The sequence below is a fragment of the Bemisia tabaci genome, chromosome 2 (assembly GCF_918797505.1).
Source record: "Bemisia tabaci chromosome 2, PGI_BMITA_v3".
NCBI lineage: Eukaryota > Metazoa > Arthropoda > Insecta > Hemiptera > Aleyrodidae > Bemisia > Bemisia tabaci.
In genome coordinates this window covers 69,203,363-69,413,545 of record NC_092794.1, presented here as the reverse complement: position 1 = coordinate 69,413,545, position 210,183 = coordinate 69,203,363, and the positions used below count along the sequence as shown (strand labels likewise).

Below are 210,183 nucleotides of genomic sequence, written 5' to 3'. Positions count from 1 at the left end.
GGGAATAAGGGAAAAATCATTAAAATTGAAAGTCGAACTGACAGCGTGAATATTCTCTTTCTAAGGGATCTCCCGAATTTCAAAATTTCTTTATTAGCCAAGTGAGCGCTAAAATATTGCCATCGTTTTTTCAAATTTCGATTTTTCATAAATATTTCTCTGTGTAAGAATCCCTTTTTGCGCTGCGAGAATCCTTCAAATTTTTGCCTTGCTAAAATTTCGAAACAAATGAAATTCCCCGAGGCGGGACTTTTGGTTTTACCAGTTAGGTTGGCATGACGTTGCTGTAATCTGTAGATGGTGATTGAAAAGGTGCTGATTATGTCGAATTTTCTTTATATTAATGTGGTTTTGCTATTATTTTAGTTCGATATTTTTGAAGAGTAAACCGTGAATTGCAGCGCCATTCCGTTACAATCCTTCCTGTCACTTCGCTTTTCCACCAGACAGTCCTAGAATCTGCGATTCGTCACCGAGTTGATCCTCAGTGCCAACAGGTGAGTTCATGGATCAGGGATTGACCTGACATGTTCAAGTCGATACTTTTTCCACTTTCTCGCACTGGAATCGGTCTAATCCTGCTATTAGATCATTCTGAAGGTCTGTGATAAGTCAAACTATTTAGTCGTAGGACTTCTGAGTGAAACGACGAGATCTTCGATAACAGTCATTTGCCCAATCTCTACATGCTGTGTCCACAATAGCAAAACATACAACTTCTTTGCCTATGAAACTGTGACAACTGGCGGTTTATATCTGCAGATTTTCGCATAGCATTGTCACTGTCGTCGTAACAATAACTGTCTATGTGGTTTTCAACTTTGCTCGAACGAAATTACCCTTAAGGACTCATCATTCATATTTTTGTTTCACGTAGGCCCCGGTTGCACTTTGATAAGGAGTACGGAGGCAGGCCTGCTCTTCTTGTCACCGATGACTCATTTAAGTCTCTATATAATACTGTCCCAAGCATAGGATTGTCAGTTGTATGGTTTGAACAGTCAATAACTAAAAAATTCACCTGTTTGTGAATCAACAATTTGTCCGAAACATTCAGCCGTATTGTTCAGGAACTAGGGCGCTCTCCTAGGAAGCAGGTGGCTGAAGGCCTGGCCTCTGCAGCTTTTTGGGAAATACTAAAGGAAAATAGGTGCAAATGGCTTATTTTAAAGAACTGTTAAGGATTTTTAAAGTTCCATAGGAATGGTGTGATGTCAAAGCCTAGCTATTCCGTAGTTGAGGATGTATTATACTCAACCGCCCACATCATTCAAATACAGAATGAGTAGATAGTGGAATTTCTGCAATGTATTTTTGCAGGATAAGGAGTGTTTATTTTGCCTCTCAGGCAATGCATAGGGATACATTGCACCAGATCCCTAAAGCCTGAGTTGCAAGACTTTTCTGAGGAAATGTAACCTCTTTTCATGCATACATAGAATTTTCCAGCCCTGCCTGCTGAATTTTTTCATTTTGCAAGTCCAAGTACTAAAGTGCCTGAAATGTCTTAATTTTAAAAACACTAATGTCAGGAGTTAAATATCCCGAACTGATCCAATATCCTGCATCCCATCAGCGTTTTCCAGTAAAATTTAAGAAAGGAAGTATTCATATACATCATTGTTTAAGGGAAAAAAACAGAAACAAATCCCACTGTATGTGTCATCACTAGAATTACTGGCAATCCACAGATCGTCATAATGTGCATTTTCTTCAGACTTGAAAGCACATAATGCACAGGGGATTATGGTTTTGATCCTGCACTCAAGTCAAATACCTGCAGTCACATCAGTCTCATATCATTCTTATTTAATTATTTTCGTTTGCTTTAATTTTACTGGAAGATACTAAGCGTTAAGAGCTAATTTATCCTTACCTCAAATGGCATTTTTAGTGCTGTCAAATATCCCTTTCTAGTTGGCACCTCATAATTCAGGACTTGCCTCAGGTTTAGATTCTTTCTTTTGAGAAACTGCCAGATGCTTTGCCATGCTTTCCATGGTTTCTTGTAATTTATTGTAACAGAATCATTGTTGAATCAGATGAAACCGCCACTTATGAAGTGGCGTAATAAGTAAGACATAATCCTAAGAGTAAAGGGTGGAATATATTACATTATTTTATATCATAGCTCTGCTGTGCAATGCAAAAACGCTGTAAATGTCATTTTACATTTTGGGAACATTGTATCATAGCAATAGAACTTGTGTACGTTTGGACAATGTTTTTACAGAATTCTTTCGCAAACACTATCAAGAACTTAACTTGAAAATTTGAGATGCATGGGTAAAACAATTTTTTTTTCATAGAGTGTTAAGTTCCAAAAAGGGAGGGAAAATCTTGATGGATTTCCAGCGTTCTTGCTTAGCACGGCAGAGCTTTTCATTGCCTGGAAAAATTTGTTATCTTGGAGGGAAGATGGCCCTGGTTTGAAGTACATCAGTTCCTAAAACCTAGGTGTTTCCCTCTGTGCTATTCAAGATTTCTCAGCTGGATGCTATCTTTCTTTCATGATGAGCTGGCACTGATCGTGTACTGTTCAAATATGTTCTAGATCCAATTCTTTCTAATCCAACAATGGGTTAGCCAACTCCGCATCAATCTTACGGGAATGATGTTGTGCTCTGACTGAGCCTCAGCAATGAACGAGTCTAACCCCAATACGCGGCACATTGTCCAGGTACTGTATATTGTTTCTTAAAGCTAGCATAAAATTAATAAATACTATCCTGGGACCGGAGGGAGTTGGAGGTGACCCAATTGATCAAAGGATTATGATTATATGTTTTTATAATCGTATCCTATGCTCGTTTAAATTATGATTACCGAGTTAAAACCTGAATCATCCATTCATTACATTCTCATTCTACATATACGCACTGCGTATTCTCTGACAAAATTCATTTCAAATATTAAGTCACTCTCAACAAATTAGATCAAGTAAATTTAAACTTATTGAATTACTTAATTTGATTTTAATTCTGAATTATTCAAATGGTGATTGTTGAAAGAGAAATCAATTTTTAGTAGCTATTGTATCCTTCAGAGGTATTATAAAAGTAACTTGAAATGATTGTCAGTCATCACCTTCCTTCAGACATCCCGACACATTTTAAAAAGGCTATTAGCTCTGCCTGTTGAATCTGCATCTAATCTGAATGTGAGAATCGTCTTTGTGTAAATGTAATTTCCAAAAAATTTTCCTCTCAGTGCATTAATACAGTCCTTTGGTTGCAGGTGTTTGTGGGTGCCTTGTCGCAGCACTATGAGGCATTGTCAGTGGAGGCGTCCAAGCAGACGACTTCTGAGGAAATCGTATCTTGCATTGTTGAGCGTCTGTCCTTGGGACTGGGCGCAGGGGGCTTTGAGCTTGCCGAAGTGGTCGGTGATGCACTCGGCCGGGAATGTAAGGAGCGGCGGCTTGGACCTCTTGAGTGTCCAGCTGCCGTCATGCATTTATGGCCCAAGTCTTGTGCTGAGCGGGCAGAATACTACAGGTATTTTCAAAATCTAAACTGTAAAATCTTTGCACTTAAACCCTGAGGTGCATCTTTACTCTCGAGTTTTGGGTTTGCCAGTTTCAATGCTCCAACCTCATTCCAAAGATTGGAGGAATCAATATTCACCATCATGCTTAGTTTTTAGAATTTTCCACAAAATTTTAGAAGCCTCAAATTGTTTGAGTAGTTATTATGAAGCATGCAATGCTACAAAAAGCAAGGGTGCAAGTGGTGCAACAAAAAATTTGATCAAATTTTTTAATTGTTGCAATTTGGTAGCATCTCCTCTCTTTAAGCACAGTCTTTACATGATGTCCTTTGAAGTTACAACACTGATTGCCTCTAAGCTATTTTACACTTTACCAGAGAAATTATTTATTATTTCTATTTTTAAAAAATATTTTTTTACTTGCCAATTCAAAAATGCACAGTATTTCTTGCATCTCATCAAAGTTGCATAGGAGCCGAGATAAACTGTACGAGTTCTCACTCATTTATTCAACGGAAGACTCCACCATACCTTGCGTCATATCCATGACTGCTGTTTAGTGTTGCCAAGTATTTTGTTTGACACTAAGCTGGGGGCATTAACGGAGTGTGATCTGATAACCAGGTCAAAAAAAGACCCAAATAGGTGTACATCTGCAGGACCCCAGTTAAGTATTCCAATGTATTTACCTGAGCTGAACACACATATGAGAGTTTGAATTCTTCATTGGTTTTTTCTGGCTTTGATTTCCCTGCAGAATATTGTGGACCCAGCATTATTATACCATCCTTTAAAAAACAAGGATACAATCTATACCTAGTAGTCCATGGAAAAAGAACTCAGAGAGGGGGATGTAGGTACAATGAATTATGCCTCTGTCTTATCAAGCACTATACATAGCATCCCTTTGGAAATACAACTTTCTGCTTTCAAGAGTGAAGTCAACTCTATTCGAGGACTTTAAAATTTGTCTCTACCCATTTCAACCGCAGCAAGGTGTCCGCCAATTTTTAAGAAAATCATTTTTCAACATATTCTGTTTTTTTTTTTTTTTTTTTTTTTGTGATATCTGAAGTGAATTGGTGTGCCATCTTCAGATAGAGTAATGATTTATTGGTCAACAAGATCGTAAAAAGCCAATGATTTCTCTCTTCTAAGTATTGAAAAAAAGTAACAACAATATCTGTACTTATGACCGCCATTAAACATTTTGTGCTCTATCTGTGTTTTACAGGTTTTACTTGAGGGAAAAACTACCTGACAGCCTGTGGGCAGAAAACTTCACCATGGATCCACAACTGATTAAAGATTATTTTTATCGTTTCCTGTATCAGCCGCAAGATAGAGAGTACCCAGACCTGTGTCAACTGCCTGATTTAAATGAGAAGACATTAATGGAAAACCTGAGAGCCAGGTTTACCGCAGGCCATATTTACACTTATGTTGGATCCATATTAATTGCGGTTAATCCTTTTAAGGTAAATTATAAGTAATGACTGCATATTTACAATGAATGTATTAGTATAGAGTGGTAAAAAATAGATTTCCTCTCAAATTTTTAATATACCTACTACAGGTAAATTAAAGTTAAAAACTTTTTTGGTAGTTCTGGCCTCAATCTTTTTATTATCTCGTTTCTTGTTCAGAATTATGAAATTAAGTAAATTTGTACTTATTTGGTGGTAATTTGTGACCTCAAGTTTTCTCTGAAATGATCAATTTTTGTCAAATTGTAAATTTTAGCTATCAAGAAAATGTATGGCTCTGAATATTGCATGAATGGCTCTAAAGGAATCTCAAATCCAAATTTTTGCTGTGCAAGCTTGCTAGCGACTCAAAGCTCAATCTAATGTGTTTTTCAGTTCCATCCAATCTACAACCCTAAATATGTCAAACTGTATCAAAACCGAAGGCTCGGACCGGAACTGCCTCCTCATATTTTTGCTGTGGCTGATTTGGCATACCATAGCATGCTTCGTGAACGTAAGAACCAGTGCATAGTCATCTCTGGTGAAAGCGGGAGTGGAAAAACAGAGTCCACCAATTTTCTGCTCCACCACCTCACTGCACTGAGTCAGAAAGGTAGTCATGGTAGCGGTGTCGAGCAAACCATTCTAAGTGCCGGTCCTGTTCTAGAGGTAGGCTTCCTAACGGAATTGAAACTTTATTTCCCAAGCAGCCTGTGAAAAATCAATACATTCCAAAAAGTCTTAATGCTCCGATGCCTTGGTCAACTAGAGCTGACCAATGACCATGGTTACCCTATGCAAGCCTAGACTTTAGTTTGCATAGAAAATGGCATCATTCCTCAGAGGATATATGAAATATAGGAGACTTTGCCTGAGGTCTATAGCATTTTAAATGTAATTTTGCCTCAGTAAGTTTAAACCCCAGGCCCTCGAGAGCAGGCTGCAAGTGGTTTTTAGCAGAGTTAATTGACTGTTTACGACCTTCATGTCGCAGATGTGGCCAAACAGGCCATATTTTTGTCAAAGGGCCTCATTTTGATGATTTCCTTTACGATTTAACTCATCGCTTGTTTTATTTCTCTCATTAAAGCTTGGGCCATCTAGGGTGCTCGAGGAACCGTAAAAATGTTTCGCAATTTTTAAAGAAAAACAATCACATATTTTCACTCTTTGAGCCCATAGGAGCTCAGAATTTCTCACTTTTTAAAAATAAAAGACTTGTTAGAAAATGCTAATGGGTGCTCATTGTCTTATATATTTAATCATGTCATTTATTAGGCTAAACTCGTTGCAAGTACATAATGAAAATGTACTAAAAAGGAAGAATTTAATTATCTTGAATTTGTTCTGAAGAAGATTAGCTGAGCGCAATCAAGATTAGGGTGTTTGTTTTATAGTTTTGCAGAAACTGCAAGATTCTTAGAACTTTAAGAATAGTCAATGTACAACATATTCAACCAAATGGATAAATAATGAGTCGTTCAAACACATAGGTTATGAAAAAGTTAAAACACCTTGTTGTCAGATTATCATCTGTCAATATTTCATTCATGATCTTAATATGACACGATTTTGTTAAATATTTCTTTTCTCTGAACAGGCTTTTGGGAATGCTAAAACAGCTCACAATAACAATTCAAGTAGATTTGGCAAATTCATACAAGTCAACTACAAAGAAAATGGAATGGTGCATGGGTAAGTGTAATGCCTTTCGAATGATTATCGTCAGAAATGCTACTGTGGAACGCAGAAGTTACACTCATAGTAATGAAGAAATTAAAATCATTCAAGCTCTGCCTAGAGTCCCTTCATACTGAGAGTCAAGACAATGTGAATCCATTTCTGGTTGGTTCCCGTATTTTAGGCCTTCACAGTGTCACAAACGGGAATAAAGATTACATTTTCACCGACTGCAAAGATTATATTCTGGAATGGACCAGGGAATTACGGGTTCGGCAAGGAATAAAATGGAATGAGAGAAGGAACGGAGAAAGGAATTTGAGAATGGGCCGATCAAAGGTTACGAAAAACGTTCATTTCCGTAGTCTTTATTCCTGTCTGTGACTCCATGAGGGGGTGTTGTCTTGACTCTCAGTATAAAGGGACTCTAGCTCTGCCCATCTTGTAACAAGTGGAAACTAAACTCTCTTCAGATTTATACTTTCTTGCATCAATTTTAATGATTTTGTAGAAAAATAAATTAACATTTTTCAAATTGTCATTTGTAGCAACTGTCTTCTTATAATTGAGGATCATCTTGAAAAAATCTGAATGAGAAACGTAAAAGGAATCTTTCCTATTTGTGGGGGCTCTCTTAGCTCACAAGCCTGGCGTGATCAGGCTTGTCGAATGGTCGGAAAATTTCTACACCCCTACATGGTGTAATACATGATACATCAGTGCGTAACTTCCATCAGTGTCAGATTGACTCACAATCAGTGCCTGTAGTGGTAGAGGGAAGGGGGTGGAGCTATGAATGCATAATACTAAAGTCATGTTCGAACAATTAAGATCTAATCAAACCATTTTCCTCTATGGAGCAGTTTACACTGAAACCTACGGAAGTGCATGCATTATTCCGTAACATTCAGTCTATCAATAAAAAGTTTCGCCAAAATTTTTTATGTGAACATGTATTTTCCTCTTCAGAGCTGTGGTTCAAAAATATCTATTAGAAAAGTCGCGAATAGTTTCACAAGCAAGGAATGAAAGAAATTACCATGTATTTTACTATTTGCTGGCTGGGGCTTCGGATGCTGAGAAGCAAGCTCTTCATCTCCGAGCGCCTGAAGATTATAACTACTTAAATAGAGTAAGTTTTGTTTTTTCCTATTTTTTTTTTATCTCTCATTTTTTATTATTTTGGTTCATCCCTATTTTTAAGGAAAGGATGAGTTGATGACAGCTGGGCACTTATCACAGCTGCCCTCTAGCAAGCCTCTTGCATTTCTAAAAACTGCAATGTATGTCTTACGTCTTTGGAAAGCATCAAGCAAACCATTCACATTTCCATTGAGCGTTTTGAAAAGAGACCTATGTGCAGCAAGACCTAGTGTAAGACTGGTAACACATATTAGATACGGATGCACACAAAATTAGATGAAATATCATCTGATACACAGCAATCGAGAAACAATAGGCATGGAAAAACCACCCAAAACTCCATGAAACTCTTCGGTCACTTCGCTGTTCTTATCCCTCTGTAGATTATAACCTGTTTGCTCAATGCCGTTCCCGCTTGAACACAGTTTGAAAATATTTTGATTCATTCTATCGAACATAGACCTTCAATGGGCACAAAAATCATGGAGTGGTGGGAGTCCAGGGCAACGGCTTTTATCAATACCCTTCTTTTCATTAAAACTTGTGTGTTTCCCTCTTTTCTCCTTTAATTATTATTCTTATTTCAATCAGTTAATTTTTCAGACATCAAGTCAACCACTGATAATCCTCAGTAAAATTTAAAGTCTGTACTGAAAACTGAAGAAAGTGAATAAACAGGGTGTTTAGCATCAGGATTTTCCTGATTCTATTAGGATTTGAGGTCAATCAGGATTAGAGGAAAAAATCAGTCGTAAAATCAGGATTTTAGTCATCCTTTAGCCATCAACTGTGTGGGATTATTTTTCAATTTTAATTTTTTTTTTAAATCAGCTTTTGGATTTATTTCATTTTCTTTGTGGTTGATCGGCCAATCGAGTCTGGTTCATTAACGTTTGTTATCATTTTCATTGATTCGCACTTTGTTTTTAATCCTTAGAACTTAATTCATAGAGTTCTGCTCTTGCATACGCTTATGCAGACATTTTAAATTTTCTCTGGATTTGATCAGGATTTGGAAAAATTGTGAAATCAGGATTTAGCAGTAAAAAATCAAGATTTCATTGGGATTTCCCAAAAGGGAAGAAACTAGACACCCTGATAAACATGCTTATTTCATGCTTGTAAATTTTTTCTCTTCACTTGTAGGCTTTTCATCCAATGCGTAAACATTGCGTAAGGCAGAGTTTTTTCAGAGGGAAAATATCGCATTCGATTCTGATATCGAAACTACACTCGAATGCAATATTTTTCCTCTAAAAAAACCCTGCCTTTATTACGTTGAATTTCTTTGCCAAATTTGGTGCATGAATTCTTTAGTCTCATGACAACAGAAGTGCGATCTCAGAATTCGAAAAAAATGACAAGTAGCTGAAATTATGGAACGAATTGATGCGATATATCGCACCTCGCTCTGACACAAAAAATGGCAACTGTCGAATCACCTTAAATCTCTTTGTTTTGGGTTAACATTCTGCTTGTCTTTTATTTTGTGTTATTTTAGAGTGGCAATACAAATAAAAATCATATCTATTTATTTCAGAGTGGCTGTGTTACTTTAGATAATGTTGATGAAAAATATGAGTTTTCAAGACTGAAGCAATCAATGGAAATGGTCGGCTTCTCACCAGAAAAACAACGTCGGCTGTTTGCTGTTTTATCGGCAGTTTTATTACTAGGTGAATATTGTTTCTTCAATGATTATAATAAAGTCCCCTTGAACTTTTTTTTATACTAAGAACTTCAATCAAAGATAAGTATGCAGCAAAAGTGGATATTGTAGTAGCTGTGTCTAATGATCCACATTTTTAATTGGACACCTTTTGATAACTAGCTTCAGGGTGTTCCTCTGTATAACCTTAGTCGTGCTAATGATAATGTTTCTGCAATATCTGTTTAAAAAACTAGGTTACTTTCTCTTTATTTACGAAGAAATGTATTGTGACTGCCTTTTTTCCTCCTTTTTTCTTTTGTCAAAAAGGCATACATTACAAAAAAATATAGAGGGATCTGTAATTCGACATTTTATTTTATTTCTAACTTTAATTTCTTTGAATATTCTCTTTGACTACACAATCTATTTTCTTCCGTAAGACCTATAAATTACCTAGTACCCAATAATTACCTTTAAATTACCTGAAATTACACAAGAAAAATTTCCTCCATTATTTCTTCAGTAACTAGTGATTGATGCGTTGATTAGCTTGATGACAGCATCTTTGTGTCTTCTCAGGTAACATGGAATTCCAACCGCGAAAAGCAGCATACCACCATGACGAAGCAGTTGGAGTAAAAAATCCACAAACTGTGCAATTGATTTCTGAATTACTGCGAGTAAAGCAAGAAACTCTTCTTGCTGCGTTAACTGCAAAGCGTGCTCGTGCATCTGGTGAAACACTTGTCATTAATTATAAGTTACCCGAGGTAATATTCTTTATTTTATGGTTCCTCTTTATTCTAGGGCTGTGCGAGTACTCGAATTTCGAGTCGAGTCGAGCCGAGTATCGAGTTTTCGACTCGGCTCGAAAGTTAGGTTAGGTTCGAGCGAGTACTCGAACTCGGCTCGAGTGTCAACAACACGAGTTTTTTCGAGTATTTCGAGTTTTTTTGAGCCGGAAACGCCGAAAGAGTCCAACTTCCAAACATTTCAATCATACTTTAACTATTGTTAGTTTTGCCATCATTTTAAGATTGAATAACATCAGAGTCTCGTCGGCAAATTTCTACCATCCGCAGCGCCAACACGCTACCGCCCGGCGATTTCCTGCCGCGCGCGCGGTTTGTAACTACACGGAGTCATATGAGCGCATTTATGCGCGCGACAAATTTCAACCTGCGGCGGCGACCGCCGCTTGGAAAACTGAAAGTGAGCACGTGTTTTGGACCTTTTGCGCTCCAGAAAAACGGTGTCGCGGCGGCAGAAAAAAGGTGCTGCGGCTACAAAAATAGGAATCGCGCGATTCCAAAAAACGTCGCGGCGACAACTGCCGCCGGCAACACGAATTGCGTGCATAAATGGGCTCTAAAGCCTTTACTTGTGCCGCCCGAAGTTCCTTTGATGTACGCCGCGCCACGCCGCTTCTTGCCAAGTTTTGTCCTCTTTTCAAATTAAACCGCGGGAAGTTATTTTAACGCGTTACTGCCGAACATTTTGTAATTTTAGTGTAAATCCTTCCTAGTGTGTCATCGTCAATAATTATTAATATCATATTATGAGTCTTGTTTGAAATTATTTGTTGTAGAAAATAGATTAAATCACGTTTTAAAACTCGAAATTACTCGAACTCGACTCGAGCTCGACTCGGCTCGAGGGTCATTTTCAAAGCTCGAAAAAGCTCGAACTCGGCTCGACTTAGTGAAAAAATACTCGAACTCGGCTCGAATCCAAAAAACCAGGCTCGCACAGCCCTATTATTCGTAGATCAAATAAATCTTAACTGTGTGGTTCATCAGCCCACTGTATCCAGTAGACACATCAAAAACCAGATTCCCTTTGACAAAACCAAGTTAGTCTTACGGAGTTCATGTCAGTGAGGCCAGCTTTGCCAATATTCAATAGAACAACAATCATTTTGTTCAAAAACTGACCCATCACTGGAAATGCTCACAGTGAGGGAGAGAAAGAGCTTGATGCAAAAACGGCTTTTTTCGCCCCCCTCTGGAAGTTCTTCAGACTTTGTCTATTAATTACTCATACTTGAGCGCTTCTTTTCCCAAATTTTCAGACCCCCAAAAAATTTTGGGGGGGAGCTAGGGGGGGTGGAAGTCAAAACCTATGAACCTCGATATCTCTTGAACAAAGAAAGATATCGAAGTCCAGTTTGGACGAAAAATCGTCTAAAATTGCATACTTTAAGATTCTAAGGTCGAAATCCCGATATCTCATTTTTAAGTCAACATATGTGCTTTTTTCCAGTTTTTAGGTCTAGAAAATTTCTTTTAAACGAAGAATTTACAAAGATCTCAATTTTTTATTTGAACCAAAACCAGTTTTTTAAATTGTTCGTCTTTTTCCGCATCCAACGAGTGGTCCATTAAGCTGGGGAACCAAACGGTTCCGGAGTTATGATCGATTGAAGTTTCCGCTCAACGCGCGCCGACCGATTTTCGCGCGCAAAAAAGTCGGATTTGACTGTTATTAGATCAGATTGAGTGTTCAAACTGAGCAAAATGCTTTATTAGGTGAGTTCAGAAGTTACCGATACTTCCAAAAAATCCACGTTTTTAAAATTGCAGCTTCGGACAGGACCACTGAGCGGCCGGTCGGCGCTCAGTGGGCCTCTAACATAGCGCTGCGGAGCTGCAATTTTAAAAACGTGAATTTTTTGGAAGTATCGGTAATTTCTGAACTCAGCGACCCTCAAGAGTCCCTAATAAAGCATTTTGCTTAGTTTGAACACTCAATCTGATCTAATAACAGTCAAATCCGACTTTTTTGCGCGCGAAAATCGGTCGGCGCGCGTTGAGCGAAAACTTCAATCGATCATAACTCCGGAACCGTTTGGTTCCCCAGCTTAATGGACCACTCGTTGGATGCGGAAAAAGACGAACAATTTAAAAAATTGGTTTTGGTTCAAATAAAAAATTGAGATCTTTGTAAATTCTTCGTTTAAAAGAAATTTTCTAGACCTAAAAACTGGAAAAAAGCATATATGTTGACTTAAAAATGAGATATCGGGATTTCGACCTTAGAATCTTAAAGTATGCAATTTTAGACGATTTTTCGTCCAAACTGGACTTCGATATCTTTCTTTGTTCAAGAGATATTGAGGTTCATAGGTTTTGACTTCCACCCCCCCTAGCTCCCCCCCAAAATTTTTTGGGGGTCTGAAAATTTGGGAAAAGAAGCGCTCAAGTATGAGTAATCAATAGACAAAGTCTGAGGAACTTCCAGAGGGGGGCAAAAAAAGCCGTTTTTGCATCAAGCTCTTTATTTTTTTTGGAAAGAACAGCAAAATCTGGCATGATCAATGATGAGTGCTTTTCACATGAGAAGCTCTAGAAAGAGATAATAATTTAAGTTTCATGGTAGCCCTATGACATAATGGTTTGAGGTGTACGAGGTGTGGTCAAAAAGTTCCCGGACTGGTACCACCCTGGGCTGAAAAATGGTCCAAACGAGCTAAACTTAGGCTCGTTTGAAAGCTTATACTCGAAACTGAACTCGAACTGAACTCGAAAAATTGCATCTTGATGCGTTCCAAGTGACACATTTCAGGTAAAAAATAGTGGTTTATCTTGTGCAAGTACACCAGAGGTAGGATAGACTCATATCAGCGTGATGGTTGGATGCACCTGTCTTATCAGCCACCTCAAAGTTGGAAGTGGATGTTGGTCATTTCTTGTTCGCAGACAAAATCGCCGCACGGCGCAAGCACGTCTCTGTAAAATTGACGCTGTGCAAAAACTAATAAATATTTTTTCAAAAACTAAAAAAGAGTGTACTCGTGAGAGTATAAGCTTTTGAACGAGCCTAAGTTTAGCTCGTTTGGACCATTTTTCAGCCCAGGGCGGTACCAGTCCGGGAACTTTTTGACCACACCTCGTAAAACTGATGTTTTTCGGTATGTATGAAGGTAAAAAATATTCTGAAGGTTATGGGCTGTATAAAGCAATCTGTTTAATTTAAAATGAAGTTATCTGAAAGTAAATAAGGGGAAAAAAATTCTCTATAAAAAAATTGATGAAAATAGTGAATTTGTTTAAAATGAAAAATTGATTAAACTAGTTAAATTAAATGGTTGTTTTTTTCTTCTTTTTCAGGCTGTGGCTGCACGAGACGCGATTGCAAAATGTTTGTATGGTGCTCTTTTTGATTGGATTGTCCTTCAAGTCAACCATGCGCTCCTCTCCAAAAAGGACACATTGCGGGATCATCATGGACACTCAATTGGAGTTTTAGATATTTTTGGTTTCGAAGATTTTGGATTGTGCAATAGGTAAGCTTCAAAGTCATATCAACATTCGAAGATCCAAATTTTTTCTTGCTTCTCAATATTTTCTTTTGATTCCTTATTTTTAGGCAATCAGTAGGCAAAAACATAATTTCAAATAGCACAATTATTTCTTTCAGATGTTTGAAAAGAGGAGGAAGAAAATTTAAATTGCTCAGTGGCTATTGTGCAGTTTTTATAATTTCTGATATTCTGTCCAAACAGTAATACAATCAGGCTACCTTTTTGTAATAGCCTCTTGCATGTTCTTTAGAACAGAGCCAACTTAATTCTGCTGGAGATATGCTAATCAGCTTTCCAGGGATGCTAACAAAATTCATATGGCCGTTTCAAGATCCAGTAATAGCTGTTAAATTAAGTGTTTTGAAGTAAATTTTAGCGAGAAACCCATTTCTGTGCTAAAATACTCGGAACAGTTTTTTTGACCGAAAGCAAGAAGCTTAAAGTTCAAGTTACAAAGAGAACGTTTTTCATTGGCCTGAAGTTAATGGCGTCAACGCAGCAGAATCTAATGCAGCATGGCTGCTGCAAGATTCAAACCTCAATCAAACTATTTCATTTTAAAAAAAGTAACAATTATTCTTTTCGAACAACTCTAATATTACTAGCTGAGTCAACATGCCAGACGTCTTGTCATAATTGCCACCGGAAAGTAAATGAACAAATGCAGGTAGAAGGATACGCGATGGTTCATTATTTTTGTGACATGACGAAATCCGTTTGAAAAATCTTTTTCTGTCTGAAACAAAGTTAGATTTTGGGTAACTTCGAAAGCCTTATTCTCAGCTAAAACTCAATAAATTAAAAAAGGGAAAATGTAGGCATTCTCAATTTTTATGCACCTACCAAATGTGAGAAAATTGTGGGACAGCCCCATTGTCCATCTGTGAAATCATATCTCTTTGTAATGGTTGTTGATGCAATGCTACCGTGACTGTTCTAGGCAATTGTGTCGCAGACTTTTCAGCACAGTCAAATGGCAAAGCAAATTTTAAAGTTCTGTTAATGTTGTCAGTCTTGGAGAAGTAAATAATCGAAAGTCTATTATGTTGTATACACTGATTTGTGCCCCCAGAAAATTGAGTTGCATATTCACAACATATTAATTTAGACCCGGACATCCATCCACCCCCAGCACTAAAAACAGCACAAATCAGAATTCAGAAATTTTATTTTAATTTTGATGCAGCATCACTAAGTCGAAGTTTTGTATTCTTAAACCTTCAAAAATGTATTCAATTGTAAGTTATGAATTCAATGTGTGATTACTAAATAATGCTTAACTTTATATTTCTTGTTTACAGCTTTGAACAATTTTGCATAAACTATGCAAATGAACACTTACAGTACTATTTCAATCAACACGTCTTTAAGTATGAGCAAGAAGAATATCGTAAAGAAGGTATCCGGTGGAGTAATATCGAGTTTCTTGACAATACTGCATGCCTCCATCTTATTGAAGGGAAACCCAACGGGCTCCTCTGTCTGTTGGATGATCAGTGCAAGTGAGTACCGTATCAGCGTAGTATCAAAAAAAAATCTCCATTTCCAGAATGCGGCATCTGTTCACCTTGAAAATCTGCTTACATAGTTGATTTAACACATTCTTTGCCAAGCCAGTCATAGTAGCTATTTTTATTTTAATGGTTACTACAGTCCAATTAAGTTAAAGGCATTGGTTCCCTCTGCCAAGGTCAATAGACCTGGGTCAGTCCTTTAGCAAGTGTCTGTGGAATTTTCCGACCTGGCAACGGATTCTCCGGATTTGCTGTTTCACTACTTTCCAAATGTTTCTCCGATTTGCACTGCCCCATTGCATAGTTCCTCCTCAACCTCCCTGATCTGCTTAAGACCAATGTAAGCGGATCAGAGGAACAGCAGAGTGGGATAAGCAAATCGGGGGAATCTGTTTGCAACGTAGACAGCCCTCACCCCCGATCTGCAAAGATAATCACACTCAACTTTTCTAACGGACTAACCTAGGTCTATCAACCTTGCCTTCTGCATCTTATCTAATTTCATTGCCACTTAAATAGACTAAATGGTGGTCTAAATCGGAACTAAAGTAGAAAGCAATTATCGTCCTTCCAGCCGAAGTATCACAATGAGTGCTCAAAACAATTATTGTTGCCTTACCAACTATTAGTACACTATCCTAATCGGCCCAATGAGCCCATTGATTATCGGAAGATTAATATTTTATGATTTATTTAAAAAAAAAATTTCCGATGATCGAAGGCCGTAGGTCACCAGTTGTTAACAGACTCCCTTACTATAAGTAACACAACTGTGATTTACTTGTATGTAATGAAATTATGGATATAATCTTGCTAACATCAAGTTTAAAAATCTCCAAGATCCTTACAGGAACATCTTGGGAGGTCTTTGTTAGCTTTTGTTAATTGCTTATTTTTTTTTATAGTTTTCCTGGAGCATCAAATGAAACATTATTACAGAAGTTTAACTCAGTGCATAAAGACAACCCCTTCTATGAGGTACCACAGCGGCGAGAAAACGCATTTATTGTTCGGCACTACGCTGGAAAAGTCAAATATCAGGTGAAAATCATTATTAGCTATCACGTTTTTATTCTCTTGTTCTCCCTTCGAATATTCACCCATCTTTAGCCGCAACTAAAAATTTTTGTCAAATTCATCAGAAATTTGTCTGGACAATATTAACTAAGTTTAAAGGGCTATGATTGCAAAAAAATTGCTGCTGTTTAATCAGAAAAAAATTTCTCTCTTCTTTTCCTTCTCTCTTCCTTTATAATTCTGAACCATAGTGAGGTGGCACACAGAGCAAGTCGTGTAACAGGGGATTGTCTGGCGAGAGTCCCTTGACTTACCGTGAAAGCTTACTGCATCTTGCCCCAAAAAGCTCAGTATATTTCTATCTGTAAAAAATTTCTTAAATTGCTTGCTCGCATGCTAATTTTGAATTGACCTTATTTTTCAAACGATCTTTAATTTACCTATTGATTACTGTATTTTTATTTCAGGTTGCTCAAATGCGGGAGAAAAATCTTGACTTCATACGCCAAGACATTTTAAGCGTATTAAAAAATAGTAACATGGCATTTGTAAGAGAACTGGTCGGCGCTGATCCTGTTGCTGTTTTTCGATGGGCCATTTTGAGAGCATTTTTTAGAGGTTATTTCTCTTTTATGGAAGCAGGCAAAAGATTCCGTCAATGCAAAGGTACAGGTCTTAATTCTTCATTATATAATAATTTTACCATGGATAGTACATACGTTGGACGAAAACAGATCTGACAATTGAAATTGTGGAGTTCACAAAATAAAAAATGAAAAAAATCTTGGGTTCCAGTTGTCAAGCTTTTTGATACTTTGATCAGCATTTTGTCAAAAAAATTTGACTCTCTCTCCATTTTCATCAATCCCTCATATTTTCAAATAATCCGATCTTAATATTCTTTTTATCTCCCGTGAGTATCTGAATTGAGAGGAAATAGTGAAAATATTTGTGTCTCAATCTGTATCAGTCGTGATTTCTTATGATGTCTATCAGTCATTTTGCCTTGTTGAAAAAGAGGTGCATTGAAAGCAAGCCCAATTTCCCCATCTATGGATGATGATAAATTTCCTTCGTATATTGTTCTTTAATGTAGGAAATGCCTTTTCTGAAAATTTAAAGGCCTTAAACCAGTGTTCTGCCTTTGCCTTAGAATTTTGGAATGTTGGCCAGAAAGCCGGTATTTAGTAGCCAAATTAACTTTTTACTTGCGAATCATGGTGAAAATTTTTTTGAGGGAGGTCAGGAGTAATGAGTCTGTTTTTCACATTTCTGAAAAATTGCCTTCAGAAGTAGAACCAACCAATCCTGGGACACCCTGAACAGTCACAGATAGAATTGACATGCTATGAGGTACTTATAACTGGTTGTCTTTGGTTTTGTTACAGCAGAAGGAAATTCACCAAGGAATGTCCCCAATAGGACAAGAAACCATATTCCCAACGATAATTTAATCAGGTGAGCAAAACTTCTTTCTCACTATTTTGAGTTGCCTTGTTTTCTGGAGGACTGCCATGAACGTCACTTTAAGTTACGTTGAAAACGCATTCGCGGGGGAATTGCATTTTATTTTCTCATGTGCTACATGTTTTTTTCCTCTTTTGTCTCTATTCTTGAGTTTACTCCATCAGTATTCTCCTGATCAGAGATTGTGATGTTTCATCCTTTGTGTTAAACAAAAATATCCTGTCGTACTTTATCAATTTATTCTACTATTATTTTGAGCATAATTGAGAACTTAGTTGGTAAAAAGGCTCACGTTCTCACCATTCTTTAGGAGGCAGCATTTTCTGTATCCTTGCACTAAAAGGGTTTCAAAAATACCAGTGTATACATATGATTAAAGGCTCATCGGGGAAACAGAGTTATTGTCACAGAAAAGATGTCAGATTCTGCGGTGTGTCCAGAGAGAAAATCATTTTTGATTGACAATTAGCCAGATTCAACACCTGGGAAACAATGCCCAAAACATGGAGACTCTAAGGAGTTTATTGTGACCAGTCTCATACTCAGGTTACACTCGTAGAAACTGAATGTAAAATTAAAAATTCATTGCTCTCGTAGGAGCCTCAATTTCGCCATGAAGCTGGAAAAATGCCCTAGAGAATATTTGAGTCAAAGGACTCCATCAATTTTTTTTTTTTTTTTTTTTTTTTTTTTTTTCTTTTTTATGAATGAAAAGATCAGACCTACTTTTCAGATTTTTTAATTTTAACCTACCTGCAAAATAACGGAATATCAGGTGAATGTGAATGTTTCCGCGACAGCTTCAACATATAACAACCTCATGAGCAAATTTTAACCTATTTTGCATGTACTCCTTAAATGAGCTTGTGATGGAAATCCATCAGGAGTAAATAATTTGCTCTCTGTAGAAAAATTTTAAGATTACTCTCCAGCAAAGTGTTCTGAAACTAGTGCTCTTAATTATGATAACTCAGAGCTAAATGGTTGCTTTTTTTTCATGCAAAGTCATCTGGTAACAATGTCGGTTGTCAACCTCACTGTTAATCGCATAGTGTAAGTCAATACTGAGTATTTCCCTGTTGGTGTCAAATAATTTTGTTCTTAATCCATGCAATTGAAGTTTATTTTCAAATCTCATATTTTGTCCCTTTTTTTCTTCTTTTTAAACATGTCATATGCATGCAACTCTAGCCCAGAATGTGCTAATAGTCTAGTATTCTTTACTAGGAATGAGTGTAAGAACTGAAGCATGTTGTCAAGCTTAATTTTAGGTGAGACTAAAATGCCTCCAAGTATTAAACCTGTGAAATTTGATGTTGTTTCTAAGCCTTCTAGAAAAATGTTTGGTAGCATGCCTTGATGATCGTATGCATAAAAAAGGAAAATAATAATACATTAATTCTTAGAAATTATAGGACTTAGCTTAATTCGAGGAAAATAAAATAATTCTTCATTCTTTGGAAAAATCATAACTATTGAAAAAATCTTAATTTTCTGAGTTGAACCCTAGATTTCAAAATTTCTGTTTTTATTCGAAGATGCTCATGCCTGATTTCCTTATCATTTCGAATTTGTTTCTCTAAATGTCATTGGTACCATCTGCAGGCGACCATTATGCTATGGTTCACTAGCCACACCGTACTTGGGGAAACCACAACGAACAAACAATGAATTTAGCGATAGTCAGAACTCAAAAAGACTTGGCTCAGGGTCCAAGAGTCCTCATGATGTAAGCCACGTAGAAGCCAAAAATGACATTTTGATTGAATCAACGCGCAATATCTGTGATAAGAGAAGACGTTCAGTTTTATACCCAGAGGAAGCAAAAGTGTTTGAGCGTGCCACACAAATTGTTAAGTACGTACTTTCATTATTGGGTGGTGGTCATGGTGATGGGCTTTGGTCTCTCTCTCTTTTTTTTCTCTCTCTCTCTTTCTCTCACAAATTTCACTATTCCATCTCTTTTGTATCAGTTTTAACGAGAGACCAACGTTCTGTTTTGTTTCTAGTGTATTTTTCAAAAGGAGAATACACTGTCACATTCGTTCCGTATACAGACTGAAACTGATCACCCTCAAAAAAGATGAAAGAATTGACTTGAAATCGAAGTTTTTTTTATATAATGGTCATTTGATCATATGTATATATTTATCAATGCATCTATCCTTTATATATCTATTTATAAATCGATTCATCTCCTCATCAAATGTGTGTCTACTTGTTTTTGCCTTTAATAATTTTGATGGCTTAGAGGATTCTCGTCTTAGTTGTTCTTGAAGATTTTTTCAATGAATTTTTTATGACACTTGCTGCATCCTTTGATCGATTTTTCGGTGAAAAGCAACCAGAGATTTGAATTTTAGTTCCAAAGGAGTGGGACCGTAAATTAGAAAGAGCTGTAATCCTATATGATTGAGTATCACATAATAGCTTTGAAGTTTTTGCAATGCCAAGCGCTGCAGAGAAGACTACAAAAAGGTCACAATCCAGCAAAAGGATTGAACGGTTTTTCATCCAAGTTTATTTACTTCCTATTTCAATGGAATCAGTCTTAGTAGAAAATCTACTCAAATTCAGCATTTATACTCATTGCCTGTATATGTGCGCGGTTTTTCTCATGATCCTTTTGCAATGTTCACGTCTTTGCATCTATGAATTCAATGAATGGTTTCACTCCAAAAGAAAAAAGAAAAAAAAATTGTTCATCTGCAGGCAAGGCCTTTTTACATGAAGCATTTTACTTCATCGCTACGTACTCCTGTATCATTGAATGCTTGAGTAGTTGCTTGCGTAGTATAAGTTTTATCTGAAGAATCTTAACGGATATCTTCACAGTTTGCTTGTATTGCTGAATTATCTAGTGTGATTGAAATGATGTGACAATTACTCTGTAATGAAAGTGAATCAATTCAGTGCAATACTTTAATTTTACAACTTATCTATTAGTGTCTTTCACTAACCATTTTGTGTAAAGGAGGAGTAACGTTTTGGGCCTTTTCCGGGCCCACCTGGATTTTGCTAAATGTTTCATATTTTCAAAGTACTAGTCTTAGGTAGACTCTGTGCCAAATATTAGACCGAACGGAGCCCATGCAAGGGCGCAGCAGCGCCTCAAACCCAAAATCCTGGAATCGAAAAACAATTATTTTCGTCGACTTTTTCGACTGTTATCACTCTTCCAGCACTTGATTCTTATGTATTTTTTGCGTACTTTTCGTTTCTGGCCTTTTTAAAGGCCTCCAATAAATTTTAAGGGGCCTTATGGCCCATTGTTGCCATTTTTGGCCCATTTTTAGGGGTTTTTTCCATTTAACACATTCAAAACTCAATTTAATCCAAAAACTGTGTACATTTTTGAAAAGTACGTAAAAAAATGAATAAAAAATGTTCAGTAAAATTTTTTCCTATGTTGCCAAATTTCCGAAAAAATTGGTCCCAAAGTGTCAAAAACGGCAAAAAATTGATAAATCGCCGCGTCTAAGGTTCAAGAAAGTGGAGTACATTTTTCATACTGTACAAGATAACAGCTCTTATCCATCCATACAACATACTAAAATATCATAGTTGTACCTGGATTCCCACGATGTGAAAATTGACCGAGATGTCGATTTTAGCGGCCTTTTTATACTTGAAGGCAGCTCTTTTGAATGTTTTTCGACCTTAGTCACCCTCTATGGGTGTGTACTATATGTATTTTTCTACGTACTTTTCATATCTGGCCATAAAAATGGCTTCTTGAGAATTTTAAAAGGCCTAACGGTCCATTGTTGCCAATTTTCACCAATTTTTAGGGGTTTTTTCAAGTTTACGTGTGTGAAACTTAATTTAATCTAGAAACCATGTACAATTTCGGAAAGAACGTAAAAAAATACACAGGAATGTGATTTGTACCTTTTCTCTACGTTGCCAAATTTTCGAGAAAAATCGTCCTGAAGCGTCAAAAATGCCAAAAATTGGATTAATCATCACGTCGGAGGTTCCAGGAAGTGAATTATGACATTCATGTGGATCGTGGGACATTTTCTCCATGCATTTTCTGTTCTTCGGTATATTTGGCCTGTAGCAAGCATCTTGAGAACCAAGGATTATCTCGAGGTAACAGGAATAAAGAGGTGAACTGGAGTGAAGGATAAAGTAAAAGCACCTTGAGGGCCCGTTTTGTCACGTTCATCTACGCCATTACATGTTCCTTAAGATGCATTGCAATTTTCCATGTTCGATACGTTATTTGTAGTGAAAAAAAACTTGAAATTCACTTCCTGGAACCTCCGACGTGATGATTAATCCAATTTTTGGCATTTTTGACGCTTCAGGACGATTTTTCTCGAAAATTTGGCAACGTAGAGAAAAGGTACAAATCACATTCCTGTGTATTTTTTTACGTTCTTTCCGAAATTGTACATGGTTTCTAGATTAAATTAAGTTTTACACACGTAAACTTGAAAAAACCCCTAAAAATTGGTGAAAATTGGCAACAATGGACCGTTAGGCCTTTTAAAATTCTCAAGAAGCCATTTTTATGGCCAGATATGAAAAGTACGTAGAAAAATACATATAGTACACACCCATAGAGGGTGACTAAGGTCGAAAAACATTCAAAAGAGCTGCCTTCAAGTATAAAAAGGCCGCTAAAATCGACATCTCGGTCAATTTTCACATCGTGGGAATCCAGGTACAACTATGATATTTTAGTATGTTGTATGGATGGATAAGAGCTGTTATCTTGTACAGTATGAAAAATGTACTCCACTTTCTTGAACCTTAGACGCGGCGATTTATCAATTTTTTGCCGTTTTTGACACTTTGGGACCAATTTTTTCGGAAATTTGGCAACATAGGAAAAAATTTTACTGAACATTTTTTATTCATTTTTTTACGTACTTTTCAAAAATGTACACAGTTTTTGGATTAAATTGAGTTTTGAATGTGTTAAATGGAAAAAACCCCTAAAAATGGGCCAAAAATGGCAACAATGGGCCATAAGGCCCCTTAAAATTTATTGGAGGCCTTTAAAAAGGCCAGAAACGAAAAGTACGCAAAAAAATACATAAGAATCAAGTGCTGGAAGAGTGATAACAGTCGAAAAAGTCGACGAAAATAATTGTTTTTCGATTCCAGGATTTTGGGTTTGAGGCGCTGCTGCGCCCTTGCATGGGCTCCGTTCGGTCTAATATTTGGCACAGAGTCTACCTAAGACTAGTACTTTGAAAATATGAAACATTTAGCAAAATCCAGGTGGGCCCGGAAAAGGCCCAAAACGTTACTCCTCCTTTTAATGTTTTGAAGTTAATTTTGAAATTTTGCATTATAAATATCAAGTAAAATTTTAAAGGAAGAACATGCAACTTGAAAAATGAAGTAGACTTTCACTTCTTGTTAAAATGAAGTTTTAATATTTTCAGGAATTAGCTTTTTTTTCATCAGAAATTCTGAAAAATTAATTCCTGTACCTCAGAGGAACGTAGGAAAAATGTGTAAAAAAAATGCACAGTCTGAAATATGAAAGCAATTGCCAGTATTTTGCATGTTATCGATTTGCCATCACTTAAAGTCCTGAAGTTGTTTTACACAGGTTTCTCTGTGGTTGTCTCATCAGCCTGAACTAATCTAAAATGGGACAGCTTGGTGCTTGGCCTATGAGCCCAATGGAAATGCCATGTGGTTAAGAAACAACATATTATCTTCATCAAATGTTGATGAAATTTAAAGACTATTCTTCATTTATTTTTTCCATTTTTTATCTGGGTCAAATTTTGATGAGAGTATGTAAAAGGGTATTTTCAAAGTATTATTCCATCTCTCTTTTAGACTAAATTTAACAGGAAGAAACCAAGTTATTTTCCGGAAAAAATAGCTAGCAAGTAGCAGTTTTGAGCTTGACTTGTTGCACATTTCCTCCTGTGAAAAATTTAAATTCGAGAGCAAATATTTTGAATGCGAAAATAGGCATTCAACTTAATCTCTCTCATTGAGTCTTTTGAAGAAATAAAATTTCAAACCTTTCATTCTCAGTTTGATCTTAATGTAACTTGGTTTCTCTCTGTTCAACCTTTTAATGTAGCAATTTTTTTTCATGATTTTTTGTTTGTTTGCTGCATGAGAAAAAGTTCCTGATTTTCCTTTAATAGATTTTTTCTACGCTTATTTAAACAGGGTGGTGCAGTTAAAGTATCGATTTGTATTAATATCCAGAGAATAGTTACTGATATTGGGGTTTGGTCATAGATGAGTATTCCCTTCTAATGAAAGTGGAAATCTTTCCTGAGGGATCGATTCAAGAATTGTCAATTATTTTTGAATTTTTAATACCAGATTTGTGAGAATAGAGTCAAGAAGCCATTGGAAACCAAGTTTCAGCCTATTGTAATAATAAACAACCCAGATGCCAACTGCTTATTATTTTTACCTTGAACTACCCACCATATTGAAGTGGTTATGAACAAGTGCTTTTCATCGAATTTTTTTTTTATGTTAACGAGGTATCACACAATAGCAGTTCTGTTCTGAAATTCTAAAGTTGCCCGCTCCCTGCCTTCCAGAAAATAAAAGGGCAGGCTCCTCTGAAATTGCAAGTAAATGTCTATAACTGTTCTCTGAATATCATCCAATATCAATACTTAATCCACACCTTTACATTATCTAAATTTTCAAGTTCCAATTCTTATATTAACAGGAAGAACAAGTCTTTTAGGCCTCGCGAGCGGTCAAAAAAAGGCTTGAAAAATTTGCAGAGCGTCAAGACATTGGCAGGAAGTACACAAATTCACAGTCAGCTGGGAACGAAGGCAAGGAAACAGCCACTGACTGTCACTGCCCAGTTCCAACAATCACTCCACAGTCTCATGGATACTTTGAATCAAGCCAACCCGTTTTTTATTAGGTGTATCAAAAGCAATGCGGATAAGGTAAATCATTCATGAATTAATAGATTACTTCTGATCATTTTTTTAAAAATTAGAACTTAATTCTGATTTTGATTTTTAATCGTCATGTTATAAACTTAGCATGTCTTGTCATCGAAAGAGCATACCAAGAATTCTCAGTAACAACCTCCAGGCGTATGAGTGTACATGAATAATTGAAAATGAAAACTGAAGGATCTTTCTTTTAAACGTCGATCTGAAAAAAATTGATCTCTTTCTCTCCTCCTAAAATCTTCATTCACTGTGGACCACCAGACATGGTACGAATTTAAAGATTCTGACACAAGTTTCCTCTTTGAGATTTCACAGAGAAGATGATTCGGCCAACAAAAATTACTGCAAGTAACTACAAACCAAGATATAAACGTTTGTATCTAGCATTAGTAACAAAAAGTTTGAACTTCCTGCTCATATAAAAAACCAGAGTCTACTTGAATCAAATCGGTGGTTTGAATGGTTTTGGAAAACTTCGCCGCAAGCAGTGTTCCTTCCCCCTGTGTTCTCCAAAGTGTAAACAATTTGAAAAAGCTGAGCCAAAAGTGTTAATTTTGAGGTTGTCATACTTTCATCTCTCATATTTACGAAGGCTGTCAAGGTAATGTAAAGTGTGCAATTTGACTCTAGTGAATTAAGGTTTTTTTTTAATGAGAAGGGAAGTTTGAATGTATGTGTGGAAAAACGTTAGTATTTTTGTTTGGAGTCACTTTTAGTAATATTTGCCGTAGACATCGTTTTCTATGTGAAATTGTGATGAGATAATGTACATCATGATGCTTCAATTTGTACCATATCTAGTTGGAGCTTATTAATTTTAGAAAATCTCATTTTTCGCAACACTAGAAAATTGAGTGAAATGAATCATGCTAAGGAAAACATGCATTTCTTAAAAATTAGTATTCAAAGAAAGATAGATATTTACAGAGTATCGAACAGATTTAAAACGGTTTTCTTCATTTGTAGCCTCTTTTCTTGCCTGTCCATTTATTCTTACTCCTTATTTTTCTCGCTTGATACCAGTCTATTGCATATTCCTAAGATTTTAGCTTAAGTATATTTTTCTCCTTCAGCACAGAATTGATCATTTGTAATGTCTGTGAAAAATGGCCCCTTTCATTTATTAAATGACTGCCCTTCTTCTCTCTAGATTCCTAACAAATTTGATGAGGAGACAGTTCAACGACAATTACGGTACACTGGAATGTTGGAAACCGTTCGGATCCGACAGGCTGGTTACAATGTCCGTCTCTCGTATGATGAATTCATACAGTTATATAGGATCCTTTTACCCAGAGGATTGCTCAGGTGAGGATTTATTGCAAAGTCTTTTTACTACTTCTTATTGTTGGTAGATCAATCTGAAGTAAAAAACATTTAGTTTTAATATTTTGAAGTTAAAGCATCTTTGTTCGTCAGGCGTAGAAAATTTTTCCAAGTAAAAAATATTACACTAATCTATGATGTGTCTCCTCTGATTTTATCATTGATCTCATGCTTTGTTCTAACATGTGACATGCAAATCTTACATTGGAAATAATTATTTCGAAACGAATTTTAAGTGGCAAGTTTGTACCTATTTGTCTGCAGTTTGAAATATTGAAAGTTCAAGTAATTTCAAGTGTCCCAGTAAAAGTTCTCTTAACATTTCGTTCAATCTTTTCAGCTCACAAAGCGACGTGAAAGAGTTTCTGCTCACGCTCAACTTAGACAAAGACAATTACCAAATAGGAATGAGCAAAATCTTCATGCGCGAAAGTGAAAAACTCAAGCTAGATTATAGGTTACATCAACAAATTATGGCTGGCATAGTCACCATTCAGCGGTGGTTCCGTGCTCTCATGGAGCGGCGTAGGTTCCTCCGAATAAAACAAGCTGTCGTCCAAATTCAAGTAAGTATTTTCAAAAGGAATTTTGCCTCTTTCCGTTTTTTAAATTCGTTCTTTGAACACTATTGGACTCGTTTAAGTGCTCATTTTAATTGCAAATACGGATGCCACCATGCATTGGTTTGTATCACCTCAGAGCTTACTCACAAAAATAAAAATAGGAAGCTAAAAGGTTTCAAGCGTCAGAGGCCATTGATTGACTGCTAAAATTAGATGACATGAAGATAAGTCTCATCAAGAGTTGTATAATGAATTAGCTTATACATCAACTGGGAATGGCTTGATGCTCTCTTTACAACTGTATTACTCAAACCTAGTTTTAGAAAGTTTTCTTACTTTGTCCTAAGTGACAAAATGGCTAAGACTGAAAGTTGCTCAAGTCAAAATTTCTCCCAATTCCTAGACAATTCGACGAGGGAGATTTCACTGTATACTGTGGTGTGAGAGGGAATGTCTTAGATGTTTTGGAAAATGAGGAATGAATTTAACGGAGGAGTTCTGACTTGATTTTATAGGCCCAGTGGAGAATGATCCTTGCTCAAAGGCTAGCAGAAAATCTGCGAGCTGAAAAAATGGCAGCTACGCAAATTCAAGCTTCATGGCGAGCGTACCGCACAAAACTTTGGTTTAAACGTTTCTCAGCAAGTATAGTACCTTTCCAAGCGCAAGCTCGAGGCTATCTGGTTAGAAAACGAGTGAAACAAATGAGGCAAAGGGTAAGTAGACTAAGTTTTTTTCAAACCTCCCTCTAATTTTTTTTTTTTTTTTTTTTTTTTTTTTTTTTTTTTTTTCTAAAAAAGTATAATAATGGAGTTTCACATTGAATCAATATTTTAGAAGACCATAGTATCTATCGTAATAAAACCGATGGAAAATTGATTTGAAAACTTTGTAATTGGCATTTTCATTTTAACATCTTCATCTCTAAATGGACTGCATTTTGCAATCTGGAACTATGAAGTCTGGCTCTTCTAGGAAAACACTTATGTGCATAGGGAAACTAATGGCGTATACATCATTTTTTAACGAGGCTCGAATTTGTAGTTCCGAATTGCAAAATGTAGTCCAAATGTGCTCTTTACAAAGAAAGGAGTCGGACTATTTAAACCAGTAGGTCAGATCCCAAATCTTCCTGAATCTGAGTCTGAATTCAATATTTTCATCCTTGAACTCAAATCCTTCGCCCTTTCAATTAACATTAAGTTTACATCGTTTAAAGTTTTGATAGTTGATCTATAAGTTAGCACTCTTTCAATGCGATGACATTTTAATGGGAAAATTCGTCTCCTGTGTGTTTCTTCTCTTTGAAAAATTAGAGAAATTTCTGCTCATCTTTTCAGGAAAAGTGGGAATTTTCTGCCAAATCATCAGTCCTGTTAATGTGATTTGAAGTAATGAAACAATGTGATCCGATTTGGGAGGTGCCGTGAAAGGCGTGATTTTCAAAGTTTGGTAGATTGGCCTATTTGACTTCAAGTGTGAGGGATTTTTACTTAAAATCTGAATCTTTTTCAGGATCCAGTCGAGTTTCAAGCTTGAGGAATCTTAGATTCTTCACTAATATGAACTTTCCTTATAGTTTTATTTCAATTGTAATTTTTATTTGATTTTTTCAGCAATTGAAAACGGTTATTAAAATCAGTTCGTCAGATTTACCCGTAAGCTTAGCATCAGATAGGCTGTCTCCTGCTCAACTTCCTAGTCCAATGTAAGTCCTTTAGTTCCTCATTGTAGTTCATTTTCAATTGTTTTGTTATCAAATGTTTTACCTCTCATGTGTAACTATCAGGATGGAGGAAACAAGTAGCTGTTTCATATTTTGTTTGTTAGCTTTTTTCCTTCTTTTTTTTAAGTGGTGCCAATTTTTCAGGACTGTAATTGATTAAAGGTAGGCAAAAACTTAGTCCATCTCAAGAATTTTTTCTACCAAAGCACTAACAAGTGCAATTTTAGAAGTTAACAAGTCTAATTTTACTTTTAAGAGGGATGAAAATATTTTTAAGTATCCTCTCTTTGCAAGCGCTCAACTACTTGAAATGACTGAAACTATTGACAGTGGCCCTTGATTGAAAAAAAACTAACTCCATAAAGTAGGAAATGGTTGGATAAAAAAGTGTAAGAAATTAATATCTAATTTTTGATAATCATAATGAAAAAACAAGAATGAACACCCCTAAACAAACATAATTCTGAAGTCTATAACTGACATACTAGTATGTGCTCCAGCTAACATTTTCGTTTTTTTCTATTTTGCAGTGATTTAAGGCAGGACCCTGATGTCCATTACGGTGTCCAGTTAGCAAGTATATCTGAAAGCTCAGAAAGATTCGCTAGTTCTCCTTGCGATAAGGAAGACTCAGTGGACTTAAGGTATTAACTCTCTTTTACAATCCAAACCCTCTCAGATTTTTTTGTTTTATTTTACCTCTTACACTGACTTTAAGCTGGCATTCATGCCAATTACTTCCCTCCAGTGGTATCTTTATCCAACAGAACCAACAAGTTTTTAGAACGGACGTAATTGAATTCTATTGCTTGGTTCTGCATCGTTCATTAACATCAAACATTTGTTCTCCCAGAATCATAATCCTTCTGTCAAATCAACTGTTCGTGTCGATTGATTCGATTATAAATACAACAAGTTGTACGCTGAAGTTGATGGACCAGGGTGGCTAGCGACGGGGATCTCCGGAAAAATTCAGGGAATTTTGTCAACGGTTAGGGTTTTTTTTTTTGGAAGGCAGGTTCCTTAAGAAATCGGGTCCGCAATGCGTTGATGTGCCAACCGGATGGCGCTCTCAAGCGGTGTTTCCGATGGCTATAGGTCAAACAAAAGTCAGGGAATTTCATTAGAAGTCAGGGAATGATAAAATGAAATTTTGCTAGCCACCCTGTAGACTCGGATTTTTATTTCCTTCTCCAGCAGTCCTTTTTTTGTGTGTTGTGGTACTTACATTTTTGTCCTGTTCCATTCAAACTTTTTCAAGTATTGAAGCTGTTATCCCTCTTTACCCTATTATAGAGACTATCTAAAAGTGAAAGGATTGCCATAAGAACAAACACGTGTGCTGGTCAGTCTCAAGGCTAATTTTACCTCACAAATATCAGACTATACTGTTGTATTTTATAAGGCATTATCATAGCTCCTGATTTTTGAGTAGACTAGTTCAATTTTGCGTTTATTCTAATCAATTAAGTAACTAAAATGAATATTTTTCATAATTTCAGGATCAACAATCCACAAGAAGATATTTTAGGCATAGATAGTAAACTGAGGTCGATGAAGCTAGATTCAAGACCTAGTTCAGAGGATTACCCATTAGGTAAGTAAAGCTATTTTTATATCCTGCAAAAGAGTAACTATATCTGGTTGATGACGGTAGTGTAATCTGCTCCCAGAAGTCCACCTAGTATTTTGGAAAGTAGATGAGTCAAAAGAATGGGAGCTAACCTGAAAGTTAGAACCTGAAGTATAAATTCTTCCAATAAGGGACTCTTATGGAGACTGGTACAGGCACATAATATCCTCTCTGCCAAAATACTTGAGGGGAAACAAGAGATGTAATTCAAACAATGAGCTGCGTTGCATCTCTTACTTATAGTGGCAAGGAAGAGGTCTACCTCTCAGTAGTGACTACCATGATTAACCCATTGACTTATGATTTAATTTGACCCTGCCGGGCCAGGAATTACGATTTAATTTGGCGAAAATCAGTAACTTTGAACACTTCAAAATAATCCAGAAGTTCTCTCTCTAAGAGTGAAAATTGACACAATAAGCATTCACAATACAACGTTTGAGAAAAATGGTGAAAACTTTGAACACAATGATTTTATTATTGTGGTTTTTAGCTGTCAAAGTCGCACAAATCACAAGATCAGCGAAAATCAGAAAATTTTGAGGTTATTTCATGTGCAAACGCACAGTAATATGAAAATACCGTAACAAATCAACAAATTACTGTACGCAATAAGTCATAGGCTGGCCACACTACTCATATAAACATTGATGAGAACGCAATCTACCGGAGAATCGCCAAAATAACGCAAACAGTCAATGGACGGCTCTGAGCCGTCTCTTCAGATCTGGCCCAGCGCAGCGCAGACGGCTGGGAGCCGTCGGTTTAAGTCAATGGGTTAAAATCATGGGTGGGTATCAATCATGGGTGGTATTATACATATTTTGTTCCTTCAGCTTCCGTAGTCTGCCTCAATGGCAGATACTTCTGAATCTTTGCGCATTACCTTGCAGCTACATTTGCACTAGCTTTTGGCCTTTAATATATACATATATATTTTTCTTTTTATTTACTGTAAGTATGTATGTAATTCAAACTCTGAGGGTTAAAGAAAATAGAGAAAATCTCAAAGTTGATTTGAATGTTTTGAACAAGTTTGGGCGTTGGACAGCTTTTTTGGAGCCGTAGAAAATTTCATAAACATTTTGTCCAGGGAGTTGACCTTTTCGAAAAAGTTTTTTAAAATTTCTTCAACATTGGAGTATTTTTAGCAATGGTTTGCGAAGTAATCCATCCAATAAAAAATTGGTCAAACAAGTTGAAAAAAGTGTCTCTATCATAAAGCACACTACCGTAGCAGACATAACATGTAACCCTTGTGTATTTATGCAGTAGGATGAGTGAAAATCGTAAACAAATTTACAGATTCATCAATGAAATCCCTTATTTTTCAGATAAGAAAGGTAGCAATGATTCTTTATCATCGCAACGAAGTGATTCTGGAGCACCAGTCAGAGATAAACTCCATAAAGCCAAAAAACAGTTCCAAGCCTTAATAGGTAAATACAAATAATATCTCATTCAATTATTGTTCCTATCTTTATAAGTACTGAGGGGCAGGTGTGGCAATTTTGGCATTGAGGTAACTTCAGAAAAGGTCGATTCTGAGATTAGGATTCAATCAATGGAAGTTTCACATGACGGAATCTTTATTCTTGTCACATTCGACAAACTGACTGTAAAAGTTGATTGCTCAGTTTTTTCTCATCAGTGTGATAACTTTCACAATTTTGTAGTATGAAAAAAGAAGTTTTCATTTTGGATGACCCTGATTATCAGTGTTGTATATCAGCAGAAGAAATTAATTTACTAATTTCTCATCGTGGGCTCAAGAAAATATGTATGCCCCTATCAGAACAAATCACTGAATGTTTTTGGCTTTGACCTAATGATGAACTTTACTATATCTTATCAAAGTTTTATCAAAATATACCAAAGTCAGCCTAGAGACAACAAAGAATATGGTAGAAATTTCCGATTTTTTCACAGTGTGGGTACAACGTGTTGTCAATATTGCTGCAAAATCCAAAATTCTAAGTCCTCTTTAAGGTTCTCTTCTATGGAACAGAGTTAGACTCTATCAACATTAATAATGGCAAAAGGTTCGTGGTTGGGTAGCTGGCAGATGCTGTCGCACTCACATCTTAAGTGCCACCCTGAGTTATTGTCAACACTAAGTAGTAAAAAAACATGGAGGATTAAGGGTATATTGGTCTCCAGGCGAAAGTAGGATCAGAGCTGTGGAGAGAGACTGCTTTTGTCTGGTATCTAAAGCCTTGTCTTCAAGAGATGTGTTCCCGCGATTTGTCGCATGGAAAAATCGCCTTTGCAAAGTCGTGACAAATAAATATTGTTTTGTTCCCTTGATTTAACCCCACAATAAAAAATTCCAAGGAGACAGGGCTTCAAGCTATTTTCCCAACACAACATATCATTCCATTTTAACAACTTAAGTCCTCGGTAACTCTGCAAAGTTTCGAAAATAATTGATACGCAGGACAAAATGTACTTGAGCACACTTCATCTGGTAAAGCAACTCTTAACGCTACGATAATATTGTTAAGCAGGTATTCAAGTCCCAAGCACTAACCCTTATCTCTCATTCTTCTCTAATTTCTTGGTCCTTTTTTTTGTACCAGGTCCAAAATCGAAAAAAATGGAAAATGGTTCCGAATCAGCATACTCTGATTCAGAAATAGACAACAACAATGATGTCATATGGACAAAACAGTCAGAACCTTCAAAGCCCTGCTTGACGCGATCACCTCGCATCACAGGTGATTCCCGGTTTTACTACTCAGCAGACCATGCGAATTCAATCGGTGAGCGAATGCGACCCCCTCAGGAGCCGCAGGCTCCCGCGAGAGGAACCAAGCGCAAAGAATACTCATTTCCAAGTGAAGACTCAGAGCGGGGAGAGAGGAGCGCTCCAGGCCAGTACAAGCAGAACAAATGGACGCTCAAAAGGTGGGTGAATAATTACTGTAATTCCTTCCTCCAAACAATTCCTCTTTAACAATTCTCCCTGAACAAATTCATCAATTTTCATGAGACGCAAGATCAAATGAGTAATTTAAATAAGATCTCTCTGTCAGACCATCCTAATTCCCTCAAAAATTATTTAATCAGAATTCTCCATTTCAGTTTTTTTCATATCTCTCCAAAACTTACCTTGATACATAATGATATAATCTTTTGCCTCTAAGTATTGGAGTCGGACATTCAAATGTAAAAATTTCAATGGATGAATCCAAATTGCAGAAAGATGGCATCCTTGTTTTGTGAACAGAACTTGCTACAAGTTTCCCCATCTATTTTAATACCTGGAATATGAACTATACCAATTTACTTTTTGGAAGACCCTCTTACATTTGGATCCCATTTTGCAAAAAGGAACCAAGAGCATTCCAATGTTGCGAAGATTGGGCAACTTACATTCTTAGTAATAAAATAATTGAAATCGTAGTTTAATAATAGAAAAGTAGTTTTCGTTTTGAATTAATCGTTCAATGGGAATAAAGATAAAACTTGTTTATATGATCAGTTTATACTTGCTAGGTAAAAATAGTTGCACAATCTTAGCGCCACTAGAATGCTCTTGGTTCCCTTTTGCAAAATGCAATCCAATTAGTTGTAAGTAACTGAATAAAAGTTTTGTATCAAGGAGCAGGTCATCTGTACAAGCATTTTGATATCATTGATTTGTTATTTAATAACTGAACAAGTGAACCTCTTGTTATTTTCTTTTAAGACTGTCAACTTACCTTTTAAATTTTTTCTTCCCCTCTGCAGTTCTATAGGGAAGGATTTGAAGAGACGTAATTCAGATCCAGCTGCTCAGAATATTATAATCACAGATAAGAAAAAAGAATCAAAGTATGAACACAAAACTCCAGTCAGCAGTTCACCCTCATACGAACTTCTCGAATGGAAAGGAACAACAATATTCACAATAGCAGGTCACAAATTCCGAAAACTAGCGCGCTTTTCAAAAGAGGACCGCTGTGCCTACTGTAATAAACCAATGGATGCATTTGTTACCCAGGGACACAAATGCTCAGGTCAGTCACTCTCAATTTTCTATGTATACATAAACTCTGAATATTTTAATGCTTGTAAATTTTAATTAATTCACGATGAGTAAATCATTTTTCGAACAATGTGATCAGAAGCGAGACATAAGAGGAGAGTAGGCTAGTATAAATGTATGAAACCTTATATAAACTTTGACAAACATTTATGAAAAATATGGGCAAAGCTGACTTTTTCATAAGTGAAGTGAGTGTATAGCAAAAAGGTCTTGCCAAGCAGTGGTGGATTTAAAACTGGCACCTTAAAAAACTTGGGCAATCTGAAACAGGAGCAGCAGCTAAGCTTAAGCCATGGTTACACTAGCGCATTTTGCTTTACTTGCTTATTAGACACGTTCATTGAGGTCTAATGCTCAAAGTTTTAAAAGTTTTTGCCTAATCAAGGATATCTGGAAGAAACGATGTGTTTCTTTCTTCAAAACTCATGAGTTCAGTTTATTATACTCAACTCCTATGCCCATCCGCTACCCTGTCATGTGGTTCACTCTCTCACTATGTTCATACAGAACTAGTTCTAACTTCCTTGTGACTATTTTTGCAGATTGTAAACACATATTCCACACCAAATGCATCCAGAACGGAGGTGTCTTAAAAGTTCCGTGCCTGCATGCAGTTGGAACTGATGGTGGAGGAGGGATCTGGAAGTACCGGAAGCAGTCAAGGGTTGTCGCAGAAAAGTCTAACTCCCAAACTTCACTCAACTGTGATCGTATTGCATCAAGTGGTGGGAAGTTCAGTCTCACAGGAACATCTGAGTTCACGGATAGTACAGACAAGATCATTTCCGATGCGAGGGAGCTAAAGCTTATGCAAGATTTCATCACCAAAAAGGTAGGATTATATACATTTTTGGCCTTGTTCTACTGCTGCTATTTTCTATGAAAATCTCGTCAATAGACTTTTTCTTATCTGAATTGTCAAAAGGTATGTTCATTTGGAGTTTAAATTAAATCGGAAACAAACTCTCAGGATAGATACAACAACAAGACTCAACATCATATTTAGGACAGGATTCTTCTTCATTTTATTATTTTCTCAGAAGTCTCTCTTGATACCAACATTTCCTATAATTTCTGTGCCCAAACCAGTCATGCTGTCAGCTCTTCTATCTCAAATCAACCTCAGGAAACTGCTCAAATTATAAAATACTTACGCATGAGCACTCTATCTTTCTACTACATGCTCGAGTTAATCGAATAGGTATTTTAAAACCCTATCCAGGAACAAGGAATATAAAGGTAGGGAAATTAAATGGATGTTTTATCATGAGAAAATGAATATCATATCTTCATGATATCTTAAAATATCTATAATCAATTCCTGATCTTTTTTTCATCTCACCATGTTGTTTTGCATCTTCCATTAATTAAACTTTAGGCTCTTTGAAGTTTGAGTCTGCGTTTTATTGGTTTTTGTCGCAGATTTTTCAATGTGAAAAATTATTTTTGTTAACTGATAAATTGGATGAGTCATCTTTTTTCTTTGGCCATAAATTTCTTCAGCCAATGGTTAGTCCTTTATTCCGACAATTGATTAAGCCTAATTCTGAGAATGAGTTTGCGAACAAGCAATAAGTGTAGTTGGAGACTTTTGAGGATGATCAGGGACCGCAACTGAATAGCTTGCCTTTGAAAACCGCTCAACTCGAAATTATCAACTCAATGTTTCAGTTTCCCCCTTCTTCACTTTTTTTCGGTGGAAAGAAAACAAACGAAAATATTCATTCAATAATTTCCTAATATCTCTGTGAAGTATAGAATCTGAAATTGTAGAAAACGTCTACTAAATATATTGACTGCTTTTCTTCACTAAAGTAAAAATTTGAACAGAAAAACTAAAACATCGCAATAAAGTCAGGCAGTTTTTAAAGTGAGCCGTTCCATTGTCAACAAGCCTCAGAACTTGTATACAGCAGGCTAGGACCGTTGCCTTTATTGCTGTAAGTGTTCTTCGGAAAATCTTTCACAGTCGGTGGCTCCAGCAAATTTTCAAGGAAAAATCAAGGAGGATTTTGTAACAAAGAAAAAAGTAAACAAACTCCATTGAAACATCTCAAAGTTTTTATCTTTGTATTATTTTTCCAAAAGTAAAACTCTTTCTGAACATTTTAAGGGAATTCCCCCTACAAAACAGGAAAACCCTAACTGCAATGTTGCCCAGTTTTCTCTGTTGACAAATATTTAATATAATTGGAAATTTAGCATCCTCCTTGTTGTGTGGGTCTCTCATGGTCAGACAATGGCTAAAAATGCTAAGTATTAAATGTGCACTAAACCCTCATATTACGGTACAAAACAATAATTACGACATTACTTCTTCGTTCTCAAGAGATTCTTTTTTTTCCTTGATATTTTAATTGGTAACAAGTAAACGGTGGGAATTGTGGAATAGACAACTTCTTCGTTCTCAGGAGATTCTTTTTTTTCCTTGATATTTTAATTGGTAACAAGTAAACGGTGGGAATTGTGGAATAGACAGGGAAACTACAATTTAAAAACCACAAAAATGGTAGAGAAAAAAATTAAGGAAATCGTGATTGAGGGCTTGAAGGAGCAAATTGTTTCGATTGCCTGAAGTTGTCAATTCTGAAGATTCTTTTAATAGTCGTATGAAGTGAGGGTCGATTAAGATCCTGGGAACCCAACTTTATAGCATTTGATCAACCAGAAGAAAGACTGTTAACTCTTAAATCTTAAACAAAGGTAATAGTTTCAAACGTTACATAATAATTTTAGTTTGACTAGTATTTTCGGTTTCATCACATCTTGCTGTTTGTCTCATTTTGCCATTTGGTGACGTTTGAGTATTTTTTCTCCAGCATCATATGTTCATTGGGATTGTAGTGAATCTGGAGTCATCATCATAAATTGCTTAAAATTTCCTGTTCATCGTATTAACTACTCCATCTCTTAAATTATTTTTTCTTGAATCAACAACCCTAAAGTTAGAGGATTTGTAACTCGAGTTCCATTAAATTGAGAAACTATTGTAGACAACATAGGCAAGAATAATGAAGTTACAGGTGATTCCAACGGCAAAGCATAAAGCTCTGGCAGGCTGCGGTATCGTGAGGAGGTAGACGAGTGTGTGGAGGTATCGGGCTATGGTGTAGATCCGAAACAGCCATTTGGCTAGCATGACGTGAGGATCGATTGAAACAAAAAGGAGACTGGACATGAAGAAAATCGGAATGTTTTCCAGGTCGTTGAGATGAGCCCTGCAAGAGAAAAAAACCAAAATAATAGTCCAGTTTTTGCCTATTCATTGATATACCATGTAAGGGGAGGAGAAAATGAGTCCACCACAAGCAGAAATTTTTGTTTTTTTATTTGTTCACCTTATTCCTTGTGTTACACTGTTAAAAATTATTCTGGCCTGAGTGGCCTGAGTGAAATATTATGGAGCTATCCTGCCTGGAGCATCGAGTGACAAAATTTTGCGGTGAGTTAGATAGCTCGCTCTGGCATGGGAAGCTCCTTGTAGCATGTGTCACTCCAGGAAAGACAGCTATATGCTCGGGAGAGATACTTTCCACTCAGATTTTAGATACTTAAGAAGAAACAGAGCTATAATTTTCTGCGCATCATCAACGCGCATTGGCCGTTACAATCTTATTCTGGAATTCACGACTGCGACGGCGTCAGTCTCCAGCCAGTGGCTTTTGCGTGAACAGTGATTAGTTGCGACTCGTGAAGGTGTACAGCAAATTAAATTTTGTTTGAAGGCTTTCCAGGATAATACCCAATGGATCCCATAGCAAAGTGTTCGCTGAGTTCCTAACACGACGGAAAATAAGAATTCGTCCTAGTAGAATAGCCTACCTCCAGGAATTTTGAAAACGCCGGTAAGGGCAGCAGTTTTATGAAACTAGGTTTAAGAGGAAAAATACATATTTCGTACCATTATACTGCAAACTTGTATCTCTTTCTCTTTTATCGCTTCATTCCTTATCGCTTGTTGATTTGCATGTGCATGGTAGTTTATTTAGATTATTCCCTATTTAAAACCATCATGTTGCTCCCGTTAATGGATTATTTGCTTTTAGTTGTACTTCCTTGTCAAGTATCTGTATTCCTTGGTGAAGGTTCGTTATGCGTCTGGAGATGGCACTGTATGCCGAAAAACCTCAGGTGTATTGAATAAAATTTTGCAGTATAATTCTACGAAATTGTCATTTATTCTTTTTAGCTCATATGATACTTTTGGGTATCAACGCCTGATTATATGTGTATGGCGTGGCGTCCAGTAAAGTTAGAATTCTGTTATCGTGTATATTTATTTTTTAAGCTTACACTGAATTTATGTTCACAAAATACTTAATATCTATAAAACTTTTCTTTGTCTAAAAGCGTTTTCGAAATTACTGGAGACAGCTGTTCAGCTATGACAAATATTGATTTTCCGTCGCGTGTTTGCAACTCAAAAAACACTTTGGCTCCGAATTTGTGGGATATTGGCCCGAAAGTTCCTCAAACATGATTTGATTTGCAGTACAACTTCACATCTTTTCAAAAAAAAAGAACATACATTGCAGTTACAGGTGGAAGGGAAAGGCAGAAGAGGGAGGGAGGAGAGGGAGGGGAGGGGAGGAGAGGGGGGAAACGGATCGGGGTATGAGACGGATGCCAGGGGTAAGGGGAGGGCAGTCGCCAGCAACGCAGCCCGTCCTTATGCCTGAGTTACTTTAGCTCAGCATTTCCATACTTACGTCGGAGATTTTCAACTCCGTGGAAATTGGCCCTGAGCGATGAGTGACTTCCGAGCGACTTCCTTATATAGGTCGTGCTCTGAGCTAATTTTTTTTAACAGTGTACAATTGGTTTTAAGATCACTTTATTTCAAATATTTCATCTCTTAGAGTTTTACAATTAATTATATCAACTTTAGAACTGCAAAATTTTAAAATTGAAACTTGCCACTATTAGCTGCAATCAATACTTACTTTTCCTGCTACTAATATTTTACTGAATTCAGAAAAATTCTATCTTTGAAAAGGATCTGCCAAAATAATCAGTTTCTATCCCTTTGGTAAAGTAACTTCAATGTATTTTCTTAGCTGTCCTCCTAATGCCTGTGTCATGAAGTTCAATCAAAGAAAGAAAACAATAGGATAATACCTTCGAACTCTCTCTACATCAGGATCCTCGCGGACTTCGGAGCCCTCAGCAAGCTTTGTGTCCTCAGGACTAATAAATGCCTGTTCAAATGAGAAAATGAGGGAAAATTAGAAAACCAAGTCTTAAGCTAAATGTGTAAAATTTGTGCCACTATTTTGAAGTTTCTTCATTTCTAACCTGAAAGAAATCTTTTAAGAGTTTGAACAGTTGTCCAGCTTGTGGAATGATGTGTTTTTACAAAATCATGGAGCATCTACAAATCAACAAATTACGCGACATTTTTTCTGCAATAATCAAGTCGGAAAAAAAACTGCGGAATCCATTAAGTACTATTCATAAATTAATTAAAATTCCACTCGAATTATGATGGAAACTTCAATGTTTTAGAGCATTTTCTGTCTGACAGGCGGCTAAAGGGTATGGTGAACAACATGACCTATTGCAGTTCCGACTTCACAGCTCTAAAATACAGTTATGAACTCCTAAGCGGAATCATTGAATTTTATTCTTCAAATCTGGAACTTATTTTAGTAAGAAGTTTCATATAGTAGTGGGGCCGATTCCGATTGAAGTTGTTAGTCCTGATGTGAGTAAAGCTGGCTCTATATTGATAGCCGTGTCGCGAAACCACGTGTCTCCATTTGCAATGTCGCTGACTACCCGTCACAGACTTCATGGTTTCCTTAAAAAACCGATCAATGTAATTTATCGAAAACTTCCTTAATTTTTCTTCTCCATTAGCAGACTGAATATTCTGTAAAAATTTCAAGGTATTAAGTTGACTTCTTTCTTCTTGAAAAAATGAAGTAGAAGTGGAGATTTTAAGACATTGCAATGAAGATGCGTGGTTTCGTACTCCAACCATCGATATTTCTCTATCTATTTTGACATTTTGAGTCTTTGAGCCAAGTTACAAAGGTCGTTGAAAAGTGAGATTCCCAATCTTATATTCTCAGAACGAAAATTTGGCAAACGGTACATTTTAGGCATACTTTCAGCTTCAAATTAAACCCAAGTTATTGATAACAGTGGTCAATACGGATCAGTTTGCCACAAAGTCATCACTTGACTCTTAGTAAATTTTATTCCCTGAAAATGGAGCTTTTCTCGAGAAAAGTCAATTTTTCGGATAATCTGTGCACAATGAAGATAAAGTAAGGTCATATACGGATTTAATAGCAAAAAATACATCGAAATCCAAGTATTGAATGCTTACCTATTAAAGTTTATTTAAAATCCCATTTTTTTATAAAGTATGTAGACCAATCATTGTCAACAGTTATAATGATAGATGCAAAATGCAAAATTATACTGCCGTGCTAAGGAAGAACGCCGTATGAACATTCGAGAATTGCCGAATTTTCGCGTATAAAATATATTCTGAGGAGAGTCATGAATATTTTCCCCTGAAATTTTCGGATGATTTAGATCTAATTATGAAAAAAATTCTCTAAAAAATTTCATGGAAAATGTTTACAAGTTGCTCTGAAAATTCGTATTTAATCAAAGTTTTGGCAACTGACGAAGGTTCATACGGCTTTTTTCTTAGTATGGCAGTATAGATACATGTTCTTCTTGTATCCCTTCACTTAGCTCCGGAAATCTGGTTTGTTGGAGTGAACTTCGTGAGTCAACTAGAACAATGTCGAGATAATAATTCTGAAGTTGAATCAATTATTCTCATTCGGAAAAGTAATCATCGACGAAAACGATTCGCGGTTTTAGAATGATTTTACCAAATTCGGAACCTCTCGTTGACTAATGGTTTTCTCGAGATAAAAAAAGGAATATTTGGAATGTAAGATAAGATAGGATTTACAACAATCAGAGGACGTTCAGCCGCGGCATATACGCAGGAGTCGACTGACAATGAGAGATAGTGATTTTGCCATCTTGCGTTAAAAATCCATCATTGCGTGCCGCAGCTAGTAGTCGCTTGCCTAATCTCGGCGTGCAGTTTTCATGATTGTATGACTTCATAACCTCCCCAAACTTTGAAGTAGAATATTAGAAGATTCTATTGTGCTAATGATTAGATAGATCAAGATTAGATAGTCCCAATTGCGCCCACTGTTCTCTTTGAATAATCGTATCCAGTGTTGCGTTAAACTATCAAAAAGCATGATAGGTAGCAGAGTTTTCAGGAACAGAAATCCGATTGTTATAAAATGCCATCAAATTGCTGCTTAGTGTTCATTAAATTACGCACAATCGCGTCAGGTATCCTACATTTCAGCGCTGAAAATATAGGATAAATTCAGACGGTGTATTCTTTTTTAGCTTGACCAGAGCAGCGGTTTATACACACACAAAAGGAAAAAAACAGGAAAAAAATGCTGATAGGACCAACCCAAACTATTTTATTTATATTTTGTACTAGTACATATTGAGCGCAATGAAAGAATCTTAGAGCAGAGGTTGGATAAAGAAGTATTTTGGGGAGAAGTGTGTCTTTCGTTTTGCCTGCATAATTATTTTTATCTTCATCACTTTGTCTTAGTAAAATTTCTTATACCTCCGTTTCAAACCCAGCAGAATTCTTAACATGAAATGCTGGGTCCTTTTTTTTTTGGAAGGGGGGGGGCACCCCGAAGATTAAACTCCGGGGGGGAGGGGGGTGGTATCGTAGGGTTGCAGTCCTACCTTCTTGCGGAACCTCTGAATGGGTGTGAAGACAGCCACAGCGAACACCTTCAAAAACAAGAGGCACGAGTAAAAGGTGAAACACCTGAAGACTTCATTATCAACCGTCAGGAGATTCCTTCCCATTATCGAACTCATTTTGTCACTGTCACAGATAAACTTGCACCGATAGCGGCTCGGACCCCTTTACTTTACCAAGAATCTATTTGAAATTACATGTATTCTTTATATAATTATATGTATAACAAGATTTATACATGTATATTATATTAAACAAGATTAATCGACTTTTTTGGGCCCCGGCTCGGAGCACGCGTTTAACTGGGAACACTTGCGGGGTCAAACTCCGACTCGAAGTACGCGTTGAACTCAACACTCGGATTGTGCGTCGGGTCGTTCTCGGTTTTCGGCGGGCGCGTGGTTCTGTGCTGCAGGAGCTCCGACCGACAAGAGGCTTCAAAATAGAAGGTCGGCCAGTTTCACGTCATAGCCAACGCACGCCACCAATCGCCGGGCGGGCGTCGCGTCATGACGTCATGACGTCACGCAGTCGCCGTGCTCTCGACCACCACGGAGGATCGCGTGCCGCAGCAATGTGGTCAATTCATAGGAGCCGTTTGTCGATTATTTTTTATTCAGTGGCCCTTCTTAATGGCCCTCCACCCCCCTCCCCCTTCTCGTCCGGGGAGGGGTCGGAGTTGACGAGGTGGCGTAATTTATCGTAAAAGCCGGGTTCCGCACTTCCGCGGGAGTTTGGCCCATTTCGGATGGGAGGAAATGGAGTCTATCAGATCTAAATATTCCGACTGAGGGTACATTTTGACAAGCATCTAGTTTTTCAGCAGGGTTTGTTCCGACCGCCTGGAAAACCTCCGGGCTGATTATTATTGAGATCGAGAGACGAAGCTATGAATAAAGGAGGTAAAGGGAAAATGGATCGATCTATTGGTTGAAATGGGTGGTTGTTAAAGACTGAGGAGGAAAATGATGGACTGACTATAAGGTCAACCCATAGGGTCGCTCCATTTCCCTTTCGTCCTCTTTTTCCATCAATTTCAATAATCTTTGTCCGTCAATTTCAATAATCTTTGTCTATCAATTTTAATAATCTTTGTCCATCAATTTCAATAATCGTTTGTCTACCAATTTCAATAATCTTTGTCTATCAATTTCAATAATCTTTGTCTATCAATTTCAAAAATCGGCCCCCAGGAAAGTCAGGGATTTTGGGGTCACCTGGAAAAGTCAGAATAAATTAGGAACTAGGAAAATGAAGAAATTATGTACTCCCTATATCAGCCTCTAACTTCGATTTTAATCTATGTACACTTGAAAGAATAAGAATCAATTTTCTCTACCAGTGAGATCTGAATATACGTAAAAATCTGTTAAGATGCGCCCTCAAAGTTTTCCGAAAGTGACCATGTAACGATTTTGCCGCCTTCGTCGTTCTTAGATCAGAGAAGGTAGGGGCCTCGGCTCACATTTTAGGATGGTAACGTTGTTTTATATTTCAAGAATCACAGCATCATTCGAAAAATGGACAACGTCGCGATGAAAATCAGTAATAGTTCATCGGCACAACAAGCAACGCTGGAATTATGTCGCGGTGCAAGAAAAAACAAGGAGACCACGGATATGGCCCTCCGAGCAAATTTTGAATGAAATTGAACAAATAGATTTTGAGATATGGCTGTACACAGACTTAAGGGACGCCGGACGGACGGATGTACACAGTTTTTCAAGTAAGGTAGTTGAACTCCAGACACCTTAACACACCCAGAAATGATGAAATTTCAACTTTTTTTTTTTTGGGGGAGGATTACAATATTTCCTCTATCAACAAAGGGGAGCTAGAAAGTAATAAAGCCCCCTTAGTTTACAGTTACTGTCGAATGTGACGAACACTCATTTGGACTACATTTTGCAATTTGGAAGTATAATTTTAAGCCCGGTTTAAAAACAACGTATGTGCCATTAGTTTCCCTGTGCTTATAAGTGTGTTTCCATAAGAGCCAGAATTTATAGTTCCAAATTGCAAAATGCAGTCCATTTTAACTCCTGGATGCAACTATTCGAGCTCCATGGACGTCCGTGTTGCATACGTACGAAAGTGAAGGCGTTTTGACTGTCTAGGCACTCGCCACTTCTCTACATTCTGTATTAACATCCAAATGGTTATTGAAACTTTGTCAGCCCGACACGACAGGACATAGCCCTATCTCAACCATGAAATATATCGCAATTCGATGTCTTATCCGGCTGGTTTAAATTTCAATAATCGGCGCGCAGGAGATTTTCGTGAAAACTTTTGACACTGTCGTATTTTTTGCATTTTTTTTTACGATCGGATAGTTCAATTGGAAACCTCGGCTGTGGCAAAAAATCCATCGACTCACAGTGGGTCGAATCAATTAGAGAGGTCGGACAAGAAATTTTTGACTGAAACTGCCAATTTTGATGTTTTTTTAAATTATAAGGGATGCTTGTAGAAGAAAATTTCAAGAAGAAACCGATGGAACCACTTTTAGAACCTCAAAGTTTTGTATGAACGGAGTTATAAGCGTTTAAAGTTTCCAAATTTTGTCCGACTTATCCGATTGACTCGTTCCAGTGTGCGTCGATATGCTACGGCACATGAAGTATCCTACAGATTACCTATCCGATTAGATCAGTATCCTATCAGATTAGTTTCTGTGTTGCGATTTTAACTTCGAGAACAGCTCAGGAGAGTTCAGAGAAAACTTTTGACATTGTATTTTTCGCACACTTTTTATGGTCGGATGGTTCGATCGGAAACCTCGGCTGCGTGCAAAAAATCTATCGAATGCGCCGCGCCAAAACCTCGTTTTTGCGCAGGAGGCAACGATCATTCACTACTTTGAGTCTCCCCTCCACCCGAAATTTCGCCTTCAGTAGCGCCCGGTGCGGTTTTTTAAGGCGTGCTTCTCTCGCTTTTCAAGTAGACTAAGCTGACGTGCTTAGGAAGAACGCCGCATGAACATTCGGGAGTTGCCAAACCCTTGATAAAACCTGTATTTTTGCATATCTCTACTTGAAATTTTCGGATATTTTAGATGAAATTGTGTATAAAATTGTCTGAAAATTTGAGAAAATAATATTCTCAATTTTCCCAGTACTTCGGTTTTTATCGGAGGAAACTTGGCAACGTCTGAAGGCTCATACGGCGTTTTCTCCTTAGCGCGGCAGTAAGGTGGGCCAGTTTTTTGTCCGTCGCTCGAGATCGCCACTCAAGAGCAAGATGCTTCACCAAGACGAGTAGGAAGATGAATTGGCAATTTTGGTATGTGCCTCGTACGCCGCAATTGTTTTTTCAACTTCCTCGTCATTTGCGATATTCATATTTTGTACTCTCGTTTCTTGCTGAATAATGTTAGGAATACTCGTCCAAAATGTTTGTGCACGAGCAATTTTTTTTCTTCTTCTTCTAAATAAACTTATTAAAATGAAACGTAACTACCACAAGAATATGTCTTGTATCTATATCTGAATGATTTAAAAGAGCTAAATTAATTTCATTAAAAATACAAAGTAAGGTTAGATAATATATCATTATCAGTATGTACTAGTAAAAATTGGAATAGGTACATGAACAATAATATCTCTCACACAAGAGTTTTTTTTTTTTTTTTTTTTTTTTTTTTTTTTTTTTTTTTTTTTTTTTTTTTTGATAGGCATCATGAAACAAAAGTTCTCCATCACGCACGATACGGTGTTTTAGAATTTATTTTCGTGCATCCTTTTCAGCAGGAAAATCCGTGAAAATAATTTATCAACATTTTTGCCACATAAAAGTGGTATTGAAAAAAGAATCTCGAAACAACAAAACCGACTATACCTCCTCTTAATCAGAAAGAGTGAATTTTTGAATATGATTTCGGGTCGTCACATGTTTGAGTTTTATCTTCGATGTTTTAATTTTTCATTTACTAATTGAAAAGATCCTAAAACTTAACAAAATTACACAAACAGGGGAGGGGGTGTTTTGTGAAAGTATTGAGTTCTTCATTTTAAAGAAACCTCGCCTCCGATTTGAAAGTAAAGTCGATATATCGTGCATTACCGTAAAATATCAGCATCAAGTCACGACCAAGTCTCATCACTACATAGTTTCATTTAAAAACAGGGAAAATTCATTATTTCTATGAAGGAATAAAAAATTAAATTTTCCTCCTTATAGTTCCGTGAACATCCGATGGTTGCATACAACGTATCTCGCTGGCGGTTCATTTCATCTGGAAGGCATTTGTTTGTTTATGTCCAAGCAAGGCGTGCCGAGAATGATGTTTAAACCCGACTTTTATAGAACATGCATAAAAGATTTGCACGTCATTGCGTTTGATATTTACGTCCCCTCCCCAACACCTGCAAAGCTGCGACCTTGGCAGTGAACGTACCGTCTATCGCATAAAATTGCGCTTCAGACAATCCAGGCATTGGATAATCGCGTCAGCCGATTCTGAATTTGTCAAATCGATTATGTGCGTGGTTGCATGAAGTATGTTTGCGGTACACATAATTATATATAAAAGGCGAAGTACTTTTCACAGGGGAAAAAAAGAGGAAGAAGAAGCGAAGAACGGAGGAAAGAAAAAGGAAGTACGCTTATATTTAGACACCATTCATGACGAAATTAACTCCAACTGCATATTGGATGTTTGAAATCTTCGAAAAAAATTTGGAGAGGCCCCCCCCCCTTCCGCCCCTGGGGGCCAAAGCGTCTGGATCCGCCCATCAATCAAACTTAGGTTCTGTTTTTTTGACAGGAACATCGAAAAAATCAGAATTTATTATTATCAATACACCGGAAAAAACACATTGGATCTAGAGCCCAGACTCTGAAAACATCGACAAGAAAAAATACTCTTGATTCAATCAGATTTAAGCTTAAATCAAGAACCAAGCCTCTTAATTTGAGCGGATTTCCTTTTGATTTAAGCTTAAATCTGATTGAATCAAGAGTCCTTTTTCTTGTCAATGTTTTCAAGAGCCTGGACTCTAGATACAATGTGTTGTTTTTTTTGTTTTTTTTCCAGTGTGTTTTTTTTCTCAAGATTGCTCTCCCAAAGAACTATACAGCCTCACGAGACGTAAAATTGGCTGTCTCAAATGAAAATTGAGCATTTTCGAGTTACCGAGTTAGTGTGTTTTCGTTCTCACTGATTCGATTATGAACTGTATATCATAATTTTCCCCATCAGCTTCTACCATCGCTTTGCTTCAGTTACTGATGACAGATACTAATCGATCTTTTCTCGATATTTAACAGCTACGTTGGCCTTAGCCAGTTCTTTTCTCGGAAATTTATTATCATTTTTATTATTTTCCTATGCTAATGTAAAACAATCTCACGTCAAAAGCAATGCAAAATAAACCGATTGACTTATTTTTACTGTTGCGTGCGTGTTTTTACTCTTGTCGGGTTCGTATATCATAAACAGGTTGCACCTTTGAAAAAAATTGATTTTTCGTCCAATCCATAAAGGTCAAAGGTCACACACGGGTGAACGAATGACTCAGAGTGGCGTAGCTTTCATAACGGTCCCCAGTTTCTTGCAATGGTGCGGTTCTGCGACGCATGGAAATCCAGCGGTGACCGTTTTAACTGAGATCTGCCGCTATAGATAATAAAAAGGAAAAATGAAAAAGGCAAAAATACAACCACTTAAAAAAGTTTAAAATCGGATGAGCAAATCGCGCGTCACTCGGACCTAAGGAAAATATAATTGACATATCTATGAATTTCGCCCACTGAACTCTCGAGAGGTGAATTCCATAATTTCGACTCTTTCGCAGCTCTAATTGCATAACTAAAGAAATGTAGGAGCAAATGCAAATCTTGATCAGATCATAGATAAAAAATTTAGAGACCACGCACTAAGAACTTAAGGAATTTTAGCGGGAGAGGTAAAAGTTAAAGTCGGAATTCATCGCTTCTTTTCGCCTGATGAGGGTTGATAAGCAACTAGTTAAGCAAAACTGTCAGTTGGTTACCTCTAATTAAATGAACATGAATGGAGATTTGCAACGTCGAAATCGAAATAGAACATTTGTCGACCTCAGCCATCGATTTGCTGTTCGTTCAGCAGGGTGTCTACAAGTCCAGAAATAGCACTGATTTTTTAAGGGAGGTCCGGAAGCACTGTAAAAGTGCGGAAAATCCGGGAAAAGGTCCGGAATTTTTTTCATTTTTGTCGCAATTTGAGCGGGGAATTCAAATTTTTGAAAATTTTCGAAATTCGTCAATCGGAGGTATTGAGAAAGTACTGAATTTTTCTGTCCAGAAGATACTTAATTTCTTGGGAATGTACTGAAAAAGTACTGTTAAAGTACTGATTTTTGGCCAGCCTGTTTTAGTAGACACCCTGTTTCAAAGTGCACAGTGTGCCAAAGAGAAAAGGGAAGAAACCTGAAACCCATCCGTTACAATTGCAGCTGCAGAGGAAATCTGCGCAACTTAGCAGTGGCGCGGCAAGCCCCTTCATTTCCGCGCGACACCTCCCGCATTGCCGCGAAGTTGATTTAGTTGCGTGACCTAATCTAACCCCACTCGAGTCTTCAGCGGCAGCGCCACGCCTTAGCGACGGATTTGAATCGGACCGGGATCATTAATTGAGGTGAATCAATACCGAAAGTAAACAAACATCTAAAGCCCGAACATATTCTTCTGCATTAATGATTTCTTTTTCGATTTTCAATAAAGAGCGAGATCCGTACTTCTTCAAGCTTATATGAACCCAATTTTCCCCTTTGCAGCCGTGGCTGTAGTTCTAGCTTATCGGTAGCTAAAGGTGGCGAAGTATGAATGATCGACCATCGATATTTCCTCCATTTGAAGCTATGCTAGAGAATCGATTATTAATGTGTTCGTTACGAACACCCTGTCTATCGATTATTTTCCATACCTTTAAATGGCAGATGAATCGATGTATCGCAAATCACGCCGCGCCACTGGTAGCTAACGTCGAAAAATTCGTAACTGCATCGCAACGTTCACAAATATTTGAGTATGTTCTTTTTCTCTTATTTTTTAAAGAGGAAACTAATCAAAACATCTTATCGACACAGGTGAATCCGCGATCGCTGTATCTGTGAAAAATCATACTTTAATTTTCAAATTACAAGCATTAATCATGCCATTCTCTAACAGCCCCTGTTTCGTTAATTTTTGTATAAAGAAACTGGCGCAGTTTTCAGTGTGATTTTTTCAGCCCATTCAAAAACTCGATCTGCAAATTTTATGCTAATATGTCCTGAAATATTTTCTTAAATAAATGAAACATGAGCGGTTTGAAGCACTGGAATCAAGTTGTGTTTATGTTATATCACCACCGATCCATGCCAAGTTGTTACCACTCTTCGACAAAATTTGTTCGAGCGTGTGCTGTATAAGTTCTTCTCCCAGTCTGTATAAATCTGCACAGCGGGACACATTTTTCATGTAAACATTTTGTAATTTCATCCTTAGATTTGTTTCAAAATTTGCAGCGTTATTTCTACTTCCCTCTCCTCATTTTCTTCCGTCTCAATTCGTGATGAATGAGTATGACTTTTTCGCAGCGTTAAGCAGTTTTCACATTTTTTTTTTTTTTTTTCTGTTTCATTCTTTGAATACGTTTCAAACTTTCAGTCCAAAAAGCCTTGCACAGGGTCATCAAAAATCTTTGCTGTCCCTGCTTCCGTATCAATCAGGTACCTTTTGCTGGTAAAGGGGAAGAAGGATTATCTAGGCAGCGTCTTACATGCAACATTAGCAGCGCGCCGCGCCGCCTCGCTAAAGGAAAGTTGAAGCAGAGCGCCTTCAACATATGACATATGCAACACGGACGTTCGTCAAGCACGATCAGTTGCATTCAGGGGACAGTATCGAATAATTTCGCGTCACCACCACGTGGTATATGTAGGATTGTCTTTGAGAAAACCAACGATTTCTCTTCGTCCCTTCAAGAAGTGATCCTGAAGATCATCTTAACGGGCTATTACTCTATTTCACGCTCCGCAAAGAAAACTGGGAATACTGAAACCTGTCTCCAAATTTTCAGTAAAACCAAATATTTATCAGATGGAGCAACACGATCTATGAAATATGAATTTTGCCGTCAAAATCGTTTAATGGCATCGTCAATGTTTTTCGCTGAGTCACATATTTTGAGTTTGCCCCTTTAGCATCTATTCTTTGCAATTTTAATTTTGGGACCGAAAAGGTATCAGCTACTCGAATTGACAAAACTCTGTCAGTGGTAATGCAGAGCACTCGTTTAGCTAAAGACAATATTTTTATAATCAAATTTCAACAACCTCACTTTGTAATAACTGAAGACCAATTCACGGTGGATAACGGAACACCCCCTCCTCCCCCCCCCCCTGGCAAATACAAGAAGTGCAATCACTTAATTAGCTGCACAACACGACTTAAAGTCAGCGTGTAGCTGGTTTCCTTTCATGGGAGTTGCCGGAGGCGTGTTTTTTTTCTTAATCGTAGAACGTTTCTCAAGATTTATCGTACATTAATATTCCAACCTCTGCTCGAACAACTTAACAGTGTCATCTTGTTTATTTATTTTATCATCAAGTTGGCACTATTTCTGCGGAAAACCAGTAGTCGGACCTCGTTTCGATCATGGAACTGAGTCAGATTTTCGATTAACGTCAAAGCTACTCCTGCCCAAGGTCGACGTGGCGGTACATGTCACGCATCGGCAGCTGAATTCGGTAGATTAGTTTTACCGTGCCGAGGAAAAACGCCGTATGAAAATTTGCACGTCGCCAAAATTAATCCGATCATAAATCAGATCTCTGAAAACCTCTCGAAAAGTTTCCTTTGAATTTCTCACAGGATTTCATTCTCACTTTAATGCATTGTGCGTGAAAATCTCACAAAAAAATATTTTAGCATTTCTCAGAAATACATATTTTTTTGGGAAGAAATTCAATAGCCTTAAAAATTTCTCCCGGCATTTTCCCTTAGCTTAATAAATTTTTCAGAAATACATATTTTTTCGGAAGAAATTCAATAGCCTTAAAAATTTCTCCCGGCATTTTCCCTTAGCTTAATAAATTTCTAGGGTCTGCGTCGAAATTTTGACGGATGGAATCGCACGAAAGTTCACGAATCTGCCCTCAAAATAATGGGGACCACCCCAGTACCCCACTCTGAATTGAAGTGGTTGTTTCAAAATGGCTCCATGGCCGGATTCACCTACTTGCCGCCCATGGGCCGCCTGTATTTTGCCCCCCCTCCCTCTCATTCGTTTTGAAACTCGATAAAAACCATCAAATGAACGTGTCAGCGGGGGAGGGGTGCATAAGACGCATTTACTCGTGTTGAACACATTTTTGGGGAAAGCCCTGTCAACACTTCTAGCAAAAGTTCACGAAACTTTGCGCGAACGTTAAGTTCCGTAAACCTATCTCTGTGTGGACAAGGCCTTCCATTCCTAAGAAATGAACGAACAAATTATGAAAGAACAAACATAAATGTGGTTCAATGATTTTGACTTCCGCCGCCGCGCCGCGCAGACCGCACCGTGTTGGACGCAATGCGTGAAGTATTCACGCAGTCTTGTAGGCGCTATGCGTTTCACGCTGACCGCACTGTGTTTGGCGCAATGCGTGAAGTATTCATGCACTCTTGTAAGCGCTATCCGTTTCACGCTGACCGCAATGACCGCACTGTGTTTGATACAATGCGTGAAGTATTCGTGCAGTCTTGTAGGCGCTAATATGTGTAAAATGCCGATCGCCGCGCCGAGGGCTTCTTCTCATCTCAAGTCCTCGTTATCATTTCTCTCTAAGTCGCGCCGTTCTATGCCAAATTGCGTGTTTGGTTTCTCTCGTAACTCGACTTATTGAGGGTGCTGTCTTTTGTATCACTAAGACAAACTTAGAAATTACTATACTCTCAGGAAATGAGAGATTTTGCCGCCTTTTCTCGTTTGTAATTTTGTTTTTATAAATCCGATTCTTTTTTATACCTACACTTCAAAAAATTGCAAATTTTTGCCGCCATGGGCCGCGGCCCATGTGGCCACCCCCTTAATCCGGCCCTGAATGGCGCCAATCCCGAAGTAGAGAATTTGCAGGTGTCTGAAATTTTGTGAACATCATTTTTAAAGTGATACTGCCAAGAAAACAGAGTACGAGGATATCTTTGGTCTCTAGATTGGACAATTATTGGAGAAAATAAGACAAAATAACCTAATCTGCTCAAATACTTATGTTTCACCCCACTATGAATTGAAGTGGTTGTTTCAAGAGGTCTAAGTCAATTTTATATTCTTAGCTGCTCTCTCCCTGAAGATTACGTTTCCCGTCTGGAACTCAATTTAGAATAGAACAGTCCGACACTTATCCCTACTCGTTCAAAAAACCCGTCTTAATTTTATCCCCGAGGGTTTAGCACCTTCAAAATGAGCCATAATCGTACTGCTGTAGAGTAACCCTAGAATACTGCATAATTTTTTTGACAAATGTAGGGGTATCTTATCAATACCGGGTGGCAAGCTCAGAAACCGGATAGTATTATGAGTTGTAAGGCAACCAAGAAAATCAAGGGTAATCAGGAGTTTTGAACCAACTCATCAAAAGGAGTTCTGACATACACGATTCTTCTCGGCGGAGCGTGCACTCATACTTCACAATCTCCAACCAAAAGTCGGGAAGTTTTTCCTATGTTTTTTTTTTTATTTTATATCTTTTAAAATTACCCAGTTACGCGGTTCTCAATTGTTGCCTCTCGCTTCCGTTTCGTTGTATCGTCACCTACCGGCCAAAGTATCACAAGCGTCATGCGACGTTTCAAAATTTCCGCCGCCATTTTATTTTTTTAGAAATTGTTCAACGAAGCTGGTCGAAAATTTCACTGAATTTTCCTCGTGCTGCCGATAAAATTCAGCGAAATTCTCAAACAGATTCAACCAACAATTTCCCTGTTAAAAGATGAAATGGCGGTGGAAAATTTGAAACGTCGCATGGCGCTTGTGATACTTTGGCCGGAAGGGTGACGATATCTAGGAAGAAAAGCATGGGTTTTTATTCAGGGTGGCTATAAGTCCAGAAAGTCCGGAAATAGTACTGATTTTTTAAGGGCGGTCCGGAAGCATTGAAAAAGTGCGGAAATTCCGCAAAAAGGTCCAGATTTTTTTTTTCAATTTTTTGTCATTTTTGTCGCAATTTCAAATTTTTGAAATTCTGATTTCATCAAGTGGAGGTACTGAAAAAGTACGGAATTTTTCTGTCGGAGGAGGTCCTGAATTTCTTGAGAATATACTGAAAAAATACTGTAAAAGTACTTATTTTTGACGATCCTGTTTTAGTAGACACCCTGTCATTCATCACGATGTTTCCAACGACGGAAAGGCGTCATTTGAACCAAGAGCTCATTTTCATATCTCTGCGGCTTTGACCTCATTGTTTTTCTCCAGTTTTCCGTCCGTTTCGGGCCAATTATATGCGTGGACTCCCGACGCAGGAATAATTCATGTCCGCTCTGCTTTCTTGATATTTGCGAAATGAGCCGCCCCGCGTTTTCGGGAGCAGGGTCGAAAATTGACACTAACACGAGCCAATTAGCCTCCCGGACTCGTCCTCCGGTTTTACCTCTCTATCGGAGCGCAATCGATATCTACCGATTCTCCCCTTTCTTTCCGCTTTTCCGACGCGTAAACGTTCGGCCGAATCGAAACAGTGCCTCGAATCGGCGTCGGTATCGCCCATTGATCCGGTGCTATTGGACCTATAAAATTGTGATTAGCGTCGTTTGAGGCTCGCTATCACGCTACGGCGCCGTCACGCAACCCGCAGTACGCTCGTGAATCGCACTCCCCATCAACCGGCTGGACAGGCCGCCACTGCCACCATGCCGAGTCCATCCTACCCCGACCCAAAGCCAAAGAAGGAAAACGACATCGGAAAATCACCCTCGCAGCGGCCTGATTATTGAAGTTGTCGAGCGAAAAAATAAATGGAAAATGAAGCGATCACTGGAAAAAAAAAACACACTGGATCTAGAGTCCAGACTCATGAAAACATTGACAAGAAAAAGGACTCTTGATTCCATCAGATTTAAGCTTAAAGCAAAAGGAAACCCGTTTAAATTAAGAGGCTTAGTTCTTGATTTAAGCTTAAATCTGATTGAATCAAGAGTATTTTTTCTTGTCGATGTTTTAAAGAGTCTGGACTCCAGATCTAATGTTTTTTTTTTTTTTTCCAGTGTGATTCTTGAAATTGATGGACGAAGAAGGCATAACAGGCCAGGGTGTCTAGCATCAGGATTTGAGGAAAGATCGGTCGTAAAATCAGGATTTGAGAAAAGTCGGACGTCCGATCGGATTTTTTTATCGAGCTATTTTTGTGAAGTTACCTACATTCGTCTAATTTTTCTCCGCAAAAAATCAAAATATTTGATTAGGATTTGGAAAAATAATGATATCAGGATTTAGCAGTCGAAAACAAGAAAAAGCATGATCCCTTCGGATTCCCCAGAATGAGAAAAAACTAGACGCCCTGCTTAAGGAGAATGGAGCGGTCCTATTGGTTGAAGTGTGTGGTTCTTATAGACTAAGGGAGAAAATGGTGGACTAACGAGTCTCTCGTGGGTTGCCGTCGGTTAATCCATTACTTACCTCCGCTCATGTTAAGGTTAACGCGGAAAAAACAGGGTGTATTATCTTTCAGTTACAGTTGGATTGCATTTTGCAAAAAGGAACACTAGAAGAATTGCAGTGATGCTAAGATTGTGCAACTTCATCCCTTGCAATAAATTACTGAAATCATGAAAAAATATGAAATTCTCACGGTAATTTTTGTCTTAAATTTACAGGTTTTAGTAAGTAAACTAGGAGATGTAAATGGATAATCAGGGGCTTCTTCCAAGACAAAAGACGTTGCACAATCTCAACACAACAACAACAATGCAACGTTGCAACATTGCAATGCTCCTGGTTCCTTCTTACAAAATGCAATCCAAATTAACACGACCTATCCGTCTGTAGGAGGAAACACGTTATATTTCACAACGCAGTAGCTGGACCGTGCTTGACTTAATTGAGTCCATTTCTAATTTCTTATTCTGAATCTAGATAAAACACCAAGTAAGATATGCTAATGGTCGTTTCGATAAAGTGATGAAAATAGGGTCACACGACGACCATGGTTTCCCTAACCACGGGAAGGAGCGAGTACGGTGGCAACGAGGCTCGAAAAGCAACAGGTGAAGGGTGATGCCCTTTTAATGGGACGTATTTCTGTCAAACAGAACTATGTGCAGTAAGACATGAGCCCTGAGACCCATAAGAATATATGCTTAACAGGGATCACATCATAATGCACATAGTTCCGTATGACAGAAATACGTTCAATGGACCACTAGACAAGGTACGAATTGCAGCATTCTGATTCATGTTTCTTAACTAAAATTTCACGTAAAATACGATGCGCACAACGAAAATTACCGAAATCAACTCCTTACGAAGATATTAAATGATTCTTGATGCGTAAATTCAAACCACCCGCTCATGAAAACTCAATGCTCTACGTGATTCACATCGCACGCTAAACGTTATCATGACAGTATCTGCGATTTAAAAATCTGACAGCTTCAATCTTGACGCTTTGGCTCAGCTATAGCAAATTACTCATAGTTTGAACAACACATGGTGGGAAATAAACATTGCTCAATTGAGAAGCTTGCTGAGACCGTTGTAGTGTGCAATTTGACTCAAGTAGAGCTTTGAGTTTCTTGTGAGCGGGCAGTTCAAATTCCTCGTGACCAATGTGAAATAAAAACGTTAATATCTTCGTTAGGATTTGGTTTCAGTAATTTTAGGTGCACGAATCGTGTTCCACGTGAAATTCTGGTAAAGAAACATGTATCGGATTGCTTAAATTCGTACCTTGTCTAGTGGTCCATTCTCATTCGTGTTGGGCAATCGACGCTCCGAAAGTCGGAGTTGCAATCGGTTCCATTCATGAAAATAAAAATTTAACCAATTGAAATAGAAGCGAATTGAAATATTCGAGGTAAGGCTCAAAACGATCGGGAAACGCGTATTTTGACTGTCAAATGCGCCCAAATGAGGGGGGGGGGGGGGCAGAACCACTTTCTAAGGAGGTATCCAAGGGCCTTCCACACCTAAACGAGAAAATCACACTTTTGACCCGTGGCACAGTGGATCGAGTTTATAGGAGAGGTCGGACGAAATTTGGAAACTTTAAACGCTTATAACTCCGTTTGTACAGAATCTGGAGGTTCTGAAGAGCAATCCCTTTCATTCTAAACGATCTCTATTCAGATTATTTTTATTTGAAAAGGGAGAAGCAAGTTTTGTTCAAGGAATAACCCTTTCTTTCAACAAGTAGGATTTCAATTCACCCAAGTGTTCTTCTCTTGTCTCGACCGAGAAACTAAATTTGAATGGTCTCTAAAAATGGTTAATGAATGTTTGTTGTAGATTCATGTAATGGAGAGCGAGGAGGTCAAGAAACCCTCAAAGGTAGATAAAATCTTCAAGCAAGCCTTGCGAGAGTTCAAAGATAATCTGGTCGCAACTTACAGTGTGGTCAACAAACAGGGCGACAAACTCAACATAAAATATAAAGATCTTATCGCCAATTTCCTACACGTAAGTTCTTGTCAATGCAAATTTGGTTTACAACAGGTATATTTTTTCCCTAGTCTCAAAAGCTGCTTTCATGTGAATTCATTGAAACTTTTACATAATTTATATCAATCATCTGATCTGGATTTTGCTTGAAATAAATGTGAATATTTTTTGTCATTGGTGCTCTCAGACAAACGTCATGTAAGTCAGTCGTAAAAACTGATGATTTCATTCCTCCATGCAGCATATCAAACAGTTACTCAGATTGAGAAGATCACACCCTCTGCAAATTGAAGGAAACCATGTTCTTATCGAGGAAGCATGGACTACATTATTATTTTTGTGTTGGGCTTAGTATCATAGTTCTTGAGCCACATATAGGCCGTACCCATGCCATCTTCATGTGTCATAAGACTGCCGTCACCAAGAGACTTTAGCAAGGAGAACTTTTTGAACATCATGGTTCCCAACAGTTACCATTTACTATTGTCAAATGCTCTTCGTTACTAAAGTTCATGACCAATTCGGGAAGAGGTTTAGAATACAATCAATACTTACCTGAAGAACAAGAGAACTGAGCTCTTGTTCAGAGGGGATTCGGTCGCTCAAGAGATTGGACAAAAATTGTTTGAGCAAAGGAGATATCTATGCAGAGAATATCAAGTAATATCATTCATTCATTCATTCATTTAACTAGCCTCTTTTTGGAATTGAGTTATGCTCCAAGAACAAGTCAGATTTAATCTATGCATCTGTGATTTAATCAGTTTAATATCTTCATTTTAATAGAATGTAAACAGAGTAAATCGAAAATTTCATGGCTTGTTTAATTCACTCACTGCGTTCTGCTTTTTCGACTCTTTATTCCAACGGAGTTTAGATTAGTCATGATTTTTAGGAAAAAATTTGATTTTCTGTAGTCCAAAACTTCAGTAACCTTATTACTTTCATGTTGTCAGAAGCTATAGTTTATGAAGTCACCATTCGTTATATACTCACAAAGAAGGGATTTTACTTCAGGAAAATACACTCTCCTAGAGATTCTTGAATTCAAGTCACTGTTTCTCTTCAAAAAACTGAGAATGCTCAAGGACTTAAAGCTGCTCCTCATTGATAATTGGACGTATTTCTGCCAAACGGAACAATGTGCATTAAGACATAAGTCCTGAGACCTGTAAGAATATATGCATAATAGGGTTTACATCATATTGCACTTAGTTCTGTTTGGCAGAAATACGTTCAATCTATCCTCTGAAGTTTCAGGATCGACCAAATGATTGAACTCACTTTTCAAATAACGATTATTTTATTTTCTCTTTGATGATTATCAGGCTTATTATATTGGAATTTCAATGAGGAAAACTTCAATCCTTAAAACTTTCAATTAAAATTGGAAAAAAGCATATACAATGACTGTTCCATTTGGATTTATTAGAAGAGATTCTTGTACGGTGGCACCCTTATTCTTCTTCTGTTTAAATATATCACAAATAATTGATTTTCAAAAGGCAGTTTGCCTGCCGTTGTTTTGTGCACTTGGAAATGGACCAAATCCAGCTCTGCCAACTTGGAAAAATCGTCACTATGATACAATTTCTTATTCTTCGTATAATTTTAAATGGTAAAACCATCTAGTTTAAAAAGTAGTCACAAATTTCAAGTCACAAAATGCACAGCGTTTATTAAGAAATTAATTGTCAATTTCAAAGAGTACCTATCTCTCAATGAATTTGCTTGTTTGAATGTGTCAAAATATTAGCCTCAGTCAAGACGTTTTTCGTTTATTTGACTCTTTCTTTGGTTAACATCATTTAAATCTCTGTGACATCCTTTATTTTCAACAGAGTTATTTTTATGACCTAAAGTATGATATCTCCCATTGTATCTTCTAACATCCTAAAAGGTCAACTTTCAGCCTCTCGAACTTTAATACATGTCTTTCTTTAAAATAATGTATTTACCTAGGCACATCGTCTCTTGTGTTCCTTGACCCTAATGTCAGAACTTATCCATGAATGGCCTTACAGGTGATGGAAACAGTGTGCAATAAGGAAAATACAGACAAGGACTTTCCTGTGACGATGGGAGTGAATGCATTCCGTGGTTTCATGAACGAGTTTACGCAGCTGACGAAGCTTGAAGCAGAGAAGCCAGGGAAATTGAAGCGTAAGAAAGAAAAGAAGCAGAAGGGTGATGAGCCAATCAAATACGCAGGGCACATCTTTCACTTAACGATCATCAATATCCCAACAGCATGTGAGATCTGCTCATCATTTTTCATGTGGCCACTCGAACGGGGACTCGTATGTCAGAGTAAGTTCAAACAATCATTTGTAAAATTAGATGTACTTCTCCCTCCTGAAATATGTCTATTCCTTTCCAGGTTTTTTCTGAACCTGGAAAGTATGTGACTATAAGATTATGGTTGAGCATCTGATCTTTTGTTATGATACAATCAGCGATTGTGGGCATCATTTTTTGCTAATTTTATGTATGATTCTGTCACTTTTTGCCCATTTGGAACTTTCTCATGTCTAATCCTCGGCAAACGATAAGATCTTCTTTTTGGCCATAATTATTGACAATAAAATTCATCAGTCATCTGATTTTTTAGGAAAACGTTAGTTCTCTGTTTGTTCGCAAACAATTTTAAAACTAGAGTTTGCATGAATCAAAGGATGGGTAGGAACTCACTTGTGTCGTTTATTTTTAGTCAAACTTGATAAGAAGAAATCACAAAAATGTGTCTATTTCATATGGGCAGCCTAAGAGCTGAAAATCTATAGAACTTTCAATATGGCACTTACAGAATATGCCAGAGTTTTTTATTTTTTCCCTTGTTGATTCTTCTTTGAACACCCCTCCCCCTCTGGCTGTAGTTGATTTGAAATCTTTCTAATCAATCTCTTTTCTCCCTTAATGCAATAAAATATCATCCTCTTTTTTCTTATATCAGACTGCAAGCTAACGTGTCACAAGAAATGTTACCTTCGCTCAAATAATGAGTGCGGTAAAGATATGCAAGCAAGTTCTGGGGTTTCACGCCCTCTGAGCAATGTCCATCAAGTCTTCGGTGTTCCTGTTCATAAACTGGCCACTGGTGATGGAAAAGTTCCTCTTGTATTTGACCGCCTGGTCACAACCATAGAAATGTACGGCATATACACTGAAGGAATTTACAGAAAATCAGGGGTAAGCTAGTTTCTCTCATATTTTTCTTTAATCATTACTCTCCTAATTTTTATTATTTTGCAGTAAAGCTTTGATATGATTAGAAAACATGATACAAAACAAAGGGAGGAATATGTGAATGTGTGGATCGAGTCAATAGGATCGGTGAACATGGGCTTTAGAACCATTGTACAAAGAACATTGCATGTGAAATTTCGATTAACTTTTCAGGATGCAAATTTGGCAATTGTTTTTCACCTATGTTTGTTTGAAATTTTGGCGAACAAATTTAAAATGTTTAATTCTCATGAGAAACTAACTGAACTTTGATGTGTGAAGATTTTTGTGGGATGAAACATATGCTCCTGTCCTTTAATACTGGTTGAAGTTTAGGTCTACTTCTTGGTTGAGTTTGCAAATGATTGCAGGCAAACGAAGCATTAACAAACTCTCTAGGACGTCATTTATTTGTAAGGTACCAGCAGCTGAAAATGGAGTCCAAGTGAAGTTCTTCACAAAAACTTTGATTATCTTAAATTTGGTTTGACCTAATTTGTTTTATTATGGTTACACTATTCAATCTTTTTTTTACTCAATCCATATGGTTAATTTTGTTTTTCTCAGGTCACCTCCAAAGTGAAGGAACTTAAAATGCTGATGGAGAAGGGAAATATTGAAACAGTAGAATTTGAAAAGTACCAGGTATATGAACTAAATATTAATTTGAATAGTATTTTATTAACCAAAGAGAAAGTCCTAAAAATTTCACCGGGTGAAGATTTATTTCATTTTAGACAAGGAAACTGGTGATATGTAGAGTGATGCATACTTTGATTTCATCTGACCAAAACGGGGCCCAAAAACGTCTGGAAATCTAACTCTAAACCTACATTTCGAGGGCACCATCCTACGATGAATTGATGAATGAAATCTTTCCTCCTTATTTTATCTCATTCAGGGTTTCCCAAACCAAAATTTAAAGCCATATCTTCTATTATTTGAGTAGGGATTCATACCGTCCTCCTATCAAGCTGAATTTTCTACTTTCCTGCACATTAAATTGTTCTGAAACATTCAAAGTCTATTATTAAATAAGTGTAGTCCCAGGACCTAGAACTAATTCAAAACAATTTTAATACTGCAAACACCATGTAATTACTGTGACAGAATATTTTTAAAATTGAATAGTGCCAATGGAATGGAAGCAAAATGTACCTGTTGTAATAGAAAACCTCTCAGCCCATCGCCATAAAAATGAATATTTCAGCCTTTAAATGTTGATAGTGAATTTTTGATTCCCCTCAACTTGGTGTTATGTACCGAGTCGGGTCGGTGACTAGGGTTGACGAGGTAAGTTGAGGTACGCCATAAATAACGCAAATGGCTTGGATGCACGACACAATTCTTTATTCCGAAAAGAGAGAATCGGGGACGGTTGACAATAACAGGTGTACAGAGCGTTAGACAGAGAGACAACAAGATGGCGGACTCGATAGCACAGTGTTGACAAATCTACATTCACAACACTTGGATCTCTAATTTCTTTTCTTTGTTCTTTTCAAGGTCCATGTTCTAGCAAGTGTTTTGAAGTGTTTTTTTCGTGAGATGCCAGAGCCTCTTCTCACTTTCGATGCGTACGATGATTTCCTAAGAGCAGCCACTCTGACAGAGGACCGCGTGTCCACTTTGTATGCCATCCTGAAAAAACTGCCCAAGCCTAATTTTGATCTAATGGAAAGGCTTATTTTTCACCTTGCCCGGTAAGACGAATTAAATTCAAATTATTTTTTGACAGCAGCGCATCGAAATATGGAAGTAGCTTTCATGGAAGTTTAAAAAAAAACTTAAAAAACAGAAAGAAGGAAAAAGGAATGCTGAATCAATTTTCAGCCGCGTCATGATAGACAAGGTTAAACAACAACTCACAACTTTCTCTATTCTTTTTTCGTAAAACTCATTCTAAAATCTGAGTAACTATCTTATTAGGCTTATTCATCAGTAACTACAAACATATATTAAGGTTAATCTACAGCTCCGCGAAGTAAGATGTTTCTCAGCGCAGAGGGCGCCACCGCTGTGTCTTGATTTTTTGTGTGTTGTGTGTCAGGGTCACATCATTTGAGTTCGTACAGCTTGGTTCCTTGAGCATCAATGAAAAGTGAAGGAATTTCTATTGAAATCGAGGAGTTATAAGTTCTAGCTATGGCATTCTTCTCCCTTTTGACACTAAAAAAGATGTGAAAAGTAATTTCTGAAACTCTGGAACTTGATCCCAGAAAAAAGTAGGGTTAGGTAAAATGACCTTGATGCAACCAATCATGAGTGACGAGTGAACTCTCTCAGCAATTGCAGATATCCCTCTCCCATTGTGAACTGTCTCTCTTGCACTTACAAGCATCCCATAAGAGAAACTGGGATCCAGTTTTAGCTTTTATTATTAAATTTGAAAAGCTTATGTTTGGTTTTTAACATTCCATACATATGCTGCTAGAACTTGTGAGTCTTAGAATTTAAGATATATGTTGTAATTTTTCGATAATCACGATTTTGGAGCCAGATTTTAGCTGCGCGACATAGTAGATTTTTTTCAGAACTGCAGCTGAAGATTCACCTTAACGAAATATTTTATTCAAAATTACTTTAAATGAAAGGAAAAAAGGAAAAAACAACAAAAAAACTCTACCTGTAAAAGCCATACTTACTGGCTATATGGACATATCATCTGACCGTTCTAGGCTCAGAGGCTGAAAATCCAGGGCGCAGCACCCGTTGCTCTGGCCACTGAACCCGGAGCAGTCAGAGCCACAGCTTCAGCACCCAATGCTTTTGGCCTCCGAGCCCTGAACACGCAGTTTGTCTATTAAGCTGATAACTTTTTTTCAGTGTAGTATTTAGTATTGCTGTTAAAATCACTGCAGAACAGTACAAATTGATATTTAATCATCCTTCATCTTAGTTTCTTCATTTTGCCAAGTTGTTTTACACACTTCACAAAAAACTGAGAACATCCTCTTTTCAACTGCTTTTTTAGTTTGACCTCAGTCCATCAATATCATTTTATTTTTGTTTCAGAGTTGCTCTTCACGAAGGGACAAATCGAATGAATGCAGGAGCCCTTGCTATTGTTTTTGCGCCTTGCATTCTGAGAACGAACAAGGTTGTTCCTGCTCAAGTGTCCCTGCATGATATTGGTCTGCAGACACAGGTTGTAGAAGTTATCATCACAGAGAAAATGAGTCAAGTCAGTTCAACTTTGGAGGATATCAACACGCTTGACACAGCTTGTCACACTGCCACTAACCGGCTTTCCTCCTTGCGTAGTTCCAAGGTAAAATCATATGCATTAATAATCAGAATTTATAATTTAAATTATTATTCTCTAAAATGAAAGTTTTGTTCAAATGATTACGACAAATAATTTATTTGCTTAAAAAAAATTGCCATCTTATACAGAAAATTTTTCCCGTTTTTTTCTCTTTTCGCCCCATTGTTTTCTATGCGTTGCTAGTTTGATTTATCTGTGCTTTGGTTTCTTTTTTTCTCGTTTTTTCATGCACCTTTTCATCCTAATCGTATGCAGACTCCTTGAAGGTCTGTTGATATCTTCTTAACTAAGCTTCAAGCATATATTGCAAAGAATTGGAAAATTTCCTTACTCTTTCACCAGCTACATCCTGATTTACAAGCTCTTGAAAAGGAAAGAAAAGCGAAGCTCCTTGTAGTCATCTACAATATGCCCTGTTATTGTGGTGGGAATCAGAAATTTCATATCTCTGAAGAAAAATATGTAATCAAGCTCAAATATGTCTGAAACCTGTGCTTTTCCCCTCAAGTATGACATAACTTTTTAAAATTTTAATTCATCTTATTAAGATTTGTTTTCATTAATTTTTCAATGCTTTTTCACCATACCAACAATTGAAAATATTAAAATTTCCTCATTTGTAACGGTTTTCCATTTATTTTCTAGATTTTCAACCCTGATGAAACGCTGCCAGTAAAACAGAATGAGGTCGAGGAAATGCTGATGGGACACTTGGAAGTGATAGAAAAAGAAAAAGAAATTCTCACAAGTAAATTACCCTCACTCACACGTTCAACATCCGATGATGATCTCCTTTCAACGGACGATGGTAGTTTGGATGACGTGGACACTGGAGGTAAGAAGCTCCATTCTTCAGGAACTGTGCCATGCACTATTCTTTTTTTCCCACTGGACGGTGAAAAATACAAGCTCTTGATTAATTTTTGATTTTCCACTTCATATTATTAATATCCTTTTTGAGTCGTTATTGTCAGCAATTATTTGGTAACACTGGCTACTGCCAATTTTCTGTGAAAAAATTGTCTTACCCTCGTATCTGTCACTGATGATGAGAGCTATTTCCACCACTTTAAATTTTCTCAATGTCTCATCTTTTCTAATCTAGTTGTTTTTTTCAATTTCAGCTGCACAACAACCACTTGTGAGACAAAGGCCTGTCACACACCGACTTCGAAGTCGCCAGCGGCAACCTATGGACAGTTCAATGCCACAGTTCCCTCCTGATGATGATCCAATAATGGTCTAAAATTAACCTTTATCTGTCACAGCAAGGAGTATATTGTCAGAAATGTTTTTTTCTTTTGACAAAGTCGCTATTGTATTTACAAGAAACTTTTACAGTCAGAAATAGGTGGAAACACCTATCAACCAGCAAGGAATCCAGGATAAGAGGTAATAAATTTTGAATACGAATTAATATTAGACAATCTTCTGGATTTTACTGTCAGTTTGCCGCTCACTATTTTTTCTTGATGCTCCAAGCTCAGTGAAAGGTAATTTCATCTATTAAGTTTATTTTATGTAAAAATCTTGGTTTCCCTCTGTTTACAAGGTGCCAATGTTAAAAATATAAATGCATTTTTTTACATGCCTGCTTATGTTTGGCAGAACTACTTCACCTCTAAGGTCTAATTTTACAGAGAAGAAACAGGCTAATCAGCCAAACTCAACATTAAAAATGGATCTGTCTTACTTTATACAATTTGATTGGTCTCAATGGCGTTTTTTAAATGAAATCGAAGAAATACAAAGTACTTCAAACATGCTCTACCTAAACATATTTGAAGTCTCTCAAAAGCAAGAATCTCATACCGTCAATGCAAACCTGATCTAATTATTATTCTTTTCTAATGTATAATGCCTCTTAGGTTCCAATAAAAGAGAAATTAGAAACATGGCGGTATGCTTGTTTTTTTCAAGGGAAACACACCTTAACACAGCATTTTATGCTTCTGAGTGCCAATTTCAAGAAAATAAAATTTAGGTGAGATGAGGTCGTGTGCTGTTTCAAGTACCACCCATGCCGATTATGACAACGAATCATTGATAGAGGAAAATAGAAATAATCCTGACCAGAGTAAGAACTTTTGTTATCCTTAAGAGTGGAACTTTTTCAAATCTCTGTCAATGGCCTCCAACGTTTGTTTTAGTTACTTGAGTTGTTGGCCCGCTTTATTATCAACAGGTCACAAGTAAGTGGCAAGAAACTTTGTGCTTTCGTTCTGCTCATGGAAACGGTAATTAAAATCCTCTAAACATGTGTCCAGAATTGTGTCTTTTTTTGCTGCAAAAAATATAAACATGATCTTTCAGAAAATCAAACGAATACTCAAAAAAAAAATTGAGTTTTGGCAAAATGTGAGAAGAGCAAAAAGTATTTGTTTCATTGATTTTTGCTCTTGTTCGAAATTCCAATAAAATCTGGCGATACTAATAGAGAGTTGAACAGGTTTTTGTATGGTATGTCTTAACAGTCCCATAACCAAAAACCTGTTTCGGCTAAAGAATGCATTCTTTGATGCATGTATGGAAGACTTTTTTTGTCTGTATCAACAAATACCCAGAACAAATCCTAAGTTTGTCAACCATTACTTAGGCCACACTGTAGATTCCTAAACAGGAAAAAAAAGAAGTGTGAACTGTAGCAACTGAACAATGTGTTAACAACTTGATTGCAGGCTCTTGAGCATTTTTTAACATTTTGTATAGTACATGGTAATCATTATTGGAAGCCATGTGTAACTTTAAAATCTAAGTTCTCAAATGTGATTGGAATTGCGATATGATCGCAATTTGTGTATATAATGTATAGGGAGAACTGACTATTATCACAAATGTTAAGGCACCTTGTGAATGAAATTTTAAAATACTTCATAAGTATTTTTATTATTATTTTGTTAAATAGATTTATATATTTATTTGAAACAGTTAAAGTTTACAGTGTCTGTTTTTTGTACATACGATGTACATAACGTAACATGTTGAAGTTTTGTACCTAATGACCCTCGTATGCAAGTAGTTCAATTTTTTTACAGTCCAATCTTCCTTTGCCTCTTTAATTAACTTAATCTTCGTTTATTTTATTTTTGATACTGTAATTTTCTTCTTTTTTGTATGTTCAGATCTATTGTTCATTTTGCTTGCCCCTGTCTCTTCTTTTTTTGCGACTGGAGAAAGGAAATGTTGTATTTTTGTTCTTTCTCTCCTCTTAGTACCTAGTAGCATTTGATGCGCAAAAATAGTTGATTCACAAAGCAAAATTTTTTCCATTTCTGTCTTAAAGAATTCCAAAATTGTGAATAGTACATTCTCTCTCCTTATTATAACTTCGAATTTGTGATATTTATTTGATGGGAATTTCACTGGATCCGGAAATCTTGCTTTACCAGTCACAAAAGTTGCCAGTTTGATTTTCCTACAGTTTTGATTCAATGGAAAGAATGGAAACACTATAGGTTTTAAACGGGGAAGCTGAGTTGTCGCTTAGGTTCAATATTTTTCACACTATGTATTAGCATGTATGTTTCTCTCGGATGCTTAACACCAAAATCTACTTTTCTCAGTTCTGCATGAAAAGTTTAAGTGACGTGAAAATTGATTAAAATCTGTGGTGGCCCACTCAATCCCTGAAAATCTAAGAAGGTCTCCTGCAGAAAACCAAATGTACGGGTCCAAAAAATTCCTGGTTGCAACTTTTTTTTTTATTTTAGTCACTTATTCCAAAATCCTGGCCTGCAGATTTGATTCTACTGAATACGCACTGCTCTGCAATGCAATTATCAAGTAAAAATGAAGCAACATGTTCAATTCTTGCCAGTATGACTAGCTAATCATCTTGTGTGAAGTAGGTGAGATGAAAGAGTTCCAAATCATGGTACCTCAATGATAAGAATGAGAAAAAGAGCTCAAACACTTTTTTGTGTCTTTACTCAGTAAGCACAACACATGGCGCCTTGCCAAAGCTTAATAACTGAGATAATGTTTGCAATTGTATGCTGAAAGTTATTGAATCCGCAAACCAGGATTTTTTTTCACCTGGTACTCGAGCATTCCTCGCCATTGTCAGTACTTTTGCATTTAATAGGTGTTTTCCATACTTTTCAGTTTGTCTTCCAGTTCTCAAAATTTTGTGATAGCTCAAAGAAAATCAGGCAGAAAAAAGTTATGTGTTGATCGAGCAGATTTTAAATTAAAAATAAAAGCTGTTTCCTCTTGAAGTGCTGGCCCACTCAAAATGATCTCAATAGCTGTCTGACTGAAGAGCGGTAAAGTCGGTTTGTTTCTTTGATTTCATAAGAGCAAACAATGTAACAGTTGCAGTTAAATCATAGTCAGCATCATCATTCATCAGTAAGAAATAGTCGTTATTGTAAAAGAAAAGTGGCCTCTTTGCAATGTTGAAATCAAATTATAAAGAGAAATCTAAGGGAAAAGGTTCTAAACGGCTTTTGTACCTGTTACAAGGCAAAATAGCGAAAGCATTATGCGTTCAGTCATAGCTTGTCGGCTTCACCTTCAATAATTTCATAGTGAGCCAGTACTCATAGGAAGTGTGTTTTCCTTTTCGAACTTTCTAAAGCGACAAAAAATAATTTCCAGCATTGTTGACTTTTTTCTGATTTATTTTTTCAAGCTCTTCTTTGTTACATGTCTTCTTCATAACTCATCGAAATTATTCAGGTTATTACCTTGCCACCCTTTTAAAAGCCAATTCTTACTTAATACATATTCTTTTTTTTTTTTTTTCAATTAATTTGCCAGATATTTCCTCAGATCTCATCCAAAAAATTAAGTGAAATTATTTTTACAATCGTATCATATCTCTTGCTTTTCCAATGTTTGTTTGACCATTTCATAGGGAATTATGGAAACGCAAATGTCCCCATACCTCTTGCTCTTGGCATTGTTTAACTAACCACTTGGTAGCTAAGCATAAAAATTCGAATTTTCAACATCCAAGTGAATAGTGTCCTCTTCTCTTCCAAAACTTTGGTTGTTTCAGTGAGCTAAATTATTTAAAGTTTCTTTATCTTTGATACTTTCAAGAGACTAATCTAGGAGCTCATGAAGTATGGAAGCTAATATGTACGGATATTTTTCAGTGTATTTAACTCAAGGTGATTCAGAGTGAATGTCAGTCTTTATTGCCTTAGGTTTAAGCATCAGGTCTTAATTGCTATTTTACACTTTGCAGAGTGGATCAGTGAGGATAGTCCATTTAAATCTCAAGGTATATCTTCATAAATCACAAGAGCAAGAAGTTTCTACATGGTCCTGCTCTCTTATAGGCTGTTCGAAAAGGTCTCAAAATTTTAATGAAAACAAGAGAGGTGTGTAATTAATTGTTATGACTGTCTTAGTTACCAACCACCACCACCACCAGCCCCCCCCCCCCCCCAATTGGATGGAAAATTTATCAAAAAGGAAAATGTCTGGATTGGTAGCTAGATGTGCAATTACATTTGGTATAATCTGTGCATTTTTAGGCAAGACAATTATTTTATAAATGAAGTAGAAAGAAAATTCAATGCTGACCTTGCTCCGTACTATTGCTATCATTAGCGATCAGATGAATATTCACCGCCAAAATCGCTGAATTATGGTTGTAACCCGATAAATTTGATTAATCCATAATCCAACTAAGACACACTTAATTGCATACCTCTCAAAAATATGCTTTTACAGTGCATTTTATGTAGCTCTTAAGATCAGTTTTTCCATGTTGAAGTACTTTTTTTCCTTTTTTAACCTGTCTTCCATTCAAAAAATTGCTTTTATTATACAAAAGTTTGAAGATTTTCAGATTGCCGATTTAGGCATTTCCCAGGAAGGAACTTAAAATTTTGATCTCAGAGTGTTGGTCATAAGCTCTTCCAGACCAGTATAACAGCTTATGTATTTATTATTTTACAAAAATCTTCCGAAGCTTTGTGATGATCTTAGAAATGTTTTTAGCTCAAATCCATAAACCTTCGTATATTTTTAGACTTTTTATTCTTTTTCAAAGTGATATATCCAGTTATTTTCTTTCTGACTGCATTCACAACGTTTAGAGTAAAGTTTCAATATTATTCGTGTATCATTTATCATCTCCTTTAGTTTTTGTAGCAAATGAAGTTTGTCAAACATTTTTTGAAAGAGATAGGGATAGTTGCTCTGTATACAGATGCCTCTAGATGTAAATAAATCAACTCTCTCCATGTTCTCTTGGAAGAAGAACTTCTACCATCATCAAGGGATTTTTATTTTTGAAAATTCAAAATAATAAACTTATTATTTTCGGTTTTCTTCAAAAGTAAGTTATTTCAAAGATTTAGTTGAGAAAACCTCACTGTAATGAGTGGTAAACCTGTCTTGAATGTTGGCGCACCTCTGCTTAGAAGTCTCCCATTAGCGTGTAAGCATTTCCTTATGCTGAAAATGCACTTAATCAAGTATCTACCTAATCTCTTGTCTCTAGTTTCACATGTTCCTGAAACTCGACCAATTATATTCCTGAAAAACGTGTATAAATTTATGCATTTACTTGTACATAGAGTCTGTTGTCTTGTCAGTTTGTACTTTCTCTTTGTGCCTTGTTGTTAGGACTAGGTGCAGGGCTTGGCCTTCTGTGCAAATTTCTTATCTTAATTATTAACTCTTACAGATATTTCAGTCTGAAAAATTGAAAGTTATGGCGAAAGTGATTTGTTTCCAGAGCAAATAATCACTTAACCTGGAACGTCCTAACTTGCACAATTTTGAAAAGAAAAAAACATCAACAAGAATTTGGATGTCACAAATTCCGTCGATCTAAGAAATCGGTCCTAACAGGTCAGCTGTCTGTGCTTAGCTCTGCTTGTAGTTCTTGTAAATATTTATTTAATTCGGTGTATAAATGTTATCGAACTTTATATTATGTAACCGATGGTGCGGCTTCTTCCCAAAAGATAGGCTGGAACGGGTATATCATTATTTTTTAAAATCTCTTGGACCAAAAAAAGAGAAAACATAAGTCTCAGTTTTGAGTAAAAATTTCTTTCAACCGGGAAGAAATTGAAAATTTAGAGGAGAAGTAATGAAATTAATCAATAACATTGCAATATAAAGAAAGAGTTTTTAAAGCAGTCGATCAGCTGATGGAATACATTGACTGCTTACGCACTAGAGGCTAACGTCAGTGTGGTGTTTCAATCCCTTCTCATACAACGCAGTTTGTTGTAAAGAAACAAGAGGTAGCTAGTCATAATTTCATGGTAAAATCTTACACTTATGATATAAAGCAAAGAGCAAAAACTACAAGAAGTAAGCAAGTTTTCCAGTGAAAAAATGTTTTATACTGAAGAAAACTAAAAGACTTGCACATCTTCAGCTTCTAATATCGGAGTAGCATAGTTTATTTATCTTCTTTTGCTTACCCTAATCAGTCATAGAAAGCAGGAAATAAATTAATGATACCTTACCCACTTACAAGGAATGGAACCTTCAACCTTCCGAGTATTTGCGTTGTCTAGGCCACTAGTTTTACTAGCCGAAATAATGCAACAGTAGCAGGCGGCAAAAATTCTGCTTTCAGTCAAAATTCCTACCTTCCCAGCTTTTGATGTTCCAGTTTAGTACTTAAAAGTTTTTTCTACTTAAAATTGAATGGGGTGTTCCTATTTGCCCTTAAGTAATTGTTTGAATGAAGAAGTTGAACAGGACTACATTTTGCAATTTGGAACTATAAATTGGACTGCATTTTGCAATTCGGAACTATGAATTCTGGCTCTTCTGGAAAAACACTTATGTGCCCAGGGAAACTAATGGCACATACGTTGTTTTTAAACCGGGCCAGAATTTATAGTTCCAAATTGCAAAATGTAGTCCAATTAGTCGTATTTGTTCGGAAGCAACACTCGCAACATGTTGGGAAAAGAAACAACAATCGCATTTTGTTCGAATTTGTTTTATGTTGCGGGGGCGGGGCTTATTTTCGCGCGCAAAATTTGGGAACCCCTACAGTAACATTGTTGTACAACAACTGCAACGTGCTCAGAGGCAAGTCGTTTTAACGTTGCTGCCCAGGACAATGCTGTTTTCTAACCTAAAATTGGAATTCGCTTTCTCATTGGTTGTTCAGAATCACGCAAAAGAAACAAGAAAAAAAAAACAGAAACAATTTGTTGTTTCGAACGAAATACAACTAATTCTAGCCTGGTTTAAAAGCAACATATGTACCATTAGTTTCCCCATGCACTTAAGTGTTTTTCTAGAGGAGCCAGAATTTACAGTTCCAAATTGCAAAATGCAGTCCAAATGTTAGAAGGTTAGAGAAGTCATAGCGCCTTGAAAAGAGAGACCCTTTATTGCAAGATTCATTGCTGTTAGTGACTTTTCCTACTCTTAACTTCATCAGAGATCAATCGTGTCACAGTACATTAAAATTTGTATTTTTTGAATGCTCCAACTTATGTTCCTTACCTCAATGCTCCTGGTCGCTTAAAAGAAATGTGACTATCTATATAAAGGTTCGATTTAATTCTTTGCAACATTAATTTTCCTCAACTTTTAAGGATATCTCTTAATCTTGAATCTCTCAATTCCTTTTGGATCATAGATAGTAGTGAATTGAAATGAAATCAATCAAATAAATTAAAGTTTATCTAAAGAAAACGAAGCTCTTTATTGTTAAAATAAGTCAATTTAGATAAAGCAATTTTTTTCCTAATTTGAAATTGATTCAACAGTATTGCCACCAAATGGATGTAGCAGAATGACTTTCCCCCAATTTTGCAGTCTTTTAATTTCACTTTCAGCAAATTATCTTCACTGTGGAACAATATGTAACACACCTCACACTCATTTGCCCTGCTGAAATAAATCGTCCACTCCAACATACTATAGATCACCAAGAAAAAAAATTGCACAAAAAACTGCTTCAATACTTATGTAGAAGAATGTTTATCTTATGTTCAAAAAATCTTTGTTCTTCATAGTTTTCGCAATTGAAAGTTATACATTTTGACATTCCAAGAAACTGCTGAAAATGTATTTTTTCTTTCCTTTCTACTGTGGTTTTAAATACCTTTCACCTCTCTCTTTAAGTAAAATAATTTCCTCTTGCCAAATTGTCCTTTAAATACATAAAAAAACTCTACTATAGTTTTAGATAAAGTTAATTAAAAGATTCTCCTGCTAAAGATGCTGAAGGAACCTTAAATTTTTTCGCATCCTAACATTGCGGATCTAAAGGGAAGTGCATCAAGACCAATTTTCTTTCATCACTTTTACTTTACCTCAATCTTCCTTTATTAACCTAGTCAAATTACTCAATGAAAAATTAAGGGTAGTGATTCTTAACTTGTCTTACCCAAGAGCCACGAAAGGGTTGCCACTTTTCCTCTTTTGATTCTGCAGCCTATGTATCTTCGATCTTACTCTTTCCTGCCAAAGCTGTATTATTATAGATAGATGCATTTCAGAGATTAGCTGATTCTTTTTGTATTTTGTTTTCAAGAAAGGGGGAAAATGTGCTAGATGGAACTGATTGAAATTTGTATTACAAATAGACTTATTTACGCCAAGGAAGTTAATCTACCTTGGTCTCCCAAAGTAAATAAGCTTCTTTTGCATAATGCATCCTTTCGATCCTTTTTTAGTGATAATATAGTGCAGGCGATCAACTTTCCTGGATTAAAATCTTGAATAAAAGAGGACGATCAAAAATTTCTATCTTTGGAGAAAAATACCAGGTGTTACATTATGTAGCATTAAGTTTTCTAGTCTTCAGTAAAAATTTAGCAAACAGACATGAGGTTTTTTGGTCTCTTATAAGGGTCTTCTGATTTGCCTTAGAAGTTTTTGCCCCCAGCTGGAAAAAGTTGAAATAGTAAATAACAGCAAAACTCGTTGCATCGTGATGCTGAGGCGGAATTCTGCTCATGAATGATACATCGAAATATTTTATTATATCTCTGCACATAAAGGATGGATAAAACCAAGGAACTTATTTTTAAATTTCCTGTTAACTGAGAGGCAAATATATTCAATCCATATGCTGTAACATATTTTGTTTGCCACATTGTATAACCGTACCATAAGGTGTTGACTGGATGTAAATATGTGTTTTTCTCTAAACTTCTCCTCACCTGATCAAATTTAAATTAAGCGTAAGTACTCTGTCAATTATTGTTGTTGTATCTACTTCTCTTTTCTACGGTTACATTAGATGAGTCTATTCTTCTTCTGCTCCCTTAATCCAACGATTTGTTGATGCCGTTATTGTAATATTCATTTGTTCTATTTTCTTTTTTTAAATTCTAATTTTTTACCCATTTGTTGGAAATTACTTTTTTACTTGGAATGATGTCACTGTATGGAACTAGTATATTATAAATACCTATTATCAGTGTAGTATGTTTAAAAAAAGTGTTAAACTCTAATTTTATGAAGAAAAAAAAACAGCAGAGGTAATAAAATGAAAATTAACCAGAAAGTTATTTTTAGAAGTTGAATTTATTTCTGTTCCTTTTTGGACTGAGGATCGTTTTGTAGTTGTTCCTTAATTTTTGAGGCCTCCTAAAACATAAGATTTACAAGTGCATCAGTTAAAAAAATCTTAACATCTAAGGAACAGCTATGAATACAACCCATAGTTTAGAATCTATAAATGAAAGTTGCAATATTGCAATCATGTAGGTTGAGAGGATATTTTGTTGTTGTTGTTGTTGTTGTTGTAAATTTCCTAACAAAAATTGTTGTTTTAGTAGGGGGCTCCCATAGGTCCAGAGGGGATAGGTCCACGGGGAGACCCTCCCCGAAAATTTCGAATATTGAAAGTCTTAAAGAGCAAAATCAAGATGTTCTCACTGAAAAATTGATTAACATATCAGTTCTAAGATGGCAGAAATATCACGCTGTTTCGCAAAATCCCTTACATTTTCTGGAGGAGGCCAGGTAGATTTCTGCCCTATAAGATAATGATCCCATTTCCTCGAAAATGATAACTCGTTGAACGCACATAAAAAGTATGGGGGATAATTTATTTCCAAGGTTGTACATAGCTTATAGCCAGAAACGCAAAATTTCATTAAATTTTGTGATTCTTCTCAAAACAGATGCAGGAGGCCACGAAACGCCTAAAAATAATGAAACGAAATTAATTTTAAAACGAGGAACTACACCCGGCACATTAGCGCCTACAAGACTGCAGGAATACTTCACGCATTGCGCCTAACACAGTGCGGTCGCTGCTCGGCGCGAAACGCATATCGACGCGACGGTGAAACTACCAAACTACGTATCTCATTCGCGGTGTTTAAAAATATCCGCTCCTGCCATATTTTTAAAGAAGAACAAAGCATGAAGCAAGCATGAATTCCTTAAAATTTTCTCAGAACTTGCTTTGCACAGAGAAGAAAAATCACGTAAGTTTTTAAGAATTGACATTGCGTAGTTTTCCATTTAAAAAATGAAGTATGACAGGAAGTCTGCGACGTCGCAAACCGAGATAATAACGTGGTTTGGAATTTTCACCATCAATATGACCAATTCTACGAAAACTGTCTAATTCAACCTCCAAAAAACTAATTATTCAACTTGATTATTTTGGATTAAGGGTTTGTTTTCCTAATCAAGTACAGTATCAGGCTTAAAAATGTAATACGGGCACCTTTTGTTAATCAGCATCCCCCCCCCCCTTCATTTTACACGCAAAATATCCTATGCGGTGTGACAAATTTGACCAAAAATGGCGGGTATAAATAACAGAAATAAAGTACAATCTCAAAACCCTGGTAAAAATTGGCAGTAGAATCTGTGCTCCAAAATACTATAGACCTACAGCCGGCTGTAAGATTTCCAACAGCTTCTATAGCCGGCAATACAATTTCTTATAGCCTTTTATAGCCGATGGCGACTAAGCAACAGCCTGGCGATAAATTGTATGCTAAACGTTACTAATTACGGATGCTAGGACTTGGACTTGTGAGTTTTTGGACTACCGCTTTCTTTTTGGGCCGCAGTATCTTGATTTAATTTGCGAGGAAAGCTACGTCCTTTCGAAGGATGCCTGACATTCCTAATGTGTTGGAGCGCCTTCAATTTCGTATGATACTGTGCAATACCTCTGGTGTGAAATAGTTGCTTCAAACGCCGTGGTACGCTGCGGCGCGGCGCGGCGAGCGGGCAGCCAGCGCTGAACGCGCATTGGCGCCTGCAAACCTAACAGGGATACTTCACGCATTGCGCAATGCGTGAAGTATCCATGTTAGGTTTGTAGGCAACGGTGCGCCGCCGCTCCGCTTTGTGTTAGGCTCTAATATTTAATCTCGCGGAGTCAGCGTTTTTCAACTCATGACTTTGAAATGTTTGCACACTCTGTATGGATTATTCTCATTTTAATTGATGAAAAAAAAATATATGGTAAAGGAAAATATAATGTGCGTTTTGTAAATATTAAGGTGATTCCGCACAAACTTAAGGATTTACAAAGCACAATAATTTCTACTCAATTTCTTATAGCATTTTATAGCCGATGGCGAAAAAGCAACAGCCAGGCGATAAAGTGTAAAGCCCGGCGATAGGAACTATAGCCCGGCTGTATAATTTTTCATCGCTTCGTGTGTCCCGGCCTGATTATTTCCACTTTCTACAGCCAGCTATATGATTTTCTATCGCCCTCTTCAGTCGGCTATAAGAACTCCTATGGTATTTTGGAGCGCAGCTCCTATCGCCAATTTTTACCAGGGAAGTCGGTACACGTGCAACTGCTAGTAAGTACTACACGTAAGGTGGGCACCAAGATTTTTCAGGATATCACACGCTTCAAAAATAAAAAGCGTGACGGTCGTGACACACATAAAGGTTAAATTGAGTCTTTGCGTTTTAAATCCTTCCAGAATATTCTAAATTCAGGCCGTAAAACTGCTGCACGATCATATTTTGATGTCAACACTTCACTCGATGGAATGGAACGTTTCGTAGCGATTTTGGCAACCCCCCAGCGGTCGTCTTGACGAACAAAAACACCTGTGACGGCTGTGACGTCGAAACTTCCTGACAGCATATTTTCGAAATATTTCAGGCAGAAAACGCATTTTTTCAAAAAGCAAATGCATTGTTTATTCATTTTTATGTCCGTGAGTCAAGATGCGCAAGAAGAGCCTCCTTGTCCATTTGGAAGAAGCGGAAGGAAGACAGTGGGTCTGGATAAATGCAAGAAATATTTCGTCTCATTTACTATACATCCGCAAAGTGCCTCTTTATGAGTGCGATGACTTCACTTATGTAAAATAATAAAAATAAACGGACAATCGATAACAGTCGTTGGTTACGGTTGCGATCCATTTATGACGTCGTAGGATAATTTAAAATAGGAGTGCAAGGCACATGGCGGGTTGGTTGTCAATGACATCCTCCTCCAGTGTGCCTTGCGTTGTTTTGTAAAAAATGTCGCCGTCCTTTACCTGGACCGGCTGAGAAACTCAGGCGGAGTTTCATTTTTTTTTTCATTGTTTATCGTTACAGACGAATGTAAGTTGAGAGAGGCCAGTCATAATGCCTTCAATTTTATACATACATATTTTTGGGCAAAATGAGAGACGACGTTTCTCCATTTGCGACGTTGCAGACTTCCTTAGAAATTTTATTTTTCTTTCGAGAAACTGGTCAACATAAAACTTAAATTCTCCATGATTTTTCGTATTCGATAGCAGGAGATTTGGTTCAAAATTTAAAGTCTTCAATTTGGATTGTTTCTCGCGGAAGTGGTGAATTAAGAACGGAAATTTTGAAACACCGCAATGGAGATACGTGGTTTCGCACTTCAGTCGGACCGATACGGACACCCAACAAGCTTAAATAGTTGCATCAAGTCCCCGTCACCGCCGACCAACGCGTTTGTCGATCGAATTAACTACAGGCATTATGCGTAGGAAGTCAAAACGCCTTCAATTTTTTGAACGCAATACGGACATCCGTCGAGGTTGTATAGTTGTATCAAGTCGCCGTAGCAAACTTGTCCCATTGTTCATCGTTACAGACGAATGCAGGTTGAGAGAGGCCAGTCATAATGCCTTCAATTTTATACATACATATTTTTGGGCAAAATGAGAGACGACGTTTCTCCATTTGCGACGTTGCAGACTTCCTTGGAAATGTTATTTTTCTTTCGAGAAACTGGTCAACATAAAACTTAAATTCTCCATGATTTTTCGTATTCGATAGCAGGAGATTTGGTTCAAAATTTAAAGTCGTCAATTTGGATTGTTTCTCGCGGAAGTGGTGAATTAAGAACGGAAATTTTGAAACACCGCAATGGAGATACGTGGTTTCGCACTTCAGTCGGACCGATACGGACACCCAACAAGCTTAAATAGTTGCATCAAGTCCCCGTCACCGCCGACCAACGCGTTTGTCGATCGAATTAACTACAGGTAGTATGCGTAGGAAGTCAAAACGCCTTCAATTTTTTGAACGCAATACGGACATCCGTCGAGGTTGTATAGTTGTATCAAGTCGCCGTAGCAAACTTGTCCCATTGTTCATCGTTACAGACGAATGCAAGTTGAGAGAGGCCAGTCATAATGCCTTCAATTTTATACATACATATTTTTGGGCAAAATGAGAGACGACGTTTCTCCATTTGCGACGTTGCAGACTTCCTTGGAAATGTTATATTTCTTTCGAGAAGCTGTGCATTGGCTCCGAAAGTGAATAATGGACATGAGCGCCACGCGCGCCGCTAGTAGTGATAAGCATTTGGAAACTTTTGAAAACTTTTGAAAACCAGCAAATTCCCGAAAAAATACGAAAACACGGAACAGCGGAATAGCTTACATATGCTGTAGGCGGGAAACGCTAAGGAGAGCGTGTTTTGAGTGAGGCGCGCCGGATCAAATGAAGGGGCCAGAACGAGATACGCATTTCTGCACTTAAGCCTGAGATACGCGACAAAAGTACTACGGTTCTGGATGACTCCTTAATTTTTTTCGATTATAGTCTCTACCTTGCATATAAAGGACATCCTCAACAACACGTTTATGCAGCTAACTCAAAACTGTCAAAAATCGAGATACGCTCTTCTGCACTGTCACCATCCATATTCTAAGAAAGAAATTTCATTTTCCAAATCTCCTTAACTTAGTCGATTAATTAACATAAATCTTGGCGAGGAGGGATGCAACGCGGCCAAGCCGAGGCCTAGACTTAAGCAAATTTTCGTTCGTCAACTGTTGTAGAAATCCGTAAACGGTTGTCCTGCGCGTTAACGAAGTTGGTATTTTCATCAACCAATCAGAGCCCTGTGGCCTGTTTACAATACTGTTGATGGATTTTGGCAACGTTTTACGAACATTTTCGCGTCCCAAACAGCGATGAATAAACAAACAATAATCAAAACAAACATTGAAGGTTAGAAAATGTTGAATTGCTCAAATGGACAGGAGCAAGAAAATCGCGCTTATCCTCAGTGGAAGGAAAAGACTGAAGCGACAAGTGTTAAATCTTCTCTTAGATACGCCGCTCAACACGAGCAGAGACGCGAGTGCATTTGTGCTTACTAGGTTAAATAAAAATAAATCCAAATCCCAAATCAATATTACTTCTCTCACTAACCTCACTCATGGTTTTAACCGGAATCGTTAACAGGTTCGACAACGAGGTCCCTGGCACGTTTACGAAACCGTAACCTGTTGACGAAAATTAAATTACGCTTAAATTATGAGGTATTTGGCGGGAAAGGCAAGGCCACGCCCATTTCATCACAACTGAGCAACAACGGAGAACGAAAATTTCTTTTGATGACGTATTTCGTCAACTGTTTACGAATTTCGACAACAGTTGACGAACGAAAATTTGCTTCTTACCATATACAGCAGCCGCCATTGGGTTGGACCGCATATACCTAGCGATCCACGGGCGGACCCCTTCGCAAAATACCAGGCACTGCCGTATCGAAAGTTTTGTGCTCTTCGATTTCAGTAAGAGCTATTTCCCCTTTCCTCAACGGAATTTTTTCGCATTTCTCAACGGAGAAATTGCTACCTATGTATTGTGATTTAATTAGCGATAAAATCGCCAGGATCAGCAACATCTGAACGATTATTCTCGATCTTATCGCGATAAGATCGCGCTTTCATCGCCCGACAATTTATCGCGATATTTTCGAAATAAAAATAGCGATACATGGCGATTTAATCTCGATTTTATCGACAAAAATTGATCACGATTTTTTTTTTCTATTAATTTATTGTAATCTATCACTGAGATATTATATACATTGTTTCTATAATTAAATTAAGTAGATTAAGCTAGACGACCGAGTAGTCTAACACTATTCTAATATAGTGACCTAGGTCACTTTATGTCAGGAGTATAAACTCCAAATCGAGACTACCTCGTAGCTATTAACGAGCCATGGAAGCAAGCTCCCATGGCTTCGTTCTCTTGAGTCTTCTCGGCTCGTTGGAGTTATCCAATAGAGCTAATGCTTCTACGTTGGGGTGGGAATGAAGGCGGTCCTCGTATCGCGTGGCGATTTTTGAAATAAAATCTTTAACCGTCTCCATTCCCAAATCCCTATGATCACGATTTTATCGTCCCAAAAATTGCGATTTGTTTCGATTTAATCGCCATAGATCGCGATTTTTAATGCGATAATATCTCGATATATTGCCACCGATATAATCGCGATAACCAACCGATAAAATCGCTATTTATCGCGATCGCACTGCTACTTGGGAAACTCGCATTTGATATGCTAGTTGCAGATTTCGTTAGAAAAGCTCGATTTCAAGCAAAATTCGACTTTCCCAGTCACAGAGAGCAACCACGATACCTCATAAACCGGAAGTCCCAAATTCGCAAATGTATAGTGTTTCTCGTACACCGAAAAAAGAGTATGCTGATTTAACATTTCGAATGTAAAAAAGTGTGCGACAACTCAGAAAACGCTGAATTAACCGCTACAGCAGTTACTTTACCAATATCAAGATGTCAATATCAAGATGTAAAACTAACTACTGTGATGGTTAATTCAGCGTTTTCTGAGTTGTCGCACATTTTTTTACATTCGAAATGTTAAATCAGCATACTTTTTTTTCGGTGTGGGTTTCGTGTGCTTATTCATAAAAGGTCCAAGGTCCAATTACATTTTTCTGTGGGCTTAATTGCTTTTAAGATATAAGCGAAAAACCAGTCGCTGGCAGCGTATTATGGCCCCCCGTCCGCCTTGTTTCAAGATAGCAGCCTTAGCGGACAGCCATTTCCGGTAAACTTTTGACAAGTTGCTCTGGCGGCTGATTGTAAGATGTTTCCGCAAAGAAACCTATATATTTATAGATTTTTCCAGATTGCCCTTTTTTAGAACTAATTTAACTGTACTAAATCTAAATAAAGTGAGCCCATCTAGGGACTGTTATTTTCTTATCGACAGGCAAAAAGCCGGTAGAGGAAGTGGGGGTGGAGTAAGAGCTCTGAATGAGAAGGGGTAGTGGATTGAGTCGGCGCAGAATGCCGCGCTAGGGGAGGATGCAATGGCAGTGGTAGCGGATACGCCCAACGTTAGGTTCTCAAGCTTTACGCTTACTAAGCTTATGATTTTATGATAGAGTAGAGTAAGATAAGAAAAGAAGCTTATAATTTCATGATAGAGTGAGAAGAGAAAGATAAGAAGCTTATGATTTTATACTGTAATACCCCGGTATCCGCGAGGGTTACATTCCGCGAAAACCTCGCGGATACGGGGGGCATTGGTCTTATGGAAAATGAAGGGTTAGGGAACATTTCAAGTGAAAAATGCTTACATGCACCTATGGTTTGCGGAAGAAAGTCACTAGAGTTGGCTGTTTCATTTTACGCCGTAGATCTTTTTATATTTAAATGTAGGTATGGAAGAAGTAGACTGCTGAGGCCTCGTTTGAAATTTAGTGCCCTTTCCATGTGCGGATCGATGCGAAGACGAGGTGCTTCCTCACGGCACCAACGTTTTGGACATTTTTTATGAACTCGCTTAGATTTTTAAGATGAAGCTGGGGCAAGTTCTCTTCCTCTTCTTCTCCTTCTCCTTCATCAGGAAAAGGAAAACCTTATCAATTGGTGCTTCACTTCCATGACAACCTTCCCACCGTCATTTCATTCATGGTTGCCAAGATTCTCTTCCCCGATTGCGAATAAGCGAGTCGCGGAGTCGCGGATAGCGGGTTAAGGCCGCAAAAATTCGATCGCGGATAAGCGAATCCGCGGATGGCGGGGTAGCGGATACCGGGGTATTACAGTAATACAGAATGATCCAGAGTTAAACGGCCAGACTGAAAGAGCGGGTTCTAGGAGTCAAAATAAGACTTTTTAGTTGTATAAAGTTTTTTCCAAAGGTTCCCCCAGTCGGAGCTACGCCCCCTCCCCCCCAAAAAAAATCGAAAAGTAAGTGAATCGTTTTTCCTGAATTTTGGCGACGGTTATGGACCATAAATCTAATGAAAATTTGTACTCTCCTGTGCTTTTATTCCCTGAATTCATAAATGATCTAAAAAAATTGAAATCTCAATTTTAAGAGGAAGTTTGGGGGTGTTTCGGCTCCTGCAGTCAGGCCACTCAGGCTCGGACTGGCTTCAAGGCCAATCTGCCATTTGCAGATGCGCCCCCTTGGCGCGTCGGAAACGCGCCCCTCTGACAGATGGCAAAATTAGAAGAGATAAAAAATTATGACCGAGAATATATGCGGAAAATTTCTGAAATGAACGGAGAAAGAGAGAGAAATGAGTAAAGAAAGGTGCTTTCACGCATGATAGTGGTAAACAGAGGTCCAAGAACTACTTCCTGAAGCGTAAACACTTTTCTGTGAAATTTTCACCTTTTTGTTGACATACAAGCGCTTCATCATCCCTCTCCTTCATTCGTTATGTGTAACCCCCTTAGAAGCGATGGTTGGTTCGATTTTTAGACGTACGCACCCTTTGTAGACCTCTTGAGAGACCTTTAAACATATTTCTTCCTTTTCAAAATGACTGTTGATTTGGACATACCATATCATGTCTCGGGCAACTTTAACCTTAATTTATCTTGAAACGCAAACAAACACAATATGGAAATAAAGGGAAGGAAAGGATGCGCGTTTACGACGGCGTAGAGATACAACTATTCGTACTTGATGGACGTCCGTGCTGCATCTAAAAAATTGAAGGCGCGATGACGCGAAGCGTGAGCTTTCAATGCTCTGCTATATGCTGTCAATGAGCTGTCGCTCAGATTCGGGAGAAAAGTTAAAAAAGAGGCCCAAACACATCTCTCCTACCATCGGTTTTGTTACTCACGTAGTGCTTGAAGCACCATTACGAATAAGGCAAACGCAAACAAACACAATATCGACGGTGAAACTACCAAACCACGTATCTCGTTTGCGGTGTTTAAAAATCTACGCTCACATTTTATTTTTTGAAGTAGACCAAATCAATATCATTCCTTGAAATTTTCACAGAATTTTCTCCGCACGAAGAGGAAAAATCACAGAAATTTTCGAGACTGGACATTAAGTAGATTTTCATTTAAAAAATAAAGTATGACAGGAAGTCTGCGACGTCGCAAACCGAGATACGTGGTTTGGTAGTTTCACCGTCGATATGGAAATAAAGGGAAGGAAAGGATGCGCGTTTGCGACGGCGTAGAGATACATCTATTCGTACTTGATGGACGTCCGTGCTGCATCTGAAAAATTGAAGGCGCGATGACGCGAAGCGTGAGCTCTCAATGCTCTGCTACATGCTGTCAATGGGGTGTCGCTCAGATTCGGGAGAAAAGTTAAAAAAGAGGTCTAAACACGTCGATCCTGTCTTTGGCTGCCTTGATACTTGTTCTTTCTTCTTTTCTCATATGTTCTTCTTTGATTCTTACTCAGGATGGAGTTGCAAACCCACGTCTGCGTCTTAAGCTCGTGTAAATCGCAGCACTGGCTCGGTTCTTTTGGAAATAATGGTGCTTTTATGCGTCTAGTGGCTTTAATTTTTTACGTTTTCTTTAATTTCAGAAGTCTGTCGGTTACTTTAATACGTTCAATTTTGCAATGTTGACTCCGCACGATTAATTAACTCTGGACCTGAAAATAATGTAAACTTTTGCTGCTTTGCCAGAATTTCCTGAACCCCTCTCCACGTAGGAGATTCCCTACCAGGAAATATTACATTACGCCCCTTTAACCAGCCAAGGGTCTGCGCCCTCAGATGCGAGCCAGTCCGACCCTGAGGCCATTTAACCCTGGATCACCCTGTAGAGTAAGGTAAGATTTTGAAGGGGGAAAAACATTAAAAAATTATCATGAGTTACACTTGAAAGTTCCTAAGCTCGAAATTTTTTTATAAAACTCTCAGTCGGCAAAAATCAATTTTATGTTGCGTGAAATTCCATTGCGCATCTCTGAGCTTACTTCCTCCCTGGAGAAAGTCGCCTAGTAGGACGAGGGCACCCGGTTGGTTGACCCGCTGACCCAGCTCAGCGCAAGTCTCTGGCCAAAAAAACAAAAGAAAGCATTACGAAGTCAAAAGCGCTTCCGGTCAAGTCCGTTGCCTGGACGCAGAACTAACGCCTTGGCACCCGCCAACGTCAACGTAATGAGGTTTCTCGGAAGCGAATCTTCGAGACTGGATGTGAATTTTCCACACCGCAAACGCCAACGGACGGAACATCCATGATTTCCGCTTCCGGCACAATGCTCTCTCGTAATGGCGATTTTTAATCGATTTTTTGCGCCGAAACATCGATTAAATCGGATCGATTTTTCGAGGTCGATAAAAATCGGAATCGATTGCGATTGTTTGAGCCGAATTCGAATTATTGAAAAAAAAATCGAAATTTCTTACGTTAATGTGCCACATGAGACCTAGGTTCTGTGAAACCCGAGTTTCATTTCAAATTCAGTTTCAGTATTAGTTAAGTTTTTGGCGCCGAACTTGGAATTTCAAGTGTTTTAAAACCGACTTCCCAAAAAATCGATTTTTCGATCCGATTTTCAAATCGTATCGATTTTCCGAAATCGATTTATTTGAAAAAATCGCCATCCCTAGATTGTTCTCTGCTCGGGAACTGAGGCACATCCGCCACAGGAACCCGCGTTCAGCGGCGCAAGAGCCAATCAGACGCATCGATTCCGATTACTCGCAACAAACGCTTTCTATTGGCTGTTGATTTGCTCAGCGCGGGTTTCGATCGTTGATCGATAGTCAGTCTTCACTCGCACCCAACTCCATCGGCTTCTAAATCTGTGGTGGAGAAAAAGTTTTGTAACTGAATACTGTTTTTTAAGTGTTTTCCCTTCTTTTGGACGTGTGTGTTTTTCTGAACCAACATCCCGCAAACGTCATCCATTTTCGGTCGGAGTGTTACAAGTGTCAAAGTCAAAATTCGTCGCACATCCCCCGTTTCTTCGATCGATTAATTTTAGTCAAAGACCATTTAAAGTCCAACTTGTGCTCCTTTTCTATTGTTCGGCGTTTTTCACAAGCTAAAAGCGTTTAACTTCACTAGTTTTACTGGTGTGAATCTTGAACATATAATGCACGTTTTATCCGCCTTCGAGAGGCAAATTAAGAACATTCCGTGTTCGATAGCGGGCGCAAATTTTTTGCGATATAAGTGACGAGAATTTGAAGGGGGAATTCGCGTTTGGATTGACTGTGGATGCGGAGCTTGAAGAAAATCAACGGGATATTTTAATTTCCGTGCAGCGATCAATAACAGCGAAGGGGACACAAGAATGGATTACTTCGATAACAGAGATGATCTGGAGCTGCTAACTGCAAAGAAAGTTACCCAAGATGACTCTCCGATTTTGGAGTTTTACAAGGGCAAAAATATATTGATTACGGGTGGCTCTGGTTTTTTCGGAAAAGTTTTACTGGAGAAATTGCTCAGGTAAACGCGTTGACTTAAATTTTTTTTTTGGGTTCTTTTCGATTAGGTGCCTACCTCCAACAGGTGCAAAAAGCTACTGAAAAAAAGGGGAAAAAATTCTCTCCGAGAAAATGTTATTCGGACGGAAGAAAAAAAGACCAAACAATTAAAAATTAACAAGCAAACAAACAAAAAACTACGTAGGTGGCTGTCTTCTTTCAATGCTGTTTCTCTATCCTCGTTTTATTTTAATGTTTTTTTCTTTTTTCATTACGCGTCATTATAATGAGATGTTATACGAGATGCTTTTGCTGCAGTCAGTTTTAAAAAAATCTGGTCCAATTACATCCCCCCCCCCTCTCATGGACAGAGCTAGGGGGTAGGAGGCCTGCTCCGCAGATATCTACATGGCTCCTCACAAGCAATGTGAGGGATTTTGAACTAAATCGAGACTGCGGGACTATTCTAGCCCCGCAGGGGAATTCGGGGGTTTCCATAGCTTCGAAGGGAGTTCGAGGAGCCTCCCCCTGCCCGAAAACTTTGGAAAAATTGAGTCGTCTCAGGAGCATTTTTCAGCTATTCTCGTTGAAAAATTGATCCAATTCCAATTTCAAAAAATTAACGATAAGTTAACCTATTGCATTTTCTAATCGGGAACTTTCACTTTTTTTTGAGGGGCCAAGTAGATTTCTGGAGGGCAGGCCCCTCACCTCCCACCCCCCTGGCTCCACCTATGAGGGGGGTGTATTTAAAGCAGATGTTTTCAAAACTGGCTGGAGCAAAAACAAGACATGTAGGACATAAATGTTTCATGCTGCACGACTTTGATATCCTAAAACTACCGATATCAACTTGGCAAAATCATAATGCACTAAGAATCTTTTGTTTTCGTGGTAGTTATTTTAGTTTTGCTTTATTTTTTTAAAAAAAATTACCAGATAAGTACGTTGCCTTATCACCTCCGCTAATTTTATTCAAAGAGATCATTGCAAAATTATTAAAAATAAAGCTACCATCATGTTCACTTTCTCAAATCGATAAAAGATCTGAATTTTACAATATTCCACATGTTACTCGTCCAGAGGGACTGGCCTCCCCCCCCCCATCCGCCCCTCTTCACCGAAAAATATTCCCAAGATAGGAACGTAATTATTCGTGATTTTCAAAAAAATTTACTTTCCCTGGTAAAAATTGGCGATAAGAGCTGCGTTTCAAAATACCATAGGAATTCTTATAGCCGGCTAAAGAAGGCTACAGAAAATCATATAACTGGCTGTAGAATGCGGAGAAAATCATACGGCCGGGCTATACAAAGCGATACAAAATTAGGCAGCCGGGCTATAGTTCCTATAGCCGGGCTTTATACTTTATCGCCTGTCTGTTGCTTTTTCGCCATCGATTATAAGAGGATATAAGAAATTGTGTAGAAATTCGTGTGCTTTGGAAATCATTAAGTTTGATACGGAACCACCTTAATATTTACAAAACACACATTCTATTTTCCTTTAATACATATTTTTTTTCATCCATTAAAATGAGAATAATCCATACAGGATGTGCAAACATTTCAAAATCATGAGTTGAATAACGCTGACTCCGCGAGATTAAATATTAGAGCCTAACACAAAGCGGAGCGGCGACGCACTGGCACCTACAAACCTAACAGGGAGGGATACTTCACGCATTGCGCAACGCGTGAAGTATCCCTGTTAGGTTTGTAGGCGCCAATGCGTGTTTCGCGCTGGCTGCCGGCCTGCCACGGCGCTTGAAGCAACTATTTCACACCAGAGGTATTGCACAGTATCATACGAAACTGAAGGCGCTCTAATATAATAGGAATGGCAGGCATCCATCAAAAGCACGGAGCTTTCCTCGCAAAATAAATCAAGATACTATGGCCCAAAAAGAGAGCAGTGGTCCAAAAACTCACCAAGTCCTAGCATCCGTAATTATAGTGACGTGTAGCATACACGTACTTCATCGCCTGACTGTGAGTTGCTTAATCGCCATCGGCTATAAAAGGCTATAAGAAATTGTACAGCCTGCTACAGAAGCTATTGGAAATCTTACAGCCGGCTTTAGGTCTAAGTATGGTATTTTGGAACACTGATTCTACTGCCTATTTTTACCAGGGTTTGACCCCTCGTAAGAAATTTTTGACTGGAGTCTCCTCTCCCTACCTCTAAGTAAAATTACTAGTTATGCAACTGTGTCTACGTGATCTTAAACGCGGTTTCGGGAAACCGCGCTATTTCCCGCTGTTTTTCAATGCAGGTTAAACTCTAAATATGAACCGGTAGGTAGCTCTCTAATCAATGATTCAGTCAGCTCTAATTGAGGTTGGATTTTTAAAGGGTAATATCCACCAGTTTCCCTACCAATTTTTCAGAAGTTTAACCGAATAAACTCCGTTCAACTGAGATGACTCGCCCAACCTGGGTATGAAAGAAACCAGGAACCTTTCGTGGGGGGGGGGGGGGGGGGGGCAGAAGAGTACTTCATCAAAAGAGATTCAAGGGGCACAAAAAAACACTCAACGAAAGGGGGTCTGCCTGTGCCTGAGGGACGCTCCTAGCTCCAAAGGAGTGTTCGGGGACTTCCCTTGGCTTTGCAGGGATCATCGAGAAAGAAAGATTGGTAGAATTAACCGTTCCTTCACGCTGTATTTTACACAGCGTGAATTCAAAGTCAATTCTGCCAGAGGAATGGTTACCTGTACCAGTATATAGTAACATTTACCTTTCTTCTGGCAGAATTGACTGAATTGCCGCTGTGTGAAATACAGCGTGAAGGAACGGCAAATTCTACCAATCTTTTTTCTCGGTGATCCTCCGGAAAATCTTGGAAAATTGAGACGTCTCAGGAGCAATTTTGAGTTATTCGCTGGGAAAAATTGATCCAATTCAAATAATTTCACAGATGGAAGATATCGACGACCAAAGTGCGGCACATCGTATCTTCATCGCGGCGTTTCAAAATTTCCGCTCCTGTTTCATTTTGTCGAGGTGAAACAAGCAAACTTTATATTTTGAAAACAATTTTGAAGTCTGCAACGTCGCAAATGGAGATACGTGGTTTCACACTTTGGCCATCGACGTCGTCCACTTACTTAGCAAACTCCGTCACATTTCTTGGGTGGGGCCATTTTTTTGGGGAGGGTAGGTCCCCCCTATTTCCACCTATGAGTCCGTAAGTGACTCATTTATCCCTCAAGACGGGGTTAAATTAGTGCGTAAAGCTGCTGAATTGTTGGAATTACTCTTACAGGACATGTGGAGGCGTGAACAAAATTTACCTCTTGATGCGTCCAAAACGAGGCAAGACGCCTTCGGAGCGGATGAAAGAGCAATTCAACGATTTGGTATGTAAAAATTGAAAATATTATAGCTATAATATTATTGCTTATAATAATATTATTATATATTATTTGCTGAGTTTCGTTCCGTAAAATTGAACACTTCCGCAGCCTGACAGGAGCAATCTGAGATAAAGCGGTAGAACATTAGAGGAACTGAACTAATACAGTTGATGAACTGGTGACGAAAACTAAACGGTTCAATTGGATTACATTTTGCAAAAAGCAACAAAGAGCATTAATGTTGTGTAATAAAATTACTGAAATCATAAAAAAATTGAATTTTGAGTACAAAGGTAATTTTCATCTTGAATTTATAGTTTCTTGGAAGTAGGTAAAGATAAAACTTTTTTGGATGATCAGTTTACCCTGCTAAAAATGGTGAGTACAAATGAGTAGAAAATCTAAGTCATATGAATAGAATTTCAATTCATATGAATAGAATTTCAACTTATATGAGTATAGAATTTAACTCATATGAGCAGAATTTCTCTATTCACTTTTCGCCGACTCATATGACTAGAGATTTCAACTCACAGGAGTTCAGCGTTGAATCTACCGTGTCCGATCTCAGAAACTAGTCACCGCATCCAAAAAATTATAAGAGCAAAATGTACTTATTTTTCAAATTTACAATTTACGTCGGTGTCTCCTGGTCAAAAACACCACTTCTGAAGAAAAATGAAAAAAATTTAATTCATATGAGTTGAACTTTTCTGCTCTTATGGGTAGAATATTCTAGTGATATGAGTAGGATTTCTACTCATATAAGTAGGAAATTTTACTCATGTGAGTCGGCGAATTCTGAATAGCCCACTCATCATTTTTAGCAGGGGATATTTGCGAGGTAAAAAAAAGTTGCACAATCTTAGCGACAGCGGAATGCTCTTGTTTCCTTTTGGCAAAATGCAATCCAAGTCATATCCGTCCACCTCCGTATTTGGACGTATTTGTGCTAAAAGGAAGTATGTACCTACCCGGGGTTTTGCGTGGAACATAGTTCCATTTAGCATAAATACGCCCATTTATGCGTCGCAGATCTTCACATGCGGTCCGCCACCGACAAAACGCCGACGCATGTATAAGTAATGAGTTATCTTGGTCATCGACCTCAACCGTCCGCTCTCCGAACTTCCATTGACCGAACGTTAATATAAGTACAAGAATGATACTCTTTGCCTTTAAGATTCAAGTGAATATTCCTTAATGTTCTCGGAAAAAAAAGAAAAAAGAAAAAAAATAATACAGAGTGATGCAAGAGGAAACCGAAGTCAAATTGGTATTTAATCATCATTACTGTTTTTTTCATACTCAGTTTAACACCCCCCCCCCCCCCCCAGTAGCACAGATTGTAATGAATTACGGTAATAGGTACTGGTACTATGAGAAGTGCCTCAACTACCCCTATTCTGATCGTTCATAGAGCGTGATTACCCTTGCCCACGGGTGCAGAAAATTCTCGGCCTCCCCATTTTTCCGGCCGGCTCCTTTCTGGCGCATGATTTCACGATAATTCATTTTCAGGTATATTCAAGGCAATGAAACAAATTAATCGAAAAAGAACATAATTGTCATTGGGAATCGTCTTATTTGCGCACTTGCATAAGATTCATGCAAGAGAAATTTGCATCACTGAAACTTCTAGACCGCAAAAGTCCTGTCGGTTACAGGGCCGGATTTAGGTGGTGGCCACGTGGGCCGCGGCCCATGGCGGTAAATTTAGGGGGCGGCAAATGTTGCAATTTTTTCAAATGTAAGTATCAAAAAAAAATCGGATTCAAGAAAAAAATTACAAACGAGAAAAGGCGACAAAATCTCTCATTTCCTGAGAGTTAAAGTATAGTAATTTCTAATTTGTTCGTCTTTCGGTGACACAAGAGACAGCGCCTTTCATTTGTCTAGTTGAGAGAGAGAGACCAAACACGCAATTTGGCCTGGAGCGGAACAGCGCAGAGAGCAATGATGACGAGGACTTGAGATGAAAAGGAGAAGCCCTCGGCGCGCCAGTCAGCATGAAAGACATATTAGCGCCTGCAAGACTCTATGAATACTTCACGCATTGCGTCAAACGTAGTGCGGTCAGCAGCGGTTGGCGTGAAACTCACAGTGCCTACAAGACTGCATGAATACTTCACGCATTGCGTCAAAAACAGTGCGGTCAGTAGCAGTCGGTGTGAAACGCATAGCGCCTACAAGACCATAACGCATTGCGCCAAAAACGGAGCGGTTGGCGCGGTGGCGGAAATTAAAATTATTAAACCATATTCATATTTATTCTTTCATAATTTTTTCGTTCATTTCCTATAAACGAAAGTCCTTGTCCACTCGGAGATAGGTTTGCGGAACTTAACTTTTGCGCAAAGTTCCAGGAACTTTTGCTAGTGTTGACAGGGCTTTCACAAAAAATGTGCCCAACATGAGTAAACGAGTCTTATGCACCCCTCCTCCTCTGGCACGTTCACTTGACGGTTTGTATCGATGTTTCAAAACGAATGAGAAGGGGCGGCAAAATACAAGCGGCCCATGGGCGGCAAGTGAGTAAATCCGGCCTTGGTCGATTACGTAGCCAACACATAAGATTCTACGGTCTAAAAGTCTCTAAAACGATAATTTCTCACAATTTTTTGCATGAATCAATGCAAGGTCACAGCTTCAAAAGATTTTCAACGACAGTTGTATTCCTCCTCGATTAAATCTAAAAACACTAAAAACCAAACTGGCGACACTAATATTCCCATTATCGTGAAATCCCCCTTACACAAATTGCGGCGAGTTTGTAATATACATTTACCTACGCAAATTTCACAGCTATTTTCGAATTAAATGCGCGATTTTAACGCTAGTGCGAACTGGCATTTTTAAAGCTTTTCCCTTTTTACGCACGAGCGGGGTGTGATCATGTCTGGAAAGTTTCTGCACCCCTGAACTCTAGTGAAAGAACCCCTTGGAAAAACAAACTACAGTGAAAATGGATACAACGACCCTCCAGGGACCGACCAAACTCGGTCGTTTTATCCGATTGTCGCTATAACCGATACTCAAGTACATTGAATAAATGGGATTTCAGCCATGGGCCTGACCAGATTGCAGGTCGTTATAACCGATTATGTCGTTATAAGCGATGTCGTAATATCCGATTCCCACTGTAGTTTCTAGCTTTATATGTTTAATTGGCGACCTTGGCTCCTGGAGGCACATGATTCTATCCTATTAATCATCAACTCTCTATGTTAAAATTCTTTTGCTCTCTTATTATACTTCTATATCCTGTTATCTACTTGTCTTTTTTATGTCTCTACCGTTGTACTGCTGTATTCTTTTTGTCAATAAAGGTCTAAAAAATATATATATGTTTAATTGTCCAACAGCTCTTCGAAAAAATGAAGGAGCAGACTCCGAACTACCTCTCGAAAGTGGAGCTAGTCGAGGGAGATATGAGTGAAGACAGAATAGGACTCTCTGATGCAGATTACGACAAATTAATGCGAGAGGTGCACATTATATTCCACGCCGCGGCGTCGCTTCGAATGGACGAGCATTTGCGATACGCGTATCAGACAAACGTAACCGCGACCAAATTTCTTCTGGAAATGGCTCGAAAAATGCCACAACTAAAGGTTTGTGTCCCGAAAATCATCCAGCATTCGCCTAAAAGAAGGAAGAAATCTCGATCGGTATCTTACCTTTAAAATAAAATCACGAAAGAAAAAAACCAATGACAAGGGCAAATAAAGTTGAGCAGTAAAAGTACTGACAATGAGTGAAAGACAGAACGTTAAGAGTCGTCATGGTCTCATTTACAGCTGCGACTAGTACAAAAATTCTTTTAAAAAAATGACTGGCGACCGTTTCTCATCGAAACGACAGGTATGCGAAAATATGTAAGCATGCGACAAGATCGCATTACAGGCAGAAAGGGGACCAAACGCGATTACGGTGTTGTAAAAATTGTGCATTTTAATCTTCGTTTGGGAAAAATGCATAGAATAGTAAATATGGTTGGACCGAGTTTAACAGAAAGGAACCAAGCCGCATCAGCTATTGCCAAGTTTAACTGGGCAATTAAATTTTTTACGAGAGGACATTTGTTCGGGTTTCCTTGAAAATTTTAAGGAATTTGCTTCGTACCATGGAGAATCTTCACTGAGATTTGCACGAAAATCCACACAACCGTTTTCATATAAAAAATTAAATTGCCCAATTAAATTTGGAAATAGCTGATGTGGCTTGGTTCCTTTCTGTTTAACGCGGTCCAGTTTTCATTTGTTTCCCATAAAATTGTTAATTTTAAAGTATAATGATCGCGTCACTCTCATTATTGCACGTACATATATTTGGTATTTTTTAAAGAAAGAAAAAAGTTGCAGGAGTTTGAAAATACTTAAATCGCCTTGGTTTCCTTCTGCAAAATACGATCCACTTGAAAGAAGCGTGACCTGGAGATGTTTTTTCACATATTTCTGGCATAGCCATGCATGGTGTTGCCTTCGGCAAGGATATGCTCATCAGAGTAACGCTCAACGCATAACGTCTCCCTGGTAAAAAAGTGGCGATAAGAGCTGCGTTTCAAAATACCATAGGAATTCTTATAGCCGGCTAAAGAAGGCTACAGAAAATCGTATAACTGGCTGTAGAATGCGGAGAAAATCATACGGCCGGGCTATACGAAGCGATACAAAATTAGGCAGCCGGGCTATAGTTCCTATCGCCGGGCTTTACATTTAATCGCCTGACTGTTGCTTTTTCGCCATCGATTATAAAAGGCTATAAGAAATTGCGTAGAAATTCGTGTGCTTTGGAAATCATTAAGTTTGATACGGAACCACCTTAATATTTACAAAACACACATTCTATTTTCCTTTAATACATACTTTTTTTCATCAATTAAAATGAGAATAATCCATACAGGATGTGCAAACATTTCAAAATCATGAGTTGAATAACGCTGACTCCGCCAGATTAAATATTAGAGCCTAACACAAAGCGGAACGGCGACGCACTGGCGCCTACAAACCTAACAGGGATACTTCACGCATTGCGCAACGCGTGAAGTATCCCTGTTAGGTTTGTAGGCGCCAATGCGCGTTTGATCGCGCTGGCTGCCCGCCTGCCGCACCGCAGCGTGCCACGGCGCTTGAAGCAACTATTTCACACCAGAGGTATTGCACAGTATCATACGAAACTGAAGGCGCTCTAATATATTAGTAATGGCATGCATCCATCGAAAGTACGGAGCTTTCCTCGCAAAATAAATCAAGATACTACGGCCCAAAAAGAGAGCAGTATTCCAAAAACTCACTAAGTCCTAGCATCCGTAATTAGTAACTTTTAGCATACACTTTATCGCCTGGCTGTTGCTTAATCGCCATCGGCTATAAAAGGCTATAAGAAATTGTGTAGCCGGCTATAGAAGCTATTGGAAATCTTACAGCCGGCTGTAGGTCTATGGTATTTTGGAACACAGATTCTACTGCCAATTTTTACCAGGGCTGAGGCGCGAGGCGCTTCTAGGGATAGGACCGCGAATCGATCAGGGGGCGTACCCCCTGGTCACAAATAAATCAAAAAATTTCGTCAGGCCACCACAAACAACAATAAAAATATTCTATTGTCTCTGGAAGAAAAGAGGCAGAATTGTTCTCATCTCTTGGCCGGTCGTCTGGGTGCCTTTTGATTTACCTTGCAGGTGTCTTTTAGGTTCGACTGCGCTTGAGTCCTATTATTGGCTTTGCCGTTTTAAACTAATGCAGCTGAAGAGCGCACGAAACTAAACAGCTCCATGGAGCCGTCCTAGGCACGACAAAAGAGTGCGTAAAATTAGGACGAGATAAATCTTTTTTAACGGCTCTTCAATGATTTTCTCTCCCTTTGTGTACATTATTCATTGATAAGAAGTAGATACGAACTTCAAGCAATGCAAAAAACGATTAAGAGATTGATTGAAATAGATTTGAAAAACCCCATTTAACTTACAAAAATAAAAAGAACAGTTAGAGACGAATATCACGAATTCAAACGAGAACGCCTTCAAGTCTTCATGATACCCTACGCTTCGCTGCGGTGTTAATTTAGTTGCTTATGACCTAACCGAACCCATCCTAGGTCGCTATATCCCGTAAGTTTCAGTCATGAATGCGAAGGGCATAGGTACGTGTTGCCACACGACTAATCAGTCATGATGAGAAATATTGAATGAAAAATATGATAAAAAATATGGTTCTCATTCCCTTCCACAGACATTGAAGTTTAGATAGGATACTTTCAGACGATTCTTTGTGTGATATTTTTTCTCTGTGATTTTCTAGTCTATGATTCACTTTTCGACGGCCTATTCGCATGCTCATAGAAAACACTTTGGAGAAAGATTTTATTCCACTGAGTTGACTTCCGAGGATATTCAACAACTTTTTGAGAATCTGGATGATTGGCAGATTGGCGCTATCACCTCTAAGTAAGCAACAAATTTGAATTTTTCACAAAAAAATAAATATTTTTATAAATTTATGAAAAGAAAATAAACGAATTAAAATAAATAAGTGAATAAATTCGAATTTCAATAGGTACTTTTTGTGCTAGGAGGGTTCAATAAATGAGAGTTGCAATACAGCCATGACTCCGTAAGTTTTTGCTGTTTTCAAGGGGATTAGAAGCTTGCAAAATTTGACTATGCATTGTTGGTAGGTACTTGTATCTTAATGTATCATTGAACCCTTTCGGATTAATTAATTTTGAAGTCGATATTCTGTTCTTTGCACAAGTATAGTTTTTTACTTCAGCAAATATTTGAGCCCTTTAAGTAACTGAACCATAATTGTCAAAACATGCAGCCTCCTTGCACTTCAATTTTAACATTAACTTGACTTAGAGTTGTAGGTAAGTGGCTGAATACATATGGATACACAAAAGCATTGGCAGAGAATATGGTGCAAACTTATCGGGAGAAATATGGCCTACCAGTAGCTGTTGCTCGACCATCAATTGGTGAGTTAAAGACTAGATATTTAAGTTCACTTACGACAATAGGAGTAAGGTCAGAATTTCCGCAAATTCAACCTTGGCACCGAGTATAATTTCTTAATTTCATTGAAATAATAATATATTTTTTACGATAAATATCGACCTTAGTCAGTAGGCGCCTGAAATGTTTATCATGCCTGAACATTAGGAATTCCTCCAAGATGGAATGAGGACTCTCCCATTAATGTGTGAAATGTCTCTAATGAAGTCAGAATCCTACCTACCACTTTTTAAGAGTTTTTAAGGTATTTCAAAAAATGTTTGACCATATGCTCACTGTTATCTCATGAATGATTCTAATTGGTGGTGAATTCGTACAAATCTTGAAAATGTTTCATTGTTACTCCGAATACACCCAGGGCCGGATTAAGGGGGTGGCCACATGGGCCGCGGCCCATGGCGGCAAATTTTGCAATTTTTTTAAATGCAGGTACAAAAAAATCGGATTCAGAAAAAAATTACAAACGAGAAAAGGTGACAAAATCTCTCATTTCCGGAGAGTTCATTAATTTCTAATTTTGTCGTATTTCGGTGAAAGACTGCGAACCTTTAATTAGTTGAGTTAAGAGAGAAACCAAACACGTAATGGGCCTGTTGCATGCAAGAGATACAGCCGCGCGATTAGACTTTTCAGAGGTTAAATGACACGAAAATTACGATGGTCACATTAAAAAAGTCTGAAATACACTCCTTACTACGCAATTTGCGTTGTTAGGAACGCGCTTTTTCAAATTTCCCGCGTCTGGGGGCAGTTTTCTAATCACCGGAAACGAGCAAACGGCGGGCTCGGTGATTTCCGGAAGATGTCGAGTCGTTGTTGTTGTTGTTATTTTTTCCTTCAGTTTGTTTACAAACCCAACGTGATCTCTTATAGTGGTCCATATACGCTTTATGCGGTAACCAAATCGATCAACTTTTAAATATCCGACGCAATCCTTCTACATTTCATTTCACGATATCACGAGCTCCGATTTTTAGGTTATGTTGTCAGTTTTAGTTGACCGGAAATAGCCGCGAGTTGCCGTTAATTGTTTCCGTCAGAAAACTGCCCCCAGACGCGGGAAATTTGAAAAAGCGCGTTCCTGACAACGCAAATTGCTCAATAAGGAGTGTATTTCAGACTTTTTTAATGTGAGCATCGTAATTTTCGTGTCATTTAACCACTAAAAAGTCTATTCGCACGGCTGTATCTCTTGCATGCAACAGGCCTATTTGGCCTGGGGCGGCGCGGCGCAAAGAGAAATGATGACGAGGACGTACTTGAGATGAAAAGGAGAAGCCCTCGACGCGGCGCGCGGCATGTAACACATATTAGCGCCTACGAGACTGCATGAATACTTCACGCATTGCGTCAAACACAGTACGGTCAACAGCGGTCGGCGCGGCGTGAAACGCACAGTGCCTACGAGACTACATGAATACTTCACGCATTGCGCCAAACACAGTGAGGTCAGCGCGGCACGGCGGCGGAAGTTAAAATCACTGATTCACATTTATGTTTGTTCTTTCATAATTTTTTCGTTCATTCCTTATGAATGGAAGGCCTTGTCCACATAAAGATAGGTTTACGAAACTTAACTTTCGCGCCAAGTTCCGTGAACTTTTGCTAGTAGTGTTGACAGGGCTTACGCAAAAAATGTGTCCAACACGAGTGAACGCGTCTTATGCACCCTTCTCCCTCCGGCATGTTCACTTGATGGTTTTTATTGATGTTTCAAAATGAATGAGAAGAGGGCGGCAAAATACAAGCGGCCCATGGGCGGCAAGTAGGTAAATCCGGCCATGAATACACCATGTAAAATCTGAGTGCAAGGAGCTTTGAAAGAGGCCTATTGGCATGTTTGCAATAAAAGCCTATAGGTATTGAGAAGAAAATGTGTGTAGTTGATATTAGATGGAGTTTTGTAAAACAAATAAACTGAATACTCGGAAATTTCAGGCAACAAAAAAGAGGGCCATGCTCGATATTTTTTCACCAAAAATAGGTACCTTGCGACAGGTTTTACACGAAATCACTATAAAATAATACTTCATCCGGAAATTTTGCCAACTTCTTGAACCATGGTTCTTCAATGATTTCACCTCGGCTGTCACGAATTTGATACTATCTACTTCTTCCTTTGCAACTGTTTTTAGTGGTGAGTACCTACAAAGATCCGGTGAGAGCTTGGATCAACAATGTTTATGGCGCTACAGGTGTTCTGGCTGGTGCTGCTTTGGGTGTTCTGCACACATTCTACTGCGACAAATATAAAAGAGCAGACCTTATTCCTGTTGATTACGTAATACATGCATCCATAGCAATGGCATGGCAGATCGCCAATCAAGAGTAAGTTGCATACTAACGTTATATTATGTAACAAAAGGTACAAAATAGGCCTCATCATAAAGGGTTATCGACGTATCACCGGTGAAATTACAGGGACGCTTATCTCACTTATGATCATTCAAAATCTCTGCTCCTATTTTATTTAATTAAAGGAGAATGAGCCAACCCTATTCCTTGAAAATATAGATTATTCTTCACTCGGAGAAAAAAAATCGGGGAAACTTAAAGAAAGGATGTGGAGTATTTTTCCATTTAAAAATAAAGTATAACAGGAAGTTTGCAACGTTGCAAACCAAGATACTGGGTCCGCTGTTTCATTGGCCATACTTCACGCCCATAGACCACCATACTCTTGACAATTGCATCATAGATGCTTCTTTTTCTACTTGAGCTGCTACTGTTTTTCAAAATTTCCTCTCTCACACATCAGAGCATATAAGAAGCCTTGGGGGCCAATCTGCTATGAAGGTACAAAATTCTAGGGGTAAAATTTATTCAATAGTTCACCCAATCTCCAAAAATATTTATAAATTTTAAAGTTTGCTGAATGATAGAGCTACTGAGGGGTTTAGGGAAAGTCAACAAAATGGAAATAACCTAAATAACATTTAAGTCAACAATCATTTCAAGAAAAATTACAAAATTAACAACAGCTATAGTTCCATGGGTCATGCAAACACTTTCACATGCTGCAAGAAATGTGCTGTCAATGGATATTCCAGCTACTTGGGTCCCACTTTGCTTTTTCGTGAGAGTTAATTAGGTACTCACTGAAAATATTTTTTTGCTGAATGTCATCCATAAATCAATACATCCTTATTTTTATTCATTCAAGGTTAAAGCCTGGAAAGGATCCAGTTTTCAATTTGGTATCTACTCACTATCACAAAGACTTAACATGGGATAAATTCATGTGGTTTAATGAAAATGCACATGTGCAACAACGTCTGGAGGCAACTGTGGCGGTGTGGCCATATTCTTTCAGACTAGAGAACTGGAGACTTAAATACGAAATCGAATGCGTTCAGATGCATATCATACCGGCCATAATTTTTGACACAATGCTCAGGTTGGCTGGAAAACCTCCAATGTGAGTACATAAATTTCATCATCCGTTTCAAAGTAACTCAGAGAAACATTGGATGGATGAGTATATCAGTGTTTTCTAGATCAAGGTTTTTCATGAGCAACTTTTTTTTTTGGAAAATTAGCTAAATTTTTATCTATAATTACCTGATAGAATTTGTCAGGGAATAAAAAAATGGGTAACCATATCTGACTCCAGGAGAAAGATACAAAGTTAAAAAAACTGAGGAATCCATTGCAGACAATGAGGTTTCCACTGCTACTTCAAATTAATGAAAATATTCACAATATATTGCCTCTGAGCAACAAATACGAATGAAGGATGAGTAAACTACTTCATAAAGTCATCCTGTCATAATTTCAACATTTTTATGCTCAAAGGAATTACATTTATATGAATTAAACCAAAAGGAACTACAAAATGGGCAAATACTAAAAACATAATTCCTATTGATTATTTTTTTTTTTTTAAACTTAGATTCTTTTCGTAAAAATACCTACATACATTTATTTCAATTCTGGATGAGAACATTCTTCAGAGAAAATTTTAAGATCAATATTTTAATTTTTCTATTTGAAAATCTTTGAACTGAACTGGCTCATCTGAAAAACACTTATGTGCATAGGGAAACAAATGGCACATACGTTGTTTCTAAACTGGGCCAGATTTATAGTTCCAAATTGCAAAATGCAGTCAAATTTTTCATTAGGTAGCTAGAGGAGAAAAAAAGGTACGTTTCTTCTTATGAGGAACTTCCAATCCTTTAAATGAACTCTGTAAACGGAACTGCAAAAATACTATTGGCGGTCTCTCTTTCTTAGCATACATTATTGCAAAAAGAAAAGAAGCAAATTAGAAAATGGAACGGAATCAATTCTACAAGCTTCTTTAATATTACTGATTCATTATATGTTTCTTTGTTTTCTTAAGAATTGTTTTAATTTCTTGTTGAAGGTTGCTGAGAACTTTCAGAAAAGTGATCAGTTTTGTGTCATTTTTCTATCCTTATTGCCAAAGAGAGTGGGACTACGAAAGTAATAATGTTGCTGAACTGAATTCAGAACTTACACCATATGAAAGGGAGATTTTTCAATTTGACATTAAAAAAGTTGATTGGAATGATTTCTTCTGGTACTACATGAGAGGTCTGCGCTTGTACGTTGTGAAAGATGATATGAGCACCTTACCCGAAGCTCGAATTAAAAGTAGAAGGTTTGTATGCTTTTCAACACTATTACATATGTATAAAAAATGAAAAAATAAAACTTTGATCCCTATCAAAAAGAAAGCAAACCAATCAGATACAGATTAATTTTTGGAGTTCAGACTATAAATCTTTAAACGCTATTTTTATTGGAAACTTACAGTCTCCCCAAGTAGCAGTGATCGAGAAAAATAGCGATTTTATCGGTTGATTATCGCGATTATATCGGTGGCAATTTATCGCGATATTATCGAATAAAAAATTGCGATTTATGGCAATTAAATCGCTACACATCACAATTTTTTGTTCGATAAAATCGCGATCAATTTTCGTCGATAAACTCTAGATTAAATTGCCATATATCACGATTTTTGTTTCAATAATATCGCGATAAATGGCCGGGCGATAAAATCGCGATTTTATTGCAACAAAATCGAGGATAATCGCTCAGATGTTGATGATCATAGCGATTTTATCGCCGATAAAATCGCAATATATCGCGACTTTTCCGTTGAAAAATGCTACTTGGGTCTTGAGCTGTTGAACATTCCAGAGAGGTAATTTTTAAAAAAGGTATTCCACTTCAGAATTTTGCTAATTGACAGATATTTATAGGTACGACTGAAGAGCGCTTCATTTCATGAGAGGAGATATTGACTGAATAAGGGGTATCATTTCCTCAGCTCAACTAGCGCTCTTGAATGCTTTAAGAATTCAAACTAAGAATTTAAATTTAGGCACATATCTCATAGATCTCAAGGGCTGCTGAACCTATCATATTCAGCAAGAACACAAATACTTCATTCCTAGTTTTGCTGAGGACCACATCAACTTAGGTTAGATGGGTCGTGTACAGTGAAAACTGTCTACAGTGACGAGCAAAAGCATAGTTTTTCTTTGTGCTCTTTTCCTACCTTGAACTCAAAACTGAAACATGATGCAACCATTCTTTTTTAATTTTAATTAATCAATGTTGTCTTAAGGGGCTCAATGCTCAAAATGTGAATGTGGCACTGTGACAGCAGGAGTCTCTCTATCCTTAAGTGCATTTAGCTACTTCCATAATATGCTGGCATTTTGGCTTCAGTATGCATGTTCTTCAAACTTTGAAGTGATGCTGTATTGAATGATAAAGTGTGCACCTGGTCTAGGACATTCAGCACACTTAGATCATAAAATCAAGAAAATTTCCTGAAATTACTAATAAATACATTTATGGGTAAAAATGGATAGGAATTCTTGGAATTTGACTCAGTGCTCAGATAAGGAAGAAAATCTTGGAAAAATGTATGATGCTTTTGCTCAGCTGTATATGGGCATATAAACAAAAATCCTCACAACCTGTTTTTTGTTTACAGGAAAAAAGTGTTACATAAGGCTCTCCTGATTTCAATTTATGCATTCCGTGCATACGTAGTTTACCTGGCCGTTTCTTTCATCTGCAGTTGTATCAAATCACGATTCATTGTGGTGTAATTCAATAATCAAACAACTACTGAGATACGTTTCTCTTTATCAACAGCCTCAGGAATCATCGTATTTAATACTAATACTTAAAAATTCAGGATAGGCAATTTTTAGATGTCATAACAGACATCTGTAATTAAAGCAACATTTTTCTGACATCTTAAAGGAGCTCATATAGCATAAACAGCTCATTGACAGTTTCCTCAAAAAAGAGAAGCACAAGTCTTGTTGTTCAAAAAGTATTGGTTCAATAATCAGCTCAATTATTTTGTGCGTTTACTCATCTCCTAGGGGTTGTCTAAGATAAATGAACAATTTTCTGACCAAGTCTCCCAGTATCAACCTCTCTTACAAGAAGAGGTGACGATAAGTTTCTGCGCCTCAAGACACCTAAATATACCCAGAGCAAGACACCCAAGACTCTTAAAAATACCTTTTTGCTCATGGCTTGATACAGAAATACTTTAAAGATTCAAGGGTTCCTGAAAACCTTCGGTTTGTAGCAATGTTAGGATGGTGAAGTTAAGTTAGACTGAGTTCTTCTGCTGTCATGTCTATTTAAAGCTCTTCAAAATTCTAAAAGATTCTCAGGATAATTTAGGAAAAAAACGAGAGTGTCAAATGCACTGGCCCTCCATCTTCATCCATGTTTAGCTTTCAATGTTGTTGTACAAATATTCAGATGTGTTTTTCTCAGAATTTTAATGAGTTATATTCCTACATTCTCCCCCCCCCCCCCCATTGATGATTATTTAACTCCAAAAAATATTACGAAATGTTAAAGAAATAAACTACTCTTTATGAAAAGAGCACAGGATCAAACCCACTCTGTTAAAGCCCTACTTTCCCAATGAAAAGTCAGAAAGTTATGTGATTTCCCTAGAAATTGTAAGTAAACTGAAATAAAATAATGGATCGTTTTGAACTGTGAACCTTGGCGATTAAAAAAATTCGGCTTCTCAAAAAATGCATGTTCTACCGCCTATTAAAGTAGGATCAAAAGATACAGAAGAAATTTGTCTTGCATAATTCGATGGGTAGGGCTGAATTATACTGGAGTAAAACCTCTTCAAAACCTCCTATAGCCATTAGGTATTTATGTACTATTTACAAGACATAAGACTCACTCAGATTAAGCAATTAGCGCCTAAGGATACTTAATTTTACACCTCTAATTGTAAGAATAAATAAAGTTGCATTTATTCAGAAAATCTCTTGATGGTTTCCTTTGTATTTAAAATTCATACATAGTTTTACACAAGTACTTTCAAGCAGAGATTTCATTTATGTATATAAAAGCTGTACAATTAATGAAACTTTAATCATAATCGTGATTATTCATTTAATAGTAACTGCAACCTATTAGAAAAATTAATCGCAATTAATTTCAACTCTTCACTAAATTTTAAATTCAAAATTCTTACCACGTTCATTCAACTTTGCGTCATTTCTTCAATAGTAAGTTGCTCTCCTCTAAAAGTAAAAAATTGCACTAGAATATTAACAGACTTAGGGAAATACCTCCACTTCGCTGCAACTTATTGTTGATGATTAAGATTTTTTGGATACTTTTAGCAGAGATTGGCGCTATGTGTTATAAAGTGCATAGGGTCGTAAGAGGGATGAAGGAGCTATTGTCACCTTTAAGTATTTTCAAGCTCCAAATTTAAAGGTTTTTATGTAGCACTAGGTGCCGTTTTCAACATAATATTGATCCATTCCGATACATGGGTACCTGATGTGAAATAAATATTTCATTTCGTCTTTCACGAGTGTTCTAACGCGTAATTTATTTGGTCTTACCGTTTTGTGTTTTTAATTATTGATCAGATACTTTAAAACACTACATTTATCACCTAAGTCATGCAAAACTGCTGTGATCACACCGCCACACTCTATCAAAAATATAAGAAAATGTGTACCCGACGTCCGACGACCCCAAGATTTCGATTTCACGAGACAGAGCATGACCTTAGTTTGTATTCTATGTATAGAGTGTAAAGAGTAATACAACTCTGGGTAATTTTTTCAATTATAATCAAATTTTAGTTGAGCCTAAAATTTCTTTGCTGCATAGCTCAAACAAAACAACTCTCTGCTTGATCCTTCCAAGAAGAGAGAGAAAAGATTAAATAAGAACAGTTCCTTCCTTATGGAACGATGAGAAAAATATTTTTCATTCCATTTCTTTCCCTTAAAGTAATATATTTCAATTATTGACCGCAGAGGAATCATGGTTCATATTGTTTGTAGGAGTACTTTCTAGATAAATTAACGAAAGTATGGAGTCGTTAACTTCCTGGCTTCACTCCAGTGAAAAGGATAAAGTATGACAGGTTAAAAATTTTCAAATTCTTGAGAATTTGATGTCTTTTTATTATGAAGATCAACTGTAGTTTGTACATTACCTCTTTTCATAAATACATGTTCGACTGAGTAATGGATGATGAATAGTGATAATTCTTAAGGTTTTTATCGGTTTTAAGTAGTGAGCTAAGTTCTGGACTAGTATGGAAGAGATTGAAAAGCGGTTGAATGCTCTGCGAGTCAATGTGTAAGGAATCTGCGTAACAGACATAAAGCACTGCTGAGATGTCTAGAATTTCACAAAACGATAGAACTGGAACAAAAACCAAAGAAAAAAACTTGTAAGACACCAAAATATTGGAGTATAACTTTGAAACTTTTCTTAAACATACATTTATCATCCCTTCAAATGTGCCTTTGAGATGAAGAATTCAAAAATGAGTTTCAAGAGATCCTTTGTTGGGAATTCAGAGAATTTTCCTAACTAACTAACTAACGCCTTAGTAGTAACTTCTTCAAGTACAGGAGGAAGTATGTCAATGGTATTTTTTTTCTTTTCAGTGAAAAATAAGGAAGATAGAGAAGTACACTTATTTTTCAGATTTTTGGGCTCAATGCATAGGTAAGATCTTGCCATGTGTGCAAAGTATCTAAGAATGAAGAAATTCTTAAGGCTGAGATTGTGATAACTTATTTTCTTCAGAACTTCCCACACCACTTTCTAGGTTTCAGGTTTCAAGAGACATCTTGTTCAACCCCGCAATATTAGAATGAAAGAAGATTCTTCAACCTCCGGTTAGTAGACATTGAAAAGGCCTTGCATCAGAATTTGTTTCTTAGTTCTCCTTACGGACTTATTCAAGGAAAAACAACCTGCATACTTGCTGCTTATTTTCATTGTTGGTAAGCAAAAGGTTGGTGCTACCCTGTTCCTTTCTATTTCCATGCTGCACATAGTGAGAGATGGAGTAGGTAGTTTCTAGTCTAAGCTACTTTTATAGAAATGGTAATACTTACACTTATTTATGGTTCCGCACCTAAAAACGTAGGAACGTAAAATATGTACGTAAAAATGACCATTCTTATTGTAATGACACCCAAAAAAGTGACAAACACCCCCAACTTATTAAATTTATCACAGCATTTTTTTCAACGACTAATATATTTCAGTACTCACCTGACGCAGGAACACCTATTACAGTGTTTGGAATTTCTAACGGTGGAGCTTTCACTGACTCTTTCCATGTACATGTCTTTAAACTTCGAAGAAAAGAGGGTGGTAACAGGTCAAAGTTATCACATCTATAATATGTGTTGACAGCGGAACCCAAGATAATTATCTGCGAGGCTCCTTTAATCCATGGTGATAGCTAGACAGAATAAAAATACCATGAGTTTGGAGGGTCAAAAAATTACCAAAAATTAAGTAGATAAAACATAAAAGGGAGGGGGGGGTCTCAGCTTCTGCGGGGGTGCTTTATAAAAAACGATGAAAGGGGAGGGTTGGAATGGCGGTGAGCCTTATATGAAGTATTCAATTGCCGAATAAAAATTATTATGAATGACAAAACGGAGCAAAACTTGGTTCGCAAAGTGAGCCCCCAGTCCTTGGCTCCGGTTTAGGGGAGAGATCCTCCTTGCAAGCTGAGCAGCTAGTATATATTTTTAAAGTTCTAGGCAGTTCTTTGTGAAGGTTCTAAAATTAGTGACTCCTCTAAATTTTATTAACATGTACATATTTTTATCTAAAACTAATTCAACATGCAGCTACAAGGACTTTCAAAAACTTTATTTTATTCAAAGAATATCAAAATACTTTCATTAATCATCCTCAATTGCTTTATTCTATAAAATTTGAGAAGAAGAGTATAAAGGTAAGAAAAATCTCCCCGCCTAAGAATTCTACTTTGACTTACGTAAACATTCATAATTGTTTTTACTAGTTTTGATTTTTTCAAGGAAAATTATTTTCCAATACATGGCTTACCATCTCTGTGATTTGATTGGCGTACTCAACAGGAACATTTGAACAAACACAAAGTAGAACAGACTCTTTCAGTTTTAGAAGTGTTGCATAAGTTCTCTTCGGACTGTCATCACTGCTATGGATTTTAGCTACTTCACATTGCTTAGAATCAACCAGGAAAAATTGAACAAATTCTATAAAAGAAAATGAAAGACAGCTTATAAAAGATTCTTTGTAAAATAAATAATATGTGATACAACTTTTGAATTGACTTGAAATTCATGCTAATTAAAGTAAGACTATTTCACCCTTGAGTTAAAGAAAAGCATACATCCAGTGTCAAGTGCTTCGAGAAAGATGAAAATTGGCAAAAAAAAAAAAAAATAAACGAAAAGGGGGGCAAAAGTCAAACTCAAAAGAATGAACGGCTTTACACTATAGTTCAGGTAGCTAAAATTTTCAGTTCAGTGGGTCACTGGCACCCATTTTATTTAAAATTCATTTTCTGAAGGCATGGAGTGAACTTGGTTTCTAGAAATTTATTCAGATTTTTTTTAATCCAAAATGACAAATAAACCCTGTGTTGAAAATGGCAAGAATTGAAAATGGCCTATTTGAAACAATAGTTTTAGCAGGCGCTGATGACATAGCTAGACGGGCAAAGCAGCATTTTCTGATTGGCTAAACTCATCTCTAGGCTTCCTATTGCTACGTCAACTCTACACCCATCTTACCCGTCTATTGATGGGTAGGATTTTGATTTGATTTTCTCCCCTTGAGAATGATTTCTCTTGCTAAATTTCTTCACAAAATTTTACATGGGAATTACTTTCTTACAACTCTGCAAAAATTCCTTGTCTCTATCTCATTAGCCGGAAAGATCTGGTTTTTGGCATTTCTCTTGACAATTTTGGAAAACTCTTTGTACTATCCTACAATAGGCGAAAGGCTAATGTTTCACCTGTATCAGTCCCACACAATTCATACCGTGCCGTTTATAGGGCATTTCAGAAGCTCAGAGTTGTGTCAACGTAACCAATTTCAAGATACTGATCTACGTTGCCAAACTAAGGGAAAATGCTTGTGAAAATTTGAATGTTGCCAAATTTTCCCTGAAAAATAATTATTTTGGTAGAAAGTTATGCATATTTTTCCTCGAAATGTTTGGATATTTTAGATTAGATTGAGAAAAAAACTGTTGGAAAAATTATAAGAAAAACATTTACACTTTTTCCAATCAATGTGTATTTTATCAGAGGAAAAATGGCAACACCTGAAGGTTCATATGGGTGCTTCTCCTTAGCACCACAGTGCGGCCAATATAAAAAACCCACAGAACTTATTATATTGATGATTGTCAGAAATAATTGCAATGGACCACTAGACAAGGTACGAATTTAAGCAATCTGATACATGTTTCTTAACCAGAATTTTACGTAAAACACGATTCTTACAACGAAAATTACTGAAACTAACTTTTAACGAAGATATGAATGTTTTTATTACACATTGGTTACGAGGAATTTGAACTGCCTGCTCACAAGAAACTCAAAGCTCTACGTGAGTCAAATCGCGCACTACAACGGTTTCAGCAAGCTTCTCAATCGAGCAGTGTTCATTTCCCACCAGGTGTTGTTCAAACTATAAGCAATTTGCTATAGCGGAGCCAAAGCGTCAAGATCAAGGTTGCCAGATTTTTATATCGCAGAGGCGTTCATGATAACGTTTAGCGCGTGATGTGAATCACGTAGAGCATTGAGTTTTCATGAGCGGGTGGTTTCAATTCACGCACCAAGAATTATTAAATATCTTCCGAAGGAGTTGATTTTGGTAATTTCCGTTGAGCGCATTGTGTTTCACGTAAAATTTAGGTTTAGAAACACGTATCAGAATGCTGAAATTCGTACTTTGTCTAGTGGTCTATTATGCTATTGTATCTGAGGGGCAAAAATGGAGAGGCTAGTGCAGCCTCTGTTTTCATGTCATAGATGCTAGTATAGAATAACAAATTACCATTTGCAATTTGTCCATCAGCAATAATTAGAGTGTGATAAGAGGAATCTTGTTCTGCATTCTGAGTTAGGTGTAATCTGTAAGAAAACAAGAGTATCATTTGTAGTTCATGTGAGCAACATTAATTTTGGTGACCAATCAAACAATAAGTAGCAGACTTAGGATTGTTTGTTGTTTTATTCATTCATTTTCAAGAAGCAATAGTCATTAAGTCAAGACTTAACAAAATTTTTCTTTGCCAAGTGAAGCTGATACTTCAAATTTTGTGAAAAAATGTTATGTATCTTTCTTCCACAAAAATAAAAGGAGGAAAGGTGCTACGTAAAGAAGTTTTGAAATAAAAATGTTTGTAAAAAAAAAACATTATTTTGAAGTCCTTACTCAAAAAATTTCATCACAAAATTTTAAAAACCTTTCAAGCGTAGAATTTAATTATCCTGATTGATTAGCGAAACCCAAGAATCTTGCATAAGAACAGAGAGATGAAATGTTGCAGTTTTACCAATTTTAAGCTGTCCTTACTTTGCTTCAGCAGATGCATCATTTTCATCATCACTATCCTCATCATTCCAAAAGGCCCTTGAAGACTGCTGAATCACTTCACCAAAAAAAGAAACGCCAGCCATGCTGCAAGCAAAACAATATTAAATGTTGGCATATTTACATTCAGTTGTTTTGTGTAGTATAATAATAAACTAGGAGCAAAAAGGTACCAGACTCATGTTCTTGAAAAAATTGAGTTGAAGTGTTTTTAAAATCCCCAATAACGGTTCTAGGCAATTGTATAAAAAATTCGGTTACAGCATTTGGCATTAGTTATTATGAGCTACAGAGTTCCAAAAATTCTGATTGAAATTGGTTTCAGTGAGACTGGCATGCATTTTTCGCTAGAAATCATGCTAAAATGGGGCTAAATACCTTCCTGCACTGGGGTAGGACATGGACATTGAAAATATAAAAAAATTGGACAAAAATTTTGAACATCTAAATCAGGCTTTACAGTCGCCTGTGGGCCAATTATTGAAAGTTTAAAGCAGTCCAATGAGACAGCGAAACAAGATATATTGCATGGTTAATATGGGGCTATGTCTTGCCAACATAGTTTTAATAATCAGGCCGCTGAAATGAGCCAAGCTCTGGCTAATGTTCCACTGGTACTTAAACGCACGGCTTTGACAAGCTTTGACAGCTTAGAAAAGTTGGAATATATGACAGTGTCTTAAATGGGAGGGTATGGATTCGATCAACATGAATCCATCGAAAAATGAAAACATGAATCGATCGACATGAATCAATCAACACCGATTCGATCACCAGTTAATTTAAAAACACCCGTGTTGATTCGATCAATATGAATGGATCGAAAAAACAAAACGTGAGTTGATCGTTGTGAATCAATCGACCCTGAACCCGTTGACAAAGTTCGGTCGATTCGCGGGCCTGTCGATCGATTCACAGGTTTGTCGATCGATTCACAGGTTTGTCGATCGATTCACAGTTGTCGATCGATACACGTTTTCATTTTCCTATCTATTCATGTCGATTGAATCAACACAGGTGTTTTATAATTAACTGTCAATCGAATCGGTGTCGATTGATTCATGTCAATTAATTCAAGTTTTCATTTTTTGATCAATTCATGTCGATCGAATCGACACCGGTTTTTCAATAATTGGTCGATCAAATCGGTGTTGATCGATACATATTGATCGAATCCATACCCTCCTCTTGAATATATGAAATACGTCTGATAGACCCTGATTAAGGGAAGATTTTCTTTCTTACATGCTGACATGAACGTATCAGCTGCTATACACAAAAGCTAAACCTCCTCGGAAACAGGGTCTCCTATATTTTTTAAAAATAGGAAATGAATAGAAATTTTGAAACTCCGCCATCAGGATACTGATTTTTACAAAAGTCATCATCGATGTGCAATTTCTGTTTTGTTACTCTGTGCATGTGTGTGATGAGAGCAACGCCTTAAAGTTGGAAGATTAAAAAAGAGAAAATTACGAACCTTAAAAAATACAGAAACGAAGAGCTAATTTAGATAAAAACGACACTAAAAAGTAAGATCTGTAACATGCGGCTGGCTGGGTTTGGCTTGGTTTGGCATGGTTTGGCTGGCTGGCTAACCATTAATTGTCAAAAAAACGCATGTTAATGTTTACGTTCAAATCAAAGATTACAGAATTTTTTGGGATTTTTGTTTTGGTAACTAGTACGTGACCAACACAGAAAAAAATTCCCTAGACCTATCCGAGATTTCGTTTAGTCAAAATCTCACTTTTACCCATGTAGTGCACATTAATTTCATTGTTTGTAAAACTATAATTTTCATTACTTTGTTTCATCAAATATTTCTTGTGACCACTAATTTACCGCAAAAAAAAAGGTGATTTGAAAAAGAAATTTACTGTCAGGGAAAACACTAGCTTGACTGATTGCATCACATGATGTAAATAAACACAAAAATAATAAACAAAGATTCGTGGATGAAAGACAGCTAAAAGTATTTCAGGAAAATCATTTTTGCTCCCTATTATCGTAGTCTATTCTTTTATTAACACTATCATTCGGTGTTCTAATCACTATCATTCATTATAAATTACTTTTTGCCCGATATTCTCTTGCCCTTTTAGAAATAACAAATCCTGCTGTGCCCTACATTTGTCTTGGTTACTCTTTTTTAAAAATCAGTTCTTCCTACTCTTGTTAACTTCAGAATGCTTATCAACACCTCATCCGACTACGTGCCGATCATTTCTATCCAGAACGATTGGGAAGAAAGCATCAAGTAAGTTTTACACTGCACAACTCTCCTTTTACTCTCTTCCTACATGTTTGCAGATGTTTGATATTTTCAAACCTTAAGGCAACTCAAAGGTGCGCGCCTTTGCAACTGCTACCTCAGCATTTGCAAATATATTTATCAAGCAATAAAAGAATAGGTTTGCAAGTATATTCACCACTGAGAAAATGAGTTTGCATATATTAGGAGGCATCATACCCCAGCAGGAGGACATAGCGTTGGCAAGGGGTGCATTTTCTTGACCATGCCAACGGGCGGGTCGCATGTCAAAATGGGAAGGCTGCAAAAAGAGATTTATAATGTTGATGGCCAGTAGAGTTACATTACTCTGATGAACCGTTTCTTCTGCAAAATAGCAACAATGAACACGTACGGTGTCCCAGGATTAAGTACGAATATTGAAGGAGTCGATTTTTGGGTAAAAAAATAGACGCATTTGTGGTCTAACTTTTTTCCCAAAAATGCTTGCCCTGGGGGCCATCCCCCACCCCCTGCCCACCCGCACTCCATTCAGTCCCTATTATTTCGAAAATAATTAGTCATAGCGGAAAAATGCATGACACGTTTTCTCCATATTTTTCAACGTTGAAAATAATTGTGCCATCAAAAATAAATTTGTGTTGCTATAAACATTAATTTTGGCCTTCTTTAGGTTTGATACCTACCCCCCTTATGCCTCCCTCTAAATGAGTTTTGCCCGTTTTGGAGATGTAAAATAAAAAGAACGCTAAAAATTACTACCAGTCACCAATTTTCATTAATAATGTTCGACAAACATTGTCACAGTGTTAAAAAGACGATTTTTTTTCTCCAACTTCGGGGAGTCGTGGCCCCCAGGGAAGACATTTTTGAATAAAACGTTATACGACAAAACTTTCTTTTTTTGACCGAAAAAATCGACTCCTTCAATATCCGTACTTCATCCTGGGACACACTGTATAGTCACACTAACGTCATCACTTTGAAATTTCTGAGGCAAGAGAGGTTTTTAAATGGGTATGCCAATTTGTGTAAAGGAAAGGCCAAGAACTTTCTGTATTCTTTGTGTTTGCCAATGTAGGACAAAGCTAATTATATTTTTTGGCTGTACCTACCCAATGTACTAAGGGCACTTTGAATGTTAACTTTATCTTTAAATTATCTTATTATCTTAATCTCTTAACTTGTCAATTTGTTGAATCAGCAAGCGTGCTGTTATTTTAATTTTTTTCAACACTTTATTTCTGTTTCAGGAAGCCAAATGACACAGCATGGGTGTCGTCCAGTTTCAAAGGTTAATGACTTTTCTCATCTAAAAATCTTACCCAACATGTTTTATCATTTCTAGAATTATTTTTGCTTTTATTCTAATGCAAATGTTTTAGAATTAACAGATCTCTAAATGTGAGCACGATAACTGTTCAAAGTCCTTGTTTGTCAGGAGTTAGGTCAAGCAAGGAAATAACATTGAAGGAATTTGAATAGAATTACGGAAACCTCCTGAGTAATTAACTTGATGGTTTTTTTTTTTTTTTTTTTTTTTTTCCCCCATTAAAACTCAAAGTTAACCTGACCACACCCCTTGGAATTGAGGGCATTTTTGTAGAAGTGAGGGAATCCAAAATATGCTGACCAGCAGGTAAGACTCAAAGTAATAGATGACAATATTGGAAATACCTTAATTAATAGTAAGTTATACTCATCTCATGCTTCACTCTAGAAGTCATATGTATTAGCCCAAGGTGTACCAGTTGATAATTGAATGATCTTACTTGTCCATGTGGTCTCTGCTTGTAAGTGGAAAAACTCAAAGAAGAAATTAATGTATTCTCAAGTCTGATCGGATGCAGTCTCTTGCTGATAGTAGCTAATTTGCTATTATTTTAGATGGTGAGTGCACTCAAGGACAACTAACGTTTGTCAGTGTCACTGCAACTGGGACTCCTGTTGTAAGAGCATCTCATGGATTCACCGTTGAGGCAGCTTCAAAAGATACAATTCAGATCAGACGCACCAACACACCTTTTATGTGCGTGTTTTTAGCTGCATTAAAAACATACCCGGATATTCATGAAAGAAATGTAAGTGTTCCACTCATATTTTTACCAAATTAATCTGGAGTCAAAATGTATGAAATATTTTAGCACCTTTTTTAGCATTATCTGCTCACAAAACTGTTGAGATTAGCTACTATACTCTCTTTAAAAAGTAGTTCCTTTAAAAATGACTGCGGCATAAGAAAATACTTTTTTTAAATGATGATTTTAATTTTGATAATTGTGAAAGAGTAGTTTTTGCAAGGGAGTCTTTTTAATATTGAAAAATATTAATATTCTAAATGTTTAATATTCTCATTGGAAATACCTTGCAAACAAACAAAAATTAAAATTAGATTTCTGAGAGTATAGCCATAGTGGTAAAAGAACCTGCCTAGCTGCAATCCTAGTTCTGCAATTAAATTTTAAATGCCTTTTCAAGGCAAAGCGCTCAAAATTACATATAGTTTGACCCCTAAAAGCTGCTGAACTGTATCACAATTGACCAGAAAGTTTTGACTAGCCGTCATATTAAAAGGATAAAGCAGCATTTAGAAAACTGCAAGTGAACTGAGAGATTAAATGTCATACTTAATTCCCTTTCGCCAAAGTTAACAAAAAATTTCAGTTCTGCCAAAGTGTAGAATGACAGTGGATCAAAGCTGGGAACAAAAACATACTTTTTTGCCAGCAAATTTCTATTGACATGTGTTCAGTAATTTTCATAATTTTGAAGAATAAAATAGGGGAATATACATCTAAAGATAGGTACCTCTTATTACATTTACCAAATATTTTTGCCTTAAATGTTCTATACTTTCTTGCATTTTTCTGAAAGCTCATGGAGAATTTTTTTCAGATAATATCTCTTGATGTCACAGAGCAAGGATTGGCAGTTTCAGCTAGTTTCGATAAAATGAAGGTGTTCAATCTACGGACAGGAGAAGTTAGAGTAAGCCATTTTATATACTCATTAAATTCAAGGAAAGCCTTTACAGAAAATAAGGTGGCTGATCCAACATTCTTAAGGAGGGGTGAAAAGTGTTTACTTTTAAAACTAATTTGACTACATCATATGCTCTCGACAACAAGAATAACTTTGATTAGTAAGGAAACAAAATTCATTCCCTGACAGTTGCTCCTAGAATTCCAAGGGTCTACCCGTAAGAAAAAAATGTGTAACTCCTTGCATAACAGAGGTAATGCATCAATGTAAAGTTTATCACAGCCGATGAATCGTAACTTTTTAATCAGCCCAACTAAATGAAGTTTCTCCAAAATATATCTTGTTATTTTGCCTAATTAATCTTTCTTGCTTTAAATTAATTTTGCTTAGTACTTAAAATTTACTGAAAACAACTGAAAATTGAAAATAGGTACCATAAATTATTATGTTTTACACCCGAGAGAGAAAAAATTATAATTTTGGTTGCTGTTCTCCAGTGTACTCTGACAGGGCATGTAGCTGACATCTACAAATGCAGATGGTTTCCAAGTGGGGAGGTCATTCTGTCCTGTGCTGCTGATATGCAGATCAAAATTTGGTCAGCCGAAAATGGAAATTGCGCAGCAACTTTAATTGGCCATACAAGAGCAGTGACAGATGTAGCCATCATTGAAAGGGGCAGAAATATCATTTCTGTTTCAAAGTAAGATTTCTCCATAATACTTTCTTCCCACCAGTTGTTTTTTTTGTTTTTTTTTTGTTCAACAGTTGATTCTATTCTAAGAATAAAACTTAGCCGTCAATTTTGGCTCCTTGCTCAAGGTGACTCCATTAAAAATAAGGAGATAATCAGGAGAGAGTCAATGATGAAACTCCCAATCTACATATTTTGGTTTGCGATGTTGCAGACTTCCTGCCATACTTTATTTTTTTAATGGAGAACATCTTAACGTCAATTCTTAGACTCTTCTGGTGTTTCTTCTCTGAGCAAAATAAATTCTGAAAAAACTGTCAGGAATGATGCTGATTTATTCTTATAAAAGAAAATAAAGTTGGAGCGGAGCTTTTTCAACACCACAAACAAGATACGTAGTTTGGGAATTTTACTGTTAAAATATCATGTCATGATCAATGCTCCCATCACCAAATCTAAGCTTGTGTGAACTATTTGATACAGTTGAGACTCTTTTAAGTTTGCATTAAATGTTTAGTATATTAGTTACTTCCGTTGGCGCATCAGGCATCCGTCATCAGGCAACTGCTAAAGCTTGAAGTAATAGAAATCGTATTATTGCCTGCATCTTAAGGTGCTTAGCTCAATATTTTGGATGCATGATAGGAAGTCACATTATTCATTGCCAAATTTCATGAGATGATATATTTTTTATAAGAGAACAGTAGTGTAAATTCTTTTAAAAATTCCAGGGGATTTCCTTTGTGACATGCGGAACATTTTAAAGAAAATTTCGAAAAAATTTGTACCACCACCTCTCTGCAAAGAAATAAATTATTCAATGACATTCAACAATGGCCGTTGTGACATAGTTTCTTTTTGCTTAACCGTGTCTATTTTAGCTCGATCCATTGAAAATGTTTCTACTGCTGATGAAAAAAAACTATGAAATTCAAAAATTAAGGAAGAAATATGTTTCTAAGAAGCATAAAGCTGAAGAGTCAATTGTCCCACCTATCATTGCTGCAGGGTCTAACTTATGACAAGTGCATGGCTAGTGTGTGTAGTGCCTGCATGCTGAGGAATTTAAATACTACAATTTGCACACATTTCCAACCAGTTCAAAGGACTATCAGTGTTGTTCTTGTTGCATCTTTTTTAAATGTAACTCAGCAAGAGATTTGCCAACTTCCATGCTTTGTTTATCAGACGTTCCATTAGTTTGTTTGTTGTTTTGTATCAATTGTAGGGCATGATTGTACTATCTAAGTATTTATGAACAAATGAATTTTATAACTTTAAAATCTATTCCAGGGACGGATATGCAAAGCTGTGGGATTGTGGAAAATCAGCAGTTATCTCCGACTTGACAAAAGTGGACTCAGCTATATTCTGCTGTTCTCTTTCTAGTGCGCCTACATTTTTAGAACTGGGCGATCCTCCCTCAACTCCAAGTAAGTTAAGAATGCCTCCAGATCTCTGAATCCACAGAAATGAGTATGAAGCTCCATTATCCTCAAATTTGTTTTTTTCGTTTTGTGTTTACAAAGAAAAACATGAAGGATTCAAAAAATCTTCATCCTGCTTTTTCTTGAAAAATTTTATCAAATCCGAAGGATTTGCTTTTACTTCAATGGAGCTGTTTATTTTTGGAAAAGCTCAGAAGAATTGGACATTTTGAAAGGAAATCTCAATCTAGATCAACTTTATAAGGCGATGGCCATTATTTTTTATCTAAAAAATCATTTAGACATTGCATGCTACCTTGTTTCAATGAATTTTGCAATTATCCCTTTATTAATGAGTTGAAGCAAAATTTGTCCTTACTATTTTTTAAAATAGCAATGATCTTACTTTTCCATTTTCTACCAAAGCAATGTAAATAATTGAAAAATAGAACTATTTGCCTTCATACATAAATGTTTGAGGTTCTGTTAGATCAAACCATGATCTTGGTTCAGGTTTAAAGCGGATTCAGATTGAGCCCAAAACTTCTTTTTCAAAATTTCTGAATCAGCAGCCATTTTGATCTAGACTCAGAGGAAAATCGGAGGAATTGGGACCAGAAATTTCTCTACTACCCATTTGAAGTTGTGTAATTCAAAAACTTAAGAAGGAGCCATCTCACCATTTTGTTTGAACTAACATTTTCTCTTTAATCCCAACATGCTCCAGATAATGTTTACCTTTACATAATGATATATGACATTGACTTATATAATGTTGCGGTGTTGTTACTCAATTATGATGATGTGTGAAATGTTGTTTTATTGCACATTTTTTCAGGTGAGCGTGAAATTGGGACAGAAAATAAGATACTTATTATCGGTTGTGAAGATGGGACTGTCCAGTGTGTGGCTGTCCAAAGTCGAAAGCTACTCTTGACAACTTTTACAGGTAGTGCAGTCAACTGTTGTACATTTGTCAACAGTAGCCAGTTCATTGTTGGATGCCAAGATGGGCGAATCCTTCTCTACAACTTGAGTGATGCAACGCAACATGCATGGGCATGGTACGACAGTAACAGTCCAGTCATGTCACTCATGGTTTATAAGACTTATGGATTTATGGCTGGTCATGCTGATGGCATTTGCATTTTCCGCTCTTTTAAAAACAAATGCACGACGCGCCTCCAACTTACAGGACCTCTTTGCGACCCGGTCTATAGTATTGTCTCCGATAGCAAGTTTGTCTATACATCTACTAGAGATTCAGTCATTCGCGCTTACTCACCCTTCTCACACATTGTCAAATTTTTTGATGAGATTAGTTAATCTCACTGACTTAAATTAATTTTCTGTTAATTTTTAAGACTTCCAACTTAAAGTAAGCTGAGCTACAAACTTATGAAAGTATCATGCTGAAAAGTAAAATCAAAACAAAGACTCGAGATTAACTTGAAATTTTAAGCTCTTATTTTCCTCCAGAAGTTGTTGCAGGATTACTGAGTGTCTCCTATTTTTTCTCATAATTTGTTGGTGGTTTAAACTATCACTCTGGTGACGCAGAGGGCGTATCTCTATTTTCACATGAGCCTCAGAAAGCATGGCGCTATGTAGTCGATAAGGTTCTCGTGGAGTTTGAGATACGTTCTTGGGTCAGAGGGGGAAAGAAATTTCATTAATCTAGCATAGCATTGTTGTCTTTCACTGAAAGATTTTGCTCTATCATCGATTTCCAGAGATGGTACGACTATCCTATTCAATACCATTATGAATTTTAAGTCATCAATCTCCTGTTTTTAAAATCGAAAATCTAGTGCATCTCAACTCAATTTTGTTTACTGTTGTCCAGATTGTTTTTATCAACTGTTCTTTAATTTAATGTTTATTTTTATTTAATTTAATTTGTTGCCATTTTACAGGGCACAGATTTGATGTTGCACATTATGTTTAGAATAAAAGGAATAAGACCAAATGAATGATTTCTTTACTTCACTTGTTCTGAGAAACTGAATGCAATCTCCAGGACAATTTCACTTCAAAAATTTTTAGTGAAGTTAGGAAGTCAGTATACTGCTAAAATATACTCGGTTTAACTGCGCAAAAGACTCCCGAAAAAAAGATTACTTTCCTGATAATATTTTTTATTAATATTGGTCCAACAGAGCTTGGTATAAATTCTTGCACAGCCAGACTACAAAATTTTACAAAAAGGAAGACAAACCTTCATAAAAGTAAAAAATGACACGATCTCAATGCTCCCTTTATCTTACTAAACACACTTAAGCTCCAGCATGTTTCTCATACTCAAGAAAAACTAGCCAGTAAGAATAGTGTCAAAGGATCCTACAGAGAGGAAAAAACTCTTGATTTCATATCTGTGACTAACATCCAGATTCATCTGTTTCCTATCAATGCTTCATAGCAAACAAATTTTTCACTGTTAAACTTGAAATTTTTCGTACAGTTTTTTAAACGATGATACTACTTTTCTGAAAATTTGAAGCACTCAGTTGCTTCATGCTTCTGAGGGAAAATGATTTACAGCATTGATGCCATAAATGGAGGAACAACATAGGATGTCCTGAAATGATCAGGGCCGACTCTTTGATTAAAATTCTAAGCAACCTCTTGAGCAGATTTTAGTTTTTCTGAAAGAATGTGTTAAAAATAATTCATTTAAAAAAGTCTCAGCCTGTTTGAATAAAAATCGGTCAATTCATGACAGTTTGAAAGAGGAATGTGTGGCTACTACCTATGGTTTCTTCTAACAATTTATTCGTGTCAAATTAAAAACTTGATGAAACTTTGCCAGATGCTCTGATTATACTGATGAACATAGTTTAGCAACATCTAGCACAATTTGGCTATGCTAATTTATTGTACTACATGAGACACAACTTTACAAGGATGGAAAATAGATTTGTGCATGGTTGCAGTGGTTACATCTTGAACCATGCATTAACTAAACAGTATTGTCAAGTCGTATTAGATGTTGCCAAGCAGTGTTTGGAGGCAAAAGAGCATCTAAAAATATTTATCAGCTTATTTCGGTAAGAGAACATTTTTCAAAGAAAAACAGAGGATGCCATATGGACTCCATTTTGCAATTTAGGACTATAAATTCGGCTCTTCTAGAAAAACATGTATGTGCATAGGGAAACGAATGGCACATACGTTGTTCTTAGACCGGGCTTGAATTTATAGTTCCAAATTGCAAAATGTAGTCCATATACGCCTTGCTCCAAACACGATAAATTAGGCTTGTTTTGCTCAAATTAGCTGATGTTGGTATTAATCAATTTCTTTTGACATCTCCATTGTAAAGAAATCATGGTCACTTTGATAGGTTGCTCGGTTTTTTTTAATTGGAGCACTAGTCCAGATCATTTAGAGACACCCTCTTATACTTATAACTTGATAGTTAACATAAATTTAACAAGTCCAATTTAGAATGAAGCGGGTTAGGTATTAATTTGAGTTTCCTAGAAACTTTGGAGCAATTTTCACTGTAAATTAAAAAGATTGAGAGATTTTCCCACAAATTTGTTTTATGGAAAAAGTCCTTCCCTCTTTGAGAAATGGACAATTCTTAGGACTTATAATTCAGTACATTTGAAGTTTTCTTCAAAAAAGAAATGAATATGCTCTGTTGAAATATTTTTACAAACTTAAATTACTTATTTATTCTTCTTAGAAGTACTAAAACACTTCAGAGGGAATGTTTGATTAGTCACCTTTTTCTGAAAGGAAGCGAAATAGAACTTTTGTATCATGAAAAAGCAACCAGGAGAGAGGGAGAACACTTCAGTTGCAAAACCGATCAACCTACAAACAGAAGTAGAGGCACCATTTTTTTCTTTGTTTTTTCAAAATTCTGTCTCAATATTGGGAGATCGGGCGCTGGAAAAATTTTAACAGATCTATATTAATTCTAATATATAAATCATTGATGTTAGACATGGTTAAAGAAAATATATTTCACAAGAGCTTCATGAAAAATATAATGTACCTCTGGACAGGGTCAGAATTTAATAACCACAACACTTGTTTTTCCATGAACACTTTTCGATGAGTACCTTCGAAAGTTTTTAAACCTGAGTGAGAATTTGATGTAATCTTTGTCTATCATATCAAACGTCCTTCTCGGCAAATTAATGAAAACTTTCTGCATCCGATCGCATACGGAACTCATTTTAACAGTTTCCAGAACGGTTCTCTCTACACTTGCTTTGATGAAAAGCTGGATTGAGAATATCATGATTAGGTACCTACTACATGACAGGTAAAAAAGGGGAAAAGGTTTTATCCAACATGATTTTGGTGTTTTGATGACTCAAACTTTCGTTTTCAACAGTCAATTTAATCAGTGTCCACTTTGATTTTTACAGCAAGAAGACAATTTCAAATGAGGTATTCTTGGTTAAACTAAAATCTCCCTCAGGCACTGATTGTAGACATTTTCAATTTATCTTTCATATTTTGCCTGAAATTTGTTAAAATTTCCGATTTGCAAACATGTCTTACGGTGTTTCAATTATTGCCTTATCTAGTATCCATTGAACCGCTTTACTGATATGGAAATTTATTTGTTTTCCTTCTTAATTAGCAATTTTTCCAGTCAAAAAGGGATTACATATCTTGAAGTATTGACGTTTTGTTGCTGTTTGATGAACATGGTTTATGTTCTCAACTACTGCACAACATTTTCCGTTATTCTTGTTGACCGATTCTTGTAGCATTTGTCCTGAGGAATTACTATTAGGCGCATGTTTATTTTATTCATAACTGTTTTCAAATAAAATAATTATGTTTGATAAGTATCAATTTTTTTGTAATCTTTTCTTATTACTGTTTGATAATTAATTTATTATTACCAACAAAAAAATCCTGTAAAAAATAATTTTACCTCAGAGCATTTTCCTATCATTTAAAGGGTTGAAGATCAATAACTTTTGAGCAGGGCAGCAAATGAAAACAAATTAGTTGTGGAAGTACAAAATATTCGAGTAAAAGTTAGATTTCATTCTAATAAATGTAAAAACACAAGATCAGCACAGTTTATAGAGTTCATATACAAAGGCTATCCAAATATATGCAAAAACTAAGCTAGCTGGACGTTTGATGTAAGATAAAAGTTCTACATTTATTTTCAAAGTTTGAGCCAGCTCCTAAACAGCTGAAACACATATGAATAACAAACTATTTTCTATTGATGAATGAGATAAATTTGCTCATCGATATAAACATCTCTGTTACCACAACCTTTAACTTTCAAGTAAAACAAAGTAGTTAGCACCCATAAATAAGCCATTTCAGCTGAACCTTCCTACAAATCATAACTGAATTTAAAAAAAATAAAACTATGATGGACTAATATATGGACCGCATTAAACAGAAAGAGACCAAGCCATATCAGCTATTGCCAAATTTAATCGGGCAATTTAATTTTTTACATGAAAACGGTTGTGCGGATTTTTGTGCAAATTCCTATGAATTTTCTCCATAATACAAAGCAAATTCTTTACAATTTTCAAAGGAATCCACACAAACGTTCTCTCGTAAAAAATCAAATTCCCCTGTTAAATTTGGCAATAGCTGATGTGGTTTGATTCCTTTCTGTTTAACGCGGTCCATATAATAAGATTTCATTTTGAAAGGAGCATCCCTTCCACATTTCAGCAAGTCTAGGTGTGTGCAATATGCACCTCCCATTAGTCATTATTTATTTACAAGAGTAAATTGCAGCAATTAATCATTGTAGTCTACACCAATAAAGTTGCAGAAGGCGAACAAACATGGAAAATATTTTCTTCAGTCAGGTGTCATCTAAAAAACATGTTCTTTTTACAGTTTTTTTTTTTCATAATTTCAAGCTTAACTGTTCAGCCAGTATTTCGGAATTATGAGATCTTCAGGAGATAAGTACAAAAAGCATAAATATATGGGTATAAAAAGAAAAAAAGCACCTAGAGATAGAGCTTAGATAGAGAGAGGTGATCAATAATTTCGCGCAATTATGGACAAATATTGCATATCCCAGTATTATTCACCTTTTTTTCATCTGGAAAAAGGAAAATTTAATTATATTGTTTACCCAGTTGCATAAAAAATTGATTACCTCTTGAGTAGTTAGTACTTGGTTATGCACTTCAATTTACATGCCTGTTGAAAATATAAAGTTCTTACTAAAGTATGAAAAATTATCTTAATAAAATTGGGAACCTATCGATAAGAATAAGAAATGTACAAAGGAAAAAGTTAGAACTTTGATCTTCATGAGATCAAGGATGATTCTAAATTATCCCTTCAAGTAAAATGGCGAGCTGCAATAAATACTTTTCTTGCTACAAGATTAAAATTTCTAGTAACAGGAAATAATAGATAATTTTTTAAGTACAGTTAATAAACTAACAAAAAAATTTTAAAAAAGTATTTTTGAACACTTTCAAAAAAACAATAATTTAGGTTCCATGTTAAGTAGGTATGTATACATAAATATATATATAAAAAGAAAGTCTTTTGAACACTTCAAGAAAGGCACTTATGAATACTCTCACTAGATCATGAAATGGACAAGAATGGGAATCCATTGTATAAATTTTTACCACAATCATGAGTTGGGAGTTTCCTGCCAGCATTAAAATAGACTTGGATACCTACTTACTTTTTAAAATGCATGATGCACGGCTAGGCAAAGAACATTCTTTCGGCCGTAAAAGACTCGAAAATCAATTAGCTTCCTCAGAATGGGGGTAAAAAGTTACTGGATAATACATAAAATTTTGATTTAGAAGCAGAGCTAACCCTGTTGTGAAAAAGGATTAAATGATTAGTACACAAAAGATACGCCTATTGGATAGGCAATAATTCTTGAAGATATTACAATCAATAATTTTGGCTGACCTACCATGTATAAATTTTAAAATAATTTTGAGGATTTGTTACTTTTTAAAAAGAAAAAAAAAGAAAACCTTTGATGATAGAATTGACTATCAAAGTTTTTGCAGGGATCACACATGAAACAACCAAGAAACATTAGATCTATGTTAGTGGGAGAGTTCTGTGCAGTATTTACAGGTAAACATAAAATTATGCATGAGTCAGAATATAGAAAAGTACAAAAACCTTAAAGAATATAACAAGGAAAATGTAGTAAAAATTCTTTTTGAAAAAGGCAGTTATAAAGTTTGAAAAATAAGAATTAATAACATTATGCAGAGACATCCTACTATGCTACAAAAAATTAACAGAGAATAAATCAACTAAAAGACTTGAAAATAAAACATTTAAAAAATCATTCGAGACCACACTAATTAAAATCTCTATTAAAAATGACAATAGTCTTCATGCACAATACATTCTCATGCATCTTCCTCACCTTGAATAATTCAACAAACTAATTTAGTGACACGTCTTCAACGGTCAATTCAACTAACAACACTTGAAATATAACACGAGAAAGAAAGCCATTACTTTGTAATCACTTTCCACTTCGTCAACAATTTGGTATCTTCCTTATCATTTAATTCATAAAAATAAAATAAGTTTCAATTTGGGATCCATCATTGCTTCGAAGGTTTAATTCAATTGCGCACCAGACGTCCCTTCTCTATGAGATTTACAGGTATGAAAATTCGGATTTTATTTTATCCGAACATTGCATTAAAGTATAATCCAGCATAAAAAAACCATGAAAAAGAGTCTGAATTATTTTGATGCTGAATTTTTTTGGTTGCAAAATCCGAGGTAAAAAGAAAAAAATATCTATTTATGTTTACTACAAGAAAGCAGTCCTCAAAAACTTAAGAATATTACACAGATATTTTTCATTACTGTATTCTGAAACTTGGTCTCTTCAAACAACAAGTAGACTAGCTGTTGGAGAAAAATCTTGGTTAACTCTCCTCGATGGAGGGATTTAGTGCAATTATTTGACATGACAGTCAATAAAAAATATTTTTAGGGGACAGCTTTTAGTTGGCTTGCAACTAAGAGAGGAAATTTTAAATTAAGATCTATCGCAAAAATTCCAGAAGAGGTTACACCTTGTATTTAAAAGGAGTATTTTTAATTTTTTTAAAAAAAATTTGAACTCTAATGAATGTGAGTTCAAGAGAGAGGTTTAGGTGATTGAGGCGGTTGGAGTTTTGAAAATTTGACTGACTTTAACTTCTGGACTTGATTGAAATGGGTCATCTTCATCACAGAACCATCTCGTGTTCCTCTTGTTTCCCAATTGATGTGTATTGCACCTTTCTTGTTACTGAGTCTATGACTGGCCGAAGCTGGTAGCTAATTTGGTCACGATTAACATAAAGTAGAAGACAAACTAAAGATAAGAGAACCACAGTAAGGGCTGTCAAAACAAAAGTTACTAGTGTGTGTGATGAAGGAGGTTGCACCTGGGTCATTAGGAGAGTATGGGGCAGACAGTCACTGTGACCTTCTGTATGCTTATCAGTGTTGATACTGTTGCTGGTGGTACAAGTGATAGCATTTTTGTTCCGTATTCTGACCTGAGAAACACGTAACCATGCACACAGATGCTCCATTTCATGACCACATACAAAAGGATTACCACTGAGGTCGATAGCAAGATTTTTGTGGCGTTGTGGAAAAGAGTCAAGTACGGCCAAATCAGCATCTTTCAAGGCCATCACCTGATTTCGCTCAAGGTCAAGGAATCGTAAGTGCTCCAAGCAAGAGAGGTTAAAGTGAAGGTCTCTCAGTAAGTTGTCACCTAAGTGAAGATCCATGAGATTTGGGAGGCTACAAAAGACATTAGGGTCACGGAACCCCGTAATTTCATTCTGCTCCAAATGCAACTTGTTCAGGTGTCTCAACTCACTGTTAATAAAGATGTCATGAAGGTCTGCTGCCAAATCCTCACTTGTGTTATCTGCAAATGCATTTGTCAAGTGCAGCTCCGATAGGCTGTCGAAGTTAGAAAATACCCTGCAACCAATTAAATATTCATTGAAAAAAACTTTGTACTTTCAAAGAAAAAAAAGAGGGATAATTTAAAGGGCTACCAATTAGTAGCAGAATTTTTGACAAAAATTTGTTTGAAAGATGGTTATGTAAGTTATGTTTGAAGGTGATGGGATCTGATAAAATGGAAAAACTTTGCACAGTAGGCAATTTTCGTGCCATCTTGCACTGGTAGCAGCTGTGACAAACAAAATTCTTTCCTTGAATTTATTATAAAGAAATCATTATTCTAAAAATAAAATTCCTCAATTACTTTAGATTGAGAGAAACAAAGAAACGTTGACTTAACATCCTAGATGTTGAAATATAGCACTACTCTCAAGATATAAAGTCAACTATGCAAGACAAGCCGTACAAGTTTTCAACATCCTTAAATGAACATCACTTTTTTTCCATGATGTTTCCTCCTTTCCTGATATTACTGCAACTACAGATTGTGCCTATCTGCACTTCTATGTTACTTCCGAGATATTCTTGAACTGATCATCTAAAATTGCTTGTGAATAATTCATACCATCATATTCATCAGTTGCGGTATCATGAAACTTACTCTTCATGCTCAATGGGCTACACTTCCTTAATATATGATATTACGATACTTTCTTCGTTACTTTTCGAAGGACATGAACAGCTTTGTTCCTTATAATCAAGGAATAATAGTTGAGCCTTTCTTTGATTTCTTTGCTTCCTGTCCATTGATAATTGGACTGTGTTAAGCAGAGAGGAACCAAGCCACATCAGTTGTAGTCAAATTTGATTGGAAACTTTAACTTTTTACATGATAATTGCACATGCAAATGATAAGGCAGATTTTTGTGCAAATTTCAGTTAATTTTCTGCAGAGTATGAAACAAGTTCCTCAAAATTTTCAAAGGAATTTGGATAAACGTTCTCTTGTAAAAAATTAAATTTGGCAATAGCTGATGTGGCAAGAGGAACTTCTCAAGTTGCACCTCCGATCCGGCTGAAAAAATTTGTACAGACTCATTGCATGAATTCGTTGGACCCGTGTTTTTTTTTTTCCAATGCACCCTGGAAACACCCCAAAAAAATTCTGAAAAGTCTTGTTTTGAGCGTGCGGCAGACAGCGAGTGACGCCGCGCCGGGAGGGTTAGGCGAGCGCTTGAGTGGATATACGCAGTTTAGCAGTTCCCATCAAACAGCAAGCGGTAGCTCTGCAGTAGAGCGCTTGACTCGTAGCCAACTAGGCCCCGGTTCGAATCCCGAACTTGGTGGCTCCAATTTTATGATCGAATTTTATTTTCTCACACATTTTCTGAAACAGCACTTCACACCGAATCACATTTAATACATTGAAACTTGAGTAACATCAATTAATTTACAACCATCGCCAAACATAAATTAATCAATAATCAATAAATTCTTCAATTAGAACTATAGCTTCATGTTTTTTTGTTTTTTGGGTGTGTGTGTGTTATGCACATGATTATCTCGCCAATCACTGTTCTTTCACATTACAATACTATACATTATATATATATATATATTTTTTTTTTTTTTTTGTTGCGTGCATAACAAAAAAGAGAGAAAAAACAAGCAGCTATAGTTCTAATTCAAGAAGTTATTGATCATTGATTAATTTGTGTTTGGTGATAGTTGTAAATTAATTGATGTTACTTAAGTTTCAATGTATTAAATGTGATTTGATGTGAAGTGCCGTTGCAGAAAATGTGTGAGAGAATAAAATTCGATTGTAAAATAGGAGTCACCAAGTCCGGTTTTCGAACCTTGGCCTAGTCGGCTACGGGTCGATCGCTCTACCGCAGAGCCACCGCCTGCTGTGTGATGGGGACTGCTAAACTGCATATATCCACTCAAGCGCTTCTTCGCCTTACCTAACCCTCCCAGCGCGGCATCACTGGGTGTCCGACGCACACTTAAAACAAGACTTTTCAGAATTTTTTTGAAGTGTTTCCATGGCACATTGGAAAAAACAAAAAAAACACGGGTCTAATGGATTCATCCACAGAGTTTGTACGAATTTTTTCAGCCCGATCGGAGGCGGCAACTTGGGAAGTTCCCCTTATTAGTTCCTTTCTGCTAAACGTGTTCCAATTGGGAAGCAAAAATGAGGTGTTTAGTACAATCTGTCACTAACATTACTAAAAACTGGCATTCTCCTTCCATCTTGAATTTGCAGGTACGTACAATTATTTAAACTTTTTTCAAAATAAGGAGTAAAGTACAATTACGAGCATCAAACCCTTTGCACAGTTTTTTTATCTTTGTTTTAAAACAAATTTTTTTTACCTACCATGATTTACATTATAAGACATCTCATAATTTTGGTAAATTTTCCTTCCAGACTTACCTTGGATGATGATGATTATTCGGCTCGCTAGTGGCGATTGAAATTTCATTATGGTTGAGGATAAGCCTTTCAACATTAGGGACATGATGATACGATTTTCCTCGAATCTCTTTTATTCCATTATTGGACATGTCAATAACTCGAAGCTCACTATGATTATTCATTGTTCCAAACACATTCCATGGAAGAGTACTAATTTTGTTACCAGAGAATATTAGCACCTGCTCGTAAATAAAAGAGAGGAAAGTTAACAGGGAGATGAAAAATGTACAAATTGCTATTACTTTAACAAAAACTCACTTAAAAATACAAAAATACTTACATTTAATTAAAAATTTGCCAAACATTAAAAGAAAAGAAAAAACCACATAAATGTGCTCCCAAGAATCATGTGGCGAACATCTTTGATAAATGAATTGAACTGATTTAAGTAATGCTATCTTGATTAACAGTAGCAGACCTCATAAGACAAACATATTTTAAAAATTCTAAGAATATCTGAGGTGATTTTGTGTCAACTCAGCTGGAACTTCTTTGACGGATTCGGGGCAACCCAAGACTGATAGACCTAGGTCAGTCTGTTAGCAAGATGTTCTTTGGAATTTCCCGATCTGGCGATCCCCGATTTGCTGTTTCACTACTTTCCAAGCGTTTCCCTAATTTGCACTACCCCATTGCATAGTTCTTCCCCGATCTCTTTGATTGGCATAAGACCAATGTAATCGGATCGGAGGAACAGCAGAGTGGAACAAGCACATTGGGGGAATCTATTGGCAACAGGAACAGACCTCATCCCCGATTTATAGAGATTATCACACTCAACTTTCCTAACGGACTGACTTAGGTCTACCGACCTTGGGGACAACCCCTTGATAAAAGGTGAGATTCGAATTGACTACTTTTCTTATGGTGCCCTACGGAATAAAGAAGGAAATGGGTAAGATGATCTAGAAAAGATTGGAAAATCAAATAAGTACCTACCTGAGTTTCAGAGGGTAGGTTTTCCAAAATTTTGGCATCTGTAAAACCAGTATTAGTGCAGTTTACAATGTACTGATCATGCTTGCCATAGTAATCTTCTTGCCCACAAATACACTTTGGGGTAAAGTTTTGACAATTTTGGAGTAACGATGTGATAAGCGTTGGTAGAACAAGTGTCAAAATGAGGCCCGCCAATCGATGAACCATTGTTTGCCTGAAGAATGTTGGGGGATTAACTGAAAAAAAAGAAAGAAAACCATAGGAAATACTTTTAAAGGTTTTGATTTTTCAACATTACTTACCACAAAGTTCGGTTCTACATGAGTGTTTTATCAAAGTACTGGTGGACAAGAAATGAACACTTTTGGAAACTTGATTATCATTGTCATCCTCTAGTGTTCATTTCCTTGGTAAAATGACTTCACAAAATACTGACGGTAACTTCTTTAAATAATTGGACAGCTTAAACTGCAACGCATGTTCAATATTTTTTTTCCTTATGTATTTTATTTTTTTAAAAGAAAATTAAACCTTAAAACTAACTTAATTTTTAAGTATGCCATGAAACTTTTTGTGGCATTTTCTAAGATGTACTAAGTAACTAATTCGGTTAAAAAGGCCCATGCTGGACTTAGATAAGCCAATTTCAGTTGGAATTCTTCATTCTTTTTTTTTACAGAATTGCATCATAAGTTTGGCCAGAGGACAATTTATTTTTGTCCTACCACCCAATGGTACTTGGCAAAATGCTCAGAACTTGCACATGAATCATTTCCATGGAAGTCACAATAAGATAGATGAGAAATCTAACGAGGAATCATTCAGACATTCTTTTCAGATAAGAAAATTACTATTATCTACTAGATACTTGCAGGTTTGCAAAATTTGATGGATTAAAATATCAGAGAAAACAGCGAAAAGGCATGCTTAAATTTGTCGAGTGTCAGAAAACTAAATGATCAATTAAAAAGCAATTTTATACAAAGGTTTTAATGCCGATTGCACTATCTTATTAGGTATCTTTATTTATTGACAAGCTAACTGCCATTTAAGTAAAAGCTTCCGGCATGGTACTGCTACCATGCAAAATATGCACTTCTTTCATGGTTGAAATCTTCAGAAAAAAGCTTGATATGTGATAGACATCAGCGCTAGAAAATTTGAAAAGGATGTGAGAATAGGTAAAAAACTGATTTTAAATAACCCTATTCCTGCAGCAAGCTTTAAAATTCGGCAAGCAGTATCCAAGGCAATTAAATGAGGTTGACCTCCTGGAAACAACTTATTGAAATTTTTTACCGCAGTATGTTCATTTTGTATTTATTGAGGAATCTGCATTATGGTTGCTATGGTGCCATTAGGGGTTGCAGAGACATTGATGCTCTACCATCAACTACAAAATTCTTTATGCAAGCTGATGTTAGGTCGTTGCTAACGAAAATAGAGAGGCCGTAACTACGATTCGGTGATGTCATGCTAGTAGATAAAATTCGACCGTGATTTAACATGTGTTCTTATGGGAGAATGTATGACACATGTTCTTTTTGTGCCAATATCTTTTCAGGGGTTGATCTGATGCAAAAATTCATAAGAACCCTTTCAAAAGAAGATAAAATTTCACTTCAGAAAACTGCCTCGATCATAAGTTACATTGTCTGATAATTGAGGAAATAAAAGCAAAACACTACTAATTACCAAAAATCGTTACTTCACTGAGATTAAAATGCGCCGCTCATGCAACTTCGGCCGATCAAAAGCGGCTCTGATTGGTTAACACGGCAATCCCTCTACTAGTTTGACGTCACGAAACTGAGTAGTTACAGCCTCTCCATTCTCGTAGGCAACGTTTAGGTCCATCAGCTAACCGCTCAAAAGTTGCAAAAAGATAGTTGAAAGTAAACATAGAGAATACATGGCACCTTGCGATGTTAATATTTAACCTATGTGCAAGTGAGTACGCAGAAGAATCTTTATTCACTTTATCAATTGACTAGTATGGTCCCCAGAAAATTTGATCAACTTGCAACAGTGACATTAAGGAGCAATAATTTAAAAAGCTATGGTGGACGGCCATCAATTTTGCATAAAGGAAGTGAGCCATGAAAACTTGGTTTGTCAGGACATGCCTCGCAAATGGGTCATTCAACAGGATGTCATCAAATCTTTCTGTGCCAAACAAGATTCATTTGAAGGGTATATCAGTAAATTAACCGATGATTGACAGGTTTTTAAAAGCAGTGGTTGAAAGTTACTCACAGATGTGCAAGATTAATATTGAATAGTTGATGGGCACACAAAAGTAGTTGGGTGGAGAGACAATTGCAGGAGTTCTTAACCTCAGAATTCAGAAAATATAATGTAAACAAAACGAAATAAGCACGCAAGGATGTGCAAATAAGTAAGTGCCAAGTTAGCAATAATTTAAAAAATTTTTAGTTTATAAACAAATATTTATATTGTTTAATTGGCAACGTGGCATTCCAAATAACCAACTTAATTGACGACGTATTACTAACATTTACAACATAAGCTCTGTTCCAAGTCGGATTGAATGATCGAATGTAAGATGATTTGTGTGCAAAAATCCGTATTTAACACTGAGCAATCGACTCGAATCATTCTTCATTCATCAATATTGCCCAATTTTCTAATGTTAAAACCTTATCTCTGGTCTAAACGTCCCTGAACGTGAGGGAACAGTTGTTAAAACTGTTACAAAATTTGGAAGTTACTGATGGCGCGAAATTTCGAAAACGCGTAATGAGTCCCACTTGGTCACCTCGGGTATATCTTGATTTCAGACATGTGTTCATCTTCATCATCACATTATATCCAACCTGATTCGAATTAACAAGCTCGAAGTGAAATAATTTCGTCGCATTTACTGATTCTTCGTCTATATCTCTCGCACTCGGTGATCAGACGCGGCATGTCAATGGGACACCTGACCCACTCACACTCCAAAGTACGGATTCGGGCTCGTATTTTTTGCCGCGGAGGTGGTGCGAATTGGTGACGGCATAACCACTCAAGACGTTTTCAACCAGTACCCGGGAAAGAAAGGCACGGCGGTTAACGGAGAGCAAGGCTAAACTTTTCGTTAGCTTGGTCCAAACGCTGTTTTGTAGTCTATCTCTCTCGCATTTGTGGATCAGGTGCGGCATTCTTTAATTGGCTCGTCAAAGGGACATCTGGCGTACACATACACTCGCAGAAATACAGGCTCGGGCCCGTAAATGTGTTGACTGCTCTAGTGATTGACTCTTATGACGCTGATAACCGCGTCTGTTGCACATAATCCTTTTTTTTAAATTTTTATATTTATAATTGTTGGTCTGGGATATGACTACTAAAAGAAGTCAAATTCTAATTTTTGAAATTTTACTCTTAAAAAAATTTCCAGAAGAGCAGCCCAAAATTTTTCCTGCGATGATTTGATTTCAGAGATCTCTCAAAGAGGGCCCTTGATTGCCTCTAAATTGCTGATGGAGTCCCGTATTTGAATTGTCTCTGAATACGACGGTGAAACTGCAGGACTGCATAACTCGTTTTTGTTGTTTCAAAATGTCTGCTCCCATGTTGTTTTATCCAAAGAGAACAAACTTGAAAACTATAGCTTAAAATTTTCACAGAGCTCTCTTCACACAGAGAAGAAAAAGTTTTGGAGGTTTGAAAAAAATAATGTTGAAAATTTTTCCACTTAAAAAAATAAAGTATGGCAGGAAGTTTGTGATGTTCCAAGCCGATATACGCATTCCTGCAGTTTCATAGTCGAATTGTAAAACTGTTAATTTTTTGCACTAGTAATGAAGGAGATTCCTTGAAGTTTTCGCAAAATTTTTGTCTCGTAGAGAAGAAAAATCCCGCCAGTTTCTGAGGATTATTGCTGTTGGGTAGTATTCTGTGTAAAAAATTAAGCATGACAGGAAGTCTGCAACGTCCCAAACTAAGTTATGAGGTTGCAGACTCACACCATCGATTTACTTCTTACTTCAAACAGTTTTAAAAGGAAAAAATGAGTAAAAACGCATTGGAAATAGCACAATACAGTCTTATCTTATTATTAATATAAATTACAGTCAGTTTAAATTGAGAAAAAAATAAATTAACAAATTTCAAATACAATCGATTGGATTGAAGATTAACATAAATTTTGATATCACGTTCAATTTTAAGTATTTACATCGCATGCTATTTACAAACAGTTTGACGATTTTTGTTCTTTTAAATACATGGATTTTGTCTGCGCTCGCTGCAATTCGCCCCGTGTGCACTTTTTGCAGATCCGCATAGAATTACTGATGAGTATAGTTTGAGATAGAAGTACCTATGTTAAGTAATGTAAATAACCTCTTGAGAATTTTGGATCGGGAGTTCTGGAGATCTTTTGATTGAGGTCAGGTGATTGCTACATAACAATTGTTCAGCAGTTGCTCCTCACGAGTGACCATACAGTTTCACAGTAGGGTTACAAATATGTTTTCGTAGAATCTATACCTTTTTGCCATCTTTAAACATCTAAGATCTCATATTCGTACAGAGCTATGTACTATCCTAATTGATATTCTCGGTTGCACTACATCTGTAGTGGTATTATAATACTACAGTGACCATTGTAGTTCAGTCTCATTGTTCTAAAGTTCAATGGGTGGTTTCAAAGGGAAGATGGAGTATTGATTCCCTTCTTCAGATTTGATCTGGTTTTGCAAGAAGGAAATTAAAGAAATTGATGCCAGATGGACGCATTCCTGATAAACACAACTATGTAGAAATGAATTGAATCAAAGGGAGCTATTTTCATAGAACTTGCATAATTCACAGTTATTTCTGAACTTGCTCATGATTCTTTCTACCATGTGCGTCCAACTGTTGTTAATTAAGATGCCGATTCTTAAAGTTCATCTGTGTTGAACACGCTGTGGTGGCTTAGGCGCAGTGCTTGTTACTATTCCAAGTTTGATCTCGACCACTGACACTTGTCCAGGATGTTTTAGTATTCGAGTTTTTTCTTTCTTCATGATTTCTGTACCTTAATAAAGTATGCAATGGATCAAACTTCTTACATCTCTTCAGCAATCCTCTCTTTACTGATTTCCACGACAATGGTGGTCCTGTTGCATTTTGCTGACAGAGTGAGTGCAACTGAATTTCAAGTATGTAAAGAAAATAATGGTCACAGAAAGCCTAAAATGTCATGACAATATGCTATTACCTGAAGGTTCTCAACTGCTTGAAAGCAATTTTCTTTGGTGGAATTAGCAACTTGAGGGGTAAGAGGAATTAATTGACTACAATACGGGCATTACATTGACTACACAAACGAAAGGAAACTGGAAATAAAAATGGAACTGAAAGAAAACAAAGTGCCGAACTTTAAGCTGATAAATTGAGGGAGGGGGTGGAGGTACCCAGAGGACAATACAGAAAATTAAAACTTCAAAGAATTAATAATTAATACACTCACAAAAGTATGAAAGAAATGAACCATACTGTGAAACCCTAAGGTTTTCCAGCATATTATTGACAAGAACAAAATTTCGATCTACGTCACCTTTTGAGGACGACAAGTACTCTGTGGATTTCTTATTTTAAAAAACCTTTCACATATCAGGGCAAGTGTTAAGGAAGATTTCAGAAGTGTGTCTAACATTTGCAATTATGCGACAAATAGAATCTTGACCAAGTATACATCATGTCAGGTTTTCAATGTCAGATCAAGTTTAGGAGAGTTCAAGGAGTGAATATCCTACAAACAGAAACCGTTTTTGACGCACTGTGAAGATATAAAAACAGTGAGTTTTATGTGTGCAACGTCCACTTAATTTAGTATAAAACTAAATTTTCTCATGATGATTTCTCATGAAGAGAAACAGCTCAGTTAAGTAAAATAATCCCTTCGAGAAAAATTTTGTTTGTAACAAATGTTCCACCGAACAGGATAACTCTGAGAGAGGAAGCATCAATGAGATTCTTCCCTTATTCTTGGCAGATTTTTTTTTTACTTTCATATTGCAATTAAAGTATGGCATGTAGTGAATACATCATCTTCCTGAATGAGAATATTGAGCAAACAAATGATTTCTCCGAGAAACCTATGAAGTGGTCTCGCAAATTTGAAACCATTAATCCGTGGGTTTTGTAATGACAATGGCTAAGCAAGAAGCTTTCAAACCCTGAGCAAATCATAAATGCAACAGAGATTAATTTTTTTAAGTTGAAATTAATATCAAAGTTTACATCTTTATGCATGCTACTTACATATAAACCTTGAAAGTATTTTACAAAAAGTGGCAGCAATGGCTTGTATTAAAAAGACCTACGATAGAACAAACCAATATAGTATGCAGAATGTGGATGACCAAAAAGAAATAAAAATTAAACATAAGTTAATAACAATAATACATGCATTAAACAAGGAACAAAAAATTGTTTGTGAAGTGTATGAAAGGAACAATAATTAGATAATCTTAGCAACAAATAAAAGCTGCAAATCTAAACCTTTTCTTTTCAATCTCTTGATATTTTGGAGCCGATAGCAAGTGTCTTTCAAAACTTTGAACAACTGTCTTAGAAGTTCCTCACCTTGGGTTTCCTTTGGTTTCTAGGAATAAAAGCTTTAAATTTTAAAATAATTTGGTTTGAATATAGTTTACATTAGAGCCAAAGTGCTTGGAATGTTTCCTGAGGGGAGAGCATTCTGGAGAAGAAAGCAAAAATTAAGATAGGATCTGTGACCAAAGTGGTTAAAATGTCTTAGGAGAAGTAATAATACTGCATATAGAAAATTTAAAAATAACGCACAGTATTTTTTGACAAACTCAACAGAGCTAAAGGAAGAAAGCAATGAAGTTATTGTTTAAAAATGTTTAGCTGATACTGCTATAATTCATTCAATACCAAAACTCATTGATTTTACAACTCGTACTATGTTGATAACAATCAGTAGACTGCATGAAACGTCAAAATTACTTCATTCACAACACCACGAAACAATCCTTACTTAAAACTTGCTTAAAATAACACTCATAGAAAAATTTTCTGTTGAATTCTTTTCTCTATTGGGTGTTCTTAATCTTTCTTTTGTTTTAACATGCATTAACATTATTCGTACTTTGTCTTTAATTTCTATTAATATTTTCAAAATGAGTTTTGAAACAGTTTGCTGATAGTTAGTTCAGAACTTCACCCCTTGTGAAGTTCGAAAAGTAAAATTGTATTGCTGGAGTAAGAAATCATATAGAACATGGATAGAACATATTAAGAACATCAAAGGATCAAGAAAATTCAAAATACTCTTGCTCGAAAACCCTACTATTAAAGTTTTTACCCACTCATTTTGTGTCTTGATTTGAGGCGTTTGTTGGTCTTTTCTTGTCTCTCTAACTTTTCAGGCAAATACTTACTTAGGAAAACAAAAGGGCTGCTCAAGCAACAAAATATCGGAGAGTTTGGTAAATTCTTGGAATTTTTCAAAATTGAATTCTGATGTACTCTATGTATTGAATATTTAACATTTTTCTAAGTAACAAGAGTACTTAAAAGAAGGTTCATACAGCTTTGTCAATCAGATGAAACAAGCACGTAGAGATCTGGTAATTTTAAAAAATTACTTATACTGAAAGAGTGTTTATTTCATAATGGGCACAAGTCATTCTTTAAGATTGGTCGTGGTTTTTTCTTGGGGGGGGGGGGGACAACTGATCTGTGAATAAAAAAACCTTGATTTAAAAACTCTCCATAAATACAGAATATTTTTACCATTTAGCTACCACATTGCTCCCCGGTACTAATACCCTATACTATCACAAATCAAGAGATCAATTAAAATGTAAAAAAATGACAATGCATAATTTAGAAGTCTTCCCAAATTTCAACCATTTGGTTGGTAATGGAATGTTCAAAGAAGAAATTGGAAAAAAGGGTATCAACGATTGCATGCTCAGTTTCTCGGAAATTCCTAGCTCTATTTTTCACCTCACTGGTAGGCGAGTAGGTATTATCTTCATTGCTACATTTCCCCACTGCGTGCACCAAGCTATGGAACTGTGTTGGGCCAACTCTGTGGTGCAATTAAATTGTAGGTGTGCAGTGACAAAAGATAAGCATGTAAGTTTTTGTTGGCCTATTATGGAAGTACGATTTGCTCATGAAATCAATGAGAATACATTTTCAGAGGATTTTGAGATTAATTGATGATTATTTAAGATAGTTAGTTTGACTGAATTAACTTAGTACACTGAATTATCTTGACAAAAACTCAGCTTCCTGAGGTGTCAGACAGTGGCTTTGATTTGTAGTGGCTATGGCATATCTTATGTTTTCTCTAATACTCTTGAATAAATAATAAACCAGCTCAACTGACAGACCATTAAAACAAAATATCCGACTATCAAAGATTAAAGCATAGTACAACTTAACATAAAAATGCACCTCTGATGCATAAACTTAATTTATTTAATGCAGCAAAGATAGAAACCGCTGGCAGGTAATGACTGCCCATTTTCCATCCCACAAAGAGACATTCTGCTATTTAAGGAGAATCCACCTAACAGTTTCAACTCTGCTCATTCTCACCACAGGTGATCAGCTCTTGATCAAAACCTTTCAGAAAATGATTGAAAAAATTGATTTCAGTACTCTCCAAATTGAAAAAATGAATGATAATATGTTTGTACTGGCAACAATAGTCTCAACCAGCAAAGGCAGAAATAGTCACACACTGTCACAGGCACTTTATCAAAAATTAGGGAATTTTGGTATTACATAAACTTTTCTAGGATGCGTTCGAATAATGCACATATTTGAATTAGCTTAGGTTTTTCTGATGTCAGATTTCAAGCCTCCAAGAGAAATAAATAATGATAACAAGAAACATCAAGACATGAAAACTGAACTCGAAGTCACAGCACTATGAAACTGAGCCCAATCAAAGGTCAACTTTTTAAAACTCTTCAGGCAGACAAAAAGCATTTGCTTTGCAGGCTTACGGCCCGGATGGACCGTAGGCTACACATATGTCATACCAGGTGGTCTTCTTGCTTAAGATTTATATTTTGGGATGCGCAGAAATCCCTTGTGAGTGGTAGGCAATTTAAGTAAGAGCAGAGCTCGCAGTCGTAAACAGGAATAAAATAAAAGAGAAGAACAAGCAGGATGAAGAGAGAGAGGCAGGAGAGGAGGCAGACCCAGATGAGGAAGATTTTCTTATGACGGTCATACGGGCCAAATGATAGAAAAGGAAGAAGAGCGTATGAGAGAAGAAAACCAAACGCAAAACCGAACAGATGTGCAAAGTTATCAACCCATGGAAGCAGTCCAAAGATGAAAAGGATTAATGTGATGGCCAATAATTTCATGAGCGCCTGTTCGGGGCTACGTAGCATTGGCCAACTATTGAGAACTTCTACTATCAGGCATGCAAGAAGACCAAATTGAGCGCCTGCAGGTCCCACCTGAAACAAAGAGAATGATAATTAAACAACAGCATGCCAAAATCAAGAATTATGTTTTACCTTACGGAAAGCATATCGAAAAGTTGTTCTTAATTTATCACAGATGAAAGAGGATAAGTGGACTCCACGATGAATTTTCCTGAATATAAAGTGAGTAGGGGGAGACAGGAGGAGGAAAAAATAGCAAAAAAATGAAAGTGGAGATAAGAGGTTGGACCATCTTCTATTACGGTTAGTTATGCTTATATTCTGAAACAAACAAAGCAAAAAAAGTACCTGGATCCATGGTCTCTGTTTGATGAAGGCTGCAGGCTGATTATTGAAACTGACAGACAAAGCAACAGACAAAGAAGACATATGGTGTATGGAGTGATCCTATGGGTTGAAATGAGTGGTTCTTATAGACAAGGGGATAAAATGATGGACTAACTATCGGGTCTCTCGTGGGTTGCCATTAGTTAGTCTATTATCTACCTCCTTTGTCCATTGCAACTACAAGCTTCCACCAATAGGATTCCTCCATATCTCTCTTATCTTTTTTGTCTATTGCTTTGTCGATCAATTGCAATAATCGGCTCGTTGACTGGAGGGCTGGAATCAATCTAAAAGCCAGCTCAAAAGTGATAATTTGAAGCGACCTTTATTCGCTCACTTTTGAAGGCGTATTAGAATTTCCAGCTTTTTATCTGCACGTGATCCTCTCAGGATTGAAGCTTAATTTCTTTACATTAAAATTGCCTTCCGGGTGCTAATTTGATGTTGAACTGCTGCTTTTGTCAAAATCAGGGATACGAAATGGACAGGGAATACACAAATTTGAACTGAAATGAAGAGGATACTCACATCTGCTCGATATGGGACAAAGATGGCACTTGCTAAATTGCCCCCAACACCTGAGCCTATATAGATTATGGCAATTCGCAAAGCACCAGTAAGTTTCTCCAAATCTCTCATGAGGAAGTATTGTACTACTACAGTAATGGCTAAATGCATCACACTGAAAAAAAAGAAAAAAAGAATCATGAAGTTTAGTTACTAGATGCTTCAGACAACAACCTTAGTTGCTGATTATGTTTGAAATAAGAAAAAGCAGAAGGGGACTGATCCCCTTTAATGATGTCAAATGGAGCCCCAGTAGGTCTTCCTATGAGTGACGTCGCGTACTTTGCGATATATCGATTGATCAGCCATTTAAACCTATTGTAAAGAATCGATAAACACGGTGTTTGTAACGAACACCTTAATAATTGATTCTTTAGTATAGCTTCAAATGGGGAAATATTGATAATCCATTGTTCACGCCACGCCACTACTACCTATGAAGGAACTTGGGGGAAGTTGCTCTTCAGTCCAAAGGGAGGATGAGAAGAAAATAAATTTTCTGATAAAATCATTTCTTTTTTCGATTCTTGCTTTTTATTGGTATGAAAAAAGAACCTTATTAAGTTTCAAGCATATCTTGCAAGATCAAGGAATTATACATTTGAGGATTATGGTAGGTTGTTTTTTACCTAACTCGGTTCAACTGTCCACTGAGAGACTAGTAACATCTAGAAAAAAATGAGCATCTGAAGAAATCAGAGGGTAATGACCGCAAATGTGACAACTCACCCAGCATGTAAAAATAAAGAAGTCCATAGCCTATAAAACTGATCAGGAACTTCGGGGAAAAAGAATGGCATCATTCCACACACGTTGTCTAAACATGACACCTGGAAACCAGAATCAGAGTTAATAAATTACACACTAAATAAATAGAATACTGATTAGTAACAGAGACAAACTCTCATTACAAAGGAGAACACAGTAATTGAGGAATTATTTTTCTTTCCCTCTCTTTTCCTCCTGTCCTTGGTTCCAAGGGATGATTTTTAATAACAGACTAACAGATTTACCATTGGGTCCAATCAGGCAAACTCATATTTTTGACGCAGTACAATATTTAATATTTATGCAAATTTACCTGAGAACATAGAGAGGCATCATCATGGAAGTAGCCATGAACAAAATCGCAATATTCCCGGGTGGTGATGCGGCACATGCCATGGATGCCAATGCAACAAGGGTGGCCAATGATTTCACAAATCATGTGCTCAGCTGTCATTTTGTCCTTGTTCGCCAAGTTTGCCAAGTCCATGTGGTGATAATGAGAGTGATGTTGTGTTGTTTTACGGCAAATAGGCCATTTAGTAATATCATCTGGCCACTCATATGGTGCAATAGATGCTGGGGCCTCACAGTACCTGAAAAAAAAACATGCTGGAGTCTTCAAAGAATCAAGAGCATCAAAAGAATATTTACAATCTGGTCCTCACGATTTAAAAAACTGATACCAATGGTGTGAGGAAGAGGAAATGTAAAATTTGACTCCTCAAAACCATTCATAACTTGGAAAATTTGAAGAAACTTCAATAATTTACCATCACAAATTTTATAAAAAACGATTAAACAGAGAAACAATAAACGCTGAAAGAAATAAATTGAAATGAAGCCAAACGAACTCATGACACCAACAATTTCCGGAGTAGTTGAATGCCATTCTCGAGTTAATTTTTTGTTAAACTTGGGTTGTGTTGATACTTTGCTCTGTGTGCAATTTAGTGTTGAATTACAGTGATGAATTTTTTTTATGATGTCTATTTTCTATTCTATCCTACATAATTAAATCAAGAAAAGAGCAGTGACTAGGCTAAATCCTTTCACCAGTGATATAAGGTAGCTTGATACCTTGAGTAAGGCTGACTTTTTGGGTCCAACCAAGCTCAAATGGTTCTCTGAGGATAATGTAGATAAACTCTACCTCGAAGAAGAAGAGAATAACAATGATAACAAGAGAGTAAAAAATCGGCCTTAAAGTGCATTAACTGCCTTGCTGAAGATTTGGTGAAAATAACAGAAGGTCACATCTGCAACAGTATCACATGATACTGCTCATAAAATACATTTAAATCGTAAGAAAAAAAGGCAAAATTTGCGGCAGCAAAACAATGGATAGACAAGTAGAAAAGCGAGGAAGTCGAAAGAGTCTGCTGATTTCAAAAAGCAATAAAAAGGTTCGACTTAAAGGTAGAACCTAGGAATAGATTAAGCCGCACAGTCAATACAAGAAATCAAAATACTAGTGTATTGAATTAAAACGTGAGATAAAAATTTGATCCGAGAGTTACATTCAACTATACTTACTTAGGATCTAAACCGCAGACTGACCCTGATAGTCGTCCGTTTGGGCCTGTCTCATTGCTGGACCATTTTTTCCATGTTGAGATGGTGCTCTGCAAAAATAAAAATTCAATAAGAAAATGACTTGTTGCTAAACCAGAGGCACTTTGAGAGACATTGTTATTTTCCAAAGACTTCTGAGCGTAAGGCTAAGTGTGCAACATTAATATTATGTATTCCTGGAGAGAATTTTTGTAAGAGAAGCTCGGGGAGCTCTCAAATTTTCTTGCACTAGAAGAACTGTGAGACACAATTTTTTTGAAATAGGACAACATGGTGCAAGAGCTTCTCCGACTTAAACGTTCTTCCAAAATTAACATTCTTATAGATCTTCCTTTTTATCAAAAATTTAAAATGGAGTTGGATTCAAGGGTAATATAATCGAATTTGAATTTAGACCAAAGACAGGAAAACAGGTTGCATCATAGAAAGGCAGCTTTCAAATCTTCCATTAGTTGACTGTTTCATAAAACAGTTTAAGAAATGGCAATTTACATTTTTACATGAAAAAATCAATTTTCTGCCTGAATTCAAAATAAAAAATACCTAGCAAACTCTCAGTTACATAAATATTTAGAAAAAATTAAGGTATAGGAATTTTATTACTATGGCACGGGGAAAAAATATGTAACAGGGAACTATGAGGAGGGGTTGCATATTGAATTAGATGAACCAGATTAAAAATAATAATTTTGGATTAAGTACGGCAATTTCATTAATATGACATAAGGCAAAAAAATATGACATGGTGATCTGAGGGGAAGCAGATACATTTGGGTAAAAAAGAAAAAAATCTACAAATAAAAATCACTCAACATGCATTTCACTAGGGAGAAAATTTCTGTGAAAAACTCAAATTTGAGACACATACTGGAAACGTAGAACAAGAAAATGACTACGTCTGACTAGAGGAAAAACATACCATTGGTTCCGATCCAGAAATTAGAGAATTGCGTGAGGGTATTAGAAACAACAGAACAAAAACAAACCACGGTCAATGTATCATTCTTAGTAAATTATTGTAACTCTTTTATTAGAAGACAACCAAAACACTGCTAGAGTAGGGGTGAATATATTTCCACAATTTTTTAAAATGATCAATGTGCTGAGATTTTTGATAGGTTGGATACCTAAAGTATTTGAATGGGAGTAAAACACACATTATAGATATTCCTGCAGCCCGACCACAGACTTTGACTTCCATCGATATTGATAGAACTCAGTTCCATTCCAATGGAATACCCCATTGGAATGGAACTGAGTTCTATCAATATCGATGGAAGTCAAAAATCTGTGGTCGGGCTGCGGGTTAACACTGTGACACTTCATACTTTTAAAAGAAGCTTCTTGAGGGGCTATGTAAGTTACAAATACTTGGGGGGTTTGATGTGTACTTCCACTTTACGGCTCTTTGTTATTTTCCCCTTTTCAGGGTCTTAGTTTTACAGGTGCGAACAAGACTTCATGATAGAACATGAAAGGATTTCATGAGTTACTTTCATTTTTAGATTTATTTTAATTACTAATATTAAATATTGGCTGAAAAAGACAGGAGTAGAGGCATAATAGAAAATATTATGATGCAAGCAGGCTCATACCTCAACTGGCCAGTCAAGTTGCTAAAGTCGGCATTAGGGATTCAGTTCTGGAGGACCCACTAAAAACGTTTGCTTTTAGTTAAAACAGGCCAAAAGCATGGTATGATAGATGCAATAAAATGTTTTCATCTTCCTCATCAAAATATGGGCGAAACAACTTTGTAAGGGACTTCGCTAGAAAGTAGGAGCCATTTATAAATCCCATCACACTGATATGTAAAATTATAAACCCTCCTGCCCTCTTTTCTAGTACCTTTAAAACAGTTTTAAAGCGTTTCCTGAAAATTATATTACCCTTCCCTAAATATCCCCACCTCCTTTTAAGAGGAAAAATTTGCTTCCTTCATGGGTTTACAAATTTAAAATTCACATTCATTTTTGCAAGACATGATATGAGATAACACCCTCCTACTGCGTGGAACAAGTTATGAACAGTCCCAATATGAGCTCAAACAACACATGAAAATAATGCTACCTTGGCGTATTTTTTTTGTTTCGGGGCATTGTCTTACACCAATTGAGCAAATTTTTGAAGAGAAGTTTTCAGCTGAAAAATTTGAAACATAATAAGAATAGAAAATTTTGAGTTTTTGAAGTACTTACTGAACAATCACTACGCGAGGACTGGACACAGCCTGAGTCATCATTGTGAATACAGCATGCAGTATCTCTCTCTTTTTCCCTTCTTTTCTCGATGTCTTTCAGGATTTTGGCATCTTTCCGCATGCATGGAGCAAACTTGGCTCCCATGTGTATAAGATCAGCCTAAAAAAATGACTTTCATAAAAATGTCGATCAAGCAAAGAAGCATATCCCTAAAATTTGGACAAATTTGTGTCTTGTGGGATATTCTTCTGTTAACCTCCAATTGTAACTTATGGGAGCCTCGAGTGAGCATTTAAAATTTCAGTATAGGGACCGTTCAAGAATTACGTAGCGTACTTTTTCCGATTTTTTTGTCCCCCCCCCCTTTTTTTGAAGTACGTATCACTGGCCTGCCCCCCCCCCCCTCCATTTTAAGAAAAGTCAAGAAAACACTGGAAAAACAGTTTGAAAAAAAATTGGGTTTTTTCTTTGAGATAGTCCGCTGAAATACAACAGGAGGAGATCAATAAAGTGTGGAAATATAGATTAGATTTGTTTTACTCATAATTTTACCGGAAAAATGCGCTTTAACAATTTTGGATAAGTTAACCATTGCAATAATAATATTGAAATAAAACAAGGAAAAGATAAATTTTTTAATTGGCTTGTATTTTTGTCAAGTTTACAGACAAAAAGATGTAACGGAATTCAAGCCAATAAAACATTGTTAATTATAAAATCACGCACCAAAAAGATTCATTCGGGAGCGGCAGGATTTTCAGTTTTTTGTATGTTTTGTTCAAAGTTCTTTTTCCCTTCGACTCGTATTATTATATTATACTCGTATGTTACATATTGCTGGGTTGAACCCCCCTCCCCCTTGTTACGCACTATAATGCTGGCTCAAACCCCCTTGCCCCCCAAAAAGCATTGTGTAACTTTTGAATAGCCCTTTAGCGGTTTAGTTCAACTTCTTAGAGGATGAGGTTGGGCTATTAGAATTGTAATTTTTTTTTACAATATCAAATTCAAACTCAAACCTATCAGGTTTGAAATTTTGAGACCATTAGCTATGATCAAATATTAAATACCATTCTTGGAGAAAATATAAAAATTATTTGACACTTGGCAAGGTAAGAAGTTCCTCTTCAATAAATGTTTGTTTTCTCTTATTTCGATCATGAACTTTGCATCTAAATTTCCTGCATTCCAAGACTCATACATACTAACAAAATTTTTATTTACACACTGGCTAGAGGTATGTATAAGTAGTTAGTAGGCAATGTGTAAGAATTAAGTTATTACCGCTCTTGGTCCGATCCAGAAATTGGCAGGTTCCACAAACTCTACTTGTTGTAGTGATAGGCTTGTGACTAGCACCTGCAACAGAGAAAATTGAGCTCTTGACTGAATGTATAATAAACTTGCTTTTCCAGGCGCACAATGGGAATCTCCTCAGTCAGTCAAAGGACTCCCACCCTTAGGGCTCACAGGGGTAAAATGCATTACGTTTGACACTAGATTTGCTTTGCAAACCACGCTTGGTGGACAGTCTTGAAATTATCCAGGAAACATACATTTAAAGAATAATTATAACATACTAAAGTGATTGAGATTGGGTACAAAAGATTTGAAAACTTTTTGATTTGACTGCTGGTTTGACTGAACATTCTTAGCAAAGTACGTATTTGTTGTAATACATAAAAGAAAGTCCAAATCTCATTCAGATCACTATTGTTTACAGATTCGTGAAGCAGAGACAAAATTAGCCCAAGAGAGTCCCATAAAGATAGTTGTCAACCATGGAGGTTCTGATTTTTGTCATGGTGAAAATTTCTTGACTTTCATTGGTGCAAAAAATCAGAGTAATTACTGAAAAGTTAGACCTAAACTCAAATCTTATAAGTATTGAGATGACGACATGAGAAAATTTTCTGATGTAAAGAGATAGTGGAAAAACGAAACAAATCAATGATGTGGAAGACAGTGAGTCAGTGAAGCTCGGGAGGGATTTGCCTGCAAATAGTCAAATCTTACAGATTTCGGTGCGAGAAAAACGATGCGCACGTTAAAATTTCACAAAAAATTTTCTCTGCGGAGATATGACACTTCCTTTTTAGAGGTCCTTGAAAACATGTTTGAACCGACCGCCGTGAATCTTCGAATCTACGCGCCATAGATGGGAAGATGGCAGTGACGAAGCCAGCCTGCTTACTACCGCCACGCTGCTGTTGTTGACATCTTGATTTCTCGCTTGAGGTTAAGTAAGTTCTGTGTGAATGTTTCATATCCTATATAAATCTGTATCACATTCTGATTGAAAAGCTTAAAGAATTAAGAACAATGGGTATAAATCTGAAACAAAGTAACCTCCAATTGACCAACAAAAACACACCGCCAACAAGACGCCATCATGTCTTCTTCCACTACACATTCTGCCGCCATATTGATCGTGATGTGTACATTCGAAACCTACAAGCGCGCAGTTCAAACGTTGTTTTAGGCCACCCTAATTGTTGGCACTTTCATACAAACTTTTCTCCAGTTTGCTGTCATCAAAAAAAAAATAGGAAAAAAACTGTAAGCTTCGGTCACTTACTACTTTCGAATGACACAATAAAAAATGACTTTGCTGACTCATTGTGGATTCAATTCTCGACGTAGAGCCTGAGTGAGCAGGGTTTACAAGTAACAAAAGCAGTGTAATATGTCCACTGTACAGGGACAAACAAAAGCAATAAAACAATTTACTGAAGATACGGATTAGGTTTGTACAGTGGTTGATTTGAGGAAAATCATCACAGTTTTTACCTGGCTTGAGCGATGTGCGATGTCGATGCCAATCGGGCCCAGACCATAACAAAATATGGAAAGGAATAGGATGATGATTTGGACGGTGGTAACCCAGTAGGTAAAAAAAGGTCGGTGGTCATCAAGATCATCCAGCTGTTCTCTAATACTATGTCGATTTATCACTGTTCTTTTTAAGGAGTGCCTGAATTAAACATAAATAACGTCATAAAAATTAAACCATGACAGGCACAAAAAAAGATGTAGCACTGAATTTACAAAAATCTACCCTGATCAGGGTTAGCAATTCGTTGAAATTATGCAGTTTGTATGCAAAAAAGGTATCAATACAATTTAAGATGAAATTAAAAAAACTTTTAGGCCATCAGAACAATTTTTCCGAGGTTATAGAATTAAAAGAGCAAGCACAGAATAATGACAACTAAGGTATAAATACAATGGAAAAATCGAAAAAGCTTACCCAAAAAAATGCCCCACTACGCCCATTCCGTATTGTCGTTTCCCAGATGTCTCTAGTGCTTTGTCAAGAACTTGGCCCCAAACTCCATCCACTTTCTCTCGGTCCTCGTTTTCATCTTCCATGGACTTCTTCCACTTGACTACAGGCAACCTACAAAGAGTTTGGTCATCAGATTAGAAAAAGATGATATAGAAATTGAAGGTAAAGGTTCTTCTACTGTACTTAAATACAACAACTGAAGCATAGAGTAAAGGGACTTTTAACGTAAACCTCCTCTACCGTTTGGTTTTATGGTTTTTTGTGTCCCTCATCTTGCCTTTGCCCCATCAGCAGAAAAAAAACCCATTAGAAGTGTCGGCGAACTGGAGTGGCTATTTTTACTTTTTCCTTCAATGGCAAGCAGTATATCGTCATTGAAACGGCAAAAATGCTTACCTCAATTGCAATATTTCAAAATATCTTTCCCTGTTTTATTTCTTCAAGGGAAGCCAAACCATCATCATAGCTCGAAATTCTCACAGAGGATATATGAAGATTTCAGAAAATGATGTTTAGTGATCATCAATGTAAAAAATAAAGTATGACAGGAAGATTACAATGTTGCAAACCGATATACGCATTCTGCAGTTACACTTTTAATTTAAAATTTTTATGGCTTCAGCCTCCATTTTGTTAAAAAAATAAAAAAATTGAAAAAGAATGAAACCGAGCACAACTTATTTTTAATAAAATGGATATTCTTCAAATATTTTCTCTCTGATTGCCTAGCAAGACCAAATTAACTACTTCCTGATCACGCAGAGCACCACTATTTACATTACTGACTTTAAGATGAAAGGAGGGGAAGAACTCTAGCGAGTATATATGTATACTCTCCTGGAACATACAAACATTTTACTCTATCATAAACCACCTAGGGGGAGGGGAGGAAGGACAGTGAAAAAACAACCTTTGGCAGTTAGACATGGACAAGACTAAAGCAATCGAGCGATTGTATTGAGGTGAATACTGAGCCTAAGCCCGAAGAGTGCAAGTAGAATGGAGGGTCTTTTAAAGTCCTCAAAATCAAGGAAAGTGCATGAAAACAAAAGTTACCTTCGTTTAGTTTTCGCAGGATGGTGAAATATAGGTGATTTTTGTTGTCCTTGCTTTGTTTTATTGTTGTAACTAGATGAATCGACTGTATCTGGGACTATGGGTTCTGTTGATCCATGAGTTGAGTCGAGGGGAGATTTTTTATTGAAGAAAATCTAAAAGAAAAGAGAGACGAAAAAAAGAGCAAAATATTACACAACTTTTTTTCCATCAAAAATTGAAAATGACAAAAACAAAAGAAATCCCGATTTTGAACACCATTTGAAACCCTGTAATTCATGTAATTATTACAAGCTTAACCAGTCAGCTTGTGTTGAAGATCTGGACTGTAAGGTGTCATTTGATTCCATGACTAACAACAAAGCAAATCCTTGCAATCTAATGTGAGTAAGATTTTGCGGTACATGCTAAGATTGTGCATTTTTCTCATTTTTTCTCATCATATTCAATTTTTTCATTTATCTCATCACGGACCAATGCATTTTAACAATTCAAAACACTATGGTTGCAACTACCATCTAACCACAAGATATTCCGAACATTTTAAATAAGATCTGAATACCACTCATGGTTCTTTTTTTCACAATCTTGTCCTACAACTAATGTAGATTGAGGAGCAGGATCTGGGATGTGGCCATTTTATGTTACGACCATATTTTTCTTTTTTTTGAGGTTTTTGTGGGTATGCTGTGGTATGTATTGTAATATACTAGTTCTGGAGACTTAAGATCTTCAAAATATTTTTGGGTTGAAAAAGAATCTAAAAGAAAGAAAAATAAAGTCAGTAACCTGCTACCGCTGATAGAGAATCGCTTTTAAGGACCACAATACTTCCAAAAAATTAAAAATAAAATGATTCATTGGGGAATGGGGGGGGGGGGGTGTCAAAGTTAAAATTTTAAAACTTCTACAGCATTTTACCATAAAACACCCTGAAAGAGGCGAGACTTTGCCCAAACGTAAAAATATGGCCACATCCCTGATTTCAAAGTTTATGATCACTCATCCTATACCCTTTTTCAGACAAGATAGAGAAAAAAAGACTAAAGCTGGTTAAAATATTTAAACCACACCATGGGACTTTGTCAATTTCCTACAAAATTTAATTTAATCAGTCAATGAATTTAACAGTCTTTCATTAATAATAATGTTGAAGTTTGCCCGTTATCACTTTCACTTTCTCTTCACTCACACGCTTACTCCCTCTAGCAGGAGATATTCAAGATTTTTTTTTTTTTTTATAGAAATCAATATTTATTAGGTTATTTACAAGTTGAAACTATGGGAGACAGGCCATAGCTCGAAGGCCTGTAAATACATTCTGAAAAGAAACCTATATGATTAATTTACATTTTTAGAATAATTTCACCCCTTTAGAATTATGTTCCCTTTGTAGAGTTAGGTACATACTATTTACATATTATTATGCAGTTGATACATGATACGGTTTCTTGAGAAGTTTCCTGATGTTTCTTGTTCGTCTTGATTGAATTATGATTTCTTGGTGACCTCGGAATCACCTATTGGTATATCATCGAGGGGGAAGGGGTTGGTAACTAAAGTTATCTGTTGTTCTTCATTCAGTGCTGCTTGTTTGCTTATTAGAATGTTTTTAATGTATTTGTAGACCTCTGTCCAGTTTTTGATATTCAAGATTGTCAAGGTTAAATTTAAGAAAATTTTACCTAAATATTTCAGGGTCAATTATCAAGAGATGATTTTTGGAGGAAAGAAACTTAAAAAATTCTTACCTCGTCATTAACTGATGAGGGTGAATGAGGTCCAGGTGATGTTGGAGATGTATGAGTGGAAGTTTGCTCAGTCGTAGAGCTACCACTTGCTTTCCTTCTTTGCCTGTTTAGAGTCTGAAATATCAAAGGTTACAAAAACAGGTTATTAAAAGGTAAATTATGCTATACTACAGGAAGATCAATGAATGATATGAAACACTTATCAATTAACAACAAGGTTAACCCTCACCACTCATCAATTAAATTCACCTAACCTCTCCCCCAGATCATATTTAAAATGGCAGTTTGGAGGGCCGACAAAACCAAAAACACGAGGGAGGTTAGGTGCAATTTAGCGCAAAACAGCGCGATGACGCAGTTGTTGACAGCTGTGGACGTAGTTCTCCAAACATCCGATAGATCTCTGCACAGGACAGAGGCAGCGAACTACGTCCGACACATGAGCTTACGCGAGGTGAACAGGTTTGTCGGATCAGGATGAACACATGATCAGAACGGGAAAATAAGAATGTTGGACCACATCCAACACATGAATGGTAAGGGTTAAGTGCCGAAAACTTGATTTAAAGTTATTCACATTTTTCCCCCTGTAAACTGCTACAGAACATACCACCAACGATATCTTCCGGACAATATACGCACTGCTCTGTTGCCGGTGGCACTAAGCCTGTTACGCAGTATGGTCTCTTTTGCACTTAGAACAAAATGCCTTGCGTCTGCCTGACTGAGGACATCCACAAGATGTTTGGAATTTTGGAGGCTTTGAATGATATTAGCGTCACTTATGATATACAGCATGAAGATGGCTTCAAAGAATTCTGTTACAGAGGAAAGTAAGCAAGTCAGGAAGGAAACTAAATAGAGAGTTATTATACACAGCAAGAGCAGACTGTCGACTGTCAACTGTTTACCTAACTTTCAAAGGCTATGGGGAATGTTTTTTCTGGATGTTGTTGATGTTAGTGACTTGAAATTATCTTCATTACATATTTCCTGAGTTAATGAGAAATTTCTAGAGTGGATTTCTTACACCCTGAGAGGGAATCCGTATTGTTGTCTCTTTGATTTATGAAATCCAGGAGATGTATGGGGATTTTAATTTTGGAATGGTAATAATAATAAAATGATACTTACTGAAACTACATATGCTACACCATTAAAAGTTAATTTTGCAACAGAGGGCTTTCGCCGCAATGTTGTACTTCCTAGATTGTTGGCATCGACAGTATCATTCTCATTAAATTGTTCCCCTGTTCCAGCCAATAATACATCCGGCTAAAACAAACAAGACATGCTATAAAATTCAAAAGATTGATAAAAGAAGAAAAAAGGGTTTTCATAAAAAATTGTGTTCTTTTATCTTGACTGACTTTTATCTTATCTTGACTTTTATCAATTTGATCAGGCATCTATCTGTCCTTCACAGGAGGGCACAGATTTCTTGGCTTTCCAGTTTTTCAGACTATCTTTACTATCCTAAAAACCCCTTTACTTTTAACTCCCCCCCCCCCTGATTTTCACAGAGGGAAGTGACCGTTTTCTTGAGCTGCCATAATTTTGCGGAAATCATGTGATTTCAATACTGGCGCAAGCGGGCTACCCATTTTCGAGACTTTATATAGCGGCATTTTTATTTTAAAAACCCATTTCTGAGGCCTCCTCATTCTATCATCCTGTCGGTCGCTTGGTTGAAAAGTTCTTGAACCTTAGGTCCTTTAGATACTTGGACGAAAAAATGTCTGCGAGGACAGAAAAGAAGGGTGGGGAGGTCTTTATTGCATTTGGTAAAAATTAAGTTCCTCACAATTCCCCCACACAATATAACCACAAAATAAAAAGGAATTGAAAAAACATGAAATTCTTCAGGGACTTGGAAATGCAAAGGTCAAATTACGATTTCTCGACTGAGAATATCATTACTTGTGGAAATCATTTGCAAGTTTTGCTTTATTTAAAAATGATTGTCTCTTGCTCTGTATCTTTGGGTATTGTGTAACAGACAACCCATGTGAAAAATACTTTCGATAAGTCACTTCAACTACTCGATAAATATTGCTTCACGCAGACTGTAAAACACTATAATTATGATGTTAAAAATGATAACAAGAAATAAAAAGAAATTAATTTACCCTTGCAACTGAGATGTTTGATGGCTGATATTCTGAACGAAGTTGACCATACTTTCTAGCAGCAAGTCTTTTCCTCCTATCAAGCCACCGCAATCTTTCGCTTTCTTGCGATTGTTCTTCCACTCCAAAAAAAATTGCCGTTTCCTTTTTGATGAACCTGAAATCACAGCATACTCTTCTTTACAACTCTATGATGGACCCACGAGAGTATTCTAAGACTACCCATGCTTCATCTAGAGTACAGCTCAACTCCTCCTTTATGTCCAAGGGGGCTCCACAGCTTTGACACAATGTATTCTGGGTACGATTGATATAGTTCAAATTTCGATCATTAGATGAAATATTTTGGAAAAATTGAAATTTCAGGGTCGAGATCTAGATATCATGAAGTGACGTTTGTGTCAAAAATCGTCTTCCAAAATTTTAAAATAAAGTCAAAAATACTGCTTCCAATTTGCAACCGATTTCAATGCATCAATAGCAATGACTAATTTGAACCAGGACTTAACACATTATCATGAGATTATAGACAATGATTTTGGCTGAAAATTTCTCGATTGTTCAAGAGACAGAAATTTCCATTCTTTTAAAATAATTTACCGAATGGTTAAAATTTTCATTACAAAGATCATACCCTGAAATGCGTTGCGCCAAAGCTGAGAATCTACTTTGAAAACAAGGGTGAACTATCATATAGATCTTGCCATTTTTTTTCCATCCTGGTACTTTCACCTCATTTTAAATTTAATTTGATCCTCATACACCATTAATACATCCACTTTCGGTTAAATTCTCATGATGAATGCTTTGGCACAGTTCTTGACTGGGCGGGGAGTTTGAACTTCAAACGCCGATTCACTCAGATTTGATTCTTTTTGGTTCCCTCAAACTAAGGGGCATGCCTGGACTCTTTGAGTGTGTCATGTCAAAGAGTGTTTTTTCAATTTTGGATGGTCAGTAACAAAAGAGCTTACCTTCATTTTACTTATTTTGGGTGCATATTTAAGTCAGTGTTGCTCCCTCTTTGCTACTACTAAACTACATTTGCTGGCTGAAAGCACAACTTATGGCTGGCGTGTATACGTCAAATATTCTATTTTGAACGGAGGAATTTCAGAATCAATGTTGAATAAAATAAAAATGAATAGACACTTAAGAGTCACAGGAAAAAATGCGGAGAGTCGTAAGCTTACTTTTTGAGAGCATCTGTTTTTGATGTGCTCCTATGGTAATTACGATTGGAGGCAGCAGCCACCTCTGCCTGAGTGACGGGCACCGAAGCTTGGTGTTGAAGAGAGGTTCGGTACTGCGACATAGAAGGTTCTGTTGGCAATGATGCTGTTGTCTGTGACGACTCCTCATTCTCATCCAGTTTTTCATTGCCTCTCTGCTCTGGAAGTTCTGACCCTTGAGTCTTCGTCAGCGTTGGACTGTGGTTTCCAGAGGCTGGTACTGAAGCTGATCGCTGCATGGCTGCTGATGTTGATAGATGGTCACCATTAAGGCTCCTGCTGTAATAGATAATTCAAAAAGTTACAGAAATTGGTTGATTGCAATTTGTTAGAAGTGAATACTCAGTCAAGGAGGAGAAACAATAAAGAGACAAAACAAAGTGGTCTTAGAGGAAGGTCTTCAAATGCAGTTTGCTTTATTATTGCTGACACAACAACACACTTCCTCTCCACGGTTGAAACTAAGATTGACAGACTCACAGCCGCTGTATTTGCAAGTTAAATTCGTTCATGGTATAGTGACCCAATACAATCGATTTTTCATTGAAAAACATTACTTAGGTTAGGAGTGATGTAAGGAATGGAATGTCATTCCTCAAAACAAGAATATCTATGGTCCTGAAGGACAGGGGGTTGATTAACTAATTAAGTACTCAACGAAGATCTACTTACGATGCAGAAAAAACTTAAATTAGAAATTTACCAGCGGAACTACTTCACTCCGATTTCTTTGAGAGAAACTGCACCCAAGCTATACTTTAGTGTGCTGTTGTTCACTCCCAAATACATTAACTGATGAACAGTGTTGACGCTATTAGTAAAGATGTCAACATAGGGATTCTCCATTACATCGAATTGGATCCAAATAATAACATTGGCGTAACCTCTGTCAATGCTACCAATGCGAATAAATTAATATATATACATGTCGCTTTTTTGTAACGTGCCACTAATAGGGTCTATGGGCTGATGTACAGATAATAGTCAACCGATATTGGAGCAAATGTTGGATGCTTCATTATAATTACACAAAACACAAAGGCGTAGTAGAATTCAATGGAGCACATATGGTTGACAAAGCTCAGGGATTATTTTAAGACCAAAGTAGAAAAGAGCACCACAATACTTAAGGGCACATACCGATGTAATGTCTCTCCACAATAGGATATATTACTCAAGAATCTTCAAAGCTTTCATGTTGAACTAGTTTCAAAAGAATAGTTCTTGACTTCAAATGAGGGACACAAATACATTTCTTTTATCACACAAAATAAAAAGCACACAAAACATAATAAAGGAAAAATATAAATTATGATGGACCTTCGACGGAATGGGAATCACGTATTAGAAGTGAAAATGAAAATTGGAAATCAGCCTTGAAGATTGTAGTTGAAGTGTGTGTGCAATGAATCAGCGATGGGGTGAGGTGAGGTTATGTTGTTGTTATTTTCTTTGACTGTTTTTGCAGGTTTATCAGTGCTGTTTTTGACTAGAGTACCTTTATAGACAGAGTATGGCCATTTCTGTTCCGGTTTTTCATTGGTCGCGAGCGAATAGGCTGACATGATGCTCTTAGGGCCGTAAATAAACAAAGAAGATGGCTGTTATCAGCAAGCAAGATTGAGGTTATGAACATTTTATATCCTCGTGTGATTGTGATAAAGCGAAGGCGAGTTAGAGTTAACAGTGTTTGCGAAAGTTTTAAGTGTTTTTCATAGTTTCTCGAAGAGAGTTTGAATTTAATAAAAGTCATTTCATTGTTTCAAGTTATTGTTTTCTTTTCATTTCAAGCCACCTCTCATTTTTATACTATGTAACCATTACCTACTACTATCTATTAACCATATCTATTCAGTTCCAATTTTTCCATTCGACTCCGTTCTTTTTTTTAAAATAAAATATTTCTTTCATTTCATTTACAAAATTACATCCATTTTCTGTGCTTGTCTTCTTTTGCTTTCAACCTTGAACAGAGAATTACTCATTTTTCCGTAAGTCTACTGAATGGTATCTTACATTGCCCCCCTAAATATATTAGAAACTTTATGATGTAAATCCCAACTGTATTTTTAGCGATGAGATCTTATCATTTTTAGTGAAACCCAGAAAACACATTTTAAGGCTGAGTTGTTTCACTAGTATCTGTGCACATGCCATGTTCTCTCACAAAGTATCTTTGGAAACAATCTCTCCCCAAGAACCAAGGAAATTTCTTACATTTCTGAGGAAATTTTATTGTCAGTACTTAGCTTCATGCATACAAACAAAATGAAGGAGACAGAATAATATCATGGCCCCAGTTTCATTTTCATTATCACTAAATCACATGATTATGAGGAATTTTTGCACGATGCCAAATACCTTTAAAAACCACTAAGTATTCATACTCCAGCTTTGAACAAAGATCCATATCAATGGTGATACTGCCAAACCACGTATTTCGTTTGCAGTGTTTTATAATCTCCACTCTGGTGTTCCTTTTTGCAAGGAAAGCAAATTAACATCGTTCCTTGAAGGTTTCACCTGGTATTTTCTTCGCACAGAGGGGAGAAAATCACAGTACCTAGTTTCAAGGAATTGTAGCTGCGAAATTGTCCATCTAGAACGCTCAGCGTAACAGAAAGTCTTCAACATTGCATATCGAAACGCATGGTTTGAAAGTTTCATCATCAATGTGGAAAGTATACCTACCTATATTCCAAAGTGAAGTCAAGACCTTTATTGACTTAAAATTTTTTTTCTACAACCATTAATGATTATGATTACAAAATGGCAGGAAAAATGAGATGTTGATACAGTTTATCAGTGCAGGCTTCCATGAGAGCAGCCTCATGTATTATATCATTGAGTATAATCGAATCACTTGTATATGTTTTAAAGAATTTTTTGATGTCACTGTGTTTAGGAGATGCCGAAATGTTGCGTAGTAGGATGCCTTGCCAGAACAGAAAAGGGGTTCCTACTGAAAATGTTCCCCAGTGAAAAGAGAGACACAGAGAGAAGAAGGAAATGGGTCGAGAAAATAAATAGAGAGAACTGGCAGCCAACAGTTGACTCTCGCCTTTGCGAGGTATCTCCTTCTGAATAAATTTCTTCTCCCTTTTCAAATTTTTCTTTTAGGTACCTATACTTCTTGAAATTAGAGGATTCTGAAATAGAGAACTGACAGCACAGAAAATGAACACGGATCTCAAACTTCCATCAAAATTTCCTGTCCTAATAATCGTACAATCAAAATCAGCAAATATGCTGTTCCAAAAGGGCAAGAAGAATTGATTAAGTTCATTTGCCATGCATGAAATCCAAATCTCTCAGATGTTTGGTTTCATTCCAGACATAATGAACTTCTTTGGCATGGTCGTCAAAGGTCGCACTTACCTCTTGAATTTTTCCAATACTTTCACGGCTGTTGGATTCTTTTTTTTTGTGGGGGGTTATTCCACAGTTGCCTCTGGTATTAGAAAAATTCAGAGATAGAAACTCTAGACCTCCTGTTCATGATGATTCATTTTCAATTAAAATGAAACAGAAAGAAACGAAACATGAAAGTACCTACTTAATGATTACAACATTGTGCCACCTCTACTAAAATATTCACAACCGTATTCAACCTCATTAGGTTTGCAGTTGTTCATTGACTTACTATTTGAATCCTGCTAGAAAGTTAGGCCTATCATAAGTAATATTTTTCACAAACATAATGCGAGAAATCATTAACATTCTCCCAAATTCGAATTTAACATTATTGTTGGAGAGAGTCATGGTGGTGAGGTTCATTCAATATTAGTGAACAACTCGGAAATGCCACAACCACAACAAAGGTTCTCAACAGCATTTCCAATTCCTTTTTGTGATAATGTCTCATGAATGGCCTTAGTACTGCAAGGCAATTGATGTAAATCATATTGGGAGGTAGTAGAGCTCAAATGAGCTTTGTCAAGGATAACATGATATTTACTGATTTCTACATAGCATAGAGACACATCATGAAATAATAATGCAAGTGAATTCAGAATTAAATATTCTTTTTATTGATTCAATAGTAAACACGTTGACTTTTAAAAACAGATGTGGCTTATAATTACAAAAAAAATAAAATGAGAAGCGCACCAAACCTGTGCTTTAATGAGAATATTTTGAGGTTTTCACACAGAAAAAAAAATGGATTACTGATTTAACAATTAAATTGTTAAAAATAAATGCAGTGTTTTCCAAATGATCATTTTACGATAGTGAAAAGTCAATGTAACCATGGGGGTGGTTAAATTGTCATTTTTCTATTGTAAAATGTAAATTTAAACATGTTGGACACCTTTTTTTAATACAAAATTGTTAAATCAGCAATTTCATTTTTTTCCGTGCATCAGTCGTTTAAAAAATCCTCCATTCTGGTTTTGTGAAAAGAGTGCTTTACTTTTTTGTCGTGGATGTCACCACAAAGAAGGCTTTCACCACTCAACCATCTTTATGGGTCAGCAGAAGTTTCTACCGACCATTGGTAAGTAAGACTGATTCATCAGCACGGAGAAAAGAATATTTCATTAAAAAAAATCTAATTCATAAATAATTTAAGGACTGAATTACGCAATATAGAAGGTAAATTTCATTGTGAATAATTAGTCCTTACCACTGGCGTGTTTTAGTCATAACAAATTATTGGTAAGGAAGACTGATTTCTCGGCCCAAGATGAAAATTTGATGCATTCCATTTTACTGATTTAAGGACATCTACCATCATATTTGGACTGAATAATTTTTATCGGAAGTACTTTTTCAATTGAAATAAATAAACTAGGTAAGACACATTGTGTGAAAGACTGTTTGCAATCTATGCCAACACAAATGGAGGGTGTGCCTCCCCCCCTTTTTTTTAAAATAAATGATAATGAAATGAAACTATCAGCATCAGCCTTGGCATTTCCTGTACTAGCAAACTAATTTCAGAGCAACCTTTGTACAGCGTTTCTCTGCATTGCTAACATCACTTTGGAAATGAAACTTAAAGGCAGTTAGGTATAAGTTTGAATCTACTTCAGATCTCTCACTCATTGGACATGACTGGGCACACCAAGGCTGGTGCTGAGAAGCAATTGCTGCTTAAAGTAAAGCTTGTACTTCATAAAAAAAAATTTACACTGTTTCGGTTTAATTACAGTTACACTTTGAAGAAGATGATTGGATTTACTGGGATGGAGAGCGAACTGACAAATTGAAGCCAGATGCCATTCCATCTATTTTTCCTACTCCCTCTCGTCTACCCCGAAGGAGGTCTCGATGTAGCAAACTTTCAAGGGCAAAAGTCACTTCGCCATCCCCAAGGAAAACCCCGACTCCGAGAAAAATTGTGAAGCGGCTCAAATTTGATCATCCTTATGCCAGGAGCCCATCAGCAGATACTACTAGTTGCAAAGATGTGGACGATAATACCTTGTGCAGTCCATTGAAGGAGAGTAACACAGTATCAAATGTTATTCATCTTCGTGACATGCCTCAAAATTCTACAACTGAAAGAGGTCTGTGCAAAAACGGCAAAATCCGCCCACCCTCAGATTTCAACCAAACTTCGGATTTTGATAGGCCTATATGCCAATAGTAATCCCTGAAAATTTCAGCCCCCAAAAATAATTACAAGAGGGGGGGCGGGGGGTCAAAGTTGGAAAATCGTGCAAAATTCAAACTGCTATATCTCGGCAACGGTTACAGCTTTTTGAATGCGGTTTGGACCAAAAAACGCAGAATTGTATGTAGTTTCTATTTCATGTATCGTTTGTTACAAAATTTCAACGCAACGTTGCCATTTTTGCAATTTTTTCAATTCTTATCAAATTTTGACCCCTTAAATTTGGCAACATTGTAAATAGCAAAAAACGTCATCTCGCGATTTTGACCAAAATAAGATATGTTGTTCTCAATGCAATTCCCTACAAAACAGCACAAGTCGCATACTGGGGAAACGATTGGTTCGCAAGTTACAGCTTCTCAAAGTTGCGCACCTCGAGGTTGTTGCGCGCTGCGCATGGTATTAGCGCGCCTTGCCTCGAACTACAGCGACTTATTCACGGTTTAAAAACGCTTAGACGCTTTCATATGTTCTATTCTACTGTATTTTTCATTAGAAAACGAGAAAAGGTCCACGGGTACCAAAAGAAGGGGGGGGGGAGCCGTAAATGATAGCCTTTTTTTACGCTTTTCGCAATATTTTTAACTCAAACGAGCGGAATTAGGGCTCCTTGCACCCCCCCCCCCCCCTTTTTAACTCACGCGTTCTCTTTTCTCAGTTTTCTAAGGCAAAAATGATGTATAATTAAATGCAACATCTGAAAATAGAAAGGTGTACCCGCTTGGCGACCGAACCCAGCACCAAAAATAACAAATACACAACCAAAAATTGATGGTAATTGTTCCATGACGAAACGAAATAACATAACTATGTTTATAGTTTGGCTTACCTAAACATCTTACTCGTCATCTTCTTCCTCATCAGTTTCTACAGATGATGGTTTTCCTAGAGGGAAACATCTATTCAGAAAATCCGATGGGCCTTTAAAATTCTGTTGATATCTGCCGTATCCAAGATACCAAATGATAGCGATGATATGAGCGCATGTACCAATAGTGCGAGCACCGTTTTTGCACGTACAGTAGTTACCGATAATCGATTCTGACGAACGTTTTTTTAAATCAATTAAAATAAATATAGAATAAACTTTATTCGATTTATGGCGAGACAGCAGTTTACACTTCAAAAATTGTGATTTTTTCACTGTAAATCCGTAATTAGAAAAACTAGGCATGTAAGAGTCTTTGCACACTTGAAATTCATATTTTCCCGAGTATAAATGATCCCCGATGTAAGAGCGTGCTAATGAAAGCTGATAAGTTCCACAGAATGGTTTAAAGTCACTGCTTTCCCAGATCGGAAAATCTTGAAGATGGGCCTCTGATAATTTCTCGAAGTTCTTGTACTTCCTCACCAATGATTCACATTCGACGACCTTTTGGAGAATATTTTCTTTTTCCAAATTCGCTAACATGCAAGTAGCCACAGAAGAATCATCTTCGTCGCTGTAAAGCCTTTGGAAAAAATTATTGTGGATAGCTGCTGCGATTCGAACATCCGTGTATAGATATGGATATGATTGAGAGGGAATCACCGAACGCAAGTACTTAAACCGCTTTAAACTACTATTTACAACCTCTACAACCCACCGCTGCTTTGTACAAACTCGACTCTGGTTAGCTTCTAAAGTAGTGAGCTGAGAATTATCCCTTTTTAGGCAAGGGATCGTTACTTTGAATCCTAGTGCTTCAAGGTCATCTTTTACTCGCTCAAAACCACGATCTAAAATAAAGATATCACCTGGCTTGAAGAGTTTCTTAAAAAAGTCAGTCTTTATAATGTTTTTCAAAATATCTGCATCGGAGACATTTCCTGCATACAATTCATCAGGACCTAGTACTTCAAGAATCAACCCATTTGTTGTTGTCACTATCATGGGTTTTACATAATTTCTCTTTTTTTGGCCCCCGAAAGTCTGACGCTGAAACCTAAAGTTTAAACTTTTATGTAAAAACAAATAAGTACCGTCCCAAATAGTGATTAAAGTGTCATCTCCTTCCTTCACACAATTTAAAACACGAGATATATTAGATTGTTCGGCTCGAATTTGTTCGCGCAAAAAATTCCCTAAGTACACCGGTACAAAACTATCGTTTAAATGTTGCCTGCATTCAGTAATTTTACGGCTAACTGTGCTTCGTGATATGTTTAAAATTGTTGCTATTTGCTCTTGAGTAATTCCAGCGTACAAGTACATCAAATAAGCACCCAAAACACAGTCATCTTTTTCAGGTATATACTCGAGTAGAGTCTCGAACTGCAATTTATTTAGGCCGGTCCATACCTGAATGTCATGGTCGGAAAGTTTTAAAAAAAACCCTGTCGCACTATCACTTGACTTTCCGGAGGATGAATTGTGGTATTTGCACGTTATTGACAATAACTCCTCAATTTCACCTGCACTAAAAGAAGAAGACTCAGAGCATTTATCAATGAAACCGGATAGAAATAAAGGATCCAAAACACCGTTTGTGAAATGATGAGCACAACACCGACTGCCCTCTCGTATAATGAACTTATACTCAAAAAAAATTGCACTTCTCAGCTGTTTGTTCAAAAAAATTAAATTACCTGAATCTAATGAATCTGAGCAATCAAAAATACATTTACGGTGAGTTTTAACGGAGGGAGACTTAAAGCCAATTGTCACTTTTTCAGGGGGTTTTTTCCGCGACTTCCGACGATTTCCTGAGAAATTCCGCACTACATTTTAAACAAAACCACTGTCCACTTCGGCAAACTTTGTCTTTACGACTTTTTTTCTCTAACGAGACTTTACACTCAACGCATGTTTGTACATTACCACTCATCGTAAAAGAAAAATGACAGGATTTAAGAAAATAACCCGGCTCGATCGAAAGATAGAGGTCAACTAATTGATCAGTTTAAACAGGTGTTATTACAATTTGCAATGTGCATGTTATCATCGGTGTTGTGCTAATCTATCTTCACGATTGATTAAAATAATACCCATAGATCAGATAAGGATTCGCAATCTCCTAACTCCGCGGTCCATCAATGATCGCGCGCCCTATGCAGTGTAAGGTAGCCAATCCTACCAAATCGTTCAGTGTTCACAGAAAAATACAATACTGCGATATTGTCGAAAATCGATGAATCGATATAGTTTAAAAATTTTAAAAATACTTCAGAAATAGCTCCTGAAGAAAATAAGAATTTCAAGTGTGTCCATTCATGCAAATTCTACTGTTTGTGCAGGGTTCGGTCGCCAAGCGGGTACACCTTTCTATTTTCAGATGTTGCATTTAATTATACATCATTTTTGCCTTAGAAAACTGAGAAAAGAGAACGCGTGAGTTAAAAAGGGGGGGGGGTGCAAGGAGCCCTAATTCCGCTCGTTTGAGTTAAAAATATTGCGAAAAGCGTAAAAAAAGGCTATCATTTACGGCTCCCTCCCCCCTTCTTTTGGTACCCGTGGACCTTTTCTCGTTTTCTAATGAAAAATACAGTAGAATAGAACATATGAAAGCGTCTAAGCGTTTTTAAACCGTGAATAAGTCGCTGTAGTTCGAGGCAAGGCGCGCTAATACCATGCGCAGCGCGCAACAACCTCGAGGTGCGCAACTTTGAGAAGCTGTAACTTGCGAACCAATCGTTTCCCCAGTATGCGACTTGTGCTGTTTTGTAGGGAATTGCATTGAGAACAACATATCTTATTTTGGTCAAAATCGCGAGATGACGTTTTTTGCTATTTACAATGTTGCCAAATTTAAGGGGTCAAAATTTAATAAGAATTGAAAAAATTGCAAAAATGGCAACGTTGCGTTGAAATTTTGTAACAAACGATACATGAAATAGAAACTACATACAATTCTGCGTTTTTTGGTCCAAACCGCATTCAAAAAGCTGTAACCGTTGCCGAAATATAGCAGTTTGAATTTTGCACGATTTTCCAACTTTGACCCCCCGCCCCCCCTCTTGTAATTATTTTTGGGGGCTGAAATTTTCAGGGATTACTATTGGCATATAGGCCTATCAAAATCCGAAGTTTGGTTGAAATCTGAGGGTGGGCGGATTTTGCCGTTTTTGCACAGACCTCTTTTGCCACCTTCATCAAACCTCCTTTCCATGCCGATAACAAGTGTATGTAATCAATCATGTGGTTCTGATATTTGCGAGACGACAATGGTAAATTCCCCTGCTGGTGCATTCAAAGTTACTCCATCAAAGAGAGCTCCTGATCCTTCATGTTCTCCCAAGGCTTCACCTAAAAAATTAAAAAGAGACATTGAGCATTACAGATGCACTTGTAATCGACTACAGAAAACCATTAAAGGGATGAGAATTCGTCTTTCAAGAGCCGAGATAAAATTGGCTAAAGCAAAAAAGAAGAGGAGACCTGAGGAGGACAGGCCAATTTTGCGCAAAGTATTTAACGATGATCAAATACAGTTCTTAGAGAGGAAGTCAAAGCGAGTCCACAAGTGGAGCAAAGCGACAATAAAGAAGGCATTCAAACTTCGCTTTACCTGTGGACAGTCAGGCTACCATGAATTAATAAATCAGGGTGTTCCTCTCCCTGCTGATAGAACCCTTAGACGAAGGATTGAACATTTAAAATTTGATAGTGGTATTTTACATGAAGTGATTGATATTATGGGGACAAAAGTGGAAACGATGAAGGAAAAAGAACGAGATTGCGTCCTCCTGTTGGACGAAATGTCCATCACGGGTAACAAAGAGTATGATGTTTCGACTGGCTCCTTCCTTGGTCAGGTTACGCTCCCTAAACACAGTGGCATAGCAACACACGCTCTAACTTTTATGATAGCCGGTATTAATAGTAGGTGGAAACAAACAATAGCTTACTATTATACCGGTGACTCAACTGACGGAACAGTATTGAAAGATATTGTCCTGGAGTTGATAAGCCTGTGTGAGAAGAAGAAGCTGAAGGTTAGAGCTGTAACTTCTGACCAAGGAGGGGTCAATCAAGCATTATGGAGTGCATTCGAAATCCAATGTACAAGGGATCCTAAAACAAAAGAGGTGAAAGTGCAAAATAGCATTCCACATCCTAATGATGAAAATCGAAAACTATTTTTTATTGCGGATGTTCCACATTTATTTAAAAATTTCCGAGGTATGCTGATATCACACAAAATCATTGCGTTCAGTGAAGAGATAGCAAAGGAAAACAACTTGCCCTGTAACAAAGCAAATTTACAGCATATTTTTGACCTTTGTGAATATCAGGCTGATAAAGAGCTGAAATTGGCCCCAAAATTAAAGCGAGCTTTCCTCGAGCCTTCACATTTTCAAAAGATGAGTGTTTATGAGGCATATCAAGTTTTGAATGCACAGGTTGCTAGTGCCTTAGAGTTTCTGGTTCAAGAGAAAGGAAAGGAGAGGGACATGTTGACAACAGCTTGGCTACTGCGGCAGGTGTTCAGATGGTTCGAGTTGATGACCTCTCGTCACCCTAAATTGGCCTTAAGCCTTGCAAATTTAGAGGTGTATAACGAAGGTATTCTATTTTTAAGGAATATGATCAAGCTTGTGCAGACGCTGAAATTCGGAGAGAAGTTAGACGAGACCTGGAAGCCAGTGCAAGCAGGTATAATTTTGACAACCACATCTATACTTCAATTACAGGAGATTCTACTGCACGAAGTGGGGTATGATTTCCTCCTCACAAGCAGATTTTCGCAAGATTGTCTTGAAAACTTATTTTCTGTGCTGCGTAAAAGGCAAAGGAAACCTTCTTGCCTGCAATTCAAACGTCATTTAAAAATGATAACAGTTGCTCAATATATAACACCTGTCTCAAAATCTAGTTATCAAGAGGATGACAGAGAATTCCTAGGAGACTTCTTCGAAAATAAGAGTAAAGAACTTGAGAAAGAAGAGAAAGAGGAAGAGAAAGAGATTCTTAGACTCAAAGAATTAATTTCAGGAAATTATGTCAAACTCGATGTTGCTGAAGAGAACAGCTTGTATAATTTTGCAGGATACATCATTCACTCAGTCAAGAATAACGCTAAAGTTTGTGATGAGTGCTTGAAAGGTGTCATTTGCAATGATGATGACAGGAAGGGTCTTCCATCTCACAGCAAACTTTTGGAGTTAAGAGAATACAAAAAAGGAGCACTGATTGCAGTAAATCAGAGATGTTTTGAGATGTTCCAGACTCTTGAGAAAAAATTTAGGCAGTCTCAACTTTTGTTTGATGACATCCCAAAGTTGAAAAAATTCCTTGATTCTGTACTTCTCAAGGAGGTAGAAAGTTTTAGTTTCCCAATTTGTCATAAAATTAAAAGTAAAATTGTGAATAGATACTTAACAGCCAGGCTCAGGATTTACGCCCAGTTTCAGGCACCAAAGCGCGAAAATCTCGATTATAGCAGCAAAAGCGGCATCATCAAGACTCTCTTGAGGCAAGTTCGTAAAGAGGAGAAGGAAGTTAAGACAGTACGAACAAAATCCAGGCAAAAAGCCCCTCGTAAGCCAAGAGCAAGTCGGCAGCCAAGAGCTAATCGTAAGTCAGCAGTGAAAACTACTGTCCGCAAAGGTAGACCATCTAAGTCACAGCAAGGCGTAAAGCAAAACACCAAAAAATCTTGAGCTGCATTTATCATCTAAACTCACAAAATTTACTTACCATCTTTTCCTCTTTACTTGCTTGCGGGGACATTGGGGAATTTTTCCAGATCCCTTGGATTCAGAGGCAATTTTAAATTCCATTCTGCAACCAGTTTCCCTGATAATTAAGTGAACCACATCGGGAAACCTGAAATAGTAGCATAGAGACATTAAAAAGGTAAACCAATTTTGTAATTATTGTAATTTTTAGTTGCTTGTTGTAGGACCTACAGTGCAATAACAAGCTAAAGCAGTGAAACTGCATAATAGATATGTCTTGATTGTTACCTATTATATTTTCAAGGTAGAGCTTTTTTGGGAGATAGAGGCACAGCCCACCTCCTTTCCAAAGCTCTCATTTCCTGCCTTACATACTTGTGTTCAATAGGTAATTTTTTGTAGAATTCTTTAAAATGTTGGTGCACATAATTTGTTATTTTGATGGTCATTTTTAAGATTTTCAGGCTTGCATTTTAGTCCCTCCTTGCATTTCAAAACTGATGTCTACTAGGAATGAAGTTTTTGCATACCTACTAATATGTTTGGAGTATTGCCCAATTTTTGGGCTTAGAAACTCTTGTCTTTATTATTTCTTCCTAGCAGTAAACACCATTCTAGCATTATGACAGTGAGTGGAATATTTTGCAAAATTTGCTGAGATATCTAGTCAATTATTTTGATTACAGTTTTGTTGACTAAACTTTTTGTTACTTGAACTCTTCCTTTCAACCCAGAGAAGGAAGCTTAGAGTAAAAATGAGGCACTACAGCTTACCCAATTAGGTGCTTCGGATAAAAGAGATCATTAATGGTAGAATTAGTATTATGAGTCTAGCTCATATTCCCTTAGAACTATACTTTACCTAATTTGCTAATTCCTTTTGGAGTATTCTTTAATTTGCTAATTCGTTTTGAAGTTTTTTTTAATTTACTTATTCCTTTGGAAGCATTCTTTAATTTGCTAATTCCTTTTGAAGTATTCTATAATTTGCTAAGTTGTTACCAAATATATCTACATTTCTGTTGAAATTAAACAGTTTCAACCAAACATTGTCTGCCCCCCCCCCCCCCCATTTGTAATTACTATGTCAGGAAAGAAAGTTAGAGATTTTGATCTCAAATTCACAGGATTCCAACAGGAAATCATACTTAATGCCTCTATAAGTATTCATTCCGACATAATCATTATCCTATGTTACTATGTGTATGCTTAACTTTCTTTAATGAAATGCTGCTTACCCACCTACTTGGATTTCAGGAATAATAGTGCTAGTGTACGTATTCGAGCAAGATCTACCATGATGACATTCTCTTCTTTCTGTGCTATTTTCTTTGTAACGATACTTGTCCAGATTTACACTGATCTCAATTTTTTGATTAGAAACCTTTGTTCATGTTCTTAATGAGTTGCCTTTTTCTTCATTCCAGAATTGTCCTTGAACACCTGAAACGTAGACAATTTTTTTAAACTTCATTTTTCCTTTGCCAAGAGTGCATCTTATGTCCATGCTAGGAAACTTCTGCCACATTACTTACAGATACAAATGAATGATACAGATATGTGGAAGTGTAAGGGTGAAAGTCAAGATGGGGAATTGCTATTGAAATTTCTTAGAACCACTAATCTCCAATGTGATACATGTCTTGCACAGTCATTGATAGTACATGATTGTACCCTCAGCATAAAATGCAGCATTCCGATTTTTCCTTCTTTCTTATTTTTAAGACAAAACATTTTAAATTTCTAGTCTGTCATATAACACAATCTAGACAGCACTCTAAGCCAAAGTTTAGGCGGGGGAGGTAAGACAGCTAGAGGGGTAAATTGGGGTAAAGATGCGCCTTCAGCTTAGTTGTTCCAGCCGGATATACGAAACGTAACAGGCAACTGCACAGACAAAACTGGCATTTCCATTGTCTCAGTACATATTGGTTTGCTGTATGGACCGAGACGATCCGGGTTGTCTATCGTCTCGCCGAAATTTCCTAATGCGTGGTCTAGAAGATTGTATTATGCATCAATGGTGATAACATGCTAAGTCTGTGACACTTAGACTACATCAACAGTGCACCTTAGGAATTAACTTAAACGTAAAATATATATGTACCTAAGTGTACTTACTTAATATTATCAAAACGAGCTCTCCTACGTTTCAAGTTCGAGTAAATTTCCTTGAAAATTGATGAGAAATCTTTGCGTACTATTGGCTTGACCACTGACAGAAAGGGTTGCAACATTCAAATTTAAAGGCACTTATCACGCATCGTTATTGACATAAAACGTACTGCAAATTAGGAACATGTGCTTTCACTTAAATTCGAGAGAAAAAGATGAAAAATCAATTTTAACTGCCGTGTAAGTGAAATTATTGTCGAACTTTAGCTTCTTATCAATAATACAGAGAGTCGCCATCTTGTTTGTTTATTTACGGCCCTAAGAGCATCATGAAGCCTAAAAACTCGTTGACCAATCAAAAAGCGGAACAGTTTTCCTGTAGTGAAAAGATACGAATGGCCATACTCTGTCTATAAAGGTACTCTATTTTTGACCACTTTGACCAAAACCGACATGACGTAGTGCTGTGAAAGGACACTAGGAGCGCTAATGTCTTAAGTCTACCCCCCCATATGAAAAGCGGCGGGACGCATCAGCTTGATATGAAATTACCTGCGGTTCAGCGATGATTTCCCCGATTTGATTTCGGGTATTACATTTAGATATCTCCGGTTAGATGTAGATGTAACTACAGTAGATGGAAACTACGCGTTGAAATAAATTTTGGGATCTTTGGATTTGTGAACAGGTGGGTTCTCATGAATGAAACAAAGAGAGAAGAAAAAGAGGAGAAGGAAAAAGAGGGAGGAAAAGCAACACCAGTTTATTTAAATACGTTACGAACGATTATAGAGTGTTTTTGAACTATAATTATGCTATACAATCCTAAAAGTTAGCAGGAGCTGAATATGCGAACCGCAGATTAGCAAAAATGAGTGAGCTCTGGCCAAACGCCAAAGAGCTTTATGCAAAAACCGCTTTTTGCGCCCGCCCGCCCCCCCCCCCGGAATTTCTTCAAACTTTGTCTGTCGATTACTCATACTTGAGCGCTACTTTTCCCAAATTTTCAGACCCAATTTTTTTTTTTGGGGGGGGGGGGGGGGCGCTAGGGAGGTCGGAAGTCAAAACCTGTGAACCTCGATATCTCTCGAACGAAGAAAGACATCGAGGTCCGGTTAAATCGTCTAAAATTGCTTACTAAAGATTCTGAAGGTCAAAATCCCGATATCACATTTTCAAGTTAACATATGTGCTTTTTTTCAGTTTTTGAGTCGAGAAAAGTTCTTTAAAACAAAAAAATCACAATATTTGAACCAAAACCAGTTTTTTAAATTTTTCGTCTTTTTCCGCATCCAACGAATGGTCCATTACCCTGGTAAAAATTGGCAGTAGAATCTGTGCTCCAAAATACCATAGACCTACGGCCGGCTGTAAGATTTCCAATAGCTTCTACAGCCGGCTACACAATTTCTTACAGCCTTTTATAGCCGATGGCGATTAAGCAACTCACAGCCAGGCGATAAAGTGTATGCCTAAACGTCACTAATTACGGATGCTAGGACTTAGTGAATTTTTGGACCACTGCTCTCTTTTTGGGCCGTAGTATCTTGATTTATTTTGCGAGGAAAGCTCCGTACTTTTGATGGATGCCTGCCATTACTAATATATTAGAGCGCCTGCAGTCTCGTATGATACTGTGCAATACCTCTGGTGTGAAATGGTTGCTTCAAGCGCCGTGGCACGCTGCGGTGCGGCAGGCGGGCAGCCAGCGCGAAACGCGCATTGGCGCCTACAAACCTAACAGGGATACTTCACGCGTTGCGCAATGCGTGAAGTATCCCTGTTAGGTTTATAGGCGCCAGTGCGTCGCCGCTACGCTTTGTGTTTGGCTCTAATATTTAATCTGGCGGAGTCAGCGTTATTCAACTCATGATTTTGAAATGTTTGCACATCCTGTATGGATTATTCTCGTTTTAATTGATGAAAAAAAAATATGTGTTAAAGGAAAATATAACGTGTGTTTTGTAAATATTAAGGTGGTTCCGTATCAAACTTAATGATTTCCAAATCACACGAATTCCTACACAATTTCTTATAGCCTTTAATAATCGATGGCGAAACAGCAACAGTCAGGCGATAAAATGTAAAGCCCGGCTATATAGGTTCCTCGACTTGAGAGGCCCACTGAGCGGCCGGCCGGCACTCGGTGGGGCCCCAGACCCCCAAAATTTTTTGGGAGTCTGAAAATTTGAGAAAAGAAGCGCTCAAGTATGAGTAATCGATAGACAAAGTTTGAAGAGATTCCGGGGGGGGGGGGGGGGTGAAAAAAAGCTGTTTTTGTATAAAGCTCTTTCTACGTCAAATATCAACGGAAATGCTACTCATCCAAGAATCACGCGACGTATAACATCATCGATCGCAGTAATGCATAATATGGTTTCTCCAACTTGGTTTCATTTGCAATTTTATCGCAAAATAAATTGCATTTTAGATGGAGCCCCTTCAATTAGCGGTTGGGCAACATACGCAACACACAGAGGCAGTAGCAATAATTTGACTGAAGGTATGTTATCACAATTTATTGCAACCTGTGCCAGCGGCGTAGCTAGGAATTCTTTAAGTAAAAAACGTGACGGTAAATTTACATTATTTTGTGTACGTCCCTGATAATATTTTATGTCCTCCAAAATTAAAAAAAAGGTACAATGGAGATGTTGCATGTGCGAGAAAGAGCCGTATGCAAAAACGACATTTTTCGCCCCCCCCCCCCCATTAAAACTTATTCAAACTTCGTCTATCAGTTACTAATACTGGAGCGCTTCTTTCCCCAAATTTTCAAGCCCCCAAAAAATTTTGGGGAGGCGCTAGGGGGGGTGGAAGTCAAAACCTGTGACCCTCGATATCTTTCGAACGAAACAAGATATTGAGGCCCGGTTTGGACGAAAAATCGTCTAAAATTGCATACTTTAAGATTGTAAAGGTCAAAATCCCAAAATTAAATTTTTAACTTAACTTATGTGCTTTTTTTCAGTTTTTGAGGAAAAACAATTTCTTTTAAACAGATTAAACTGAAATTTCACATTTTTTGATTTGAACCAAAACCAGTTTTTTAAATTGTTCGTCTTTTTCCGCATCCAACGAGTGGTCGTGTAAGCTGGGGAACCGAATAGTTCCGGAGTTATGATCGATTGAAGTTTCCGCTCAACGCGCGCCGACCGATTTTCGCGCGCAAAAAAGTCGGATTTGACTGTTATTAAATCAGATTTAATGTTCAAACTGAGCAAAATGCATTATTAGGGACCCTTGAGGGTCGCTGAGTCCAGAAATTACAGATACTTCCAAAAAATTCACGTTTTTAAAATTACAGCTCCGTAGCGCTATTTTAGAGACCCACTGAGCGCCGACCGGCCGCTCAGTGGTCCTGTACGGAGCTGTAATTTTAAAAACGTGAATTTTTTGGAAGTATCTGTAATTTCTGGACTCAGCGACCCTCAAGGGTCCCTAATAATGCATTTTGCTCAGTTTGAACATTAAATCTGATTTAATAACAGTCAAATCCGACTTTTTTGCGCGCGAAAATCGGTCGGCGCGCGTTGAGCGGAAACTTCAATCGATCATAACTCCGGAACTATTCGGTTCCCCAGCTTACACGACCACTCGTTGGATGCGGAAAAAGACGAACAATTTAAAAAACTGGTTTTGGTTCAAATCAAAAAATGTGAAATTTCAGTTTAATCTGTTTAAAAGAAATTGTTTTTCCTCAAAAACTGAAAAAAAGCACATAAGTTAAGTTAAAAATTTAATTTTGGGATTTTGACCTTTACAATCTTAAAGTATGCAATTTTAGACGATTTTTCGTCCAAACCGGGCCTCAATATCTTGTTTCGTTCGAAAGATATCGAGGGTCACAGGTTTTGACTTCCACCCCCCCTAGCGCCTCCCCAAAATTTTTTGGGGGCTTGAAAATTTGGGGAAAGAAGCGCTCCAGTATTAGTAACTGATAGACGAAGTTTGAATAAGTTTTAATGGGGGGGGGGGGCGAAAAATGTCGTTTTTGCATACGGCTCTTTGCGATTTGACTGTTGATTCTCATGTAAAAGTTCGCGAGAAACACGATGGTGCCACTGGTTTTCTGTGAAATCAACTCCCAAGCCCAAAAAAAGCTCTCAAGTTGAGGCCAAAATGGAGGGGATATCCCACGCTATCCTGAGAGTCCACCTCTACATCAAGACTGGACTCTCAGGATAGCGTGGGATATCCCCTCCATTTTGGCCTCAACTTGAGAGCTTTTTTTGAGCTTGGAGTGGATTTCAGAGAAAACCAAAGGCACCATCGTGTCTCTCGCGAACTGTTACATAAGAATAAACAGTCAAATCGCATATTCCTCACACATGCAAAATCTTCATTAGTGAGGCTAAGGGGGGGGGGAGGTCCAGAGCCCCTGGACCCTTCCCTCCCCTTGTCTACGCCACTGACCTGTGCTACTTAAGTACTATCTAGCGCAACTGACTCGTTCTGAGGGGTAACAAGTTGATGGGACTTCAGTGCTTAGGCTCACCTTGATTTTTGAGGAGATGGCGGTGAAGGCGGCGACGGAGGAGATATGGACGTTGATGAAGTTGAGGCGGATTCCTGAGGCGGCGTTGGAGAGGCCGATGATGATGATGACGAAACCGACCTCCTGCAATGAAGAGCAAATGGGTCGAATCAGTTCATTGATGCAAAGATGAACTCGGCCGATCTACCGTGTACTTAATTGGTTGTTTGCACTCGAAAGAACAGTAGAGTCTCGATTATCCGCGGTGATTGGGATCGGAAATCCCGGAAAATCCGAAACTGAGCTACTTAGCATCGAAGGGCTGTATTTTAAATGCATATATTTTACCTCAAAAGAGAGCATTTTGGCAAACATTATATGGATTACATTTTGCAAAAAGGAACCACCAGCTCCAGCTCTTCTACAAAAGCACCTTCCTGCATGAGGAAACCAATGGCTCATATGTTGTATCTAAAATGAGCCAGAAATAGTGGTTCCTTATTGCAAAATGTGGTCCATATATCGAGATGGAATTTTCCACAGAAGTTTGCGCTTTAGTCTTGGGCTGCGATCTGTAGCGTGCGCAAAGAGAAATTTTATCTTACAGTTGAATAGAATGTCCCCCAAGCCTCAATTTCGTTCCCTCTGTGAAAAAAGCCACAGGCACTGGAAAACAACGCGGATAATCGAAGCGCGTACAATCGGGACTCTACTGAACAAAACTCTGGACTAAAAGCTACTCCTGAATGAAAAATATTGTTTTTAATTTCAGTTTCGGATTTTAAGAACAAAAACCCTGCTCATGGAAACCTGAAACTTCGCAATTCAAGGGCATGGGATGGCTACGATTTTCAAGGCCTAAGTTATGAGGTCTACAAAGGAAGGCAAAGGAAAGAAATAGAGAAGAGAATTCGGTACACGGACTTTATGTCCACTTTTTTTACGTCCACAGACTTTTCGTCCACCGTTCTAAAGCCCACACTATTGTTAAGTCTATTACTTAAACGTCCACTAAGTTAAGTCCACAAATGTAAAGTCCACTAAAATCAAATTCAAGCGTCATATTTTAGTCCGTGTGTAAAATTATATTGACAATATCGAAATGAGAAAATCAAGAGAGAATGAGGTGTTTTTATCGTAACTCATATTTTAAATGAAATGTTAATTTCTTCTTTTGATTCATCTTTTCAAATTGTCTTTGGTAAATATTTGGTTTCATTTCTATTCTTGAAATTTTCGATATAAAATATGCCTTAAATGTACATTCTTTTTTTTTAATGAAATTGATTACTTCATTTTAAAAACATTTATATTTTTAAAACGTGGTAAATATTTGTAAAACCTTTTCCAAGCAATGGCATCGATATGAATCTCAATGAGCCGTAGTTGTGATGAAAGAAACTATACAAAAATTAATAAAAGAGGAAAAAAACTAAGAAGCACGCAATTTTTTGTTTTTAACTTATTTGCACATCGACCTCCTTGAGTCAAATACGTCTAATTTTGAGCGTTTAGTTGCGCTTACACCACGCTGCAGCACAGCAAAAGCCCAAAACATAAAAGCATAAATTTGAATGCTTTGGAAATCATTTTACAAAAAACACATTATATTTTCCAGTAGTAGGTACATATTTTTTTTTCATCAGTTTAAAAGGGAATTATCAATGCAGAGAGTGCAAACATTTCAAAATCATGAGTTGAAAAACGCTGACTCCGCGAGTATAAATATTAGAGCCTAACACAGAGCGGAGCGGCGTGTTAGCAGCGCAGAACGCGCACTGGCGCCTACAAACCCAACGGGATACTTCACGCATTGCGCAACGCGTGAAGTATCCCGTTAGGTTTGTAGGCGCCTATGCGCGTGTCAGGCTGGTTACCTGCCGCGCCGCAACGCTTTAAGAAACTATTTCGCGTCAGAGGCGTTGCACAGTATCCTACAAGATTGAAGGCGCACGAAATAACTAGTTAAAGAGGACTTTCAATTTTGACAGCATCTGATACTGAAAAATGTTTAATTTGGCATTGTAGCGTTTCCTGGGCTCTCGCTTCGGTTTTCATCTTATCATATCCGTACAGTGTACACATGATCATATGTTTTTATCTGCTCTTCGAGTCTGTTTTCTTTCATGACTTGATTCATGAATGAAATGTTTTTAAGAATGAAGGTAGTAGTAGTATGCATTTATTTTTGAGGTGGTCCCTGTCATTTAAATGAGAAGAAAAAAATGTGGACATAACATGTCCACAATTTGGACTTAATCATGTGGACTTAATAAAGACTGGACTTATCGTTTAGTGGACATTAATAGCGGTGGACATTTATTTAATGGACGAAAGGTAGGTGGACATAAAGTCCTGGAAGCGAGAATTCAATAGTGAATATGACTGATCGACTTACCAGGAAATGGAGCTGTTGTGTTGCATTGGGGATGTGCTGCTGGTGACGGGGGTGGCCGACAATCTCCTAAACGGTGGCACCGTGATGCCAGAACAAGAACCGCCACCCACATCGGTCGCAGCCGGGTTGAGGCACATTTTCTTATCTATTTGTACATCACTGGCGCTGGAACAGCGAGCTAGTGGTGGCATGATTGAGGGGTAACGATTCCCACTTGCGCAAGCATATTCGGCGGAGGGCAGTGCTGGTAGCGGCGCCGGACTGGCTGCCGGCAGAGGTAACGGCAGGGGCAGACTCGGGATTCGCGAGCTGGGGCGACGCATCGAGGCGGTAGACGAAACCGACCCCGAGGCAGACACCACTCCTTCCAGATACTGAGCTTTCCCCTGCGACTGGCTGCGCGCGTTTCGCTGGTGGTGGCTCGGCAAATGGTGGAGCGTGTGGATGAAGGCCGACCTGTTCATGCTCGGCATGTTCCTGAAATGCCCGGTGCTTTGAATATGATTCGACAGCCGGTAGTGGTGGTGGTAGCCGAGGTCACGCCGCATGTACGGGTCCCCGGGTCCACCGACGAGCCCCGCCTGGGTCCCACCCGCCGCCCCCGGCAAGAGACGCTCGCGGTCTCTCTCCGCGTACCGATCATACTTGTCGTAGCCCAACTGTTCGCTGGGAACGAGGAGTTCGCCGAGGAACCGATCCGACGACAAGAAACGATCATAGCGCTCCGCTTGGACCTGCGAGACTAGGTACCGGTCCGAGACTGACGGTGACAAGGGTGTGATGTACACGTCCGATGGGGCGGGTGCTGGGGGTGGGATGTAGCGGTCCGATTGCGTCGAGGTCGGAGCATGGAAGCGATCGTTCGACGGCGGCGAGGGGTGGGAGGTCGAAGGGCTCGGGGTCAGGAAACGATCGGGCGGTGGGAGGTAGCGCTCGGAGGCTGCGGAGGGCGCGGGGGATGGAATGTAGCGCTCGCAGGCGAGATCTTTGGGAACGGGTCCAAGCTCGGCGTAGGCGAAGCGGTCGTTGGGGTTGGAGTAGCCACAACTCGGTGAGATGTATCCATTGCTAGGCGCGTGGCCATGGTTGTGGCTGCTGTAGCGCTTGGCTAGGTTGTGCGAGTGGGAGTGGTTGAGGCTGTAGCAGCATTTGGGACAGCGCTGGTTGGGTTGGGCGTCCGTCGGGAACCCGGGACCTGAGTCCCCCGGACATATGTAGCAGGTCTGGGCATGGTGCCGGTTCAGGGGCCGGATCGAGCAGGTGTACGGGTGCAAGTGGGAGCAGAAGCGCTCGCGTTCCCGCCGCTCGCGGCTGATGAGACTGCTACTGCTATTCTCGTTGAAGTCGTCATCCGGAGCATTCATCCTCCTGCCCCGGCAGTCATTGTCAGGACATCTGTAACAAAGGCAACATCATTTACTTTACAGATACTCGCCGTAGTCGACAACATCAATCAAACCTCACACCAATGGGCTAGAGTACCTATATTGAGAGAGAATGGCCACTGGGGTTACCACCTCTGATTGGCTCAGCCAACTTAGGCTGAATGGAGCCCTTAGGACCCAAAAATGGCGGACGCCATAAATTAATGTAATGCAAAATGACTCAAAATGTAGTTTTCTTTGCTTATCGTAACGAGAAATTTACCCAAATGCACTATTGCGACATCTTTACATATTTTTAAGGCTAATCGTGTGCAATTTTTGAGAAAAATTATCGTAGATGTAGTAAGGTTGGCAGCAAGTGCGGTTGGTGATAACCGTCAAACGTTGGCAATGACCCCCCTCCCATCCACAAAAACCAAAACAAAGCACCGCCATTTTTGGGTCCTAAGCCTCTCCATGGGGCCCAGTGGCCATACTCTCTCAATATAGGTACTCTACAACGGGCTATTGCATGATACACGCAGGACCAATCTACACAGGTCAGTCATTCTCGAGGACGAGTTTTGGAACTCTACTGCGCAGTGATTTAGTATTGAGTGCCTCACTGGAAAAAAAAACACATTGGATCTCGAGTCCGGAACTCCGGACTCTTGAAAACATTGACAAGGAAAAGGACTCTTGATTCAATCAGATTTAAACTTAAATCAAAAGGAAATACGATCAAATTAAGAGGATTGGTTCTTGATTTTAGCTTAAATCTGATTGAATCGAGAGTATTTTTTCTTGTCGATGTTTTTAAGAGTCTGGACTCTAGATCCAATGTGTTTTTTTGCAGTGCTGCAATGTATTTCTTATGGGAGCACCCATTGTGACGTAGCATTGAGTGCCGCCGAGTTAGGGCCGGGCGGGGGAGTGGAAAAATATGCTCAATGACTGGCCTGTGTGGATTGGTCTTGAATACATGAATTCTTGGAATTCATGAAATTCATGAATTCTTCCCTATACCTAATGATCATGTTGATATCAAAATAATATTAAATTGCTCTCAAAAATATCTCCATGTTGGTACCATATTGATCGGTACAATTGTCATTGCATATCTTTTTGGAATCCACCTTCCTTCCCCGCCCGACATTGGCCCTCACTCGACCGCAGCCAGAAGAAATGCACTGCATTTGAACTTCCCGCCGCGCCACAATGTGCGGTAAGGTCTCGAAATTCATCCACGGGATCATAGGAATGAATGACCTGTGTGGATTGGTCTTAATGCTTGAAAGAAACCATAGAGTACATAGAGTCGTGATGTAAGAGGTAGAGCTGATGTCATTTTTAAGCAGGTCCCGAATTTCGAGACTCCCGTGTCACGCCGGGTCATTTTTTCGATACACAATCGATTGTTTGCGATACACGGGGACTCGGTCATCCGACGTAAACAAAAAAGATAGGAACTAAAACGTATTCCACACCGCCATTTTCTCGTCGAGCAGAACATGGCGCCGCAGGGCCGGATTTACCTACTTGCCGCCCATGGGCCGCCTGTATTTTGCCGCCCCCTTCTCGTTTGTTTTGAAACATACCATCAAGTGAACGTGCCAGCGGGGGAGGGGTACAAGAGACGCGTTTACTCGTGTTGGACAAATTTTTTGGGAGAGCCCTGTCAATACTACTAGCAAAAGTTCACGGAACTTGGCGCGAAATTTAAGTTTCGTAAACCTATCTCTTTGTAGACAAGGCCTTCCATTCATAAGAATTGAACGAAAAAATTATGAAAGAACAAACATAAATATGGTTTAATGATTTTAACTTCCGCCACGCCGCGCAGACCGCACCGTGTTTGGCGCAATGCGTGAAGTATTGCGACAGTCATCAGGTACTATGATTTTCACGCCGACCGCAGCTGAATGCACTGTGTTTGATGCAATGCGTGAAGTATTCATGCAGTCTTGTAGGCGCTAATATGTGTTACATGCCGATCGATCGCCGCGCCGCGGGCATCTCCTTTTCATCTCAAGTCCTCGTCATCATTTCTCTCCAAGTTGCGTCGTTCCAGGCTAAATTGCGTGTTTGGTTTCTCTCTTAACTCGACTAATTAAAGGTGCTGTCTTTTGTATCACTGAAAGACGACAAAATTAGAAATTACTATACTCTCAGGAAATGAAAGATTTTGTCGCCTTTTTTTGTTTGAATTTTTTTTTTTTTTTTTTTTTTTTTTTAAATCCGATTTTTTTTATACCTACAATTAAAAAAATTGCAAAATTTGCCGCCCCCTAGATTTGCCGCCATGGGCCGCGGTCCATGTGGCCACCCCTTTAATTCGGCCCTGGGCGCCAGCTCTCCCATTTCATTTACATTACGATTCTATGAACTCTATGAGAGAAACTTCAAAAATAGCTCGGATCGAAGTCCCTAGAATCGAAGTGCGTAAATGCATTCGTCTTGCCATTGTTTTACTGTCATCAAACAGTTCAAATTAATGAAGAAATACGACAATGAACTAAAAATACATATGATGTAAAGGGGAGGGGGTAGGGAACACAAATTATAAATGATTTTTCACTATTTCAAGCCGTTTCACAAGCCTCTGGATGTGACATAGGAAGTTTCAAAAAGTTAATGAAACTTCATGAAATTTTATCGTGAAATTTCATTTTAGAGTCTTTCATGAAATTTCGCAACTCTGTAACACAGAACATACCCGTTGTAGAATAGCCAGAAATTTTCCAGGGGGAGAAGGGCGGGATGGGGGGTGGGGGCTCCAAGTTGAAATATTCCGAAGAATCGCGGAAAATTAATGATTTTTTAACAACTTGATTTTTATCAGAGCTCAGGCGGAAAAAATCATTGGTCTCATCGTTAGTCTAATTCCTTAAAGCCGAAGCAATAGAGACTAGTAATTTTAAAAAGAAAATGATTTCGGAGCGAAAGAGAGATAGAATTCTCGATTTTTAGCGTCAATTCTTTGATAGAGTAGGAAAAACACTAAAAATGTGGCCCGAATACGGTTAGTGACAGGTTGGGCGGATAAATTTTCGCTCGACTTTGTTCTGCAGCAATGCCAAGCCAGAAAAAAAACCAATATTAGAATTACCTGCAATTACAGTTTAAACTCTGATAATTTTTACTTCGACCCAAAAAATTCCATGATTTTCCGGATTTTTGTCACTCCTGGACGAATCTCAGTACTTCCTACTTCACCCAGGTCTAAGACACCATGCGAAAAAGGCAATTTAGCGGGGCAAATTGTCGGGTTATTGAGGAAGGGATAGTCGTCCAGATCGCTACCACTCGATTCTGTACCACTCTACGCCCTTGCAAACCTGCTTGGTCGTGTGTATCAGAGTCAAACAGAATGAGTAAATAATGAATCGAGGACTTCGAGGGTGGGTGGACTGAGTCCCACGTAACTCCTCAAAAGAATAATCTGAGTCATGGTAGAATTTTCGACGCATTATTTATAAAGAAATTAAATACCTAAGAAGCGAGATGAAATATTGAAATAATTCTAAGTAATTTAATGCAATTAAAATGCATCTTAGTACATCATTTGGACGTATTTCTGCCAAACGGAACTATGTGCATTGTAACGTGAGCCCTGTTATACATATATGGGTCTTAAGGCTCATGTCTCAATGCACATATAGTTCCGTTTGAAAGAAATACGTCCATTTGATCAATAGACTATATCGACCAAATGAGTTCCATGTGTGAGATGGGGGTTCCAAGTGGGAATCGACCACCAATAATCCAAATTTCATGGTCTGCGAATTCCACGGCTTTTGTAAAAACAACGTCTGGATACAACTGTTCGTGCTCAAGGGATGTCCGGGTTGCATACGCGCAATATTGCAGGTGATCTGCTTTTATTAACTGCGACACCTGGCCGCGATTATTATGTTCTATAAAGGGATGTCCGTGTCGCATAGAAAATTGCGTTGCACATAAATGAACCTAGGAATTCTAGTAAAAAACCTTACTCAACGCAGGTCAAAAGAAACATTGAAATCAACTTGTGCTTTGAGCAGATGACCATTAGAGTTAGGTTTCACGCAAAATGCCTTCCTCTTCTGCCCCAAGATGCATTTAGTCGCGTCAAAAAAGTTATTACACGAGAAAATTCCTCCATTGTCAAATATTCCGAAATCAGTTCTGAGCTCGATTTGAATTGAGTGCGTAGACTGTGTTTTTTCTTTTCAGCAGGATACATTAACGTAAACAAGAATCACAAGTTTCTCCGTCATGCGTTGAATTCGGGAAGTTGCAAGGAACACTTCGACACATTACCAAACACGACAAAGTCACGTGTGTGAAATAAAAGCATAATACTTGCTGTCAATTGTCGGGAGTGAGAAAAGCAGAGCGCCTTCAATTTTGCGATATGCAACCCGGGCATCCTTCGAGCACGAATAGTTGTATCCAAACGTTGCTATCAAAATAGCCACGGCGCGGCGCCTTCAATTTTTTCCACGTATGATAACAGACGACTACTAACTACTCGACGGCAATTATTTAAAACTGCCGTGATTTTTCTTCTCTGCGCGGAGAAAATTCTGCAAAAACTGCAACGAATGATGTCAATTTGTTCTCCTTTAAAAAAATAGCATAGAGGTGGAGATTTTCAGACACCGCAAACGAGACATGTGATTTCGGACTCACGCCTTCGATATGTAATTACGTATGTTTAAACCTTGCAACATGAGTTTATAGGGTTTTTATGGGCCGCTGGGTTCAAATATGTTGATATTTTTTAATAAAAGCAATTTTTAATTTTTTTTATGACTTAGGTAATACTTTGTTGACAAATCTTCAATTGAGGCCAGATGATTCTGTCTACCTATGCAGTGGCTTAATGATCACCGCATCTCACTCCTGGGCGAATGGTCACGGATTCGATTCCCAGGACGAATATACATTTCTTTACGCTTAAAAAATAATTTTTGCATTGGAAGGACTGTGAGAAGCTAAATTTAGTAGAGCTCCGTCGTACTACTGTCAAGGGAACTTAAAAAAAGACCGCCCAGGATAATACTTCAACATTCATTGCCCCGGAGTCCTACTTCCAAGTCCCACCGATCGGCCGTTTGAACTCGTTTTCGTCTGCCACGCTAAACTTGAATTTAAATATATCCATTCTGATAGACAATGTGTTTGAAACATGGTAAAACTTCGAAAAATAACTGTTTTGGGACCTGAAAATTGCCTTCTGACGCGTTTCTTCGCTGTTCTTGAGCACCAGTTTCTATTACTCCCGATCAGCCCCATCAACTCGTATTATTCTGCCTCGGCATAGGCTCTAATGCATCCGTTTTGATAGAATATAACAATGGAACATAATAAAATGCACGGTGAATGGCATGATAGCTAATAGTGGGAAGTGCTGCAAACGAGAAAATGTCATTTTTCATGAGAAATAACTTGAGGCTACGGTTGACTACGGATCTGCCTTTCAGACCAAAAAGTAGTCTAGTGTTATGATAACAACTTTTGAGTAAAATTACGAGGTGCAAAGTATATTTTTTGGGTCCTATACTTTTGCGATTTTATTACAAAACTGACTATGTCTGAGGGTTAGTCTAGAACAAAAGATATGATTAAAAAGAATAGTTTCAGCATGTAACATCTCAGACGTAGCCCACAGTTTGTGAATCAGGTGCCCGAACACTTTCAGGTACAGCGGAACATCGTAAACAAACCCTTAAACACAGCGCAGTCACTCGGTACCTGGGATCGTATACTCAAAAGTGCTCCGCCTGCTCCGCGCGCCGCACTTCCTATGCTTGTCACATCTTTATGGCACAGCAAAAAATAGATGGTGCTGACGACAAAACGTTCTGTTCACAGGGCTCCTGCAGTTTCTTTGTTACACTTAAAGAATTTTTCTGTTGTGAGAACAGAACTTCGGTCGTGGGAACAGAGAACAGAACGTTTTGTCGTCAGCCTCGGCACCATCTATTTTTTTCTATGTAGTGCTTCAATCGAGGTGATATTTTACTGAAGTCTCCTCTGCTGTATGTACTATCAATCTGCGCCTTAAAACGAAACTTTTTCCCAACTTCATTTTCTCGATTTATTACCGCTTAAATCGGGCTATGGGACCATTAATGCGGTGCGGTGCGGCGCGGCGCCTTCATTTTTTCCCACGTATGATGACAGACTATAGTCTGTATACCAATTGATACATCAACTGGATTTCATTTTGCAAAAAGGAACCACAAGCATTCTAATGTTGCTAAGATTGTGCAAATTTTTCACCTTACAAATCGGAACTAATCATCTAAAGAAGTTAAGAAAAAAACACTAAGAAGTGGCCCTAACTTGTTACATTACCACCTTGTACTCCACCTTGTTACATCTAAGCAAGTTTTATTTTTGCTCCCAATCAACTACGAATTTAAGACGAAAATTACCCTCGAACTTTTAATTTTATTCATGATTTCTGTAATTTTCTGCAAAGAATTGAGATTGCACAACCTCAGCAACATTGAAATGCTCTTGGTTCCTTTTTGCAAAATGCAATCCAATTGGTATACGGCGAGAAAATGCATGCCTTCTTTAATAACGTTGTAAAGTCTCCATTTTTGTTGTCTTTCATTAAAAGGAAACTATCCGAACTAATCGGTTCACTGTGATGAAAACGGTTTTGAAACATGTGAAAAACAATGTGACGAAGAATAAGATAAATTTAATAAGGGGCTTACCATTTTGGAGCGTGGGTTCTTAGATCGTCTAGAGGTCGCATCACGATGGATTTTGCGAGGCACGCGCGAGAACAGGCACACTTCGTTAAAACCCGAGTATACCTTGTGGACCACGCATTATCCTGGCATACCACAGAAATGAGTTCAGCGATGCACTATTGGTAGTGATGCCCGCAAAGTAGACAGAGAATTAAACTACAAGTCAAAAAAGTACGGGGAAAACAAAAACAAAATAGGTGTGCACGATGCAAATCACTCGAATTTTTACTTCCGAAACGCACTCGGATTCTGTAGTTCGCGCACTTAGTCCCGCAGATGACACAAACTTTATTTACACCTGACTCCTGCGGCCTTGTGGATTTCTGAAACAGAGAAAGCCAGAAAAAACAGCCGATTAAAATTATGTACCTAACGTAACATTATGATCATCGTTTCACAATGGATAGTATAAGTTCAAAATAGGGCAATGGTCTGGGAAAAGGCGACGGGGACGTCCCATAAAGGGATGACGATAGGGCGTTGACGAAGAGGTGTTGCGTAGTTACTTAGTCAGTTGCCCGAAAACCTTAGGGAAAATAGGCACATGTCGATGGAGAATGTGCAGAAGTGCGTATTTCGATATTTGACAGTTTTGAGGGGGCTTCATGAACGTGTCGTTGAAGACGTCGTCCATCTGCCGGCAAGAGATTATAATCGAAAAAAACCGGGCCGTCACCTAAAACCGTAGAACTTTCTTCGGGTGTCTCGTTCTGGCCCCTTTATTTGCAACAGGGCACCGGGGAGAATTTCATGAGCCGCCCTGCGCCGTCCGCAGCGCGCATGGGACAGTGGGGCACGACCAGCCTTTCATTACTACGCTTCATCTAGCGTTGAGCGTTCAATTATTACTTCACACGACCTGTGTGTAATTTTAAAGTCAAAAATTAAAATAAAAAAAAAAAAAAAATACACGATACGCGAGTTTCTCCGTCAAGGAGCTCTCCCCGCGAGAAATCGTCCCCACCCGCCCGCCGGAAGAGCCGCAGCAAGCTGCCGGCTTGAAACGCGCACTGGCGCCAACAAACCTAAAGGGCTACTTCACGCATTGCGCAATGCTTGAAGTATCCCCTTAGGTTTGTAGGCGTCAGTGCGCGTTTCGAGCCGGCAGCACGCCGCGCCGCAGCGTGCCATACACTTGCCCACGATTAATAGGTCAGGGTGTTAATATGCAGGCGATTTGACATCAAATTCGAAATTAGCGACTCAAGAAACGACAATGACGAAACTTTCGTGATTTTTCAGTCATTATCCAACTTATTTCTTCCTATTCTTGAGTTGTGGACCATAGTGCGCGTGGGCGGCGGCACTCGCGTCTTGCGCGTTTTGCTCTCAATTCAACACTATTAAAGATAAGGAAAATCTAATTAGATGCGCATATGCGGCATACTTTTAGCTTTAATTTAAGCCCAAGCTTTCAAAAATCGGATGAACTGGACGCTCAGGAGATCATTTCTCCCGCGCCGCCTTCGATGCGTTTCCCGCCACCTCTAAGCGTGCGGTTTTCGAGGTAAATAAAATGTGCGGACGATTACGGTCAATCTGATCCGATCGCATTGAAACGCATATTGAGCGTCCTGTTCATCCGACTTTAAAAAACTTGGGCTTCAATTAAAGGCTTTAATATGAGACATACTTTCAGCTTTAATTTAAAGCTGAAAGTATGCCTCATATGCGCATCTGATCAGATTTTCTTATCACTAATAGTTTTGAAATGAGAGCAAAACGTGCTAGACTTTTGGGATTAACCTCGTATTAGAGTCAATCGAGTCATACGATGCTTTATCTACCGTATTGGATCAACTAAGGCTTCGAAACAAGTTTTAAGTATGAATTAACTCTATTTTTTAACTTAATGATCAAGAGCAGGCTCAAAACGATCATTGCAGAAATGCGTATCTCGTGATCAAACGTCATTTTCCATCATACGTACAACGCTTGCTCCGGCCGTATGAGATCAAACTAAAGCTTCTGATATGGAATTGTAAGCGTGAAACTTTTCTTTGAATTATCAAAATCCGCCAACGACAGGTTAAAAGCACTAATTGCGAAAATGCGTAACTCGTGATAAAGTGTCAATCCTTCGTGCCGAACACGGAAATCTCGGCATTTCTGCCGTATTTTCTGACCGTTCGAGAATTTATTCAAAATGCTGATGGAGTCTGAAAAAGCATCTTATTCTTGCTATCCTCAATAATTATTACCCCGTAAGTTAAGAGGTCTACTGACAATAAGGAGGAATGAAGACAGTTTTTTCACTCTCCTGGAAAATCGTGTTTTCCGAGATACACACTTCTGCACTTCCACCATCGATGTGGCGTTTTGGTGTCGCAGAACGCCAGAGTGCGCTGTGGGAGCGACTTTATGTATGAGCATACGGTAGTGCCTGTTTGCACACAATGATACCATGATAAGTCCCCAAATTGAGCCGCACAACAAGAAATTACTGTTCGATGACCAGGACGCAACCACGCATTTCCAATGAGGTGTTTCAGTATTTCCGTTCCTTTTTCATTTGCCACAGAGAAACGAGATATTCTAATGTTAGAGAAGACAAATTACAGAAATCTTCGATAAATAACTTTGAGTAGTTTTCCGAAGAAAAAATAAAGTGTGATAGGAAGTCCGCAACAACGCAAAGAGAGATACGGGTGCACGGTTTCGTACTTTGAATATCGTGTTACTAGGTACCTATGTTGTAAGTACAAATGGACCTGTTAATGCTAAAAGGAACTATGTGGAAGTGGAAAGATGGGATGTGCTCGTGCAAGCTGCATAAGAAACAACGTAAAAGTGGATGAAGTTCCTTTTGAGAAAATGGAAAAGCGGGATTCGACATTAAATCAAAAGGAACTGAGCGCTAACTCGTGAGCCGTGGGCATGTGACAAGAGCCTTGTGGACAGGGCTCATGAGTTAAAGAGTCCCGCCACCGATCTCCCCGTCGTGCCCAGTCTCAGTCGTTGCCGCTGACGTCACTGGCGCTCTTAAGATTCTCATTCATTCTTATGACCTTCAACTAACGAGCACACCCCATCTTTCCACTTACACGTAGTTCCATTTAGCATAAATACGTCCAAATAACATTAGGGATAGTTAATCGTTCCCAACGTCCGTAATAACATCCAAGTTATAGGGAGTTAACAAAAACTTTAAAAACCTACGTTGAATACCCGAGACTATAGCACTCGAATCGCTAGGATACTTCTAACGCTTTGGAACGGAGAGTTTGCTCATTTTTCCGGTTTTTTGGTGATAGCTCAAATCCTGGAGTTCTTCAAAATTGTAAAAATTAACCAATAACACGTATTTAATTTTTCATTTAAGTTTTGACTTAAAACTACCGAGAATTTAAATCAGGGGACCATTCGGTGATTTTGTATTGAAATTCTGGGCTCATGAGACAATATCTCTGGTGCCTGGCTAATTGAAAATCGGATAACGTAACTCGAACTTGGTAGACAATGTAATAGTGTAACATACAGACGACTACACTGTCGTGCTAAGGAAAAACGCCGTGTGAGCCTTCAGGCGTTGCCAAATTTCCTCTGGCAAATCACTGATTTTCGGGGAAATTTTTCAATATTTTTCTGCCAATTTCTCAGATAATTTTGTTTATAATCCTTCCTATATATTAAAATGCAAAGTTCCGAATCTTGGGGCATTAACTTTGAGAGATCCACCGGACCGATTTGCGTGATCTTTTTTTTAAATGAAAGCCCCTGAGCTGTAGATTTGCAGGCTGTGATCGTTTTTTCGATTTTCTCAAATTTTCTCCCATAATTTTCTCAAATTTCCTTCGATGCATTAAAACGGAGGTCCGAATCTTTGGACGTTAACTTTGAGAGAACCACCGGACCGATTTGCATGATTTTTGTTTTAAATGAAAGCCTGTGATCTGTAGATTTGCAGACTGTGATCGTTTTTTCGATTTTCTCAAATTGTCTTACTTTTATCGACGAGTGAAGTTTAGCCGGGCTCAAATTTTCTCCCATTTATTCAGACTAAAGTCCGCATTTTGGGAAATTAACTTTGAGAGAACCACCGGACCGATTTGCATGGGGTTTTTTTTAAATGAAAGCTTCTGATCTGCAGATTTGCAGGCTGTAATTGTTTTTTCGATTTTCTCAAACTTTCTTACTTTTATCGACGAGTAAAGTTCAGCTGTTTCGAGCGGTCATCTGGCCGCTACCTGCTTGCCCGTCCCTAGATACCCCCCCTAGGGTCTCAGCCACCCCTCCCACCACGTTCTTTCGGCTATCTCCGTTTTCTTTCGTATAGCTTTCCTCCCACCAACCTCAAAGATGGTTTGGGTCGCATTGTCGTTCGTCACTCACCACCCACATTCCGTCGCAATCTCTCGGCTACTCCGCTTCACCACTTCTTGATAGGCATCCTGGCGGTTCGACTGACCCTGACTTATTAACTGCAGCGGTGCGCACACGTATTGCTAACAACATGTATTGTTATGGACATTTCATTCTTATTTGTTCTTTTCTCTTTCCAGTTTTGTTTCAAATTTGCTTGATACTTCGTTTCTTCCTCTCTCTTTATTTTGTTGGTCGGTCGACTACGTTGATCGGCTTTTTGCTATTGAAAGCACATTAAGACTTCATGGATTTTCAATATCATCATTTGATCTTCCGGAATTGCTTCCAATTAACCTGAATCTTCAAGGGTCAGAGCCTGACTCTCCTCCCCCTAAAACTATGATTCCATGATTTTTGCCGCTAACCCAGAGCAACATCAAATTATTTCTGAAATAATTAGTCTCATCCAAAATCCATCTTACACGTGTAATGCGATTTTCATTGATGGTCCAGGAGGATCGGGAAAAACTTTCGTTTAAGAATGTCTTACTGCGTATTGTACAAAGGAAAACTTAGACGTCATCTCCGTTGCTTGGACAGGTATCGCCGCATCGTTGCTACCTAACGGTCGGCCGGTTCATAGCAAATTCAAAATTCCTTCGGTTCTGAATGAGAATTCTGTGTCGAGTCTGACGGTTAGCTCAAGAGAGGCTGAGACTATTCGGAAAACAACGATCTTTTTTTGGGGTGAAGCTCCCATGGTTATCACGCATGCTCTGGCATGCATCGACCGACTTCTTAGAGAATGGGTAATGATATCCCTTTTCGAGGAAAAATTGTCGTCTAGGGTGGTGATTTTAGACAGGTTTTACCCGTTGTTCCGCATGCTTCTCGCCAAACATTGGTGCAAAATGCAATCAAATTCTCACCACTTTGACCTCTTTTCAATATCAGAAAACTTACTCAAAATATGAGAACTTTGCAAGACAAAGCGGAGTTGCAAAATTTTAACTCGAAATAGGTGATGGTGTTTACCTTTCTGCTAAAAAAGGCCATGCCGGAATTCATTGATTTACCGACAAGCAGTATTACTGAAACTGATATTATTACTGAAATTTATGGAAAAGATAGCTTCCTCATGTTCGAACGTAGATTTCACAAACTGCGCAATTCTGGCCCCTAAAAATAAGCATTGCAATGAAATTAACGACAAGGTTGTTGAAGTTCTTTCAGGTGTCTCTAAAACGTACTTCAGTGTTAACAGGCTCATTGTAGAGGAAGAGGGAGAGACTTGCAATTTTCCCATCGAATTCTTGGACAGTCTTAATCTTAGTGGCTTACCACCGCATAAACTCACACTTTTGGGGGGGGGGGGGGTTTTGTCATGCTTTTAAGAAACCTCAACGTTTCTAAAGGTTTATCGAATGGTACCCAATTGATCGTCTGGAAACGTTATGAAAATTGTCTTGATTTGCAGGTCATTTCCGGCGAGAAGGCCGGTGACAGAATTTCACTGCCAAGAATTGATTTGTCACCTGCAGACTCCTCTCTCCCTTTCTCTTTTAAGAGGCGACAATTTCCAATTCGCATTGCGTTCTGCATGACCATCATCAAAGCTAAGGGTCAAACACTGAAGCGAGTCGGCATTTATTTACCCCAAACAGTTTTTGGCCATGGTAAACTATATGTTGCACTCTCACGAGCTACATCGTACAAAAATTTTGAAGTCCAAATTCTTCCCAAAGGCAACCGTACAAAAAACATCGTACACAAAGAGGTGCTTCGATCTTTTATAAATCCCAAAAGCCTCATAGTCATTAGAAAATTATCAAAAAATAAAAATAAAAAAAAAAATTTAAACAGTAACACAAAAAAAAAGAAAAATTAATAATGCGAGCTCTTTATAACATTTTTCGGTAGAATGGCAGTCTCCACCCTGTAACGCAGAGAGGCAGTTAAATTCCTTGATCTTCTGCCGCAGAATCATCATCATTATTAAATAGATTCAACTAATCGCTCCGATTCCAAATAAGCTACTGCACCACCATTGCTAGCTGTGGAGGGCGCCCGTAGGGCGCCCGGAGCAGCTAGTATAATTTAAAGTGTCTGAAGATTTCAAAAAAAAATATTTATAAGTTTCCTCTAAAATGAACATTTTATCCGCGGATGGCAACTCTCGAATGTCATACGGCGTTCTTCCTTAGCACGGCAGTACAGTTCAAAAATGCGGAACCTCAAAAGCAACGTTGCAAATCTCCACTCATGCTTTACTTTTTAAAAAGAAAACCGACGATCAGTTTTTCGATCTGTGAATTTCCTATACTTTTTAAAATATATTTACAGAGGATATCAAGGACATACTTCGGTTAGTTTCCTTTGATTAAAATCGAGCATAAAGGAAGACTTTAAAACGTTGTAAAGGAGGAATGCACTTTCTCCCGTATACCAATTTATAGTCGTCTGTTATCATACGTGGAAAAAATTGAAGGCGCCGCGCCGCGCCGTGGCTATTTTGATAGCAACGTTTGGATACAACTATTCGTGCTCGAAGGATGCCCGGGTTGCATATCGCAAAATTGAAGGCGCTCTGCTTTTCTCACTCCCGACAATTGACAGCAAGTATTATGCTTTTATTTCACACACGTGACTTTGTCGTGTTCGGAAATGTGTCGAAGTGTTCCTTGCAACTTCCCGAATTCAACGCATGACGGAGAAACTTGTGATTCTTGTTTACGTTAATGTATCCTGCTGAAAAGAAAAAACACAGTCTACGTACTCAATGCAAATCGAGCTCAGAACTAGTTTCGGAATATTTGGCAATGGAGGAATTTTCTCGTGTAATAACTTTGTTGGCGAGACTAAATGCATCTTGGGGCAGAAGAGGAAGGAATTTTGCGTGACACCTAACTCTAATGGTCATCTGCTCAAAGCACAAGTTGATTTCAATGTTTATTTTGACCTGCGTTGAGTAAGGTTTTTTAAGGAGCGAGAAGTTTGAATTTCCTGTTCATAACGTGACCCACAAAGGTTTATTTCTCACTTATGAGTCGATTTCGGATGTTTTCGATAAGTCAAACATGTTCTGCTTGAAATTTTGACCAGAAAACCTTTCCTGGAGTGCGTGATTTCTTTCTCTGTCTTGCGCGGTATACATGGGAACCTCGAGGATTCCGTCTTTTCACGAGACGTTTCCTCGTCTTTCTCGGCTGGCTGACACTTCAATGAATCGCACTATTTGTCAACGCTGCAACTATGTACTGTTTACCAGAGTTCCTAGGTTTATTTATGTTCAACGCCATTTTCTATGCGACACAGACATCCCTTTAGCTTGAAACATAATAATTGCGGCCAGGTGTCGCGGTTAATAAAAGTAGAGCGCCTGCAATATTGCGCGTATGCAACCCGGACATCCCTTGAGCACGAACAGTTTTATCCTGACGTTGTTTTTACAGAAGCCGTGGAATTAGCAGACCATGAAATTTGGATTCTTGGAGGTCGATTCGCACTTGGAACCCCCATCTCACATAAGGAACTGATTTGGTCGATAGTCTATTGATCAAATGATGTATTAAGATGGATTTTAATGGACCACCAGACAAGGTACAAATTCAAGCATTCTGATACATGCTTCTTAACCAAAATTTCACGTAGAGCACGATTCTCGCAATGAAAACTAATGAAACAAACTCCAAACGAAGATATTAACGTTTTTATTTCACATTGGTTACGAGGAATTTGAACTGTCCGCTCACAAGAAACTCAAAGCTCTACATGAGCCAAATTGCGCATTACAATGGTTTTAGCAAGCTTCTCAATCGAGCAATGTTCATTTCCCACCATAAGTTGTTGTTATAACTATAAGCAATTTGCTACAGCTGAGGTGAAGCGTCAAGATAGAGGTTGCCAGATTTTTATATTGCAGAGACTGTCATGATAACGTTTAGCGCGCGATGTGAATCACATAGAGCATTGAGTTTCCATGAGCGGGTGGTTTGAATTCACGCATCAAAAATCATTAAATATCTTTGGAAGGAGTTGATTTCGGTAATTTTGGTTGTACTCGTCGTATTCTACGTGAAAGTTTAGTTAAGAAACATGTATCAGAATGCTTGAATTCGTACCTTGTCTAGTGGTCCATTGCATTAAATTAGAATTATTTCAATATTTCATTGCGCTTCTTAGGTATTTAATTTCTTCATAAATGCGTCGAAAATTCTACCAGGACTCAGATTATTCTTCTGGATTATTCACATAGGTTAAATTGTGAATTTTTTCCCTGAACACCCTTTCAGTGAGGGGATGCTCCATCCACTCTCTCCGAACCTCCCTCTGGATAAACCTCCCTGTGGATAATCCTTAGCTTTTTGCACCCACCTTACTGGTTCACGGCCCATGCTGCGCTAGTATTTTTAAGGCCGAACGACCTTAGCCTCAGCGGGTGCATGTCTATCCTCTATTATTTTATTTGGGTACTGATCGTAAGTGCAATGCGTTTACTTTACTTAATCATTTAAATGGAGGTCATAGGGCAGAGATGATCTATCTTCGAAGCTTTCAAATAACCACTTGAGTGCCAAATCACTGTAATGAAATATAAGTTTTAAATGAAAATGCCCTTTGAGGTCGGATTTGCTATGCTTGGTGACGTCCGAATATGGGCTACAAAGGTTTAAATGAAAATGCCCTTTGTGGGCGGATTTACTATGCTTGGTGACGTCCGAATATGGGCTACATTCAACAATAAGGAACTCCTATTTTTGGCTCAAATATAAAAGCGCCTATCTGCATAAGGAAACTAATGTTACATATGTTGTTTCTGAAACGAGTCAAAAATGGTGGTTCTACATTACGAAATGTGGTCCATGCACAGTAGCCCTTATCGGTCTAGTGAAGTTGATGAGTTTTTTTGAAAAAATGTTTGTATTTTAGCAGGGAGATCTAGGTCAGCGTTATGTAATTTTTATGAGGTTACGAGCCGACCGTTCTGGATCGCTAAAAATCGCGCTGGTTAAAAAGATTAAAATCCATAAATTTAGCGTCAGGTACATAATTTGGAGACGGCCGTTTACGCACGATCCTATGTGTAGCTTAATTCCGAAAACTATCGGGGTATTGTAAAATGCTTCAAGATTCTTAGTTGTACTCAATTTTTACTTATTCCCGTTAGGATAACTGTAAACATCATCGATTGATATTTACAGAGAGCATAACATCTCGAGGGGAGAATACGAAACAAAGTAGGTGACAATTCATAGCGAGTGTTGCAGGATGACGTGAGTAGGTATGAAAAGGAAGCAGTAGGTACGATGTACCAATAGCCTTTGTTGCGAAATTGTAATAATTCGAAGTTTCTTGCAAGAATTTTTCTTGAAACAGATTTTGCGAAATAGTTACCGCAACATTAAACTTCTGGCCTCATTCCCTCCCTTTAATCCAGTATCAAAGGATAAGAGATGGGCACATAATGAAACTACGCTTAGAGATCATACACGATGAACTGATTTGAATAAAGGAATAATTATCAATCTGGGAAGAAGTTGACGCTATTTGCGACCGACATTGCTAATTTGGCTGCATGAAAATTGCAATTTTTGCAACTTGGTCACGAAAAAAATGCAACTGACAGTAGCTTTGAGGTTGAAAATGGCTATTTGGGTAAGGGCAGACATTTTGCAACGTTACAATGATAAAATCCACTTTCAAATTAAGTGGAAGAATATTGAACTCGTTCAGGATTCTCTTCGATTGACTGGAGACAAAGAGACTTGCCTCGTTGGATTTCCATCAAGGTTCCCTTTCTTAACTGACTGAGAAAATTTGAATTCAACTCAGAATAGGCCTGCCCTCTCGTTTTTTGTGTCAAGTGCATCCATGTTGTACTTCCCCCGTGCATTTTCCCCACAAGCGCATTGATCTCTCCACCTGATAAGCGCGCTGATCCTCGACGATACAGAAACGACGAAAAGAAATAGTGACGAGCAGATAAAAGAGAGATGGAAAGTGGGTCTTACTTTGCCAGAGATCAATCCATTGATGTTGATACGATCTATCGACGCGAGAGGCAACACACACACGAATTCGGGGACACTGGGAACGGGGGACGAGGCACGAACTTGGGCTAACGTAGCGATCGCAGGAATTTTGGAGGGTTTTCCGAGCTTTAGGGGTAGCTTGGGGGTTGTTTTCTTGGCTCCTTCAGGTCAGTTGGCTGCGTCGCGATGGAACGGGGTGCGAAAAAAAGTTGCGCGAAAAACAGGGGGGCATCTGCGAGGCAACTGAGGAGCACGAAGCGGCGGCCGTGGTTGGCGGCTGCACGTCGGAAAGGGGCGCGCACGCTTGCTCGGCTCGGACTCGCTGCGCGAGCGCGTCTCGCCTTGCCTCACTTCGACCTGCTGCGCGCCCGACGACAGCAGCAACTTAAAATCAATACGGGAAACCGCTACTAGGCGGACGCGCCACCAGCAACCGGCCCCACCAATCACGTCCAATCAAATTTTCGTCCCTGATCATTTTCGGTCCAAATCAGGAACCGAACTTCCCCTTCCAGAAAGCAGATAGGTATTTAAACCCCGATCCCTTTTGACAGAATCGCATTTAGTTAAAAAGAGCCGGCGCGATTGCAGCGTTTTCAAAATCGTACGACTTCTTCTTTTCTTTTGAAAATACTCGATATGTGTACGGTATTAAAATGCACACAATTATTTTCCTTTAAGATTAACACATTTTCGGTGGAGAAAACTATTTGCTATTTTGGGAGATTTCTTTGGATAATGAACATGTTTACATCACTGTAATCACGCTGGTTTCTTTTATCTAAATGCGATCCAATTAAAGAATCACGTATATTCGGATAAATGTTGCGTTGTCACCAAGTTCCTATTTTTTTTTTTTTTTTTTTTTTTTTTTTTTTTATTATACTCATTATAATATTACCGCGAATAAAATTATAGGCATGGTTATAATGTGAAAACCACGCATTGTAACAAATGAAATGTTTACTAAAAATTTGGAAAAAATAAAAATAAATAAAAAATAAAGCCTTACGGGTACGAATACTCGATGACCTATCACTCTAGCTGCATATAAAACGAAAACGCTCCCTTTTACAAAATAGCGATACAGACTTCTGGGTTGGACGGGAAAATTCTGGAAAGAGCTGCCAAACATGGTAAGATTGGGGAAAGTGAGCGTATTTTTGGGGAATTTTCCTTAGAATAGGTAGGTACACTTTATGACAAGAAAAGCAAGCATTCAGAACCACCTCTTAACCTCAGCGATAGGACAGTGTAAGAATCATAGAAATCTTAGGATGGAAACATTCTTGAGTTATATTTTGGATGTTTAATATCCGTTTGATACCAAAGCTGACCGCTCGTTTTCATATGAGCCCCGTTCAGTGGGGAGGGGGGGGGGGGGGTCAAAACCGGAAGTGGCCCGGCCCGCCGGAAAGGCGCGAAAATTTCCCGTGGACCGGAGGCGGGAAAACAGGGAGCGTATGAAACGTGCAGTAAATCAAACAAGCAGGGAGGTTCTAGGAAAATCTTCGTTTCATGGATGTGGGGATTGGTGTGCGTTTGTTTTTATGAATTTTAGTGGCGTATCTTCAAGTGCATTTTTAAAGCGTATACTCTGCCGTCGCTTTTTTATTCGAAAACTGAAGATACTTGATACATTTTTCCCGGCTAAAATGGTTTACTGCCGTTGTTGGAGAAATTGATTTGCTGCTTCGCGTCCTAACCGCCCAACAGTTCCTATAACGTTCGAGCGACTTTTGACATTCTCTGCCCAAGTAGCACATTTCCTTACGGAAACTTTGCAGCTAAGACTTGTCACAAACTTGCCGCTACAACGTTGTCTGGGGAAGGATGCCATACCCTTCCGGCAACATGACCGTGATAGGTTGCGAAGGGAACCCATACTGCGGAAAGTGGTCAGAGAGGTTACCGCAACGCCAGCGCCAAAACCTCGCGAAATGGTTTTGGCATGAACTTTTCCGTAGCCTTTCCGTGGTAGGTGGAATAAGTTTCCATTTCTGCGACCAGGTTTCGGGAACCTTAACGTAATAACCCTTACGGCATCTATCCTTGACTTAATGCTGCCGTAACGTTGTCGCGACAGAGTTTCGGCAATGCTTGTTCAGAAAACCTTAATCGGCCCGCAGGTGTGATTCGGTTCTGGTTGCCGCGGTTAGGTTCCCGTAACCTACATGCCGAAATACTTACGGTATCCACGCACAACGCAACGACAGCGCAACCCTGCCGCAACGGTGTTCCGTCAATGCTCGTCCAAAGAACGTTACGCCAATCTTACCAAGTCTATGAGGCGTAAAAACCATTCCTCTAACGTCGATCTGCAATGCTGGCGCAACGCGGAACTTGGATGCTGGTCGTAGCGGGAACAAATTTTCATGTATTTAATTTTATTTATTAATTTTGATTTATTTTATTTTATTTATTAATTTTAATGGATTTTATTTTATTTTTTAATTATTTATCCAAATATATTTTATTTATTGCGTTTCATATATTTCATTTTTTTTATTTATTTTAATGCATTTTATTTTATTTATTCATACTATCTCTTAACCCATTTTATTAGTTGTTTTTAATACATTTTATTTTATTTTCGCTGGATGTATTTCATTTTCTTATTTATTTTAATCTATTTTACTTTATTTATTCATATTATCTTTTAATCTATTCCATTTGTTGTTTTTAATACATTTGATTTTATTTTAGTTTGATATATTTAATTTTTTAAATCTATTTTATTTTATGCATTTATTTACTTTAATCTATTTAATTGTATTTAAGTAATTAATTTGTATTAATTTATTTTATTTGTTATTATATTCGTAGGAGTCCACAAGACACCTATGGGAAGCTTTCCAAGGCACCCATACCTGATAGCGCTGCCCAAAACGCCCTAGGGAGGAATTCTCCAGGGCAAATTTTTAGCAGGATGTGGCTTCGGATAGTACTGCTAGAATGGTAGCCGAGTAGCGTCTCTGGGAACGCAGAGGAAACCTTGCCCAGGAAACGCTAGACAGGAACTCACCATTTCTGAACGAATGTTACCCCAATTTTACCGCGGAGACCTTATCAAAACCCATTATCGGAAAGTGATGAGTAGCGTTACTATGGCAATGTTTCATGCCGCGGAAGGGTTGCCGCAACCTGTTCCAAAGGCAGCCGATTTCTTTCCGTTCACGTTGCTATAACTTTTCCACTGGTGTAGTGACATGCACTTCTAGACAGGTTGTCACAGCAATGTTTCCCGACCGGTGAATTATTTCCGTGGCAACCTTGCTACAGCAATTTGGAAAGGTTTTTGTTCTATTTGAATAGCAATAAAATTGCGAACAATACAAATAAATAAAAAAAAATTTAAAAAAAAACTTTCTTTACTTCGAGGAAACATACGTCAAAAGTTCCAAATTCACTGCATCTAACAGGCAGACCTTTCATTTCTTGAAAGAAGTGATTCCGTCTTGCTAAATACAGTCAAAGCATTAGAGAATAACATAGGCCAAAAAGATGGGAAGAATTTACAGAAGAAACCTCGAAATCTTTGAAATACTTACATACATGATGTTCTTTGCTGATTTGATGGTCATGGTTGGTTGTGTTCTACAAACAAGTCATCCGTAGGACGTTCAGTATTCTGTTTATGGGATTGGTGAGTGGAGGGAAATCAACAAGCAAACACTCAACAACAGAAACGAGATCCAGATTCATGGTGATTTGTCGTTGCAGTTCAATCTGAAGTGATGCTTCATGGGCAAACAGTAGCTGATATTTGTTTGCTTTGATGGCAGCGTAAAGTCGTCCTTTGTATTGCTTCCTAACGAGCAGCTCAAGATTCTAAAAAAGAAAATTTAGTAAATTATCATTGGTCATAACTACCATCAAAGCAACTATACGATAATAGGAGCTCAGGTAGAGTGACAGTGATTGTATTTTACAAGGACGGTAATTTTGGCTTTCTATCTTGCTCGGTAGCTTGAGATTTTAAGTGGGTACTAGAATGCCTTTGCTTACCCTGAGAAGTAATTGATTTATCAGAAAATAAATTACATCTATGAGAAGTCGTGGAAAACACGGTACATTTTTACGCATAAAGACATATATGTAAAAAACGCATCAAGGTATTTTCTGGGATGAATTTTTCAAAATTTTACGGATACAGCTTGCTGAAGCTCTGTAGCATTAATCTCTCACTCCCCTCACGTTTCTCCGGCGATTAGTCCTTGAACTGCAAATGAACTGGACGTTGTTGTGGAAACAAACTATTTAAAAAAAGCTGATACATATTTAGGCTAACTCAAAGGAAAATTCAAACCTTTTGCTTATGAAATTGGCCTTCTTGGAGCTGGTCTTCCATTTGAGATGTTGTTAGTTTCAAAGCCGTTAACTGATCTTGCTTTGCTTTCCATTCTTTTTGTAACTCTTCTCTTTTTGTTTCAGTCGCCAAACAATCTTTTTCTAGGTTTTTTGTTTCCTAAAATTAAACATTAAAATGAGAACTATATGAAGAGTGCCAGAGCAACTATCACAAAAACGTTGATTAATGAAAATAACAGAACACATTTCTCGGGAATTTCGTATTCTTCCAAGAAGGTGGGTACCTCTTCAACTAGTGAAGGGGGGGGGGGGAGGTGTATGAGTAAGAGGGTAGTTTATAATGCCCAAAGTGCAAGACCACATATCTCCATTGCAGTGCTTTAAAATCTCAGCTCCTATTTTATTTCTTTGAGGGAAAACAAGTCAACTTGTAAAATTGCAATGTTATGGATTAGCTTGATTATGATAAATTTTTACCATAAGTAAGTGTTTCATTCTGCATCTCAGATCATCAACTTTCCGTTGTAACTGATGACGGAGGTATGTTCTTGTATCTCGCAACTCTCGACCAATAGAGTTATCAATAATTCCGTCACGACGGGTAATGCACATCTCCATGTCTTGACTTAGTTTCTCTTGGGCCTTTAATAACTGTCCATATCGTACCTTGAATAATTCAACAGAAACAGCTATATTAATAAGCGGCATCATTAAACCTTGCCCTGAATTGCAATTCGGTAGAAATTAAATCCTGACAGGAAAACAATAGTGATGCTTAGGTCACTCCTTTTAGCATGACCCTCTGCTGCAATTGGGAAGATACCCACTCTAGTGACAACGCATACATTCAAACATCTAAAATGATCAATAGTTGCCGGATCAATATGGTCAAAAAATTTGACAGTCTCTCTCTCTCAAGCCCCCATTCCCTCCTCCTGATCCAGTAAAGGAGTAAGAGAGTAAAACATCTGTTTAGAAGGGGCCGTTTTGTGAGAGTCTCTTATATGCCGCCGCGACCGTCTCTTTGATGTATATCCAACTGGATTTATGCAAAAAAAAAAAATCTTCAAATTTTGTATGTTTCAAGAGTCTCTCTCCCTCTCTATGCATATGAGTAAACATATGCCAAGTGCGCTGCTGATTAATTGATTTTTAGGACTTAGGCAAGAAATTTTGGTAACACAAAATTTTACCACAGGTTAGTACGAAAAATTGGATTTAAACCTTAAAGAGGTGCAAGGTCTTAACATTCTCCAGTTTCTTAGAATCCTCCTGTTCCTTTTTAGCAACATTATGTACAGCTGCGCAGTATTGCTAGCACACAGAGAGGTGCCTTGCACAGTTGTGAAGGAACCAGGAAAAGGTAGGTATTGATTTAAGTTAAAAGGTAGAGCAGTATTTATGTTAAAAATAAAAAAGAGGGTCAAAACAGATCAGGAGGAAGAGAGAGAAAACTTATTCAGGGCTAACCTTCATTCGATGTATTTCTGCTTTCATGGTGCCTATTTCTCCTTCGGCTGCTTGCTCTTCGAGTATCTTTTGCCGGGCTTCTGTCATCATTTTACACTTTTTCTCCCAGGTCAGGAACTCTTGCTCCAGAATTAACACATCCTCACTCATTTCTTCTTTTTTGGTTTCCAAATCATCAATATCCTTTGTTAAACCCAGCATTTCTTCCTCCGCATCCTAAAAAATTTCCAGGCGTATAGTGCAGCTTTTAATGCTAAAAAAAGGGCTGTCATTAAATTTCTAGATTAATGGATGTCTGAAACAGTAATCATTTATGAAATGAATAGCTGGAATCCAAGTAAATGACAAACCGAGGATACAAACTTTCAATTGCACTTGCAGCTTACCTAAAATTCGATTATTCTGTTCTTTGTTTTTTCACAAAATTTTCACTTTGTGCTGCCTTGTGTAAAATTTTTTACTGGAATGAACAATTTGCTTGTTGCAAATTTCTGCCAAGGAGGAATAAACAATTTGCTTGCTGCAAATTTCTGCCAGGGAGGAATAAACAGAAAAGTTTGAGGAGCGATAAACATTTCCTAGACGTTTGAAAAATTTCAAGAAGATTGGTGCTCCCATAAGGAGTGCTATTTATTTTTATTTTGTTTTTGACAAAACATTTGAGAGGTCCCTTCTCAAGAGGTTACATTCTAGAACACTGTCTTAAAACATTGACATTCTTCATAAATTTAAAAGCCCTCTTGATCTGAGGACATTAAATGACTAATCAAAGTAAAATACCAACACACCTTTAGTTCTCCAGAGTACTCTTTGTGCGTTATGTGGTTTGCTGCATCAAATGTTTGGATTTGAGTATTATATTTGTGGGATTCTGCATTCAAATTTTCAATCCTCAGCAAAAGACGCTTGATGGTTCGCTCGATTTTTCGTTTATGATTTTGGTTCATCTCAAGGTGGTAATTTAATTTCCAATTCTTCTGCTCCAAAATTAAAACCTCTAAAACAAAGTCAATTAAAACAACAATGTTTTTAGGAGAAAGAAAAATAAGAAGCTGTTCCCAAAACGGACTATGCAAGGCAGAAAAAAGGTAAACAACTTATTAGAGAAGATTAAAAATAAATTAGCTCTTCTTAAAAGTGCTGAAACTTGTTACATTTTTGGCCAAATAAGCATGAGCCGTCACTAAAAAACTACTGAGATCATTAAAATTAGCATGAATTTTACATTGTTGACTCTCTTAAAATAAATCGCAGATGTGAGAGTTTGCCACATTATTTTTCTAAACAGAATTGACAGCCGAGGTAACTATTTTGTATATAATTGAAGAGTAAGGGTGCTTACGTTTCTTGAGCATGTTGTACTGATGAACCTGCCTGGTCCGTTCTTGTGCAAAATGGACTATTTCGTTCTGTTTCCTTAACCATGATTGTTTAAGGCAATCGGTTTTCTTCTGCATCTCTGTGATTGCACTTTTCAAACACTTCAATTTTTCTTCCTCCAGACAGCCAGATGTTTTCTACAATGGGGAAAAATTGGAGAGCGTTTTTAAAATATAATTAGAAAAGAAGAACAGTCAGTGAAAAAGAGGGAAAAAATCTGTACAATAGAGCAGAGCATGCAAGAATCTCCATTAAGAGGAGCAAGAGAAAAGTTGCTATACGAAGATAGAGTATCTTGCTTAAATTCTATCAATCTAATCAAGTTAGAAAAATATCAAAGTAATAAAAATCAAATATCTTTTGAAAGTCTTAAAAGACTAACAGAGGAATATCCAGAAGATATTAGATAGCCGAGGTAGGGTTTTTAATAGATATCCTGCAAGATATTAAAATCATGATGATCACTGATATAATGCACCACCAAAGATTTTTGGGAAGTTCAATTCATTCAGAGATAGTGCCCATTTAAATATAAGTTTCTCAGGGAAAATCTGAAGTTCAGAAAAAAATAAGGATGGAATCTGGAAATTGGAACTTAGTTAGAAACTTGAATTTTTCAGGGTGGCAAAAAAAAGGTTGTGGCATCAAAAATATCAATTTTCAGTTTTCAATGTTAAATGCCTCTTGACAATCTTCAAATTCAACCTGCAACCTTATCAATAAAGTCAAAATTTTACGCCATGATTTGAATATTCAACAATGCTATGATCATTTAAAGTTCATTCTTTTTAAGACTGGTAAAAGTGCCGAAAAACGATGGATTGATAGTGTTGTAAATTTCCTGTTCTTCAACCTTTTAGTTGCTCCCAACAAAATAACTTTTTGGAATTTTTTCGGGTTCTTTGCTCCAAATGATACAGAATCAGCCCCTCTAAGATGGTACTCCCCTCTAAGGTGAGAAACAGATTCAAAGCATACCTCAAGATTCTACACAAAGGTGTTACGAGCACACGATGTTCTATCTTCTGGCATTACCTCTTTCAAAAGCTTCATTTTGTAGTTTCAAGTCAATGATATGTAATAACAAAATTGTTCAAAAACCAACAAACCAAATTGTCTTACATACAATGCTTAAAAAGGAAGTTGCAAACCTTATTATATTCTCTCAGGATCTCCAACGTTTTTGACTGCTCTTCACATCTCAAACTGGAAATCTTTATTCCATCTTTAGTTTTTTTCAACTTCGTTTCCAGTTGATGAAATTCAGACTCTTTGCTTTCACAGTCTTTGCGCATCTCTTCTAGTGCCTTCCTGGTGAGGGTGAGAGAGCCTTTCTCAATTTCCATCTCAAGCGTAATTTTCCTGAGGTCATTCTCTAGTTTTGCACTGTAGGATTCCTAGAAAGACAGAGAAAAAATGTTGATATGGATTGTGGACTGAAAAAGATAAAATAATCAGAAGTTTACCTATAGCTAATTCTTAATTTGTTAGTTTCATAAGATACCGAGTAATAAATCTATCTCTTGGACTCCTTTATCGAATTAAGAGGGGCAGGCTGTAAAAACGGGTACAATCTTAATACAGGACTATCCAAAAGTCGATTAATAATTAATAATAATGGGCTGACTTTATTAAAGCACCATATTTCAGACCCTGTTAAAATTATTGGCAAGTAAATGATGGTGATGCACAATAAAGGAGCTGAAAATGCATGAGTGTATACAAATTGGATTGGAAAAAAACACTAATAGTGTGGACCCAGCACTGCTTTCCCACCTTCTTGCAAATTATGTTGATGCCAATGGATTAGGAATTGGACTGAATTGTTACATAACTGTTGAGATACAATCTAGCACAAGTCAACGTAAAATGATGCATGGAATTTTAACATAGATATGACTACTCCTCTAGTCATCAGTATGTATCCTTTCAGGAGCAATCTGGTCCCTTTAGTGGAAAGCAGAGGAGCACAAAAAACAACGAATGCCAGCCTGTTGGTCTGCTGCAAATTATTCTTTTTCACCTCATGGGTAAATAAAAAATTAAAATTATTATGATAAAGCATATTGTTGCACAGATAAAGTCAGTTCAAATTATTCTGCAGGGAAATGAGCTACGTGGAAATCTGTTTTTAATACCTATCTTCAGAATACACTCTACTACCTTACCTGTTTCCTAATTTTTTGAGAGATGCCAAGTATTTCCTTCTGCAAATTGACAATACTTGTATTACGAACAGCTTTATTTTGTAAAAGTCTTAAAATTTCTTCCTCTAGTTGAAATTTTACATCTTTCAGCCGTTGAATCTTCTGGTGGCAGGTCAACAATAGCCCTTTCTTGCTTTTTTTGCCCTGGAAAATGAAAAATTTCATTATTGTTAAACTCTTGCCAAATCAGATTTTGAACTTGGAATAGGCTAGTTAAAGTGAGGGCGTAATGATAAATCGCAAACAGCTGATAAATTCAGAATAAGGCTACCAAAATTTGCTACAACATAAAGGCTATCATCAGAACTAATAGCATAAACAATGCGGGAAAATTACAAGCAAATTGGACACAATTTCGGGCTGAACCTTAACGATGAGCATCGGAGCATTGCTCATTTTCATAATGTTTGACTTGGACTTACTGGAAGGAACGTAGGCAAAAAATTGGAACAAAGACACATACATAAGCTTCTGAAAAGTTTTGCATCGGTCCACTGCATGAGCCGACAAAAAAAACTAACAAGTTATGGTTTGCATGGTCCTTAAGGTCAACTCATTACGTACAAAAAGAGCCCTAGTTCAGTGCCATTTTGTTAAAGATTGACCTAGAAACAAAGTTTTATGGAAACATGTTGCCCCAACCCCTCCCGGATTTTAGGAATTTTTTAGGGACAAAAACATTGAAAGTTTGAACATTGAATGCATATGTTAGAAGAAATGAGCAAAATAAGTATTCTTAATGAAGTTAGCATTCTTTATTGCTCTTCATTTGACGTTTCCAAGCTTCTTTTTACTTTGCAAAGTACTTACTTCCAGCTTTGATACGTCCCTTTTTTTGGCTCTACTGAGAATTTCATGATAAGTGAAGAATAGTCTTTTTAGACAGAAGTTTGTTGCAAACTAAGTTTTTGAAAAAAATGAAATTAACTAACACTGAAGACTTGTTCTAAGTTGCGTCTCACTGCTTGATTTCTGCCAGAGATGTTCTTGAATTCTGAATCGCGTTTCTGGCAAGACTCCATCAGTTCAATAGTTTCGCGTTGCAATTTACTGAACACTTCACTAATTTTATTATGTTTCTGTGTTAATTCTTGACTCAGCTTCAATTCTTTGATACTGTCTTTAGCATAACTATCGATTTGTGCATGTAAACCAGAAAATTGCCCTTCTGCAGCCCTGTAGAAGCAAGAATCATAAGGAAAAGTCTCTTAAATAATCAAGCAAATATCTGCAAACCACATGCAAATACTTTTATCACAGACCTACACGAATTTAAACCTCACTGTCCAGCTCTGAAATCCGGACAGCAGTAGGTTTGATCAACTTTTAACTTTTCCTAAGTAAAGGGAATTTTTCACTTCTTAAACACTTTAAAAAAAAAAAAAAAAAAAAAAAAAAAAAAAAAAAAAAAAAAAAAAAAAACCAAAGAAAACTGAGTCATTCTGTAGTGTCAGGTGTTGACATGCCAAATTTGATGTTAAAAACAAAAAACTGTAGCCCTCTTTAATAATGCAAATCGAAGATGAAGAAGATTTGCAATATTCATACAATGCCATCAGTGGGAAGGCAAGAATTTGATGTGTTGCCATTTGAAGCTATGGTTAAATAATCAATTATTAAGGTGTTTGTTGCGAACACCCTGATGACCAATCCTTCATTGTAGGTTTAAATGGCAGATCAATCAATTCATCGCAAAGGATGACATGCTACTGAATGCTATACTTCTGAAGTTATATTGAACTGTTTCTTAATCAAGTTCTGTAAAGTATTGCCTTGGATCCTCCAAATCATTTGACTTGGAATGATTTAGGAAAAACTGTCAAAATATGGAAGAATTATAATCAGGTAGGTTGACTAAATAATCATTGTTACAAGAACCATTGATTCACCTTCAAAATTCATATTTGAAGGCTCATTCACTTTTTATATTAGAAGATTAAAAAGAAAGAAAATGAAAATTGAGATATCCACCTTAATGCTGCTTGGACTTGAGCGACAGTCTTGTTCTTGAGTTGAATTTCAATGAGCATCCGATTCCAAAACTGAAGCATACGCTTGTTCTGGGTTTGGACGACCTCAGTGTCCGCAACACCTTCGGCGATTTCAAGACGAATCTCGTGGAGCTCCGATTTCTTTATTTCTGCCTTTTGATACATTTCTTTGTGCGCTGACTCCAGACGAAGAATTTCCTCCATTATTTTGAACATTATAATGTCCTTTGAACATCCATAAAAAGGCAAAAATCCAGTTACTGGACATTTTTGGGATGGTGACATGGTGAAACTTCAATTAACTCAGTTGAGAGGGATATCACACAGTTTATTATTTGCTCTCTTAGTCTGCCTGGGGCTTACAAACTTGCTTCATTCAGAGCGCGTTCAGAAATGACGTAATGTACTTTTTCCACATTTTTTACTCTCCCCTCCCACTGTAATGCTTTTGTGACATAAGTCCCTATCCTTTAACACATAGAAACAAAGGCATAGAGTCCTCTTCAACCCCCTCTCCTCCCCTCAAGCGTTACATAATTTAATAATTTATGAGTGACCTCTTATAGATGACGGGGCACCAACATGAGAAGTGGTCTCCAGAGTAAATTTCCAAAATATTTTCCTCCATAACTAATGAAGATAAATTAAGAGTAATGATCAATTATGTATTGATTTAGAGCCCTTTGGGCCTTAAAGGGATCTCATATCAAAGGGTCTGTTTATGCAGCGTAATTATTAAGGCGTCCTGTAGCATTTCCAAATTTGCATAAACATGGTAGACGTTAATTCCCCTGTCCTGCTCCAGAGAGTATTGTAGTTCCCCAGATCGATAAATCAATTTTTGAAACCAGTCCACTATAGTCAAGTATACGGTTAATAAGAAGTCTTTAGGAGGAACATTAATTTGCTGTAAAAACTTGTATTTTGGTTCTCCCTATCTCAGATAATAACCTATTTGTGATCAGATTTCAAACCTTATGCAGTCTCCTCACTTGACTTGGTGTGGTTTTGAATTCTACAAATTCCCTTTTACTTTGGTATTTTTTCATTAGTTCAACCACGAACTGCAAAATTTGTGAGATGCCATGGGTGCACTGTTTCACTAGAAATGAGTTTAAGTTTGTGCACAATACTGATTTTGGAAATTGAAGATGATTACAAGATGTACTGACCTGTTTTTGTTTCTGATGTAAAAACATGTTGATGTCTTTGGTTGTTTTTTGACGCACTCGCTGCACTACTCCCAGCTCTGAGGTTTGCTGAGCTTCATAATCACTTAACTGCTGCGCAAAGTTCTTCAACGCCACAGTGTCAATTTTCAGACTTGATTCTGTAGCATAAGTAAAGTAGTACTAATATTAACATAGAATTTACTCAACTTACCTTATCAGCATTATCCTAACAGCTTTCCCACATTTAGAATTTCTCAAACTAGGGTTCAAAAGGGCAACTTAGAGGTTTCATGAGGCGTGAACGCAGAGAATGGATTTCATTACGGACAAAGAACAAGTATCAAAGCAGGCTTTTAAACAAGGAAAAAGAGAAGAGACTTCAAGTCATAAAAATTGAGCTTCAAATAATCGGACTCACGGACGCTATGCAAGCACAATCATCCCATTGCCTAGGTGCTGGTTTGTTTCAAATTTTTTTACAAAATCATAAGTCTTAACCATGCAAAGATATGTAACATAAAGTAGCACTTTTTTCATAGGAGAGCAAAAAATGAAGTCATCAAGCAAGGGGGCCATTCTTTAAGCCATATGGGCAAATCTTGAGAGGTCTGCAAACTTTGAATTTTAAGAACAACAGCTCTAATTCACTATCCTACAACAGAAAACATAATTTCCTTGAGGAAAAACCTTTCCCCATCTCAGTAAGCAGCATAAGGAGGTAAAAAATACTCTACTGACGGTTAAGTTCAATAAGATAGCTACTGTGACGAAATTTCATTTAGTAAATAATTAAATTTCACAACTCAAAACACTCTCTTAGATTAGGTAACATCAAAGTTTTCAAGTAAGTATACCTTCTGCAACATTCTGATCAAGCACTTCAGAGAGCATCTTTAGTTTGATCTTCTCTGCTTGCACGCTTTCCTCTATTCGGCTTCGTTTTTTTATTTTCTCTCCTAGAAACTGCCTGTAGTCTTCCGTTGTTTCAAAACGTTGCCGTTTTTTGTGCAGTTTCTGCACTATTTTCACTCCCCATTCTTCTGCTTCCTTCCCTCTGAGTTTTGATTCTCCTTCCTTCAAAAAATAAAAAACAAATACCCTCAGCAGAAAATCAGTAATTCTCAGATCTCCATTGGAAAGGGTACATCTGATTACTTGAAGACTTATCATCCATACCAGACTTGGTGCCAAAAAGTTGCTTTCGAGTAATGCACACTTTTATTCTTAACAGGTGCCATGGCACATACCACCAATGCTGTTCTTCGAACGTTTTACGCAGTGCTCTAGTGTTGGTAGCACTTAGCCTTTTTATGGAGCATTTTGTCCTTGATGCCTAGAACAAAATGCCGCATCTTACTCAATTCTTCATTTTCTTACAGTTTAATGCTAATATTCTTCATATTCTTACCTTCCATGTTTAACTCTACCCATGCAAAAAGTGTTAACATATTGACCAACAACAACTCACCAATTCAGAAATCTCCAATTTTAGTTTATCATTATGGCGGAGTAAGTGCTGTGATAGAGTAGCTTGGAATCTAGCTAAAAGCGGGTTGTCCGGTGCCAAAGTCAGAAAATCCTGTGATGGCCTCAGTTGCTCAGAATAGTCCATTGCTGCATTCTGTTCGTTCTCTAATGAGCTATTCAACCGCCCAGCCTGCCGACGGCGATGATTATGTGCCTTGCTCAACTGATCCAATTCTTCTGGCTGTAATAGCAACTCTAAACGCAGTTGTTCACTTTCAGTCATTAAACGCTCACTCATGTCCATGCTTAGATCTTTGCTAAAGACCCCTGCAACAAGCATCAAATAAGTACAACGTTAATTCTACATGTTTCTGACGCAAAACTGAAAAGTGGCAGATCAAATGCATGATATATGTTCAATGCCCCATGACCACAATCCTCATACGTACTGAGTACCGGATTCAATGTAGAAAAACAAGGGCTTGAATGAAATGTGAGAAAACTATGGGTGCCCACAGATAATTTGCATCAATTTGCCAATTTTGAAGGGCCAAAAATGCGGTGGCAGTAATAAGCAAAGATTCTTTTATCAAACATGTGCCAGTTTTTACAGGGCCGGACAAAAATGAAGATGTGGATTATCTCCTGCAGCGTGTTTTATGCAGGTGCCTACGTTTACAAAATCTAAAGGTATATTGATTTTTTTCTGGCATTAACAATGTGCCAGCTTAGACAGCTTACTTTCTACATGAGCCTTGTACAAAAACTAGCCAGGATTCTCTCAAGTGTCCTATCTGAAATAACACTATGAGCACAAAAAAATCTTGCAATTCGTGGAAGCATACTTGTTATTCAAGTTACTCCTGTACAATCGATGGATGAATGTTACTTACCATCCAAAATGCTTCCCGAGTCTGAATCAAGAGTTTCCTGAGCAATCTGTGTTTGAGGTTCATCAGTCATTTCATCCAAAGAATGACTGCTCTCTTTGTGGTCTGAAGACATTTTGTCTTTTGAATCTAGACACTGCAACTGAAGATACGATGCTTTCTCTTCTGACTCTTATTTAATTCAAGCTCGTTTGTAAGTTAGGGTAAAAGCGCCTGTAACACATCAACAAGCCATTTAATACAATATTGAAAAAGAGGCAATGCAAGGAAAAAAGTTGAAAGCTTCATTGAAACATACAGGTTTTAGGACGATTCAGTCACACATAATTCGTCCATCACAATCTTTTTTTAAAGATTTTGTTGGTCCAAATGCAAATATTGTCTAAAGAATATTTGGATCGCATTGAACAAAAAGGAATCAGCAAGATTACAATGTTTTCAAAATCGTGCAACTTCTTCTATTCTCTTAAAAATACTTAATATATGTACAGTACGTATTAAAATTTACAGAATTATTTTCCTGTAAAATCAACAATTTTTTGATGGAAAGTAAAAATTATTTGCTATTCTGGGAGATTTTCTGGATAATTATGAAGGAGCAACATTTTTACGACACTGTAATTGCGCTGGTTCCTTTTTGCTAAATGCGATTTATTTGTCCATTACAGTAATTCATCCGAGACAATAATTAATGTAATACAGCATTGCATACAATAACATTCTTCCATCCTTTACCAACATTGAAACCGATTGTTAAGAATCGATTCTCACACAACACGTTACAACCAGAGATGTAAAATGTCATGAAACAATTGAAATTTGTGAACTTTCATCCTCGAAATGGCATGAAACATTTCAAATTTGTGAAATACTATCCTCGATTTTTGTACAGTGAAATTTTGCTTGGGTACCATCTTTGGTTACAACTCATCCATTAGACCAGATTCAATGTTTAAACCAAAAAGTTAAGACATTTGTTCGGACACAAAACATTTTTTGTAGTTATGTTCATCCTTTTTAATTGATAAAATCAGAGGAATGAATTAGAACTTCTGATATCATAGGAATATTTGCTTACGGCAAACTCGTAGAAAATTAAGTTTGCCTTTCCCACCCCCACTGAAAAAATACCCATTTTTGAAACAGTCATTGAAGACCAAAACAGATCCCATCAAAGGGCGACGAGACAAGCCGCAGTCAACGTCATGCATCTGTAAATTTTCCTGTTGATGCACTGAAGATTGGTCTCTAAATGAAAACATGAACACTTTACAAAAGCCTTCCAAAAAAATAAGTACCTCACTCGGAATCCTAGTGTCTTGGAACGACTATTTTAGAGCAAGCTACTACCTCTGGGTGTTCGCAAGATTTTCAATAGCTTTAATGATTAAGCGTTATTTACTTGTGCACTTGAACTTCTCAGTGCTAAACTTGTTGAAACTTTCAAGTAATCTAACTGCTTGGTATTAGAATTTTTTTTTTAAAGAGATGTACCATTAGTAACAATCACAACGGAAGAAGAAGTTATAACTCTCTACTTTACCACGATTTTACTTCGGCTCTGATGATCTGAGATACCTCTGTGCATAAAATCACAAATCGATTTTAATCACTGATGTGGATAAAGAATGACAATATGCCATGATCACTTAAGGTTTCATAAGTGACTTGGTAAGAGAAATTACTGGAAGTAAGACATGTACAAGTATAATTAGCTCTAACCTTGCCTAGAGCTAACAATAAGCCCAACAATTGCCAGGTTGCCATGGCAACATTCTACTCTCAATGTTATCCATTCTTCAATGGATCCTCTCTACCGCTACTCAACAGGTACCAGTGCTTTTCTTGAGCTTTGCCCTACTGTAAATTGGGCTGAAAATACATACTTCAGTTCTTTGGACTTGAAGGGGTCCGGTCCCAATCTGATTACAGACTAAAGTCTTGTAAATGGACAGCTCAAAACAATTGATGTATTTCTCCCTCTTTTTAAAGACAATCCTTTAAAATTAACTACAAGGAAACTTACAACTATCACACGTTCAGGATTAAACCAAATTTTCTTCCTCTTACTTTATGTAAATCTTACAGCACTTAGTCAGTGACAGAATATAAGAGTACAGCAGCTTAAATGCAGAGATAGCTGATCCTCTTTGAGTGGTTGCAGATATAGGGTTAAAATTTTCTGGTGTATCACATACTCTAAAAAATAATTGATCTTGTACTCATTTAGTATCTGATTGAATTCATATTTGGTACGGTGTTAATGAAGGGAATGAAAGATGCATTGACCTGATTCATGCAAAAGAGCACTTCTGCAGAAGTGCCCTTTCTGCAAACAACGCCTCAATTGTTGCGTAAATTTTTACCCAAAGGTTGATAGAACTTAAGATGTTGACAAAAGAGGGAACAATAAAGAAGCAAGATTTATGACAAGCCTGACGGCTGAACCTAATAATACTCACCCGCGCTTGATTTTACTTCAGCTAAATAAGCGTGACACATCTGCTTTAGTATTTAGTGACAGCAAATAAAATGGTTATTCCTCTTTTTGGTTCACTCTTTTGACAGCTGGTCATGCTTTCCAGGTTTAGCGTTGCTTCTCAGTGTTTTATAAAACTGAACGGGGGATAAGAAACGATTAGCACAGATATCTTGCGGGAGCTTAGAAGCGAGGTAAAATTGACAAGCAGTCATAGGTTGCGTCTTTCTTATTGAATGAAAGCCTGACTCTGGATTGATCTTTAAATCAACCAAGGTTTGCTCTAAATACTGATCGTCAAAGTGAATGAATGGACAACCACCTTCTGATCGGGCTGCAAGTAATTCTTTCTGTGGAAATAAAAACAAACATAAATGAGTAATTAGAATAATAATAAATATAAAAGAGTAGGTAAATACATAAAAAAAAAACATGGATAGAGCAGCGATGGTTTCGTCACGTTTTTGGATGGTTGCTTACATATTTTGTATAATGGCTGTGAGGCGTTACTCTTAGGTCAAAATATTAATGGTTTTTACAACTTTAGCATACAAATTAAAAGAAATGCTCTTACACAATTTATTCATTGATTAAATTTTTTGGGAACATAAGACTCAAAATTTCCGATTAAGTCAACTTGTTTCATACAAATGACCTATCTTCTGTTAGTGTCCTCAGTGGGAATAATTATTGGGAATAAGCATAATATGATAAAAAAACGGACGAAACTAACCTGCATTTTACGGCAGGTTGGAGAGGAATATTTCTTGCACCCACCAACCACACCATAGAGGTGTTTGATTCCATAGATATACTTGTTGCTGCTTTTCTGCCAGGAGTGTGTGCAAGTGGACTCAGAGCAAAGTGGTTTAGAGTATTCTGCTTCCCAAAATGCCAATGATTCACTCAAAGGCATTCCAATATCTTTCAGAAATAAACTGAAATAAAACCGGGCCTGATGAGACAGTCGGTGCCGTGCTCTTAAAGTTTTGTACAGATGAAGCATACAAGGAGGGAACCACATACTTTCCTTTACCAAATCCTCAGTTCTGACCACATCACAACCTAAACAGGAGTAAATTTCACTACTGGTATTATTGAGTCACAGTATCTTATTAAAAATATGTCAATACTGTTCCAGATTAAAGAATAGAACAACTGATGGTAGGAGGAGTTATAATTGACTTCATTGCATTCTGAATGGAAAAACAAAAACGGAAACAAGT

General features: G+C 37.5%; 9 protein-coding genes across 26 annotated transcripts; 3 read left to right on the top strand and 6 right to left on the bottom strand.

Annotated features, from left to right (window-relative positions):
• The first annotated feature begins 261 nt into the window (after window positions 1-261).
• LOC109041829 (unconventional myosin-IXa) lies at window positions 262-73,266 on the top strand. Of its 6 annotated transcripts, none has more exons than XM_019058268.2 (34): window positions 262-497; window positions 2,555-2,680; window positions 3,238-3,497; window positions 4,724-4,967; window positions 5,352-5,627; window positions 6,559-6,653; window positions 7,608-7,770; window positions 9,322-9,457; window positions 10,012-10,202; window positions 13,542-13,717; window positions 15,037-15,237; window positions 16,155-16,290; window positions 16,734-16,932; window positions 17,658-17,724; window positions 19,339-19,590; window positions 24,407-24,638; window positions 25,801-25,958; window positions 26,317-26,542; window positions 27,055-27,255; window positions 28,156-28,247; window positions 28,796-28,909; window positions 29,768-29,862; window positions 31,233-31,337; window positions 32,478-32,805; window positions 33,631-33,899; window positions 34,471-34,760; window positions 56,161-56,331; window positions 58,338-58,623; window positions 59,267-59,502; window positions 60,106-60,183; window positions 61,045-61,241; window positions 62,554-62,809; window positions 63,452-63,641; window positions 63,931-73,266. In XM_019058268.2, exons 2-34 carry the CDS (start codon window positions 2,642-2,644, stop codon window positions 64,050-64,052), a joined length of 6,081 nt encoding a protein of 2,026 aa, XP_018913813.1. In that variant the 5' UTR covers window positions 262-497; window positions 2,555-2,641; the 3' UTR covers window positions 64,053-73,266. The 6 variants fall into 6 exon arrangements, with proteins under 6 accessions (XP_018913813.1, XP_018913815.1, XP_018913812.1 ...); XM_019058270.2 differs by lacking the exon at window positions 19,339-19,590 and adding an exon at window positions 18,739-18,786; XM_019058267.2 differs by having other exon boundaries at window positions 17,655-17,724.
• Window positions 35,972-42,139, bottom strand: LOC109041830 (microsomal glutathione S-transferase 1). The gene is made up of 3 exons (XM_019058274.2): window positions 41,690-42,139; window positions 39,047-39,126; window positions 35,972-37,146 (listed from the first exon to the last, which is right to left on the bottom strand). The coding sequence occupies exons 1-3, from the start codon at window positions 41,825-41,827 to the stop codon at window positions 36,900-36,902; spliced, it is 465 nt and encodes a 154-aa protein (XP_018913819.1). The 5' UTR covers window positions 41,828-42,139; the 3' UTR covers window positions 35,972-36,899.
• PSMG1 (Proteasome assembly chaperone 1) lies at window positions 73,231-109,551 on the bottom strand. Of its 5 annotated transcripts, none has more exons than XM_019058265.2 (7): window positions 109,412-109,551; window positions 107,914-108,018; window positions 107,392-107,468; window positions 105,400-105,572; window positions 104,590-104,782; window positions 103,514-103,725; window positions 73,231-73,345 (listed from the first exon to the last, which is right to left on the bottom strand). In XM_019058265.2, exons 2-6 carry the CDS (start codon window positions 108,015-108,017, stop codon window positions 103,520-103,522), a joined length of 753 nt encoding a protein of 250 aa, XP_018913810.2. In that variant the 5' UTR covers window position 108,018; window positions 109,412-109,551; the 3' UTR covers window positions 73,231-73,345; window positions 103,514-103,519. The 5 variants fall into 5 exon arrangements, with proteins under 5 accessions (XP_018913810.2, XP_018913811.2, XP_018913808.2 ...); XM_019058266.2 differs by lacking the exon at window positions 73,231-73,345 and adding an exon at window positions 96,952-97,257; XM_019058263.2 differs by lacking the exon at window positions 73,231-73,345 and adding an exon at window positions 96,952-97,254.
• LOC109041824 (fatty acyl-CoA reductase wat) lies at window positions 83,745-102,318 on the top strand. Its single transcript, XM_019058258.2, has 9 exons — window positions 83,745-84,667; window positions 87,914-88,007; window positions 91,370-91,618; window positions 94,307-94,452; window positions 94,867-94,982; window positions 97,155-97,347; window positions 98,183-98,437; window positions 99,389-99,646; window positions 100,997-102,318. The coding sequence occupies exons 1-9, from the start codon at window positions 84,510-84,512 to the stop codon at window positions 101,112-101,114; spliced, it is 1,587 nt and encodes a 528-aa protein (XP_018913803.2). The 5' UTR covers window positions 83,745-84,509; the 3' UTR covers window positions 101,115-102,318.
• Window positions 109,552-109,722: 171 nt separating the features above from the next.
• On the top strand, window positions 109,723-120,109 carry LOC109041825 (proteasomal ATPase-associated factor 1). Its single transcript, XM_019058259.2, has 7 exons — window positions 109,723-110,191; window positions 111,439-111,479; window positions 112,073-112,266; window positions 113,081-113,173; window positions 113,665-113,870; window positions 115,155-115,294; window positions 116,127-120,109. The coding sequence occupies exons 1-7, from the start codon at window positions 110,121-110,123 to the stop codon at window positions 116,612-116,614; spliced, it is 1,233 nt and encodes a 410-aa protein (XP_018913804.1). The 5' UTR covers window positions 109,723-110,120; the 3' UTR covers window positions 116,615-120,109.
• Window positions 120,110-120,268: 159 nt separating this feature from the next.
• LOC109041827 (trophoblast glycoprotein) lies at window positions 120,269-129,991 on the bottom strand. The gene is made up of 4 exons (XM_019058260.2): window positions 129,846-129,991; window positions 127,590-127,825; window positions 126,609-126,829; window positions 120,269-124,240 (listed from the first exon to the last, which is right to left on the bottom strand). Exons 2-4 carry the CDS (start codon window positions 127,794-127,796, stop codon window positions 123,487-123,489), a joined length of 1,182 nt encoding a protein of 393 aa, XP_018913805.2. The 5' UTR covers window positions 127,797-127,825; window positions 129,846-129,991; the 3' UTR covers window positions 120,269-123,486.
• Window positions 129,992-136,340: 6,349 nt separating this feature from the next.
• rho-5 (rhomboid-5) lies at window positions 136,341-191,882 on the bottom strand. 3 transcript variants are annotated; one of them, XM_019058254.2, is made up of 19 exons: window positions 191,570-191,882; window positions 181,215-181,576; window positions 173,135-174,529; window positions 170,758-170,880; window positions 151,883-152,197; window positions 150,690-150,846; window positions 149,695-149,835; window positions 148,561-148,674; window positions 146,810-146,964; window positions 145,715-145,864; window positions 145,255-145,438; window positions 143,749-143,823; window positions 142,462-142,623; window positions 141,183-141,230; window positions 140,225-140,313; window positions 139,005-139,284; window positions 138,653-138,753; window positions 137,885-138,038; window positions 136,341-137,041 (listed from the first exon to the last, which is right to left on the bottom strand). In XM_019058254.2, the coding sequence occupies exons 3-19, from the start codon at window positions 174,496-174,498 to the stop codon at window positions 136,607-136,609; spliced, it is 4,047 nt and encodes a 1,348-aa protein (XP_018913799.2). In that variant the 5' UTR covers window positions 174,499-174,529; window positions 181,215-181,576; window positions 191,570-191,882; the 3' UTR covers window positions 136,341-136,606. The 3 variants fall into 3 exon arrangements, with proteins under 3 accessions (XP_018913799.2, XP_018913798.2, XP_018913800.2); XM_019058253.2 differs by having other exon boundaries at window positions 151,883-152,200; window positions 191,570-191,881; XM_019058255.2 differs by lacking the exon at window positions 141,183-141,230 and having other exon boundaries at window positions 151,883-152,200; window positions 191,570-191,879.
• Window positions 155,930-166,682, bottom strand: LOC140223865 (uncharacterized). 5 transcript variants are annotated; one of them, XR_011899156.1, is made up of 5 exons: window positions 166,266-166,667; window positions 165,387-165,587; window positions 164,164-164,292; window positions 161,599-161,769; window positions 155,930-157,425 (listed from the first exon to the last, which is right to left on the bottom strand). XR_011899156.1 is itself a non-coding variant. In XM_072296165.1 (4 exons), the coding sequence occupies exons 2-4, from the start codon at window positions 165,441-165,443 to the stop codon at window positions 161,766-161,768; spliced, it is 186 nt and encodes a 61-aa protein (XP_072152266.1). In that variant the 5' UTR covers window positions 165,444-165,587; window positions 166,266-166,682; the 3' UTR covers window positions 155,930-161,765. The 5 variants fall into 5 exon arrangements, 4 of the variants coding, with proteins under 4 accessions (XP_072152266.1, XP_072152263.1, XP_072152264.1 ...); XM_072296165.1 differs by having other exon boundaries at window positions 155,930-161,769; window positions 165,391-165,587; window positions 166,266-166,682; XM_072296162.1 differs by having other exon boundaries at window positions 155,930-161,769; window positions 166,266-166,678.
• A 5,513-nt stretch (window positions 191,883-197,395) lies between the features above and the next one.
• l(2)41Ab (lethal (2) 41Ab) lies at window positions 197,396-209,142 on the bottom strand. 3 transcript variants are annotated; one of them, XM_072296167.1, is made up of 12 exons: window positions 208,941-209,142; window positions 206,482-206,691; window positions 205,590-205,915; window positions 204,976-205,195; window positions 204,122-204,279; window positions 202,930-203,174; window positions 201,891-202,134; window positions 200,920-201,102; window positions 199,903-200,148; window positions 198,714-198,888; window positions 198,160-198,368; window positions 197,512-197,636 (listed from the first exon to the last, which is right to left on the bottom strand). In XM_072296167.1, exons 2-12 carry the CDS (start codon window positions 206,591-206,593, stop codon window positions 197,625-197,627), a joined length of 2,130 nt encoding a protein of 709 aa, XP_072152268.1. In that variant the 5' UTR covers window positions 206,594-206,691; window positions 208,941-209,142; the 3' UTR covers window positions 197,512-197,624. The 3 variants fall into 3 exon arrangements, with proteins under 3 accessions (XP_072152269.1, XP_072152268.1, XP_072152267.1); XM_072296166.1 differs by having other exon boundaries at window positions 197,544-197,666; XM_072296168.1 differs by lacking the exon at window positions 198,160-198,368 and having other exon boundaries at window positions 197,396-197,587.
• Window positions 209,143-210,183: the final 1,041 nt, after the last annotated feature.

Bases quoted from the DNA above. Each gene is read 5' to 3' on its own strand.
- LOC109041829 (XM_019058267.2), top strand. From the start codon at position 2,642: ATGAACGAGTCTAACCCCAATACGCGGCACATTGTCCAG. The intron at 24,639-25,800 runs GTAAATCATTCA...TCTTCTCTCTAG, and splicing joins TCAAAAGCAATGCGGATAAG to ATTCCTAACAAATTTGATGA. The intron at 26,543-27,054 runs GTAAGTATTTTC...TTGATTTTATAG, and splicing joins AAGCTGTCGTCCAAATTCAA to GCCCAGTGGAGAATGATCCT.
- LOC109041830 (XM_019058274.2), bottom strand. From the start codon at position 41,827: ATGAGTTCGATAATGGGAAGGAATCTCCTGACGGTTGATAATGAAGTC. The intron at 39,127-41,689 runs GTAGGACTGCAA...TCATTTGAACAG, and splicing joins TTCAGAGGTTCCGCAAGAAG to GCATTTATTAGTCCTGAGGA. The intron at 37,147-39,046 runs GTATTATCCTAT...TTTCTCTTGCAG, and splicing joins GATGTAGAGAGAGTTCGAAG to GGCTCATCTCAACGACCTGG.
- LOC109041824 (XM_019058258.2), top strand. From the start codon at position 84,510: ATGGATTACTTCGATAACAGAGATGATCTGGAGCTGCTAACTGCAAAG. The intron at 88,008-91,369 runs GTATGTAAAAAT...ATTGTCCAACAG, and splicing joins AAGAGCAATTCAACGATTTG to CTCTTCGAAAAAATGAAGGA. The intron at 94,983-97,154 runs GTGAGTTAAAGA...AACTGTTTTTAG, and splicing joins TGTTGCTCGACCATCAATTG to TGGTGAGTACCTACAAAGAT.
- PSMG1 (XM_019058265.2), bottom strand. From the start codon at position 108,017: ATGGCTGGCGTTTCTTTTTTTGGTGAAGTGATTCAGCAGTCTTCAAGG. The intron at 105,573-107,391 runs GTAATTTGTTAT...TTTCTTTTATAG, and splicing joins TGATGGACAAATTGCAAATG to AATTTGTTCAATTTTTCCTG. The intron at 104,783-105,399 runs GTAAGCCATGTA...TATTCTGTCTAG, and splicing joins CCAATCAAATCACAGAGATG to CTATCACCATGGATTAAAGG.
- LOC109041825 (XM_019058259.2), top strand. From the start codon at position 110,121: ATGCTTATCAACACCTCATCCGACTACGTGCCGATCATTTCTATCCAG. The intron at 111,480-112,072 runs GTTAATGACTTT...CTATTATTTTAG, and splicing joins GGTGTCGTCCAGTTTCAAAG to ATGGTGAGTGCACTCAAGGA. The intron at 112,267-113,080 runs GTAAGTGTTCCA...AATTTTTTTCAG, and splicing joins CGGATATTCATGAAAGAAAT to ATAATATCTCTTGATGTCAC.
- LOC109041827 (XM_019058260.2), bottom strand. From the start codon at position 127,796: ATGGTTCATCGATTGGCGGGCCTCATTTTGACACTTGTTCTACCAACG. The intron at 126,830-127,589 runs GTAGGTACTTAT...ATTTACGAGCAG, and splicing joins ACCTACCCTCTGAAACTCAG to GTGCTAATATTCTCTGGTAA. The intron at 124,241-126,608 runs GTAAGTCTGGAA...AATTGGTTGCAG, and splicing joins AATAATCATCATCATCCAAG to GGTATTTTCTAACTTCGACA.
- LOC140223865 (XM_072296162.1), bottom strand. From the start codon at position 159,738: ATGTACTTGTACGCTGGAATTACTCAAGAGCAAATAGCAACAATTTTA.
- rho-5 (XM_019058253.2), bottom strand. From the start codon at position 174,498: ATGAATGCTCCGGATGACGACTTCAACGAGAATAGCAGTAGCAGTCTC. The intron at 146,965-148,560 runs GTAAGAATTTTT...CTTTTCTTTTAG, and splicing joins CCTCATCAGTTAATGACGAG to ATTTTCTTCAATAAAAAATC. The intron at 145,439-145,714 runs GTAAGCTTTTTC...TGTTTAATTCAG, and splicing joins GTAGTGGGGCATTTTTTTGG to GCACTCCTTAAAAAGAACAG.